Source organism: Hylobates moloch, unplaced genomic scaffold (assembly GCF_009828535.3).
Source record: "Hylobates moloch isolate HMO894 unplaced genomic scaffold, HMol_V3 SCAFFOLD_8, whole genome shotgun sequence".
Classification (NCBI taxonomy): Eukaryota; Metazoa; Chordata; class Mammalia; order Primates; family Hylobatidae; genus Hylobates; species Hylobates moloch.
The window spans coordinates 85161951-85450308 of NW_026652283.1; the positions used below are offsets into that span (position 1 = coordinate 85161951).

At 43.9% G+C, this 288358-nt stretch overlaps 1 long non-coding RNA gene and 1 pseudogene across 3 annotated transcripts; both read right to left on the reverse strand.

The window, feature by feature from the left end:
• Positions 1–42433: 42433 nt before the first annotated feature.
• Positions 42434–157012, reverse strand: LOC116473585 (uncharacterized). Of its 3 annotated transcripts, none has more exons than XR_004249345.2 (5): positions 156841–157012; positions 152718–152772; positions 52548–52626; positions 45275–45410; positions 42434–44131 (listed from the first exon to the last, which is right to left on the reverse strand). It is a non-coding gene; the product is annotated as an uncharacterized LOC116473585 (long non-coding RNA). The 3 variants fall into 3 exon arrangements; XR_004249347.1 differs by having other exon boundaries at positions 42435–42497; XR_004249346.2 differs by lacking the exon at positions 42434–44131 and having other exon boundaries at positions 44465–45410; positions 52556–52626.
• Positions 85674–85773, reverse strand: LOC116473964 (U6 spliceosomal RNA; annotated as a pseudogene).
• Positions 157013–288358: the final 131346 nt, after the last annotated feature.

Here is a 288358-nt window from a genome sequence, read left to right on the forward strand (position 1 = left end):
AGGTCTGCCTCAGTTGGCTCCAAATCCATGAATGAGAACTATTGTTCAGGGGTGGTTTGTTACACCTCAGTTGTGCAGCAATAGCTGGCTAATACAACCCTTCTCCTGAGACGACAATTCACGGACCAGCTCTGCCCTGACTCTTCAAAAGCCTTCTCTTCTGCAGCTCATGTTCTCCATAGTATTCTGCTCCTCTAAAATTCTACTGCCTCTGTACCCTTTGCTACATAATTTAGTGCTTAGAGTTAATATCTGTGTTAGTAAGAAGAAATTCAAAAACACAAAGTCTTCTGTGGACTTGTGGAAGTGTTATAGAGAAGAGATACTATAAATGTGTCAGAGATGCAGACAAGTGGAAATGGAACAGAATGGTCCTTGGTAGACAGTTGGTCCTTGGTGGTGATCTTGAATGCCACAAGCAGAAAGACCAATTTTCTGGAGGCAGAAATGGCAACAGTATGATTAGTTGTGATCAGCTTACAATTTATAATGTCCAAAGCTGGACAGTGGTGCTATAAGGTAGTCACTAAGTCGTATCTATTGCATGAATTTGGGCATTGTTCCAGGCCAAATAATCTTTTAGGCTAGATTCTCACTCTCCTTGGCATTCTTCAAGGTACTCAATATCCCTTTAAAAACTTATATCAGCCAGACTTAAGTTAAAACAACCAGATTTTGTTGCTTGCAAAGAGTAACACAAGTTCTATAGCTACCTTAATTCTGTGATAAAAACACTTGAATGTGCATTCCCAGCCAACATCTTTGATTATTGCCCTGAGATAAATTCTTAAAGCTGGCTTTTAGTTTCTGAGTAAAATGAAGAAAGTACTTTTTCCATTGATCCCACTGAATATGACTTTAAAACCTGGGCAGAGTGTGTGGCATAGCTATTTGAAGACTTTGAAAGATATACAGCAGCAGGCAGATTGGGGAAAAACACCAGAAATCAAAGTACCATCAAACTACCAGTGAATTTACCATTTTCCCCCTCCAGTATCTCCCAGTTAAACGCAATTCAGCCAGAAACTCAAAAGTGAACACCAAGGCACAGAAGGGCTCCAGGAGAATCCTTCTGGCTTGAAGAATTGGAAAGGGAACTTCTAACACACACAGAGCAGAAATCCTCCTGAATTTAGTCTTCTCTTCTCTGTATTCTCTCCAACCCCAACTCCTAGGAAATCCTATAGTATAGAGGCAGTGGTATATCTTTTATACCAACAGGGTATAACTAACCTTTGTTGCTTTTTAAAATCTGTCTTCCCACTACTTAGCCCAACTGTAAACCTAATCATGGAAGTGTGAGGCAGAGTAGGATAAGTACAGCCTCGTGTTTCTGATCTAAAACGGGGAGACCCAAGAAAATAAAATATCAACTGCAGAGAAGGAGAAGCTCAAAAAGTGATTCTGTTTATGAATACGGCTGTGATAAATAGTTGTTTATGAACTTCAGGTCTTACTCCTGAGACATGATGTGTGCATCTGATCATAGTTAGCATACTCAAAATCTGAAGAACTAAAGTATGGATAGCATATCCCCTGGGTTCCACACTGAGTGGTACACAAATATGACAGATCTGAAGAGCTTTGCCAAAGTTTGACAACTGAACTGATATTGGAAACATAGTCCTCATATTGGAAGTTTCAGCCTGAACCCAACCAGGCCCATTGCCTGTGAAAACAAAAAATATCAACATACCTATAGTATTTAAACAAGACCCAAAGTCTTATAACATAATACTTAAAATGTCCAGGATACAATCCAAAATTATTCAGCATATGAAGAATTGCAAATATTTTAATGTGCATGGGAAAGTACAATCACAGCAACAACACAGATGACAGACTTATCCGTCAGACTTCAAAACAGCTATAATTGATCAGATAAGCAATTGTGAACACTTTTGAAACAAATACTAAAAGTCTCAGCTAAGAAATAGAGAACATAAAGAAGACTTAATATAAATTTTAGAACTAAAAATTACCACAACCAAAATAAACTCAGTGGATGGACTCAATGATAGATGAAGGAAAGTCAGTGAACTTTAAGATCAATAAACAGAATGTATGTAAACTTATAAAGAAAAAAGTGATCAGAGCCTTGGGAACCTGTGAGATAATAACAAAAGGGCTGACAGATCAGAAATTAATAAAATTGAACACAAAAACAAATCAATGAAACCAATGGGTTATATTTTGAAAAGATCAATAAATTAATAAAATGCTATAAGGACTGACAAGGCAAAGAGAGAAGACATAAATTACCAGCATTAGAAATGAACAAAAGAGGAGATATCACTACAGATTCCACGAACATTAAAAAGCAAACAAGGGGATACTACAAACTACACATAAATTGGAGAATTTAGATGAAATGGACCAATTCCTCAAAATCCACAAACTATCAAACCTCTTAGTTAAAATGGGAAAGCTGAATAATCCTATATTTTTAAAATAAATTGAATTTGTTGTTAAAATCCTTCCAAAAAAGAAATCTCCAGGCCCAGATGGTTTCATGGATAAATTCCATCAAATACCAGTCCTGAACACTGTCTTGCAGAAAATAAAGGAATATTTCCCAGCCCATTTTATGAGTCCAGCACTACCCTGACATGGATTTGAACTGTGCAGGTCCATTATACACAGATTTTCTTCTGCCTCTGATACCTCTGAGACAGTAGGACCAACCTCTCCTCTTCTTCCTCAATATGAAGACTATTATCTACTTCCACTTAATACTAAGTATGCTTTTCTTATGATTTTCATAATAACATTTTATTTTCTCTATCTTTAATAATATATAATATGTATAACATATAAAGTATGTGTTAATTGACTATGTTGTTAAGATTTCTAGTCAACTGTAGGCTATTGGTAGTTAATATTTTAAGGTTGTGGAGAGTAAAAAGTTAAATGTGAATCTTGACTGCACAGGGATCAGTGCACCTAATCCCCACCACCCTCCTGGCCATTGGTCAAGGGTCAGCCTTACATACCAACATTGTTCATGTGTATAGATGAAAAAATACCCAATAAAATATTAGCAATGATAGAAAAGCAATATGTGTAAAGGTTAGCACCCTGTGACCAAATGGCATTTAGCCTAGGAATGCAAGCTGATTCAATATTCGGAAATTGATCCATGTAGCTCACCATATTAACAATCTAAAAAAACCTCATATGATCATATCAGTAGATGTAGAAAAAGCTTTTGTCAAATTCCAGCATCCATTACTGATAAACACTCTCAACAAATTAAATTGAAGGGAATCTCCTCAATCTGATACAGAGCACCTACAGAAAAATACAGCTAACATCATATTGGCAAAAGATTTAATGATTTCCCCCTAATGTTGGAAACAAAGCAAGATGTCAATTTATCCACTGCTATTCAACACTATATTGGAAGTCTTAGTACAATCAGGAAAAAAAATAAACACCCCCCCCAACAAAACAAAAACTACACAGATATAATAATAATAAGAATAATAATAATTATAATATTATTATTATTTCCTTTCATTGACAACATGATTTTCTGTTTGGAAGGTCCCAGGAAATCTCCAAAATTCCTAGAACTAATACATAAGTTAGGCAAGTTTGCAGGATACAAGGGCAACATACCAAAAAAAAATTCATATTTCTATACACTAGCAATGTACAATTGGAAAGCAACATTTTAAAAAATAATTTTCAATAGCTTCTCCCAAAAGACACATAAATCTGACAAAATATATACAGGGTCTGTGTGCTGAAAACTATAAAACATTGATGAAAGAAATCAACGATGACCTAATAAATGGAGAAATATACTGTGTTCATGGATTGGAAGGCTCAATATAGTGAAGATGTCGATTTTGCTCAAATTTATCTGTAGGTTTAATGCAATACCAATTGAAATCTCAGCTGAGTTTTTGGTAGATATAGACAAAACTGATTTTATGGAAAGTAAATGAACTGGAATAGCTAAAACAATTTGGTAAAAGAAGAATATAGTTGGAGGAATTATACTAATTTATCTCAAGACTTAACAGTAACTAAGAGAGTATGGTATTGGTAAAGGGATAGGCACATCCACTGAACATAGCTTAGGGAGTACAGAAATGAATCCACACAAATATGCTCAATCGATTTTTCATAAAGTCTCAAAGCAATTCGATGGGAAAGAATGGTCTTTTCAGCAAATGGTGTTGGCGCAATTGAACAACCATAGGCCAAAAAAATAAATCTACACTTAAAGCTCACATGTTATACAAAAGTTAATGAAAATAATTATAGACCTAAATATAAAACATTAAACTATAAAACATGTCGGAGAAAACAGGAAAAAACTTCACGACTTGAAGTTAGGTGAAGAGTTCTTAGACTTAACACCAGAAGCATAATCCACAAAAGAAAATACTGATAAATTGGACTTTACTAAAATTTAAAACTCTTGATCCAGGGCTGGATGGTGTGGTGGCTCATGCCTATAATCTCCCATCACTGGAGGAGGCCAAGGCAGGAGGACCGCTTGAGCCCAGGAGTTCAAGACCTGCAAATAACACTGTTAAGAGAATAAAAAAACAAGATATAGACTGGCAGAAAATATTTACAAATCACTTATCTGACAAAGGACTTGTATCCAAAATATATAAAGAACTCTCAAGCTCTAACAATAAGAAAACAAACAACCTAGTTAAAAAAGTGGGCAAAATACGTGAACATTTTATCAATGACGATATATATGGCAAGTAAGCACATGAGAAAAGTCCAACATCATTAATGATTAGAGAAATGCAAATTAAAAACATGATGAGATATCAATGCATACTTTTTAGAATGGCAATAATGACCAATATGATATCAAGTGCTGGAGAGGATGTGGAGCAACTGAATCTCTTGTACATTGCTGTTTGGAATGTAAATCTTGAAAATAGTTTGGCTGTTTACCAAGCAAATGGAAAGCAAAAAAAAAAAAAAAAAAAAAAAAGGATCAATGCAACAAAAAGAGCTAACTATCCTAAATATATATGCACCCAATACAGGAGCACCCAGATTCATAAAGCAAGTTCTTAGAGACCTACAAAGAGACTTAGACTCCCACACAATAATAATGGGGGACTTCAACACCCCACTGTCAGTACTAGATCAACAAGATAGAAAATCAACAAGGATGTCCAGGACTTGAACTCAGCTCTGGACCAAGCAGACCTAATAGACATCTACAGAATCTTCCACCCCAAATCAACAGAATATACATTGTTCTCAGCACCACATTGCACTTATTCTAAAATTGACCACATAGTTGGAAGTAAAACACACCTCAAAATGCAAAAGAATGGAAATCATAAAGTCTGTCAGACCACAGTGCAATCAAATTAGAACTCAGGCTTAAGAAACTCACTCAAAACCACACAACTACATGGAAACTGAACAACCTGCTCCTGAATGACTACTGGGTAAATAACGAAATGAAGGCAGAAATAAAGATGTTCTTTGAAACCAATGAGAGCAAAGACACAATGTACCAGAATCTCTGGGATACAGCTTAAAGCCGTGTGTAGAGGGAAATTTATAGCACTAAATGCCCACAAGAGAGAAAGCAGGAGAGATCTAAAATCGACAGCCTAACATCACAATTAAAAGAACTCGACAAGCAAGAGCAAACAAATTCAAAAGCTAGTAGAAGACAAGAAATAACTGAGAGCAGAACTGAAAGAGATAGAGACACAAAAGACTCTTCAAAAAATAAATCTAGGAGATGGTTTTTTGAAAAGACCAATAAAATAGATCACTAGCCAGCCTAATAAAGAAGAGAGAAGAATCAGATGCAATAAAAAAAGATAAAGGGGATATCACCACAGATCCTACAGAAATACAAACTACCATCGGATAATACTATAAACAACTCTATGCAAATAAACTAGAAAATCTAGAAGATGGGTAAATTCCTGGACACATACACCCTCCCAAGAGTAAACCAAGAAGTCGAATCCCTGAATAGACCAATACAAGTTCTGAAATTGAGGCAGCAATTAATAGCCTACCAACCAAAAAACGTCCAAGATCAGACGGATTTGCAGCTGAATTCTACTAGAGGTACAAAGTGGAGCTGGTACCATCCTTCTGAAACTATTCCAAAAATAGAAAAAGGAGGACACCTCCCTAACTCGTTTTATGAGGCTAGCATCATCCTGATACCAAAACCTGGCAGAGACACAACAAAAGAAAATTCAGGCCAATATCCCTGATGAACATCGATGCAAAAATCCTCAATAAAATACTGGAAAACCAAATCCAGCAGCACATCAAAAAGCTTATCCACCACGATTAAGTCGGCTTCATCCTTGAGATGCAAGGCTGGTTCAACATATGCAAATCAATAAAAATAATCCATCACATAAACAGAACCAGTGACAAAAACCACATGATTATCTCAATAGATGCAGAAAAGGCATTCGACAAAATTCAACAGCGCTTCATGCTAAAAGCTCTCAATAAACTAGGCATTGATGGAATGTATCTCAAAATAATAGCTATTTATGACAAACCCACAGCCAATATCATACTGAATGGGCAAAAACTGGAAGCATTCCCTTTGAAAACCAGAACAAGACAAGGATGCCCTCTCTCACCACTCCTGTTCAACATAGTATTGGAAGTTCTGGCCAGAGCAATCAGGCAAGAGAAAGAAATAAAGCTTATTCAATTAGGAAAAGAGGAAGTCAAATTGTCCCGTTTGCAGATAACACGATTGTATATTTAGAAAACCCCATCCTCTCAGCCCCAGATCTCCTTAAGCTGATAAGCAACTTCAGCAGTCTCAGGATACAAAATCAATGTGCAAAAATCACAAGCATTCCTATATGCCAATAATAGCCAAATCATGAGTGAACTCTCATTCACAATTGCTACGAAGAGAATAAAATACCTAGGAATCCAACTTACAAGGGATGTGAAGGACCTCTTCAAGGAGAACTACAAACCACTGCTCAAGGAAATAAGAGAGGACACAAACAAATGGAAAAACATTCCATGCTCATGGATAGGAAGAATCAATATTGTGAAAGTGGCCATACTACCCAAAGTAATTTATAGATTCAATGCTATCCCCATCAAGCTACCATTGACTTTCTTCACAGAATTAGAAAAAAACTATAAATTTCATATGGAACCAAGAAAGAGCCTATATAGCCAAGACAATCCTAAGCAAAAAGAACAAAGCTGGAGGTATCATGCTACCTGACTTCAAACTATACTACAAGGCTACAGTAACCAAAACAGCATGGTACCGGTCCCAAAAGAGATATATAGACCAATGGAACAGAACAGAGGCCTCAGAAATAACACCACACATCTACAACCACCTGATCTTGGACAAACTTGACAAAAACAAGCAATGGGGAAAGGATTCCCTATTTAATAAATGGTGCTGGGAAAACTGTCTAGCCATACACAGAAAGCTGAAACTGGATCCTTTCTTTACACCTTATACAAAAATTAACTCAAGATGAATTAAAGACTTAAACATAAGACCTAAAACCATAAAAACACTAGAAGAAAACCTAGGCAATACCATTCAGGACATAGGCATGGGCAAAGACTTTATGACTAAAACACCAAAAGCAATGGCAACAAAAGCCAAAATTGACAAATGGGATCTGATTAAACTAAAGGCTTCTGCACAGCAAAAGAAATTATCAGAGTGAACAGGCAACCTACAGAATGGGAGAAAATTTTTGCAGTCCATCTGACAAAGGGCTAACATCTAGAATCTACAAAGAACTTAAACAAATTTACAAGAAGAAAAAAAACCATCAAAAAGTGGGTGAAGGATATGAACAGACACTTCTCAAAAGAAGACATTTATACAGCCAAGAGACATGAAAAAAAGCTCATCACTGATCATTAGAGAAATAAAAATCAAAACCATAATGAGATACCATTTCACACCAGTTAGGCAATCATTAAAAAGTCAGGAAACAACAGATGCTGGAGAGGATGTGGAGAAATAGGAATGCTTTTACACTGTTGGTGGGAGTGTAAATTAGTTCAACCATTTTGGAAGACAGCGTGGAGATTCCTCAAGGATCTAGAACTAGAAATACCATTTGACCCAGCAATCCCATTACTGGGTATATACCCAAAGGATTATAAATCTTTCTACTATAAAGACACATGCACATGTATGTTTATTGTGGCACTGTTCACACCAGCAAAGACTTGGAACCAACCAAAATGCCCATCAATTATAGACTGGATAAAGAAAATGTGGCACATATGCACCATGGAATACTATGCAGCCATAAAAAAGGATGAATTCATGTCCTTTGCAGAGACATGGATGACGCTAGAAACCATCATTCTCAGCAAACTAACACAAGAACAGAAAACCAAACACTGTATGTTCTCACTCGTAAGTGGGAGTGGATCAGTGAGAGCACATGGACACAGGGAGGAGAACATCACACACTGGGTTCTGTTGGGGCGGGGGGGCTAGGGGAGGGGTAGCATTAGGAGAAATACCTAATGTAGATTACGGGTTGATGGGTGCAGCAAACCACCATGGCTCGTGTATACCTATGTAACAAACCTGCATGTTCTGCACATGTACCCCGGAACTTAAAGTATAAAAAAAAATCCAGACATTGTTGAATAAAAAAGATGTGGAAAAGTATATATCATATACTTAAAAACAACTTAAAACATAAAAACAACTTAAAACATAAAAACAAAACAAGTTCACAAACCATATTGCTATATTTTTGAAAATATGCACCCCAGACTGATAATAGTTATCTATGGGAACTGGAATTGGTCTTTAGCCTTATCTGTATTGTGTGACCTTTAAAAATTATTGTACGTTTCACTAGAAATAAACTTTTTAAAAAATTAAAAAAATAATAGTTTCTTATAAAGTTGAATATATACTTACTATACGAGTCAGCAATCCCACTGCTGGGTATCTATCCCAGAGAAATGAATACTTATGTTCACACATAACCTGTATGTGAATGTTTATAGTAGATCTGTTCATAATTGCCCCAAACACTCCCAAAGGTCATTCAATTAGTAAATGGATAAACCAACTGTAGTATGTCTATATTACACCATTCAGCAATAAAAAGAAAGTTTTGATAAATGCAATAACTTAGATGAACTTCATACACATTATGCTGAGTGAAAGCAGTTTGCAAAACTCCGTGATTTCACTGATATGATATTCTCAAGAAGACAAAACTATAGAGATTGAAGAACAAATCAGTGGTTGCCAGGGATTATGGGGGTGGGGAGAGGATGAGTATAAAATAGTATAAGAGTTTTTTGGTGTATTCTTATTGTGTTGGTGGTTACATGAATATATGTATTAAAATTCATTGAACTATACATCCCCCAAATTTCCTGAGCATGGACTTTGTTGGGAGGGGGTCAGAGTATATGCATATATTACGTCTTTTGAAACATATTCCCATATTGACTTTCAGAAAGATTGCAGTAATTTACATTCCCATCAGCAGCACCTAAGAGTATCTAGGCTCCAATATCCTAACTCACTGTCACTGGGATTTGTTGTTGATCACTTTTTCTCGCCAATTTTATATGTGCAATTGTTATGTACGCTTTTTAAGAAGAGTATGTGTGTGTAGCAATCAATCTTCAGCCCAGTTTGTTTTGAATTGCATGTATTCACCTTAGGTCATACTGTCAAGGGCCTTTTTCTACTTAGAAACAATGACAAAGTGCCTGTGCTTCTTTCTAAGTAGGTATGGAATAAATTTGGTAACAGTGTCATTCCATATTCAGGAATAAGGTAGATGATTTCTCCTGCTGGAGTTTTTGAGTCGTGAGTGGGGAGTAAAGGACCTTATCATGAACTCCTGTAAGATTTGTTATTCTTTCTTTCAGGACCTGCAGAGACCCCTGAAACATAACCTTGTATTTTATTATGGTTGCCCAAAGAATGCAATTTTAGACACTTGGAAACATTAGATATAGCCAATAGAAATGTCCAGGTGAAGGTGACAGGCAAGGTTGTTTCCTATGGAAAGGGCTGCAGGAATACATGCCACGAGTAATCACTTGAGACCTCCAGGCAAACATTTAAAGGGCCTCTGTTAGCAGATACTGTCAGCACTCCATCCATTTACCATTTTGGTACATGTAGGTTCCCAGTGGGCTTTCACTCCCAACAGCCAGCACCTGTGCCTCTTTGCTGGAGGGCCACTCAGACTGCTGGACCCTGCTCTGCTTGTATGCATGGATATGCAGAAGTACTCAGACATTTATGTTTTTATAGGAATATTGCTTGACTGAGGACTGGCAGGTGTTAGGGCTATAAATTCTCCAGCTCCCTTGCCTGTGATTGCAACACACTTAGGTCCTGCTGATGCCATCCCCAGAACTCCCTGAGAGATTGAGCCACAGTCACCCTCCATGGACCTTCTCTGGTACTGAATTCTTGCTTGGCTGCCTCCTCTTCTTACTTGCCTTATCTATCCCTAGGTTTTCCTGGGAACATTTTCTAAATTTCATAAATCACTTTGACATGGATGATCACCTCAGGAGCCTTTATGGGAAATACAACCTAAGACAGCCTCCTTTCTCTTTATCGATGACTCAATTAGAAAATTCATAATCCCGGCTCAGCACAGTGGCTCACTCCTGTAATCCCAGCACTTTGAGAGGCTGAGGCGGGTGGATCACGAGGTCAGGAGATCGAGACCATCCTGGCTAACATGGTGAAACCCCGTCTCTATTAAAAATACAAAAAAAAAAAAAAATTAGCTGGGCATGGTGGCAGGTGCCTGTAGTCCCAGCTACTCGGGGAGAATGGGAGAATGGTGTGAACCTGGGAGGCGGAGCTTGCAGTGAGCTGAGATCGCGCCACTGCACTCCAGCCTGGGCGACAGAGCGAGACTCCGTCTCAAAAAAAAGAAAAAAAATAATTCATAATACACTGCATTCTAAGGCAGTGGTCCCCAACCTTTTGTGGAAGACAGTTTTTTCACAGACCTGGCAGGAGCAGGGTAGGGGCTGGTTTCAGGATGATTCAAGTGCATTACATTTATTGTGCACTTTATTTCTATTATTATTACATTGTAATATATAAATAATTATACAGCTCACCATAATGTAGAATCAGTGGGAGCCCTGAGCTTGTTTTCCTGCAACTAGATGGTCCCAACTAGACCAGGTGATGATGGGAGACAATGACAGATCATCAGGCATTAGATTATCATACGGAGCATACAACCTAGATCCTTTGCATGTGCGGTTCATAATAGGTTTTGCACTTCTATGAGGATCTAATGCAGCCTCTGATCTGACAGGAGGTGGAGCTCAGGCAGTAATGGGAGTAATGGAGAGCGGTTTTCAATACAGATGAGGCTTTGGTCACTTGCCTGCCTTTCACCTCCTGCTCTGCAGCTTGGTTCCCAACAGGCCACGGACTGGTGGTCCTTGGCCTGGGAGTTGGGGACCCCTGCTCTAAATAATTGTATTAATTAGAATATTGGTTTGGCTGCCCTAACAAGGACTCAAACTAACTTGGCTGACATTGACAGAAAATTCTTTCTCTTTATAAAACAGTCTAAGCAACTCCATGATGTTGAGGACCCAGATCCTTCTTTATTGTTTTTCCTCCATTCTTCAGATGTGGCCTTCATCCACATGGACAATGATGGCTTTCCACCCTATCTGCACAGGGCAATGGGGAAAGGGAGGCATGCTTTGGAAGCTGTGCACTGCACTTCCGTTCACACCCCAGTGGCGAGAACTTAGCTGTGTGGCCACATCTAGCTGGAATGGAGGCTGGCTGGGTAGACATGTATCCAGTTTATAACTGGGGGCTTCCTGGAAGGGAGAACAGACTTTGGGGTAGCCCATAGCTTCCGCCACAGGTATGCTTGTCTGTTATCCACAGCTCTGGGGAGAGGAAAGAGGAGCACCTGACTGGGTCCTGTTCTCTACTCTGGTTCTAGCTTATTCTCTTTGGCCGTGTCCCCTTGCAGGCTCAGGTGGTAAATGATATATGTGCCAGTGGAATAGCTGATCTTTAAGTAAATAGATCCTTTCCAGAAGTGTAGAGAAGTTAACTGAAATTTATTGTTCACCTCGAAGTATAGCACCTACCTTCTATACTGAGATCTCAGAGCCTTGGGTACAATGCTCTCAGGTGGGGTAACCAGAAGCAGTAATTTTATTTAAAGGATAAGACATCAGTAAAGGAGTAGGAGAAGCAGTTCAAAGAAGGGGAAGATACTCAGAAAGGGGTGATTTCAGGCAGAGTCACAGCCTTGCTCTCATTCCACAGAGGAGCTCTGGAGCACAAATGATACTTAGACTAGAAGGAAAGGAGCTGAGCTTCCATATTCTTTTACCAATTGGGCACTGGCTAAAGGTAGCCTCCAGGGACACACTCCCAATGCCTGCAGGCAAGGCTGTGCCAGCAGCCCCTGCACAATCCTCCCAAGAGAGTTGTGGGCACAAACTTGGGGAGAGGCACACAGAACCCATAAAAGAGAACTGAGGAGATCTGGGAACAGCCTCAATAGTGTCTGCTACAGGTGAGGTTTACCAATGAGCCCGGCAGCAGTTTCTATGGGACTGTCTTTTTGGAAGAAGGGATGGCCTGCCAGCTCCATGGGGATGGTGGGGCTCAAGCTTTGCGGCAGTTCTTTGGACAGTCATTTTGACCCCAGGTCAGAATCTTCCCTCTGGGTTCCTCTTGCTCACTTGGGAAGCAGGAATAAATTGGGATGGATCCATTAAAACCAGAGCCCTGCAGATTACAGGAGTGACAGATTTCCCTGTCTACCCACGGGGACAAAGTAAATATCATGACACTGGGGCTCCCAACCAAGGCATATCCCATCAAGCGAAGCGGATGGTTGATGTAGCTTAAATGATTTTCCCATGTGGCTGTTTCTAGGTACGTCTTTTAAAATTAGTTGTGCTTAAATTAGCAGCGCCTTACTTTTAATATTCCTCTCTTGAAGCAGCTAGCACAGTTTCAATCAGGCACCTGATTAATATGCAAAAAATGATTTGTTTTGATTTCGGTCTAGTGGGTTTTTTTTTTTCCTTTGCCAGGCAACTTCTTTATCAAATTCCTCTGCTTTTAATGGATGAAAAGAAATGTATCTCCTTAAAGTCAGAGGGCACAGTTTCCTTAAAAGTGGAGATGGGAAGGCCTCTCTGGGAGCTGGTCTGAAATCTTAACAGCGTAACTTTGCCAGTGGCAAAACTTCTTTTTGTAATTTTCAGTCTATTAAGAAGTACCAGCCCCACCTTAAGGTAAAATCAGCTCCTTGACTAAGCCGCATGAAGGCTGGGCCATTGGAAGTCGCAAATGACGTATTGCGTCAAAGTGTAGAATATTTTGCTGCTTATTGTATTGCTTCGAGCAAGTTACTTAACATCTCTAAATCTATCTTATTGTCTTTAAAATGAAGGCAACACCTACCCTTGGGATCTTGTACCATGTAAGTCTGTAATCTTTCATCCAAAACCTTGATGTATTCCAGAATTCAGAATTCAACATATATATGTTATTAACACCCCCACTGGAGTCTGGGGGAGCACCCTATCATCAAGTACATTAATATTTCTGCCGTCAAACTTATGAATATTCACACTGAGTCTCATAATGACTAAAAATAGACTCCCATCAGTCAAGGGCAAGGTTTGTAACTCAGTTACAAATAAATCTTTCAATTTTTCAATTTTCAGAGCTTTTTGGGTTTGGGGATTGGGAAGCAGAGACTGAGGTCCTGTGATGAAATGGTCTCTGTGTATATCCATCCATGTCCCGCCTGGTTCTAGGAAAGACTGAAGGTGTTGCAATGATGGGTGTGAAATTGTTCACTCCTGGAATAGTTCTGTTTTCCTCCCTGCTTGTGATGTGGGGGGGCTCTTGTGCATTTTCCTTTCTTCTTTGACATTTTAAAGCCTGATTGACATCTCTGAGGGTCTAATTTCAAGTATAACTCTACTATTTTGACATAAATAAAAGGACACACTGAAAATTTTTAGAGAGGAAAAAAGTAATATGTGAACAATTGGTGGGTTCATTAAGCAATAAATCAATTTGTCTAAAAATTGGTAGGAAGTTTGAAAAAATTCTTCAGGTGACAAGTTTCAGAAGTTCAGAACTAAATACACAGTAACAGTTTATCATTATACACAATAGGCTGGAAGCCTGTGGCTAAACCCCCAAAGTCTCATGGTATCCTCCCTGCTCCCCACATCCTCAGCAATTTCTGGGGAGCCTCTGAACTGGGCTTGAGCCTGTGATGATATTTACTTTTTACTTTTGTCAAAATATATAATATGTAATATTTATGATATCTAACACAATACATTTTCTACAAGATTTTTTTGCTTCCATTTATAGTATATATTCTCCTGAAGTTTTCTTGTCAAAATTTAAGTTGAGGTAAAATTTTGACAAAGGGATAGTAAATTATTGGCCTTGATCACTTTGGGGGGCATTTTCTTCTTTCCCTAAATTTGTGTTTATCTTAGTAGAAAATAATACCAGTTTGCATTTATGAAGCAGTGACTTTTCTAGGGACTGTTATTAACACCTACATCTACAGGCTCAAGGATCCCTTATCTAAATTCCTCAGGGCTAGATGAATTTTCAGGTTTAGACAGGCAAGATGTGATAGATGGTGACTGCATGTTATGATCCTGTGGGGAGTGGGGGGATTTGTGGTACCATCCCCAAAATCACACACAGTAATTTCTTTTGGAAAATGTGTAACTGAGATAAAAAGATATAAACAATCTCATGTAAGCTTTTTCCACTAAATGATTTATGAGAAAACTTCTGGTTTTCAGAGCATTTGGGATTTTGGAATTGCAGATGAGGGATGATAGACGTATTTTCTCATTTAATCCTTACAATGACCCATGAAATAGGAACCATTATTCCCTGTGTAGTGAAGAATTAACCTTACCTTAAGAGAGGTCTGGCTTTTGCCCTAAGCTACTAGGAGGGCCCTAGAGTGTCCTGCCTGATAGAAATGTCCTTATTTGCCTGGGGGTTTAACTATTGGACAGTCTAACAATGTGATTTATAATGGGGGCTTTGGGCCATGCAGTATACTTCTTATTTCTGGAGGAACGGATGACTAAAGGTTTTAGCCCAACCTCTGAATTGGTCTGGGGACTAAAGGTCAGCCACCTGGGCAATATGTGATCAAGCCCCAATAACAACCCTGGACATCAAAAGCTCACATGACCATCTCTGCTCAACAGTACTCTATGCATATCGTCATACGTCATGGCTGAGAGGTGGTAATGCCATCCACGAATCCAGGGGAGGAGGACAACTTGAAGCTCCGCATTTGGACCCCTCCTAGACTCTGCCCTGTGCATCTCTTCCTGTGGCTAATTTTAACTTGTATCATTTTCTTGTAATTAACCATGAAAATAATAGCTTTCAGTAAGTTCTTGAGTCTTTCCAGCCAATTATCAAAACTGAGAGTGGTTTTGGGAATTCCCTGAATTGCAAGTGGTGTCAGAAGTGAGAGTAGGCCAGGCAAGGTGGCCCATTCCGGTAATCCCAGTGCTTTAAGAGGCTGAAGCAGGAATCTCACTTGAGCCCTGGAGTTTGAGACCAGACTGGACAACATAGCAAGGTTGTGTCTCTGGGAAAAATAATTAGCAGGGCATGGTGGTACACACCTGTAGTCCTATCTACTGGGGAGGCTAAGGCAGGAGTTCAAGGCTGCAGTGAGCTATGATTGTGCCACTGCACTCCAGGCTGGGTGATAGAATGAGACTCCATCTCTAAGTAGTCTTGTGTAGAGGACTGTTCTTTAAACTGTATAGCTGCCTAAACTCACTGAAACAACATTTTCCAGAAGAACAAACAGATGCAAAGAAGATAAAATAACTTACTGCAGGCCACAAGACTTATAAATGGAGAAGCCAGTTCAAACCCAGGCCATCTAGCTGCAGAGTAAACTTGTCCTTAGCCACTGTGTGATACTTGTATAATGTGAATGGCTCTCAGTAACAATTATCTTGTTAAGACTTAGGAGGAGGAGGGGGCATACTTTTGAGGTGGCTTAGCTAAACAAGTGACTGTTCTATTGCTGAATATATATTAAACTGTAAATGAGACATCTCAATGATCCTATTTCTTGATTGAATTTCTTTTTCTCCTTATATTATTGTTAGAATCATGCACATAGTATGGTCATTGTAAGAGTAAAAAACTGGGAAACAACATAAGCAAAAATATAATTTATCTCTCACAGTATATGGACAGGCCAGGTATTATGAGGCCTGATTGTAGGAAGCCATGTTTTGTGCCACATGATAACACAGCTAAACCTGATTGGATTTGAGGTAGGTAGATCCAGCCAACCCATAAGCTAGCCTGATCCTGGCATGTACATATGAATGTTACTAATTAGATCTGCCTGGGAACTCTGAATTAAGAAAATCAGATAAAAATGAGACAGATGGTAGTGGAAACTGAAGCACAAATGTCTAAATGGGCCAAATAGTTCAGGATGGGCTGTTTGAAACCCTAAGATATATGGGAGCAGAAACTATGAGAAAATAGAGGATATCAATCCATAGAAGAGAACACAGCAGAAATCAGAGGTGCCAAATAATATCCTACTTTGGATATTATTCTTTGTGTGTCTGATAATATTATTACCCTTCAGAATATTGTTTTAGTTCATATATATTTGATTAATAATAAATTTGAACTTTAAATATTTTTGAGACAGAGTTTCCGTCTGTCGCCCAGGCTAGAGTGCAGTGGTGCAATCTCAACTCACTGGAAGCTCCGCCTCCTGGGTTCACGCCATTCTCCTGCCTCAGCATCCTGAGTAGCTGGGACTACAGGTGCTCCCCACCACGCCTGGCTATTTTTTTGTATTTTTAGTAGAGACAGGGTTTCACTGTGTTAGCCAGATGGTCTCGATCTCCTGACCTCATGATCCACCCGCCTTGGCCTCCCAAAGTGCTGGGATTACAGGTGTGAGCCACTGCGCCCAGCCTGAACTTTAAAATTTTTATTGACCCTTTCTATTTCCTCTTTTTGAATTGCCTGTTTATGTCTTCTGCCCATTTTCTGTTAGTTTATCTTTTTCAGTCAAAATGACTATAGGACTACAGAAGAACTATAAATGGGACAAAACAGCCAGTGCTGTGGCTCACGCCTGTAATCCCAGCACTTTGGGAGGCTGAGGCAGGTGGATCACTTGAGCCCAGGAGTTTGAGACCAACCTGGCCAACATAGAGAAACCCTGTCTCTACTAAAAAATACAAAAATTAGCTGGACATGGTGGCACACACCTGTAATCCCAGCTACTTGGGAGGCTGAGGCAGGAGAATTGCTTGAACCAGGGAGGTAGAGGTTGCAGTGAGCCGAGATCATGCTATTGCACTCCAGCCTGGGCAACAGAGTGAGACTCCACCTTAAAAAAAAAAAGGGACAAAACAAAGTGTTGAGTGGATGAGGTATTAATGTAGGTAGGGATATTGTAGGAAAATGAAGTTAGATGATAAAGGCTAAAATAATTTAGTCATATTAGAGTTAAGGTAGAAATAGTAACACAAAACTCATGATGCTGAATATAAATGTGTTTCCAATCTTAAAGTGACCCAGCAGCAGTGTCACTTCATCTTCTGCCAGTATTTATGTGGAATAATCTGATATGCGCCTCTGATGTGGTTTCCAGCACTAGTCTCCACTAAAAGGAACCTGGCCCCTTGGAGAGCAGCTCATATCATTTTTGTTTTTTTGTTAAGGAAAAGTACATATGAGCCTGAAACATCTTTTTTTTAAAGCAAGAATACTTAAAAAAATGTCTGTGGTAGCACTGAAAGGACAAGGAGTTCAGTTTAAAGGGCCTTCCACTGGCCATGTTGTGATAATTTGAGAATCGAAATGAGAATAATAGTAAAAAGTTAACTATAACAACTTGAATCTGTTTTGCCATGAGTTCATAATGATCCTGAAAGAGTAACAAATTAATATAAAGGATATACAAATGTAGCTCTATGACAAAAGGCTGGTGAATATACTAGAATATTTAAATTTTAAGTGCATCAGATTGGTCATCGGCAATTATTGCATCTTGGAACAGCCTGTTGTGGGGGAGAAAGGGTGGCTTTCATTGATCTGGCATCTCCTTCCAAAGACTTCCCAATGGGACATTCACTCTCTCATGCTCCAGGGAAGCTGATGGGGAAGTTGGAGCTTTGCACACTCAGAGCAGCCAGTGCACAGGCACAGCAGTCAGTCTCTCCTTGTCAGTTAGCCCCAGCATGGGGGCTTCTCCCCAGTCTGTCATGATGGCAGCAAAGGCAGGGAACCATCCTTTACAAGTGTAGAAAGTGTGAACCATGGCTAGGGCTGCTCTGGCCAAGAAGCAAGGAAAGTGGCCAATGCCCTTGGTGGAAGTAGGAGGCAGAGCCTATTGGGTTAGCAATGGTGCATGAACTGGGTCCAGAACAAGTATTGAGCAAGAACTGTAAATGCTATTGAAAGTGGATTATTAAACCAGAGACATTTTGTCATGATATTGAACTATGGAGGTCTTGGTAGAAAGTTAGGTCCATTGGGGTAAAAGTAATTCTGACTCTAAAACAGAGTAACAATTTGTATGCTTACATAATAATTTGTATTTTTTAAAAATATTTTTGCATTCATAGTTTCATTTTTTCCTCATACCACTCTAAACTGGGCAGGCAGCAAAGTTGAAAAAAATACAGATATTGACACCTAAAGGATACAGATATTGAGCCATTTGCTGCCTGAGTCATGTGATGTGTTGCTTAGCCTCTCTGAGCCTCAGCTTCCTCCACTGTAAAATGAGGATACTGATGGTATATCCCTCGAATGGGGGATGGATGTGGAATATGGATGTGTGCAAATCATCTGATGTATCACAGGTGTTTAATAAGCTCATCATTTTAGAGATAATAAAAATGAGAGATGTTAGGTGGCTTCCTCCAGTCACACATAATTGGCAGGAGCCAGATTTTTATTCTAGTCTCATAGACTTATGAAAGATAAGGATAGAAAGGACCTTAAAGATCACCTGGGCCTAAGTTTTGAAACTTTTATTTTAAGCTTTAAAGAAAACCCTAAAATGGGAATCAGAAAGGTGAGTCTAAGTTAGCTGGACTTGGCATCCTCCCCCAACCTGCTGAGTAACCCCTGAAGGGGCTGTGGTACCCTAGAGAGTTCCTTGGAGCACTGTTTGAAAATCTGTAGTCTAGTTTCACCTATGCATTACAAATGAGGCTGCTGAGGCTCAGAGAGGTGACATTACTTGCCCAAGGCCATACAGCTGTTTCCTGGCAGAAGCTGGACTTAATCCTTGTTGGCAAGACCCAAGCTCAGTGCTCTCCCCTCTCCATACTACTACCTTTGTGGGGCAAAGAACCTGACCCCACATGAGACAGTGCCATCTGATGACACTAAAGGGTATGTTGTTCTCCATCCTGGGAATTGCCTGTTGGTCCTCACCTTCATTTCCATTCTTCGATTCTCTAGTGCTCTCCCTTGCAGTGTGCACTAAAGTGTGGAGCTGCTCTTCTAGTGAATCTTGTCAATTGGGTTTCTATCAGGCTTTGCCAATACAAGGAACTTGCAGGAGGCTGGAAAGGAGGAGGAGTAGAAGCCACTCTGCTCCTTGTTCTGGAGCTGTGAATGACTGAGGGTGACTGCAGATTTCAGCAGCATCTGTGTTTCCAGGAGCAGCACCCATGGAAACCACTCTTCGTGTTGTCTTGTGGCAACCTCCTCATATTTTCCCTTTGGCATTTGAAGAAATCCTTTGAAAATATCAGCTATTTTCCCAGGCTAAAGAGAACCAAGGGAATATGCCGCACCATCTAATGGTTATCCAACCATAAAAGGAGAACTCAGATATATTTTATCCCCACATCACGTATTCTTTGCTGCTTCTCATGTCAGCACCGCAGTAGCGGACAGTTCCAACCCAGGTGATGGTGTCCCACAAGCTTTGTGTCAATTGAGGTCCTCCCAGAAGAAGAGGACAAAACAGGATTAGAGTTAAAAAGGATGAGTTCATGTCCTTTGTAGGGACATGGATGAAGCTGGAAACCGTAATTCTCAGCAAACTATCGCAAGGACAAAAAACCAAGCACCGCATGTTCTCACTCATAGGTGGGAATTGAACAATGAGAATACTTGGACACAAGAAGGGGAACATCACACACCAGAGCCTGTTGTGGGGTGGGGGAAGGGGGAGAGATAGCATTAGGAGATATACCTAATGTAAATGACGAGTTAATGGGTGCAGCACATCAACACGGCACATGTATACATATGAAACAAATCTGCACATTGTGCACATGTACCCTAGAACTTAAAGTGTAATAAAAAAAATTTAAAAACAAGATTAGAGGATCAAGAAGTTTATTGGGGGAACACCTGTGAAGGGTAAAGGGGAGAAAGCAGGAGTCAGCAGGGAAAGCTTCAGACTGTGGTGCAGGTCTGATAGTCGTGAAAGAAGAGGAGAGCTTCAGACCTTCTGAGTAGTTCTAAGACAGTCTTAGCCAAGCCAAGGGTGAGTCTCTGAGTAAAGATTGATCTTTAGGGGAGTGTTGCACTGGGAAGGAATGTTTTTGTTCCAGTACCCCATTGCAGCCAGTTGTTGGCTGGGAGCAGCCAGGGAAAGTGTGGTCTTAGGGTGAGTGCTGAGGCATATCTGAGGGTGCAGCAAGAGGAGACTCCCTGCAGCAGATCCTGTTGAAGGAGCCCTGGGTGGAACACCATCATGACTGCCATGAGTGGTTCCATAGCTTCCCTGTGCTTTTCTGCTATGAAGCTTTTTCCAAAGCTGGTGAGGCCCACTGGACTTGTACACACACTCAGCCTAGAAGTGCAAGGCCATTCATGCCTCTGGGGGATGGACCTGTGGATGAGTGTGCAGCTTTCCATCTGATACAGATCCCATATGGTGCCTCAGAAGGTTCCTAGTGGGATAGAGCCCAGTTGCCCAGAGCAGTGATCCTCTCATCAATGCATCCTTTATTGTCATTTCCTCCATTTCCCACTACCTCACTCCTGCTTGGGGGGATCACTCTACCTACCCTCACACAAGCCTTCATCCCAGAATCTGATTTTGTAGGCAGATCAGGATGACATGACTGAGAAGCTGAGCATTCGGGTTCTCAGGCAGTCCTCAGAGTGAGAGAACTCTAAGATGGGGATGACACTCCATGGTATGGGGCTACGATTCCCACCAAGGTGAAACTCGGATGGTGCCAGGCTTGTTTTCCCAAGGGAGGCTGGGTTATCCAACACACTCTATTTTAAAATGCCTCATCTTTTTGAATCACAAGGTGGTTCTCATCTACTCAACAGGGTCTCTGGTCACATGGTATTCAGCCTTTTGGCCTCATTTTGCTGACAGCACATCCCAACCTTTTAAAATCCATGCTACTCCTGGATAATCATCAAACTTCTCAAGATCTGGCACCTGTCCCAAGAGTCTATTCCCTAAGGCTAACCAGCCTGGGGATCACTGTTCTGTCTTCTATGTATGGCAAATAGTGAGACTTCCTTGAACACTTCTTTCTACATTTATATTATAAAAATTATTGTACATCATAGCCACATGTGAAATTATATTACAATGCTTTCATACAAGTTGTCTTCCTCTAGGAATGAACCTTCTTGCTTTATCTCAATGATTGCTACATTAGAGAAATGTAAGACAGTGGATTTTCTCCCCTTCTTCCCTTCCACCTTCCCTTAGTTTCACTACTGATAGGAAGTGGTCTTTGACGAGATAATAAAGAGCCAGAGAATTTTATTAGCCTCAGAATTTATAGTTCCTGCTGCTGGTGCCCTGCTCACACCTTCCCAACTACCTGAACATGCATTATGTTGCCTGAAGTTTATTCTGGCAACAGAAGACATTTTTGTTGATGGCAGGAAGCTCCAGGGAATTAACAGCCCCTAGGAGTAGCCCTTAACTAATGAATATCCCAGTTCGTTGAGATGTTTATTCTACAACAGCTCCCAGAGTATCCCTATGGGGGGCATTAAGTTCCAGCGGCACCCACGGGTAACTAGCTTGAACCTTTCCACATCCCACTTTTCCACTCCTGTAACCATGTTTCCTGGCCACTTCCCACAGAAAAGTTTTTGCACCCCAATCTTTGTCTTGGGATCGGCTTCTGAGAGAACCCAAATTAAGATATAACCTGCTGGAGCTCTGCTCTGAGAACAGTTGAGTAATCCCATGGGAAAGTGTTTGGAATACACAGAACAAGAACTTCCTCCAGCAACATCATGCTGCCTCTTCAAACAGAGCCAGGACCTTGGGAGAGAGGAAGAGAAAAAACTGTGGGGCTTAGGAAATCAAGAGATGGAGGAAGGAAGCTGATAGGAAATATACTGATATGGTACTTGTGAACGCCACCTGATGAGAACTGATGGAGATATGATAGAAAAGTAAAGTGATGTAATATGCCATGTGCTCAAATTTCTAACTAAGAATGATCGCTTCTTGGAAGCGAGTGAACCTAATCCTTCTTTGGGAGGAGGCAGGTTTAATGAGGGCTATCCTCCACGTCTCTGTTTGGGGCTATGGCTCCCTCTGTATGTATGATAGCATTGGTTGATGAGGATGGGAACATATTGGATCTTTCTCTTTAAAGATTCCAGGGCTGTTTGACTCTAGGCCCTTCCCTTCCTATCGGTTTAGTCTGTAATACTAACCTAAAACATGTGTCCAGACCAGGAGGCTCCTATCCCCTAAAATCACTCCCTTGATTCATTGTGAAGGAGAAAACTTTTGCTTGGTGCCCATTGGGAGCTGACAAATCAGCTTCTCTAGGTGGTGCTCCTGGGCTGGATCATGCTGAAAGGTGATCAGTTTTTGAAAAATTTATTTCATTAGCAATTTCGATGCCGATATTTATTTTTCTGAATCTTCATCCAAATGGAGATGAGTGTGTGCCAAAGAAGAAGCCTGGGGAGTGTAGAAGTGGAAGATTTTTGAGCAGAATTAAGCAAGAATATTGGATGGAGGTGGAACTGTTCTCCTTCTGATGACAGGAAACCCCCAAGGGCTCCTTTCTGCAGAATGCATACCTGCCATGTCCATGCCAAACACTTCCAGGGGCAGCCTGTTTCTTCTGTTACTATTTTATATAATGAAGTTTCTCTTTAGGGGGTGTACATTATAGCTAGCTCATAGTTCCGGAATGTCTATAAATAATCATGGATTTTAAAATCATATTCATGCAGGAACCTGCCAAAGGAAACAAAGGTTCCCTCAAGACGTGGAACATGTGCCAGTCTCTGTACTCCTTGGGGAAAACCTCCCACTCATCCCAGTACAAGTCGCACTTACCACACCCCCCACAGCAGAGGGCCATATTCTGGCCTTGTTAATACTGTACAGTGATAATGTGTGGTGTCTCCATACTATATTGATATCAAATGAATCAATACACTTGGTTGTGCACGCTGCTGTGAATACAGCAACGTGCACAACCATTGCTTGCAGTATCACACCATCGTTATGGCAACATTTTCCTGTTGATGACCATCTAACTCAAACTGATGGGAGTCCTTTAACTTGGTTACCAACAGGATATGGAATGAACACATGCAAGATTCCAACAATGCCAGATAATATAGCACACAGGCTTGGATTATATCATGCAATGCCACATATTCTTATTGGCCTTTACAGAGATTCACAAAACAACTCCTATGTAAGGGCTGCTGAAAATAGATTTAATGCATTCAAAGCTGCTGTGGGAATCAGCGACATGCACGTCAATTACCCGCAGCTTGACGTTTCTGCCTATGTTGCAAAAATGGCGGGATACAGCTGTTGTCATAAAACCTTGATAGGAATACTGTGAAAAATTTGGAGGACCTGGACAACAACTAATGGTTGAAGTTCACTTCATAGCCTGTGAGTCACAGATGACAACAATTGTGGCAGTAAATAACTTTCTTAAAGATATTGACTCTATGCTCATTTTGATTCTGTGGGTAACTGATGAAATCCCCAAATTCAGAGATGCTTGGAGATCCCTTGAGAAGCCATGGATCCTGAATGGTTTCCTTTTGTGAAGGCAACTCATCATCTGGATGCTGTGAAAATCATTGCAATAGCCTTTCCTTGCCTTGCCTCCACAGCATTGTACCATGCCTCAGAAACAAGCTCCACTGTGAGAAACTACTGCTAAGAGAAAGCCATTCCAGGAGGAATACCTGAAACTAAGCTCAAAGATGCATAATGCAGAAAGCTCAGATGGGCTGGTCAATCAGCATTTACAAATGAGCAATGGGAAATGCTGTAATCATGTGGAGTGACTCATGAAATCGTCCACGCAACTCTTGGAGACAAAAAAAAAAAAAGAGAAGAAGCGAGTTACCATCATCTGCAACAGGCGACGTTCTGTAGGAATCCAGAGGATAAAAAAGATTGTATTCATGCAATAGAATAGAAATGAACAAACTGGTTCATTTGTAGGCTTGTAATCCTTGAGGTACATGATTCTTTGTGAAGCATTCGATTTTCAAGCTGTTTGCTTTTGACAGGCAAAAAGCAGCACTCTCTGATCTGCTTGAATATCTCTGGGAGCTTAGTGGAACCACAGCAGAGCTGGGCATAGGAGTGTTCTAGGGACACCTCTTTGTGAGAAATACTGATTTAAAGGAACAAAGTGAAAATCCAGAGATAACTTTCATTGCAATAACCAGCATCCCAGCTTGGAAAAAAAAATCTCAAAGCCTACCCCTGACCAAAAACATCAGCCTCCTGGAGTGAGTCTGAGGACTGCATTTTAAAAATCTCCTTTCCCCATGACTCTCATCTATACGAAAGTTTGAGGATCTCTGCTCTAGATAGGACAGGAAGCCATGAGTGGAGAAGGCAAACCTCTCTTTAACTTTCTGATTCAAATATTCTGTTGCATGTGTCTGATTTCTTTTTTTCTTTTCTAAAAACACACAAAGCAGCCCTGTGGAATTAGAGGATGAAAAACCCAACAGCTTAAACACAATCAAGGCATTTCTTATGAGAGGTCAGGGAATGTGACTCGTATTCAACATGTTGGCAGGCTTATGACCCTAATTCTATTTTTTTCTAAAATATGAGTACTTATGGAGTCCAATTCAAAAAGCATGTATGAGCTTCAGCTTGAAGCAGGACATTCAAAAGAAATTTTAAGGCTTGTAGAAGTGTAAAGGGGAAGGAACAACCTGCTTCCAGCTATCCCTGACCTAGGTACACGCTCACTCCACTCCTCAATTAGAGCTCCCTACCACAATGGAAGTCATTCACACCTGAGTACAGATTTGTACCCAGTATACTTTTATTTTCAATAGTTAAGCTAAGTTAGATTTAGGGAGTGCAGAGTCTCTCCTGCATAGGGGAGGGTCTCTCTTTGGACAGCAGGAAGGTAGTTTGAGTCTGAAGGGTGAGTGGAAAGGGATGTTGACTGCATAATTTTGCCTAAGGTCTTATGTGCTCCATGTGACTTCTGTTTTAGGTTATAGGGAAATTTTATTAGAAAAACTGACCTAGAAGATAGAATATTTCTCAGTGATCCATGTGAGGATAAAGAATTTGTTGGAGGAGTATCTACAGCCAAATTTAAGCCCAAATTAGAGGCCTTCTAGGTCAGGGAATTTAGAATAACTAATGAGCTCATAAATGTGTAAAGTAAACCCACAGCTAAACTCTACTCTATCCCTAAGTATTCTATATAGCAAGAGATAGCCAACTTTATTAAACTGTTCACTGTGTGGCGAGCTGGACATGCATCCTCGTTCAGTTCTCCCCAAGCCATATGAGGTGGTATCTTAAGTTGGCTTCTCTCCAAAGAAGACCCCGGGCTGAAGACTCAGGTAGTTTACTGGGGATGTGCTCCCAGGAAGCCTGTTAATGGTGTGGGGAGGTGATCGAGGAGTGGGAGGGAAGGTGATACAGGTGCATTAGTGTGCGGGGTATTCAGTGGTCACCCAGGGTGTCCACCCACTACTTCCCAGCCCTGATTGGCTGAGAGCTGCTTTTGGAACATTAGTTCTGTGGCACTTTTGCTTCCTACCCCCACCACCTGCAGTTGAGCTCACTTCTGTGGCCAGAGGACAGCCTCAGGCAGGAAGCTGTGGTCTTTCTGAAACTGTCCCCTAGCAACCTGCTGTGGGTGAGGCCCGACAGTGTCTGCTACAGGTGAGCATTACTTCCACTTGAAAGATGAGAAAATAGAGACTTCTAGAGGTTAAAGAATTTCCAATGTCAAACAGATCATCTTGCCCAGATCTGTCAGACCAAGACCCTACTTGATGTTTTTTTTCTGTTAGAACATTCTCTAAGAGGAAGTGTTAATGGGGTCCAGGGCCCATTGAAACTGCCTCCATCTTCAAAGCAATGCCAGTGGCCACCAGAGTAAGGAAGAGCAGACTGCAGCTTTGACAGGGCCCTGCTGTAGCCCTGGAACTTCCTCTTGCCTCTGTGACACTGCTGGTGGCAGCAACCATAGGCAGGAGCTGTCCCACAAGAGCCCCTATCTGCCCCACAGAGCCTGGTGCTCATGAGGGTCCTCACTCTGGGGGACCCCACACTTGTGGCCCAGGAAAAATGTTTCAATGACTCAAAATACAGCAGCACCTTCTCAATTGTCCTTCTGGGCCCATTCCGCCCTCTTCTAGGTCTGGCCACAGAATGATAGATATTGATAATCTGGAAGAGTCCTTATGGCTGCCAAATCAGGCTTGGGGGCGGGGGGTGGCGGAGAGATGATAACGATGGCAGGCACAGATCTGAGACTAATATACAAGCAGCCAGCCCTGAACTCTCTTCAGCCCTGTCATCACCCACAAAGCCAGGGCCGGCACTGCCCTGCTTCCACAAACATCTCTATCTGCTCTTTTGCCACCATCTTCTTGGGTAAGGCAGTCCCAGGTGATCACTTTCATAGCATGATGTCTAAAAGCACATATTCAGGAGCCAGATCCAGGTTCAAGTCCCAGCTCCACAGCATACCAGCTGCTTGGGTAGGTTATCTACCCTCTGTGATAGGGAAACTAGAGTTTCTCACTGTGTATGAACGCAGACCTTTACAGAATCACTGTCAATATTAAATGAGTCAGGTACTTGCATACAGCAAGTGTCCAATAGATACTTGTCTTGGTTATATTGTAATTATTGTTACCGAACCATCGGGGGAAGGGAGAAGCTCAGTGTGATTTGTCCACTTGGTGCTTCTCAAGGATGATCTATACCCACCCCTCCCCAAGAATCACATCAACAATTACTAATCAGTGGTTGCTCTATGTGTCAGGTACTTTACAATCATCATCTAATCCTTATGATAAACCTGTGAAATAGGTACTGTTGTGCCTGGGGCATAGATGAAAACTCTGGCTCAGAAATGGGAAGTAACTTGCCTGGCATGGCATAGGCAAGGCATGCTGAGCTGCCCTGGCAGCCAGGCTGGTAGGCCCCAACCTGAGCTGAACCATCATAGCCTCTGTCCAAAGCTCTGTAGGCCTCACAGGGACACTCAGGGGTCCTCAGTGTCTCTGAGGGCCTCAGATGTTAACATTGTCTGCCCCGGGCTTTTGCTAATGAGGAAGTAAAGAAACTGCTATCGGCACACAAAAACTGAAATCCTGATGGCCCAGGTCAGGGAGGGCATGCAGGGGGTGGGGAATGCTATAGAATGAGCTTTCCTTCTGGTCCTTAAAAGCTAATTCCTTTTTGATTTTTCCTTTTCTCCTTTGGGGGTACCTTCCAGGTGGCATGGTCCAGACCAGGCCTTCCCATTGCAGGATGGTGGGGATGCAAACTCCCTGCCTCCTTAGCTGCTGTGGAAAGCTGGCTGCAGCTGGAAGCCTGTCCTCCTGCACACTTCACCACCCTGTGCCTAGGGCTGGAGGTTGTTCTTAGCACCCATCTTGACCTGTGGCTGAGGTCACTCTGGAGGAAACTTCTGACCTCCAGAGAAGAGCTGCAGCCCACAAGACCTGGGCAGATCGCAGCACTCTCCATAGGCCTCTGAACATTTTCATCAATTGAAAAGTGAAACAAACCACAGGAAGACTTGGGCAGGTGTTTGGAGGAGGAGCTCAGACAGGTGGGCTGTGGTGGCATTTTCTTTTCCAGGCGCTGCCTGCTTGCTATTTGATTCCCAGGGCTGCACTGCACTCACACAGTGCTTCTCTCATTCCCTTCCCAAGGGTATTTTCTGTGTGACTTAGAATAAGTATTGGGTCATGTGGATGTTACTATGGCAACCGGTGTTTTAAATAAAAATAGTGTTACACCCCCGGTAGCCTGTCAGTGTGAAATGTGCCTATAGGCAGTGAAAGGCTGTTGGCATCTGCATCCCTTCCATTCCTAGCAGCATCCTCCTAGCACCCCCCAGGCCTAGAGGGCAGAACCTGCCGCTCTGACACAAGGTCTGGGCTCCTGAGTAGCTTAGGGGAGAAGGTGGGTGGCTTGCACAAGTGGGTGTCCCTCAGCTGGCCAGGGGCCCCTGCCTGGTGCTTCCTTCCCTGATTTCTGCCAGCAGCAGAGGGAAGCTGCTGTGCTCTGTCTTTCTAGATAGAAACTTTAACTGATTAAAGATGGGCTTTGTCTCGGAGACTACTTCTAGGGGAACACAGACTGAGACAAGGATTTACGTGCAAGTAATTTGGGAGGGGATCCAAGGAAGCAGCAGTAGAGAGGAGAAGTGAGACAGGAAAGGAAGGCGGCCAGTACAGGTGCACTTTCAAAAGTGACTGCTGTGGGCAAGTGGAGCTTAGTCCCACCGAGGAACTTGGAAGACCATATAGCACATGGTATTTCCCCAAGGACAAGGGGGTTGGTACATTTATTTAGTCCCCATCTGTCACTGGATAAGGGCTTCTCCCTAGGGGTGATTTACTCTCTGCAGTTCCAGTATGACCTTTGAGCAGTCAAAACAAAAATAAAGCCCCACAAAAGTTCTGAGGCAGAGAGTGGGCAGGCAGCAGCCTGTAAGGTTTAAAGGTGAATACCTGCCCAGAGGATATGGGCAGGGTGCCACATCTCCTGCTGTGGACCTCTTGGATGTCAATGAATTTCCCCAGCTATCAGAAGTGTTTTTGTGCTGGGATGAGGAGCTTAACTTGGAAAGTTAAGGGAACATGAAATGGCCTTTAAAGATTTCAATAAATCCTGAGACCTTTGAGGGCCTGATGATGAAACTGGTACTCTCAAGGCTGATTGTCCTCCATCATGGTGCTGGTGGCAAGTGTGGGAAGGGTTGGGTCAGGGAGGGCTTATTTTCTTTCGTAGGAAAGAAAAGCAGCTTATTATATCCCAAATAAGTATTTTTGAGAGTGTTTGAATATATCCTTCTTGACTCCTTCCGATACTTGCGAGGATGAAAAATTTAAGATTAGGCACAATGATACTGAACCCAAGAAACTCAAATTGAACTCTTAGGGTAGGAATAGATGGTTAGGTGGAAATGAATTGGAGATACATTTGAGCTCTTGGCAGGAATTGGAGAAGGGTGGACACTTTTTCTTCTCCCATTAGATTCTGTTGGATGCTGTGGGTAGGGTTAGCCGCCTGGCAGGTCCATCCACCTTCTGATGGCAGGTGCCCTGATCTTGCTTTGGATACAAGGTCAGTGGGTCTGTCCATCAGTGGAAGAATAGTTGCTTCTCAGAGTACCCCACCACCTCCTGGTTCAATTAGACACCTTCTCCTTGGAATCTGAGCCCTGAGTGGGATGTTACAAGGACAAAAATTTGACTGGAGCTTATTGCTGTCAACAGTGGTGGTCTGAAAAAAAAGGGATTACTAATTCTCAGAGATTGTGAGCCATCTGGTTCTTACCCTGGTTCTTTAGCTTTTCCTTAAGTTTTCCAAGTATCCCATAGTATTCCAATGAATTCTTATGCCTTTTCTTATCCAATTAACTGGGATCTCTCTTGGTTGCCTGGAAGAGCCCTGAATGATCCTGATTCCTTTGAAGGATCCCACCAGGATTAAATATCTAGAGATTGTCAAATGAAACCCGATGAAAACCTGTCTCTGTTGCTGCTATTTTGTGCAGTAGGTATAGAAGCAAGGGAGGAAGGGAAAGATGTGTTAGCATCCTCTTTCAGTGAACCCAGCTGAGAGAGAAGCAGGAGTGAGAGAGGTTTGCATGGGGGCAGGAGGAGTGGGATGCCTGTGAGAGAAAAAGGAGAGGAGGCAGGATTCAGCAGGAGAACCTCAGCCTGCAGTATGACCCGATGGTCTCAGCCAGTTCAACACAGAGCTCCTGCATACAGGTTTCCCCTTAGAGAAGCCCTATGTTGGATAGAATTGGCCAGGCCCTAGTACTCTGCTGTCCTCTGTCTTTAGCTGGGGGCTGCCCGGAAAGAGTACGGCCTCTGCTCAAAAGCTGAGGCATACTTCGAAGGCTCTGCAGCAGGAGGCTGCCAGCTCACTGTGCTCTTTGTGGCTGAACAGCAAGTCCTTCCTGGTAGGGAGATCTGAGCTGCACAGCTCCATGGCTGCCTTCCACTGAGCACACAGTTTTATCTTGACACTATATTATCTTGTTCTCAGGCCTCTCACTTATCGTGTGAAGTTGGTGTTATTTCCACTCCCCCAGTTGATGAAATGCAGACTTAGCTAGTTATCCCCTAAGATTTTCCTGCTAGTGAGTATGAGTGCTGGGATTGGGACCCAGCTATGTCTAACCTGAAGGCTCCTGCTTTGACGTCCTGTGGCAGAGACCATTGCTTCAACTGCCATCATCCCCATAATAAGGACTTGGGCTCTGCAGCTTCAGGGGCTGCTCATTGCCCCCTGAGCAAATGTTCTATTTGGGTGGTGTGTGTGTATATGCACCTGGGTCTGTCTTGGCTTAAAAACAGAGCTTTCTTTTTAGTACTGAATAATATTCCATCGTTTGGATTACCATGGCTTATTTATCTGTTCACCTACTGAAGGATACCTTGGTTGCTTCCAAGTTTTAGCCATTAAGAATAAAGCTGCTATAATATAAACACCAATCTGCAGGTTTTTGTGTGGACATACGTTTTCAACTCCCTTGAGTAAAAAACCAAGAAGTGTTATTGCTGGGTCATATGGAAAGAATGTGTTTAGTTTTATAGGAAACTGCCAAAACATCTTCCAAAGTGACTGTCTCATTTTGCATTCTTACCAGCAGTGAATGAGAGTTCCTGTTGCTCCAAACCTCACCACGGTTTCGTGTTGTCAGTGTTCTGGACTTGGATTATTCTAATAGGGGTGTAGCAGTACTTCCCTGTTGTTTTAATGTGCATTTCCCTCATGACATATGATGTGGGGCATCTTTCCCTATGCTTATTTGCTGCCTGTATATATTCTTTGGTGAAGTATCTGTTCAGGTCTTTGGCTCATTTTTAAATTGGGTTGTTTATCATTGTTGAGTTTCAGGAGTTCTTCATGTATTTCCCAGAACAGTCCTTTATCAGATATGTCTTTTGCAATATTTCCTCCCAGTCTGTGGCTTGTCATTTCATTCTCTTCACAGTGTCTTTCCCAGAGGAGAAAATTTTAATTTTAGTAAAGTCTAGCTTACCAATTCCTTATTTATTTATTTATTGAGACAAAGTCTCACTCTGTTACCCAGGCTGGAGGGCAGTAGCATGATCTCAGCTTACTGCAACCTTTGCCTCCCGGGTTCAAGCAATTCTCCTGTCTCAGCCTCCCCAGTAGCTGGGAATACAGGTGCACACCACCATGCCCAGCTAGTTTTTGTATTTTTAGTAGAGATGGGGTTTCACCATATTGGTCAGGCTGGTCTCAAACTCCTGACCTCAGGTGATCCACCTGCCTCGGCCTCCCAGAATGCTGGGATTATAGGCATTAAGCCACCATGCCTGGCCCAGCTTACCAATTCTTTCTTTCCAGGATCATGACTCTGGTGTCATATCTAAAAAGTCATTGCAAAACCTAAGGTCATTTAGAGCTCTCAACCCACAGAAAACATGGAAGGACCTTAAATGCATATTACTAAGTTAAATAAGCCAATCTGAAAAGGCTGCATACTGTATAATTCCAACTATGTGGCATTCTGGAAAAGGCAAAATTAAGTAAAAAGGTGAATGGTTGCCAGGGGTTAGGAGAAAGGGAGAGATGAATAGGTAGAGCACAGACAATATTTAGGGCAGTGAAACAGTTCTGTATGATACTATAGTGGAAGACACATGTCATTATATGTTTGTCAAAACCTGCAGAATATACAACATCAAAAGTAAAAAGATCAGTGGTTGCCAGGGGTTATAGGGGTAAGGGAGAGATGAATAGGTGGAGCACAGAGAATAGTTAGAGCAGTGAAACTATTCTGTATGATACTATAGTGGAAGACACATGTCATTAAGTTTGTCAAAACCTATAGAATATACAACATCAAGAGTGAACCCTAATGTGAACTATGGACTTTTATGTGATAATGATGTGCTAAGGTGGGCTCATCAATTATAACCAATGTACCACTCCGGTGGGGGACGCTGATAACAGGGGAGGCTATGCAGGTATGGGGGAGGGACTTCATAGGAAATCTGTACCTTCCACTCAGTTTTGCTCTAAAAACATGATCTATTAAAACAACAACTCCTCCTCCCCCCACAGCTTTTTCACATGCTTTAGTTTGGGTTCCCCTCAAAGGCAAATGCTGTGGCAAGTAGTTTACCTGAGAGGACATTCCAGGAAGCAGTCCTGGAATGAGTTTGCAGGGGAGGGACGTGTAAGAGAGGAGAGGAATATGAGCCAATAAAGGGCATCAATGAACCAGTCCACATGGGCAACTGGGGTTCCATCCTGCTGGAGACCATCTGAGGAGCTGTGCAGAATGTTGGGACAATTCTGACTTCCATTCCTCACTGGTGGAATAAGGCCTCATGGGCACTTAGCACCTATGGCCTGTATGTAGGCTGAGCGGCTCCCAGGGCACCAGCAAGAGCTTCAAGTATATATAGCTCGGGAGGGGTGGCGTGGATGCAGTCAGCATGCAGGGAAATGTCCATCACAGCCCTGGGTGGGGCACCCATAGCATCTGCCACATGCATATTCAAGGATTATGGAAAGAATCTGACTCCAGTTTTAGGGTATCTGACAGTTGTGGCTTGGGATTCAGTAGAAGTAGCAGTGATTGCTACACCTGTTGGGGCACCGTGTGAGTGTTCTACGGTTGCCATAATACCACAGACTTGTTGGCTAAAACAACAGGAAGGTATTTCTCACAGTTCTGGAGTCTAGAAGCCCAAGATTAACGTAGCTTGGACTGTTGGGTTTCTCCTGAGGCCTCTCTTTTTGGGTTGTAGAAGGCCACCTCCTCGCTGAGTCCTCACATGATCTTTCCTCTGGTAACTCACCTTTTTGGAGTCTCCTCCTCTTAGGAGAATACCAGTCTTATTAGATTAGGGTCCCACCCTTATGACCTAATTTAACCTCTATTATCTCCTTAAAGGTCCCATCTCCAAATATAGTCACATTGGAGGTTAGAGCTTCAACACATAAGTTTTAGGAGGACACAATTCAGTCCCTAACAGACATGATGGCTGACAACAGGACTTGGTTCTGGGCCCTATTTCCTCTTTTTACTGATCCCAGAAACAGTTAAGTGAGAAGCTTAGGGTCACACAACTTGGGTTGAAATACGATGCTGAGTCATAAGCAAATCTGTCCACCCAGGGACTGCCAGACCAGGGACTGCACACACCCACGGTCTACAAGGCATCATGCCCCCGAAGTCTTCTGACCTTGTCCGTCTCTCCTTGAGAACCCCGGAGGGGCCTGGCCTTCCATCTTGCCACCTGGGTTCCAGGGCTGGCCATGCCGTATGTCCTGTGCAAGTGCTTCCCTTTGTTCTCTCATCTGGGAAACAAGAGGGCTGGGCTAGGTTACCATTCCTGTTCCCCAGTCTTTTTTTTAAGTGTTGGTGAAAATTTTAGGGGGTGGAAATGGGCAGTCTCATTTCTTGGGATCGTACATTGGAACAGTTCATCTAGAAAGGCGATTTGGTGGGAAGTTTCAAAAGCTCTAAAGATGTACACATCCACAAATACTCCAAGACATTCCTAGAAGGGGAAAATCTGGGTCAAAGATTGAGCTACAAGGAGAATGACTAGTTTTGGTTTCTCACGTTTTACTTTTATAAACATGCCCAACACCAAGAGACTGAATAAACAAATTATGTACCTTATTCAATGAAACACAAATACATAAAATATAATTCTGCAGAGAACATTTAATGATTTTGAAAGATTTTTCACAATGCCAAGTGCAAAGGCTAATTTCAGAGCAAACCATATTGTGGTTCCACCCACGTTAAAAAAATACAAAGATTTAGAAAGCTAATAAACCAAGAATAACAGTCATCACTTCTGAGTAATGGGCTTGAAGATTTAAAATCTTTATTTTTCAAAGTAACAATGTATATGCATTGCTTCTGCAATAAGAAAATCCACAAAAATACTATTATGTTAAAAAATAATTTACCTAGTTTTGGCAGATGCTGCTGGGCAGGAAACTCTACAGCAATTACTGACCTGTTCTTCCCTTGCTGCTTGTGTCTCCACTCTCTATAGCTGAATGCTCACCTTTCCAGCTTCCCTGACTGCTGGGGTGGCCAAGTGATAGGAATTCTGCCTAGTAAGATGTAAGTGGAAGTCTGCTGGGTGGACATGGAAGTTTCTGGGAAAGCTAATGCCTCCTGATAAAAGAAGGGGATACTTCTGGCCCTCTACCTCTCCTTTCTTCCTGCTGGAATGTGGAAGTGATGACTTGACAGCAGTAGTCCTCTTGTGACCACAAGGTAATAAGGGTGGTGCAGTAGAAGGGTAAAGTCTAAGCTTTTGATGACACCTTAAGCCAATGCATCAACCCTGGACTCCCTCCAGGCTTCTTGTCATGGGTGAGAATTCTGACATAACTGTTCTGGCTAGCTCAGGTTTGAAGGCTTTTGTCTGCAAGTAAGACTTAAGGTCTCTCTTCTAGGTCCTAGATCATCCCTATCATTCCACAATGCCTCCATAGAGAGACAGTGCCTTAAAGGCACTCTTTCCCCAAGCTGATGCTGTCTTCTTTTTGGCATTAGTATCTGAATTTATTTGTGGCTCCTGGAGGAGAGGAGCACTGTCTCTTGTAGCATAGGAATGTGTTAAGCAGCCCTTGTGCCCAACAGAGCAGGGCCTTGTATGAGACAGCCAGTCAGCTGTCTCTCAAAACACTATGTGCTGGGCATTGTGCCATGTGCTGGGAAAGGCAAAAGAGCAAAACGGACTCATACCTCGTCCTTCTGAAGCTTATCACTTGGTAGAAAACAAGAATATTGAAAACTCAGTTAATCCTTTGCATAGTCATTAGTGTGCAGTGTTTTAAACAACACGGTGCCATGCAAGTGTGTCCTGGAGGGGCCTGGCCTGGGGCTCAGGGAAGGCAGCCTAGAAGCTCTTTGCTGTCTCTAGGCTCAGCAAGATGTATCCCAAATTCCCAGGCTTGTCTGTGACAGCCTCTGCATCACAATGCCAAATGGAAGGAATTTTTCCTATTGTCAGAGCCCTTGCCTGTGGGCTTTATCGTCCATATATGCAAAATGAGGGAAGTGGACTCCACAAACTTCCAGCTTCCCAGAGCTCAAATCCCATGTGAAAGCAGCTGGGAGAGGCCACCACAGGAATGGTGCAAACACAGGCTGGCAAGGCAAAGTGGGGGCTGTTTGCTTCCCAGCCTTGGCAGAGATGGGTCCCACATTTGTTCAGAGGAAGAGGCCTCTGCAGGGAACAGAGTATGCAAAGGCCTTAGGAGTAGGCCTGTGTGAGCAGCAGCAGGAAGGCCAGTGGGGCTGGGGCAGAGTGGGGCACAGAGACGGATCCCGTGTGGCAGTGAGCAGTGGAGGTCAAAGCCCTAGGATCCAGCTTGTGTTTCAAAAGGATTTCAGGTCAGCCCTTGCCCATTCTGTTTGCTCTCTGAGTAAAAAAATCGAGGTCAATGGTAGGGAGATCTGGTAATCCATGCAGCAAACTGCATTGGTGGATGTGGTCTCAGACCTTGCATGTACCAAGGTAAACCGAGCAACGAAGCATTTATTTTTATTTTGTTTTGAAGTATTCTTAAATGTGTATGACTTTTATAATCATAAAAAATTCAAATTGTAAAAAAATGGCAAGTGGTTATCCCTAGGGATAAAATTATCAGGGACTTCCACACTCTATGCTGTATGTCAGCAGTCTTTTTAAATTTTTGATCCTTGAACAGTGCTATTTTCTATTGTTCTCTGCCTCTAAACATTAATGGGTATTCCTCTAGGTGATGTACAAGAAGAAACAGGCAAAGACAGAAGAGTATTAACTCAGTTTCATGGTCACAAAGTCAATTACGCACACACACATATACACCCTGCTTCTTGCAGTCGAGTCAGGCACGAGGGAACAACCTTGGAGGGAACAGCTCTTTTTTCTTCCTCCACTTCCAGTGCTCTCTTCCCTCAGTCTCCAGTGCTTCAAGCTTGAAGGCAAGTAGAACACTTTGAAGGCAATCACACCTACGTTGCCTGTTGGCGGGTGGTTGGGAGAACTGCCTGGGAAGGAGGGAGGAGGATGAAGTCCCTTTGGGCAGGGTTAGCAGCACACATCTTTGGAGTCTGACAACCTACTCACCAGCTGTGAGACCGTGAGCAAGTTTCTTGACCTTTCTGAGCCTGTGCCTCACCTGAAAAATGGGAATGATGACACTGCTTCCATTCCCAGGGCTGCTCTGTGCCGCAACGAGACAACACAGGCCGAGTGCCTGGCACACAGTAAGTGCCAGTGGGTTAATGGGGTCACTGTCTTTGTTTCAGAGCACAAAGACCTCTGGCTCTGGAAACAGAGGACCAGGCTGCGTGGTCCAGGACAGGTTGCTTTGCTTCCGCTTCTCCAACTGTGAGATGGAGCTGCAGTGGGACAAGGCGGGGGGGCAGACATTTCTGCAGCAGGCTGCAGGTGTCCCTCGCAGCAACTTTCTTCACCTCAGTGGGCTCCACCTTGATGTCACTCATCTGAGACCGTGAGTGATGGACTGCTGGCAGGCGTCTAGCCTTGGGCTCTGCGGCACCCAAACCTGCTGTGTCAGGAAGTGAGGATTCCCGGAGCTGAGGCTGCTCCCAAGTTTCATCTTCCGTTGGGCCCCAGCCTCAGGTCTCGTTTTTGGCTCCTGTGCCACCCCCTGGAACTAGGGAGCAGTGGTCCAAGTCTCTGGAACTGAACCAGGATGTCAGGCAGCTGGAGAATGTTAGGGATGAGGTTTTACTGCTTATTTTGCTCTACTTTTCTATCAGAATTCTTTTCTGCTATGCCTCTTAAAATAGCTATTTCAAACTCTCTCATTGGTCTGTGAGGTTTCTTCTGAGTTTTAAGAAGACAAAGGGAATGGTGAAATGAATCTTTTCGCCTCCCCCCACCCTTAAAAAATCCATAAAAAATTAACATGAAGGTGAAATTTTTTGACCTCAACTCTGTCCTTGAGACCCGTAAACTTTTCCTGAAATGGCAGCAGAGTGATGTGCAGTTTTCCTGGGGAGGGCACCCAAAGCTTTCCTGATAGTCTCACTGCAGTTGGTGTGATGGAGTACATAGGAACACTTCCCTTGTAGCGATGACAAACACTCAAATGACTGTATTTTCTTAATGAGAGAAGCCACTTGCCTGAAGCCAGTACCTACTAGGAGACAGATGCTTGGGGTTGAAAAGGTCTTTGGCTATGGCTTTCACAAGGAATACATAAAAAACCGCCTATGAAGTCTAAGGTAAATGGCGGTAATTACCAGCAAAACAAGGAAATCTACCCCTGCCACTAGCAAAAAAAGAAGTCCGCCTTGAGAAAAAAGTACGACAAATTTGTCAAGTTGAAATGATATGACCGCCCAGTGTGTTTGGTCTTTATGGCATTATCTTTTAGGGTCAAGGTTTCTCCAAGTTGACTGCCAATCAAATGGCTTTTCATTGCTCAGACAGAAACAGGTGCTCTAGGCTGGGCACAGCTGACTTTTGTGATCCCCACTTGTTCATTAGGGAGGTAGAAAATCAAAAGCAAGGGCAAGTGTGGGTCTGGGAGTATTGCCGAGCTCAAATCTCTGCTCCAGCAAGTAATGTCTCTCATCCCTGAGGTACAGGCTGATTCCTAAATCTCTCTGGCTCTAGTTCCTCTCCTTAAAATGGGCTTGCTGTGGGCTCAGATTAAAGAAATGGAAAGCCTTTAAAAGGTAACTGTGCCATGTACTGTGTTAAGAATTTAGTAAATAAAAATCTAAGACTTTATATTAGTAGGAAAAAAACTTTTACCTTCCAACTTCCCTGTTGTGAAGGAGAAAAGGAAGTTCTGGGCATGTGTACGCAGGTGAAAATGGGAGATTCAGGTTATCACTGCCCAGCATTCCTAGGGATTTACTTTTACAATTCACAGAAGTTTTAAGAGAATCATTATTCAACATACAGTAGTAAACACCCTAAACTTTCCACATTCTACAAATGGTAGGCACAGATGCTTCACTATTGTGGCCTTCTAACCTTTGATACTTGAGGGGTTTTCTCCCCCATCTTTTAATCTATTTTGGTAGTTCTCAAACTTGAGTGCACTGGTCTCACCCCAGAGCTTCTAACTCAGCAGGGGTGGGTGGGGCTGGAGGATGTGCGTGTCTAAAGCGTTCCCAGGAGATGCTGGTGCCGCTGCTGCTCCAGGGAGCACACTTTGAGAACCATTGCTCCATTTGATATTAAACACATTCGGGGAACTCCTTTTCCAAACCCAGCTTTTCCCAGAAGAGCTGACTGGGGTCAGCAGATGGTAACCAGCTTAAGACAAGGTGGTGAGTATAAAAGTGTGTGTCTGGCAAGCTCCCTACATCACCAGGGCTTTTGGTTGTCTACAACAGGCTTCCAGAGAGAGTCTTATAATTTGGAATGTGGCTAGCTGCAAAGGTAGGATCCCAAGGAAGTTAAAATACAGTGATTCTAAACTCAGAGGTTCAAATGATCCCAAAATCAAGGTTTTAGAAAAGGGGGAATGGACACTGTTTTTTTTTTCTGGCCAGGTGGCATTAAGTCAGCCTGAGTGGAAGATCTGGAATGTTCAGGAGGGGAGAGGCTGTTCTCAATGAGGTGAATGCACTTTGGAAAAGAAGCCACAATGTGGATGGAGGCCTGTGGCCCAGCGGGGGGGGGGGGGGGGGGGGGGGGGTGGGAGGGCGGTGTGAGTGGCGGGGGGGGGAGGGCGGTGGGGGGGGGGCGGGGAGGGAGCGGGGGGGGGGGGGGGATGGGGGGGGGGCTCTGGCATGGATCTAAGCATGCAGGGGAGGCAGCCTAAGGTTGTGCTCCCCTAGGCTAGCCTTGAGGAAAGAGTTCTGGGGAGGGGTGGGGTGAGGTGGGTGGGGAGCACAATTTGCCTTTGCAGTCTTAACCTCTGAAGGTCACTGTACAAACTTCAAATGAATTCAGCAGCTCAATACCAAAATTAAGTAGAGCATCCTCTGGATCTTAAATGGTTCTCTCATTCTCTCTCTGGACTTGACCCCATTTTATATTTTATTAGGTTTTTAATCAGGTTCCATTATGAAGTGCTTTAAACAAGGTTAGAATCTACAAATGCACAAAGGGAGAGAACACTGCCTGGTCTACCTGGTTTAAGCAACCAGAGTGGAAGCCTCTGAGAATAGATAAGGCTTTGCTCAGTCCCTGGGAGCGGCCCTGGACTTCCGTCATCAGCTTTGCCCCCTTCACGCTGGCTCCTCAGCAGCAGGGATCAGTGGCTCAGCACATGGACTCTGGGGCCAGAGTGCTTGAGTTTAAACAGCAGTGACACCAATCACCAACAATATGGATGGTGTGGTCTTGGTACTCACCTGAAAGGGTGGTTACATGACCTGCCTGCTTATGAGGAAATGGAGGCACCGAGTACATGGCTAAATGTACATGGAGGGCTCAGGGCAGTGCCTGGCACAGTTTCTACTCTGTAATTGCCTGCTGCTATTAATGATGATGCCACTGAAAGGAAACAAAGACCCAGGGCTTCAACAAATAGCAAGAGTGTCTGACCTTGAAGGACACTGGGCTTGGGCTGTGCTCATCAATTCATTGAACAGATTTATTCAGCGTCTACTCAGTGCCAGACACTGAACTAGGCTGGAGGGTACAGCAGTGAATGAAGCTGAATATCCCTGCCCTCAAGGAGCTTATGGCCAGTGGGAAAGACACAGATTCAGCAAAGATTCCCACTAATGAATGAGTAATGACAAAATGAGATGAATGCCCTGAAGGGATGGAATTCAGCGTGCTGAGTGCACAGGAGAGCTGTTACCTGACCTGGCCTTCTGGGTAGTGGGAGTTAGCTCTGTCTGAAACTTGGAGGATGGTCAGGCATCAATGATGGGAGTTTGGAGGCAGCTGGGAGCCTTCTAGATAGGGTGGAGCTGAACGAAGGCCCTGGGGCAGGGGCCAGAGGGATCTTATAAAAAGGGAGAAGGATGGGGAGGGGAGTGGATGTCATTGACAGGTCCCACTGAAGTTAGCGTGAGGACAACCCTTTAAGCAGTTATAAGGCCAGGAATGAGAGGCATTTGCATGATTTAGGAGTGCATTTTTGAAAAGATCATTCTGGTTATAACATGTAGAAGACATAAGGGTGAAATGGAAGCTGGAGAGGTTGTGGGGAGACCCAAAAGGGGTGGAAGTGGTTTTGAAGCATCCCCTGGAGTGCCTGTAACATAGTTCCTGCCCAGCTTGCTGTCCCCACTGGAGATTTTTTTTTTTTTTTTTTGAAACAGAGTCTTGCTGTTACCCAAGGTGGAGTACAGTGGCACAATCTCCGCTCACTGCAGCCTCAAACTCCTGGGCTCAAAAGGTCCTCCCACCTCAGCTGTCTGAGTAGCTGATGAGACTACAGGTGTGTGCCACCACACCCCCGTCTAATTTTTAAAAACATTCCTTATAGAGATTAGGTCTGGCTATGTTCCCTGAGTTGGCCACTGGAGATTCTGATGGAGCAGGTGCATGGTGGTCCCTGGGATCTTGCTTTTCCAACATGCTGAAGCTGCCGCCCATGGACCACACCACGAGTGGCTCTAGCTTGGACTTTGTTGGTGGTAGGGGAGTTGGTAACTGGATGAATTCTTGGGAGACGGCAAGAAGCCCTTTCTGAAAACTGGGACTATTTTACTTTGAAGATATTTGTCCCTAAACATAATTTAGTACAAATTTCAGAGATGCCCTTAACGATATAGGGATGGAACTTTACAGAAGTAGACTCACTCTCCAGAATTGTAAGGTGATACAGATGCAGGTGGCTCTGGTTAACTCAGGCTCTATGAAACCTGGGTGCTATGCAAGGTTTACATGGTGCTTGTTTTTATCCATCTCTCTGGTTTTCAGAGCAGCAAGAACCCTATACAAACAGACTATAGACTGGGCCTGAGTTAATCAGAGTGGCTCTGGATCTTTGTCCTGTAGAAAGCTAGAGAGAGGAACATCCTCCTTTTTATTAGCGTTTTGGAAAGGACACTAGCCAACCCAGCCACTCTATCTTGAAAACTCTTGCTTGGGCTCTGAAAAATGGTGATGTCACATATAAGATTTAAGTTAGGCACAAAATACCACTCCAACTCTAGAGACCTACATTAGTTTTCCAGCTCTGCTGGGTCCACGGCTGTAAGGACCGGGAAAGGAAGCCCATCTGTCAGCACAGGTGATGGGGAAGTATTACCTTTGATGGAGTGTCTGGCAGATCAGTGCCCTAGGAACAATCCCGTGCTTGGTTCTCCTCCAGCCCTCAGGTCACTGGGACACGCGCTGATGGACAGCTGTAGAACTCCCCCCGGCCAAGAAAGACGTTTGCTTTCCAGGGACCCTGGGACCATCTAGGAAGTAGATGCATTACCTGTATATGTGGCTACAAAGCGCCTTCCTCTCTCCAGGAGGCTACCGTCCTATTACTAGGTCCTCCCTTCCCTCTACCTTGCCCTATTCAAAGCTACCATCACCAAGTATCAAAACAAAAGTCCCAGCTCCGCAACCACTGTGTGCTTTGGCACCTCAATGTTCAGTTGAGTGGCGCTTAACCCTCCTGATGGCCCATAACTTCATTTTCACAGTGGGAAACCTGGTAGCACCATTTTCTCTGTAGGAAGCTAATGTTACCAGGAGTGTCTTTTTCTTTAAAAGTGGAGCATTTGTGTTGGGGGATAAACAGCAGCCTCAGGAGGCCAGTGTCTGTAGGGGAGCTGCAGCAGCCAGCCCAGAACTGGAAAGCCGCGTGCCTGGGTTTTGGAGCCGAGGGTCCTCTGCGGCGAGTGTAGCTGCCTCGCCAGAGGGCGCCCTTGCAGGTTCTGGAGCCGGAATGCTGCCTGTAGTGTGGTGTGGCCCTGGTGTTGTGAAGTAGCCGTTCTCTGATTGGCAACGGCCTGATTCACAACACCAGCTGCCCCACCACACCATGCCGGGGAGGTCTCTCGGGCAGGCCGATGGGCGTAGAGATGCCTTTGTGCTGCTGCCGCTGGAGAAGGAGGTGGAGAGAGAACAGAGAACAGCCAGAAGTGAGAATCGGGAAGCAAGCATATGCCAATATTTCACTGCCCTCCCTAGCCCCACCTGAGAGACTTTTTTCGTTGTGCCTTTTGTGAACTTCCTCATCCCATAGGGGTCATGGGTGGGTATCCATGGATCCAAGGAGTCCTGGGTCCTGAACACAAACTTACCTGTGCGTTGGTATTTCTCTGGGAAGCGGATCTGCCTTCAATAAATGCTTAAAGGGAAACACAGCCCTCCACAGCTTAAGTATGTCCAATGTGGGCCTTCATAGTATTTGATGATCACCACACCTCCCAGAACAAAGTTTTTTCCCCACCAATGCTTTTCTGGGAGAAATGCAAGGAATCCCATTATTGTGTTGCGAAACACAGAAACCAGACATGGTTCTTACTGCATATTCTGAGTAATTTCTTTCCCTCGGCTTCCCTCACCTCTCAATTTGTATGCTGTCCAGGGTCCCCAAACCTCCAAGGCCATGCTTGGAGTAGCTTCCATGTCTACTGAGGATGATCAGGGTCAAAATGGAACCCTTCAAGGATGCACAGCAATCTCCCTGACTCAGTCCTCTACAGAGCGGGGAACGCATTCCAGATAAAAAATAAGGGTGACCACCGAGGATTTGAGGCAGTCAAACAAACAAACCAACCAAAGCCGAGACTGGCTGAAAAGAAATCAGGTAGCCAACATGGACACACTTAACCATCACGGCGCCTGCCTTTCCGTCAGCCAGTGACCCACCAGCTGATGGCGCTGGCTTCAGCGCCAGCGCTTCCTCCCCTGGCTTCAGCTGGTCCAGGATCCTGAGTGTTTGTACTAGGGAAACCCAGTAGTAAGATCACTTGGGAACTCTCCTTTTGGTGGCTGCCTGGATTTTATCACCATTATGAAATTATATAGCATAAACTTGACGTGAAAATAGCATTTGAAGTTTAAACCCTATTTCCAGGTGTCAATAAACACTTTAAATGAACAGCTCTTTGGCCCAAAATGGCTCCCGCATGCTGTGTGGTTCTTAGTTACCCAATCAAGAAAAATCACATTTCCCACTTTCTGCCATCTATCTTGGAACCCACTTTATTTTAAGGACATAAACTTGGCAACTTCCTAGTACTGGATATGGCGTAGAAGTTCTGCCAAAGTTCTTGCCAGAGTTGGGGGAAGCAGAAACTTTGAGTAATTTATCAATCATAGCTTATCACCAAGCCACGTAAATCACCGTGGTCTTGGAGTTCAGAAATGTCTGGATTTTTCCTATCTGCAATCAAAGATTCTCTGCTGGGACATTAGGCTATAATCTCTACACTGGGGCCTCTGGCCCACGGAATCCCAGGCTGAGAATCTAGGTTGGGAACACTAGATAAATGTGTGTATTTGATGAGCATTGGTGTTGACTAAGTTAACATGGCTGGCTTTCCAAGCATCAGGTAGAGACCTGGAATTTTTTCTTTCCCATGGGGCTGAAATTTCTGTGGACTGTCTTGAGGACCAATAACCACTCACTTTGAGAATCAGCAAGTTCCAGAAAGTGGGATTAACTCCTTGTAAAAAGTTGCTGACCAAGAGGGTACATGGGAAGGTCACGCTGGCACCAGGTGAAACCTGTACAAACTCCAAGAAATTAGACAACACAAACCCACATCCTGGCACTAACCCATCTCTGTGTCTGAGGGGCAAAAGGTGACTCAGGAATAGGTGAGAAGCTGAGGCCATGAACAGACTCATCTGCAGCCAACTCCACTTTGTGGTTCTGTCGAGAATCCACCAGTACCCAAGCGGATACAGAGAGATCAATAAATCATCAATAAATGGCCATCATGTTTTAACTTCAAATGCTTGCAAGGACTTGGCACCTTAAAGGGCAGGGCCAGGCCTGGCACAGGCCCTACCCCCTCTTCCCCTAACCCTCCCTATTCTCCTCCTTACTCTCTGTGCTTTCTTAACTTCTCAAATGAACCATGCTCCCTCCCACCCCAGGGCCCTCACACAAGCTGCTTCCTCTGCCTGGAATGCCTTTTTCCCAGTTCTGCATGTTGAATACCAACTCCTTCAAGCTTCAACTCCAGTCACTTCCTGGACCTCCAACCCCAGACCAGACCTGACTCCTCTGTAACATGCTCTACAGGTATCTGGTCCTCTTCCTTGCACTTCTCATGGTATGTGACTGAAGTCTCCTCCAACTTCACCACTGGGTTCCCAGCGTTGGCCATGTAGGAGATGCTTGATGAATACTGGTTGGATGAATGAATGATTTCAACCAAGACTCAACGGCCAAGATATTCTTTTCTAAGTGCTCAGATGAATCCCTCAGGAGAATAAATATGGCACCAAGTATTTTAGAAACATACATGGTGCTATTCTGTAATGAATAATTTTACTTCAATAGACTGTCAGACCTCTTAACTCATCTTCCTGACTCTAGGCTAACTTCACGCTGATCTGACTCACCCTCTCCTAAACTCCCCATTGCCTCAGGATAGAGTGAGTCCCAGATCCTGCAGCCTCTTTTCCAGCATGACCCTCCCCGGTGGTGCAGTGGTGCCCCAGCATACCACGTGTGCATGCTTCTGTGGATCTGAACCTGACTGGAAGGCCCACACCCCTTTCTATCCAGAAAATTCCTCGTTCTGCAGTCCCAGTTCTGGAGCTAGCCATCAAGGAGGCCTTCCTTGCCCCTTGCTCAGCTTGCACTCTTGGCCTGGCCTCTGACTCTTGTACCTTTTGTGTCCTTCCATTACTACTTACATCTTCAGTCTGTCTTAGTTGATGGTGACCCTGAGGACGGAAGCCATCGTGGAGTCACCTGGCAGGTCAGCACTCACACAGCACCTGGAACACAGGGGCCTTCAGCCTGGATGTGCTTCCATTCCATGAGGAGTTCCTGCAAAGCAGGGGGTGTAAGGACACCATGATAGTAAAAATCTGTTCTTTGTGTCCCCTATGAATCATCAGAATGTCCAGAAAGTTCCAATATTTTGCCATTTATTAAGTGCATTTCTGCATCTCCATGGCCACCCAAACTCCCAGTCCAGACCCCTGCCAGAGTGGGGGTCTTCAGGCTGCATGTGGGCCGGCTGAGTGCCAAGGAGTTAACATTCCCAAGGAGCATCAACCAGTGACGGACAGGAGTTAGTGGATATACACCCGGCTCTCTGGCCCCCCGGGTGGGATAACCCTGAAATGTGTCCTACACCAGCTCACAGAGGTCCACATGTGCCAGCAGCAGTAACCTGATGGATAACCTTTACTGGCTCCCTTCCTCAGTCTCTTACAACACTTCCTGGACCACCTCCCAACACTCAGAAGTGCTGAGTGTGAAGTGTATTCAAGTCCACTCATGGTTTTGAATGGGTGGATGTTATGCTGTTGCCAGGATGGGCCCAGGGCGAGAGGAGAGAGGCACCCTCCGTGCTGATCCTGCTCTCATCTGAGCTAGACCATGGGTGCTTCCTGAGACTCTGTATCTTGGGCATCTTGCCTGCTCACTCCAGACCCACCCTGACTTTCAGGAAATCAGAATATAAAACTCAGACAAAACAACCTATCCCAAACAGGTGTTTTCCAGAGTGTGCTGTATCTATATTTCTTCACTGCTTTTTCATAGACAATCACCCTCTAAATGGAGGACATTTTGGCTTCCAAATTCTGAGGTATTAGGATCATTCTACATGGTTTAGTAAAGCACACATGTTGTTGTAGGCCTTTAAGACAGCATGTCTACTTTAAGATGATGGCAAAAAAACCAAAAGGCAACCTGTAAAGCATGTTTGTTTTAGCCTATCTTGGCAGAAGCCTTCTAGGTGAAAAATAAAACCCCTGGTTCAAAGAGGCTGCCCGGCCTGCCGAGCTCAGCCTGGAGTTTATTAGCACAGTTAATATCGCATGCAAATAGATTTCCCTGCTTCAGTCATGCCAGTCCATTAATTCAGCCCCTTGTCTGCTACATCTTTATCCTTGGCAGGTTAATCCTGCCAAATGCCTTTGCTGTAGCACCTGTCACGCTGTGCCTATGTCCAACAATGCAATTTTGCTAATCCTGTTGTATCAGCTTTGTGGCCCTGTCTGGTCAATCCAATGGTGGAAAAAGTGCATATAAGGTTTTGCCAAGATCTTTCTCCTACTCTGGCACCTACCCCTCCTTTTAAGAAAAAGATTTCAATTAAATGGTTTGAAAGTCAACCACAGTGTTGGACGCCAGCCAGCGGCCATGTCTTTCAGACAAGGATGTCACGGCACTCAGCATGCCTCCAAACTGTTTCTGGCAGCCCCACCCAGCGTCCCCTGAATGTGCTAAGTGAAAAGGGTTAAAACAGGAAGATCAGCTAAACATCTCTTTTCCATGGCTGGAAAATCCTGTCCTGTCCTGACACCCAATAGGTTTAACGTTCCACCCTCACAGTTACCACAAAGGACGTGAAGGGCTTGAGGATGGTTGAATGGAAAGCATACCTGTCACTTGTCTTTGGTGCTGTCCTCTTTAAGGCTTAGTGGAATCGTTAACATGAATTGTTAGTTAGATGAGGCACATCCCTTCCTGCAGGTGAATACCTGACACACGGAGGAGCCGAATCTCCAGGCCCCACAGTGTGTTGCTCTTCTAGTTCGTGTCCCCGTGTGGGTAACAGCATGGGTGGGCCTTATAGGCACATTTGCTCAGGTTCAAATCCCAGCTGGACCACTTCTACCTCTGTGACACTAAGCATGTTGCTTTACCTCTCTGGCCTCATTTTGCTCATCTGTAAAATAGGCATAACCATAGCACCGGCCACACAGGATTGCTGTTAAGGATTCTGCGTTAATACATGTCAGTCACTCAGAACAGTGCTGGCACACATATAGCAGGTAGTGGGTAAATGTAAGCTGATATTAGCATAGACTGGGAAATTTGTCAAAACTCACTGCCATTTGCATAGTACACAGGCAGAGCGCCTGGTAAAATTCCACATGGGCATATCTTTTAGGGTCTTCAGATATGAACTGTACTCTCTTGCCTGCGAATTACAGAAATCTGGCTGCAAGGACCCCTATCTAGTCTCCATGCCTCCCGCTGGTCTCTATGTTACCCTGGTAGCCTTTGGTGGATGTGAGGAAGCATTCTGGGGGTATAAGCACTGGGACTGTGATTAGGTTCCCCAGGGCCTGAGTCCTAGGCCTGCTGCTGTGTGACTTTGGGCAAGTAACTTGACCTGTGAGACTCTTAAAATCCCCACATTAGCAATGGCGAGACTTGGTTTTACACAGCAGGGTTATTGTGAGGATTAAATAAAGTACATGTGAGGTGCATGGCATGCCGCTGGGAACACCGTAAGTGCCCCATAAATAATGGCCATTATGGTTATGGAGCCCCTGCAAAGCACCTGGGCTTCCCTCTCCAATTCTCCATCCATCTGCTTCCTCATCTCCCCACAGCCTTCATGTAGATGTTGTGAGAGTTATGTGGGACTGGGGAGGGAAAGCTGCCAGCATGGGGCCTGGTTTCCAACACAGACTCTAGAGATGAGGCGGTGCTCACTGCTGTTAAACCACAGTTCACTCTGGCTGATTTCTTGCTCCAAATAGCCTTCAGCTCCATACAGTCCTTTTTGTCTTAGTCTAATCTAATTCTTGCTAAGACTTATGAGTGGTTTTTAGATGATGGTGTGCATGTATAGATTTGAAAGTCCCATGTTTGGACAGAGCTGAATATGCATCCTGATGTGAGTGCCTAGACATCATTATGGTAACTGTGAGGGGAGGACATTAAACCTATTTGGTGTCAGAAGTGTCAGGACAGGATTTTTGCCCTCTGTGTGAAAAGTATTTTGCTACACAAAAGAGCAGTATGCTTCCCTTGCCAACCCAGCCACTGAACACTGCCCTTTCCCTCCTGCTTTTCCCAGGTGCTACTGGAACGTCTAACAAATAGTCTTATCATGAGTTGAGCATGTACTATGTTCCTGTTACCAGCCTGGATGCTTCACATTCATTATCTTCTTTTTTTTTGAGACAGAGTCTTGCTCTGTCGCCCAGGCTGGAGTGCAGTGGCGCGATCTCGGTTCATTGAAAGCTCCGCCTCCCAGGTTCATGCCATTCTCTTGCCTCAGCCTCCAGAGTAGCTGGGACTACAGGCGCCCACCACCACATCCAGCTAATGTTTTGTATTTTTAGTAGAGACGGGGTTTCACCATGTTAGCCAGGATGGTCTTGATCTCCTGACCTCGTGATCCACCCACCTCGGCCTCCCAAAGTGCTGGGATTACAGGTGTGGGCCACGGTACCGGGCCCATTATCTTCTTTAATTGAAATAGTACTGTTTTACCAATTTCCCACTTAAGGAAATGGAAGCTTGGAAATGACAATTAGCTTACCCAAAGTCATAGCTAGAAAGTGGCCATAGAGACCAGGGGCTTTCCAGGCTATAGGGCTACACAACACATCTTTGGTGTGATGCCATTTCAGCTGCTGGGCATCAGAGTCGGGGGTGGACCTCCTGAATTACCAACTCTCTTTGTCATTTATTTTTTCCAAGGTATAGCTATGCCACATGAAATATTTTCCTCCTCCTCTGATTGTTTTGATGAATCTAGTACTTAGTTTTTAATTTTTCTCCTGAGGGGAGGATATAGCAAAAAACAAGACTTCTTTTCTGTAAAAATTAGGAAATTCCAGCATCTTAGCACATTTCATCGGGTGTGCTAAGAGTACTCTCTTGCCTGCCAATTGCAGAATTAGCTGCAAGGACCCCTATCTAGTCTCCACACCTCCCACTGGTCTATACATCCCAATTCTAACCCTATATATCCCAGTTCTGCTGCACTGATCTTAATCTACTTTTCATTCACCAATCTCTTGAATACAATCATTTTGCTAATTAAAACATGATGGAATCAAGCTATTTGCAAAATTAGGAGTTCTGACCCTCTGGCCTCTGTGGCCCAGGTGAGGTCCTCTGAGACACATGCATGTGTTGCCTTGGCGAGAATTCATGCTGAGAAGACAGTCCATTCATCTTAGGTCGTGCTTAACTAGCAGAATGTAAACATCTCTGAACTTTGCTTACTGGATAAAAGGCAGCATTAGCTTCTCATTAGCTTCCCATTGCATTTCCTCCTGCAGGATCAATCACACATCCAGCCCAGACACGTGGCCCCTGCTTGTAATTAATCTTGGAAAGGCGTAGCTCTTCTGTGGATGGATTGCTGTGTTTGAGCGAGGCTTTCAGAGGGGAGGGGTAGGAGAAATAAAGGCTGGAAGCAGAATAATAAGCACCAGTGTTTGAGAAGTCTGCTCTGTGCCCTGTGCTGCAAGCAGCTTTTTTTAGTGGTTGATTCACTGTCAGAAAATTTGCTTTTGCCTGAACGCGACTTAGCATCAGGGAGGGAATTTATGATTTCTTCTTTTCCACAGTGTGAATTTCATGCCTCAGTTAGTTGCATTTTTTTTTTTTTTTTGGCCAAATTGAAGTTGTCTAAATCCTATTTTTTGGGTGGTTCTAGAGTTATGCTCCATACTCTCAACCTGTCTGAGGGATGGAAGTGCTTGGGTTCCTCTATTCACAAGGATTTAACTGTGACACTTTCATACAACTGAAAGAGACCTTCTTTTGACCTTGTTCTCAGAACTCTGCTTTCTAATTCTTATTTGAATTTTAAATGCTTTAAGGTGGTTGGATTTTTTTCTTTTTTTAAAAATTGTGGTCATCTCAGTTACCAGGCTGGTAGAGGACAGTTGGGAAGGCAGTAATAACAAGGAAGTGAAGATCCCATGAGTATTGATCATCAGAGATGGCTAGGACTTGAGGCACTAAGGATTGTCACCTCCTTGCCTTTACTGAATAGTATTTGTTGCTTATTTTGGAAACCAAGCAAATTGCTGAAAAACCTTTATGGAAACTCAATTTACACAAAACCCACCTAAGGAGTGACGTCCTCAAAAGCTCTAGGAGGACTATGTGAAAAGGTAAGTTTCCTTGCTGCCCTGAATATCATGTGTGAGACACACTTCATTTTAAGGGTCATGCCCATTGTGTAAAAGGAGGTGCATCTGCATTTATCTCCAAAAAGGGATTTCTTCTGACAAAGCATTTCCCTCCCCTGCAAGCCTCGAAAGACATATAGACAACACAAGGATTAAGCTATATTGACAATGGGAGGATTATTTCCTTACCTGGTATATGACAAATGCCTACTAATAAGTGAACGAGACAATCCTGTCTCCATTTTCTCTCAAACGCCCTGACCTTGTGGTCAGTACTCATGGGGTTACTGACGTCGCTTATCCTGCTGCCTGCCCAGGACCCTGGGGGCAAACCATCCTAGCAAACCTGAGACTGCCCGCCCCGACAGAGGGGGCCCTGGAGGGGGCCTTTGGGCTCTGCCCACAGGAGCAGGTAAGCTGTTCTCACTTCCTCCTGCATGCCCACCTCTTTTGCCTCAGCTCTCGCATTTCTGTTGCCAGAACTCAAAATGCTTTCTTGTCAGACAAAATGTATATTTGGAAAGTATATTTGTTTGAAAACTTGACTGGCATTGAGACCTCAAAGGCCTGGCTGGGCATTTCTGGTTAGCAGCAGAGACCTAATTTTTCTTTTTAAAAGTCCTGCTTCCTCCCCACAATTCCTGGCCTTGGAGCCCTGTGAAATTTCGTAGGCTGCTTCCCCTTCCGCCATGATTGTAAGTTTCCTGAGGCCTTCCCAGCCACGCTTCCTATACAGACTGTGGGACCGTGAGCCATTTAAACCTCTTTTCTTTATAAATTACCCAGTCTCATGTAGTTCTTTATAGCAGAGCAAGAACAGGACTAAAACAATATGTTTGTATTCTCTTCTTTCCAGTAGTTCTCCCAAGAAACTCTCTCTTAAAAAAATGCATCAGCTAATAGAGTTTTGGAGGAAGAAAACTCTTTAATGAAACATGGTTTCGTAGAGTAGCAGTAAGGGGAAGTTCTGCTTCTGAACAAAATGAGTTACCTCAACACCACCACAAAATACTCAGGGAAAGGTAACCAAGAACAGGCTTCTGAGAATGAATGAGTCACCCTCTCTTACACTCCTCTGCAGCCTGAGCTGGGAGACACTGGCACACACATGCTGACACCGGCAATGACTCACTTCAGTCTCACCTCCAGACCTGTCAGATCTCCTGGCCATTATTTAGAGAAATCACTAGCAAAATTGAAGGACAACTTACAAATCCAAATCACCCTATAGTTCTTAACCAACTTCTGGGGGCTGCGAGCAGTCGCCTCATGGGGGGGTCCTCTCCCCAGACTCTAGGCTGAGGCACAGAGGTTGACATGACTCTTCCAGAATGTCATTATTGGAGCAGCTCAAGGATCCACCTCTGTTCGCCCCTGAGGGAGACACAGGTGAGCTGGAGCTGGTGAATTCTGGAACTCTGGCTCTTTGTACCACACCTCAAAAAAGCCTCCAGTCCTGGGGGTAGGGGCAGCTTTCCTGCAAATGGATGTGCTCACATGCCTGGGGAAGGGGCTTATTCAGATGCACAAACAGGAAGAACAGGAAAGTGGAAGAGACCAAGGCAGGGGACAGAATTCAAGGGGTCCATGCAGCTTTCTTGGTAACACTTTTAAAAAAATTATTTGTGCAATTATTTACTGACATAACTGAATGAGGAATGCGTAGATAAATGTCCCTGAGACTTGGCTCAAAGTAAAACACTTCCATAACCGTAAGTATTAAATTTTAATGTTGACACTGAAAGACCATATTCTGAGACAGTGTCTGAAGCACAGACAAGAGCAAGGACCCCTTCCCCATGGGAAGTGAATCCCAGGGAGAGGGTGGAGAGGGGCAGGGACATGAGTCATGTCTCTATGCCCCAGAGCTGACCACTCCCCTGACTTTGCTGTGTTCTACAGCCTTGTAACGCTGTCCAGTGCTCACTCTGGGCTTGTTTTCTTATTGCTCAGATGGAAATAACAATACCCTTGAGCCTCAAAAGCAGACCATCACGTGCCTGGCCCAATGCCATGGCTGCAGCAACTCAGAACCCAATTATATGGCACAGAAAAAACCTACCTACTGACCTGTTGGTGCTGCTGAGCCTCTCCATCCTTGTTCTGGACACAAACTGAGAAGTCCAACCTCATCCTTCATTCTGCAAGAAATTTTCAGGAATCAGTCACTCTCTTGTCACCTTAACTTCAAGGCAAGCCTTTTCAGACTCAGCAAAAGCAAACTTGGGACTCAGTTGAACTTCATAGTGACCATGAAAGATGGTCCACTATATAATGGACCTGCCATCTTAACCCTGGGCTAAAAAACTGTGGGTGGGGGTGGGTGGTCGAGGGGAGGGGGGGGAGGGTGTGGTGGGTGAAGAGTTCTGCCTGCCTGGGCACTCACTGCTGGATTTTCCCTGCACTTGCACATTCTTTAACAAAGTGACAAGGCACAGCTAACATTATCATGCACCCTCAAGTGCCTCTTAGTTCACTTCACGTGATGCTTCTAGTGACATGATTTTATGAATCTTTGAAGCATAGGTGGTGAGAGGATGAAGAGTTTTCTGTTTTAGGGCTGGGTGCTCTCAGACTGTGTGTGTTTGTGACACCATCCTTCCCTCCCGCCTGCTCCCTCCCATTCTATATCACTAGACAGAAAAAAAAAAGGATGGGATACTCTTTAGACAAGCACCAAGTCCACAACTTAGCTGATGTGCTTCCTTTGTTCCCTACTCCTGAGGGCTAAGGCAATAGCTACAGACCTGGGGGCAGGAGAAGGGGGACTTTTAAGTGAAGCTGAAGAGACAGGGGTGAAATGAGAAAATCTTTAGCAAAGCCCATCTTCTCAGCTGACGATATGGCTGCACTTCAGTTCTCCTTGTCCTTGAGAGGCAATAAAATGGGATGTGACAAGATGGGGAATAGGTCACGGTTTTGTCCCCATCTTGCAGATGGGGGAAACTGAGGCAGTGGAGCTTAAAGCAGCCAATTAACCTTTATGAAACTACAGGTTGGTAGGGACCATACATATTTAGCAAACATCTTTAGCTTTCCTTTGAAACTAATGCTTTTTATTTTCTTGACTCCTATGAAGGGTCCAGACTAGCAAAGTAAAGATGAGCAAGTCAGCTCCTCCACAACATTGATTCAAACTAAGTTGGCAGGGGCGTTAAGATGAGCACACTGCACTCCAGGAGGTCTGAAAGGGGCTCTTGCAGGGACACTCTGGGTACGTGGGATAGAAGGAGAAAGCTCAGCAACACACACCTAATGATTAGATGACAGTTTCTCCATCTGTAAAATGGGATGACATTCTCCTTGGCTGGTAGAGGGAATAACAGATAATCCTTGGGCTCAATCAACAGTCACAGTAATTGGCAGCTCACCAAGAGGTGCCTCTAATACCACAGAAATAAGCCCAGATACCAAAGTGGGGAGTTCCCATCGCCAGCTCTGTCCTGAAGGAGTGGCACACGCTTGGCACATTCATTCTAAATTACGCCCCTGGCCTCAGGGTCCATTATGCCAAATGATAATGTATTTGTGGCACCCACTATGTCCTTGGAAGAGGTTTTCTCCAGGATGTGGAAGAAAAATTTTAAAGGATCAAAATAGAGGTATCAATTAATAGCCAAGATAGGGTATACAGTGTTTAGGTAGTTGTAGTAAAAGCAAAGAAAAATAATGGAGAGAGGAAACCTCACACAACTCACGTTGGTAGAAGAGCTGGATGGCAATATTGAAAAACAATTTTGATGCCCATTAGGTAACTGTGCCCACTCTGTCCCTGGCAGTTAAGTGCCTATCTCTGGTCTCTGACACAAAGTGATCTTACCACCTCCACTGAAATCAGAGAGCCCATCTCAATGGCAGCACCCCCACCAATGTGTCCAGCCTATGGAGCTCAACCACCGCAGTGATCTCCCAGGCCAATGGGGATGTGAAAAGTCACTGACAGGCTGCTCAAGGCCTTACTGAAGGGAGTATCCTCTGAGCCTGCTCCAGGGACAGAGTGTGAATGTGGGTGTGCAGGGCTCACATGATAAATTGATTCCCGCATCCCAGCCTTCTAAGCCTTTGATTCCTTCCTGTTACATGATGCCAAGGAAGTTTTGGAAACCGCATGGAATGTAGAACCATTGAGTCTCACTTTCAGCTAACCAACCAAACTATCTCTTGGAGCCACTTCCAGCTGCTCAGCTGACATATAAAATTCAGGATCTCTCAACTCTATCTTTGGTCCAACATCCTTAAATCCATTCCTATGCACATTCTTCAGGTTTTCACCAATGTAAATTAGCAAAATCTTGTAATCCTTTTGTAGGGATGCCCCTGCTGCCCTGGGAAGCAGAAAATCCCCTGCCTTCCGCTTGGTGGAGGGTCTAGGCTGAGGCAGGGCTCCTGGGCTGCAACCCTCCTGCTCCTCTAGTGACCACTGGTGTTTCTGCCTGCGGAAACGGTTCTTCAGGAAGCAAAACTGGCTGACAGAGACACTCTGCTCTATTTTGGTGTTTTGCCAGAGATTTTACTTTGATTTAGAAACTGAAGAATCCCTCTGATCCTGAGAAGGTCCCAGAGGAAAGAACCTGAGGAGACGCCCTGCAGCTTTCTGGCCTGACAAAGCTGCTTTTCTGAATTAGTCTTTCCAGGAGGGGGCTGAAGACTCAATATTCACCTCCCTGGCACCTTAAACTCCCACCTATATACTCCCTCCAAATGCAAGAAGACTTGAATTGTTATCAAAGACAGACTATGAAAAAGCAGCAGTAACTGAGTTCAGGTTGGCTGAGGAAGGCTAGAGATAGCTGGCTTAGCTGGAATCTTCTGCAACCCCTCTGTTGCAGTAGCCATCTTTCACCAAGCCTGACCATGCCTGATGCTCCACAAACCCCCTCCCCAAGCCTTGCAGCAACCCTGAAAGGTGGGCGTCATTGCCCCCACTTAATGGGTGAGGAAATGGAGACTCGGCCTCACTCATGTGCTTCCCCTGCCTCCACCATTCTCCCAGTGATAGTGATGACAAGCCCGGGTGGCTGGTGCTCATTCCCCAGATGCCGAGACAACAGTGTGCCTCTGGATCGTGATGGCGGGGAGTGGTTGTGGGCTTCTGGGTCAGTCACGAGCATTTGGCTTGTGCTTGAGCCACAGTCCTCCTGTCCCCAGCCATCTTCAGGGAGTGTGGCCCTTCCTTTCCTCACAGGCAGGCAGGTTGCCTACTCTTCACTGCTTTTCCAAATGCCCCCGATGAAGACGGGAGACCGATTCATGCCATTCCATTTCATTCATGTTTTAGAAGCACTTCTTTAAAACTTTAGTTTTGAAAAGCCTAGAACTGGCAGCAAAATGGACATTCCTGATTATCCAGGAAGGTGAAAACTCACACGGCCTCTGAAACGTACATGAGAAAATGTATGATTCCTTTAATGCAAAGTGATCCTCTGCCAAGTGGACTCAGTTCTCGGAAATCATGTTTTTTGCTTTGAGACGAATCACTGACCGGAATGTGCAAGGTTAAAACATTTAAAACAGGATTCAGCATCAGTGTACAAGTATAACCAGAAGGTTGTTTTATCAATCTTTTTTTTCTTTCTTTTTTTTTTTTTAGCAAGTAAGCTCAATTCCTGAGTTACTGTTGGAAGCTTTCCAAAAGATAAGGCTTCAGTGAGAGAGCTGGACTTTGGGTCAGACAGACCCATCAGCCTGCCTTGCTCTGGCCTCCCTAGCCATGCAGGGTCTTGAGCAAGCCAGTGAGCTCAGTTTCCTTTGGGTGAGCTAGGGACAGCAACCCCTTCAGAGGGTTTTTCTGCAGATGAGGTGGGGGAGAGGGAATGAGCATGGGGTACATAGGAGAACAGAGGAGCCCAACACACCTTAGTTTTATTCCCCTTGCTCTTGTGACTTCCATTTCTGGCAAATAATTTTTCCATACCTCCCAGGAATTTCTTTGATTCAACATCTAAAAAGGCTGGGTTTGATACTACAAAATTTGGTAAGCAGTGATTCCAAAAAGCAAACCAACAAGAAACACGTAAGCACCAAAGCTGAGTCAATGGGCTGGTCACTGCGATTGTGAAGGGAATACCAATGTAACTCACTAGACTTTGAATACAGAGAGATGTTGTTCACAATGATTACCAGACAGAAGTGTTCCCTGTTACCTACACAACCGTAAAATTAGTCAGCAATTTCCAGTTAAAGCTCCTATTCCAGGCAGTAAGAGAATAAGCGAAAACCAAATCCTCCCAATCAAGCTTAAGAACAGGATAAGAGAAATAAGTACACTGCACATGCCAGTTGTGAGGAAGGTGAGGATTTAAATCCCTGGGTGATAGAATTCTGCTGGCGCTTCAGTTTTTATCCTACTCTTCAAAATTACCCCACACTGGGAGTTCAGAATGCAAAATTGCAAAGGCAGTGATGTGCGGGGAAATGAGATAACAAGGCTCAGCCTGTGGGTTTTGCAGTCTCGGGTTTGTGTCAGGATGGAACTGACTGGAAAGTGTGACTATTGAGAGACTTGCTGCAAACTTCCCAGTTGAACCAAAGACTTAGACCCCAGCAATGCAGCCGGCCCCTTCCACTGGAGTAGAAGCTGCCTGGCAAAATCTAAACGCAAAGAAATCCTTCTCCTAGTGGACCCAGCTCTTAGAAGTCATGTTTTCTGCTTTGAGCCTAATTAACAACAAAGAGTCGTCTTCTCTGGGCATCCTGATTTTGTTTTTGGTTCACTTTCAATTTCCATCAGTATGAATCAAATTAGTAAGAAGGGGATTATGGACCAATCTTCCCAATCCCTCCCCTCCACACACAGATAGCCCCCTAACCCCCCATTTCTTAGACCTTGCTGCGAGGATGAAATCTACAAGAGCGTAAGTGCCATTAACTGACATTCATCAAAACACTCTCCATTGTTCACAGACATGAGCGGCCGAGAGGTGGAAATTACTTGGCATTTCATTTTAATCTGTATTGAAGACTTGCCTGACAAAACATATTAAGTGTAAGAATTGCCAGCTTGGGAATGAAGCTATGTTTATGGCTTGCCCCGTCTTTCTCTTTCCTAAAGGAAATGACACTTCCCCTCTCTTTTCCAACCTTCTGCAGCTTACCACCCTACCCCCACCATCCCTGAAACCTTAACATTTAATTTTCCTTCCTGAGTGAAGCTTTTGTTAGAGGTGTCTATAAAATTATAATAAACATCTTGTGCCCTGCACTGGCATCTGAGATTAAAAAAACAAAACCCAACAAACTCTGCCTTTAATATGGTGTTAGCAGCAGCATTCCCCTGGGGGAGGTGCGTCCTGGCCATCTAACTGCAGGCCACGCGAGCTGTGTGCTTCTCTGGAGAGACTGACACCAAACGCTTCTGACAAAGAATGGATGCCATGCTAATGGATGCGCATAATTACCAAGGGACAATGATTCTCCCTGCTGCATTTTGACAGTCATGGAGTGCAATCGTGTATATATCATGCTTTCCACAACAGTTCATTTTCTTTGGAATCTCAAGTTTTTACTTTTATCTTTTAGGTTACTTTCACATTGTGCTAAAAAAAAAAAAAAAAAAAAAAAAAGGCTCTTGCAGATGGAAGATTGTTTATTTTCTCCTCCTCGTTTGGGTCTGTCTCTCTCTGGATTAGGAGGCTGCTCTTGGGGTAAGGCACCATGTGAGTGGTCCACACTTTCTAGGCCATAGCTGGCCGCATTTAGGATTCAGAAGAAGGAAAGATGGTGGCGGACCCATGGGGTAGAGGTGGGAGGGCTATTAAGTTCACCAGGGAATCACAGGGACACTCAGGTTTTGCCAGTTTTATGCTTTCTTTGCTTAGGAACCTTACGATGTTGCAGACTGGTGCTGCTCAGGTGTGGGAAGGGTAGAGAAATCTCGGTCCGTGTGTTGTGTTGTACTGTGATAAAATCTGTGCACTGGGCCATTCAAGGGACCTCCTTTTTGAACTTTCTCTCTCCAGAGGTTAAAGGGCTACAAATCCCTGAAGGCAGGATGTTTGACCTTCTGGCCTTGCTTTGTTGACCTTGGTGAGGGTTATGTGGGCCACAGTCTCTCCAGGGAGGCCTCTGTTGTCCCTCATGGGCCACCTCAACTGAAAATGCAAAAAAGGTGTTCATTTCAGCTCTACCATTGGGCATCTGTCATTTTCAGGAGTTTTGGAATCCGGAGATAGCAGAGGAAAGGAGAGCAGTGCCCTGTGTCCCCTTCAAAGCAAGGTGGGGGCATCAAAGCCCTCCAACCAGTGCTCCCCTGGCCCGGGGCTGCCCACATAGCCCATGGATTGCAGGACAGGGTGAAGGTCAAAGAGAATCTGAGCTTTGTGCTATGGCAGGACTAAGGAAGCCCTTTTCAGACTATGGAGAAGCACCACATATAAGTGAGGTTGGCCTGGCTGGATGCAGTGGTTCTGTCCTACCAAAGGCATGAGAACTGCCTTGCTCTCTCACTCCCCAAATGAGTACCTTAGGTTAAGTTTTGGTGAGAGCACGTGTCTTTTATTGGACAATGTGTATGCTCTCTTATGTACTATACAATGTAAAATTGCTCACAGCTAAATTCATAATACAACTATCTCTGGCATCAGCCTGAGGAAAAGAATTCATTTCAATGGCTTAGAGGATTGTTACCAATTAACCCCTGAACAGATACAGCTGTTCCTTCCTCTCATGCCCAACCCAAGCTAGCTAGATGCATTCCAAAATTTAAACCTTAGCCCAAAGATGTGACCTTTTGAAAAGATGTGGGAAAAATAATGCCTACATTGTTTAAAGTCATAATTTCAGTCTGTTACCTTTTCGTTTTGAAAGATAAATAATATACGAGAGACTTGCATATGGCCCGATTTTAGGGGCAGATGTAATTGAAATGGTAATTACTAAGAGTTACAGAAATCACTGAGTTAACTACACAGTACAGTATAGTCACATCACGTCTAGAAAGTATAAGCAAGATGGTATCTAATCTAAATTTGTTGTACCATAGTTCTGATTTTTTTCCACATAAAAATTAGGTTAAACAAATCATGCTCTATTAGCTTCGCCTTGAATGAACTAAGTCTTTTTCTTTAGGAAGTAAGTTCTCAGATTATCGAATGGGATCATTCAGTTCCTTGACCCCCAGGTTATGCCTGTGAGAGGTACACACCCTGTCTTGACTCCAAGTAATTTAGCATTTCCTAAGGAGCTCGTAGGGTCTTGCTGGCATCTCCCCCCATACTTACCCTGGATCCAGCCCAAGGGAAAAGAGGGAACAGACGAGCAGCTTGTGCAGAGGAGTACCAGAGCAAAACCCATAGTTAGAGAGGGCATCCTCTCTGAGAGGACAGACTGGGAGGCAGGGTCAGTGCCCTAACCATTTCCTGCTGTCTTTCATGTTAACCCATTTGATTGTCATCATTAATGCTTATCTCCATCGGAAACTATGAACTTCCTGTATTTACATCCCAGTCTACCACATGATTCCCACTGGAATGTAAACTCCATGAGGGTGGGGAGCTCATCTGACCTGTTCACCTCTACCTCTAATGCCAAGAACAGTGCCTGGCACATAGTAGATGCTCAATAAATGCTTTTTGAATAAATAAAAGACTGAGAAGCAACATCTTTGTTCCAAAGAGCTGCCCACTCTTCCCTTGGTCTTTGCACAAAGCAGAGGAGAGGGGAAGCAGTTGAGAAGGTATTATGGAAGCTGAAGAGAGCCGGTAAGAACTTAAGCTCAGAACGATGACTCAGGTTCAAGCCATAAAAAAATAAGAGTTGCAAATCAGAAGGATGCACAAAGCATTATGGTGAGAAGTCCAAAGAACTTGACATCACAGCCCTGGGGCGATTACTATAATGTTTCCGGCCTGCACTTTTGAGATTGGCAAAAACTGCAGAAAGATGAGAATGGAGGAAGAGAAGGAAAGAGCTGCAGAAAGGAATGAAGTTGGACACCAAAGAGGTTGCACACAGAGGCCAAAAAGAACTGTTTGACACTGTCCAGAATTTATAATGTGCACATGCCTGTGGATGTGGGTGATAATAGGCCATGCCAGTGAAAAATCTGTGGCCCTGGGACACTTAGACATGGAACTCTTACGTCCTGAGAACAAGAAACAGGTCTTTGAATATTTCCTCTTCCAAATCCAACCACATGTAAACATAAGCTCTTACATACACACACAGTTCCCACAAAAACCTTCCCTAACCTAATCCATCATTGAAAACGTGGATGTGGGGGCAAAACCTGACTTTAAGATGGGTAGGTTATATACATTTAGCCCACTGGCCTGAATGTGAACTTCCCTTTTTAGCCTATTTTACTAACTTATTTCCATTGCCAGTGATGTTTACTCATAATTCTCACCCTTCAAATTATCAACTGTCTTTAAACAGTTCAAGTTGGTATCAGTTTAAAAACTTTTCACAATAGCAAAGACTTGGAACCAACCCAAATGTCCATCAATGGTAGACTGGATTAAGAAAATGTGGCACATATACACCATGGAATACTATGCAGCCATAAAAAAGGATGAGTTCATGTCCTTTGCAGTGACATGGATGAAGCTGGAAACCATCATTCTCAGCAAACTATCACAAGGACAGAAAACCAACCACCACATATTCTCACTCATAGGTGGGAACTGAACAATGAGATCACTTGGACACAGGGCGGGAAACATCACACACCGGGGCCTGTCGAGGTTGGGGGGCTGGGGGAGGGATAGCATTAGGAGAAATATCTAATGTAAATGGTGAGTTGATGGGGGCAGCAAACCAACATAGCACATGTATACGTATGTATCAAACCTGCACATTGTGCACATGTACCCTAGAACTTAAAGTATTTATGTGTGTGTGTATATATATGTGTGTATATATATATATATATACATATATATATACTTAACTTGCTAATAGTAAAAGAAGAACATTTAGATAGCCCAAATATTTTTGCTAATGTTTGTGGCCTCTTCTTTTATGAGCTTTTATATTTCTAAGAGAGAGTGGAAAAAATAGGTTTCATGCTCAAATGATTGCCTTCCTATTTTGGAATGAGTCCCTGCATACTTTGTTAGGAAGTGCCTACTGTGTGCCAAGTGGTGACACACCAGAGAGCCGGGGCCACCGCCCTCGGCACATGGGCCTGGGCTGGCAAGGTTGCCAGCCACCCCCAGCCAAGAGCCACACCTGACCCAGCTACGCTTTGGACTGATAGGCTCTGATGTTTGCTAACCACCTTCTACCTGATGGTCCTCTTAAGGACTTAGATTATTCAAAAGAAGATTGCGATTAATGACTGAAAATGTGTCTTCTATCTAAGCATGAAGAAATACCACAAAAACCCAAAATAAGAGCCATTCTTGGTTTTCTTCAAAAATGTCAATGTTATGAAAGACAGGAAAGGCTGGAGGGACTGTTTCACATTATGAAGATCAAAGAAACATAACCAAATGCAATGCACGCTACTGGACTGAATCCTGGATCAAGGGAAAAAGAAATGTCTGTAAAGGACATTATTGGGACTAGTGGCAAAATGTGAATATGGATAGTGATACTGTATCAATACAATACTAATACAATTTTACCGATACAATATTATATCAATGTTAAATTTCCTGAATTGTATAATTGTGCTTGGTTATGTTCTCAGGAAATACATAATGAAATATTTAAAGACAAACTAATTCCCAAATGGTTTAGGGGAGAATGTGTATATATGTACACGCACACATTTGTGTGTGTGTGTAAGAGAGACAGAGAGAAAGGGAGACAGGGAGAGAAGTTATAAAGTAATCAATCTGGGTCCAGAGTATATGAAATTCATTGTACTAGTCTTATAAGTCTTCTTTAAGTTTTACATTCTTTTTATTTGGAGGGGAATAATTTTTTCATTTTCTTTTTTACTTACTATTTTGAAATATGTCATCTGTAAATACATTTTTTCATTTTTTAATGGAGACAGAAAAAAGTAATATTTGAAGTAACTGACATCACATTTAATGTCAATATCATGGTATTTCTTTGAACTGTAATATATGGCCCCCCAGTAATTACTTCACGTACACAAAACATTAAATTGTTTCTTAATTTTTTTGTGTCTTGTTGAAAAGCTGCTTGATAGTTTTATTTTCATGAAAATGGGTAAAAGAGATGGTTTATACTTTTCTTCTAACAGTACAATGTGGCTGACATCACATAATGCCCTTTGGCTTTTTAATTAAGTCAGAAAAATAAATTGCTACTAGTCAGAGCTCCTTCCATTTGGTGATTTTGAGGGATAGTGTGGCCAGAGGTCCCTGGGAAGCCAGATGATTTCTCACGTATGTTCAGTTATCAAGCAGTATTCACTTTTTCCAAGAAATGTCAACACAAATGTTGCCTTGACACCAAAATACTCTTTCTTCCATTCAAATCGCAGATGATCAAAAGGATATAGCAAGAATATTTTGTTTGGCACGTGGCCTAAAATTTCTAAATTTATGTATTCTATTTTTGCTTCTTTCTCAGATTGGATTAGTTACTAGGCAACTGAAGTATTTAATTTCATTTGCTAATAGTAGTTACATTTTAATACAGGCAGACAGTGTATATGACCAATGCTGCCAATACAGGCTCAGCCCCAACACTCAGCCTCTGTAGGGACAGTAGTGCCCACTACTTCATTCTAATCTTAGACAAACACTACTACATTCCTATATTTTATTTGACTAACATTTAAAGGAAAAGAGATGTCTCTTTTAGAATTATTTATAGAAAAAATATTTTAGTGATTTGTTTTTTCACTCAAAAAGCTATGTTTGTAACATCCTAAACCCCCTTCTAGACTTTTGGTTCAAGATAGCAGACCAAGCATAAATGTTTTCTTCCCTTCACCAAGAAAGAAAATAAATCCTTAATAGCACTGAAAGGTGGGCCCTATTAGCATCCCAGGTACATTGATGAACTTCTAGAAGACAGAAAGCAGGTGGGGCAGGTTGATGGGAAAGTTACAGTAGTGAACTGCTACCCTGCACGGGCCTAGTGGTAGGCTCAGCAGAGGTAAGAGAGTCTTCACAATGGTAGGCTGAAAAAACTCCTCCAAATGTGGAGGAAGGGCAGACTAAGTTAAAAGATAGTCTACACACAGGAACCAATCCTTCCTGCCCCTTCCCCAGCTGTGTGGAAGGCTGGAGGCAGTGTGTGTGACCAAGCTTGACCCAGCTTGACCCACGAGTGTAGCCCTTAAGGCTGGGAATTGGTCTAGAATGTGTAGGGACTGTCCTCCGGGATACTGAGTCTAGAACATCAGTCAGAGGGCACAAGGTACCTCAGTAGACAGCGTCAAGGATAAGGTGAGGAAAAGAGAAACACAACTCTGTTCAGAAGTGAGCTCTGGGAAACTGCTCCACAGGATGAAGCTTCCCTATGACACCCCATGGAGGTCCCAGCAGCGGGCTGCTCACTTCCCAGGCCCCCCAAAGGGAAACCTGCTACTGACATGTGGCTCTTAGTCATCCCTTCCCTCCAGACGTGAGATCTGCAGTGGAAACCAAGGCTCATGACTGCTGAGGAAACACATGACCATCAGTTCACACATTTGTGTATTTAAAATATGAATGGACAGGCAAGAATCATCAGATATTTGGGGAAATCATTTGCCCAATAGAGACAGTTGAGGATAAATAGAACTAGACTCCAATGCAGATAACAGAACTTATACACTACACACGCAGACTCTTTCTCTCTCTCCAAAGATACAGTGCACTGGTAAAACAACAACAGGTTATTGTGAAAAAAGGACAATCAGGAGGTGAGAAATCCTTGGAAGTTAAAAACATGTAAAAATGTGCTAAAGATTTTGTCTTGGTGGGGGAGGGTAGATTACAAGTTTTGATTAAAATTATAGTTTCCCATCAATGATAAGGATTAAATACTCTGCTTTAAATAACTAAAGAGTCAGCTGGGTGCAGTGGTTCAAGCTTGTAATCCCAGCACTTTGGGAGGCTGAGGCAGGAGGATCACTTTGAGCCCAGGAGTTCAAGACCAGTCTGGGCAACACAGTGAGATCCTGTCTCTTAAAAAAAAAAAAAAAAAAGTATGGTGGTGTGCACCTGTAGTCCTAGCTACTTGGGAGGTTGAGGCTGCAGTGAGCCATAATCGCACCACTGCACTCCAGCCTGGGTAACACAGCAAGACCCTGTCTCAATAAATAAATAAAATAAAAAATTAAAAAAATAAGAAGAATAGTATGTAGAACTTCCAAAGCACAGAAGGATGAAAAAGAAAACATTATGAATATAGCAATAAAGAAAAAGGAGGCAGGTAGAGAAACAAGAAGCATATTAAGTAGAAAATGAAAATGAATGACAGGGATAAGTCCAAATATACCAATATCTATAATAAATACCGTTTAGAGTCTCCTGCTAACAGACTTTCAGATGGGAAATGTACAGAACCAAGCTGTTTGTTATTTTCAAAAGACTTAAAATGACATAGAGTGACTGGAGATAAACCAACTAAATGTTGTCAAAAAGAAAGCAAGAAACACAGTATTAATGTCAGACAAAAATAGAATTCAAGGCCAAAAGCAAGAGAATATTTTATATGGATTAAAGATGCAATCTAGAAGATAATAGTAGCCACAAACCTTTCTCCACTGAACAACACAGCATGGAACTGTGTAACAAGTGTTAGAAATGCAAGCAGAAACTGTTAACCCGTAATCATGGTGAGGAACTTTAGCACATCTTTCTCAGACATTGACAGACCAAGCAGATGAAAAAACAGGTAAGGGTATAGATGATTTGAATACACAATCATTGAGCTAGATAATTTTCATATGTAAGCTCGGTTTTCAACAAACATAAAATACATGTTTAAATTTCTATAGAACACTTAAAAAACCTGACTCAGTATTCAGCCAGAAATAAAATCTTAATAAACCCCTCAAAAGAGAAATACTACAGATCTCTTGGAGCTCTAACCCAAGAGTAATTTATAAAAGAAAATCAAAGCTGAAATTAGAGACCATATAGCGATGAGTAATAATCAGAGCACTCAGCTCAAAATTTACAGGACGCATCAAAGACAGAGTCAAAGTTTAAAATGCAAAATAAGAAAGATTGAAAATGTGCTAAACAATAATAAGGTTCTTTAAAAAGAAAAGAAGAAAGGAATTCAATAAAGAAAAAGTAGGATGATGAAATGGAAAACAAACAAGTCGGTTTGATCATTAAAACCCAAAAGATGTTAAGATCAATAAAAGACCAGTATGAAAAAGAGTAAACAAAACAAACTTAGGAGTAATACAGGGGGTATAACTACAGACATGAATTTGATTTCAAATTATTAGACAGTACATATGCAAATACCAGTACATTTAAAATAATTTTGGAAGAATAAATGTGGAAATAAAAATTTTCTAGACATATATGAACTACTAAAATGATTAAAAAAGAGGCAGAAAACCTGAAAAGATCAGAAACTATAGGAAAAAAAGTTGAAAAGATAGTCAAAGATCCCACTCCTCCACCAGCCAGGTCCCAGGCCCAGATGGTTTTACTACTCACTACATTTTTTTTTTTTTACTTTTAACAACCTTTAAAGTGTAAAGTACATATTAATTCCTGTGCTAGACTGCATAGAACATAGAAAATATATAGAACGTCTCAATTTATTCTACAAAGCTAGCATAACCTAGATACCAAAAGTGGATAGTATGGCACTAAAATAGCAAAGTACAGACCAGAGTTCAACAACTCAAAATGCCTGCAAAAGCCAGGCAAGGCATTTAATAGGAAGAAATTTAATATTTAAAAGGAAATTCGATATTAATTTAATAGAGTGACCATAGGAAGAACAAATGACCCCTCTGAAAGAGGCTATTGGTTTGGTGTGCAGGAGGGGTTCTAAGCACAATCTTATTAATGCATACATAAGCAAAAATCCTAATATAATTTCCTAACTCAAAATCAGTAGTGTCTTTAAAGAGTAACACAACACGATCTAGAAGAATTGATCCTAGGAATGCAAGGATGACTCAACATTAGAAGAATCCATTACTATGATTCAACTAATCAATAGAAAAACCACACAATCATCTTGATAAATTCAGTACCAACATTTGATGACTCAAAACATCAGTTCCTACAGAAACCTATAAAGCAATTCTATTTAACACCGAAATGCAAGAAGTAAGAGAGGGATAAATGGCCATCATTGTTATCACTTCCACATTACACCAGTGGTCTTGGGAAAGGCAGTGACCAGAAAATGAAGTGAGGTACAAATATTGGAAAGAAAGAGAAAACATAGTACTTTTCAAAGTTTGTGATTATTATCCTCCAAAATCCAAGTTCATCCACTTGAAAGTGGTTAGAATTATTAAATTGTTTAGTAAGATGCCTAGATATAGCTGTATCTATATCTGTATCTTCACATCATGGAGATACAGATATGAAAAGAGGAGAGATGGAATAAGTCTAGCGGGGGACCCTGGGCCCCAAAGAATGACAGTGATGACTTTACTGGCTTTTCTTTTTGCCTCATCTGTTCCAGACCTGGAGGTGAAGAAGCCATCGACCTGTAAATGCAACAGGGCACAGACAAAAAGGTTGAATAAAAGTGCCCCCAAACTAAAAATTATCTCAATAGCCAAAGAACTAGGAAAGGGGCATCAGAAATGCTTATATTAGAAAAGAAGAAGAGTCCCAAATAATAATAATCTAAACTCCTACCTCAAGAACCTAGAAAAAGAGCAAAATAAACCCAAAGCAAGCAAAGAAAGGAAATAGTAACAAGCAGAAACCAGTGAAATTGAAAATAGAAAAGTACAGAAAATGAATGAAACAGAAATCTGGTTCTTAGAAAAGAATCAAGAAAATTGAAAAATTTCTAGAGTGATAAAGCAAAAATGAAAGAAAACAGAAATTATCAATATCAAGAAAGCACAGGAGATTTTATGGACTGTATAGACATCAAAAGGATAGTAATTACTATGAACAACTCTACACACATAAATTTGATAACTTAGATAAAATGAACCAATTCTTCAAAAAACACCAAACTCTCCCAACATGAAATAGATAATTGGAATAGCCCTTTAACTATTAGGGAAATTGAATTTGTAATTTATTTTTTATTTTATTTTATTTTTTGAGATGGAGTCTCACTCTGTCACCCAGGCTGGAGTGCAGTGGCACAATCTCCACTTGCTGCAAGCTCTGCCTGCCGGGTTCACGCCATTCTCCCGCCTCAGCCTCCCGAGTAGCTGGGACTACAGGTGCCCGCCACCACGCCTGGCTAATTTTTTTTTTTTTTTTGTATTTTTAGTAGAGATGGGGTTTCACTGTGTTAGCCAGGATGGTCTCGATCTCCTGACCTCGTGATCCGCCCGCCTCGGCCTCCCAAAGTGCTGGGATTACAGGCGTGAGCCACTGCGCCTGGCCTGAATTTGTAATTTAAAATCTCCTGAAATGGAAATCTCCTGGTCCAGATGTTTTCCTAGGAGAATTCCGCCAAAGAAGAATGAACCCCAGTTCAACACATTGCCTTCCAGTAAATAGAAGAGGAAGAAACAGTTCTCAACTTATGAAGACAATATTACTCTCATATCAAAACCAGACAGGGATAGTACACAAAAGAAAACTATAGACCAAAATATGCCTCATAAAAATAGATACAAAACTCCTTAACAAAACATTAGCAAATAAAATTCAGCAGTATTAGAAAGTGAATTACACACCATGGCCAAATGGGGTTTATTCCAGGGAAGCAAGCTGGTTCAATATTCAAAACTCTATCAATAAAACAGGCTAAAGAATAAAATCACATGATCATATCAATTTATGCAGAAAAAGTATTTGACAAAATTCAGTACCTGTTCATGATAAAAACTCTAAGAAAAATATAAATATAGAACTTCTTCAACTTGATAAAAAGCACCTACCAAATGTTCTACAATTAATATACTTCATGGTGTAAAACTGAATGCTTACCCCATAAAATGAGACAAGGCAAGGATGTCTGCTTTCACCTTTCTTATTCAACATAGTACTGGAAGTTCTAGCCAGTGTAATAAAGCAAGAGAAAGAAATAAAAGGCATGAAGAACAAAAGGGAAGAAATAAAGCTGTCCGTATATCTAGAGAACATGAAATTATGCAGAAAGTCTCAAGGAATCTAAAAGCAAAATAAAGAAAACCCAGAAAACTCCTAGAATTCATAAGGAAGTTCAGAGAGGTTACAGAATACAAGATAAACATTGTAAACGTGTAAAAAATCAATTGTATTTCTATATGCTAGCAATGAATACGTAAATGCCAAATTAAAAAATACCATTTATAATCACTAAAAATAAAATACTTATATGTTGTGAAGTAAGATGTATGTATGTATGTATGTATGTATGTATGTATGCATGTCTCTGCCCTCCCAGTTCCTGGCACAGACCTCCTAAAAACCCTTGTAATTTCCTGAGCAATAGGGGTGCTAGGAGGATCTTTTGTTCTAATATTTGGTCTCTGTCCTAGTTCTTAAGACAGAGATCCTAATATCCTTATAGATGGGGTACTAGGGGAATCTTCTGTTCTAAAATTTGTTCTTTGACCCAGGTTCCTAACACAGAGCTTCTAAATCTCTTGGAAGTTCCTGATAACAGATGCATCTTTTATTCTAATAAGGTGACTCTTGGTGGGCTCCTAGATGGGGACTGGTCACCAGAACCATAAACACAACCAAGCCTTAATTATAAGCTTGGAGGTTTTTTTGTTTTGTTTTGTTTTTTGTTTTGTTTTGTTTTGTTTTGTTTAAGACGGAGTCTTGCTTTGTCGCCCAGGGTGGAGTGCAGTGGCACGATCTCGGCTCACTGCAACTTCTGACTCCCAGGTTCAAGCGATCCTCCTGCCTCAGCTCCCCCTAGTAGCTGGAATTACAGGCACGTGCCACCATGCCCGTCTAATTTAAGCTTGGAGCTTTTAGTCACCCCCACCAGTCTCCATAGAGCAGAGAGGTGCTGGAGAGTTAAGAATTCATCATGCCTATGTGATGAAGCATCCATAAAAATCTCTCAACTATGGCATTCAGAGGCGTTCCAGGTTGGCAAACACATCTGTATGCCAGGAGGGTAGGGCACCCCAACTCCATGTAATAGAAGTTCCTGTGCTCAGGACCCTTCCAGACCTCACCCTATGTACCCCTTCACCTGGTTGTCCATCTGTATCCTTTATTAATAAGCCAGTAAGTGTAAGTCAAGTGTTTCCCTGAGTTCTGTGAGCCACTCTAGCAAATTAATAGAGCCAATAAGAGGGTGTGGGAGCCCAGATTTAGAGCTGGTCAATCAGAAGTATAGATGACAACCTACTACCTGTGATTGGCATCTGAAGGTGGGGGAATCTTGCGGGACTGAGCCCTTCAACTGCGGGTTCTGATGTTATCTCCAGGTAGATAGTGTCACAATTGAATTGAATTATAGGACGCCCAGGTGGTGTCCTCTGAAGAACTGCATGCAGTGTGGGGAACTACCTCTACACAGCTGCTGTCAGGAGTATTATGTGGAATGGTGTGGGAGTAGAGGGAAAAAATTGTTTTATTCGTCTTACACATGTAAATCTAACAAAACTTGCACAGAACTTGAATGCTGAAAACCACAAAATGCTAATGAAAGAAATACAAAATCTAAATAAATGGAGAGGCATATTGTGTTCATGGATTTGAAAACTCAACATAGTAAAGATGTCAATTCTGCCCAAAATGATACAGGTTTAATGCAATTCTTTTTTTTTTTTTTTTTTTTTTTTGAGATGGAGTTTCACTCTTGTTGTTCAGGCTGGAGTGCAACGGTGCGATCTTGGCTCACCACAACCTCCGCTTCCCAGGTTCAAATGATTCTCCTGCCTCAGCCTCCTGAGTAGCTGGGATTACAGGCATGCGCCACCACACCGGGCTAATTTTGCATTTTCAGTAGAGACGGGGTTTCTCCATGTTGCTCAGGCTGGTCTCAAACTCCCAACCTCAGGTGATCTACCCACTTCGGCCTCCCAGAGTGCTGGGATTACAGGTGTGAGCCACCGTGCCCGGCCTTAATGCAATTCTTAACAAAATCCCTGTATTCTGTAGATACAGACAAGATTATTTTAAAATGTATATGTAAAAGCAAAAGAACTAGATAGCTCAATTTTGAAAAAGAATCAAGTGAGATGAATCAATCTACCTGATTTCAAGACTTATGATATAGCTATAGTACTCAGGACTGTGTGGTATTGGTTGAGGGAAAGACACAAATTATTTCCGAATTGATTTTTGACAAAGGTGCAAAAGAAATTCATTAGAGGAAGGGTAGCATTTTGACAAATGGCACTGGAGCAACTGAACATTCATAGACCCAAAATGAACCTCAACGTAAATCTCACCTCATATAAAAATTAACTCAAAATGGGTGATGAACTTAAATATAAAACTATAAAACTTAGAAAAAAAGCATGAGAAAATCTTCAGAATGTGGGGGTAGGCCAAGAATCCTTAGGTATGACATGACACTATAAAAGAAAAAAATTGATAATTCGACTTTAACAAAATCAAAACCTTTTGCTCTGTGAAAGACTATTAAGAGGTTGAATAGACAATATATAGACTGGGAGAAAATATTTGGAAATCACATATTCTACAAAGGATTATTACCTAGAATATACAAATAACTCAATATTAAAATAACAAATAATTCAATTAGAAAATGGGCAAAAGACATGAACAGACATTCCACTGCAAAGGATATACAGGTAGCAAATAAGCACATGAAAAAATATTCAACAGAAATGTCCATTAGGGAAGTGCAAATTGAGACCACAATGAGATATCACTACACACTTCTTAGTATAGATAACAAAAAAACAGTGACAGCACAAAATGCTGGAGAGCACAGGGAGAAACCACCTCTCTCATATATTGCCTGTGGGAGTGTAAAATGGTACAGCCACTCTGGAAAACAGTTTGGCAATTTCTTCAGAAACTAAACATACACTTGCTACGTGATCCAGCAATTGTACTCTGGGCATTTGTTCCTGAAAAAGTATGATTTATGTTCACATGAAAACTTGTATATAATCGTTCATAGCAGCTTTACTTGAAATAGTCCTTAACCGGAAACAACCAAAATATCCCTCAATAGGAAAATGATTAAACAATCTGTGATACATCCATACTATGGAACACTACTTCACAAAGACAGAACAAAGTATCGATATACACAACAACCTGAATGGCTCTCAAGGGCGTTATGGTGAGTATGAACATGTTGTTGAACATGTTATTCACTCATTTATACCTCCATCATTCCAAAAGAAGGCCTTCTACCTTGATGAGTTTTTAAAAGTATGATACATGTTTATCCTTAAAAAGGTAAATATAAGGGACTACCCCATGTCTTCATTCTACTATCCTGAACAGTGGTAAGTCTTGTGGCATAAACACACAACAGTGAGTGAGTTACAACAGTGACCAGGCCTTGGCGCACCACTGTGCTTCCCAGCTGTAGCACTTCTCTGCTTTCCAAGGTGTCTCTGACAAAAAACATTGAATGTTAACCTCAGGGTGGAGAAAATATGTTACATATAAAACATACCACAATTAAACAATTTCAGTGAACTTTAAAATAACTTGAAAAATTCAAACAGAGTATATTAAGTAAATACCTACCTATTTGAGAATCCCTCGCGCTTCCCAACTCCCCTGGCCTTTCTGCTATGATGTATGGTGCAAGGCATTTTTAAAGCATTGTCATGAATGTTGGGGTGTTTCAACCAATTAATTACCCTCTACAAGTCATAATGTAAATTGCCATTAGGGAAACAGCACTGAAAAGTTATTGGTTATATTATTAATTTCCCTTTTAACCTCTGTTCTTCTGCTAAATCATGTCTTTATGGTGCCTATTTTAGGGCAGACTTGTACCCATCCATGTACAAAAAGGCCACAGCAGACAGTGCAACCTTAATTAACATTTTAAGATTTACATCTATCACATAGTGTGTTACGCTTTTTAAGGTGCCTTCACCTATATCTCTTTGGAACCACATAATAGCCCTGTGAGGCAGGCAGAATAGAAACAGTCTTAATAAATGAAATAGTATTATACCTAACATTTCACGTTTAGATAGTGGATGAGTCAGAAGCTGAAGCAGAGATTTCTGCCTCCCATTATACCATACTTATGTGTTCTAGAAAGCATACTGCTGGGGACACAAACACATTATTTATTACAGTCTTATAAAAAAAAAAAAAGGAGTGGCTGATTGCCATGACAGCTGTTTCATTTTGTTCTTCCTGCTTCACATAGTACTTCAACTTTATACCTGCTGTCCTTAAATGTAATTTTTTTTAAAAATCAGTAGAATTTTTTAAAAGACCTACTGTAATCACTGGTGGAAGAATTCTAGAATAAAGGAATTTTCTGGCCCCAAAGTCAATGGCATCCTTAATTTTAAAAGAATCACAATAATCTTTTACAGCCAAAACACATCCTTGCTTTTAGAAAAAAAATCTGGTTAAATACAACAAAACAACTACAAGGGAATCGTGAAGTCTTCGTTACCATTGCTTAAAAGACAGTAGATTTACTAAGTCAGACAAAGAGTATAAGCTCATATACTGCTTAAAGCTTTAAACTGCCTTCTTGGTGAGAAACATGACTATTAAAGCTTGTGCCTGACTGACTGTAGGGGGAAAATGAAGCTGCAAAGTAAATGTGTCAAAAACAAAGTAAAAAGCAATCGGAAAAGTATGGAAAACAGTGACCTGTAGAGCCTGCTAAATACAAGGGGACTAGGATGCAGGCAGGTATCATTCTGAATCGATCTCTTCCCAATACTGCCTTGGGAGGTCTGTTGAGATCAGTGGTTCTCGAACGTGGCTGCACAATGGATTCATGTGGGCTGTTCGACCAAGTATTGATGCCTGCATCCCTTGCCCCAGAGATTTGATTTATTTAGTCTAGGGTGAGTCTGGAAGAGGGTTTCTAAAAGGCCCTCCCTCCCCCAGGTAATTCTAATGTGCAGCACGGTGTGAGCCCCCTTAGCCCTAGGCACTATAGGTTGGGAGGCATTCTCCACACACCCGCTCCACCCTGTGCCTGGCCCTGTAATTATTGCAAACCTGGGGATGAAAGAGCGTTGAGAATGTGGGAGCCAGAGGGCCTGCCTTCCCAGGAGGGGTGGGTGCCCACCTTTACAGGTGAAACCTGTTGTGAAGCATCTCAGGAAGCCCTGCGCACTCACAGCTCCCCAGATCCGGGGGGCTCCTGTACCTCTGTGTTAGAAAGTGATCCTGAAGCAAAGTAGAAAACCGGCAGTGTCCTCTGTGTCTCCCAAGGAGCCAGTAGCAAGGCAGAAATGTGCTAAAGATGGGATCCTAATAATTTCTTTTAAATTTTTAGAAGCCCCTTTTATTTTTCAAGAAAAAAAAAACAAAAGTTGGCAAGAGTTAACAATTCATCACTACCCAATCTGGATTTAGGAATCAGCCTTGCAGTTCATTGGTCAAGAATTACATTTTCCCACATTGATCTCATAACTAACATCATGGCTTAGAAATTTTTGAGTTAGGATTAAGGCAAGAAACTGTCCCTTTTTTTTTTTTTTTTGAGACGGAGTCTCACTGTGTCGCCCAGGCTGGAGTGCAGTGGCGCGATCTCAGCTCACTGCAAGCTCCGCCTCCTGGGTTCATGCCATTCTCCTGCCTCAGCCTCCCGAGTAGCTGGGACTACAGGCGCCTAACACTATGCCCGGCTAATTTTTTTTTGTGTGTGTGTATTTTTAGCAGAGATGGAGTTTCAACGTGTTAGCCAGGATGATCTCGATCTCCTGACCTCGTGATCTGCCCATCTCGGCCTCCCAAAGTGCTGGGATTGCAGGCAAGAGCCACCGCGCCCGGCCGAAACTGTCCCTTTCTTCCACTACCACTACGAGTGAATTCTGATACTTTGGGTCAAAGAAGCAAAAAACTGCATACCTCACAGATTACATGAGGTCCTGTTGGCTGAACAGAGCAGGAAAGAAGGCAAAGACACGTGGAGGACAGCAGTAACCCATTGCGGCTGTCCGCAAGAAGCTGTTGGAAAAAGCTGTCTCTGGAGAGGAATAAACTTCAAACTTTTTGGGCCTAGCCCAAGGGGAGAGGAAAATGGAGGCCAGAAACTGACCCAAACAAGAGCTCTTACAGAATTATCTATGATCAGCATCATCTGACTTCATCATCTAGCAGGGAGAAAAAAGGCTTGGATTAGGACCTTCACATAAAAAGGCTAAAATCACCAAGGCTTTCATCTTTCTCATGACTTCTTCCCTCCCCTCTTCTCTGGCAGTTATTAAGAAACACGCCTGTTAATCCCAGCACTTTGGGAGGCTGAAGCAGGAGGATTGCTTGAGATGAGGAGTTTGAGACCAGTCTGGGCCACATACAGAGACCCCATCTCTACAAAAAAAAAGTATTAGCTGACCATAGTGGTGTACACCTGTAGTCCTAACTACTCAGGAAGCTGAAGTGGGAGAATCACCTCAGCCCAGGAGTTTGAGGCTGCAGTGAGCTATGATGGCACCACTGCACTCCAGGCTGGGCAACAGAGCAAGACCCTGTCTCTGAAGGAAAAAAGAAACAGACAATTAGAGAAACAGCAGCAGCCCATGATCCTGGCTGTTCCCATTCCAGCTGGTGAGTTGGGAGATGCCCACATGTTCCAATCGGCCTTAGACCCACCATCCCTCTCCAACTTGCTTTGCATCTGGAAGGTGACTTGTGTACTTCACCACCTTTGATTCTTCCTCTCTCCATTACGTATTGCTGTAGTAGTTCTTCCCCAATGCATTATTCATTGAGCATTAATCCCCTTAAAATTAGTCTTTGCAGGGAAACTTTGCTTTTTAAAAATCAGTATGCATTTAATAAAGGCAGTTGGTCCCAGGTTTGCTGATGGGCAAGTGGCTTTATAAACGCAAAACCAAGGCTTCCCTGTCTCTCTCCGCTTGCACTGTCGGCCTTCTTCTCTGCCACTTGGTGAAATCCATTTTCTGCCTGCCTTGGCTAATAGACTCTCTTCAAAAAATGGAAGTTAATCCTTGAGCAACACAATGTTAAACCGCCCAAGGAAGAATTAAATATTTCAGAAGAGAAGGTGGTAAAAAATGGCAACTGCTATTTTAGAATCTTTGAAAATTTAAGTAGAAGAGCAAAAAATAGAAAGTGGCTTGTACTTGGTACAACGGATCTAAGTTCACTTTTATAATGTGCAGGATTCTTAATAATGTGCAGGAAGATAATGAAAGCAGCAGCATGCTTGCACACAAAGCATTGGTCCTGCCAGCCCCCAGTACAAAGGGGGGACCTGGCTGCTCTAGTTAGAGAGACCATGTGCTCGAGTTTCCGAGGGCCCAGAGACTGAATCCCTGTTGAAAATGTGATTTGAAGAATGAAAATTGACCTATTTTCCTTTTCCTCACAGTAACGTAACGAAAAGCAAAACTTTTCCTCTTGGGAGGAGCATGCTCTGGAGTCTGATGCCTTGGGTTGGGGTCCTGGCTGCCACAGTTACCAGCCCTGTGGCTTTGAACCCTGTCTCAGCTTTGGCCCCTCTGTCTCAGCTGACTTGCGTGAAAAGCAGAAACATGATGGAAGAGCCTGCTTGGTCGGGTGGGCATGAGGGTTAATTGGGAGGCCGTGTGTCTTGGTGAGTGGCGAACAATCAATACATGCTAGATTACGATGACACAATAGTGACACAGACTTAACCTGGATACATCTTTTATCGCAGAAGTACAAAGAGAAAGCACTCTTTCTTCTGTGGACTGAGGAAAACCGGTAATTGTCAAAATGCTGCAATCATTTTTCTATCCTGTGCTTTTACAATCCAATTTATTGCTCTGCTCCTCACAGCTGCTTTCCAGAGCCCACAGACCATGGTTAAAACATATTACCTGGAATCAGAATAGCAGGTTTGAGAATTATGTATTTATGGCTTGCCTTAAAGAGGCACAAGTGATGTGCCTTCAACTGTTTCAATTTGCTATGCCTTGTCTCCCTTTGCCTCAGGGTGCCCAGAAAAGACAGGAGCTCCCTGGCGTGACACTCCCTGGTGGGGCTCTGCACACATGCATGCATGTGGCTGGCCGGTGAGCTGCTGGCTGGCCAGAGGCAGAAGGTTCTCAGCACTCACTTGCCCCTGTGGTGTGGCTGTTCCACCCTGGAGGCCCATGCCACCAAGTAGGGGCCTGTGTAGAAGGTTCTGGAGGCATCTCCATCTTCTATACCATGTAGGTGTAGGTTCAGAGGCTGATCTGGCCTGAAGACACCTGAATTCATTCATGGTGAAGGGGCAGCTCCCAGTGCTTTTCAAGCCTTGTGGTTTTGCAGATTAGTCTTGGTTCTCCATGAGAAGGGTTAATTACAATGAGGCAGAAATCTTGGGTAAAGAACGTGGCCACTTGAGAGGGCCTGCCGGAGCTTCACCCCTCACTTTACCACTTTTTAGCTGTGTGGCCTTGAGCGAGTCCTGTAGCCTCTCCAGGCCCCAGTTTCTTCACCTATGACATGGAGATGATAAAGTCTATACCCCTGAGGGATGGGGGTTAGAATTAAATGAGAATGTCTCCAAAGCTCTGGGTGGAGGAAGACTCTAGATGTAGGCTAAAAGTAGAGGATCTAGACCTGGTTCTTCCCAAGCACACATGGCAACACCGCTTCAGGCCCTCAGACGCCGACACTCACTCTTCAAAATCCTAAGGAGGGGGCTTCCCTGCCTCCACCTGCCGTGCCTCACTTCCTCAAAGATTTGCCTGACTCCTACTGCCTCATTCCAATCTCATCTCAAATGCCACCCTCCAAGAGGCCTCTCCAGTTCCCTGCTGGCCAGCAATCAGCAATCTCTCTTTCCTTCCTCAGCCTTCCATGGCACGTTATAAAGCCACCATGCTGTGCTTTAGGGACATATGTTGTCACTGCCAGTGTCCTTAAGGCCCTAGACACAGGGCTTGTGCTTTATATATCAATCTGGCCTTTCCACTTCACCCTGTCTGTGGCTTGCTCTTAGAAGGTGCACAACAGACTTTGGTTGAACTGTAAATTTGCTCGACCCAATGAAATACCCCAGCTTTCAGAGACACCCCAGGCAGGGTCTGGCAGTTTTATGTATGAGGTGCCTAACTCAATCAGACAGAAATGAATGCACCAGATCCAGACCCTCCTGAGACAAGCGACTGCTGCCGAGGCTCCCGGGAACAGTGCTGCGGCTGGGCACCAGCTGAGCGCCTAAACAGATTCCTCAGGGTCCCTGAAAGGTGCACAGGGACCTGAGGCAGGAATGGGACTTTTCGGTAAAAAGGTGTGCCTTAACAAAAGCCCTGGATACAGATGTTTGTGAAACACTCAGAGGAAGGTACTAAATAACTAGTTCCACATTGGGACCATGTTAAACTAAGGTGTTTTAATTAAGGAGCGGTTCAAATCTGGGTCACCTGAACTTCCAAACCCCCATAGGACTGAGGCTTTCAACGAGTATATCTGGCTAGGGTGCAAACAGCTCAAGCAGGCTCTAGCGCTGGAGAGCAGAGTTAGCAGTTTGGGTTCTGGAGCTGGGCAGGCCTAATGCCACTAGACCCAACTGACTACCCTGAGTCAGATGTATGGATCCATGCATATCCCAGTCTTTTTCTCTGTGAAATGGGGAAGGGACTGTACCCCCATCTCACAGAGGCATCTGACATGGCAATGAGCTACGGCACATAGAGGGCTTGGTATAGCCTCCAGCACACAGTAACTGTTCACTGGTGCTTGCTCTTATTAGGACACTGCAGCATGCTTCCCCCCGGGCTCTCTAAAGTGAAGGGGTGATTCCACTTGGAGTAAATTAAGTCTCCACAATCTAGCATGAGCCAGAGATTACAGGTGAACTTGTTTTTCTTGGTGGGTTTGAGAGGGTATGAAGAATACAATCAGGAAAGAGAGAAGAAAATGATGGCTGAACCCAGGTATTTCTAGACCACGTGGGCTAACAAATGCTTCAATCTGCTTTTTAAAAAAGAAGTTTAAGAACAGGCAGTGGAAGGGGGTGGGGGTGAGCTGGGGCTGGAGGGAGGCAGTTAGGTTTATCCACTTCATAGACCTTAGTGTGCAATATAAACTACCTCATGACAATAACTACACCTCTAGCTCTCAACTTGTCACCCCAAGATTAGAACTAAATAATAATAATAATTATAATAGGTAGTCAGTGAAAGGCAGGTCCCAGTTTCTGACCCTTGGGTGTTGAGAAACCAGATGCTTGCTGGTTGTCCTCCCATCGCCTTTTACTTAGGGAGGGCCCAGAGTGAGGAGGGTCTGAGAAATCCCTATCCTCAAACGTGCTGTAATCTTCAAATCCAGTAAAACCGTAACAGGCCTCTTCAGTTAATGAGTGCAATGGACGCTAGGGACCTGCCTTTTAAAAAATTTACTGGCAACAGACAGAAGGACGGGGACACCAGCCTTGCACTTAGCGGTGTTAAGGAGGCATTTACAGGAGTTCATGAAATGTCTGCCTCCGTCTATGAACTCAAATCACTCCAAGAAGTTGAAGGAAACCACTTCTAGTGTGTGAGGGGCAGGGACAGAGGGGTGGTGGTAAGAAACCATGTAGTGTGAACTAGAGCACTATTTCAAGAGGAAGGAAATCAGCAAAGAACAAGGCCAAGCTATTTATGATGCCACTGCTCTTTTCAGGTAATTTACAATGTGCATGAAAGGTTTTGCCTCCAGCAGCACCTGCTTTTAAGTGGCACCCAGTGTGTACCAGCAGAGAACATCTCCTGGAGAAGCAGGGCTTTATTTATTCAGAAGGGCAGCAGAGGGCGATGCGGCAGGATAGAAGCAAGCTCGTTGCTACGCGGTGTGTTTTTTTCGTGTAGATGTTTACCATCTGGTTCTTATACCTGCAACCATCTAGGCTGTTTGTTTTATCCTAATCATTAGAAAAAGTCTCCTAGGACCTCACTACTCACAGTGGCTCCAGAGGCCCACAGCTCTTCACTGGAGAGCTGGTTAGAAATGCAGATCTTGGGCTCCCCAGACCTGCTGAATTGGCACAGACACTGAACAAGATCCCCACGAGTGCACACGAAAGCTTGAGGGGCCCTGCTCCAGGGCAAACCTTGCTAACATGCAGATTCTGAAGAATGGATTCCTACCAGGCCACTTGTTTAAGGAAATTATTCTCATGCACCAGTTGGGGCAGACTTTCAGAGAAAATAAACTAAGGGGAGGGAGAGTTTGCAAATTCTCATTCCTGTTGATTTCAAAAAAGCAAATCATAGGACAGAAAGGCTCATCAGTTCCTGGGAGCTCACTGTGTACTCTTCATCATTATAACTTAGTCTTCATGGGTATCTCAAGTATATTTCTCCTATTCTCTTCAATTATGAGTTTTCTTTTTCTTTTTTTTTTTTTTCTGCTGGAAGGAGGACTGACCAGTGACATATCCTGTGACTCAAACCCACCCCTTTCCCATCTCAGCTGCTCTCCAGCCACCCCCCACTCCCCTCCCCCCACCTCCCATCACAGGCACCACAGCTGTGCTCCTAGCCTCCAACCATCACCTGCTGGGCTGCCCAGGACTCACCGCTTTCTGCTTCCACCATCTCCATTAACCTGCCGCTGTGTCTGGGCCACATCATCCCTGTCTCCCTCACCCTGCAGCTTGGTTGTGGTGTCTTCTGCTTGCCCCTCCCCAATCCGCTCTCCTCCCTTTGTCACCGGGCCCTGAGCTCCAGGAGGCTGACACGCGGTAGGGAGGGACTTCATCAATGGCCCTCTTAACTGCTGGCAAGAGGGGAGCGGGGTCAGGACACTGGGACCCTAGGCTCACTCTGCAGGGCCCCTCTCTACACAGACCTCTCTCAGGTTCTGGTTATAGCTCCCTCCTCTGGTCCCTGCAGGCTGGCTGCCATGCTTACACCCCTGTACATGATCCCTTTATTAAACTCTCCTCAAATTACCCAGGTGAGTGTGCCATCTGTCTCCTCCTGGGCCCCTGACCACGGACACACAACTCTGCTACCCTACACACCTCACACTCTTGAAGGCCCCAATGGGCTTCTAAAAGATACATCCAATGGCCATTTCTTTCCCCTTCATCCTCTTCCTGTTGGATCTGATGGACAGTTCCCCTTGCATGCCTCCCAACACATCATGTCAGAATGCCTGAAATAAGTCGCTCCCCTGACCACCTTCCAGGGCCATCACCCCTTACCCCCTCCTTCACCCTGACACCAATTTCTGCCTGCCATCAGCTCACCCCCCACTCCTTGTCAGACAGCCGCAGAATTGTGCAGCTGGGGTCAAGTCCTTAGACCCCCTGGTCCAACCCAATGCAGGCACTGAAACCTGATGAGCAGCCTGCAGCTCACCTGGCTGGTTTACAATGTGGGGCACATCTGCCCCTCCATGCCCTCCCCGTCCACACCCCATCTCTAGATTCTCTCACGATATTCTCTTATCAGCCTCCTTGATGGCTTCTCCACTGCAGTCTCTCATTCTAGTCATGCTACCTACTGTGGCCAATAAATCGTCTTAAAAACACTATTTGAACATATCATCCACCAGCTCAAAACTGCTTGGCTTCCCAGTTTGCACAAGCCCCTGGCCCTGGCATGCAGTGGAGATGTCCCTTTCCAGCCGTAGGGCAGCCTGCAGCCTCCTCACACCTGTAGGAATGAATCTTCCTCTGCAGCTCCAGTGAGTCACTGGAGCCCACCCAAGCCTCTCTGATCTGTTCCAATCTTAGGCATCCTTCTGGAGTCCAAATCTGGCTTGGAAAACCCTAGGGGGCTCTCCCTGAGGCTTCCTACAGTCCTGTATTTTCTGTCCCATTTATCATTAAACAATTAATCATGCCCTACTTTTGGCTGCCTTGAACAGCTACAAAAGACACCCATTTAACCAGCCCTTGTCTGACCCCCCCAGCTGGACTGAAGGTCTCTGGAGACACAATTCCTTATTTCATGTATCTCTTTATCTCTCAGCATCTAGCAGAATGAGATACAAACAGAAAGCATACAGAGTATGACCTCTGTTTTCCAACAGGGACATAAATGAATAAAAGATGGCAAAGCCCCTCCTGGAGTCTCTCAATGCCCTGTGCACCAGAGAAGGTGCAGTGAGAGGCAACCCCACCTCTGTTGGCCTCCAAACCACCCAAAATGAGGTTTCCAATTTCTGGTTTCAGTTTTCTATATAAATCTGGCCTCATGACAGCTGATTAAATACATTGCAAATTCTACTTAAATGTAGATTATGATTTATAGATGTTTTTCTCCAAAGATGCTGAAGTGTTTCTATATCCTGACCCTCCTGGGAGATGTTCATGTGAGACCAGCGACATCACTTCTGTGCTCAGGTGCAAGCCACCCTGTGAACATCTTACCTGGAAGGTTGTAGTCACTTCCCAACTGGCTGCCTCTCCTTACCCTCCCCCAGTCTAATCCACTCTCCCCATTGCAGCACAAGGGATTTTTTAAAAAGAAAAGTTGATCATGACATTCTCTACCACTCCAACCTTTCATCCCTCCCATGAGGATGGTTCACCCTTCCCCAGCTCTCCCTCAGTCCCCCTCTACCTGGCAGCCTCAGTAACCTGTCCTTCAGGTTTCTGCCTAAATGTCACTTATCTGTCCACATGCCCATCTGCCTGTAGTACATTAACGAAGGGGCGGAGGTTTTGATCTAATCCCTCTGCCTCTGGTGCAGAGCATCATTCCTATGCAGAGTGGGTCCTCAAGGCACCAGCTTCACTTTCCTCATGACAAAAACTAGCGATGGAATTCAGAGCCAGGTGAGTCATTCAAAGGGGCCTATTCTCTGACACACCAGGAAGTGTCATTCTTGACTCAAATTAATCTGAGCTATAATACCCAGAAACACGTGCTCTGTCCCTGCTGTGGAGTCCTCAGCTGGCGAGGAGGTGACGAAGCCAGGTGAGGAGTCCTAGCACCTACAGGGACAGCAGACACCTCTACACAGGCTCTTCATGGCCTCTCCAGGGAACCACTGGGTAGCTCTGGAGAAGTTACTCAGATGATGGGCCTTCGTTTCCCTTTTTCTCTTTACTTTTATTGTGGTAAGTGTTTTTTATATATATATATACATACACACACATACGTACATACACACACATACACATACACACATATATACACACATATACATATTACATAAGAATTACTACTGTAACAATTTCTGCATGTACAGTTCGTGGCACTGAGTGCATTCACATTGTTGTGTAGCCACCACCATCCAACTCCATAACATTTTCATCTTCCCAAACTGTACCCCGTAAACAATAGCTTCCCACTCCCCTCCCCACAGCTGTTAGTAACCACTGTTCTACTTTCTGCCTCTGGATTTGACTACTCTAGGTGCCTCATATGAGTGGAATTATATATTTGTTCTTTAGCGACTGGCCTATTTCATTTAACATAAGGTCTTCAAGGTTCATCTATGTAGCATGTGTCAGAATTTCCTTCCTCATGAATAATATTCCATTGTACAAATAGGCCGCATTTTGTTGATCCATTCATCTGTCTGTGGACACTTGGGCTGCTTCCCACTTTTGGTTTTCCCTCTTGTACAATGGATTAAATCTTAATCTGCTTTAAAGACAAAAGCAAACACCCCTTCCCCCAGCCAACTGTAGCAGGGGCTGCCCAGCCCATGTCCTCTTGGCACCTGCTGGATCCACCAAGGGCTTTGTGCACACTTGGACTCTTGGCCTGAGGCTGCCTTGGCCTCAGGGGGGCAGGCTGGAAGTGCCTATACATTAACAGTCCAGGAGTAGCCTAGACCCAGTGACCACGGGAACTGGTGCGTGAATGCCCCACCCAGCTCCCTCACCCCTCGGGGGCTGCAGTGACCTACTCTCCAGTGAATTCTGCTGTCCTGGCCTCCTTCCTTCCCTGTCTCACTTCCCCGCTCCCCTAACCAGTGCTGCCTAGGCTTACCTCCCAGACACGCAACTTATACTGCTGGGGGAATCCAAACTAAGACACTAATCAGCCATCCAAATATCTTATCCCTCTCTTCGCACCCTCCTCTCCACCCAAGGTACTGAGAGCAGCACCAAGCTCATGAACGCACTGAGGCGGAGATGGATGGGACACACGATATGGACTCTCTGGTTTGAGAATCTCGTTGTTCACCCAAAGTGGCAACAATTCCCTGCCCCACCCAACGGCAAGCTGCAGGGCAGCCATCTCAGCAGGGGGATCTTGACCCAAATCAGTCGAGAAGTTCTCCTGCAAATGAGCGAGGAGGACCCTTTCTCAGGGCTCCCACCTCGTGATGGCAGCTGTGGGTTCCTGCTGAGACAAACCAAGTTGCCCTTCTGGCTCATGGCTGGCTTCACTTCCCAAATGTACCAAGTGGTGTCTCCATGTGCTGGATGAAGCCACAACCATTCCAAGGCTGTCACCTCTGGCAGAGACCTGACGGGCGGTCAGATCCAAAAGGAATCCCACTCCTGCAGGGACGCTCACCCTACCCTCCTTCTGAGGACTCTGTTGTCCCCTTTGTGCCAGTGCAAGGGCACATCACTGTCTTACCTGTGTTTAGGCAGCCAAGGGGAGAAGCAAACCAAGGGGAGGTATTGGTCCAGGCCAAACACCGAGTTGGCCAGGCCCAGCTGGTACCTGTGACCACAGGGACAAGATCTGCTCATAGGATGAGTGCAGAGGCCCGAGTTTAACTCTGTGTCATCAGAGCCCAGCCTTCTCCCGCCTGCCTTGCTTTCTCCCTTCTGCAAGGCCCATTCTGTCACACTAACCCTTTCCTGAAAACTGCAGAAGATGCAATGACGTAGCCACAGCTCTAGTAATAACATAACAGCAAGAGAGAGACAGTGGGACTTTTAAAAGAACAGGTGTCCTTAACATCCATCTGCATCCACTATTTTTTTTTTTTTTTTTGAGACGGAGTCTCACTCTGTTGCCCAGGCTGGAGTGCAGTGGCGCGATCTCGGCTCACTGCAAGCTCCGCCTCCTGGGTTCACGCCATTCTCCTGCCTCAGCCTCTCCGAATAGCTGGGACTACAGGCGCCCGCCACCACGCCCGGCTAATTTTTTGTATTTTTAGTAGAAGTAGATTTCATGTAGCTAAAAGGTCACGGATCATGTTATCCCCCATCTTGATTCTGGTGTTTGGAGGATGACTGCTTTTCACTGGTTCAGCTGAGAATCTTAGCTGGGACCTGCCGTGGTTATAGGGCTTGTGGACAGTTTTGTTTTAAGAAACAATCATTGATTACAAAATGGAGCTTACTAAATTCCACAGAGCCAACCTGTGCCTCTACTTCTCCATCAGCTCATGATTTGTTCCAACCTGCCCACCAAGGCCAAAGCCTGATGTATTACGCTGGAGTCTATAGCAAAACAAAAACAAACAAACAAAAAATGATGATGGGGAGGGACCTGCCTTCTGGGAGCCTCCAGTCTATTAACAGGCAGACTAGCAAGAACCCAACAACCACAGCACTAACAGTGTGTCAGCTGCTGTCCAAATGCCTCACATCTACTAACTTCCTTAATACTATCAGCAGCCCTTGAGGAAGGTACTGTTACTCACATCACAGAATGAGGAAACAACTCACCTCACTGGCTTCAATCACTCAAAGACACTTGGCTATCCAGTGCAAGCCAGGCTCTTACATTCTTAACCCCTATGCTATACAAACTGCCCAGAAGCCCAACTTGGGGGGCGATCTGTGCATTTCACATGGTCACTGAACTCTGAGTCCATTCTCTCCCTTTCTGAGCCTCAGGACAGAGCTATCTGTCACAGGGAAGCCACAAGGAAAAGCGAACGTCTGCTCACCTTTTTGAACATGCCATGCTCTGCTGATCCCTGTTCAGAGCAGTTTTGCATGAATAATGGCTAAAGTCAAGGTTTTGATGGAGAGAAACAAACCCTGGACATCTTACGAAATGTTAATCTGGGTGTCAGAGGGCTCTGAGTTTTGACAGAGGTTTTCCCTGCCACAGAGGGCAAGCCCCTGCCATCTTGCTTCCATGAGTCACTGAAATAGCCTTAGCCCCATCTCCTTTTATAAGTTATACATGTTAAAGTGCAAGGTTGCAATAGAACATAGCACATGTGTAGAGAAATATCCATTCACATATGCATGCACACACATGCCTTCTATTTGGATTGTTTTTTTATTTTTATTTTTTAATATGGAATGCTTCACGAATTTGTGTTTCATCCTTGTGACGGGGCCATGCTAGTCTTTTCTGTATCATTTATTTGGATTGTTTTAACACAAAGAACCTGCACATTCTTCATCTTATGGAAGAAAAGACATGGACATTCCAGCCAGGCACTGTGCTGGGTACTTGGACGGACACAGATGGCTAGTCAGGGCTGACTCGGACTTGAGGTTCTCAGAGTCTAATAATGAGAAAGACAGACCACTGGAGAATTCACATTGACTTTAAGACACTATGAGAGGAGTGCTCATTACATTAAAAAAAGGAGCTGCTGCTGGCCCTGCCAGGAGTGGAATGAGGGTAACTGGGAGTCAGGGAAGGCTCCCCAGAAGAGAAGACTGCTACTTGGGTCTTGAACACTAAGTAGAAATAATTTCCAGTTTGAAAACAAAAACATATGCCGGAAAAACAGGCTGATGGGGAAGGGGCATTTCACAGCCAGAATGGATGAGACAGGGGCTCAGAGCATGAGCTTTGGAGCCAGGACGCCTAGATTTGGACCCTCACCCCTACTTACTGGGCCTGGGACCTTGAGCAATTACTTCACCTGTCTCCTTACCTGCAGAAAAATGACTGCAGACTATCTCATTTAATTCTCCTTACAAAGAGCTTGGCCCACCCAGGACCTGTTCAATAAACTGCTTACTGCAATGGTTCACAGACAGAGTAGACATTTTGCTTGTTTTCGGTCATGACTATATCGGTTTGCCCCTAATCCAATGTCTCAGAGTTCTGCAGGGCCCTTGGTTCCCAGACTAAGCCCTGAGATGTGAGTGAAGAATAACTCTCTTGTTTTATGCATCAACTGTCCATGTTCCCTGAGAATAATATATGAGAATAAATAGTTGCTGATGTGCTATCACAAGAGGCAGGAAAAAAACCAGAAGGCTCTGGGAGAGCACAGGAAAAGTATATCTTCCATTAGCTTTAGGAGCCTGTTATTTAAGTGGTGATATCCTTTGAAGGAGGTGCAGTGGGGTGGGGAGGGGTGGGGAGGTTGGCTTGGGGAAAAGGAAGTTTCCACTAAACCATGGTTCATTGTAGTGAACAACAGAAAACTGATAAGAGAAGCCTTGGTTTCATGAAACAATTCACAAATAAATTGCCAATCAACACAGCTCCAACTTCATGGGAAACTCCTCTTCAAAACAGTGAAGGGAAAGAACAAGGGAAATTTATAATCTTTTTGGCCTGGGTGTATATCAGCCTATGTTTTTGACAAGCAGTAATGGAAAATAGGTTTCCTGCATGCTTCTATAATATTTTCCTTGCTGTTGGTTTTGCTTCTCTAACTTGCTTTCTGCTCCTCCCTACTCTTGGAACGTTCAATCTATTTTGTGATCCTGACGTGTCTAGTGACCCAGACTTACATGAGGCTTGCTCGGAATTTTAACTACCGTTTTCTTCCTGACTTTTCAGGGCTTTTAAGTTGCCCTGGATTTCCTGGCCCCTCATCCTTGGCATGAAAGAACATGAGGCCTCTTTACCTAGAAGGCGGCACAATGAATCAGCAGCAGTGCTGATGATGGAAGGCCCAGGGACCAGATGGCTTTTAAGACAGGCTTTCACAAAAGGAACCTGAGGAGAATGACAGGAAAGGTACAGGAGAGTAACGAAGGTTTCAAAGGCACAGAATTTGAGGCTCCTGGAAGGTACCTTATAGAATAGTGCTTCTCAAAATTTAATGTGCACATGAATCACCTGCAGATTCTGATTCAGCAAGTCTAGGGTGTAGCCTCAAATTCTGTGGTTCTAACAAGCCCCATTGATTACATTTTGAGTGGCAAGATTCTAGATGACCTAATTCAATCATCTCATTTTCCAGATGAAGACACCGAGGTCCAGAGTGGGAAAATGACTTGAGGAAGGAAGGTCAGAGTAAGAAGTGAGTTGAGTCTAAAAGCTGGGTCTGTAATTGCTGGTCACAGTGCCCTTTCAAAAGAATTATTTAAATAGCCACACAGACGACAGAGGTGAGGGACTCACCCTCCCCTCACAGTCTGCCTTAGGTAGGACGTCACTTGGAGAGATTGCTCAGTTTTGAACCCTAGTGGGTGATCTGAAGAACCTAAACCCTAAAGCAGGTAATGTAAAGTTCAGAGTGACTGATCTGTCTATGCTGAACTTATTTATTCAACTGGGCCTCTTGAAAGAATCAAAGAGGACTCTTAGGGCCAGAGGATGCAAGCTGTCTCCCATTACCTGTGGTCACACAACAACAAGGCTGCAGATTCTGCGGGAATATGAACCTCCTGCTTTAATAAGAAGACATTCGGGCTGGGAGTGGTGGCTCATGCCTGTAATCCCAGCACTTTGGGAGACTGAGGTGGGTGGATCACTTGAGGTCAGGAGTTTGACACCAGCCTGGCCAACATGGTAAATCCCTGTCTCTACGAAAAATACAAAAATTAGACAGGCATGGAGATGAGTGCCTGTAATCCCAGCCACTCGAGAGGCTGAGGCAGGAAAATTGTTTGAACCTGGGAGGCAGAGGTTGCAGTGAGCTGAGATCAAGCCACTGCACTCCAGCCTGGGTGACAGAATGGGATCCCATCTCAAAAAAAAAAAAAAAAAAAAAAAGACATTTGTATAATACTGGTAATGCCACCATGTCTTACTGATTTGGGTAACAGATAGTAAGAGGCTTAGCTTGTGGAGTAGTCTGTCACTCCAAGTGGAGATGGGTCGGCAGGCAAAGTGATAGTAGCTCCCAACTGAGCTCACGCTCCAGCCCCATCCTGCTGTTGTCCAGGCCCAGGCATCTGAATTTGTATTCAACTTCCCAGCTGATTTTAATGTCCACCTAGTTTTAGGAACCCACAGATTAGATGACCCCTCAAAAAACTGCCATTTGGCCTGGGATGGTACAGTCTTGGAGATGACGCTGCTCTCTTGGTGAGGGGGGTAAGGAAGCATCATGGTGAAGCCAGTGGCCCCTTCCCAGTTAATGATGCGCTCACAAGGGCAGCTAGGGACCCCTGCCCTCTGTCTCTGAGAAGGACCAACGCCACTCAAGGAAGGCCCAACAACGAGCTACCATGGTTATGAGAAAGGCAATCTGCATAGTTCAGATTTTATTAGAAATGAAGAAAGGGAGCAAAACTGAGGTTGTGATCTCAGTGTGAGGGAGGCATTTTTGGAAAAAGCATAGAAGAGCTTTTGAGAATTGAATGAGAAACATTTGATGTGGGACAGATTTTCTCTGAAAATGTGAGCAACCTGGTGGGTGAATTCTGTGCCCTGTGAAAAATACTGATAAGGACAGTGTACAGAGGAAGGGGCCCCAGGCTCTCCAGCTGCCTGCAAGGAGGGGAAGGTTCCACCAAACAAGCCTCTGGAGGTTGAGGGGCTGTGCTGGGGGAACTGCTGGCCCTAATTCTTACCCTTATCTCTGTCCTCTGTCACGTGCCTTTGCACTTCCTCCTGCTAAAGAGGGGAGAGGACCCTACTTCTGTGCTCCATCGTTAGGTTGGCCACGGAACTTGCTTTGGCCAACAGAATTCGGCAGACGGATGGTGTACCAGTCTGGGGCCTAGGTCTTAAGGGACCTCAAGTGCTTTCACTTGCCTTCATGCTCTTCTGCCGCTGTTACGAGCAGAGCTTGTCTTGCCACCCTGCCGTCCATGGGGAATGAGAGCCATGAGAAGCAGAACCACTCAGCTGACCCACAGACTTTTGGGGAGGGACAGGGCCCAGCCTGAAGCACAGGGGCCCAGCCGAGCCAACCCTGGGCCAGCTGAGCCTCAGCTGCCCTGCAGCCCTGGGATAACACTTGAGTGCTGTGGAAGCCACTGAGTTCCAGGGGGTCCCTAACACAGTCGTGGCTGATGGCACAGGTGCCGAGAAGAAGTGGCAACTAGCACGAACCTCACTCAGCAGCCAATTTGGCGCTCTGCTCAGGGCAGCTCCTTACTCCAGAAGACAGAAAACAGCTGATAATCCAGAGGACAGGACAACTTTAGTAAGGAGTTCATGATCCTTCTCTGACTTTCAGCCCTTTGCTCACATTCTTACACAAAATGAAAAGAGAAACTGGACTTCTAATCATGGTGGCTGGCTGGAAAAAGTGAAACTTTTGCTAATAATAAACACAGAATCGTTAATGCTTTACCATGTCACATGCCCTTCACCCAGGTCTCCTGGTGCTTCCTGAACACTTACTCATTCATCATCAGGAGGCCTGAGGCTTCTGCTCACTCAGCAGCAGAGACAGGCAGCTCACGCTTGGCCTGAGGGACCTTTTCGTAGGCTCCGGAGTTAATGGTTTTCTCAGAGGGAAGGAGGACAAGGAATTATCCACGGTCTTGTTGAAGAAGTAAGGCACTGACTATAAATAATTTCCTATCCAGCCAACTGCCTGCCACATCAGAGCGTGGTATGGGTCTTAATCTTCTGCTGCTTTCTGACTGTGTTATCTTAGGGAAATTTTCAAATTTTCTGAGCCTCAGTTTTCTCAACATAAATCCTTAAGAGTTGCTGTTGGCATTACAGATAATAAATATGTAAGAAAAAGCTGACCCTGTGCTTACACATGTAGGTACTCAAGGGGAGCTATTTTGTTCATCAGAGCAGAGAGTAAGCAGGGTTGCCATGTGCAACCGTGTAGGTTGTTAACTGCACAAAGACTCCTGGCCAAGGAGGCAAATGGGGCTGAAATCCATCCTGAGCCCCACAGGCCTAGTCTTGCCTTCTGTGTGGCCCACTAGTGTCCAGAAAGAAGGGTTCCTGTTTCTAATTTGCACAAAGGGTACATAGCCCTGAGAGAAAGTCCAGGGTATTGAAGGTTAAAGATAAGTTTGTGCTGAAACTTCTCTGAAAGAAAGTGAAAAATGATCACTTTACTAAGTGACTTGCAAATAATTACACAGCTTAACAAAAAGTTGCCAGTTAATTTTCCATTTGTCCTAAAGATTCCAACTCAGTAGGTCTGAGGAGAGGCCTCAGAATCTGTGCTTGTAGTCAGCATTCTCAGTGTTGTTTATATAGATCTAGGTTCGAGAACCACTGTGATGTTTCGGGTTCCCTCGACCCAGGCCTGGGCTCTCAGGACGTAAGAGCAAGTCAATCAAATGAACAAACAGGAAATCATCTGCAGCAGTTCAAGTGTAAGTTCCAGGGTTAAAAATCCAGAAATACCCCCTGTGTCTTGTTAAAAAGAACTTTAGTCGACCAGGGCCTCCCAGTGGCTGGGCTGGGGAAAGGCCTTAGCATTAAAGGGCTGCATGGCAAAAGGGGTGCATGGCAGCTTGGGAGGTGGCCGGGGCCCTGACAAGGAGCCTCTGATACACACTAATGATAGGAAAGAGCCTGGCCACCGAAGGCAATTACAGAGGATGAAGCATCACACAAGCCAGCAAGGCGGGGGAGTGCAGGGGGATCTTATTATCCCTCTGTCTTGCTTAATAGGAGTTAATAGTTGGAAGGGAATAAAAGAATGGTGTGTGAAGTTTAGTGCCAATACAGTCTAATATGCATGCTATGTTTTTATTTCAAAGAGGATAAAGGCCCAAAATTTATACTGAAAACAAATGTTAAAAATTAATTATAAAGAAGACACCAGAGGGCCTCAAGCCTGTTCCCTGGGTGACTGATTAAATGCCTGCCTCATTTAGACTGGTATAAACCCAATCTCTTGGAGGAAGGCCAAAACTATTTGCCAACGTCCACAGAGACTCTCCAAGAAAATGATCCTGGTGCCAGGAAAGAGAAAAACATACTCACCACCGCTGCCCGGAGCCAGCCACCGCCACAGGGTGGAATCCAGTCATGGGCAGGAATGCAGAATGCTGTTGCAAGGTCAACGTGGGTCAAGAGCATCCCTCATCACCTGAAATTGATTATCAATGAACCAAACAAATAAGGCCATTCAGGCCTGGGAGAAAAGCGGTCCAAAGAGTTCCTTCTCTCTGCAGGCTCTGAGTCAGGGAGGTGGGGTTTTTTTTTTTTTAAATCCCTGGATTTTGTTTGGTTTGAGACTATCTTCCAATTCTCAGAATGTGCAAGCTCTAATTGAAAATTTTAGAACAGGAATTAAGCCAATGACTCTATTATCTTTTGAATTTTAAAATTACAGTTTAATGGCAAGATAACATTTCCTTGTTAAAATAAAACTAAAAGATTTCAAAAAATGCTGACATCCCCCTTCAATACTACTCACTCCCAAACCCTAGTTCTTTCTTTTCGTCCCAAAGGTAACTGATGTTAGCAGTCTGGTGTGGGTCCTTTCAGACCTATAGAAAACGTGCAAACACATAGAACTGTTTTGTAGAGTATTTTTTCGCTGATGATATCATACTGGGCATATTTTTTGCAACTCACATTTTTCATTAAACCATAGGTCTCAGAAGTCGATTCATGTTGGTACATATGCTAATTGCAGCACAGTATTCCAAAGTATGTATACAATTACTCCACATTCAACAGAAAAAAGTCCATGTTTCTTAGACTGGTATTTAGGGATGTTCATAATAAGGTCCTGACCTACATTTTCTACTTTATTTATGCCAGCTCCACACCCCACCCCCACTTCAAAGTAAACTATACACAAACCAAAAGGAACCATTTGCAGTTTCCCACAGGGATGGGCAGGCATCTCCATGCAGGGCTATCTGTATCCTCAGTTCCTCCTCATCCTGCAAGGTCAGCTCCCAGCTGGCAGTCATTACACCTTCCTTGGGACTTCCAGTTTACTTTATATGCCCTCATATAGGGTCCTTACCACTGCGGCTGGGCATTCAAGTAATTGAAGGGTTCTTCTTACTTTTCCTTTTTAGTCACGAACTCCTTGAGGGGAGGAGTGTGTACCAGAGATACAACAGGGACTTGGCAAATTGTTGTTGAATTTTTTTTTAAAAAGAAGCCAAATCTTACACTGATTCTCTATATTGCTATGGGGAGGAGGAAGAGCAAAAGCTCAACTAGAAGTTGGACTATGGATACAAGATTGTCCTTCCTTCCATCTGAAGGGCAGCAGAAGTGCCACCCCAAAATATGCTTCTTTGGCACACGGATGATTTTGAGCTAAAGGCCATTGAGAACCAGCCGACGCAGGCAAAGCTCCAAAACCAGGGCACGAGGTTTTCTTCTGTAAAGTAAATTTACACTCACAAGCAAAGTTTGCAATTGTAAAAGATGTCTTCCTCTTCCTGGTAAGAGAGAGAAGTTACTTTATATGCTCATGTATAGGGTCCTTACCACTGCTGCTGGGCGTTCAAGTAATTAAAGGCTTATTCTTACCTTTCCTCTTTAGTCTGGTGTTTCCAGCCCAGAATCCATAAGCCCCTTTTCCTTTAGCCTAAGATGTGTTATAAACCCAAGTTCTGACCATCCCTGTGGTTACTTATCACTAGGTGCACCCATGTGTACACCAACAATACGTATGTTAATAAATGTCTCGTTTTTATCTTGTGAAACTGTCATTTGCCAGTTTAATTTACAGGGCTCCAGCTGCAGAAACTAAGATGAGGAAACTAAGATTGCCTCCCCTACACTTATCCATCCTCCATCCATCTTTCTACGAATCCCTCTACTCCTCCTTCTCTCATTCCTCTTTGTTGGCAGCCATGACAATGCATCCCCCCACCCCCCAGCCCCAGATCTGACTGCAGGGAACTTATTGACTGACCTGCATCATGAGGTTGGGGAGAGACAGTGCCTGCGGTGCAGGTACTTTGCACCCCTGGGTCACTGCAAATGTGGGACCGTAGTGACAGTAATGGTGAATGCTCATTGGAGCTCATCTCTGAGCCATGAACCAAGAGTGTGCCATTTCCAGGAATTCCCTCAGTGGTGGACAGCCTTCCCCTTTCCATGGTGCTTTCATTTCATTCTACTATGACCAAGGAATGGATAATTTCTATTTGGGTGTTAAAGGATGCAACTGCATGGAGAGACCAGTGGCTTGCCCGAGGGGACACAGTGGTGCCCACACGAACCCTTGGGAATTCACACCACTATGAGCTCCTGCAGCCTGAGGGAGTGGAGGCTGAACAATATTTGCAGCCCTAGAGTTGCTAGAACAAAACAGGTTTCATGATCCCTCTCAACTCCATCTGGCTGTCTCTTGGTCTTGGAAGGTACCATATGCCCAGTACAATTTAAAAAATAGTTGGATTAAAAAAAACAGACTATGCCACTTGGGAAAGATGGGCTGCTACCCTCCTTTGAATTCTCTTAGATTCTGCAATTCCACCCCTCCTCAGCCTACCCACTTTCAATTTTATACAACTAAGAGCTCGTGCTGCAGCTCCCTCTCCCCCTCCTCCAGTGTTGGCTTGAACAGCACTGCCTAACCTGGAAGGCTGGTGATGCCTCTCCCTTAGTGCTCCTGCAGCCCCCAGGTACCCTATCCCATACCACAGCTGTCCTGTACCCACCTACTCCCTGCCTGTCTCCCTAGAGGAAAGCCAGTGCCTGGGGAGCCAGAGGCAGGGGGCACTACCATCACAAAGGGGACTCAAGATAATGTGCAGAGCGAGTGCTTGGCAGTTGGGCTTTAGGCATTCCAACAGGTCAGCTAAAAAAGCAGATTCAGCCGAATATTCATTCAGCCAGCACTCTCTGGGCTGTCACCCCCAATTCCATGAGTTGGATCCCACTCAGCTTCCCACATCTTGCAAAACCGCCCCTCTTTCTCAGCACCTGTGACTGCCCACATGGATCTGCCAACCTTTCCAGGCCTCTGCAGGTGGAACTTATCTGGTATCCTCATTTCTCAGTTTCCCCCATATTCATTTTTGGAAAATAGGCCTTTAAAAACATTCCTGCGATATTATCAACATCCTATCAGCTGTTTTTCTGGTTTGTTGCTTCTTTTTTTCCACCAGTTTCCACACGTCTCCCTGCTTCTGTTCCCACTTTGTCCCCACTGCTACCCATCTCCTCATATCCCCCATCTCTGCACCTTCTAATTCTCTTACCACCTCCCATGCGCATATTCCCTGTCTCAGATCTCCTGTGTCCAGGGCAGCGCTGCCTGTCGGGAGGGCTCTCCCTTGCCGTGGACCTGGCAATGATGACTTGGCCCCAGATGTAGCTGAGCCTCTCAGCAGTTCTTAACACACAATCAATTTTCAGGGATGCAGTCAGCATATTTTGGCAGAGAAGCACCTGAGAGCCAGCTCGGGAGTTACTGGGCAGGAACCAGCAGTTTGAAGGGATTAAAACAAACAAACAAGACCTACCCAAAGTGTTTTGCTGATAGAACTGGCAGATAGAGAGGGCAGGTGTGGATATGGAGAGAAAAATAAACTTTCATCAATTTTGTTTTTCACACCACAATGAATGAACAATGGGTGCTGGCAATTAGAGCAGTAACAGTAATAACAAAGAATGAAAGTTACACCAGTAAATGTAATTTCTAAACGTCAGATGGACATCAGATATATTCCTGTTTTAATGCCTAGAAGGTACATTAAAATCTAGGAAAGAATCTAAAAGTAAGCAGTAATTTGTGATGCTTTTCAAAGAAAAGAGTTAAGAAAGTATTTTTTAAATGAAAGTATTAAAATTCACAATAGGGTTAATTGACTATTCTAATTTTTACTTCAAGTATATAAACACACACACAAATATTACCCTGATCTTGATGTGGATAAGAAGATAAATTACTTTCAACTTTGTTTTGCCTTTCGGATTGCTGCAGAAGCTCCTTAATAATATAGAAAGTTTATGGGGTGGCACCTGCCACCACACTAACCCCCGGGGAAGTCCTGCCCCCATCTTTTATTCTTCTTTGAGGAGACAAAGACATCACATATTCCCCAGAGGAGTAGAAGGTGACAGCCATAGATTACCCTTGTCCTTCCATCATTATTCCAAAATGATTGAGTTTTACATGTGGCTTTCTCTGTCAGCTGAGTAAGAACTCCGGGTCGTCCCACTGAGAGGTAAGACTACTCAAAAGCATTGTCAAAATGTGTCCTGGAAGCCTGTGCTAGCACATGAGCTACCAGCCCCTGCCTCAACCCAGGGGTGAGTGGGATCCAACAGGAAGCAACCTGTCAGCTTAACACGCCAAGCCAAACTGGCTATCCTTTTAAAAGCTGCCAGCATGATTTTTTCCTCATTATTTATTTTTTGTTGATAAGTAAAAACTGTACATATTGATGATGCACAACATAGTGTTTTGGGATACGTATACATTGTGAATTCATCTCACAGTGACCCTCCTCCCCTAAGGGCTGGCATTTCTACTAGTGTGTTTCTTTGGGGAAGGGTCCTCCTTTGCTAAAACAGCGTGCTATGAAACTGTAGGCAAAGGGTTACTATTACTGCTTGTGACTGCCGGAGAAGTCAGAATTGTAAGTTGAGCACACCTTCTCTGGTGTGTACTCAAGCCTTTCAACCACACAAGTTTTCAGGGATGAAACGCAAGCCGGCTGTACACACAAAGGGGCATCGACGTTATCCCTGTTGTCCCATTAATCATATTTAACGCCTAAGTCTAATAATGTTATCTTTGCTCCCAGTTCCAAGAGTGTATAATTTAACCAGAGCAATTTTCCCCAAAGTGTGAATCAGGCTCATACACTATCTCTCTCAACTTCCTTTGTGCTTCTAAATTAGAAAACCAAAATGTCACTTTTCTCAGATATAAAATCCTCTCAAAGTCAATGTAAAAGAATAAAGCAATTAACTTCCTGGATAAACCGCAGTATGGTGGTAAGAACACCATACCTGAAAAAGTAGTTAAAAAATAAAACCCTTTCTACAAACGACACCCCTTGTTTAAGACCCAAATAATGAATGCAGTTCCCGAGGCTCCTGTCAAATGAACAACCAGGTAGAGGAGGCTGCTTCCCCCTCTGTTGCCAGCTGGCTGCAGGATGTGCTGTTTTTATGCTGCTGGGCACACTGATTGGCTGTTTGATGAGGCAGATCTGTGGCTAGTTTCTTTGCTTTTCTTTCTTTTCCTCCCTTTTTGATTCTTTCTTTCAAGTTTTCTAATAATCAAGTTCCATTTCTGCATGTCCGGTGGGGCTATTATGGTCTAACAGGTAACATGAACTCTATTTGCTGACTGCATACATTTCGTTCTCTTATTGAGTCCAGTAATCAGGAAGAAACAGACCTATATTGAAGTGAAAAAGAGAGAGGCAAGGTTCCAACTCGTTACTCAAATCTTAACATTTTTTTCCAGGTTTGATTGAAAATAGGATTTAAAATTTGCCATCTCCTGCTTCTGCATAAATAAAATGCAAACACATTTTTATTTGTACATTTCTTTGCAATAGTCAGCACTGTGACTCAAAAGGGTAAAGGGAGCTGCTTACCATGTTTGATTAAATTTCAGAACCACAGCCTGACGCACGCAGGACCCAGCCTAGAGCCCTGGAATTCTCACAACCATGGAGGCTCAACAGTCTGACCCATGACTAAATGTCCTAAAACCCATCCAAAGGCAGTTAGTGGTTCTTCAGAGGAGCCTGACCTCAGAATACAAAATAGCACGGGGAACACAGCTGCCAGGTACACCAGGTATGCCTCTTAACACATGTAGGGTACACCCCAAAGCACTTCCAGATCAAGGCCTTGGCTGGGCCCATCGCCTCAACAGCTTTTGCTTCAGTAAGAATGGGGCACACGTAACTGAAGGTCTGTGAAGTTTCTGTCCTCTCAATGGCCCCAGGTGTGTCTGTACAGCTCTGAGCCATGGGTACCCACTAGACTTGAGGGAAAGACAAGCCTGTGGTTCAGAACTTCCCTTGAATTAAGCCCCTGGAAGAACTGGCGATGGGCTCTTATGAGGAGTGGATACACACAGACAACAGTAGCCCTCCCAGGCACCTTGGGTCAGCAGGTTCCAAGACTCCCCAGCTGCGCCAACCCCCATCAAGTCACTCATACTCATTAATCTCCAAATACATCTCCCACCAAATCTCTAGGCATTTGCCTCCCCCTCAAATGATGGCATCTCCTTCTCCTTCCAATCTCACTGGTGAACCCACATTTCTTAAATCTGCTCTGAGAACTACAGAAAGACCTCAAAAAGCAGCAGGCTCTGCAAAAATTCTCAACTTCTGCCACAACGATACCCAGCTCCACAAAGGACTGGGCATGTCCTCTTCCCTCCTTTTGGGTGTAAAGAGGCACCCAATACTGAAAGTCAAGGAGGGTGCAGCTGGGTGAGGTGATCGCCTGGCGCTAGGGACTGGAGGAGCTGTGTGTAGATGAGAATAGGTGCTGCCTGCCACTGGTGCTTTGAGCCCACTCTTCCCCGTGAGCCTCTGTTGCAAATGTTCTCAGCTGTTTTGCAAGCACTTTTCTCATCTCTCCAGCCGGGGGTGGGGAGGGGGGGAGTGTTGGGGGAGAAGGGGACACCGCCCTGCTGCTTTCTTGTGCTGTGATGAATGCTGCAGGGTGACAAACAGTGACTCTCAGCTCAGTCTCATCGTCTCCTCGTGTAGGGCAAAAGCAGCCCACGGCTGGTTCCCACAGCCCCAGCTGGCAAGCAAAACCCTCAGGCACCAGGTGAGCCCAGCAGGGAGTGCCGTGGGCCAGAGAGCTCTGCAGGTGGTGGGAGGTGTGTAGGTGTAGGGGCCCGAGGAAGGGAGGGGATCACACCCACCCGTGAGCCCTGGCTTGGCACAAGGCGGAGCAAACGAGGAACCGACACTCAAGCTTTGCAACCCGCTGCTCTCAAACTCTCAAAGGCTCTGGCAGGCTCACTCTCTCTGTGACTCATCCTGCTTCACTCTTAGGACTTTTTAATGCCTTTTATCTGCCACAAATGTTCTTGTCAGGGAGCTGGTAGGTGTTAGATGTTCAAGCAGACTCAGGGGTGTAAGCACACACACGGAGTCTTTTGAAAAGCACATTTGCCTCACTTAAAAACAACAAAAACAACACACCTGCCTGCCTTAAAATACTTCCCTGGGAACGAATAGCTTCCTCTGACTTCTGAGCTCCCATTTCACTCCCTTTAAATGAATGAGGACCTCCTCCCCAGAAGGACAGCCATGCCTTAGAACTGGACCCACAATGCCCCTGGAGAGGGCATGCTGGCAGTGGGACAGAAGCAAGGAGGAGTGTACAGAAATTAGGATGGAACAACAGACACGTTGGGCTGAGCTGGGACACTGGGGATGCTGGCCAGCCTTCATGAAGCCCCTGGCACTGGGGCTGTGCCTGACCCAGGGCCCTTCCGGGGACACCACAACAGAACTCTTCAGAAATGGCAAAGCAAAATGTGATGAAAAAGCAACGCGATTTCCTACCTCTCCTTTAATAATTGACCATGTAAGGTCGCTTCCCAAATTTTCAAGTCTGGGGCCGGGGGAGAGGGGAGGGAATAGGAGAGGGATGGGGAGGGCCTTCAGGTATCCAGGATGGCCAGTGCTGGCTCACGATGGGCCGGTGTGTGGCATATCTGAGGACTGTCAGCACCCGATGGGGTGGACACTGGAAGCTGTGGAGTGGCCGGCCTGATCCCCTTTGGAGGGGGCTGTCATAAAATGCCTTCTGTGGGGGAAGTGACTGGCCCTAGTGTGGAAGGTTGACTCTGGGGGTGGAGAGAGGAGGGTGAGGGCGATGGGGGTGAAAAGGACTGGTCAGCACTGAGAGACTTTTAAAGGTAGAATTCACAAGACTTGGGCTCCCGAAAGCAAGGCAGCAAAAGGAGTGTCCACCAGGGACAGGTTGAGGGTCGGTGGCTGGGACTCATGGCGTGATGGGTTGTGGGGGCCGGGTGGGGTTAAGGCAGAAAATATACAGGAAACAGAAGGACCTTGGTGCAAGCCATGTCTCCATTTGGGCCTCCTAGGCGGCAGGCAGGTGGCTTCTCCCCTGTGCCCTGCACACCCCAACGCTGAGATGAGGGTCAAGTGACAGACAAGAGGCCAAAGTCTGGCAGTTAAAACAACATGGCATCACCAGGTGCTGTGGGGCTTAAGAATACAGACCAAAAGAGAGCTCAAAATAAGGACGCCTGTGGGGCCACACAGGAAATAGGAGCACAGGAGGCCATTTTAAAAGCAAAGGAAACTGAGAACCCAACTCAGAAGCCTGGCCTCTCCCAGCCACAGATGGGAGGCCCGCGCCGGCAGCCTGGGGAAACTGGTCCTCTTGCCTCCAGGGGAAGGGTGCTGTGCTGCTCTGACCTGGAAAGATCTGGGAGGATTAAGGAAGCAGGGCCTGTCTTCAGGGAGTGTCAGGACTTTATAGACCTTATTTTTAGATTAATGTGATGAAGCTATTAATATTCCCGGCTTCCCAGCAAGAAAGAGGCTATCAGGCATGCTCACCGCCTATTCTCTCCTCAGCCACACACCTTCCCCCTCGCTACCTGCAAGTTGGTCCTGATGCCTCCATTTTCAAGCCATAGCTCCATGAAGGGTCTGGCAGGGACCCTGAGGCTCACAATAAGGGCTGGGAGTGGAAGCCCAGGGTCCTGAGCCCTAGAAACCCCCATTCCCTGCTATTTGTCCACAGAGTCTCCACAGAGCACTCTGAGGCGTGCAACCATCTCACAGGAACCCCACCGCCACGACCGTAGGGGGTCTATGCAAAATAAAGCCACCAAACTTTTACCTCACACTGCAGACTGCACGTACAAAGGAGGGAAATGCAAGATATATTCCAAAAAGGCTATTCCCAGCCCTGGCTGGACTCTTGGCTGAATCAATCCGCTTGGCTTCTTTTCCAGAGACCAAAGAGAGGAAAATTGATAAAAGACCACAATTTACTTCATAAAGTAACTTTCTAATGAAGAAAATCAATTTACTTCATTGGTTTTCTAACATAAACACATGCTTTTCAATGGAATGTTTAGCTCATCTCATTAATTCTTAAACAACCAGAGGGTATTCTATCTTAGGTTACTGCAATTGGGTAAATACTACTTGTTTAAAAAAATGAGATGATTAGCCAAAAGAATGTAGAGAGTCTATCCCCAGGTTATAGTTCACAGAATACTGTCTCAAAACAACCCAATTTCAGAAAAACCACCCATATGTCAAAAATGACAATAAAGTATCATTCAAAGAAAGAAATGATGCACTCTGTGGTTCTATTTGCAGCCTTTGTCAAAGGCCTATATATTTACTTAATTTTCTTGACCTGTCAGAAACTTTTCCTGCCTTCTTTCTTTACCAAAAATATTACCTTTTGTGCCATTTGAGGGAAAAGGACTATATGCTTTCAAAACTTTACAAAACAAAGAAAAGCAAACAACACTTTAAAAGTACCCATCAGGTACTGAACAAATATCTACAGCACTGAGAAACTCAATCTCATGCTTATTTTAGATTGTCTTGTATTATAATTAGTGGTTTCTTGTGTTGTAATCAATTATATTTCATATTCTATCTCTTGATTTAGATGGTAAGGTGTTTGAAGCAGCAAGTATTTTCTTTTCAGCATTCTCCAACACAGTCACCTGGCATTTTTTGTACAGGCAACATGCAATAACTATTTTTTTGAGACAGGGTCTCACACTGTTGCCCAGGCTGAAGGGCAGTGGCATCACCATGGCTCACTGCAACCCTGACCTCCTGAGCTCAAGTGCTCCTCCTGCCTTAGCCTTCCGAGTACCTGAGAATACAGGTGTGCACCACCATGCCTGGCTATTTTTTTTTTATTATTTTTTGTAGAGATGGGGTCTCACTCTGTTGCCCAGGCTGGTCTTGACCTCCTGGGCTCAAGTGAGCCTTCTGCCAGGGCCTCCCAAAGTACTGGGTTTATAGACATGAGCCACAGTGCCCAAACCTGCAATAACTTTTTGAGTCAATGAATAAATGATTAAATGAATGGCCAGGTTAATTAACTGCAGCTTTAGCAGAGCCAGCTATGCTTTCCTTTTTTTTTTTTTTTTTTAAATGAAAATATTTTGGGGTAGCTGGGAACTGATGGGAGAATTTGAAAAATACTGGTTAGGAAAGATGGCAAATGCATATTACTTGATTAAATCCTCCTCCTTTTCGTGCCCTTGGCAGACATTAATAATCAGCTATAAGACTCTTGCTGAGCGTTGATTAGGCCTCAAATTTCATCTCAGATGCCAAGCTCAATCAATCCGCAGTAGCTGCCCTAAGTGCTATGTAGAGAAGGATCCATTTGCCTTCTCTGTCTTAGATCCAGATTTTTAAAAGCAACACTTTACTGAAAAAGGAAGGCAGGGTTACTTCTCTGGATTTAATGTCACTTCTTTTATTTTTAAATCCCTTCTTCCTTCCGGGCACTGATTTTTCCTCCGCTTGATATCCTACCCCATCCTGTTTAAACAGAACTGTCTGGTAATCAAATTGCCTTTCCTTGCCAATACTCTTTGTTCCTGCCTGGTGTCCAGGCCCCTGTTCGTGTGGGATCTCACCCCCATGCTCACCATCTCCCACATCTAGGGGACGCGACAGCAGGGAGCTGGACATGACCATGGGAAACACTGGATCGTTTTCCTGGGCTCCTCAACAGCTTCAATCTACAAAATCTTGGATTTGTCCTTAAAACTCTCAGCACCCCAGCTTTGATCCTCGGCATTGAGGGTCCCCTTCACTTACTCTAGGGTTGGGGTCAGATGGCTCCAAGCTGGACCCTGGGCCACTGTCACGTCTAAATCCGCTCTCTGCTGCCTACTGTGTACCTTTCTCCCAGGGATGTGAGGCTTCGCTGGGAAAATGGGAGTGATTCTTACAGGGACACAATGTGAAGGTTCCTGTGCATGGGCATATGCAGACACTGGGGCTACCGGTCAATGAGGCGTGTGAAACCTGATAAAATGTGATGAGCTGATATGAAGAAAAGAAAGTAAGACCTTGTCCCTGCCCTCTGGAGACTTACAATCTCACAGGGCGGATGTGGCAAACCCATGTGGCAGGATGCCTGAATTAAAGTATTAACTTGGCTGCCTCATCTTGGCCAGCAGGAAGATTATTAAAGCATGAGAGGGGTTTCTTGTTCCCCTCTCCTAGGGGCGAGCTGGGAAGCAAGAAAACCATGGACTTTGGCATCCAGAGACAGATTAAGAGGTTTCTATTGGTTATGTCTTCCAGTCCAACAGGGAAAGAGCTAGCTAGGTAAGGGAGGCAGCATCTCAAAGGCTTGGACAGGCGAAGTGGAGCCTGGGAGAAGGGATCTGTAATTGGAGGAGGCTTGGGCTCTGCTCCCTGGCACTCTTGGAGAAGCTCTGGGGAGCTGGAGACTGAACTCTATAGGCTGTTGCCACAGGAGCTAGTGGGCAGGTCCTGGGGCCTGACCAGGCAGGGAAGGACAGCATGGCAGCCAGGGATGCTGTGTACATCTCTGGATTATCACCTTGAGATGGTACACAACCCTGCAGTGACCATGAGGGCCCTTCTCAGAGGTTCTGGTCTGTCCTCCAGGACTTGTACGGTCTCATCAAGATGGATGTTATCCTCTCAAGACGACATGTCAGCAGAGGCATGAAGTCACATGTGTTTTTAATTTTTTTACTTGGCCCAGTCATGATGTTTTGTGAGCCCTCTCATTGAAGGTCCTCTTTATTATATTATTTAATAAGAAACAAATGCTCATGTGTTTAATTTAGAAAAACACAATGAATTTCTTGCTGGTGAGTGTCATGGAGCAAATGTGAGCTTATTCCAAGGAGGTAAAAAAATAAGCAAACAGGGTTCTGGGGTTGTTCTGCAGGTGAGGGTAGAGGTGGTGCAAGGACCTGAATCCCTGTCAGGAGAGTTAGAACAGGTCAGCTTCTATATGAAGGTGAGTCTTGTGTCCGGACACTCAATTTTGGCTTAGATTCCCTTAGCCTTGACTTATTAACTTGTACTTTCACTCACACAAAAGCATTACACTGAACCAAAATATTCATATAAGTCCAGATCCAAATATTAAAACGCAGGGGTGGGAGAGGTGGCTACCATCGAGAGCACCTACACGTGCCATGCACTGCCAGGTGCCTTATCTTTACTATCTCTAATTGCCATGATCCCCAAGAGGAGGTATTACTGTCTCCCTTGTACAGATAAGGCACAAAGCAGAAAATGGGCTAGAAAAGTTAAAAAAACTTGCCAGTAGTCCCACAACTGGTAAAACCTGGAGTCAGGCTTCAAACCAAGCTTGGCTGGACTTCGAGCTTCTCTTTTCAGACACTTCACCAGGTCACCTCTCGGCTTCCAAATGGCTCCAAGGTTGGATGTCAGTGGAAGGATCTTTGGGGCAAATAATTTCCTTATTTTGAAAAACATCTGCCCAACTGTGGAAGAAAATCAGTGTCCTGCATTCAATCCTGACTTTGCCTCCTATTCACTGTGTAATAAGGGGCATGGCCTCTCTGAGAGCATTTCTCAACAGGCAGAAGAAAGTTCACCTCTAGTGCGGCCAGGATGAAGAAGAGCCTGGGGTCAGGCTCTAGAATCAGGTCAACACCCGTAAAGAAAAGGCTGCTGGAATTAGGAATATTTTAATCTATGTGATTTAAAAAAAACCAGCATATGACAGCAGGTGCCTTTTTATTAATTTAAGATCTTATCTGGGCCGTGAGTTGCATTTTTTCCCTTTATAGGAACGTGGCTGGGGCTATGCTGTGGACCACTACTGCTGGCTCTAGTGCAGGGATTCAGCTGTGTGCATGGACAGATGTATTTCCTCGTTGAGGAAACTGGCCACACGGTTAAGAGTGGAAACCCTGAGGACCCTGGGAAGGGTGGCAAACCAAGCCCTGCACTGGCTGAAGTTCCTTACAGAAGGCCTGGACTCTGGATACTGCATGCACGCATACGCTATTCTGTCAAATGACCCAGACTTGGGGAATACACTGGCCACCCAAGAGCTAAGTCAACCTTAGAAGGGGGAGATTGGAAAGTGACAGTCAGTGAGATTGATGGGAGAGTTCTTGTGCCAAAAGGTCCTTCATATAGCAACGTGCTGTATGCCGGTGGTGCTGTGCTAGTAAGGGAATGAAGACAAGGCCAGCCCTCGTATCAGGAGTGGGGTATTTCTTGGAGGGCATATAACTTCATACTGCCAGAGCTGGTGCAGAAAGTGAGTACTCGAAGGGCAGGCTTCTGGGCTGGGGGAAGCTAGTGTCTCAGAGGCTGGTCATTCCTCCAGTTGGGGAAGAAAGGAAGATAGGTATCCTCCACCTGTTGGGAGGGCAGCAGTGGGCAGAGGTGCTCAGTGGGTGGTGCCTGCGGAGAGGCAGGATCTGTATCTGGTGTCTCCTTCTCCATTTATCTGTTACTAGTCCCTTGTTTTTAACAGCTGCACTGCTGATCTGGGTTTAAATGTGCCAGGCTGATCTTGGCTGTGCTAGAGGAGTGCGGTCTGAGTCAAAGAACGCATAGCCTCTCTCCTCCCACCAGGCCACACAGTGGCAGCTGCACCAGTGCCAGGGAGGCTGGTGGTCTTGGCCTTGCAGGGGGATAAGCCAGGGACCAGCAGGGCCCCTCAGGCAGGTAGGGGTGAGGGCAGAGAACTGGCATGGGACCTAGGCAGGATGGGTCTGCAAAACGCCTAAATGTCTCCCAGCACGGTGGAGGGCTTCGTGGCTGGGGAACTGATTAAAGTGGGATGGAGTAGATGGTAAAAGAGGAAATGTGTTCTTAGTTTTTCGCCAGGTTGGTGGGGCTGCAAGGCAGTTGCTCTCTACACTTCTTGTCTGTCTCTAGAGCACCTGGCCATAGAGAATTGGCTCCTTGCTGGGCAGATACTGCTCTGGATGTGTGATGCAGGTCCAAGGGACAGTGGAGGAATGGTGGCTGCTTGAAGTCCATCTTAAACAGGGAGCCCCCACGGGGCCCCAGTTACCCTGAACCACAAGGCAGAAGTTTTGGCCTGAAAACATTTAATTGCAGACTAAACTCATTTGGATAAACAGAGGTCTCCAGTTTCTCCCTCTGTGGGTGTTCTGTGGTCACCAATTCCTTTGCTGTCTTGGGGTAGGGAGGGATTAGGAACCCACTGATAAATTAACCCGAAGGGTTCCCATCAGTGAAACTCACAGCTAAGTCCGGGGGAAGGGGAGGCCGTGCCATTTTCCTTGATGGGCCTCTCTCCAGCTCCTGCCCCTCCTCCTCTCCCGGCCTCTTCTTCGATCTGTGCTGAGACCTGACATGCAGCTTCTCTGACCCTTGACATGGCCTGGCATCCCCCACAAACCTGAATCTTCCCCCTCCTCCTCTTATTACCTGGAGCAAAGAAGAGCTCAACAATTGATATTAAATGTGTTATCATCGGGGTCCAGTTTGCATTTACTTGGTTTCTTTGAAATTCAGAAAAGACAGTCTTTACCCCTTTAAAAAAATCAAATTTCATTTTGGATCACGCCTCCATTTGCTTCTCTGTAAAGTGAAGGTGGGAATCAGCCAGGCAACTCCATAAGATACCATACAGTTCTAAAGCTGATTTCATATCCCACACCCTGCAGTGGCTTATTAATAAAAATGTATTAACACTGACTTAAAGCTCAAGACGAAACACATTTCCACAGCCGCAGATGCATGGAGCTTGTTGCATCAGCAGCGTTGTGCAGACAGTGAAGGGTTTGTTGGGGAATTATATCAGGCTCCCACCAGGGCCCCCTTGGCTCTGTCCTTTGTACCAGTGACAGTGCAGATGTGCTGACTGGCGAGGGGTGGAGTGAGCAGCCACATCAATACTGGAGATGTCTGAGGATGTGTTAATGACTGATTCAGAGCCGTCAATGGCACCATGGAAGGCCTTTTGTGATGGTCCCACCCCGGGGTAGGGATATAAGGACCAGCAATGAAGGACCCATTTCAATTCAACAAAAATGTATTGAGGCCTCACCAGGTGCAGGACACTGCGCTCAGCTTGGGGAGAGGCCGGCAGAGAGGGACAGAAGACAGACAGTGGTGTCAGGGCTGCAGCTCAACAGTGCTTAAGTCAGCTGAGCCCCTGGCATCGCACTGCACGGATTGAACAGCGAGGTTCTTTGCATACCATTGTTCCAGCAAGTCAAGCGACTTACTTCTAAAGGTGGGGGCTGTGCCCTTCGAGAGTCCCAAGAAACAAATGGGCCCACTTTGGCTTTCTGCTCAGGATGGCCTGTTCTGCAGCACCTCGCGCTGACTGACTGCCCCTCTGTGACGGGCGGCAGTGCGGATGTCACAGAAATGTAAAAATGCCTAGAGGGTGCCAATGTCCCCACCAAATGCTCTCTTCTCTACACTCTGGTAATCTCCACTTAGCATGGTCCACAGAGTGCACATGCAGACAGACGCCCTTCCACCATTAGCCCTTGCATTTTCACATGTGACTCTCAGTGGTTTAATGATACGTTGATTTCTGAGTGGACTAAAGTTGATATTTGAAATTGGATTAAGCATTTCAACCTATAAGAGTTAAGTCATCCTTAAAGTGTGAAGACTGAAAAATAACATTGAATGAAATTATAGATAAAATTCCTTTAAAAGCAGGAAAAATCTGACAAAAGCCAAAAGGGACTTTATATAATGATATATAAAAATATTCATTACAAGGAAATAAAATAAAAATATCTACTTATTTACTCTAGTTTTAAAGAAGTTAGTGCAAAGACACAAGTTGGCCAAAATCATCAATTTTATCCCTAAATCAAATCCTCTTATAAAAACTATTACCAGAAGATCTCTGTTTAACATCTCTAAGCCCCTATCAATACTTTGATGCCATCATGTTCTAATACAAGTGATGAACCTAGAGAGTCTCCTGGAATTTGCTGCTGTGGGGTTTAATCTGTATTAAAGTTCTTATCTTTGATGGAGAAAGGTTTGTGGGGGAAGCCCTGATCAAACCCGACAGTTCTGCCTACAGAACACCAATCAACTCAGTGCTTGGATCTGGAAGACATTTCACAGAACTGCAGAGTTTTTGCACTACTGAAATGACCTTGAAAACCCAAGCAAACAGACTCCAAGGTAGAAAAGGCATCTTCCATTTCGGAAAGAAGAAATGCTTTGGCCAGACATTGCTCAGAGGTCAGAGGTTCATTTTTGGTAATCTCAGGTAAGTCCCTCACTAATAGGACCCCTCACCAAGGTGCTGTGAAGTCCCCAGTGGCTGGCTTCAAGTGTTGGTGGGATAAGACCTTATATTGGTAGGTTGGCTCTGGGGTGACAGATTGACAGCAGGTCATCACTCCCACCTATGCCCATGGAAGACATTACTAATCAATCAGATGCAACCTCAAACCTCCTAACACTGATCTCAGGCAGCAACTCACTTCTGCACACCCTACTGTGACAACGAAAATCCCCCAGGCCAAACCCAGAAAGCAATTTCCTCATCAACAGCTTTTGGACCACAAGCCTAGGGTCACTGCTAAAGAAAGTGAATTACAAAAGCTTCGTGCTTATAGGTAGCATTCAGATGTCTGCCATTAGTCATGTTTAGAATTCCAAGAATGGACTTGTATGAAGAAGGCTGGCTCAACAAACTTGGTAAAAATACCAACAAAACCCAATACACTGGGCCCTTTGTTTATCTGGGCTGTTCATAACAGAAATGTTCCAATTCAGAAGTATTTACAAAGAACTGAAATGACCATTCACCAAAGACCTCTTGGGTTGCTCTAAAGTGATTAAAATGGAGGGACTGGCCACTAGAGATAACTGATAAAACTTGAATTATTTGCAAGCCAGAACCTTCCTGCCAAACTGCATTCCACAGATAACTAAGGAAGTCACACAGGGTATAAAACTGCTTGTGTGGTGGCTGGCTCACCTCCTCGAGCCCCGCCACAAGCCTCCCTTGGTTAATAAAGGTGGAACCCAGAGACCATTCTGAAGACTGCATAAGACCCTCCTATCCCTTTGATCCGGGGAACCTGATGCTTAACAGAGGGATGGGCATCTGAAGCTTTCCACGAACATGTCCATGCCATTAACTGAACGGTATATAAAAAATGTGGATGCTAACAATGCTTTTGGATCCCAGCTAGGTTGCAGAAATTTAACAAGGTTTCTTCAGGTCCTAAGCCCTCCCCTGTGGAGATGGAGCAGGTTCTACTGGTTACAGAGAATCAGCAGTGGACACCAGTAATCAGAAGATATCATTCACAGCCAGATTTTTTAGGCACAGTGCTGTATCACACAGTAACTTGAAACTAATGAGTTAATAAAGTGTTAAAATTTTAAGAATAAGATTGGCTTCTAAAAATATCATTGCCAAGTCTATCCATATAATCACATCCCTTGCATTCCGATGAGCCTGCTGGAGTGGGAAAGGGGGTGAATTTCGGTGACTGCCAGGGAACTGCTCATGGTGGGCAGCCTACTTCATCTATGCCATGGCCCTTAATGGTTCCCATTAATCGTGTCCTATTAATACTGGTGGCAGTTACTAAGTACCTTCATGCTTTATTTTCATATCCAAGATGTTTGTTCTTAGTTTTGTTGGAATCAAAGGATACCCATGGAAGTTTATTTCATGTGTCAATATTACCTAGTGCCTATGTCTGGGGTGGGGGTAGAGGGACAAGAATTTTCTCTGAAGCAGTCAGAATTCTTTTGATGGAGAATTTGGAATTGGAAGAAGTAGGTCACTGCTCTGCACAGCTAGTTACAGCTCAGCCTGGGGATCCTAAGGTCCTGCCTGGCTGGGAGAACTTCCAGGTTCAGGTCAAGTCTATGCATCTTTCAAAGTCTTCTCTTCTCAATATGGTTTTCTCAGGTGTTTTTAGTACAGAAAGGAGAAGGCACTCCTGGTCTACCTGAATCGTGGTGCATGTGGAGGCTGTAGTTCTGCCTGCAAAGCAGTTGGGTTTTTGGATTTACAAAGCAAGTGCAAGCAACAAGGGCAAACTTTCCAGGGGCTGAGTCTCAGAACTAAGAGGTCGAACCACCAAAAATGACCTTCACAATCATGAATCTATTGTCTTATTCTCACCCTTTGACAAGGAAAAATATACAGTAAAAAATACTGGATTATAAAACATTGTTCAATATAATCATAATTTAGTAAACCAAAAATGTATGCAAATACTTATAGGAAGAATATTGAAACAGCAAAATATTAATGGTGGTCCCCTTGACTTTCTCCCTCTGCCATTTTTGGATATAGAATGATAACACTAGCTGTGTTGTGCCCCCTTTAGAAGTTCTTCATTCTATTATGCACATACAGAGGCTAACAATATATGGAAAATGTTACATCTCACACCCTTAGACTTCTGCAGGAAATAACCCAAGGGCTACCAAGTTCACACCAACATACCATACAATGCTGCAAGGAAGATTATCATACTTGACTATAAAATTGATACTTAGTTTGAAGCCTCTTAACATTTTCATCCATTCCACCAAAAATTAATCTTCTCTGTTCTATATTAATGGTGACTGGCTAACAAAGGAGTCTCTAAAATTGATTATAAAATTGATACTTAGTTTGAAACCTCTTAATATTTTCATCCATTCCACCAAAAATTAATCTTTTCTGTTCTATATTAATGGCGACTGGCTAACAAAGGAGGCTCTAAACTTGTTTGACCACATGACCTCAATGGTAAAAAGAGACTAATCATAACACAGACTTATGCATATTTATTCATAAAGTGGGTGCATGTATACTTACATGTTAAGTCCATTATCAAATGTATGAGAATAGAACTGTTCTAGTCGAATGGTCTGTATTTTTCCTTTACCACACTGGGTTATCTTGTGTGTGCCTGACTTATGGAGATCTAGAGTTTAAACACCAGAGAGAAAAAAGTGGCCAGCATAATATGGCTGATGTTAATTTGCTACCTGGGAGGCTTCCTGGGCAGCGGTCCAGAAATCTCCACCATTCACCCCCTCGCATGCATAAGGGCTCCACCAGCCAGCACCTTGGAAACCCCCAACCAGATGTGTAGAGTGGACTCAACCACCTGCACCTGGCAGGTCACCAGCAGGAACTCATTCTTTCCTGGGCTGAAAGTCCCTTCCCACAGAGAGGCTCAGGGTGGCTGTGACTGGGGACTTCACAGTTGGCTGAGGGCCAAGGAACCTCTGCGAATGAAGCACTTCCCTATTTTTTCATATGGTTTGTCTAGAAGATGACTAAATAGAAAAGCTTTGGTGATTCTTTTTCTGCTCAGCACTCTATAAATAGTGGTCAGAGTAATAATAATCATAGGTTTTTGAATATTTTCATAAAAATCTGATGTCAATTAGGACATTCAGGAAAGCTAAAAACACCTTGGTATAATGCCACATCCAGATTTGCCTTTAAAATTGTGAATAAAAAATGCTGAGAATCTGCATGGTTTTCTAGTTCCTCCAAACAAGTTCTGAGTGACAGGGGATAGCTCATTAAGTTCAATTCTGGGGAGATTAGAAGTTTAAAAAATAATCAACCCTAAACTAATGTGACTCCAAAACCAAGTCTCATAAAATGTCTGTTAACCTTCAATTCCATCTTTGCCAAGTAGAGGCTCTAAGACTGTCTGGGGTTCCCAGCACCTCATCTAACATCCAGTGCTAGCAGAAAGCAAGGACACAGTCCCTCTGCTGAAGAATGAATGAACAAATGAATGATCACTTGATAGCCTGAAGTTCATCACTGAGGTACAGACATAAGCCTGTATGTTCTAGTGATTTGTTTTAGAGGCTTTATTTATTTTTTTTACTACATGCTGGAAAGACAGATGAAAGTAATGATGTCTTCTAACTTCAAACAGCTCACAGACCAGTGAGAAAAAAAGAAGGTGAGCAGAGAACATCAACCTAGGGTGCTCTCATGAGGGTCTGAACACGTTGCAGGAGGTTGTGGAGGAATGCTTAATATGGGTGCAGAAAGGTTTCGGTGGGGGCCTGGCCCTTGGGGCGGGGTAGTGATGGGTGAGGGAACTGGTCAGCCTGTGCAGCTGGGGCTGGAGGGACATTCCCAGCACAGCAATCAGCTTGTGGGGTGCACAGAAGCACAGTGTGACTGGGAAGGGTGACAAGTCCAAAGTGCTTAGGCCCAAAGGAAGAGGTTGCCTGCCTGGGAAGCACCACACAAGCTAAGGCATTTTCATTCTATCCTGCAGGCAGTGAGGAAACTAGAGTTGGTTTTAAGTAGGACACAGAGTCTCCTTCCTTATTTTTTTTTTTTGAGATGGAGTCTTACTTTGTCGCCCAGGCTGCAGTGCAGTGGCATGATCTCAGCTCACTGCAAGCTCCGCCTCCTGGGTTCACGCCATTCTCCTGCCTCAGCCTCCAGAGCAGCTGGGACTACAGGTACCCACCACCACGCCCAGCTAATTTTTTGTATTTTTAGTAGAGACGGGGTTTCAGTAGAGACAGGGCTTCACCGTGTTAGCCAGGAGGGTCTCAATTTCCTGATCTCGTGATCCGCCCGCCTTGGCCTCCCAAAGTGTTGGGATTACAGGCGTGAGCCACCACGCCTGGCCTCCTTCCTTACTTTTTTAAAGCATGACTGGATTTGAAAAGAAAAAAAAAGATTACCAATGTGAAAACAGAAAATACCCAAAAATAATGTATCTGCTAAGATGGGTTAAAATATAATCTTTGTTCTTCTATATGAAGATATCAAATTCTAAATCATTAATAATGGAGCAGAATCATCTTCTGATTGATCAGAATCAATCCAGTGCTGAGCACAGCTATCTGGACATGGTGCATACTCTGTGGACATCTGTTATACTGAACAATATGAGTTGAAGCTTTGGAGAGAACCAAGTTAAAGGGGTCTCACTTTTTATGGGTATCATAACTGAACACTGCCTTGAGAAACTAACTACAGATGTCTAGAAATGTGTGCTGGATAACGTTTCAATGGAAACCACTGTATACAAATAATGACTTTGATTTCTCAAGAAGAATATATGAAAACATAAAGCAACAAGTCCTATTATGTTAAAACGAGGAAAATAAGAGCACCGTGCATACTCATGAAATACCACAAAAATGACTTCTCTGGTTTCCCCTGTCCTTATAGCCATTAAGGAAAAGGCAGCATATTCTTCAGTTTCTGGCCCAGAAACCCACGCCTATTGGTTGGAATGACCTGCCATCTACCATTCTGAGTGGCATGCTTCGGTGACACTAAGAAGGGAGGTTTGCATGTTGGCTACAGGGTGGTGAGGTTTATGGGTTGGAAATTACTGGAATTCTCTGCATGTTCTAGTCTGTAGGAAGGTAACAGGCAGGAACTTTGAAGAAGGTTTTCTCCATGCTGCAGAAAGGGCTCAACTCCATGAAGTCCCTATACCAAAAGCAGGGCTGTGTCTAGCGGCTGTGGGAGGCAAGAAGGCAGGAGTTACCCTTGGTAGGACTGGCCCATCATTTAATGTGCCCTGGACACATAGCGATGTGGGGAGAAGAGGGCAGCTGGTGCTGTGCTCTCTACTGCCCGCTTCTAGGTACTCAGGAGCACTGTAGTTAGCTTCCTAACCCAGCGAAATCCCCTCATCGTATCCACGCCCAAACACTCACCCTGCACGTGCCAGCCAGCTGACTTTCATAACCTGCGTTTTGCCTGTCCAGATGTCAATGAAGATGATGCCAAGTGGATTTTCACAATCCTCAAACACTGACAGGCTTCTTCCAAAATTCGCAAGTAAACATTGGAGGTAACTTAATGAAAGTTTGTTGCCTTGCTGCTTTGACATCAAACACTGGCCCTAAAGTCAGGCTTTGCTTTTACATGGCTACTTTGAAAATATAAATAAAGTTCTCTTCTATCTCCAGAACCAGAATCTCCCACCTGTACCCTACATATGGAACAACTTGGAGCAAGGAGAGGAGGCTGAAATGGACAAAAGCTTTTTTTCCTAAGAAATCCAAAATGGAACAAAAACCCAGTTGAGCACTACAGATTGAGTCAAGGACTCCAATTTGCCCAGAATGGTGGGCTCTAGTCACAGAGATCACCTTATTCAGTGAAGGATCACTACAAGGTAGGAGGGGAAGACTTGGACTTCTAGAGAGTCAAGGGCAGACAGAGTTCTTCAATCCTGTCCAAAGCAGTAGCACGAAGTACCACAGCTGGAAAGCCCCTTACAAATAACAGTACAGCCCTTTCATTTTACATATAGGCAGGTTGCCTTCCTTCTTTGGGCCTCGGTTCCCTAATGTGACAAGTGACCAAGGCAGAGTACGGAGGATAAGAATCTTGGGTATCTTGGTTGTTGAATAATTCTTATTACCAACACACCAAGATGCTTCCAGATATGGATAATCACTTTTCACCTCCCAGCTCAGAGAATGCCTTTAAAACATATTCAAATCCTATGCAGTCTAAAAGCTTGACAAAAATTCTTATTTTGGCAAGATTCATGAATTGATAGTCCACAGAAGAGCACATTCAAATAGCCAACAAACACAAGGAAGGATGCCCAACCTTAGGGGTTGTCAGGGAAACACAAGTCACAGCAACGATACGCTATCGCTGTCACTCTTTTTAATTTTTACCAATCTGATAGGTGAGAAATCCCACTGCTGGTGGGTCAGGCTGGGTATGGCTCAACATCACTGGTGGAAATGTAAATTCATTCAATTATTTAAGAAAGCAATCTGATGACACAGGTTTCCACTTAAAGCACACAGTCCCTTACACTTGGATCTCACCTCTGACAGTCTTTCCTTTGGTGGACACTGTTGGGTTGGTTTCCTACTCAGCATCCATTTCCCCTCTCCTCTAACAGAAAGCTAGCTTTCTTATGTATCCATCCCTACCCTCTACACAACTCACCCGATCTTCACCTACAGCTTCTCCCAAGGACCTATCACATCTAAGAGTGATCCTATCCCCTTGTGCATGATTGGCTTGGGAATACAGGCCTCAGCCATCACTGCTGGCATTCTCCTGGCCCTGCAGTTAGGTTTAGGATTGGACATATAACCTACCCTGGACCAGTGGGACTACAGCAGAAGTTTTCTAGGGGCTTCTGGGAAAGATAGTCCCTCATTCTTCCAGGAGACACCAGAAGTCCCCTTCCTCCTTTGGCTGTTATTGCATTCGGTGGCCAGGCCAGCAGTGACTGCACCGACCTTGCCTTTTGTCTGAGAATGAAGCACAAAAGGAGAACAAGAACTTACATGAAACCACATCTGCATGCACTCTGTCACTGAATACCTTTTGTTTTCTTTGTGACTTATGAATATTTTAAACATAGAGAAAGGTACACAGAATAAAGTAAAAAATACCCAAGTACCCACAACTCAGCTTCCACAAATGTTCACGTTTTGCCACATGCTCCAGTTTTCTGTGCTAAATCAAACTTTACAGACACATTTGAAACTCCCTTTGTAGGTTTTAACTGACTTCATTCCTCTCCCTCCCTCTCCAAAAGCAGTTGCTATTGTCAAGTTGGAAGGTAACCTTCCCTTCCTTTTTAATATTTATATTACATATGTATTAGGCTGAATGACAGGAATCGGCCAATATCCACCTTTTTACCTACATATTTTACCTACACATATGTATTGCATATAGTTAAACCCCACATACATACAAAAGTTTCTTTTATAAATGGCATCATTGCAGTCACCACTACAATTTTGGGGTTTACCCATATTGATCCCTATCATTTTAACAGACACTCCAAATTGCATTGATTAGAGGTGCCATGAAGTATGTCTTCATCTCCTAAGGATGGATATTCAGGTTGTTTTCCATTTTTTTTTTCCTGTCACAGGTGCTGTGATGGACATCTTGGTGCATCTTCTTGTGCAAATAGAGGAGTTTCTCCAGAGTAGAAAGCCAAAATGGAGTTGCTGGGTAGTGGGTAGTCTTCAGATTTGCTAGACGCTGCAGCTCTATCTGAATTTAAAAGCCTGCCATCCAGGTATGAGGTTCTACTTCAGTGCTTCCTCTCAGTTTTGTCAGATGTCAACATGTTAACTAATCTGTCGGCTGTGAAATGGTTGCTTTTGGAGGCTTTAATGTGTATTTTCCTGATTACTAATTGAGCATCTTTTCATGTTTATGGATTATTCAGTTTTCCTTTTCTATAAAGAGCTTTTGTCTACACTTTTGCATCTCTCTACTGGTTTGTTAGTGATTTTCTTTTCTTTTTTTTTTTTTTTTTTGAGATGGAGTTTCACTCCTATTGCCCAGGCTGGAGTGCAATGGCGCCATCTCAGCTCACTGCAACCTCCACTTCCCAGGTTCAAGAAATTCTCCTGTCTTAGCCTCCCGAGTAGCTGGGATTACAGGCACCTGCCACCATGCCCAGCTAATTTTTTGTATTTTTTAATATAGACGGGGTTTCACCATGTTGGCCAGGCTGGTCTTGAACTCCTGACCTCAGGTGATCCGCCCGCCTCAGCCTCCCAAAGTGCTGGGATTACAGGCGTGAGCCACTGCACCTGGACTGTTTGTTAGTGATTTTCTTACTGAATCCTGGGAGGTCTTTGGGTAGCCTGAATTAGTTTTTTGTTACATGTTGCAACTATCTTCTCCCAGTGAAGGTCTTGTATTTCCACCTCTTAAAAATGGTTTCTACTGTCATTCATAAGTTTCAACTTTTATGTTATGAAAATTATTAATTTTTTTTCCTTTTATCTTTGTGCTTTTTGTGTGTGTCTTGTGTAAGAAATCTTTCCCTCCCTGAGGTCATAAAAATATTTGCCTGTTTTTCTTGTAAACATTTTAAAACTTTGTCTTTCACATTTAGGTCTTAGATCCATCTGGAATTTATTTTTGTTGTGGAATATGAGAAAGCTATCTACTTTTATATTCCCCTATATAAAAAATCAGTCATCCTACCACAGTAAACTGACTTGGCTCCCTTCTCTCACTGATTGACAATGCCACCTCTGAAATATAACTTCGATGTGCCCCTAGGCCAGAGGGCAGACTAGAGAAACCAAATATCACATGCTGATCTCTGAAAAATACCATATTAAAAAATATCTTTATGAAAAAAAAACCTATTTCATTGGGCAAGACTATCTTCTTTATTCTTTGTCTTGGTTTTTCTTGGCCCTTTAATCTTCTACAAGAACCTTAGGATTAGCTTGTTAAATCCTGTGAAAAACTTTTTTGATGTGTTTGTTGAAATTGTACTGAATTAACATATTAATCTGGGGAAGCTTGCCATTTTTACAGTATTCATTTATATTGCCATTTATTTAGTCATTCTCTCTTGGCTTTCAAAAAATTTTAAAGTTATCTCTATACACATCTTATATTTGTTATTAGATTTATTTTTGAGTTTCTTAGTTTTTAGAATAAAATCTTTTAATTTCATTTTCTACTAAGAAGTTGCAAGTACTTAGTGCTGTCAAACTGGTATCCATTAAACTTTTTAAATTAACAGAATAGTTCTAATCATTTAGATTATATTGGGTTTTCTAAGTAGACTACCGTATGGTTTGAAAAACATGAAATTTCTTCCCTTTCTAATCTTTATGCCCCTTATTTCTTTTCCCTGTGGTGTCATAGTGGCTGGGACTCCCAGTACACAATGCTAAAAAGAAGTAGTGAAGTTGGGCACCTTTGCCGTATTTCTGCGTGTTTCACCATTCAGGATGTACACTGTATGTTTTTGGTAGATGCCCTTTATTAGGCCCTCTCATCACACTGGAAATAACTTTTTTAAAAATTGCGAATAGGTGTCAAATTTCTATCAAAAGCTTTTCATACATTTATTGAGATGACTAAACACCTTCTTCTTCTTTAATCTGTGACAGCATTCAATTCTACCAGTAGCCCAGCTATGAAATCAGAATTTCCCAGATGACTGACTCACACCAGAAGGGCAAGAGAAGATGAGCCGGCATGAGCTCTAAGGTGCTGAGGTAGGCAAGTTCCACTGACCCCATGGTGCCCCATATCCTTTATTCTAGCAGCCAGTTCAACAACTAAGGAATGCTGACTTTCTGTCCACTTCTCAGAGACGCTACAAACCAGAAGGGGAAAAAAACACAGGCTGGTTTCTTACTACCTCCAAGTTCCAGGCTAGAAAGAGAAAACAGACGTCTTTAGTGCAGGTTTTGCTCCTGGCATCTTCTCTTCTCTTTGCCTTTACAGCAAAGGAATAGAAGAGATGGAAGAAAAACATTATTTTTTTCATCTGCAGCAGAGGAAAGTCACTTATGCTAAGAAAAGGACTTCAGGCCAGGCACAGTGGCTCACGCCTATAATCCCAACACTTTGGGAGGCCAAGGCAGGCGGATTGCTTGAAGTCAAGAGTTCGAGACCAGCCTGGGCAACATGGTGAAACTCCATCTCTACCAAAAACATAAAAATTAGCAGGGCACGGCGACACGTGCCTATAGACTCAGCTACTCACGAGGCTGAGCTGGGAGGATAAAATGTGCCAGGGGAGGTAGAGGCTGCAGTGAGCTATGTTTGCGCCATGTCACTCCTGCCTGGGTGACAGAATGAGACCCAGTCTCAGAAAAAAAAGAAAGAAAGAAAGAAAAGAAAAGGACTTCAGAAGTAAGCCCATCCAGGGGAAAGAAGGAAGGGGTGGCCACTGACAGTGATAACATGATGCTGCAAAGAAGTGTCTCCATGGATGACCTGAGGACATCCACCAGCGATCAGTGACCTTGTCTTTCTAAGGGTTATTTGTAAGGAAAATTATTGACTCAATAAGCATTTGCTAGCACTTGCTCTAGGCCAGAATCTTGGCTAAGCACTGGGGATTCAGCAGTTCCTGCCTTGCAGGAGCATTGTCTAGTGAGAGACTGCAACTCTTGAACCAAGGCTTTAAGTCCTATAACAGAAAAAATGCAAAATATTATGGAAAAACATGAAAAATGGGAGGAAGCTTAACCATAAGTAAAATAATACAAATTTCACAGGGCATCACGGTTTAAGTCTTCTATCAGAAACACTGGCAGAGAAGTCTAATAGTGTGAAAGGCATCAGAGAGAGAAACAAGGAAAAAATGGAATGTAGAAGAATTAAGGGTCAGAAACAGTCGAGAAGAAAATAAAAGCCAATAGTTACCATTTACTGGGCTGGGCACCACTGTACATGCTCTGTAGCCACTAACATATTTAATTCTCTCCATTTCCCCAAGGTGGTGTTATCATCATTCCCATCAGCCCCACCGAGAAGACAGGAAATAGCTGAGAGGCACAGGCGGTTTGGTGACCAGCCTCCTAACACCTGGCTCTACTTCCCAGAGAGGACGAAAGGACCCAAAGAAAACACAGCCTCCTGGGCACACACGGGCACTAGGCTGGAATGAGGGGGCTGGTTTAGAAGGAGGGCAACTTGCTCATACTTAAACCAGGCCTCAAACCCTGCTGCTCTGTCTGAATTACTGGGTGCAGACGGCCCTATCGCCATGCAACGGTGGCCCCAAACTTGCACAACCCATGCAGTGAACCAGAGCCCAGGGGTTAATTGGCCTCACACACCTTGCATGCCAGTTCATGGATTACCTAATCTAGCCTGCTCCTTGAGGGGCTGGTGAGTCTTCACCCCATCCTACCCCAAATGCCTTGCCCTAGAAGTCCTCCTAACCACATACACTGAGGAGTTCTGGGTAAGACAATTTTTTCCATCTTGTTAAATTTCCCATCAGTGGGAATGCACTTGGGATGCCATTCAACCTGACTGCCTTTAATCAGGTTGTGTCCTCAAGAGGAGTGGTGACATCTGACAGGCCCGGGCCCTTTACCCTAAACATGTGTCCACTGACCCGATGAGATGCTGGGAGGCAGACATCCTGGGGTTCCAGTCTCAGGCTTGCTCTTAATGGCCTGTCTCCCCAGGCAGGCAACTGGACTCAGTGTCATTTTTGTAAATTAGGCAAGCTGGAAAAATGGACCAGAAGTTTCTCCCATGCCTCCAGTCTAAATTGTGCACCTTAACTGAGGTTGTCTCTCCCTGTGCTTTGGCAACAGAGCCCAAAACAACTTGCTAAGTGGCTGTCATCAGCTTCTGTGCTCAGAAGTGTTCCTCTCTGGTAACAGAACTGGGGAAAGCCTGAGTCTGTGGGAGGGGTGTGAGTGGGTAGGTGAGGGCTTGTAACTCGATGACAGCCAACGGTGCATTCCAGCCCTAAGCAAAATGCATGACCAAAACCAGAAAGCAGCAATGCCAATTCTCTGCCGATTTTAAACATAAGCTACAAACAGGAGAAGGTATGTGGTCAGTTACTGATCCCCAAGTGTAGTCGTAAAGGGAAAAACAAACAAAATGAAATCCAATGGTTTCCTGTCCTATCAAAGGATATTGGCAGCTTTTATTTTTAATTATCTAAGAGAAAATATGAAGAATTAAAGTTCTGGGTGCAGGCAAAACTCGAATCTAATTCTGACTTCACCCTGACTTGCTATATGACCTTGGGCAGCCTATTCAGGTGACTGAGAGTCTTAAAATTCTCAACTGGAAAGGTGGGACAGCTATATCTTCATCAGAGGGTGCCCACAAGCATAAAATGAGATCATACATAAAAAGTCCCCGGCAACTGCTTGTATTTGAATACCCATAAACGAATGCAAAATTAACGTATAGGGAAATGTAAAAGGAGCCTTTGATGTGGCATATCACATAGGTGTGTCCATATGTAAGTACGTACACTAACGGTCTGTGTGTTTTATTGCTCGCACAATAGACCTCAAATAAAAAAGTTACAGGAGCAGATGCGCATAGCTAGAGACAGGCATGAAGATTTACTAACAATGAACAACCGCTATTCATTCTCGCGATAAACAGAAACAACTTAAACATTCAGCAGTAGGTGAACAATTAAATAAATTCAGGTAGCTCCACGTGGTAGAATATTATTTATCTATTAACATTTGTGTTCAGAGGATGCTTAATATGAGAACACGCTCAAAATAAAAGGAAAAGTGGGAAGAAAACAGGATATAAATCTGTATGTAGGGTTGACCTCGAATTTATGGCTCATATCTGTACAGACCAAGACTAGGGGAATTAGGTGAAGGGATAATCAGTCATATCCCTAAGGGGTATGACTATGGTTGGTGCTTCTCTTTCCTTCACAGTTTTCTGTATTTTCCAAATTGTCTAAAATGAACATATATTCCTTTTAGAATTAGAGAAAAACACATAGTAAAAAATGAATGTGTGCCACATAGCTCTGGTAAAAAGTGGTGATGTTATAGAAATGCGGCATTCACTAAGGCACTTCACTCTCCAAAGGGCATAGTGGTTGCTGTAGAACAGAAAAACATCACAACAGAGCCTTTGACTCCAACCCCAAGACACAAAAGCTGGATACTGGATTTGAAGAATATCAAAACTGCTGACTAAAAGCCTAAAAGGAATGGCCTCTGCAGTCTGAATGGAAAATGAAAGACAACAGAGAAAGAGAGAAAAGCCTTCAGAATCATTTTAGAATTTTACAAGAGAAGTTTCTCCATGAAAGAAAAAAAAAAAAACCTTGTTCCTAAACTATTATTACTATTGTTAGTATTATTATTATTATTTGAGGCAGGGTCTCGCTCTGTCACTCATGTTGGAGTGCAGTGGCGTGATCATAGCTTGACCTCCTGGGCTCAAGCAATCCTCCCACCTCAACTTCCTGAGTAGCTGGAACTACAGGTGTGCACCACTACGCCCGGCTAGTTTTTTTGTATTTTTTGTAGAGATGGGGTTTCTCCATGTTGCTCAGGCATGTCTCAAACTCCTGGGCTCAGCCTGCCTTAGCCTCCCAAAGTGCTGGGATTACAGGTGTGAGCCACCATGCCAGCCTCTAAACAATTTTTTTTAATGTAACATACAGTTAGAGAATCATTCAGGATCACCTTACTGTTGTCTTATTGTCATTAATATTATTTTGTAAAACAGTAAATTGTCTGAAATGTTGGCAACAGCCTAAGATTTCCGAATTTAAATAATGAGAAATTGAAGTTTACCTTCAAATAAAAAGAATATTAAATCCCTGTAGCTATAAGTACATTTACTGAGTGGGATTTTATAGTCATACCTTCCCTCTTTTAAAAAAGATCTGAAATAGAATGTCATCTTTGATTTTTGGTTTTTCTATCATAATGTCTAATGTTCCTTAAAGGGATAATATTAAAGAAGGCCAAAAAGCGAATTCCCTCTTATCCCTGCAACCTCACCATGAGACACTGGGGGAGGAGGGACTATTTAATTATTGAGGCAGAGTGGCTGAAAGCCAGTACCCTAAAAGCTTCCTATACCCACCAAACAAGGTGCACCCTACAGCCCACAGCCACATTGTGTCTGTCCATTGTGCTGGCCTCACCCTTGCTCAGACATCAGGCCAGGCTGAGATCCGACCCCACCCAGGAGCCGCCATGGGCTTGGGGAGCCTACTTCATACACCCCTAGAAAAAGGGCAGCGATCTCAAGAAAAGTGTGGGAAAGCAAGGACAAGCAGACATGGGGGACACCTCGCAATTCCAGGGACAGGACAGGAAAGGCGCACTGATGAAAAGGTCCAGTTACGTGAGCTGATTTCCCACAGACAGTAACTGTGCAGGTCTTCATTCGAGGCCAGCCTGGCCAACATGGTGAAACCTGGCCTTTACTAAAAACACAAAAATTAGCCGGGCATAATGGTGGGCGTCTATAATCCCAGCTACTCGAGAGGTTGAGGTGGGAGAATCGCTTGAACCCAGGAGGCAGAGGCTACAATGAGCTGAGATCGTGCCACTGCACTCCAGCCTGGGCGACAGAGTGAGACTCTATCTCAAAAACAAAACAAAACAAAACAAAAATTAGCCGGGCATGGTGGTACATACCTGTAATCCCAGCTACTTGGGAAGCTGAGGCACGAGAATGGCTTGAACCTGGGAGGCAGAGGTTGCGGTGAGCTGAGATTGCACCGCTGCACTCCAGCCTGGGTGACAGAGCAAGACTGTCCCAAAAAAAAAAAAGGTGGGCTTCAAAGCTTTTGATCTTTTCACAATTTACAATCTGGGCTGTGGTGGTTACATTTATATTCAAAAGGAGCTTTTCAGGAGAGAAGTATCCCTGGCCTCTGTCTTTCATGAAAACTGCAAATGCTGTCATTATTCGTCTCATGAATTACCAGAAATGCTTCTTTTCTTCCTTTCTTCCTTTCCCATCCATCCATCCATCCACCTACCCACCCATCCACCCATCCACCTAGTCTTTATTTAGTGTACCACTCACCGTGCTGGGTGCTAAAGACACAAAGCTGGATTTGCCAAGATTCCTATCCTTAAGGAGATCAGATTTGAGTGAGGAAGACAGGCATGAATAACAGAAATTACCTGTACCATGAGACCTACAACATCCTATGATAAAGAATTACAGGGCTTGGTGATATTGGAGAGGAAGAAGTCACAATACTGATGGGGATCTGGGAATCTTGGCCAGAGGTGTGGACTGGGGATAGCCAGCAGATTTCGTGACTTGGCAGCCTGCCTCCCACCCCTGGCAAAATCCAGCTTAAGACCCTCTTTAGAAGAGGTGAGTACTCTGGAGTGGCCGAATGGTCACATGAATGGAGGGAGTCTCTGCAGCAAAGGCAGGCTGAGTGGGGGTGCCCACCTGGACTGGGCTAGGAATGCCAGCTGCAGAACTGGATAACCATGCCAGGAACATGGGGGTGCACCAGTTCTTTCTCACTGCCCACTGGAGACTCAGCTTTCAGATCTGAGATGCATGCTCAATGGCAATGCCCTGTATGTAGGGTGCAGCTGATGTGGGCTGAGTAGCAGGTTTTGAAGCTGTGCAGCATGCCTTTTCCTTTCCCCTAGAAACGGCAAGCCCTTGCTGGAGCAACTGAGAGCCATTAATGCAGTACGTTTGGCCATTTTAAATCCATGCTCCCTTACTATAAAAGTAACCCAAAAAGTCACACGCCCTCCCCCGAGAGATTCTGAAATGCACCCCCACCACAAACACACATACAAACATACACACACACACACACACACACGTGTGGGTGCACTAGGGGAGTTGGGGTAGTGTCCTTTGGTTTATGCTGCACAAGCCTACCAGCTTGCCTGTGTTCTTTTCCCATTTCCAAATATAAAATGACAATATTAAAAACTCTACATTAAACTACACAGCCCCTGTCCCTGGGTCACCTACAGCTCTCAAGGACCAGGTTTCCACCTTCACCCCATCTTTGAGAACTGTGTTAGAAGAATGCAAGGTAGAGATCATCACATCTGTGGCTGCAGGCAGGGAGACCCCGTGGGAAGCTGAGACCTGGAATGGGATGACAAAGGCTGAACAGGCAAGGCCTGTGGGAAAGGCGAGAGTGATTGTCTGAATTACCAGGTGTAAATGGCCCCATCACCATGTAGTTCTGAACCCAAACTTGCACAGTCTATGCATGGAACCAGAGAAGTGATAGAAGCAGAATAGACGGGCCTCAGGCAGTGGGGGAGAGGGAAAACTCAAGGATGATGCCAAGATCTGTGACTTGGACAGCCTGATGGCTGGCTGTGCTGTTAACGGAGATGGGGACACAGGAGTGGACCTAGAGAAAAGATAATGAGTTCAACAGTAGAATGGCTAAAGCTTCAGGGAGATGGTGGCAGTGGGAATACGTGGATGAACTTCCCTGGCTCCTTATTTTGGGTTGACTGACAAGTTACAAAATAAGGCACAAAGCTGAATCCTATTTAGAGTGCCTGATTCCTTGATTTCTTCCTTCCTCCCTCCTCCCTGTATTGATCATGCACATATTTTTGTGTGCCAGACACAGCTAGGGTTTTGGGGATACAAGAGAGAACAGACAATCTCTTGGCCACAGGGAACTTTGTCTTTCTTACTGGACTGCTTTAAACAACAACACAAAGAAGGTTCCCTTGAAGAAGCACCTTTTGCACTGAGATCTAAGAATGAGAACAGAGTTAGGGAGCTAGAAGGCCTTTCCTTGCATTTTGTTGTGGGAAGAGGAAGATTGAAAACGGGATCCTACTGGGAACAAAATATTTTTCAGCATCTTGAGACCCATGGTCAGGGCCTGGGCCTCAGTCTGGGGTGGAGAGTAGAGACTCCTTTAGAAGGAGGCTGAGAATTAAACCTACTAATTCAGCACGTCCTAGTCTGTCTCACTTCACGGTTCCCAGGGCCTTTTCCCACACATTCTTTCAGTTCCTGCCAACAACTCTGTGAAATAGATGTTATTACCCTCTTTTTAGGGATGTGGAAACCGAAGCTAAGAAACCAAATCAGGCTGCTCGTCAGTCACCAGAGTCGTTAAAATACAGAACACCAAGCCCACCTTCAGACCTACTGAATGATAACCTCGGGTTTGTGAAGGGGTGGCCTGGGGATCTGAACGTATAATAATCAGCCCTGGTTGGACACAGTGGCTCATGCCGTAATCCCAGCATTTTGGGAGGCTGAAGCAGGAGTGTCACTTGAGCCCAGGAGTTCAAGACCAGCCTGGGGCAAAGCCCTGCCTCATAGTCTCAGCTACTTGGGAGGCTGAAGTGGGAGGATCACCTGAGCTTGGGGAGGTCGAGGCTGCAGTGAGCCATGATTGCACCACTGCATTGCAACCTGGGCAAGAGAGTGGGACCCTGTCTCAAAATTTTTAAAAATTCATTCCCAGGTGGTCTCCAATGTACCTCACCTCCATTTAGGAACTCCTGGATCTCTGGGTGATCACAGCACTGGGAGCTCCATATGACGCTCTCCTCCACTGTCTCTCCATTTATCCATCATCTCCCAGTGAAGTGTTTCTTGATTGACCATAATCTCCTCATCTGGTAACTCTTCCTGGTCCAGATTTAAACCACAACCCTGGGAATCAAGCCAACAGAGGTACCCATGGAGTCTGCATAGGGTAACCTAAGCCAGCCTACTTTGTGTCTTCCCATCGTAATGCAAATTTGTAAAGCATTTCATTCACATTATACTGATATCAGTATGAATTTTTAAATGATGACCAAGAGGAATTGATAGATTTTAGAATGGTACTGTACATGGACAAAGAATCAAATGGAAGAGGGGTGAAAAAGTCAACCATTTCATATGCAAAGTGACTCTCAACAGTGCACAAGGCCAATTCACTTCCTTCTTTTGAAAGTGAACAGGGAATAATGAAGAAAGCATTTGAATAAATTATGTATGGCAGTCCCAGTTCTGTATATTTACACAGATAGGTTATGTTATTGGTAATTTTGCACTTCTAATCTGAGGACCAATTAACGGTTTTACTTTTCCATATTCTTGTTCTCCTTTTCACTTTTAAGGTTTTAGAAACAAGAAAATATGATTAAAAGAAAAAACAAACAAAGCAAAAGATCTAAAAACCTTGACCTAGTTCTCCTGTGGGCTTGAAAACACAGTGACATTTCCTCAAGTAAGACGAAGATGGAGTTACAAATAAACTGGAACTATGAAGCCTAGAAAAGGAACTATAAAGGCGGATCTACAAAAGATCTTTAGACTACATGCAGATTTTTACTCAAAAGATGTTGCTGGCTTTGTCCTCTAGCTGTCAGCAGAAACACATACAGCCCTGTACAATGATGGACATGCCGCCGCAGAAGGAGAAAGATAAAAGCCTTGCTTTGGGGACACCTGACTTGACATGCTGATGAGTAAGAGAACAACAAAATCATAAGCAAGATTTAAAGATGATATTAAAGAAAACACCCTGAGAAGGTAGTCAACAGAGTCCTCTACAATAATGGGTAATGGGCTATTTGAATCAATAGGATTTAAAGAGACTCAAATGGAAAAACAATGTTATTTTAAAGTGCTCTTTTCTGGGCATGATAATAGAAGACATAGAAGAAGAAAAATGGTTGTTCTGGTCACTTTTGCTCAATAACGACCCTGCTACCTTCCATTAGAGTTGAGCACAAAGTTGGAAAATTAGTTTCTCAAAGCATGACTTGGTTTTACATTAGAAATCCAAAGTAATAAGAGATACCAAAACAATCTATCCATTGCCTATTCAAAGGTTCTACCTTTTCCATAGGAAGGGACTGGCAAGAAAAGATATTTTATTTTCAATATCAATTTTGCCTGATTATTCCTTGGTTTTATAAACAGCAGCAACAGGATATCATTTAAAGCTACCCTGAAATGCACCTTCTCTAATGCATCAGCGCCCTGTGTCTGGACAGTGAATATCTGTCAAGTGAAGAGTCCCATGCATTGAAGGAGATTGGTAGTCCTCATAAATGAACGCTGAAAGGAAGTGTGATGTGTGCCAATCTATCATAACCACTGGCCTCCAGGTGGCTCACCTGCTACTCAGGGGGCCAAGTGGCAGAAGAAGCCACTTCAGTTCTGCTCGAAGCTAATGCACATCCTCCAGTTCCCATGTCCCTGGGTGGGCAACACCCTCAATATAAAAAACAATCAAAAACTACAATACTACATGTAGTATAGTATACTATGTAGTATGTATGTAGTATGTACATGTAGTACACTACATCACCTCTAATCAGAAAGTGTGCAGAAAGCACATCTACCTGCATGTGCGTGGACTGGGAAGGAAACGTTTAAGTGCATTTGTCACCAGTTTGTGCTGATTTCACCCCTTCACAGATGGGGGAGATGAGCCTGACTCTGGCTGGGAAGCCTACCCACAGTGGGTAACAGGGTCCCTACAGAGGAATCAGATGGCCTGGAGAGTACCAGTCAGGCCCCAGCTTCCCTCTGCCTTTGGCCTGATAGCCTGGCATCTGCTCTGGAAGTGCCTCTGGAGACTCTGCCTCCAATAGTGTGGGATGATGCGCAGACCTCAACCAGCCTCCTCACAGGGGCCAGTCCCATGGGGGCTGCCCAAGCAGGCACCAGGACCTCACAGACAGACTGCACCTATGCTACCCCCTGCAAGACCACCTGTCCCGCAGACATGACATAGGCCGTGAGAAGACAGGGGCTCATGCCTAGGGTTCCAGATGCCTAGAACAAAAGGCAGAACCCATGGCAGGTCTAGACAGAGTAGCAGGGAGTTTAGGGAGGGGAGGAAAGGAAAAATAATGGTGTCTCCTTGCCATCTAGCACTTCCATCTTCTCTGGCTTAGAGGCAGGGAGAAACCAGATAGTGTTTTCAAAGGTACAATAGAGAAGACGGGCCCCTCCCCTGGATGCAGCCCACCTCAAGTCCTGTCTTCACCCCATAACTACCACAAAAAGAGCAATCTCGGCCACCGTCTACTGAGTGCTTGCCAGCAGCTGAGTGTCTTCAGCACTTCACAAACCTTGTCATGTTCAATCCCTAGAATGCAGTGAGGTGGGTACTGTGAGGAGAGAAGAGGAAATGGGGCTGAAGGAATGGTGAAGGGGCTTCTCCCAGCTCCCAAGGCTGGACAGGGCAGTGCAGATACCCCATCACCAAAGCCCTCACTACTGTGCTGAACTATAGAACTGGAATCCTTAGGGTGAAAGAGGGACCACACAGCTGGTCAGAATGCTGGGGTCGGCTTCGTGTAGGCTCCTGCTTGTCCTGTCACAAGTTAACTCTTGTAGTCAATGGGGAAAAATGAATTATTATGCTAGATCATGGTCTCCCAATGTTTTGGATATGCATGCCACTTTGAGACACTTAAGGATTCAGGCAAAGAAAAACAGCAGAGACAGAGGGATCAGAAGGAGGGACTGAGGCTGTGGGTAACAAAAGCCAGGAGAGTGTGGTCATATAAGGAGGTTAAGAGAGTCAGTGGTCATGGCTCGCCTGCACTTAGCTTGCCTGCACTTAGCTCTGCCCTGACTGCTGTGGGACCTTGAGCCAGTTACTCAATGTCACTGTGCCTCGGTTTCCTCGTCTATTCAACGGGAACGATACCTCATGGGGTTGCCATGAGGATTAAATGTTTTGACTTAAAACTGTAAGTTCTTATTAACTTTTAGCTGTTACCAGATAGACTGGATAGTATAGCAATTTATTGAATAAGATATTTTAAGAAAAAGATCATGAAACCTATTGTACCTTCTTTGCCTCTGCAATGGTGCTCATCCCATTTGTTAGTCTGGGTTCCCCCAAGAGCACTGCCTACAACAGTGGCTGGCAGGCAGTCAGTTTAGCAGGACTGGGGACAGGAGAATGGGATGGGGGAGGAGGTCACGGAAGTACAGAAGGCATCACTGGGTTGGCTGCCACTCTGGGTGACTGGACTGGATCTTACAAGGACAATCCGGGGAACCTAAACAAATGGGTTTCAGAACTATCAGTAGAGGATGAATGGGGAAAGTAGATCTCTGCCAGCCCTCACTGGAGAGGGTCCTACTCCAGGGTGATGGCTAGCACAGGGCAGGAAGTGAGAGGAAGGAATTCCTCCTGGGAGGGCACCCCTGGTTGTGCCTGAGGGAAGCTGCCAGAAGCTGCCGGAAGCTGCTTATAACTAGGTTCTGCAATGGCTACAAGCTGAGAGGCTGCAGTGGTGCACAAAGGTGTCCAATATGTTCACTCAACAAATGCTTACTAAGCACCTGCTGTGCTCCAGGTCGGCGGGGACACAGCAGAGAACAAGACAGGCAACATGCTGGCTCCTTCCTCCACTGTCACAAAGGGAACAACCATTAAGAAGTAAGCCAATAAAAAAGGGAATTTCAACTGGGCACAGTGGCTCGCATCCGTAATCCCAGCTACTGGGGAAGGTGAGGAGGGAGGATTGCTTGGGGCCAGGAGTTCAAGACAGGCCAGCCTGAGCAACACGGCGAGACCTCGTCTTTATAAAAATAAAAACAGAGTGTCTTAGTTAGGAATAAGGTACTTGGAAGAAAATAAAATGGGCTAATGGGGTTATGTGGAAGGCTTCCTTTAGATATAAGGACCAGGAACAACCTCTCTGAGCAGATCAAGTTTGAATTGAGGCTTAAATTGTGAGAATGAGCCAGCTGTGGAGTGCAAGGGGCAAATGCAAAGATCTTGAGGCACAAAACAGCTGGTGAGTTCTAGGAATAACTGGGAAAACAGCCTGGGAGGAACAGTGTCCTGAAGGAGAGCAGGGAGATGGAGAAGGGCAGGCAGGGGCCAGCTCCTGGAGGACCTCCGAGGAAGCCAAGGTAAAGAGCCTGGATTTTATTCTGAATGCCCTGAGAAGCCAGTGGGAATTTTTAGGCAGGGGAATTACATGATCTGGTTGCTCTGCAAAGAAGTAGAGCAAGATAAGAAATAGGGAGATGAATAACTCTCATTTTTATAGGTCAGAAATGGCCGAATTCACTGGCAATTTCATACAGCTCAACCTGATTCCAGTTCTACTGGACTGTCATTGTGACCAAGAGCAACATCCTAAGAATGTTGGGCCTGCAACCATGATGGTATCTTCCAGGAAGGAGTCAGGGAGCATGTCTGCTGAACTAGGAAGAGAAATCCAACCCTCCAGGTAGCTGGTGGTGGAGGCATAACAGGAGGGGTCTCACATGGCCCTTTAACTCCCACAGCCCAGAGGAAATGATTTCTCAGTTACTGCTTCCCTTCCACCACTTTCCTGGCTGCTGGGTTACTCATGCTGTGCCAACACACAGCGAACTCCCCTTCTACGTCCCTGGCAACACCAGGTTACATGCTCAGACGCGATACAGTGGAGGAAGGACCTCAACAACACTGCTTGCCTCCTTTGCTCTTGTTTCTCCTACTACCTCTAGCTTGCTTGGAAGAAGGGAAATTCTTCAGGACAGGAGAAGGGGATCTGCAAAAGAGGTGACTACAGTGTGTAACTAGTGTATCTGTTCCATATAACTAGCTTCCCCATCAGGTCCCTGTCTTAAGGATTTTGGAGTTAAGTAAAAGGCAGACTGGTCAATTTCCAAGCCTAATTTAGCACTCAGACCAGATTGGCACACATTCTTATTTTCCTACCCATCCACATTTTACTTAGGTGCATATGACAGTTCTGCAATGGTGTGAAGGTTATGCTATAATATATGCATGAGAATATATCACAAAAGTTTATCTTTGGGCTGTGTAACCACATCTAGCATCCAGTGTTTGCCATGCATATTTAGATATTCCACGATGCTACTATTACCACTTAATTTCAAAAAGCATAAGCTGTCTAATAATTAAATAATACCTTGATGCTATTGTACACTTTGATTTTCATGTTGTAATCCTTGAAGCACAGAGGAAAAGCATTTGTTTTACTCCTCGGTCGCCTGGAGACTGTCAGGGAGAAATCCTGTGTAGGGGAGAGACAATGAAACCTCATTGCAAGTCAAGTCCCTCATGAGTCATTATTGATTATCAACCAGTAGGGCACTGTATTTGGGATAAAATTTGAAGAAAGGGTAAGAGGATTTTTCCTTGAATCTGTTAGAAACTAGTTACTGAGGGCCTTTGGGGCTTCCTGGAGCAGTTCTTAATTTATTCTTTCCAAGATATGTCGGGTTTGTTAACATTGGTCAATCATCTAGAGTAGCAAAATAGGCCACTGACCTGAAATAAAGTGCTTAAAATATGTAAATTACATAAAGAAGAAACCACTAAGGTATTTTACGGTCTCTCTGGAACAGAGTTTTGCGAAACACTACCAAAATCAGGCCCTTTTCAAGTACATAGAAGACATAGTTCTTTTGGGGAGAGAATCATCCTGATCCCCAAATAATAATGGTAAAGTGAGACCACAGACAGTTTTGACTAAAAGGTGGCTAGATGTCAAATACTGGCTACAAATGGAGGTCCACTCTACCAGCGTGGGCAGGTCTTTTCATTCCATCTAATTTCTCAGGGAAATTCAAGACATCCTAGTGGGGTAACAAGAATGCTCCAGGCCCACAGACAGCCACTAGAAGAATTCCATCTTACTTTTGGCCACATTTAAAAATACAATGCATAGATTTGTGTATCAGTAAATACCTACACATATAATTTCTAACACTCCACAGTAATTTCATTCCCAACCTCACCCTCGATAAACAAGGGATGATCACCAGCATCTACAAAGTAGAAGGGACTTTCCCCTGCTTCTTGATTCAACCACAACAGACCATGAAACAATACCATTGCTTGGGTATAGGCTTTTCTATTAAACAGCTCCCTTTTAATTATTCATCAAAATGAGGAAAGTATTTTTGTTAGAGAATCCTTGAACCAATAGTTTGACCTCAAAGTCAAACCTCAAATAGGAGGTTTGTCTCAAATGTTTCTGATACTGAGAGATAGTCCACTTTGCTATTTTTCCTCAGAACAGAAGCCTAAACAAACAAACAAAAATGCTTTTTAATGGTCAAGAGTTTCTGGTAGACAAAAGGTCACTTTCTAGGTTAAAAAAGTCTCAGCTAGTGATCTGAAGGGTAATGGTTTGTAGTGGCGTTTTCAAAATTCCATTATAGTCTTTTACATGAATTTAAAATGGACTTCACGAACACATGCTCTCCTGGGTTACTATTTAACGAATGTGTTTGCATGTATGTATTTTGTAGGACCACGAAAGAATTCAGACCATCAGTAAAAGACTGTAATATATACACACCATAATCATCCCCAGGGATTTAGTGCCAACTCTTACCTACAGTAAACAAAAGGCCATGTAGACACAGTGCCACTAAAGGTGGGGCAGGGGAGTGCGTACTGTCTGCTCACTCAAAAATTCACATTTCAAGGCACAATATCTCTTTGCTCAGGATGCAGTCAGCCCAGCATCACTTTAATTCTTTCATTCCTTATATTCTCTGTGGTAAGTTTCTACTATCCTCCAGACCTCAGAAAGATCTATGTACTGCTTACTAGGCTAAATGTATTATTGCTGTGTTAAGTCGTTACACATTCCTTCCACGTGTGATACATCAGTGCTGTGGTTCGAAGACAAAGGTAAAGTGCCTTCTATAAAACAGGCACAAAGACACCAAACACACTCCGTATCTACATGCTAGATTTTTTTCCTTAAGCTTAACAATTACATTCCAACTCATATCTACTATCATTACTCTTAAAAATCTATTCCCACACCATCTGCAATAATGTCAACTCTATGATTACTTTTCAGCAGACGATAAAGGCATTTCAAATTTTTTTTATAGTAAATATACAAAATAAAAACAACTAAATGTTCTGTCTTCTTGTTTTTACTTCATCACTCCAACATGAATATGACACCACCAGGAAAAGCGTATTTAAGAACTGAAGGAAAAGAAAAGCTTTTTGGCCCTTTTTCATGCCGGTTACTTACAAGTTATCGATCTGGGGTGGTTTCTCTCTTGCGCTCTTTCTCATAGAGGCAGACGCTTCATTATTCTCATCCTAATGGCTGTCATTTCTATCCATAGATTAAATCATATGTGTATATATGCATATTATATTCATCTATTTAATATATAATATAAATTCACAGTATATGAAAAATTAAGTGGATTTGTTAAAAGTGATAGAAGTATATCAAGTAGAATATGCAAGTTTACAGAAAACAGGAACCCAGAACAAATGTTACTGTACTTTAGTTATCCATTCTTACATGGCTCCTTCCTCTAAAAATATAATAAATGCATACATTTTCTAGAGTTAAAAATCAGAGTAGTATTTCACACAGTAAAATTTCTATTGTTGCTAGATCAGTTATTTCCATAAAGGAAATTTAGAATAATTTCATCAACAACAATATAAATATCTTTTGTTAGAAGCACATTTTACATCGATTAGAACCGGTTGGGTTGAGCAAGCTTTTAAAGTACTGACACTAAAAATAGGTTTATCGAGATCTGTAAAGATATTTTTGCTAAGTGTTCACTGGCCCAAAAATATCTTTTAAAAACAATTTAGATAATTTAGCTGAGGGGTTCATATGCACATATCGACCCATAGGCTGTGATTTCCTGTATGACAAAATAACCTACCAAATTAGTAACACAATCCAGGTCAAGTTTACAGGCATAATAGAGTTCCTGAAAAATAACAGAGTCTGTGGAGATGATTTTTTTTTTTTTTTTAATGATGGGGTTGGGTATGGATGGATAGAGGGATATGGAAGAAGAAAACCAAAGTTGAAGAATAAAATAACGACATAGAAAATACAGTTGAAGGGATGTCTCCCTGTTCACTGTGGTATTCTTTGTAATGAAAAGACAGCATTTATTTTCATGTACCTTGATGGGAGCATACCAGTGACTATCCCACAGACATAACATCAATCCCAGAATCATCCCTAAACTGAAACAACACACCTCACTGTCCAATCTTTACAATACACCTCAGTAGTATTTACCTGTCAAATGTTATTTAAAAAAAAAAAAAAAAAAAAAGCTATGTGCTTTATAAACACAAATATTTATTTCAGCGATTCCTCTGGGAAAAAAAAAAAATTCCATTCCTAATTAGCCTTCCACAAAACAACAAAGTCAATGGTCACTAGCTAGAAAATGTAGCGGGGTGCACGACAACCTTTGTCTTTCATGCCCAGCAATGAACATGCCTGCGAAGTGCAGACGGTTCCCATGAATTCAGGGTTCCCTAATTACTAAAATAAAACACACTTCCTACATAAATCGATAAATCAGCCTGCAATGGCAAGACGGCCAGCCGGTTACTACACAGAATGAATATGCATGGGCACCACCTCCTAGGAGAGCCTCTGTGCGGGACCAGATCACCAAATCCGAAAGGACAGTTGCAGGAAAGCGGCAGGCAATGCCCCGTGAGAAATGACACGTAATACACCCGCAAGAGAAAATGCCCCGCAAAGAAGTCGGGGGAGGGGGCGAGCTCAGCCCGCAGGAGCTCTGGTGAGTGTGAAAACGACCCCTTACCTTAGGGAAGGGGAGGAGCAGGCGGCCGGCAGCCGGGCTTGGTCCTCGCGCCGCCCGTGCGCATCCGGCCCGGAGCGCACAGGGGCAGCGGATGCCGGAGGCCGGCCGAGGACCACGCAGCCCGGTGATCACCCCGAGGAGCGCGACTCCGTTACTTACCCTGTCAGCGTTATTAATAGACGTTAATGGCTCCGTTAGATTGAGGAGAAACCTCTTTCTTTTTTGTCATATGAAAATTCCAAGTTAAAAGAAAAAAATCCCGAGGTGGCAGTGGGCTCCTGGTACAGCGGATGCGAGTCCGCACTCCGCCCCCAGTCACCGCTACACTCCTCACCAGCCCCCAACTTGCTGCAGCGGGGGCCAAAAATCAATCCCAAGCCGGGAGCGCTCGGGCGCGCAGGCAGACAAAGACTTCCTACCCCGGGCAGGGCCGGAGTCTAGCTTTGCTTTGAAAGCTGTAACCTGCAAGTGGCATTACGAGAAAGGGTTCCTACATGTTGTTTTTCTCCAAAGATTCCTTTTATGACACCTAAAATACCACAGTCCTGACATTGTCCCATGATAGGGGGACAGTCATGCCCCATGATTCTCCAAAAAAAAAATTCCCAATCCTCCTATGCCAGACCAGAATGTGCCTGGCAGTCTCCTGGGCCCCCCAATACCCGACACCCCATGATCTTTCTTGACGCATGCACTCTCCTGGCGGCTAGTCCCCAAACATCTTCCTCAGCCCAGCCACAGAAGAGCCTTTAAAAGCCCCTTGGGTATAGGGAGGGAAGGAGGGAGAAGGAAGGAAGGGGGGAAGGAAGGAGGGAAGGAGAGAGGGAGGGAGGGAAGGAAGAGAGGGAGGAAAGGACTCCCTTCAGTCCATTCAGAGGTCTTATGTTTAACATCAATCAACGATCACTGCTTTTAGTTTGAAGACAAACTGTTTTATGAAATGGGTAAAAAAAATTTAAAAAAAATAGAGTTTGGACATATAGTCTGAATACACTCTTAGCGAGAGAAATACAAAGTGTGACTGTGCCGTACTCCTTGGCTCAAGGGTCATTTAACCCTAGATGGGCCGAGACCATCTAGGTTTGTCCTACACTGACATCCAGCAAGTCCTGATATGTTGGTGACTGAAGCATCCCACATCACACATCTATGGAAGATTCAACTAATATTTGCTGGAAAAGTGTGTATTCATTCAACTCTATATTAAGAACTCACTGATTTTGAGTCTGTGATGAATAAATCTGTGTAGGCCAGCCTAGGTGGGGGAAGAGTTGACTTCCAGCTTTTCTGATAATCAGGGTCTTCCACACTTGTCTAGGAAGGCCCCCTAAGCTAATGGCCTTTGTTTCTTCAATATGTCTTCCAGTTCTAGGTCCAGCAATTATTTGTTAAGGGAACTTTGTAGTTAATATATAATCATGCCAAACATACCTGTTGTGAATCTTAATTATTTTAATTAATTACCTTTTTCTATTTCTTCTTATTGATTCAAAATTATATATGCTTTTCAAAAGTAATGAAACGCCATTTGTACAATGCTATCTTTCAATAAATCAGATGGGACTTCTTATCATGATTCTCAATCAGTTAGAATTAATGGCATATTATCTATTGATGTTACAACTGAAAACACAAATGAGAGAAAAATTGGGAATCTCACTAGAACCTCAGAATAGTTTGCCCAATACTTTACTCTTGCTCTTCTTTGTCCGTGGGCACCATGCAGAAGGATGGGATAAAATGTGATAAAGTTTTAGAATAATGGATATTTATAGAGAGACACATATACTTCACAACAGCCAGTATGCTTTTTCTTTTTAATTGGCTTTTAATGAGCAGCTGCAAAAGTTCAAGAACAAGCTATTAACCAACCACTTCAGGGTCTGCTTTATGAGAAATGTGATCTGCCTGTACAATCCAGAGCTCTGCAAATTCCAGTAAACTAGAGGCAATACAGTTTTAAAAATAAATCAATAGGCCAAAGTAATTGCATTGGGGCATGCATGTCTTGGTAGGTGAGGGTGGTGGGAGAGGGAGGCATATTGCAATTCACCTTATTATATGCAGATAAAGAGCTGCAGCTGTTTTCTTGGTTTTACCAAAAGAATGAAAAATGTCATTAGTTCTTTCAAGACAAATGCAAGCAACTGGCTTTGTTGCTGTTTCTCTCTCTCTCTCCCGCCCTCCCTCCGCGCTTTAGAGAAAGGCTGCCTTAAGATTGCAGCAGCGACGGAATCACAGGGTCTGGCTACATTAGCAGAATCACAGACAGCACCAGGGTGATGTCTTCGCTCTCCAGCTCTCTAATTATTTACCCAGATCAAGCCTGACTGCTGGAAAATCAGCTCTCTCCAGGAGGTAACCGAGCTGAAAGGTTCTTTTCACTGAGAAATGATGGGCTGGTGGCTGGCATGGAGCCTACAGGCCAGTGAGCCCTTGTGGGCAGTACCATGAATACCCAGGACCACACCATTTTCCTCAATCGTTTCCAGGAAAGTATCGGTCAGCTTAAGAAAATTAGGCAAGAGCAGATCTGTGGTGCAGAGAACACACAAAGATTGAGTCCCTAGAAGACACTGTCCTAAAAATTAATTTTGTGAAGTGAGGAGAGGAGGTCTGCTGAGATTGTTGGTATTTTATAGCTGGAGCGTCCATTTAAAGTCCCTATAAGCAGACAAAGCAGATTGCTTCATTGTCCCCACTTACGGGTGCTGTTTTCTCATGCGGGTCTCCTGAAAACAGAGAATGTTCAGGAAGCATTTACGTTCTTATTTGCTAGAGGTTTTATAAAAACAGAAAGCCACCAGCACTCTGGCCGCTCACAAGCTTCCCCAAAGCTTTGGGTCACTTCCCAAACTCCACAGAATAAAACATTTTTAAAAAATCAATTGAAATCAATCAATATCATTTATATTTGTCCATTTCTAAAAGCTTTGTTAGAGGCAACACTTAATTTAAATGCTTTCCACTTTCTTATTTGCTTTCCTAGAACTGCAAAACTACTGTCAGACATATGCAAATTTTTAATTTATCAGGCCCACGATGGGACGAATCACCTTCAGATTCCTTTATTTTTCACAAACGAACATGGCAGCCAGCGAGGATCTGTCGTGAATGTGTGGACGAGGCACACACGCCACCACTGCCTTCGAAAGGCGCAATGACAAGGTTCACCCAACAAATATATAATAGGTGGGGGGAAACAATATATGTATTTTCGGTTGGCATTTCAAATTATGCTGTGTTTATTCAAATGTTAAAATCAATTTGTATTCTCCACATACACAGCCACCTCTTAATAGTACATTTGAGAATTCTTTTTCCTGCTTCCCGGTCAGGACTGGGATTCAAAATCTGCCGTGGTTGATTAGCTTGCTGATTTTTAAAAACAAATTTTCCCTTTAAAAATAAATCCCTCTTTTGGGGGCAACTAACGTTCTAACTTAGACCTTGGGAAGCTGTGGAATTTTATTCCTGTGTTCAACATCCAACCAAACTGCTTCCCTTCAAGTACGACTGGAATTTGTAATATAATCATCAAATTTCTATCATGAAACATTTGCATCCATATTGAAGTGTCTACATTCAAGGGAAGGGGCTCAAATTCATTTAGAAAGTAACTAATATGGGTTTGCTAAAAGTGTATATCAAGCTTCCTATTAGGCACTATAGGAGCACAGCAAGCGTTCCACAGAACAAAGTATTGGCAGAAGAAATAACAGAATTTTGAAGAGGGTATAAATTGAACCAGGTAGGACTATGCAGTCATCCCTTATTTCTAGTATAAAAATCACTCCCCAGCTGTCTTGAGATGCCATTTTAAATATGGAAAAGTTCATCTCGGTGGGAGGAAAAAAAGAAAACACTTTACCACATCTCATGTTAATAATTTTTAATAGGAAAAATAATTTCTACTAGGTTACTTTCATTGGGAGAACACAATTTCCTCTTTAATATATTTTTTAAAATTTAAGGGGAATATAGATGAATTTCCCATTCCTAAGAGAAAACAAAAATCTCACCATTCTCATAGCCATTACATAGAATACAGACAACAGTGTTCAAATTTAGATTTTTCATCCTCTATAGAAAAATGTTTATTGTAGTGATTACAGTTTAAACAACAACAAAAACAAACCTCCTAGGATGTTGGGGACATTTTCACTGCTCATAGGATTTACAGCTGTTTAAACATTTTGAGCCTTTCGTCTCAACTGCATGTGGTTCTACTCGGACCAAAATCACTGTCTTGTTCACCTGACTGCAGGACAAGCTCCATTTTCCTTCTTGGTACTGGCTAATGGCCCCTGAGCTAGAGTTCCCCTCTTTATTTTTCACCCAACAGTACAAGATATAAAGTTCCTGGAGCATTGGTCCACAATCTTAAAACAAAGAGACTAAGACAGAATCACTCCACCCGGCAGAGGAGTCAGTCCATTCACTTTATGATGAACTTGGGCAGGGATTTTGGGATGGAGAGCAAGAGCAATCAACTATCTGGGGGGAGGCCTGGGACTGCCAACTGGAGGGCATCACTCGGGTGGAGTGGGCCACTTGGGACAGCTCATCTTCCAGCCCAGTGCCCGGTGCTTTCCTCCTGGTCCAGATGTCATTGGATGCTCATTTTCTTGGCTTGGCACTAATCGTTATCGACCGTGTGTGATCCTCATGTTATGGAGGCAGTCAAGTTCGACCACAAGTGCTTTGTGAGTCTCTCATGAGCAGTCACAAGATGATAATTATAAAAAACTAATGCTACCCTGTAGAGTTACAGGGTCAGAGTGGTTTAAGCCATTAAAGTGTCTGTGTTTGAAAGGAAAACAGAATAGACCTGAATGCAGTTTGCATTTACATAAACTTGACATTTGTGGCACTATAGTGAGGATGGTGGGTGGCAGTTCTATTTTGCAGAAGAGGCAAAGTGACAGGAAAGAGGTGACCCAGCAAGTTACTGTCCCAATCCAACATGATGTCTACCGATTTCAGAGCGTTCTCCCTCAGGAGTTTGGAGCACTGAATGACCAGCATGGGATCATCTTGTGCTTGGATGGTGACTCTGGAGAAAGAGTGGATGTGGGCGGGAGGGAGATGAAGGAGCCAGGGATGACAGCAGGGTTGGGCTTACACACTGGCTGCCTGGAGTTCCTGGTGCCTGGCAACTACAGGACAGATTTTCAGTCCCCTGAAATGTACCCACATCCTGGCCACTGTGAGGATAAGAATGTCCCACAAGGGGGCAGCTGGGGCAGGGATGGGTGGATGAGGTCCTTAAACCACATCCCCTGTTGTATATAATGACACGCACCCTCGGGCCACCATCTGATGTCTTCTTTGTGGAATTTAGATGTGGCAGAAATGCCTGTAATAGCCTGACTCGGCTGTCACTACCGGGCTGGCCTACAGAGGACTTTGCCACTGGATAAGGCCTTAGTTTTTCAGCACAAGAGAGGCTTTCTTAAAAGAAAAAAAGAGTCATGTTAGCAGGTGCCTTTCAAAAAGACACAGATATACACAATGGCAGGTGGACAAATCCCTCCCCCCACCCCTCACCCCCGCCAGGCAGAGGGAATCAAAGGCAACAGCAATGCATCAAGTACAGGCAAACACACAAAGAATGGGATCGCTCTGATAGGACTAGTCCAGCTTCCAGAACTGGGGCCAATTCCTGCCCTAATCTCATTCAGCAAGAAGCAACAGAACATGGAGAGAAAGCAGACGGAAGACAGCTCAGACCCTGCGTGGAACTCAGCGTGGTATAAATAAATTAAATAAACAATAAATCACATAATCTCCCTGAATCCTGTGATGTGGCTGGAAAGGACCTTTTCTGATTTTAGGTGGGCACCTCACCAGACCTGTCAACCCTCTCTGCTTATATAAAACAGAGGGATTACTACTGTTATTCACTGAATGAAAAACAGCCCCAGCCATTTGTTCTGAAACCAGTCTCTTGTCTCCAGCAACACTGAGCACCTAACATGTGCCAGGCACTTTTCTCAGGGTACTGTATACATCCACTCATTCAGTCCTCAAAACTAGCCTGTAAGACGGTACTGTTACTTTACAGATTCAAAAACCGATGCACAGAGAGGTCAACTTACTTGCTCAAAGGTACACAGCAGTGAGCAGGTGGCACAGCCAGGATGTGAACCCAGGCCATCTGCATCCAAGCCTGCACTCCACCACTCTCATAAAGAGGCCTGAGGGCTCAGCCCTGTGTTGAAGGTTTCAGCCACTTGTCCTGCCTCCCTTCTCCTCCTCCCCTGAAGCCTGTGCCCATCTGCCTCGGTTTCACTCCTTACTAATGTGGGTTTATGGAGGTAACTGGGATGACAGATACTGTGTATCCCTGAGCCTCAACCTGTTCCCTATTCTCTCAGCATTTCTCCAGTTAAGGTTTGTGTTGTCCTGAGACAGAATGCTTGATTAATATCTAGGTTAAAAAATTCAGGGTGGCTACTCTACCAAAGCCAATATCCAGGGTTGACAGCATACGGTTATACATTTTGCAGAGATAGAAATCTAATATTCAAACAAAAATAATTCTGAGTCTCTGAAACACTTTTAAAAATGATCTGCAGAGGCAGACATAAATCACTGTGAAGGAAACTTTTTCTTCTAATAGGGTTAAAAACCCTAAGGAAAAAAAAAGTTGAGGAAATGACTTACTGATATGTAGGGAGGCAAAGGAAAGTGGGCCCTAGGGAGCCATATTACAGAATTACGGAAGCCTGGAGGCCCAGCTGGGAGGAGGCAGCTAGAAAATGAGGCCCCTGGAGCATACCCGAGCCTGTGATTTGTTCCTTCTTTTTCTTCTTCCACGGCTCATGACTCAGAAACACCTGAAAGAGGCAGTGAGAAGGACCCAGAAGCCTGGGCTGAGGCAGCTTGGAGTCTGGGCCTCCGAGGCAACATGGCCTGGCTCTACCTCTTTCTAGATGTATGACCTTGAGCAATTGGCTTGCCCTCTCTGAGCCAGTTTCTTAATCTACAAAATGGTGGTAACAGTACCTAATGCATAGGTGGTTATGAAGATAAAATGAAAACATCCAAGTCAAGTGCTGAGCCCAGGAAATGCAACAAAGTGATAGTTAATAGCAGCAGTAATAACAAATAGCAGGGGTGGAGAGGCCAACAATCCTCTTTATGTCCTAGATCATGATGCTTAGAGACCAGCCCCATCCTAGACTGAGAACCCTTTGCAGAATGACACAGCAGCCCATCTGGGCAGTGGGAAGCCGTTCTCACCGACTTCACACATTCCAAGAAAAGCTTGGGTTCATTAATGATTTAAGGTTACAGTATTAGAAACAAGAGCCCCACATGGGAAGGACGATGGTTTTCTGTAACCCTGAATGTGGGCTTGAGTGCTCCATCAGCCAGTAGGAGGAATGGAGAGCCCACACCCGGGCATTCCCAATCCAAACAATATCCCTAGAGCCTGAGCCAGCTGCACGGTGTGATCCTCAACTGAAGGGGACCCCAGACTCTGACCATCCTCTGCATGCCTTCTGGTGCCTTGGAACACAGCAGGGACTGCAGACCAAGGAGTCTGGAAGAAGTGACCTGAGGTGGTGGAGCAGGGCAGGGTTGAGGGGTAGATGGGACCACATGAACGAAGGCTCCTGCTGCAGGTTGCACTCTCTCCAAAACCACACCAGGTCTCTCTGAAGACAATTTCTTCAGGCCAAGGTGTCTGTGTGAGAAGTTCAGAGAGTGTTTGTGGGAAGTCCTCCCAGGTTGATGCAGCATTCATGCCAACAGCCAGGGTTACAAAAACCCAGGGTCCTTCCCATGTGGGGCTGCCATTTCCAATACTGTAAAACCTTAAATCATTAATGAACCCAGGCTTCTCTTGGATTTGCGTGAGTCGGTGAGAATGGCTCCCCACCGCCCGCATGGACTGCTGTGTCATTCTGTAAAGGGATCTGAGGCTGGGCTGGGCCGGACTACCACCATGAGACAGCTTCCTCGCCTCCCCCGACCCTGCCACCCACGGACTCAACCACGGAGGCTCTGCCAGCCAGAGCAACCCTGCAGGCCCTGTCAGCTCCACCACCCACTCAGCACACTTGGACCGAACCCCAGGCTGCTGGGCCAGGCCCTGTGCGGCCTGGGGACAATGAATCCACTCAGTGTGCTTCAAATCGAATGACCAAACACCCTTCTTAAAGCAATGCTGCCTGACCATTCTCAAGTACAGTACCTCCTATAAATAAAGACATAATGGTGCTAATGTGGACGACGGGGCCATTCTTGCACATGAAAGGCCTTCTCTGTGTAGGCCTGTTGTGAATTGTCCTTTTTCAGTAGCCTAATTGTCAGCCCAGAAACTGAGAGCAAAGCGGAGAAGAGTTGTTCTTCTGGGAGGTGCCGGCCATGTTTGTGAGGAGGTGCTCACAGGGGGGCCACCAAGAGTCACCTACCTCCTGTCAGGCTTTGGGGCCCACGGGGCTGCCAAGAAACAGGGCCTGGGAAGGCGGTTTGTTCAGTCCAGGACCCGGTGTGCTCCTGGCACTGCAAGGGGCTGCGGCAGCCCCTGGGGAAGGGAGACCGGCCATGCTCTTCCTCCCAAAGCTGCCAAAGGGTCTCTTGGCCAATGAACAAGTTTGGACAAGCTATTGCTCATCCTCATGGTCACAGTCCATTGGGGCTTTGCTGTTGTTTCCCTATGGGATTAGTTCTCCCTTCTCACTGGAGGCTGACGGATGATGGGAAAGCCTGTCGGTGTGCCAGCCCTGCAGGGATGAGCCTCAGCAGTCCCCACACCTGACTTCAGGACCTGCAGCACAGGCTGCCAATGAAAGCCATGGAGGAGCCATGCCCCAGCCCAGCCAGCCTGGAGTGTGTGTGTAGGGGCACCAAGCAAAGAAAGTTCCCAGACAGAGGCAGAATGAGGATGGCAGCTGAAGGCAGCCCAGCTAGGGACTGCAGCACTGAGGATAGAGTTGAAGAGTCTGTGCAGGGCAAGGCAGGCCCAAGCACTGGCACTCTGGTCTCTGCCTGCCTTCTCTCCATTTCTACCCCACACTAAAATGCTTGACATTCTTGCAGTTCCTTGAATAAGCCCTGCCTTCGCACCCTCCCTCAGACCTCTGCACACATCCACGTAGGGGTCTCTCAGCCTCTGATGCCTTCCTCCTCCTCCGTCACCAAGATCGAGCTTTGGAAGCTGCTCCATCCTGGCCCTCAGCACTCTGGGTCAACTTCCTCAAAGGCTCCTCTGCCAACTGGCGCCCACCCTTTCTCCCCAAGGAAACAGGAGAGCAAAGGCCATGGCCTCTGTCTCCCCATACTTGTCTAGAGCAGGGGCCTGGTCCTCCCATATTCCCTGAGGGATCTCCTGGGAAGTGGGGGATGGCTTTGAGGGTGTGGTTTAGCTGTTAGAGGCCACCCTCAAAGCAGCAGCCCAAGAATGGGGCTCACAAGGTACAGCCAGGACGGCTGAAACTGGAGACACTAGACTAGCTGGATTGCGCTTCATGAGGCGTCCAGGCAGGTTGGCTGCGCTGGAGACGGCAGAGATGGGGAGACGATGGGCGATAGTTACTGGCATCCTTTCCCCCTCCAGTACAGATACTTACCAGCCGTGTCTCAAAGTTATCATTCCCCCATAGAAGAAGGAGGTGGAGGAGGAAATTGTTTTCCAAAAGTATCACCAAAGCACTGGGAGGCTGCTCTGAGAATGCAGGTGTGGGTGAGGGAGGGAAGAGGTGACAGCAGAAGGACAGAGCTCACCGGGGAGGACGATGCATGTGTGCATGTGTGTGCATGTGCACGTGTGTGGGTATTGGGCAGGGCCAGTGAGAGGAGCAGCAGAAGTAGGCTGGGGGCCCGAGAGGAAGGCTCCACCCACTCACACTCAGAAAATCCAAAGGCCTCTGGCACTGTCCAGGGCATCTGGTCAGGAGCACCCAAAAAACATGCCACAGGCGGCCTCTGCGAGAGCATGTGGTGCCCAGAGAGCCTGTGCAAAGGCCTGCACAGGGGAGGGGCCGACTGTGATTCCGGCCTGCAGGGGAATTGGAGTGGGAGCTGTCCCTGTGAGCACGCGCACATGAGCCAGGAAAGATGAGAAAAGAGGGCCAAAGACTAGGGGTGCAGAAGGTGGGGATGCCTGGGGAATGAGAGGTTTGGCCAAAGTCATTAGAGGAAGCTTGTAGGGTGACCTATAAACCAGAACTGAAGGGAGAGACAGATCAGCAAACCACAGGAGGAAGGCAGATGGGCAGCCAGACCACACGGTGAAGCCCAGGATACAGAGCACAGAGGGGCCAGCGAGCAGGCCCAGTGTGGCAGGACGACGTGGAGGCTGGGAAGGCAGGTGTGGGCAGATGGGGGAGATGTGCACTGCCCTGTCTTCGCGAAGAAGCCCTCCCACGTTTTCAGTGGCACACGTTCTGTGAGCCAACCTATGCTTCAGCAGCTGGGGAAGGATGACTGGACAAAGACACAATCTGAGGAGGCAGAAGCCAACTGAGAGCATTGTGAAACAGCCCATGTATGAGACGGTGCAGGCCTGAATGAGGCCAGCATCAGAGTGACCAGAGAAGCCAGGCATTGCAGGGGACCACGGGGGTGGAGGTGGCAGGACTCAGGACCAAACTGGACTGTGGGAGGAAGAACAGCAGAGGAAAAACTGAGATTTGTACCCCAACTAGCAGGGAGAAGCATGGCAGGGGGAATGACTCAGGTTCATCCGTGCTGACGGAAATGCCCAGTGGGAACTGCAGAGCTGGATCTGGAGGGGTCACTGCTGGACACAGGCCTCAGGGTCATTTGCCCAGGGGGCAGAGCAGAAGTGGTGAGGCTGCAAAGGAGGCAAGGAAGAAGCACAGGACCAGCTAGGGACTGAAACACAGCACCATGCCAGGAGGGCCTGATGCATAGCAGTTACACAGCAAATGCATACAAGTGAGGAGGGTGGGGCAGTGGACATCCCAGCCTAACGCTCATTGCATACCCTAAAACCCCTCTGTCGATACAGCCAGATGCAGGCTGCATCAGAAGTACCTGGGGGGGCGGGGCATGGTGGCTCATACCTGTAATCCCAACACTTTGGGAGGCCAAGGAGGGAGGATCACTTGAGCCCAGAAGTTCGAGACCAGCCTGGGCAACATAGTGGGTTCCCATTTCTACAAAATATTAAAAAATCAGCCAGGCATGTTGACACATGCCTGTAGTCCCAGCTACTTGGGAGGGTGAGGGAGGGTCGCCTGAGCCTGGGAGGTCAAGGCTGCAGTGATCTGTGATCGCACAACTATACTGCAGCCCAGGTGACAGGGCAAGACCCTGTCTCAAAAAACAAGAAACAAAAAAAATCAAACAAAAATGATACTTAGGGGACTTCAACATCCACCCGTGTTTAGGTCCTTCCCTGAGACTGAGTCAGTCTGGGGTGGTACCCTGACATCAGCATGCTGGAAAAGCCCAAAGATCATCATAACCATAAAGACAGATTTCAGAGGACTGAGAGAAATGTTAATGTTTTAATTCTACAGATGGAGGTAGGGACAGGAATTTGTTTAATAATACTTTTTTTTTTTCCTAAAGTATCTCCTGGGTGATTCTGAGGCATGACTAGTTTGGAGGATCCTGGTTCTAGGGGGAAAATGGTGGGGCGTAGGCTGTGGGCCTCTGGAGGACAGTGACCTGCCTTACCCCCCTCAGTGCCCTAGTTCAGTGTCTGTCTCTCCCCACACAGGTCTCAGGCTCCTGTGTGCGTCAAGTAGCGTGGGGTCACCCTGGGCAGGAAAAGGGAATGGTCACAGCTGCAAAGCATCCTTCACTGTCTTCTCCTCCCCACACACCCATTTTTAAGGTCCTACAATGGTGCGAGCAGAAAAAATGCTCCCCCATGAGTAAGTCCACTCACCTGGGGACTCTTGTGTTCCTCAACGGGCTCTGAAAGCTTCCTGGTCAATTTGAAGTTGGAAGACTCACTATAATTTATGAGGAAAGATTTACCTAGTTTGAGTGAGAGATCTATGTCTGTGGGTAAATGAATTGTCACAACTTCTTAACTGGTCTTGCTCAACTGAGGTTAGTAGTACTTGCTTTTTAAACACACTCAAGGTAAATTTCTTTCAAACACAGGGGTCAAAATGCAAGTCAGATGGCAAAGTTTTACTGTGTGCGACACCAAGGTACGTGGTGACAAAGAGAAGATAAAACAGTAGTGGGTAATTCTCTGGAAGGGCGAATCCAGACTTTTGTCTCTAAACCCCTTCTCCCAAAGCCAGAACTCTACAAGCACTTTGGATGTGCCCTCAAAGCCGGACAAACTAGTCAAGACCTGGAGAGGCTCTGGGACAACTGAGACTGTCCAACTGGGGACTGAGTCTGAGAGCAGCAACAATTGTGCTTGCACAATTGCACTGTGTCCAGACTAGGAGGATTCAATTCTATTTTAAAATGTGGCTGGGCATGGTGGCTCATGCCTGTAATCCCAGCGCTTTGGGAGGCCGAGGCGGGTGGATCACGAGGTCAAGAGATCGAGACCATCCTGGCCAACACGGTAAAAACCCGTCTCTACTAAAAATACAAAAATTAGCCAGGTGTGGTGGGGTGCACCTATAGTCCCAGCTACTCAGGAGGCTGAGGCAAGAGAATCGCTTGAACCCAGGAGGCGGAGGTTGCAGCGAGCTGAGATCGTGCCATTGCACTCCAGCCTGGGTGACAGGGCAAGACTCCTTCTCAAAAAAAAAAAAAAAAAAAATGTAAATGCAAAAATCCAACAAGAACCACCATGATTTGCAGGGCAGCTGTGCAGTGCCCACCAGGTTGAGAGCACACCATGGTCAGCATTGACCAGTCTCCAGTTTCTGGAGTATGTGCTGCCATGGCTTACACAGTCCACAAAGAGGACGTCACAGCAAAGTGACTCATTTTCATGATTTTCTAAGGCTACCCTATCCAACACAGTAGAGCCACTGGATATGTATGACTTTTTAAGTTTAAATTTTAATTAAAATTAAATAAGATAAAGAAATTCAGTTTCTCAGTCACACTGGCCACATTTCAAGTGCTCAGCAGCTAAAAGTGGCTAGTGGCACTCATTGGAGAGAAGAGATATAGAATGTTTTCTTCACTGCAGAAGGTGAAGAAAATTCCATTGTGCAAAAAACTCCATTGGACAATGCTGTTCAAGATACAGGCTCTATAAGGAACCTTGTCAGCCTCATGTTTAGATCTAGAAAAATTAAGAATATTTAGTAATTGTGGCCACCATTAGTGGCATCCCTGGGCTATTACCAAAAAAAAAAAAAAGAAAAGAAAAGAAGTGAAGAAGGAGGAGGAGGAAGAGGAAGAAAGAGGAGGAAGAGGAAGAAGAAAAAGACAAAAAAAAAACCAGACAGAAAGACAGACAGAAAGAAAGAAGAAAAGAAAGAAAAAGAAAGAAAAAAGAAAGAAAGAAAGAAAAAAGAAAGGAGCTGCTTGAATATAACAGATTTTCCTGCATTTACTAATATCTCCAAAGAAAAAGAAACAGCAGCCCAACATCCCAGCTCTATAAATACTGGGCTAAGGAACATCTCCCTAAGGGGTTTAATGAAGGCTAGAGCCTTCATGATGTAGCTAGAGCTTCTGCTGAGCTTAAACTTCATGCTCCCAAAAATTATTTCCAGGGGTTATATTAGAGTGAGAGAGTCTGACAATGTGGCTCTGTAGTAGGTTTCATATTTTTAAGGCTTATTTTGAATTCTGCAATCTTTTGTTTTTAATAAGAGAGAAATGATTTTGAAGAACTTGTGAAAAAGCACAAGTGTCTGCAGTGGTATAACAAGAGCACATCAACAAAATAGTAATTATGAAGAGAGTGTAGCTACCTTAATGGAAAATAACACTGGCTATTCAAATCCTCAGGGACAGAATTCATAGAATGGGCACTCCCTCTGCTTGGATGAAACAAAATCAGGTCCGTCAGATACTGGGTTTGCATGTCCAGTTGTCACATGTCAGTGTGACCAAAGCACAATCTGAAGGGGGCCAGGACCACAGCAAGGTGGAGAAAGAAATTGAACTGGAAAGTAGGATCAACTGTTTCCACTGGATTTTCTGATTTTTAAAAATTAGAATTTCACTCCTTCAAATGTACTCACATGCACACCCCAAAACCAAAACCAACAAAAAACTACCACCCATTACTTTTCCACCAAATTCCTACACAATCATGGCGGATCTGCCTATCATTAAGAAAATAACTTTTGCCACAGCACGTATGTCAAACAAAAACTAAGCAGGGGAAATAGTCAAGCCTGTCTTCTTTAACGTCATAGGGCATGAGATCACATCTAAGTATTGGTTTTCTAGTGAAACAAGAATGGTTTAGGCTCATTTGAAATGGCATATACATTTAAGTACAATTAAATATAACATTACAATATACTTGGAATAAGTATGTTATACTTATATAAGTATATGTGTAATATGCATATTAATATAATCAATAAACATAATCTAATAAGTTACCTGGCTGGCCATGACCCCTAAGTTATTCTCCTCTTTTAGAGGATATACATTCTTAAAAGGCACATGGAGGTGCACTGAAGGTTTTTTCTGAGTTATAATATTTCCCTTAGTGAAACTAACTTAATATAACAGGGCGTAAGCAAATCATCTTGTTGATTTTGTCTTAGCAAGCAATTAAACCTGAATATAAACTTTATATTAAATATAAATCTAAACTATTAAAAGTAATATATACCAAATTACTACTTTGCAAATAACTGAATTAGTTCATTGCAATTTTTCTTTACCCAGATGTTTTTCATTAAAGTGAAAAACAACACGATTTTTTAAAAGCCTATTATCCTTAATCCATGGCATCGCCTAGTTCTTATTTAAATCACTGTTGGAAGAAAAAGTAGTTCCACTGCTGTGCTTGTATTAAATGAACATAACTTTAAATACGCCGCATCTAATGGAAGAGAGCTCTGACTCTTTGGTTTCTGAAAATGACAGCAGTTGCAAAAAACCCAAAAATACAGGAGTTTCAGTCATTTCCTAGTCTTGCTTTGGCATATATAAAAATCAAACCCTAGGAATTATTTAATGTAATGTCCATTTCTGTGAAATAGCTATAAAATTCAACTCTATTTTCCAAATTTATGCTTAGTATTTTTTAAGTGATTTAAAAGTCTTACCAAGAACCTGGCAAGTATATGGATGTTGTTTTCAATTCTACTGATAAGATATATATAAAAGATATGTACTTTAACTTGTTCTATTTGTCTTTAAATATTCTCACTGTAAGGGCTGGATATAGTGGCTCATGCCTGTAATCCCAGCCAAGGTGAGTGGATCGCCTTAGGCCAGGAGTTCAAGGCCAGAAGTTCGAGCCCAGCCTGATCAACATGGCAAAACCCCATCTCTACTAAAAATATAAAAATTAGCTGGTCTGGTGGCACATGCCTGTAGTCCCAGCTACTCAGGAGGCTGAGGCACGAGAATTGCTTGAACCCAGGAGGCAGAGGTTGCAGTGAGCCAAGATCACACCGCTGAACTCCAGCCGGGGCGACAGAACGAGACTCTGTCTCCAGGAAAAAAAAAAAAAAAATTCTCACTGTAAGATGTTAAGGACTGGTGAGAAGGCAATCTATTAAAACTGAGTATTTATATTACCAAGCTGGATATGGTATTTCCAAAAGATGTTAATATCTTTTCAACAGAAAATAGTTCATGTAACTTCTTAGTTCGTATTATTTTTTCTCCTTTCAGTTAATCAAAATAAATTAGTAAAACTATTCAAAATTTAAGACAACAGCAAGGCCTATAAATGCAGTTTTCAGATTCAAATTTCTCTGGAAATTTTTTTCTTTCCAATTTTCTTTTCCCTGGGATTTAATCTTTCCCATTTATTGGTGACATCCAGTAAGTCCCAGTTTTAACATTTGCAGACATACATTTCCCTGTAGGTTAAAATTAATGAAGCATATTCAAACAGCTAATTCCTGAGTTTAAAGTTCTTATATCACCTAGCTTCTGCTTAAATCTCAAAAGCATAATTTCCCAAGCTTAAGCTATCAAATTTGATTGCCTCTTCGTGCAAAAAGCCATATTCTACAAATAGTTTCTAATTGGTACAGAACTATTGGTACATATATAAGGAAATATATGGATATAAGATTTTACTTCTAGAAGATATTACTAAAATACGTAGCACTCGTGTAATTACATATTGTTAAACCTCTGCAACTGGTTAGTTCTCAGATAATCCCATTTCTCAGCATATTTACATTCTCTCTTACTGCTAATCAAAAACCTTAAAAAGCAAATTGGAAGCATTTTAGTAAAATAGATGAAAACGGCAAAAAATCTTGCTATGGAAAAACAGTATGTATGATCAGGGCTTGATGTCATGTCTTTTATATCTTAATAATGTCACTTGTCCTATTTTGCATACTCTCTGTGGTAAGCAGATTCCTCTGGCTATCATATTTGACCTGAGGCTAAAAAAGTGAAAACTCTAACATAAAACACTTTTTAAAATCTTGAGATATTGCGCAAGGACTGAAGGAGACGTTTGTCCAGGGTACGATTATTATTAATTTTTTTGACTATAAAAAAAAGAAAATTAGAACCCTGTTAGCAAAGAGCCAGTTGATTTCATTCATTTACAGGAGATGAATTCCCGATGAAAGGTGAGTTGCACCCCACCTAGCAGACTGGAAAAACATGATGTACCCCACACTGTACTGGCATGAAGCAGGGTTATAGCTAATATGATAGATACCCCCATGTTTCCAAACAATCAGCCACAACGAAGTCAGCTATCAAGTCAGCTGTATAAAGTAACCCAAAATATCACTTTCCCAGACATATCTACCATCATAATGACTGCTCTATCAGGAAAATTGATTTTAAAGAATTACATATAAAACTTTAAAAGAGAAATTCCTTATCATTCAATGGGAAACTTAAAAAAAGAAAAAAAGATTTGGCTTTCCTAACGCATGGCTACTCCTCTGCTCAGTTGTTCTTAAAAATAATTTATGTAAAGCAGACTTTTCTCTAAATATACTGTGCTCTCCCATATACACACTGAAAATGATATTTGCATACAGTGAGTGTATGCACTGATACACACATGGTAAAAATTTAAAAAATATGGACTGCATAAATCAGTAGCTGATTTTAAATACACACCAACTTAAACAGATTTGTTTGCAATTTCTGAATTTCTCAGGTAGAAAAGATCTTTCTTGCTGGCTGCAGTTCTAGAAGATGCTTATACTGTATAAAGTGTACAAAAATGGTTCCCAAATAAACAAAAAATGTTTCCAGGATCTTGGTATTCTAACCTTGCCTTTGCTATTAAACACCTACCAGATGAATATGATGGAGACGAGCAAAATCAGTCTGTCATGCTACAGTAAACATGGTATTTTGTGTGCTGCCCAAGACTTTTTTTTCTCATGAATATAAGTCACCTGCCATTTATTATGAATTTTTCCCCGATTGACACCCCATTATGTATATTCAGTCAAGCTCAAATGAGATTTCAAGTGATCAATATACTATTTGCGCTGAAAGTCTATCAGCAGCTCTAGCAATAAACTCTGCAGAGAAGCAAAAATGGAAGTGATATTTAGTGAACTGAATTACATGAAAATCTATGTTTTGGGAAAGGGAGCACAGACAGGAAGGCAGAAAAACAAGGGATAAGAGAAGGTAGGAGATATTTTTCCTAATAAAAATCAGCTTTCTATAGCCTGATCACTGATGAAATCTATTGAATGCCTAAGAAGTTCTCAAAAATATCTTAAATCACATGTTGAGATTTCTAAAGAGGTAGGGAGGGGTCCAAATCAGCACTAGGTTCCTTTCAGAGACTGAGAGTTCACTCTTTAAACAGCCATACTTGGAAGTACTTGATATCCTTGAAATGGAAAAGGTGGATCCAGCCCTGGGAAATCTGTAAAATCCCTCACCATTAAAACTCTGTGTGAAACAGCAATGGCTTCCCATACACTTTAACACTTTCCATTTTATAATTTATGTGTACCAGATCCTAACAGCATAAACGTCATCAGCTGGGTTACAGCATTTTGATTAGTGTACATTCGGTAAGAAAGGTAGCTTGACAGTAGCCACAGGATTTCATCTGGCCACCTCCCACCCCAAAAACAAAACAAAATAAAACAAAACAAAAACCTCTGTTTCTGGGCCTGGATGTTTCTACATATCAGAAGCCATCTCCTTGAACCAAGAGAAGATTAGAACAGGCAGGGCCACACAGAAACGTATGACACCTGGGGAAGTGTCAATTCAGCATTACCCAAGCACCAAAGGTTCGTATTCTATTACCATGAAAATAACATGGGGGCAGTAGGGGTGCGCAGGAATCAATGGCTGTGATTGCAGTCATATAAAGTTACACTGCTGGGTAGTGAATAAACGTTCATCTAGGTTAGGCTACCCCCACCCCCTACTCAAGGGTATAGCACTTCCTTCTAGATTCTTATTTATGAAGCTAGAGTCCTTAGGCAGAAGGAATGAAAAATAGGAGGAACTGCTCTGCACAGATGTTCAGAATTACTAATATTTAATTATTTAGTTTACTGAACTTACATTTTGAACCACTCTCAGGCAGAAGAGTCACTATCCATTGTGATCAAAAGAACACCTGTAAGACCAAAATGTTTAGATCATTAGCAGTTGGGATAGTTTCCAAATTCCATGAGAAGCAAAGAGGATGCATAGTAATTTGAACAAGGGAGAGATGCATCTTGAGCTACATCTGAACGAAAACTATTTCTCATGATATTTTTAGTTCTAAAATCCAGAGCTGAAATACTTTTAAATTAGCAACCTAAACGATGACACACTGAAAAAAAAAATGTACTTTATCTACTTATAAGAACTATTCATTCACTGTCTTTTCTTGATGGTCCTACCTACTAAGATACCTAAGCACAACAGATTCAGAGCCCACTTCTACCAAGAAAGAAACAAATAAAAACCCTCCCCACTACCCAAGTTAAGTCTCCTCAAAATGAAGAGTTTAACAGTTTTAAATAGCAATTCCAGTTTGTGTAGGATGCATGTGTATGTGGCACAATGCGCACACCAAAGCACATTTCTTGAATTTTGCAGAGATGCATGTACAAGTGTTTAATGTCACATAATTTTAAAGAAGCAGCAATTTCCAAATGGTTTTTCTAAAGGATACTCTCTATTGCCTCAATCCAACACTCACACATCCAAAAATATCATTAATTTTTAAATACTTAACGCCAAAGATATTACTAACTCTACAATTCCCTGTAATAAGCGGATGAGCAAACAATTTTCTTCAAATTCCTCGCAACTCATAACCTGACATCCTCAAATGGAAAAAGAGAGATTCTTGGAGGCCAACTCTACAAGAAATCAGACATCAGTTGCCCCTTTCCATGCTACAAGGCTCTGCAGTGTCCCAAAAAGGCTTAGTGTACATTTGTGGTAAAACATGAGACTTGTTGCCATTTGTGGGCTAAAGCAGCCCAGGTGTTTATTCAGCCAGCACATTTACTTCGCTGGGAGGTGGGTGTTCTGGAATGCTCGTCACACAATGATGTATGCATATTTACTGTGGAACTCAAGGAGGTACTGTTCTGGAACCTTCTCATACTGCAATTAACTGTGCAAGTGGGTAGAGCTAATTTCCACAGAATAATCACTGCATATCTTAGGAAAAGACCCTCTTTGAAAGCAGGCTGCTAGGGTGCCGGCATCTGAGCAAAGCACCAGAGACGTCCGACCAATTTGATTCTTGAAGCCGCTGCTGAAATCTATTTTGATTTTAGAATGACCCGCAATCACAGACAATTTACCTGATTGTGTGCTCCTGGTGACTCTTAAAGCCTTCTAGGTGCTAGGATTTGTAGGTGTAGTTTGTGGATTTAAAAGAGGGGAAAGATAATATAAGAAAAAAAAAAAAACTGGAAAAAAGCAGAAGGTGGTTTCAGCAGCTTAAGATTATGAGTTCAGAACAGAACCTGCGATTTTCACCTAGAGTATCACATTAGACTGGAAGAACTGTTGAGATACTGCTAACTGGTGACGACATTCAGGTCTGAAAATGCATTAATTCACTCTAGCCATCAAGGGAAAACGTATCATTTTCTCTTCCGTAAATGATATATTTACCTTAAAAAATGGAAGGTAACCAAGTAGGGATCCTTTTGAAAATTTTGTCTTAAAAAAAGGAAAGAAAAAAAGTCTTTGTATCTCTTTTCTTCTTGGTCAGACCCGCTATCTGCAGTAGACGAAGCGGATAAGCATAACTATAATAATGAACTGTAAATTTATAATGCCTCTTGCTTCAGAGCAGCTCAAAACATTTTCTTTCCCATAGATTTGAAACAAGATTTGAAATCTCCTTGTCTTGTTGTAGAAATGGCCTTCCTCTAATCTGATGTGAAATGACTGGGTTCTGTTTGAAGGACCAAGCACTAAAAGGTAAGCTCATTCATCTGTTTCTTGCTCCAATTATGCATCTCTGTTACAAACTGAGATGTCAGGTGCTGGTCTACCGGACAAGCTGATTTATTCCATGCACTGCCTAAAAAGGAGCCCTCCTCTTTCTAAAAAACTTAGTTTTATTAAAAAAATTTATTAAGAATATCAAAGCAAAAATAACTCTTTTTGGCTTCACTGTATGCTTTAATATGTGTCCTTCCAATCAATCATGCCTTTTAGCCCTAGGATCTTAAAATTTGGAAGCTCTCGATCTGTATCCCTTTTCTATCAAAATCAACCTCTCAAAGTTAAATGGACATTTTAACAAGCTGACAGGTGAAAAGAAATAACACTGTGCTTTTCAAGACCTGCCTATGGATTAAAGCCTACCCTCCAAAATTGTTAGTAATGATTTAAATAAAGGTAATGCACAAGCCTAGAAGCTGCCTCTCCCTGCACCACTGCAATTGTCGAATTCCTTTCCTGGTCTTTCATGCAGATGCTCAGAAACAGGGTGGGGCTCCCTGGTCTTGCATGCAATGTTAAGGGAGTCTGTGCTGTAAAGAAAACTCAATTAATCGTTCATATTCCAGTTTTTCAGTATCCTTCAAAAATACCTTTGAAATAATCATGTTGCTAAAAGTCCCACTGTTTCTCATGTTAAGATTCAGATTAAAACCTTTGTGTCAAACCAAATGTGCTTTGCACAAGCATGGATGACAGGTATTGAAATAAAGGTGACAAGTCAAGGAATCAGGGAGAAACCTCCTGGAAGAAGAGATGTGAGAAAGAGAGACTAGCTTCTCTATTATGGATGTCTCCGATGATGCTTTTTCAAAAATCTTTTTTTTTTTTTTTTTTTTTAACAAGTACAGTTCTTTAGAGTCTACAAGTAAAATCCAATCTTGCTAAGCCATGCTTGTTCCCTTATGAGTCAGCAGGCCATGAGCATTTCAGACAGTGCAGCCAAGAGTAAATGGGCAAAGGCTGTCGCTGGACACACCCATTTTACTAATCCTGACTCTGATTTTTTTAAAAATTCATCTTTATGTTACATGGTGTCTGACCTCAGAACTTGCATCAAAAACTGCACCTCCACCAAGGACTCAGGTTCCAATGTGGAAGGACTACCCTCCAGCCCCTTCACTGAGTGCAATCAGATTAGGGCTTATGTCTTCCTCAATGGGCAACTCCTGTTTCATTTTCTCTCCAGTCTGCATGTTATCAGCTTGACATTCCCTTCAGTGGCATATGACAAATCAAATTGATCAAATTGGCCATCACTGCATTCATCAGAGGGGGATTTTTTTATTTCCCAGGACTGATACCCCCACTCCCTTTACAATCATGAACACACTAAAAATAAATAAATAAATAAAATAAAAATAAAAATTCCATGTCTTGGGTTTTTTTCTGGGGTTTTGTTTTGAGGGTAGTGAAAGTGGTAAGAAGTAATGAATGGATACAACTAATCATAAAGAAAGAAAAGCAACCGATAGTCATAAAGCCAAGGGCACAGTCTTAAAATATGATTTTAAATACCTAGTGCCTACATCTTAAATTTAAGGCATTGGTCCAAAAATGCAGATATTATTAGCTTTGGAAAACTTTACCAAAACATTAAGTAAATTATTTTCCTAATCTTTTTGCATGATTCAGCACTTTTAATACTAATTTCTGTCAAGAAGTTATAAGGTAAAAGGAATCTTTTCTGGGTGCCTTAAAACCTCACACACTCTGTACTGAACCATCTACACTCCTGCTACTACAGGGTCATATCAGAAATACTGGGGGTCACTGGTTTGCTGCCATAACATCTGGTGACCCCCTCAGAGCCGCTCGATTTCACTCTCCGGAATCTAAGTGGCTCTTGGGGACAGAATGACCCATCGCAGAGGCTTCTCCCCATCTCGAGCTGACCCTTACCCAGGAGCCAAACACATATCCATGCACACTCGACTGCACCTGTCTCACCCCATCAGCAGCAGCTACAAGCTCCCACCTGATGTGTCTTTTCAACCTTTGTCAAGTATCTCAAGGCAAGAATGTACTGAAGCCCTTCCCCCAAATCGAAGCTTTAGTCCGAGCCCCCAACCCGCGGGAGCATCAAGAGGAGGCCAAGGAGACAGACACCTCGGACTCTCTCTGCAAACTTGACCTGCGCATCGCACGGATTCGCGTTCGCATCCGAGGACCCCACACGTCCCCCGCACTGTCCCCACAGCATCCCACGCCCGCGGTGCACGCTCACCTGCCGGTAGACGAGCCACACGCCTCGGCGGTCCAGACTTCGTGGCGACCTCCGTGGGCAAGCCTACGCGCTAGGTGCCCGGCGCGCCCTCAGGAGTGGCTGGGACCGCGGGCTGGCGCCGGGCAGGGCGGTGGGACGCCTGGAGCCGGCGGGAGGAGCACGCCCAGGCGGGTCCGCGCCGAGCCCGAGCGAGCGGGCGAGCCGGGCGGGAGGGGCCATTTGTAACCGAGCAGACGCTACCACCGCCCCTTACTCGCGGGGGGCGGGGGCGGGCGGTCAGGTGACGGCGGCCCACCCTCCGCCGCCGAGCCGGGTGGTTCCTGCCCGGGAGGAGCCCCCTGGCGCGCTCTGATTGGAACTCCCGCCGCAGTGGCGGGGGAGGGGGGACACGTGACCGCCCGGCCAGGCGGCCCGGCGCGCCCCATTCGCGATGGGCACCCCATCTTCCTCCTGGAAAAGCCGGGGGACACAGAGAAGGCGGAGGAGCACGCGGGGTGCAGGAGAGCCTTCCAGCCCCTTTAGCCGCAGTGCTGGTGATTCCGGCCGCTGAACCCGGAGAGGAAAGGCTCCCACGCGGCCAGCCGGCCTTGACTGTCCTCCCGCCCTGCCCTTGGCCGCAGTACCCTCCCCTCCGCTGCAGTAACCGCCCCCTACACCTCCAGGCAAGGGCACGCTCAGTGTAGACCACCGCCACTTCATAGATGCCAGTGCCACTTAAGAGTGGTGTTGGTTTTTTTTTTTTCCTTTCCTCCTCTCTGCACACCAGCACATTGTACCCGAGAGAAACTCACGGCGGTGCACTGCAGACACCGCCCAGCTCCAGGGCCCGAAGACCCTCCGACCAGGCCCCGGGATGCCTGAGGGCTCCCAGGTCATTACGTGGAGGAACTCAGGCCTGCTCCCTGCGCAGAAGGAGGAGGCGTCGCGAGAGCTGCAGCCCCCGATCCTTCCCAGGAAGCCGGCCCGGTGGAATGGGAGAGGGCAGTTATCGTGGTGCGAATCCAATTCGCAGCCTCTGGGAGCACGTTGCTAATAAAGGTCAAATTAAAACAACCAAGTGGTGCCGGCAGGGACGCGCCGCATGGTCAGGAGAAGCCCGGCTATTAATCATCCATAACGAGCATTGCTTTTCTGGTGTGGGAGAATGGGGCTGTGCGAGAGCCCCCCGGAGTTGCGCTCTGCTCTGAACCCTAAGCTCCCCCAGAGCAAGTGGATTCCGCAGCCTATTACCCCACCTCCCCACGGCCCCCTCTCGGGGCGGCACCACCCTAGATGGAAGGAATTCGGAGAAAATGCGGTGTCACGTCCGCCGCTATGCCCGCACACGCGTCTGCGCCAACTCCAGCAACACGTGGGGACCGTGAATCTGGGCGTCTGCTCTCCACTTAGGTGGTTATGTGGGTATACTTATATGATTACTGATTAAAACCAAATTGGACGGAGAAGTCTGTTTCTACGCTGGATTCCTTCAAACTTCTGTCCAAGGGAGTTTTGCGCTCGATTTGGGCGGGGACGCAGTTTCCAGCCAAGACCGCCGCAGCGCTCAGCAGAGCCGGGGGACCGGTGGTGGTGGTGGCGGGATGGGGAGGAACAGAGGCCCTTGATTCTTTGGTACTCCACTTTCTTTCCTTATTTAGACCAGCCGGGCAACACGTCCCTCGCCCAAGATGGCCTTTCCAACTGGAACGTGACTCAGACAATGTGGAAGCCGGGGGTCCTTGACCATCGTACCTGGGCTTCGCTGGGCATAGGACAAGGGTTGAACAGGTTTACCTGGAAAGGGAGTTTATTCGTAAAGCTTCGGGCATAAACGCTAGATAGAGAAACTTTGAGGAAGCTCAAAGTTTACCTATTGTAAATTGGTGGGGGGTGGGGGAGCATCTTATGTAAAAAGGAACGGCCCTATTAAATTAGTAAGTATCTTATTTTCGTAGTGGACGTCTTGCTGTCCTTGGTCCTCCCCTCCCCCACCTCATTTCTCCAAACCACCAAGGTTGGAGAAATCTCATAAACAAAGTATAAGTCCGTGGGGGGGGATACTTGGTGTTTTTAAAAAACAAACAACAACAACAACAAACGACCTTTGTAATAAGAAAGGTGGGTACGTTTTCATTTCTAGGTCTTAACGTTACGGCCACGTTAAAATTGAAGTTGATTGAGACAAGAGAATCCCAGAGCACAGCACGCAGACAGACAATTTCACAATTAAAAAATAAGTACTTCCTTCTCCCCGCTTTTGTCCCCTCCCCCTTTCCCCGCCATTACCTACTCCCGCTAGGACTAGGGGCTGGGAGAGGAGGAGGGTGTAGTCCCTCTGAGTGCACAAGGGAGGCGGCGGGGCCACTTGTTGCTGCATTGCCAGAAGAGCTAATTCCGAGCGGATCTGGCAGGGAGTTAAAACCTTCTCCTGGATGCGACGCCCCAGAGACCAAGGCAGACGGCGAGAACAGATTCAGCGCCTCGAGATGTGCTTTCCAACTTGAACTCTGGACCATCTTTGCTTGAAATGCTTTGTCTTGCACGTCTGGGAATTACTCTGTGCGATTAAACGCGTGACACACACACGCACACGCGGGGTCGCCCCGCAGGGGGGAGGGTGCGTGGCACAGAAGCCTCGGACTTTCAGGGGCTCTACCCTTGGGGAGCGGTGCGAGGGGGACCGCCTCGCTGTGGCTGCTGACGTGAGACAGGTAACTCGGAAAGGTCCTCCTCCGGCTGCCTTGGGAATGGGGAGCTGTGGGCGAAGGTGCCGGGGCGGTCCCGGAGCGCACACGGCGCAGTCCGCAGTGAAGGGCAGAGGTGTGGGGGGCAGAGAGACTAGACAAGGGCAGGCGGGTTTTCCCGATTCCGAGTTCATCCGTCTACGGGGTCACGTTCTGTTGAGAAAATGCGCGACACCCGGTAGGGAGAGAGTGACACTAACCAAGTGTCCCCGGAGGGCCGAGCCGTTTGCCCTCGTGAGGGGGTCGCGAGGCCCGGCAGCACTCGGCTCCCGCGGAAGCTGTGCTAGCGCAGCTGTCTCGCCGGCGCCTGGCCCCACCAGCCTTTGCCTTCAGCGTCCTCCGGTGGCATCGTCCGAGATTTGCGGAGCAGAAGCCGAGGACACAAGCAACTCGCTGTGGGCTTGGAGTGACCACGCCTTAGGGCTGTGAAAAGCTGCCCCGTGGTGACTTGGGTACGAGGAGGTTAATAAAGTGCAGAATTAGTCTTGATTTTTACCTAAAATGAAGATGGTAGTATTGAGCGCTTAAATGACTCCGCTAGGACCCCGGAGGTTGTGGGAGCGGGGTGGGAGAGGGTAAATGCTAGGTTTAGGACAACACAGGATATGTCCAGTTTAAGGAAGCTCCCCTTCTCGGGCCACGTTCTCTGCAGCTCTACCCAACTGGAATCGCCGCTGCGCCCGTGGTCATCTCCGGCATTATGACACCCGGCGTTGCCCTCTAAACTCCAGGTCCCCGCGGCCACATCCTTCCGCGCCTGCTGGAACCAGCAAGAGTCTCTGCCTGCCCTTTCTCCTTTACATGGACCCTTTTCCTTTCACCCCTAGACCGCAGAGCGACTGGCAGACACCTCTCCGCCCCTCCGCGCCCCGCGCCGACGGTGGGAACAGCAGCGACAGCGCGACCGCAGCCTTCTAGTGCCTTCGCCCCCTCCCCCGCGGCCACACCTCACCCACCTCACCCGGCAAACCCAGCACTCCGCCGCCTTCCCTCCCCTGCGCGCTCCCGGCGCCAACCCAGCCAGGAGCGGGTGGAAGCCTGGGTCCCTGTGCAGGTGTCCTTGTGCGGGAGTAGGGGAGCGCACAGGTCAGCGATCCGCGACCCTACCGCTGCCCTCAGCTCGGGGTCCACCCACGTGGAAGCGGCCGGCCCCCGCGGATGCCCAACACCAGTCTCCCGGGCTGGCTGCCGTTCCCTCGAAGCCCCAGGGCGCTCCCACGGGTCAATGACCACCTCAGTCTTTCCCCCAAGCCAGGGTTTGCCCAGTTGGGAAACCTCTTCGTCCCCTGCCCACATCCCCTGGCATCTCCGGACAAAGCCACTCGGCTTCCCGCCCCGGCATCAGGAAAGATGCGCGTGGAGAGCGCCTCCAGGCGCTGGGCCACGGTCCCGGTCCCTGGCCGTGCCTGCTGTGTGCGGAGCTGGGGCGGCGGGTACCGCCTGCGCGGGGCAGGCACCCCACTCGCCGTTCCTCCAGCGCCGGCACTCGACCGCCGCGGCGCTGCAGGAAAGAGGCCCCGCCGCGCCGGTTCCTCCACACCCACGTGCCCCTCGTGTGCGCGCCCCCGGCCTGCAGATGCTACAAGGCTGGCGCCGCCTGGATTTCCAGGCGGCCCCACCCTCGGCGGCCGCTACGCCTCGCTCCCTGCATTCAGTCTCCTTGGCGTCTCCGCTGCAGCATCCAAGACCAGGCGCCGCCTCTGCTAGCCGTGCTGCCCAGCACGCCTGAGGGCCGCTGCTGGCAGGCCTCACCTCCCGCCCGGGTCCCCCACTCACCTTTCCTTCTGGACGGTGGGGTTCAAGCTCTGCACCGGGGCTGTTAAGCCACCGCCCACGACCTCCTGTAGGGTGCAGCGGGAGGGCGTTCCCGAGGCGCCAGCACCCTCTTTAAGCCCATCCCTGGCTTTCTGCACAGCACTTTCATCAGCCGGCCACCCTCCCTGACACCAAGGGAGGCATAGCTCTCGCTGTTGCTCCCGCTTTCTCTCGCTTGTTCTCACACCAACGCCCACCTATACACACACCTGAACACCGAGAGGCCAGGACCGGTATCTCTCTCTTGAACTCTCAATTCCAGCACTGCAGAGCACATCACGTCGCTGACAGCAAAGTGAGGAGGTGGCACCTGTGAACTAGGTGGTTTCTTAAAATTTAAGAAATAGCCTTCTGCCCCTTGGCCTTTGCGTTCTTAAGAGGATTGTACTTTATTTTTTTAAATATATAGCCCAGTAGTATTCACACATTAAAAAATATATATTTAAGTGTTTTGAGATAATCATAGATTCACGTGCAGTTGTAAAAAAATAATAATAATACACAGAGATCCTGTGCACCCACCGTTTACCCAGTTTCCCCCAGTGGTAAAAATTCCCAAAACTATGGTGCAATATCACAACCAGGATACTAGCATTGATATAACCCCACCCATCTTACTGAGATTTCCCGTTTTACTTGTACTCATTTCTCTCTCCTCCAACCTCTGTGTGTGTGTAATTAATTCTATACAATTTTATCACACGTGTAAATTCAACTACCACCACAGTCAAGATGCGGAACCGAACTTATCACAGGATCCCTCTTTTTACCTTCTATAACCACACCTACCTGGAGGGTCAGTGGCAGTCCCTGACTACTACTAATCTACTTTCAATTTTTTCCAATTTTGTCGTTTCAAGAATGTTGTATAGATGAAATTATACAATAATGTAGTATTTTTAGATTGTCTTTATTGACTCAGCATAATTCCCCTGAAATGTATCCAATTATTATGTATTATCGATAGATGATTCTTTTTTATCAGTGGGTAGTATTCATGGGATGGAGGTACCACAACAGTAGATTATTTAACCGTTCTCTCATTGAAGGACTTATTGCAGGGTTGTTTCCAGATTTTGGCCGTTGCAAATAAAGCTGCTATGAACATTCATGTACAGGTTTTTGTGGGAACATAAGTTTTCTCTGGGATAAAACGCCCAAGAGGGCAATTGCTGGGTTATATGGTAAGCACATGTTTAGTTTTGTAAGAACTGCCATACTCTTTTCCAGATTGCCTGTGCCATTTTGCAATCTCAGCAGCAATGTAGGTGTGATCAGTTTTTTTCTTCATACTTGGCAGCATTTGGTGGTGTCACTATTTTTTTATTTTAGTCATTCAGATAGGTAAGTAATATCTCATTGTGGTTTTAAATTGCATTTTCCTAGTGGCTAAGGTAATGATAGCATATTTTTATGTGCTGATTTGCCATCTGTATACCCTTTTGTTTTTCTTTATTTCTTTTCTCGTGGAATGTCTGTTCCCATGTTTTGCCCATATTCTAATTAGAGGTTTGTTTTTATTTTTTACTGTGGCATTTTGAAGAGTTCTTTATATATTCTAGGAAAAGTCCTTTATGAGATATATGGTTTGCAAATATTTTGTTCCAGTCTCTAGCTTGTCTTTTCATTCTCTTCGCATGGGCTTTTGCAGAGGAAAACTTTCCAATTTTGAGGAGACCCAATTTACCAATCTTTCATTTTATGTATCTTGCTTTTGGTGTCAAGTGTAAGAACTTTCGCCCAGCCCTAAATCTGGAAGATTTTCTTTAATTTTAAAAGTAAGTTTAGTTTTACATTTTACATTGTATCTGTGATCCATTTTCAGTTAATTTGTCTCTGAGATGTGAAGTTTAGGTTGAGGTACAGTTTTTGCCTGTGGATACCCAATTGTTATAGCATTATTGGTTGGAAAGGTTATTTTTCATCCATTGAATTGCTTTTGCAGATTTATTTTTTAAAATATCAGCAGGCATATTTGTGTGGGTCTATTTTCGTGTTGATCTGGTATACTTCAACCATGCTGAATTTGCTTATCGCTTCTAGGAATTTTCTAGGTAAACAATCATGTTATCTGCAAATCGTGGCAGTTTTATTTCTTCCTTTCCAATCTGTATGTCTTTCATTTTTTTTTTCTTGTCTTATTTCAAAGTGGCTAGAACTTTCAATACCATGTTGGATGAGTAGTGAGAGCAGATATATTTGCTTTATTCCTGGTCTTAGGGGAAAAGCAATCAGTCTTTCACCGTTAAATATATTAGCTGCAGGGTTTTAATAGATTTTTAAAAAATCTAATTGAGGTAATTTCATCTGTTCCTAACTTGCTTTGAGTTTTTATAATAAATGTGTGTAAGATTTTGTCAAATGCTTTTTCTGCATCAAATGACATGATCCTATGATATGGTGAATTGATATCACTGATTGATTTTCAAATGTTGAGCCAGCCTTGCCCAACTGGAATAAATCCCACTTGGTTATGATATAGAATTCTTCTTATACATACTTGGACTCAATTTTGTTAAGGATTTTTGCATTTAAGTTCATAAGAGATAATTGACATGAACTTTACTAGTTTCTTTTTTACTATGTTTGGTTTCAGTATCAGGGCCTTATAAAATGAATTGGGAAGTGTTCCCTCCTCTTATATGTTATGGAAGAGATTGTGTAAAATTGCTATCAATTATTTAAATGTTTGGTAGAATCCTTTAATAAAATCATTTGACCTTGGGCATTTTTTAATGAGGTTATAAGTTACAAATTTAATTTCTGTAATAGTTACTGGACTGTTCAGATTATCTATTACATCTTGGTTGAGTTTTGGCAATTTATGGTTTTCAAGAAATTGGTTCAATTTTGTAAGTTTTTGTATTTCTTCTAATGGGTTGAACATGAAGCTGTTTGTAGATTTCCCTTATAATGACTGCAGGACCTTTGGTGATACACCAGTTTCATTCCTGATACTGGTGATTTGTGCCTTATTTTCATCAGGTTTTTTGTTGTTGTTGTTTTTGTTTTTTGTTTTTTGAGACAGGGTCTCCCTCTGTTGCCCAGGCTGGAATGCAGTGGCATAATCTTAGCACATTGCAGCCTTGACTTCCTGGGCTCACTTCAGCTCCCAAGTAGCTGGGACTACAGGAATGCACCACCATGCCTTGCTAATTTTCAGAGAGACAGGGTCTCCCTGTTTTGCCCAGACTGGTCTTCAACTCCTGGTCCCAAGTGATCCTCCTGCCTCTGCCTCCCAAAGTGCTGAGATTATAGGCACGAGCCAACACACCTGACCTTACTTTTGTCAGTCTTGCTAGGGATTTATCCATTTTATTGATTTTGTTGAAGAACCAGCTTTTGGTTTCATTGATTTTTCTCTATTATAGTCTTATTTTCAATTTAATTGATTTTTGCTCTCTTTATTTTTTTCTTCCTCTTGTTGCTTTGCGTTTATTTTGCAGTACACTTCTAGCTTCTTGAAATAAGAATTTACATTACTGGTTTGAGACTTTTCTTGTTTTCTAATGTAAGCATCTAATGCTATAAATTTCCCTCTTGACACTGCTTTAACTGTGTCTCACAAATTTTGACATGTGTTTTAACTTTCATTCAGTTTTATTATATTTAAAATTTTTTCTGAGGCTTTCTCTTGGACCCTTGATTTATTTAGAAGTGTGTTGTTTACATTCCAAATGTTTGGAGATTTTTCTGTTATCTTTCTTCTGTTGATTTCTAGTTTTATTCTATTATGGCGAGAGAATACACTCTGTATGATTCAGTTAAGTTTGCTGAGTTTTTTTTAATGACCCAAGATATGGTCTGTTCCATGGGCTCTTGAGAAATATGTATATTCTGCTGTTGTTGGGTGGAGTGTCCCACCTATGTCAATTAGCTCCTGTTGGTTAATGATTTTGTTGAGTTTGTCTATGTCCTTAACAATTTTCTGTGTAGTAGTTCTATTAGTTGCTAAGAGGGGAGTATTGAAATTTCCAACTATAATTGTAGATTTGTCTATTTCTTCTTTCAGTTCTACAGGTTTTCCTTTGTATATTTGGAGGCTCTGTGGTTTGGTGCTTAAACATTTCAGATTGTTACATCTTTTTAGTAGGTTCATCTTTTTACCATTTATAATGCCCATTCTTGTCTCTAATAAATTTTTTTGCTCTGAAGTCTTTTATCTAGCATTAGCTTTAAAAAGTACTTTAAAAAGCACTTCTGCTTTTTAAAATTAATATTTGAATGGTATGTCTTTTCCCATCCCTTCAATTTCAGTCTACCTATAATGTAGAACTTGGACATTCATGAATATTTTAAGGTTTTTTTGCTGGTAATTGATGAAATTCTAAAATTCATTTTGTTCAATAAAAAGTTTATGGTTCCATGATGTTGGATTTGGCAATGATTTCTTGACTATAATACTGAAAGTATAAGTAACAAAAGAATTGGACTGTATTGAAATTAAAAACTGTTTTGCATCATGGGACGCTATTAAGAGAATAAAAAGACAATCCAAAGAATAGGAGAATACGTTTGTCAATCATATATGAGATAAGGAATTAATAGCCAGACTATAAAAATAGCTCTTAAAATTCAACAATAACAACAGCAACAAAACAATATAATTTAAAACAGGCAGACACCCCAAAGCCTGGTCCAGGCAGAAAGATGCCACCCACAGTGGATTTCTGCAGAGCAAAAGGGCTAGTTCTGCTCAACCTGCTAGTACAAACAGCAGCTCTGCTCAGCCTCACCCCAAGGTACTTCCCAGGCAGGGAGACACCTGCCACTATCCATATCTTTGGAGCATAGCCTCTGGACCCATCTATCTGGAGCTGTGACTTTACCTAATCTTTGAGCTCAGCCTATACCCTTGTCTAAATACGGAACTCCAACAGTGGCACCACCCAGCCAGGAAATACACCCTGTGACTGTGCCCAATCAGAAGTGATCACAGAGCTCAGCAAGCAACTCGGCCTGCTTACAGGGCCAAGGCAGTGGCCTTGCTGGGCAGCAGAGCCCAGCCACCAGCTCCACTCCACCTCAGAGCAAACGTAGTAGCCCAGCCAACTAGAGAACTTGGCAGCAAATTCTGCCTGCCTGGGTTGTTATCAGCTAGCCCTTCCAGAATTCCAGGCTAGACTAAGTAACAAAAGTCTGTCCTTGCCAGGGAACACCTATAAAGGCCAAAAGAGCTGGCTGTTTCCTCAAATGCACATATACCAGTGCAAGGACACAGAATTACAAAGAATCAGAGAATCATGCCACTGTCAAAAGAAATTAATAAAGTTCCAATAATGGATCCTGAACTAATGAAGATCTATGAAATGACTGACAAAGAATTCAGAATAATCATTTTTAAGGAAGTTCAGCAAACTGTAAGAATATATAGATAGGAAATTACATGCAATTTTGACAGCAATATGTGAACAAATTGAGAACTTTGACAAAGAAATAGAAACATTAAACAAATAGAAATCCTAGGGATGAAGAATACAGTGACTGAACCAAAGGAATAAGTAGAAAGTTTCGGCAGCAGACTCAGTCAAGCAGGAGAAAGAACTGGTGAGCTTGGAGAGAGAACATTTGAAATTATACATCAAAGGAGAAAAAGGAAAAAAATGAAAGGGAATAAAGAAAGCCTATGGAAATTCTGAGACACCATCCAGAGAAATAACATTTACATAATAGGAATAAAGAATGAAATGAGAGAGGAAAAGGGCCAGAAAGCATATTTAAAGAAATAATGCCTGAAAACTTACCAAATCTGGGGAAACATGACAGCCTCCAGGTACCAGAAGTGCAGAGGTCACCAATCAAATTCAGCTAAAGAAAAATTCATCAAGACACATAATAATCAAACTGTCAAAAATCAAAGACAAAGAAAAAATTCTAAGAGAAGCAAAAGATTATTAAAAACTTATTACATACAAGTGAGTAACAATACAATGGGCTTCTCAGCAGAAATCTTGCAGGGTAGGAGAAAGTGGGATGATACATACAAAGTGTTGCAGGGAAAACAGAACAACCTATCAACCAATCATACTGTGCCTAGCAAATCTGTCCTTCAAAAACCAGGGAGAAATAAAAACTTCCCCAGACAAACAAAGGCTATGAGAGTTTATCATCACCAGACCTGTCTTATAGGAACTGCTGAAGGGAGTTTTTTAATCTGATAGGAAAGGCTGCTAATTAATAATATAAAGCTTATGAAACCGCAAAACTCAATGACATAAGTAGTACACAGTCATATTCAGAATACTCGAATATTCAGCTATATTCAGAATACTCTAATATTGCAATGATGGTGTATAGAGCAATTTTATTTTCAGTATGAAGGTTTTGTCTCAAAAGACAAAACCATTAAAAACAACTATAGCTAAAATAAATTTTTAAGGGACACAGATTATAAAATGATGTAAATTTTGACATCAGAAACATAAAATGAGGAACATAAAACCAAACACTGTGTGTTCTCAATTATAAGTGGGAGCTAAATGATGAGAACACATGGACACAAAGAGGGAAACAACAGACGCTAGGGCTTACTAGTGGAAGAGGGTGGAAGGTGAGAGGAGGGAGAGGAGCAGAAAAAATAATTATTGGATACTGGTTTAGTAACTGGGTGATGAAATAATCTGTATATCAAACCCCCATGATACAAGTTTACCTATATAACAAACCTATGCATGAACCCCTGAACCTAAAATAAAAGTAAAAAACAAACAAGCACAAAATGGGTGGGTGAATAAAAGCGTAGAGTTCTTGAAATCAACATTAAATTGCTATCAGCTTGAAAAATTGCCTGTTAAAGATGTTTTCTTGAAAGCTCCATGGAAACCAAAGTAAAAATCTGTAGTACATGCACAAAACATAAAAAGGATTCAAAGCATACCACCACAGAAGCAATCAAACCACTGCAAGAAAGGAAGAATGAAAGTATCTACAAAGCAACCAGAAAAAAAATTGCAAAGTGGTAGTGGTACATCCTTACCTATGAATAATTACTTTGAATGCAAAAGGATTAAAGTCTCCCAACAAAAGACTGAATTCATGACTTAATGAATAAACAAATAAGAGTCAACTATATGCTGCCTACAAGAGACTCCCTGCACTTTTAAGACACCCACAGACTGAAAGTGAAGGGATGGAAAATGATATTCCACACAAATGCAAACGAAAAGACAGCAGGAGTAGCTATACTTTTATCATTCAAAATAGATGTTAAGTCAAAAACTTCAAAAAGAGGCAAAAATGGCATTATATAATGCTAAAAGGGTCAATTCACCAAGACGATATAACAATTGTGTGTATATGCATCCAACATCCGAAGACATACAGCAAATCTTAAAGGATCTGAAGGGAGAGATAGATTGTAATGCAATAATAATAGAGAACTTTAATACCCCACTTTCAATAATGAGCAGATAATCCAGACAGAAAATTATAAGAAAACACTGGAGTTGAACTACATTTAAAACCCAATGTATCTAGCAGACATATATAGAACATTCAATCCAAAAGCAACAGAATACACATTCTTCACAAGCAGGCATGGAACATTCTTCAGGATAGACCCTATATTAGCCCACAAAGCAAGTCAGAGACAATTTGAAAGTATTGAAATCATATCAGGTATCTTTTCTAATCACATTGGTATTAAACTAGAAATCAGTAATAGGAGAGATCTTGGAAAATTCACAAATATGTGAATTTTCACATAAACACATGCTCCTCAGCAACCAATAGGTGATAGAAGAAATCAAAGGGGAAATCAAAAAAATCTTGAGACAAACAAAAATGAAAACACAATATACCTAAACTTAAGGGTTGCAGCAAATCAATCCCAAGAGGGAAATTCATAGCAATACACAACAATATCAGAAAAGAGGAAAGATCTAAAATAACCTAATATTACACCTTAAAAAACTATAGAAAAAATAAAAAACTATGCCCAAAGTTAACAGAAGGAAGTAAATAATAAAGATCAGAGCAGCAATAAATAAAAGGTCTAGAAAAACAACAGAAAAAAATCAACAAAACTGAGAACTGATTTTTTGAAAAGATTTAAAAAGTCAACAAACCCTTTATTACACCAACTTAAAAAAAGAGAGAGAAGACTCAAAATCAGAAAGGAAAGAGGAGACATTATAACTGATACCAAGACTGAATTATGAAGAAATTTAAAATCTGAACAGACCAATAAAAGTAGGGAGATTTAATCATTAATAAAACATCCTCCATCAAAGAAAGGCCCTGGACCTGATGGCTTTACAGATGAATTCTAACAAATATTTAAAGAAGAACTAATGCCAATCCTTCTCAAACTCTTCCCAAAAGATTGAAGGAGAGGGAGCACTTCCAAACTCTCCAAACTCGTTTTATGAGGTCAGCATGATTCTAATTACAAATCAGGACAAAGGCATTGCAAGAAAAGAAAATTATAGGCCACTATCCCTGATGAACATAGATACGAACATCATTAAAAAAATACTAGCGGCCGGGCACAATGGCTCATGCCTATAATCCCAGCACTTTGGGAGGCTGAAGTGGGAGGATCACGAGGTCAGGAGATGGAGACCATCCTGGCCAACATGGTAAAACCCCATCTCTACTAAAAATACAAAATATAGCTGGGGGTGGTGGCATGTGCCTGTAATCCCAGCTACTCAGGAGGCTGAGGCAGGAGAATCGCTTGAACCAGGGAGTCGGAGGTTGCAGTGAGCTGAGATCATGCCACTGCACTCCAGCCTGGAGACAGAGTGAGACTCCGTCTCAAAAACAACAACAACTACAACAAAAAATCCAAAACAAAACAAACAAACAAACTGAATTCAACAGCTCAATGGAAGGATCATTCACCATGATCAAGTGGAAGATTTCCCTGGGATGCAAGGATGATTTGACATATGGAAATCAATAAATGCAATACATCACATTAACAGAATGAAGGACAATAATCATGTGATCATCTTATTAGATATAGAAAAACAACTTAAAAAGTTTCAACATCCTTTTATGATAAAAACTCAACAGATTATAAAAGGAATGTGCCTTAACACAATAAAGTCCATATATGACAAGCCTACAGCTAACATTATACTCAATGATAAAAAGTTGAGCTTTTCCTTTAAGATCAGGAACAACACAAGCATTCCCACTGGCTTAGTCTGTTTTGTATCGCTATAACAAAATACCTGAGGCTGGGTAATTTATAAAGAAAACAGGTTTATTTAGCTCATGGTTCTGCAGGCTGGAAAGTACAAGAAGCATGGTGCCAGCATCTGCTCAGCTTCTGATGAGGGCCATATGCTGCTTCCATTCATGACAGAAAGTGGAAGGCAAGCAGACATGTGCAAAGATATCACATGGCGAGGAAGAAAGCAAGAGAGAAAAATCAAGGATACCAGACTCTTTTTTAACAACTTGCTGTAATGGAAAACTAGCCAATTCCCAAGAGAGTGAGAATTCATTTACCCCTACAGGAGGGCATTAATCAATTCATGAGGGATTCATTCTCATGACTCAAACACCTCCCACTAGGCCCTACCTCCTAACACTGCAATATTGGGGATCAGAATTCAACATGAGTTTTGGCAGGGACAAACCATATCCAAACTGTAGCACCCACTCTCAGCACTTCTATTCAAAATAGTACTGGAAGTCCTAGGCAGAGCAATTAGGCAAGAGAAAGAAAAGGTATTCAATATGCAGAAATTGAGACTGGACTCCTTTCTTACATCTTATATGAAAAATAACTCAAGATGGATCAAAGACTTAAATGTAAAACCCAAAACTATAAAAACCCTAGAAGAAAATCTAGGCAGTACCATTCAGGACATAGGCACAGGCAAAGATTTCATGACAAAATTGCCAAAAGCAATTGCAGCAAAAGCAAAAGTTGACAAATGGGATCTCATTAAACTAAAGAGCTTCTGCACAGCAAAAGAAACTATCATCAGAGCAGACAGGCAACCTATAGAGTGGGGGAAAATTTTTGCAATCTATCCATCTGACAAAGGTCTAATATCCAGAATCTACAAGGAACTTAAACAAATTTATAAGAAAAAAACAACTCCATCAAAAAGTGGGCAAAGGACATGAACAGACACTTCTCAAAAGAAGACATTCATGCAGCCAACAAACATATGAAAAAAATCTCAACATCACTGATCATTAGAAAAATGCAAATGAAAACCACAATGAGATACCATCTAGTGCCAGGCAGAACAGTAATTATTAAAAAGTCAAGAAACAACAGATGCTGGCAAGGTTGCAGAGAAAAAGGAACACTTTTACACTGTTGGTGAGAATGTAAATTAGTTTAACCATTGTGGAAGATGGTGTGGCAATTTCTCAAAGATCTAGAACCAGAAGTACCCTTTGACGCAGCGATCTCATTACTGGGTATATACCCAAAGGAATATAAATCATTCTATTACAAAGATACATGCATGTGTATGTTCATTGCAGTACTATTCACAATAGCAAAGACATGGAATTACCCCAAATGTCCATCAGTGATAGACTGGTTAAAGAAAATGTGGTACAGATACCACCATGGAATACTATGCAGCCATAAAAAGGAATGAGATCATGTCCTTTGCAGGGACATGGATGGAACTGGAAGTCATTATCCTCAGCAAACTAACACAGGAACAGAAAACCAAACACAGCATGTTCTCACTTGTAAGTGGGAGTTGAACAATGAAAACACATTGACACAGGGAGGGGAACAACACACACTGGGGCCTGTCAGAGGGTGAAGTGGGAAGTGTGAGAGCATCAGGAAAAATAGCTAATGCTTGCTGGGCTTAATACCTAGGTGATGGGTTGATAGGTTCAACAAACCACTATGGAACATATTTACAATTGTAACAAACCTGGACATCCTGCACATGTATCCTGGAACTTAAAATAAAAATTAAAATTAAAAAAAAGGAAAAAAAAAGAAATAAAAGGTATCCAAATAGGAAAGGATGAAGTCAAACTGTCTCTGTTTACTGACAACATTATCTTATATATAGAAACCTCCAAAGACTCAACTAAACAACTGTTAGAACTAATAAATTAATAAAGTCACAGGATACAAAATCAATACACAAAATCAGTAGTGCTTCTACATATTAACAATGAATTATCTGAAAAAGAAATTAAGAAACTAATTCATTTATAATAGCTGCAAAAAATACTTAGGGAGAATTCTAACCAAGAAGGTGAAAGATCTGTACACTGAAAACTATTAAACTCTGATGAAATAAATGGAATAAGACACAGATAAATGGAAATAAATTCCATGTTCATGGATTGGGAGAATTAATATTGTTAAAATGTCCATACTACCCAAAGCAATCTACAGATTCAAGGCCATCTATATCAAAATTCCAATGTCATTTTTTCACAAGAATAGGAAAAAAATCCTAAAATTAATATAGAACCATACGAAAAAATCCCCGAATAGCCAAAACAATCTTGAACAAAAAGAATGAAACTGGAGGCATCGTACTGCCTGTTTTCAAACTGTATTACAAAGCTATAGTAATTAAAATAAAAAGATACTGGCATAAAAGTAGACACACTGACCAATGGAATAAAATAGAAAGTCAGAAATGAACTCATGCATGTATGGTAGAGCTACCATATGATCACAGAACCCCACTGCTGAGTATATACCCAAAACAAAGGAAATCAGTATATCTAAGAGATATCTACACTCCTATGTTTGTTGCAGCACTGTTTACAATAGCTAAGGTTTGGAAGCAACCTAAGTGTCCATCAACAGATGAATGCATAAAGAAAATGTGGTACATATACATAATAGAGTACTATTCAGCCATAAAAAGAATGAGATCCAGTCATTTGCAACAGCATGGATGAAACTAGAGATCATTATATTAAGTGAAATAAACCAGGCAGAGAAAGACAAACATCACATGTTCTTACTTGTTTGTGGGATCTAAAAATCAAAACAGTTGAACTCATGGACATAGAGAGTAGAAGGATGGTTACCAGAGGCTGGGAATGGTAGTAGGGGTGCTGGAGGGGAGGTGGGTATGGTTAATGGGTACAAACAAATAGAAAGCATCAATAAGACTACTATTTGACAGCACAACAGAGTGACTATAGTCAATATGGTCAACTGGTTTTCAACAAAGGTGCCAAGAATACACAATGGGACAAGGACGTCTCTTCAATAATGGTGTTGAGGAAACTGTATATCCACATGCAAAAGAATAAAGCAGGACTCCTATCTCATACTATAGACACAAGTTAACTCAAAATTGTTTAAAAACTTAAGATCTGAAACTATAAAATTACTTCAAGAGTACATAGTGGGAAAGCTACACAACATTAGTCTGGGCAATGATTTTTTAGGTTTGATGTAGAACAGGCAACACAAGCAAAAATAAACAACTAGGATTACATCAAACCAAAAAGCTTCTGCATAGCAACAGAAACAACAGTATGAGGAAACACCTATGGATTGGGAGAAAATATTTGCAAGCCATATGTCTATTAAGAGGTTAATATTCAAAATAAATCAGGAACTCAATTCAATAGCAAGAAAATAAATAACTTGATTTTAAAAATAGGCAAAGGATCTGAATAGACATTTCTCAAAAGAAGATATACAAATGGCCATCATATATATGAAAAAATGTTTAATATCACCAGTCATTAGGATAATGCAAATTAAAACCACAATGAGATCTCATCGCAAAACTGTCAGAACAGTTATTATAAAAAAAAACTGAAGATAAGTGTTGAGAAGGTGGAGAAAAGGTACACTTGTACACTGTTGGTGGGAATGTAAATTAGTACAGCTGTTATGAAAAACTGTATGGAGTTTTCTTGAAAATCTAAAAATAGAATTACCATATGATCCAGCAGTCATACTTCTGGGTATGTATCCAAAGGATTTGAAAATTAGTATGTCAAAGAGATAGCTGCACTCTCATATTCATTTCAGCCACAATATTCACAATAGCTAAGATATGCAATAAATCTAAGTATCTATCAATGGATGAACGGATAAAGAAAATGTGATGTATATTCACAATGGAATAATATTCACCCTTTAAAGAAAAGAAAATTCTGTCATTTATGACAACACGGATGAACCTGAAAGGCATTATGCTAAGTGAAATAAGCCAGGCACAGAAGGACAAAACCACATTTTCTCACTTATATGTGGAATCCAAATTAATCAGACTCATAGAAGCAGAGAGTAGAATGGAGGTTACCAGAGGGTGAAGGGTGAGGGGAATTGGGAGATGTTGGTCAAAGGGTTACAAAGTTTCAGTTGACAGGGGGAATAAGTTTTTTGAGATTCATTGCATAACATGGTGACTATAGTTAATAATGATGTATATTTCAAAGTTGCTAACAGTAAATTTCAAATGTTCACACCACAAAAAAATTAAGTATTTGAGGTGATAGACATGTTAATTTGCTTGATTTAATCATTCCACACTGTGTACCTATATCATAACAACATTTCATACTCCACAAATATATACGATTAAAAATTGGCAAAGGACTTGGATAGACATTTTACTAAAGAAGTTATACACATGGCCAATAAACAAACAAAAAGGTGCTCAACAGCACTAGTCATTAGGGAAATACAAATCAAAATCACAATGAGATACCACTTCACACCCATTCAAATGGCTATTATCAAAAACAACTATAACAACCAAAGACAGAAAAATAATAAGTGGTGGCAAGGATGTAGAGAAACTGGAACCCTTGTGCATCGCTGGTGGAAATGTAAAATGGTGCAGCTGCCGTGGAAAACAATACTCTGTGGTGGTTCCTCAAAAAAATTAAACAGAGAACTACCAGATGATGCAGCAATTCCACGTCTAGGCATATGCTCAAAATAATTGAAAGCGAAGACTCAAACAATTAGATACTTGTATTTCTGTATTCATAGCAGGATTATTCACAACTCAAATGTCCATCAACAGAAGAATGGATAAGCAAAATGTAGTATGTATATAAATTGAACATTATTCAGTTTTTAAAAAGCAATGAAATTCTAACATATGCTACAACATGGATGAACCTTAAAAACAGTATGCTAAGTGAATTAAGCCAGACACAAAATGACAAATATTGTATGATTCCACTTACGTAAAATACCTAGAATAGACAAATGCCCACTAACTGGAGAGAGGAGGGTATGCAGGTTATTTTTTAATGTGTACAGAGTTTCAGTTTGGAATGATAAAAAATAGTTCCAGAAATGGTTAGTGGTGATAGCTGTACAACACTGTGAATGTCGTGATGCCACTGAACTGTAAACTTAACAATGGTTAAAATGGTAAAAAGAAAAAAAAAGTTATGTATACTTTATCACAATAAAAGTTATGCAAAAAAAAAGCTTATGGTTTGATTTTTTAGCAGTATTTATCCTGTATGACTAAAGTGTTTGTTTCCATGCAGCTTATGATGGCTCACTGTCAAGAGTTCCTTCCTCACCCCTACCCGATCCCAATTTTATTTTTGTTTACTTTGGGCAACTTGAATCTATTTCACTCAAGTTTTCTGCTGCATCAATTACAAGGTATATTTTTTTGCCACCATATGATGATAGGAACAAAAATAGCCAAGGAATATCAACGCTTTGCTCAGGAAGGGTCATCTCTTCATCTGCCCACTTGTGGTCACTGAAGATTGCCCTCAGTGAATAGCAGCAATTCCACCTTTACGCATATATTCAAAAGAATTGAAAGCAAGGACTCAAACAATCACATACTTGTACATGGGTGCTCATAGCAGCATTTTTCACAACTCAAATGTCCATCAACAGAAAAGTGCATAAACAAAATGTAGTATGTACATAAATTGAATATTATTCAGTCTTAAAAAGCAATGAAATTCTGATATATGCTTTGACCTGCTGCTCTCTGTTACTGAGACCATCATACAATATGGGCAGCATTAAGACCCAGGAGCCCTGGGATCTGCCCTTAGCAAGATTGTGTGGGCCTTGCCAGTCTCATTGACTTGCATTCTGAAACACAAATATGTGGGCCAAATGAAAACTGACTTCTTTTTTTTTTTTCTTCAAATTTCTTTGGCTGTTTGGATAGTTTTAGCTTTCACTAATATTGCTGTACTATTGCAAAGATAAAGTACAATTATTAAAATCATTTTTAAAATCTCTATGCCTACCCCATCAAAAGGACAGAAACTGTATTCTTTGACCTACTGCTTTCTGATACTGAGACCGTGATGCAATATGGGCAGCATGAGAACACAGGAGCCCTGGGATTCGCCCCTAGCCAGGTTGCATGGGCATGGACTTGTTGGGCCACTTCTGGAGGTCTGCTGTCCGTAATCAGAGCAGGTGGACTAGAGAACTCCAAAGGATCTTTCACATTCAAAGTGGGACGATAAAAGGTTCTGGAATGTTGCCTTGTGACAAATATTCACCCTCTTCTCTTACTACAGAGAATATTCCGTATTTTGTAATAAAAGTTTTCTTCATATGACATTTGAAAATCTTACCCGTGTAAGTATCACTCATATAAAATGGCTTAATTTCTTTTTTCCAAGATTGGTCTCTGTCCACAGGGTTGGCTACATCATGTATGGGGTCCAGGGCAAAACCAAAAGGCAGAGCCCTTTGTTTAAAATTTATTAAGAATTTTAAAGCAGAGAAAGCAGAGCATCAAACCAAGCACAAAGCCCCTCTGAGCACAACAAAACAGGTTGCATGCTGTCATGAAGCCAGCGCTGTCTGGTCATATGTGAAAAGTCACCCCCATACCACTCCCGGGAAAGACATTTAAGTTAACTGACCAGCCTGGGCACATTGAGAAGTTGTGTGTGTGGGTTGCATTTTTATGCACAAATAACATCAACAGGAGGCCAACCTTCCGACCTGCCATTGCAGTTAGTCCCTCACTAGTAGTTTGTGCTAATGAGTACTTCCTGATGAGCTGGGAGGCAGCACAAGTGAAAAGTCTACAAAACTGGCTGGAAAAAAGACTCAGCTTCTTTGGTTAACAATTATTTATTGAGCACCAAAGAAATGTCAGGCCCTTGGCTATGTGTTCCACAGTGGTCACTTAGATAAATCTGTCACCCTGGGCAGCTCCTCGGCCTTTGAGACCTTGATTTCCTGGGTTGTCAAGTGAGCACAAAAGGATTACTCACCTGAAAACCTTTAGGAAGGAAGATGGCTCCAGAAGTTCAAGTTAAATTATCTGTCATAGCTATTGTTTTGCAAAACTGTAATGACGACAATATGTGTCCCCCAAAATGACATTATCAAAAATAGAGAATGAATATAGATTATAAAGTCTTGGGGTAGCTTCTGATTTTCCTCTATTTTGCTTTCTTTCATCTGAACAACTCAGTGGGAGATTCCCTGTCCAGAAACCATAAGCAGGTCCTCTAATATCTTGTATGAATTTATAGGATTTCATCCTTGAGCTTCAAAGACATAAAAACCTATAAAGAGGAAATTTTAGGCATACCTGTTTTACAGGTTTTATACAATGATGTATTCCTTTTTTTAAAAAAAGCCAAATGAATTGTTGGAAATGGAATCATATTTGAAATGTACTAGAGAACTTGCATATTAAAAAGAAAATTGCATTGAATCCTTTTGCACAACAAAGAATAACTTTTATAAAGCAAAAAATTACCCCTAATTTGCTCGATGTGAAAACTTGGCCTTAAGCACGTAGAGTTATGTGGCTGTAAAAATGAGAGCCCATTTAGACTGAAAAATGTCTCCTCCTTTTCCTTTTCAGTCCCGAAGATGTGCAGGTGGAAGTAGCGGTAGAAAGGGTGGGAGGATGTCAGCATTCTTTGCATATGTTCAAAATCCATTTCCTACTCAAATGAAAAGTGTTTTCTGAGAGCCTTTGAAGGGATCAACACTGATGTGAGAATGGGAGCACTTTTCAGGAAACACACTGTGAAGAGTAACATCAATTAAACTCACAGAATTTTAGTCAGCAGGGTGAGGTGGTGTGGTTTGGAAGATTCTAAACATAGATTGCCAAACTCTCAAGTAAGTGTGTGATTGAAATGATGACATTTTTGGAGATGCAGTTTACCAGCCTCAGGTGCTCTGTGAAAAAAGTCCTGAAAGCTGTTTTCTTACATGAAGAAAATAAAATCAAAGAAAAAGAAATAGGATCCAAAAAGCAGTGGTGACTGAAATTCCCTAGTAAAATTTATTGCTGGGTATAAATAACAACTGGTTGAAAAAAAAAGCCAGGGAGAGAAAGACACTAATAATTATCTGGGGCGGCTGGGCACGGTGACTCACACCTGTAATCCCAACACTTTGGGAGGCCGAAGCGGGTGGATTTTCTGATGTCAGGAGTTGGAGACCAGCCTGGCCAACATGATGAAATCCCATCTCTACTAAAAATGCCGGGCGTCGTGGTGGGTGCTTGTAATCCCAGCTACTTGGGAGGCTGAGGCAGGAGAATAACTTGAACCCACAAGGCAGAGATTGCAGTGAGCTGGGATCGCGCCACTGCTCCCCAGCCTGGGTGACACAGCAAGACTCCATCTCAAAAAAAAAAAATAAAATAAAAAAATTAGCTAGTGCTAGTCTCCTGGGTGGTATCAATAGAGGAGGTAAACCAGAGGATGAGAATGAGGGTCAGAAAGTGAAACCATGGCAACATTATTGTCTTCTTAGAGTGAGGATATAGACAGTGAATCTTTCTAACAATTAGTAGACAAATACAAATTTAATTGTGTATTATGATTTAAGAACACTCACTAAAAAAACAGGGTTTTTTCTTCCATATTATTACAGGAGAAAAGATGGAACAAAGAAAATGCAATCAAGTCAATAAAAGAATAGGAAAACAGAAAGAATAAAAATGTATGGTAAAGAGAAAACAAGATGAACTCCAAACATATCAGTAATCAAAACAATTGTGAATGGCTTAAATTCACCTGAAAGTCACTCATTTCAAAATTAATTGGCTTAAAAAATCAAAACTAGATACGTATTGTTTATAATAGATATACCTAACACAAAATGACTTGGGAAAGGTGACAATAAAGAGTTAGAATAAGATTAGCAATCCAAAGCTTGCAGAAAAATGTGGGGCAGGCCACACACTGTAGCTCATGACTGTAATCCCACCACCTTAGGAGGCTGAGGCAGGCAGATCACTTGAACCCAGGATTCCAGACCAGCTTGGCCAACATGGTGAAACCCGTTCTCTACTAAAAATACGAAAATTAGCTGGGTGAGGTGATGCACACCTGTAATCCCAGCTACTTGGGAGTCTGAGACAAGAATCGTTTGAACCAGGGAGGTGGAGGTTGTAGTGAGCTGAGTTCACACCACTGTACTTCAGTCTGGGTGACAAAGTGAGACTCTGTCTAAAAAAAAGGCGGGGGGGTGTGGGGGGAGCAGAAAAAGAGTGAAATTCTAAATAAAAACAAACAAAAAACAAACCTGCCCTTGAAGGAATAGGGACAAAAGCTGTATTTCCCTCCTGGTCAAAGGAATGCTGATGTGTGGTTATTAGGAGTTCAAGTGACCTTTGGCAGAGAAACTTTGGAAGCAGCAGGAGAGGGAGCCAGAATGAGGACATGAGGAGACAGAATAGGGACAGCAAATATTATTTCCACCCCCTGGTATAATACACCATATAATTCTCTCCCCTTGAGTGTGTGTAGGACTTATAAACATGATGGAATAAAACTCCCGCAATCCTATAGGTTCCACTGTATAGCAAAGATGTAATTAAGGTCCCTAATCAGTTGACTCTGAGTTTATAAAAAAGGCGATTCTCTTGGGTGAGCTTGAACTAATCATATCTAGGTCTAGAGGTCAGAGGCAGAGGTCCCCTTGACTCAAGCTGAAGCAGACGCTTTCCTTCTGACCTCAAAGATAGAAGCCACTATGAGTTCTGCTGCTGCAAGGAACTGAGTTCTGCCTGACGAGCTGAATGATACTGGAAGAGGACACCAAGCTCCAGAGGGACTGCAGCCCTGGCCTGCACCTTGATTGTACACCTTGAGCAAAGGAACCAGTAGAACAATGCTTGGACTCCTAACCCACAGAAATTGTGAGATGATGTTACATTTGTGTGGTTTTAAACCACTAAGTTTGTGATAATTTGTTACACAGCAGAGAAAACTACTACAGGCATACGTTGGAGATATTGTGGGTTTGTTCCAGACCACCGCAATAAAGCAAATATTGCAATAAAGTGGGTCACACCAATTTTTTGGTTTCCCAGTGCATATGAAAGTTATGCTTACATTATATGTAGATTATTAAGTGTGCAATAGTATTATGTCTAAAAAACAATGTGCATACGTTAATTTAAAAACACTATTGCTAAAAAAAAAAATGCTAACAGCCATCTGAGCCTTCAGTGAGTCATCATCTTTTTGCTGGTGGAAAGTCTTGCCTCAGCGTTGATGGCTGCTGACTGATCATGGTGGTTGCTGAAGGGTGAGGTGGCTGTGGCAATTTCTTAAAATAAGACAACAATGAAGTTTGCCACATCAATTCACTCTTCCCCTCACAAAAGATTTCTCTGTAGCATGTGATACTGTAGAATTTCTTTCAAACTTGGAGTCAGTCCCCTCAAACCCTCTTGCTGCTTTATCAACTAATTTTATGTAATATTCTAAATCCTTTGTTGTCATTTCAACAATATTCACAGCATCTTCAGCAGGAGTAGATTCCATCTCAAGAAACTACTTTCTGTTAAGATCATATTTATGGGTATTGGAAGTTATTTTTTCAGTTATTTTGCTTACACTGTCTTCTTTCAAATTTATTCAAGTTAATAAGAGCGTCCAGCAAATTTGCCACATAGAATAACAGCAAAAATATCAGTAGTATTCCTTTACACCAGCAATAGTAAAGAGTGAAATTTTGAAAAATCTCACTTAAAATAACAATATAAGCAATAAAATTATTTGAAATAAATCCAAAAAAAGTTGTATAAAATCTATATGTAGTTTATAAAACTTCACTGAAATATTTAAAAGATGTGAATTAATAAAGTGACATACTATGTTATTGGATAGGAAGATCTAGTGTAATAGAGATATTTATTTTCAATGAATTAGTCTATAAGCTTCATATAAATTCAAACAAAACCCCAACAGGATTTGCCTTGGAAATTGACAAGCTGATTTGAAAATTAATCTGGAATGGAAAATAAGTAAGAAGAGTCAGGACATATCTTTGAAGAAGAAAAAAAATGAAGCATCCCAAATGCCAAAACATACTGTAAAGCTTTTGTAATTAAAATTGTGGTATTAGCCCAGGAATAAACAAAGTAATCAAATCAGAAAAGGGAGTTCAGATACAAATTCGTATGAATTAGAATTTTGTATAAGAAAAAGATGATACGTTTAATTCAGTGACAAAGGTATGGACTACTTAGTAAACATGGTTAAGATAATTTGCTATCCATTTGGAGAGAAATAAAGTTTTGTTCATAAATAAAATATTCTAGGTAATTAAGGAGCAATTGTTAGACAAGTAAGGAGCTATGAATTAGAATGTTTATAGCTTTAAGAGTTAATTAGGCAAGAGTAAGCAAGACACAAAATACAAAATATTTTTAAAAAATCTACCTTAAAAAACTACAGCATGATAAAGGGAGGTGAGAAAGAAAACTAAATCACATGCTATTGACCTGAAACAACTTGCAACATATATAACAAATAATTGACATTGAGAATATCTAATTAACACTCCAGCCCCCCTCAACGCAGCCCAACTAAAAATGAAAAATAATGTGAATAGTCTACAGAAAAGACATGGCCAGTAAACATGTCAGTAATCTCAACAGAAATTAGAAAAATGAAAATTAAAACTTTGAGATATCAGTCTTAAACCGTTCAATCATTTTTAAGTGTTACATGTTGACAAATATCATCAATTGAAGAGGGTAAGGTAGAATTGTGTACTCTTGTACATGTTGTTGGTAGTGAATACTAGTAGCTTTTTCTTCCTGAAATCTATTAAGTAGTATGTTTTAAAATTTAAAAGAGCAGAAATCACTGAAGTAGAAATTGACAAAGAATGGCATAAATTAACTAGGCCAAAAGTTTATTATTTACAAAGATCAACCAGCTAGAGAGATCTATAACTATAAAAGAGAAAGAGAGAAACACAAATTACCAATATCAGGAATGAAAGAAAGGCTATTGCTACAGATCCTATAGACATTGAAAGTACAACAAAAGAATATTATAATATAAATGATTTTATGCCAACATATTTGATAAATTAAATAAAACAGATAAATTCCTTCAAATTATTTGACAAATACAAGTTACCAAAATAAACACAAAATGAAACAGAAAATCTGAATAGTCCTATAACTATGGAGAAATTAAATTTATCATAAAAAAACTCTGACACATAAAATTCTGTGCTCAGCTGGTTTTATTGGTAAATTCTATTAAACGTGTAAGAAATAATACGAATTTTATACAAACTCTTTCACAAAATAAGGAAGGAGGTGATACTGTCCAACTTATTTTATGAGGCTAATACAACACTAATACCAAAATCTGACATAGACACTACAAAAAAATTATAGATCAATATCCCTTGTAAATATAGATTCAAATATCCTAAATAAAATATTAGCAAATTAGGTCCAACATTGTATTAAAATAATAATATATCATGACCACGTATTCTTTATCTGAGGAATGCAAGGTTGGTTTAACATTAAAAAAATCAATCAATATAATTTACCACATTAAGGAAATAAATGGGAAAGCCCATATAATCATCTGAGTAGATACAGATAAAGCATTTGAAAATAGTTAACGTCTATTTTTTTTTTTGAGACAGAGTCTCGCTCTGTCACCCAGGCTGGAGTGCAGTGGCGCGATCTTGGCTCACTGCAAGCTCTGCCTCCTGGGTTCATGCCATTCTCCTGCCTCAGCCTCCAGAGCAACTGGGACTACAGGCGCCTGCCACCACGCCTGGCTAATTTTTTGTATTTTTAGTAGAGACAGGGTTTCACCGTGTTAGCCAGGATGGTCTCAATCTCCTGATCTTGTGATCCACCTGCCTTGGCCTCCTAAAGTGCTGGGATTACAGGCATGAGCCACCGTGCCCAGCCAACATCTATTAATAATAACAACTCACAGCAACCTAGGAATATAAAGATATTTCTCAATCTGGTAAGATGAATCTGTCAACAACTAACAGCTAACATCCTGCTTAAAGATAACATTGTGAACCTTTTCCTTCTAAGATTGGGAATAAGGCAAGGATGCCCACCTTCATCACTTCCATTCAGTCTTGTACTGGTGATGCTAGCCATTGCCATGAAGCAAAAAAAGAAATAAAAGTGTAAATATTGCAAAGAAAGAAGTAAAAGTGTTTATATTTACACATAACATGATTTTTAGGCAGAAAATTTATGGAATCTATAAAGTAACTATTGAACTAAGAAGTGAATTTAGTAAGGCTACAGCATACAAAGTTAATATACCAAAATGAATTATGTTTTTGTGCACCAGCAGCAAACAACTTGAAATGATATTTTAAATCATATATTTTAAACTCTTCCCCTGAGAGTTTCCTCAGAACCCACAGTGAGAGGGGAGGGCTCCTGGGGGAGAGAAGTTCCTTAGGTTTTCTTCGGAATGAAGTTCCTCCTTCCCCCATCTCTGAGTGGAGGAAGCCCACCAATCTGCCCTTTGCAGAGTGCAGGGTGGAAGGTAAGAGGTTGGCGTGGAGTTGGTGGAGGCTGCTGCTGGGTCTGCAGCCTGCTGGGGCTAAGGGTTGGGGGACGGCTCTGTCACTCCAGGCATATTTTTCCCCATCTCTGTGTCTGGGGCTGCAGAATAGGGTGCCAGAAGGATCCTGTGTCACCCACACTGTGTGTGTCTCACTCCGGGGGATCTTCCCCTAGACCTCCCCTTCACTTACATAAAGCTCCCTTGAAGCAAGAAAGAAGGTCCCAGGGCTGCAAAACTGGAAGCACAGCCTCTGGGATGGGGAGGGAAAGATGGTGCTATATCCAGTTCCTGCTCTCTGCTCATGGGTGGCTGTGACACCCTGGCCTCACTTGATTTCTTGCCACCCCCTAGGAATCCCCATCCCATCTTCATCCTGAGCCCAACCAGGCCCCACCATTGGCCTCTTGTCCCTTTGCACACTTGTACCCACAGGTGAGGGGCAGGACTTGAAGGTGTTGGCCTGTTCAACAATCAGTCATCATGGGTGTTTTTGTCAACTGCTTGTTAAATGATTTGAGGATATTTGCCCCAAATCAGAGGCGGAGGAAAAGACTGTGGGTGAGGACACTCTGCCTAGCCCATCCCTTTCCCTTTCTGGCCCCAGCCTAGGTGGAGTCAAGTGGAATATCTTATACTGGGTGATTTAGGGACTGGGTGAGGCAGAGAATCTCTTGGGAGTCTTGGGTGGCACTGGTGCATTCTGTTTCCTCTTGATCTCAAAGCACAATGTGGATTTGGGGACCAAAGGTCAGGGACACATCCCCTTAGAGGACCTGAGTTTGGGAGAGTGGTGAGTTGCGGGGAGGAGTAGCAAGAAGCAGCCTGTTGTCACTCAGCTTAATTCTCCTTCCCAGACAAGGGCAGCCAGTCATGGAATCTTGCTGCAGGCCCTCCCTCTACTCTTCCTGTCCTAAAAATAGGGGCCGTTTTCTTACACAGTCCCAGAGAGAGGAGGGAAGGTACACTGGTGCTAAGGGACCCAGGGGCTGCTGGGCATCCATTCCTTACTAGAACCATCCACCACTAGAAGAGCACAGAGCCCTGAGGGCTGGGTTGTGCTGTGCTGCGCTGAGCCCCTGGTCTACCCTACAGTTCACAGAGGTCTTTCAGCCCATATGATCCCAGGAAAGATGCATCAAAGCTAGAATGTGAATATAACTTTTGTGGACCAATAATAAGAATAATAAGAAGCCTAGTGGTGAGCAAAGTACATTCTCCCAGCACTGCCTCCTGTTTTCTCCTGCTCATGTCCCTCCAGGGAAAACTACTTTATTGCTTAATTTCTGCCTTTCCCCCTCACACATGCACTTTTGGGCCTTTTTTTTATAGCTGGAAAAAACAAAATGCCACCCCACAAACCTGTATTTAAAAAGAAACAGAAATGACCACGTGAAATTTGCCTGTCTAAAATTTCATCCGTGTGTGTGTGAAGCCGCCCATTCATCTTTTTATATGGGGTTGTTGTCTCATTTTGGTCTGTTTTGGTCCCCCCCACCCGTGGGCTTGTGCTTGGGATCAAGTTACAAAAAAGAATGAGTTAGATCTATTTGTACTGAGACAGAAAGATCTCCTCAAGGTATATTTTAAAGTAGAAAATGAAATTATAGAATAAAATGTAAAACATATTATTCTTTATGTAAAAATGTAAAAAGCCAACAGTTAGCAAGATATGTGTATAAATATACATGTATATAAGGCTTGGGAAAAGATCTAGAACAAAAAGCGCTTCTGTAAAGCACAAGATAGTAAACATTTAAGGCCCTGCAGGCCACATCACCTCTGTTGCAACTACTTAACTCTGACATTATAGTGTAAAAGCACCCACAGGCAACAAATAAATGAATGAACATGGATGTGTTCCAATAAAACTTGATTTTCAAAATCAGGCGATGGGCCAGATTCTGCCTGTGATCCGTAACTTGCCAACCCCCTGATCTAGAAGTGTCATTGATTGCAGCGATGGCCCCAATTCTTCACTCCTTCCTGTATTCATACTCTGCTATGTACCTTTCTTTTGCCCTCTTCTTCGGACTCTGGGCTTAGCTAAGCAATTTGCTTTGAATCAATAGGATGAGAGATTCGATTTGGTGAGGCTGATGCAAGTAGAGGCTTGAAAGACACTGATGCAATGGGGTTTGCTTGCTGTTGTGCCTTTGCTGTTACTCTGAGAACATGCCAGCCCAGCCTGCTGGAGGGGGAGAGAGATAGAGGAGAGTCCAGTCTCCCCAGCTGTCCCAGCTGAGTCTACCCTAGATTGTCACCCTAGATTAGTCAGGTGACCCTCAGATTTGTGGGCAAACCCAGTCAAAATGAGTACAGACCACACTAGACATGTAAGCAATCAATACCCCTTGCTGTGTGCCAGTGAAGCTTTGTTCTGTGGCATTAGCTAACTCATAGAGAAATAGAACACACTCAGCTGATAATCTAGCTTACCTCTGAGGAGGGGAGCAGAACGGGAGTAGCTTTTGTAATTTAAAAATATAATAATATATTTTAACAGAGAAATTATGTAGTGATGTTCTAGGATTCAGAAAATGTAGGTTCCAGTCAAGGTCAGGCAGAGGCACAGATGCAAGCCAAGAATCAATGTCTATTTGCCATTTCTTTTCTTCTATCTAATATTTTTCTATCCTTTTTTACTATCCTCTGCCTACAAATATGTCCAAACTCTTACATTCTTAAAAACAAAAACAAAAACAAAAACCTTTCTTGCCCTTGTAACCTTGTTTGGCTTTAATCTAGTTCTCTTCTTTCTTTTTTAAAACTTAATTTTATAAATAACAAGGGAATTAATGCATGTACATGCCAATAAAAATTCAAACAGTACAGGAAGCCTAAAATAAAAAATAAAAGCTTTCTTTCCTGCCCACCACCTCTCCACTAGAGCTGCTCCCTGGAGCCAATAGCTTTAAAATGATTCTGCTTCTATTTTTTTTCTGGCGGTTTTCTACATTTTTCTAAATAACATGCTTATACCTCTATTTCTTGACTTATATATTTTGGCTCCTCTACATGAACGATGCCCTCACCCTGTCTTTACACAAATCATATCTTTTTAAATTTTTAGTTCTATCTTTATACTTTATAGCTTTCAACCATATTCTAAACTATCTATTCCTTTCCCTATAGTGGTGTTTACATTTTTATCAAAGCCATATGCCCACCTGATTAAAAGCAATAGCCCAGTCCTTCAATCATTGAGTTCCCACTTTAATCCTCTTTTCAGAGGCAACCACTTCTAAACGCCAGGTGTGCAGGTTAAGCACCTGGGGACCGATTGAGATGCAAATCCTGAGTAGTAGGTCTGCAGACTGTGCTAAGAATCTGCATTTCTGACAAGCTCCCAGGTGACACTGATGCCGCCCTCTCAGATCTGCCGAATCACAGATCGCACTTTGAGTAGGGAGAGTAGGAATGTGTTCGGGGTGGCAAAGGGTTGCTAGTCATATAGGCTCGTGTTTTGAGGCAGAATTTCAACAGGGAGATAAAGCCCAGGCCCTGACACAAGGGCTCTGCACGACAGGGAGGCTGAGCTGGGCAGCCTCTGTTCTTCCCAAGCCTGCATCTTCATCTTGATCCATAGTCCCAAAGTCTTCATTCTCCTCAACTCCACACAAAAGACCATATAAAATACTTCATGAAGGCTGGGCTCCATGGCTCACGCCTGTAATCCCAGCACTTTGGAAGGCCATGGCAGGCAGATCACTTGAGGTCAGGAGTTAGAGACCAGCCTGGTCAACAAGGCGAAACCCTGTCTCTGCTAAAAATACAAAAATTAGCGAGGCACGGTGGTGGGCACCTGTAATCTCAGCTACTCAGGAGGCTGAGGCAGGAGAATCGCTTGAACCCAGGAGGCGGAGGTTGCAGTGAGCCGAGATCATACTACTGCACTCCAGCCTGGACAAAAGAGTGAGACTCTGTCTCAAAACAAAAATAAAAACAAAAAAACTTCCTGGTGGTCTAGTTTGACATACTAGAGTTCCCGAGATGCAGAAGTTCCAAGCTGACCCTTTGTAACCTAAAGAAAACATAGAAGTGCTATTTAGAGGCCTGCACTGTTGTTCTCCTGTATCCACTCAATCTTTTTTCTCTCCATCGATTTAGTTCCCAGCTTCTACCTTGAGGTCATGATACATAATTCTAGCATATCAGAAACGCAAGGCCGGGCGCGGTGGCTCACGCTTGTAATCCCAGCACTTTGGGAGGCCGAGGCGAGCAGATCACGAGGTCAGGAGATCGAGGCCACAGTGAAACCCCGTCTCTACTAAAAATACAAAAAATTAGCTGGGCGTGGTGGCGGGCGCCTGTAGTCCCAGCTACTCAGAGAGGCTGAGGCAGGAGAATGGCGTGAACCTGGGAGGTGGAGCTTGCAGTGAGCCGAGATCGCACCACTGCACTCCAGCCTGGGTGACAGAGCGAGACTCTGTCTCAAAAAAAAAAAGAAAAGAAAAAGAAATGCAAATATCTGGCACTCTCCCTTATGGTTTTTATCTGTATTCTGGAAAAATAAGGACTCTGCATAAGCATAATGGAAGTAATACATTTGTCTTACTGGGTTCCCTCAGAAGCCAACCCTGAGATAAGGAATTGAGTACAAATAGTTTATTTGGGAGATGATCCCAGGAAACACCAGGAGTGGAGTAGTGAAGTGAGACAGGGAAGAAGAGGCAGTCAGTAAAGAATGTGGAATAAAGCAGGTTACTTCTGTGAGTACCTGGAACTTAATCCCATTGAGCAATGCTAAGAATAAGTGTGAAATACACACCTTAGATCTGTCCTGCCCGAGGGCGAGGGAGCCAGGGTATTCATGCAACAGCTCTTTGGATATGAGTTGCTCCTAGGTGGAGTGATTACCCTGGCACTCAGGGTCTGCTGCACAGGCATCAAAGTGGCAGCAAGAGCTAGACCCCCCAGAAAACCGTGTCTATGGGAACTAGAAGTCCTACCCCCACCTCTAACCATTTCAAATAGTTCCAGGGATTGAGGGTGTCAGTGTTGGCCAGACCAGCATCCAAAGCCTGAGAGATTGGAAAGCAACCCCAAATGGGGTGTGGGGACCCCTGGCCTGGCACCCCTGACATTTTATTTACACTGTGAAACAATCAGGTTTGTTCCTCCCTCCATGGAATCTGCCCTGCACCCTGCTTCTTAGATTTACCTCCCCAGGAATGTGTGTCAAGGAGATAGATCTGTGGAGAAAAGCCACCCGGAGGGGCCATTTTCAAAGAGACTATTTTAAGGCTGCCCTTCCAGCCTGCCACATCCTGACATTTGGTATATTTAGCATCATCCATAGACAGGGCTAATGGATTTTTAGTTGCAAATCATTATGATTCAAACCACTGCAGTCTTTATTTTTTTAATTGCAACTAAGTCGTGCACATAAACACACACACGCACAACACATACATTAATAGCTACCTTACATTTATACATGAAAAATGCTTCCAATAAAAGCAATTTCTCTAGTTAAACTTACAAGCCTTTGCTACTGAACTCTTTATACTGGGGGAGGGGCTGGTGCTGCAGGTTAGCATGTATTGCCTTCACACTGTGTGTGAAATGCACATGTATTTGGTCAAAGAAAAGAATGCACAAAAGGTGTTTTAAATTGACAGCCCAAGACAGGAGTAATTTAACATGCCATTCTTTGCCTCCTGCTCGTGTAGTTACAGAGCACTGCTGATTTGCCTTGCTGAATACAAATTTATATTGTCCCTTTCATTAATATGGTTTCTTTTCATCCTGTGAATTAATCTCCTTTTGCCAGCACAATAAAGACTGTAGAGTAACAAGTTCCAATGTCAGGAATCAAAACTGCAGTAGGTTCAGGCTTTCTGATGGCAGTCTCATTCCGATGCAGCCCCAAGAGCTGTATTAATTAACTGCAGATAAAATAGGGATCACATAATCAAAAGACACATCCTCAGCTCACCTCTGCCCTGTGGTCACTTTGCCAAGACTTGACTTCCCACTTCCTCTGATGATTGATTTAGTGAGTTTTTCCGTCTTGGCCTCTCCATTCTGAGACTAATTCAAGCATCAAATGCTCTACTCTTTTTAAAGTCATCTGCCTGGTGTCATAGTTTGGGCCTGAACTTGAAAGCTCCACCCTAGACTGAACCCACATTTTCCAAGGCAGACATTTCTTCTCACGCATTTATGTGTCCCTACAGCATCTTGCACAATGCTGGAAATAGTGGATACTCAGAAAATACAGGTTGGAGTGCATAGATAGTATATGTCAGCATACTACAAAGTATAGTAGCCACACGAAGGCCCAGTTCCCCTGGGATATGAGACCTGAATGGGAACAGGCACTATCCTTCTGATGAGATGGATCCATTATAACAAACATCTTCAACAGCACTAGAATAGTGGTTCTCAAAGTGTGGTGCTTGGACCAGCAGCGGCATTACTGGAAACCAGTAGAAATGCAAATTCTAGTGCCTCATCTCGCCCTGCTGAATTATTATAGAAATTCTGGGGGTGGGGTCCAGCCATCTGGGTTTTAACATGCCTGTTAGTGAATCTAGTCCACGATGAAGTTTGAGAACCTCTGTACTAGACATTAAGAGCTCAGGCTCTACAGCCAAACTACCTGGGCTACAATCATAGCTGTGCAATCTTGAGGTGCTTCAGTGCCTCTGTGCCCGCATCTTAAAAATGGGGAGGTCGTAGTTTGGGTTCCCCCTATAACAAACCTGGAGACAAAGATTTGGGCAAAAATATTTTATTTGGGAGTTGATCTCAAGAAGAGAGAGTAGGGAGAGTAAAACAGAGAAACAGCTCAAAATAGATCCTGATTGTCAACAGTGGTAAATTCCACTGGGGACTCTGTGAGAGAGGATGGGGATAATTACCCCAGGATTTATTACTATGACTGGCCCATGAGTAGGATGAATCTCAGCTATATTCTACACACTCCTTGCCTTTCTTGGTTTAGGGTCACTCTGACTTGTCTTGTGCTTGGGCCTGGCCTGGGACCGGAAGTCCTCAGGCGTTGGTCTACATGTTGGAGGACTGTCTGCAGGTGGCCTTCTGATGGGCTGCAGGGACATGGTTGGGCTCTGATGGAGCCTGCCATAAGAATAATCTGAGTATTTACCTCCTAGTGATGATGTGAAGATTAAACGTGGTAATGCATGCAAAAGGGCTTGTAACAATGCCTGGCACATCAGTAGAAATAGCTCAGCTCATCTTTTTTATCATCCTTTTGTCCTCCTTTTCTCTTTCACTCTACATCCAACATGCCAGCAAATTCTATTGGTTCTACCTTTGTGATGTTTAATCCATCTACTCCTCCATGACATAGTATGATGATGGCAACAGTGATAATTATTACTCTTTTAGAACTGAAGGAAGTGAGACCCAGAGACGCTAAGTAACTTGTCTGAGGTCACCCCATTGGTAAGTAACAAGGATTCCAGTCAGCATCTACCCAACTCCAGAGCCTATGCTCTCAGTGACTGTGCAGTTCTGCTGCTCACAGATCAATTTCCTGTGTGTGTGCTCCCCAAAGCACATTTAGAGACAGATTTGGAGAGACTACGTGTGCAAACTGTACCACATCCCTGTTAGGCAGACGTATGACATGAAATTGATGGGGATGGGGGTGGTCAAGGGCCTGGGGAACCCTTTCTCTCTGGCAGAACCCTGAGCCCACATAGAAGGGGAACCCAACCAAGACAAAGACACTTTCCCCTAAATAACTGTGTCTCCAGCTGCTGAACCTTTCAGACCTACATTAAACAGAACTGGGTATACCTAACAACATCCCTGTGGTCATCCACTGGTCTTAGCACTGTCTAAAGAGCTGTGTCGGTCCAGACCAAGGCAGGTGGATCACCTGAGGTCAGGAGTTCGAGACCAGCCTGACCAACATGGAGAAACCCCATCTCTACTAAAAATACAAAATTAGCTGGGCGTGATGGCACATGACTATAATCCCAGCTACTCAGGAAGCTGAGGCAGGAGAATCACTTGAACCCAGGAAACGGAGGTTGCGGTGAGCCGAGATCACGCCATTGCACTCCAGCCTGGGCAAAAAGAGTGAAACTCTGTCTCAACAACAACAACAACAACAACCAAAAAAAAAAAAAAGAGCTCTGTCACCCCCCCGCCCGCCATGATCTTTTCTGTCCTGAAATAAGCCTGCCATGAAGATCAGTCTCTCAGATTTTCCATGGCTGCTCTGGACATTGTCTGGACCCATGGGGCTGAAGCAAGTCTTGCTGATCTGATTGTATAAAGCAGTGTGCCAATCAAGTCAGGCAGTGTCTTCTTCTCTTGCAGCATCAATCTAAAATCCTAATCACTGAACCCCCATCTTCAAAACAAAAAAAAGTAAGTAAATATTGATATTGTTTACAAGCAGGCTGCAAGTAAACCTAGACTGAGGAACTCCCTGAGGGCATCACTTGGATCTTGCTCATTATTATGTTTGCAGTTCTCAAGGCAGTGCCTGGTATTAGTAGGTGCTCACTAAATGATTTTTTGAATGAATGGCATGGAGGAAAATGACGGTGGCAATCATGAAAGAGATGATATTCCAGAAAGAGATGACCCCAAACCTTTGAGATTCCCTAAATTTGCATATCCCACTGTGGCAAAGTTCCCATGGGATGTAATAGAGTAAAACTTACAAATGTTAAGTGTCTCCTTCAAACCATTAAATAGTGGTGAGAAGGCCTTGGAGAGATGAGGAGCCACATGGCCTGCTAGTCTCACATACTAGTTTTTAGCTCCTGCTTAACATACAATACAACAATTCACTTTTGCAGGGCAGCAAAAAGGCCAATGTGTACATGTTGTTTTAAGTTGCATTCTCTCAGAGGCTGATTCTGAGAAAAGAATTCAAGTGCAAGTGGCTAATTTGGGAGGAGACCCTAGGAAGCTACTCTAGTGGTTGGAGAAGTTATTCAGGAAAGAGAAGGAACTCAAAGAACCCAACTCCTCTCTGGGTTGGCTGGAGTGCGGTGGTGCTATCGTAGCGCACTGCATCCTTGAACTCCTGAACTCAAGTGCCCTCCCACCTCAGCTTCCCAAGAAGCTGGGACTACCAGGGGGCACCACCACACCCAGCCTATTTTTTAATATTTTATTTTTTGTAGAGATAGGGTCCCCCTACGTTGCCCAGGCTGGTGTCAAACTCTGGGCTCAAGCGATCCTCCCATCTCAGCCTCCCAAAGTGCTGGGATTACAAGTATGAGGCACTGTACCTGGCTGCAGGAGGCTTTTATCAGCAGTTCACCACTGAGCGCTACTGGGGCTCAGTCTGACTGGGACCTATGGGAATCTGTGCAGAACAAACCTCAGAGCTTTCCCACCCGAGCTGACAAGGAAGCTGGACATGTATCCACCACCTCCCCATCTGTGTTTAGTGGAAGGCTGCTTCCAGGGCCATTAACTCTCCAACACTTCTAGCTTTCTGTGCACATGCATGGAGCATGCTGCCATGACCAAAAGGATGTAACCAGCCAGCGTTGTGACTCTTCAGTGAGTAGGGACCTGTCATGTCCATGTGAGCCCCATGTTGCATGGATGGGCACTGGTCACATCTGCTGCATGCATCAGGGACATTCGGGGCTACATGCAAAGAGGGAAAGCTGCAGATGTCACCAAGATTCTGGTATAGTTGTGTTTGGTTCTGTGACAATCAGCACAAAGGAAGAAAAGCAGCCCATGTGTCCCCCAAGCCTTTAATGGGGCCACTATAACCCGCAGAGCCCCCTTCCCTTTCCTTCCATCCTCAAAAGGCAGAAGAGGGAAAGGCATCTTTTTTTCTTGTTACATCTTCAGGTGACAGTTGTGGCAATGAGAAGACTGCAGCTCTCCCTCAATCAAGTACCTTAAGAAACTGGAAGCTTTTAATTACAGAGGGAAAAACGGAAAAGGTACCTTTTGTGGCAACCAAGAGATTATAGAGATTGGGTGTCTCTTCAGGAAAGGACTTGCCAGTCAGCTGGAAGGAGCATGGTGGGCAATGACTCCCAGCTATGAATGCCTTAAGTCTCTGCCTCAGTTAAAGCCATGGGCTTTCCAGGCCACTCCCAGCTGTTGACTGGGCATGGTGAGGGTAGCAGGGCCAGACCATTTTGCCCAACACAGATTTCTTCAATGGACAATCCACTGTGGAACTCCTCTCTGCATTGGCCAAAACTCTGGCACCCTTGCACGACAAGCTGAGGCTCTCCCTGCTCAATCCTGCTGCTTCTGTCTTGTATTGATATCAAAGGTGCTACCTCCCAATAGACCTCCCATACTCTTTTTAACTCTGCCTACACACACACACACACACACACACACACACACACACACACACACACACACACAGACAGTTCATATATACATGGAGAGAGTGAATGAAAGGGACCAAATGTTCTAAATGTTAAAAATTAGCGATTCTGAATGAAGAGCATATGGGTGTTCATTGTCCTAGTATTGCAACTTTTCTCTATATTTGAAATTTTTTAAAATAAAATTTGTGGGAGAGAAACAGAAAAGAAACTGGGACTTCTCTGAGAATCCCCGTCTCTGGCCTAGGGCAGGTGATGAGTTCTGTGCCTTCTTGCCTCCCTGCAATGGACCTGACCAGATGCCTCTTTCACCCATTTCTTTTCCTGGGGAGTGGTGAATACCAGACAAGTGGATTATTTGGCTTCTAAGGAGGACCAACTGTGTGCTTTACACTAGAGCAACACACCAGCTTGTATGCAGCTTAGGGACACAAGGGGCACCGTCCAATACTGACACATTCCGATGCCAAGCCACAGAGCGCAGTATGGGCTCTCGTGTTTGTCATGGGGAGCTGCATGAATGGGCTGAATGAAGGCCAACATAGACACAGAGCCTTCCCAGTGGGCAGAAAATCCTCTGCAGTACGTGCAGAACACAGGAATTGACCAGAAAAGAGACCAGCCCAGAGAAGAACCTAAAAAAAAAATTGAACAAAAATGGCATATTGAATGTCTTTTTAGGAGCTTAAGCAGTATAGAAATAAATACTGAGAGCAACGAGAAGGTCAGTTCATGCAGTTGTCTTTAGGGTGAGCAGATGCCCTGGTGTAGCCGGTATAGTCCCTGTTGCCTGATCATGTCCAATCTCAGAAGTGTCTCGATTTAGACGTTAAATTGTGTGGTCACCTCGCTACTCTCCCTTTGATGCTTCCTGTTATTAATTGGTCAAACATTTGCTGTGAACTTCCTGGGACAAGGCTCTGAGCTTATTCATGACAGGGTCAGCGGCATGGTTTCTCTGGCTCAGAGAGAAGACTTTCATTCCCGATGCATGGCAGAGCAGAAAGAGCAGGGGGTTTGCAGCCAGGCCGAACAGTGTCTGGATTCCTCTTCTGCCACCAGCTCTCTGGCCAAGTAAGAAAGCCCCCCATGACTCAGTTTCTCACCTATAAAATGAGGACATGTTACAGTTTTTCAGGATGCTCTGAGGATGAACTGTAGGGAATGAAAAGTGCCTGGCACATGATATGTTTTCAATAAATGGTATTATTATTAATAGGGAATCTCATCAAGGGTTCTGTAGCTCAGAGCCCTTCCCACTGTAGAGTAGGCCACCTGCATGTGGCCTGTGCATGCATATGTCCTTCTCCTTCATAGCTCCTTTCTCCCCTGCCCCCGTGCTACAAGGAACTAGAGATTACAAGCTCCTGCTGTCCACCTGGCCTCTTGCCAACATTCTTCCACTTGTGGTCATAGCTAAACCTCACAACTATCTTTTGAAATTGATATTGTGATTTTATAGGTGAAGAAATTTAGGTCCAGAGAGATGTAGATATTTGCTATGCACTAAAATTCCTCTTAGGGCACTGTGTGGTTTAAGGAAGTACAGCCAGGATTGACTACATAATTGGCAGGGCCCAATGTAAAGAAAATAAGGAGTCCCTTATTCAAAAGTTGTTATGAATTCCCAGATGCTGACAGCAGAGCATTAACCAAGTGCAGGGGTCTTCCAAGCAAGAGGTCCTGAGCAACTGGACCAGGCCCGTAAGTTGACCCTGAGTGTAGTCCTTGGAAAAGTAGCCATGGTGAGCAGATGAGGCCCCCAGGGTGGATGCAAGCAGCAGATGGCTTCTGTGCTGCTATGTGCCACCTGGGAATGGATTAGCTTTGCTCCTGACAGCAGAGGAATAAGGAGGACATCTGGAAGGCAGAGGAAGGTGTGTTCTATGCTCTGTGACCACCCTCCTGTCTTCAGTGGAGTTTACTAAAACACACAGCGATGAGTGGGGTGGAGCAAAACAGAGGCAGCCCTGAGGGGTACTGAGAAAGTGGGCTTCAGGAATTCATAGAGACCTCAGGGGAAGACTGTGGGCTTTCAAAAGGATTGGGCAGCTGGGCCAAGTTTGCTCAGCTCTCCGCCTGTTGGGTGAGGTTCTGAGGCTCAGGGAACGTGTCTACAGGGCAGAGGGAGGGGCTCTCTGGGGCTGGCCTGGATCCTCCACTCGTGCTTTAACCAAAGCAGCCTGGTGTTAATCTGCTTGATATTGGGGTTCTCCTCAGAATCCTTTGGCAAAAGGTTTACACAGCTGGGGCTCCCTAAGCAGCTGTCTGTGGTGGGTGGGTGTGGGTGGAGGCCTGTCCCCTGAGCCCACCCCACGAGGTAGAGCAGTTGCCTGAGCGAGTCAGCTTGCAGTATCCTTAGCTCAGCCAAAGCAGGCTTCTGCATCATGCTGGGCTGCTGGAGAAACAGCCTCCCATTGCAGGTCTCTTGCTTCCCTCAGTTTCTTTGAATCCAGCAGTATTGTTGGAGAATTCTAATGGCAGACAATGTGAATGCATTCCCCAGCTCTCCCTGGAGTGATGTGGACAATAACTACGAAGGTCTGCAAAGTTCATAAAGAGCAGAAATTTCTCTAGGAAGCTTTCTTTCACCTATGGAAATTGTCAAAAGGCTTTGGGTCAGATCTGGCTCACAACTGGTACATTATTTGGCCCATACGACACTCAAAAAGTATTTGGACACAGTGTTTAAAAATCAGAGATTTCATGTAAAATTTTGGATTTTGGGTTTTTCTGGGAAAAAAGTGCCAGCTTTTGGCAACCCCAGCTTGTTTCTACCTGTAGCTAAACTTACCTGCATGGCACAGCAGGCGCTTCCTTTACCTAGCACCGTTCTGCATTCACCATGCCGTGCACCCCTCACCCATGTCATTCACTTTATCATGGACTTTGTGAACTTTTTAACTGGATTTTGTGAACACGTGCACCTGCACTGGTGATGCTCACAGTAATGTCATAAACACACTTGCCATCCCCAAATGTCTTCCATCGAGTTACTGGACTTCAGATGCCATTTAGCACATCCTTCATCCCTGAGCATAAGTCTCTGGCCAGGGCTTTAGAATTAACTGAGTTTGCTTAATTATAGAGTTAAATATTTTATCTGCTTTGGCAAGGTGAGATTTTTTGTGGCATAAATGGATGCTGTGTGTGCAGGTCCTTAAGTCTGGATTCAGAAATCAACTTGCTCCTTACAAACTTTACACTGGGTCCAAGGGCTTACATTTTCAGCAACTTTCTCAAAGACTATCTGAGAAGGGCTATCTTTGGACCCTATTATCTCTCTCTAGTGCTCTCTCTCTCTCTGCAAAATGAATTCAGCAAAAGACCTGTGTGGCGGATTATGTTATTAGCAGAGCCCTCGCAGGAGAAGAGTCCCTGGATGCTAAGCATGTCGATAATTACGTCCTTGGTTCGAGGCCAGAACCCCCTCTCCCAGCCCGGCTGCTTGCCAGAGACCACAGGCTTCTGCAGCCCCACACGGGGAGAGCTTGGAGCCCCAGCCTCCCACTCTGGAGAAGTGAGCTATTTCTGTGTGTGTACGTGGGAAGGGTGGGAAGACGGAAAGAAAAGTGAGAAAATGTATGTAAGCAAATATTTCAAAGAAAAGAGGGGGAAGCTCATCTTTAAATGGCATTAGAAAATAATCAATGTGATCCTGCCAGACCCCAAAATGAACAGCAGGCCCCATGTCCCTTTGTAGCCCAGGGAGACACTCATTGCCAGTTGCAGCCTCCGGGCAGCCTGGGTGTTCTCAGGAAAATGAAGCCAGTTTCAGTTCCCATCTCACCTGCCTGGAAATGATCAGTGGGGCCCTGAAACTACTGTCAACCCAAGTCGCAGAAGATAACTGTGCTCTGTTCCGCCGCAGTCTTCTAGAATGATGCCTGGAATTTAACTTGTCTAGGGCAATGCCAAAATGTACTTCAGCGTGATTTTCTTACAGGAACAAAGGATGATGATAAGAGAGGCAGGAAAGGGAATCATAAGCCGAGGAGTTAATTTTGTTCTTTAATATGCAGGAAAAGCAACCAGGCAAGTTTCCAGCTAAACAAGAGTAATTTCTTCTCATCAACTCTTTTCCTCTCTATATGTTCCACCAGTTCTAAAACTAGCCCCTCCCCGCTCTCCCTCCTTCACCTTTAAGGGGCGCATTGAAAAGGTAAATGATGAGATTTTTGAGTGAATGCAGAATGAATAGAACTGAGATGAGAACATGGTGACAGAACTGATTCAGCTGCTGATCAGGGACAAATGTCCACAAGTGACTCAAACCAAATGAAATTGCACCAAAAACATCACTTTCAGATTTGAGAGTATTTTGACATTCAGGCTTTTCTTTGTTTCAGTAGTTTCAGAAAGTGTATACATTTGCTTCTGGTTTAGGCTTTTGATTCATATTCCAGTTGAAAGAATATGGATTTGGTTCCACTTGAATTTGGCAAACTAACATTTTTTTTCTGGGTTTGGCTCTCAGTTGAGTTGAGACCCAGGCACACAAAAGCATTAGCTCAGAAACATACACGGTTCAACATGGCAAAGCTCACCGGAACCAGATAGTTTAGTTATTGATTAAAATAATTAAAATATCAGAATCTAATGGATGGCAAATATCTAGAGGAGCTTATATTTACTCACAGGAAATTGAGATAAGCCAGTTAAGGAGCCCCTCTTTCACAACAAGCTGGGGATTGGTCATGTTAAAGAATCACCCAAGAAGTCTTAATTCACATTGCTTTTAAACATGTTTATGGATGTCAGCTATTAACGTGGATGAAGACAGCCTGAACTTTGGTATTTCCTTCAGTAGTGGACACTGTTGGTACCCTACTCAGATTCCTTTACAGCTCATAGCTGCTGCTCCCCAGCCCTGGCCTCAGCCCAGGGAACAGGAGCCACCTCCCTGCCCCAGGTTACAAGTCACCGTAACATCCACAAAACTGACCAGTGACTGGCACAGAATTACAGAAGTCAACTCCTTTGCCTCAGGGTGGGACAACTCTGGGGTACAATTCACGCTTCAGAGCTCCCTTGGGAACAGGCTGAGACTGGTCTCCAGCTAAGACCACACCCTTGTTGAGCTCCTTCCCCTGCTCCTTCATTCTTCTCTGAGGGCATCCCCAACTGAGAATCCCCATCTCAGGCTCTGCTTTCTTCCAAGTGCTGTTTAGGTGAGAACAACTCTCTTCTGAAGGAAGTCATATGTGGTTCAGATGTGCTCTGCTGAAGTCCTGTCCAGTATGTTAATATTATGTTCCAGTGACCTGAAAAGTGTTTGTGACTTAGCAAACTGGTGGTGTTCTCTGGGATTGGTGCCTTTGAACCCACAATAGGCAAATTTTCCCTGTCTAGGGGCCCCCAGATGAGTAGAGGTTTCCAGTTACTAAAAAGAACAATATCAAGTCAAAGTGACTTTCTGAGCTAAAAGAATCCATTCCAAGTAACACTTCAGTCCCCATTCTCTTGTATCCTAAAATGCAAAAGAAAAACAAAACAATAGAAAATGCCTCAACCCAGCAATTCTATTATCAGCTCTCAGACAGCTCTTTCTCCACTCTTCCCCTGCCACCCCAAATTGTTCTTTCTCTCCCTCTTATATATCTTCCACACAGCTGGAAAGACCACTGAATCTAAGAGGAAAATCAGCAAAACCATACAGCTTTGTTGCAACAAAATGGCACTTCCTTCCTGGACACCCATGTTTGAGCTCTTTTGCATCTGTATGATGGTGCTTGAGAACGTGATTCTGTGTTGTACACGTCATTCTGTTGACTTGATGTCTATACTAACTATGACATGGGCAGAGTATGGAACTTCAGATCGCAAGTAAGTAAATAAGTGCTGACCATCTGCAATGAAAGCAATATGTCTGGGTTGGAAAGAACTTGGGAAAATCTTTTCACTCTACAGTATTACCGATGGGCCACTCTTCTGGTACACTTACATCTGCAGCAGATGCTGTTGATTCCCTGCCTGAGGGCTTCCATGCCACAGGAAGTGTCTTGGCTGCAAGCAGGAGAAACCTGAAGTGAATGATAGCAGGGCAGTTACACCAACCAATGAGAGATGGGAAGAGGTACAGAAATGTCCCAGCTCCTTATTCTGCTCAGAGACCTCTCTGAGACCATTCAATATGGTCCATCCTCAGGGAGTCCCCAGTGGGCCTGAGCTCCTCTGTTTTCTCCCATGACAACCCATTTATTAATATACTCTTTATTCACTTTTCTCCCTTCATTCTCTTACTTTCCCCACTCATTTCTGCTTCCTGAAATCACCTCTTAGAGAAACTACCTGCACCCAAGTCCTTATGTTGGGTCTGCTTTTGGGTCATCTGAATAAGATCCCTCCATCCATCCCTCCATCCTGCCATGACCCCCTGCTAGGTTCCAGCTACTGGACACAGAGAGGGGTAGGGAAATCAAGGGAATCCCGAGCTGAAAATATATCCTTTCTCTTTCCAGAGATCTCTCAGTCTACTTGAAAAAGATGATTACCATTGGATGGGGCAGTGCTAGAACAGCTAGAGACACAAATTGTCATAAGAACAGAGAGGAGAGAAGAACAAACTCAGCCTGGACATACAGAAAGTCTTCAGAGGGAGGGAAGCATGTGTCTGCTGGGCTTGAAGGATGAGTGGCACAACAGCATGATGCATAACTGGAAGAGGGAGGGTCCAAAGCTGGCACAAAAGGTGAAAACTTACATATGACAGAAAGTACACTTTTGATACTGGAATCCCATTCAGCTTAGTATCACTGACAGTGCCTAAAATTTTCTCTTTTTCTCTCTCTTTCAGCAAGACATTTTTTGTCAATTAAATTCTTACATGTCATGAGTCCATGGATACTTACCAAACAAAGAAAAGGCAAGGATTTCCAGGTGGAAAGAGAAGATGAAAATGCGTGGAGGCGTGAAGACATGTGTGGTGATTAGTTAGGGTTCTGGGGTGTAGGTGAGTGGAGCTGAGAACGCAGGTGAAGGCCAGGTTGTGAGATACACTAAGTGTCATGCTAGCAAGCTTGGACCTGTGGGGTTATAGAAGGCATCAAAGGCTGTTGAGCACAGGAGTGAAGGCTCTAGAGTGATCTTCCAAAACACTTATAGTGGATTTCTTATAAACACCATATAGTTGTGTCTTGTTTTTTTAATCCACTTTGTCAGTCTGACCTTCAATTGCTGACATAGCTGGATTAATAACTATTGCATTTGTAACTGTTTTCTATGTGTTGTTCTTGTTCTTTGGTGCTTTAAAAAAATCTACCCCTCTTTTTCTGCCTTCTCTGATGTTAACTGAGCATTTTATGTGATTCTATTTTATCTCTTCTCTTAGCATATCAATTATACTTATTTTTTTAAGTTCTTATTGTTTGCCCCAGAGTTTACAATATGTACTTACAACTAATCAAAGTCCACATTCAGATAACACTATACCGCTTCACAGGTAGTGCAGGTGCCTTACCACAGAGTTTTCACAAGTCCTCACTCCCCTCCCTTGTAACATTGCTGCCATTAATTTCACTTAGAGTGACCTTTCAAAACATAAATCTGAACCAAAGTGAGTGATGAACTGCAGTGAGACAAAAATAATCTGAGAATGCTTCAAAATCTTGGAGGCAAGACCTGCTATGTAGTAGATTGTTTGCAAATATGGCTAAAAATAATTCTACCCTGTACTGTGCCCCTTTGCAATGTGACTTTACCACTTCTCGTCAACAAAGAAGTGGCATTTATTTCTCCACCCCTGGAATATGGGCTTGACCACATGACACTGACCAATGAGTCATCAGCAAGTGTTCCACAAGCAGGACTTGCAAAGTGCTTGTGCATTGGAGCTTGGCCTCTTGTTACTGGTACATAAAATCTGAATGTCATCCCTGTGTAGGGCCACGCTTAGTTCTGCTACAAAGAAACCAAGAAACCTTTACTTCTGCATATTCTGCATTGTGATCTGGGAAGCCCATACCTGTTGCTTTTGCAGGAAAGTCATGTCTTCCGGCCACTGGCCCCTCTGGGACTGCACTCAGCTGCCAGAGAGTCAGCCCCCATCCATCACAGGCTCATTAGCTACTGTGTCCGTTTTCTGGACACTGCCGGCAGACAGCCCTCTGTTCACTGGGCTTTTAATAGCATTAGGAAAACCCTGGCTCCAGTCACTCCTCTGGTCCTTCATATGCATGAGCATTCACCAACCTGCCCATTTTATTAAGAAACAGCCAAGATGCAGTACACTATCCACCCTCCCACCACCACACACACTTTAAATAGAAAATAGGCAGGAGCCAGAAGATTTATGACCCATGATTTGGAATGCAGGAGAGAGCACAAAGGAGCACGGAGATGTCCTTCGAGTTCAGACCAGTGGAAGTCGGTCCCATCGTGGTGCAAGGCCGCTCACCAGGTACGGCCTCCATCACTCACACCCGGTCAGATGCACCACCCGCTGTCCCCAGCTCTGTCTCTCTGCTCATTCCTGTAAGCTACTGGTGGCAGCAGCACTTAATCACCACACTGCCATGTATAAAAATTTAAGGAGTCTGCTGTCTCCAAGAAATGAATCCCAGATCATTTTAGAATCATTCCTCCCCCATTTTTGTTCTTTCTTTCTTCTCGTTCATCAGCCCTAATTACACCGACAAGTCTTCCTTTGGGTGTTCTGAGAAATCTTTATGCAGGGTTAAAGTATTGCTCAGTGTGCCCCTGAAAAAGGACAGCTGGAACCACCCAGTGTAGAAGCCCTCCCTGCCCATTTGATGAGTGTGGACAGCTGCTTGCTTGAAGGGTCTTGGGCCCTTCAAAGCCACTTTGCAATCCTGGACCTGGTTTCCCACTGTTTTGCCCAACGTACTTTTGGAGCAGCAAGCAGGCTTTCCTGGAAGAGGCAAAGAATGAGAGGACTCCAGCTCCCATCTCACCCCCCTGCCTCAGCCCAGGTATGCCACATCTTCAGAACCTCTGCATTCCAAGGAATGAAGGGCCTTGCCTTGTTTCACCTGTACAGCTCGGTCTTGTGACAGGCAAGACCGTTCTGAACCATCTCTCAGAGTATCTAACACTGCTGGAGAGGAGTGGTGGTGAGGCGGTAGGCAGGGAATCAGGTAACCAGGTCTTCATTGGCAAGAGTCAAAATGAAGATTGTGTTGGGGCCTGGACACTATAATAGCTGATGGCCACATAAAGCCAACCAGGAGACAGCATGGCATGGGGTGCAGATGGGCTGGTTCGATTAGCTACATGGCTTTGGCCAAGTCACTTGGCCTTGCTGACGCTCAGTTTTTACATCTGTAAAATAAGGATTGTTATCAGGCTTAAAGGGAATATTAACTGGAAAGCTGTTCTTATGTACACACTGAGCCACAAAGAACAGAAACAGTTGATACTGCTGTTATTATTGTGCTTATAATAAAACTATTACTACTATTATTAATCCTGGAGACACCAATTCTGAATGGGGACAGTGTGTGAGCCTGTGCTCACAGGCAGCAACCTAGAACCAGGGCTACAGGGGCTCAGGGGCAGTGGCTTGGGAGGGGGCAGGGCCAGATCTCAAGGCCATACTCTACTAGGCTTTCCATCTGGCCCAGCCTGAATGTTACCCCGCTTCTGCTCCTTTCCCAGGCAGGAATCCCATCCCTGGATTCCTGGCAACCTCTCAGTCATTTGCCTCAGTTTACTTGCACACGTATTTGACAGGAAATGGATGGCAGGGTTTTACTGTGGAAGGCTGTGGGGTCCCCTCCTATGCCACAGGGTCAACAGATGACCTTTAGGTTATAGATGACTTTGACAGCTCCCTAAAGGGTTTCTCACTCCCCTGGCCTTTTGTCAGAGGGCATAGTCTTTTGTGTTTATGGGTGGAGCTTTTGCCCTCTGAATGTAGCAGCTCCTACCACTGTGCACAGCATTCTCATAAAGAAAGAAACCAATAAACCAAATCAAACAACCATTCCCAGAATTGCTGGGGCAGGAGGAGGCGCAGGCTCCATTCATTAACAAAACCAGTCCTGGCTATTATCTTTAATACGTGGACTGAATCTTTATTGCGTTTTAATCTGCGCCATTCATTCTTTGTGGGCCAATGATTTGATTCAGAAACCAGAGCAACAATTTCAGGACTGTAATTTGTTGACAAGGTACTGGTTCTTAAAAATTCCCCCGTATTCTTGTTCCAGAACTATGGAAAGAACATCTGGTCTAAAAGTCTAGGGATCTAAGTTCCAACTCTAATTTAGCCACTATGTGGATGATTATAGGGAAGGCATCCAAAGGTATCTTTGTTTGGGTTTTTTCTCAAGGCAGACCCTGAAATAAGCACCTGTGTTCAGGGAGTTTATTGGGAGGGGTAAGGGAGTAGGGTGAGTGGGACAGGGAAGGAGAAAATACAAGAATGGATGTGGTAACTGGAGAACTGGGGCTCAGTTCTGCTGGGGCCTGTCTGAGAAACCATGCTGAACACACTTAGAATTGTCCCAGTGCAGGCTGGGATGGCTGGAACATACACCCATGGGCTCTCAGCATACCCTTTTGAGGGTTGCTCCAGGCATATCAATGCCTCCAAACTTCAGTTGTCCCTGCTTGTGGCACAGCAAGCTCTCATGGCGCTGGAGAAAGTTTCAGGTAGAGAAGATGGCAGCCGTCATGCAGGAACTGTCCCCCACAGCTGCAGATGAACTCAGGTGGCTGAGGGGATATAGGGTGGGGCATAGTGTCTGCTGAAAGGGTTAGTCCATTGTGTGGGGTGGGGGACACTGGAGAGGGCTGAATTGTATTGTATTGCTTAGAACATGCAGTATGTAGGATACAATCTATGTTCCCAATATAAACTTGATGGCCTTTGGCTCAGCATCCTTACCTGTAAGGTGATTAGCAAGGTTGCTGCTGCAGAGGTGGCTGATAGAACCTGACATCCATTTTCCCCTTCTCTCTCAGTAACAGAATTTCTAGCTGGGCACACGGTCACACAGGAAACAGACTATACTTCCCAACCACTTCTGAAGATGGGTGTGGCCATGCATTCAGATCGGGCTAATGGGGTGTAACTGGAATTACAGCATGGGGACTTCTGGAAATCGTCCTATAAAACAGTGGGTGCTGCGCTTCACCCCTCCTTCCTCTTGATCCCTTCCTTGGTCTTATGGCTGGGATGGGGTGTGAGAGTCACCAGCTTGGACCGCGAGGGGAAGACCACACCTGGTGGCACTGCAGGGAGCCAGAAGGAGCCTGGGTCCCTGAAGATTTTGTTCCTTAGCCCCCAACTAGAAGCTCCAGCCTTTTACTAGAGAGAGAGAGGAATAATCTTTTATCTTGTCTAAGCCACGAGGCTTTGAGTCTTTTGTTACTAACAGACTAACTTAATCCTAAAGGATATAGTCCTTCGCAGTTCTAATATTTTCCCCTGAATTCAATGTTTCTTTTCTTTTCTTTTCTTTTGAGATGGAGTCTCGCTATGTCGCCCAGGCTGGAGTACAGTGGCGCGATCTCGGCTCACTGCAAGCTCCGCCTCCTGGGTTCACGCCATTCTCCTGCCTCAGCCTCCCGAGTAGCTGGGACTACAGGCGCCCGCTACCATGCCTGGCTAATTTTTTGTATATTTAGTGGAGATGGGGTTTCACCATGTTGTCCAGGATGGTCTCGATCTCCTGACCTCGTGTTCCACCCGCCTCGGCCTCCCAAAGTGCTGGGATTACAGGCATGAGCCACTGCAGCCGGCTGTTTGTTTTCTTTTGAAATAACTGGAGGAAAGGACTAGAAATCCTTGCTGGCCTCCCCTGCCCCTCTTTGGTGGGGGGCGGGGGGTGGTGGCTGGGGAATGGCAGCTGCAGCCCCTTCCCATGCACAGATGAGCTTCCATGCAGTCCCGGCCAGCCTGCCTTCTAAAATATTTGAACTCCTTGGGCTTCACCTGGGGCTGCAGCTCCACTGTCACGAAAGCCACCAGCCCCCAAGCACCTTTGCTATTCGGAGGAATCATTATTTTTGTGCCCCATGTGCTGCTGAGACAATCTTGTCCCAGTGCTCTAGGTGGGTGGAGCTGATGCTGCAGTTCCCCAGGCCCATCTTGGTGTCCCACGCTGCCCGGGGACAGTCCCTACACGCTGACAGCTGCCTCCTCCAGTGCCTGCATCCTCTTTCTCTTTACAGGAGGCTTTGTCTTGCACCACAGGAGTTTGCTCAGCCTGAGTGTTTGCACCTCCAGGGACAGCTGTCAACCAGGGGCTCTGCAGATAGACATCCGGCCCTCTGTCCCTGTGGGACAGTTCTGAGGTGCATTCTGCACAGTTCCTAAGAGGATCCCTCGAAGGGTGGAGCCCTAGTTGCCCACCATGGAGATCCACTCACTAACACACTCCCTTCCCGGGATTCCCTTCCGCAAAAAACACACGTGCACCCAAGTTCTCATTTCAGAGGCTGCTTTTGGGGTAATTGGACTTCCATGAACTCTGCAGACTAGAGAGGTCCAAAGTCCTCCCCAGAATCTCCACTAATTCCTAGGGACCTTTAGGTTTCTCTGTTCTTGGCTCATCTATCCAGACATACTGTTTTTATTTGTACTTGAATCAGCCTGGTCTGAGAACACAGCCCTTTCACAGGTGTCCAAAGAGAGCCACTCCTACCAACATCTCAAGTTTTGCAGACCCCTGGGTTCTGGGAATCACATGTCCTTGCGGTCCCTCTGGCCTCCCCTCCCCTCTCTTCTCTTCCCATTGTCTCTGTTTCTACACCCCATCCCTCTGGATTGCTCCAGAAGCTCTCAATTCTCCTTCACCCTACAGAGCTGCTGCCTTTAGAGCCAAGGAGCCACACCAAGCCTATAGGTTGTTGGCAGAACTGAGGGCCCTCCATTGAACAGGACCCACTTTCTTCAGAAGGATGTAGGTTTTTATCTGTACTTCACCCATCAGGAGAGCAGGGCTTACAGGCATGATATTGGGCTGCCCAAGGTCACGGGGCTAGTAAGTGGGTATGGCAGATTCTGTCAGGGCCCATGGGTATTCCCTCAACATTCACCTTTCCACATTGAAAAATGCTAAGGGAAATCCCCCGAACTTTCTGCCTTAGGGTTCCCCTGCCTTTCCAAGGGACATAGGACAAGTTGAAGTGCCAGAGAGTGAATGTCCTCAACCGAAGATGGAAGGGTGTTGGAGGACACATATCCCAGTTCTTGCCTCTGGCTGGGAGTGGGAACATCTCTGAGCCTCACTTCCTGGAGTGGTAACTGCTTCATAATTCACTCTAACTTAAGCCTCCCCTCACTTTCCACTCCTGACTGATGTTTCTTGGGGTCATCTCCCAAGTTGGCATCCAACTCCTTGTCTCAGTCTGTGTCTGGGGTAATCTCAAAATAAGGCAGTAGTGGAGCTGGAATTTGAACCCATGTTTGGCCAACCCCCAAACAATGCCCTTTCCAATATACCACATGTGCCCTGCAGCATCTCTTGGGCATTTCTTCCCGTTGTCTTGTTGCCAGTGCCTCCTGGTACTTGCGATGCTCTTCTGTTCCCGACTAGACAGTGCCCCTTCCCCGGGGTTCTATCTAGCTTCCAGTCACCCTCCCTTTCCCAACATTCTGGCCTGGCTTGGAGACCACACGCTGAGCTAGGAGCTCTGTCCTGAGATGGTGGGAACCCTCCTCACACTGAGGCTGTGGGGGTGTAATTATTCATGGCTGTGGTTTCTCTGTGGCCTGGTGTTTCCCAAGCTCTTTGCAACTGTTTAGATGCAACCTGCCCAACATTTCTCTGATGCGGCTATAGGAAATTGCCTCTTTGTTTTCTTGGCCCTCCACTCAATGCCTTCGAAATGGGCCACCCTTGGAAGGCTCATCTGTCTGCAGTTATACAACCTGCCCACCTCTCCCACAATAAAAATGATTCAAAACTAGAGCATTCCTGAGGAGGGGTGTCGATCATTTTTTTGGCAGGCCCTATAAGGGTGACCAGCACAGCCAAAGGGTATACAAATAAGGGACACCTGACACCATGTGTGGTGGCTGGAGCTTATTCCAGATTCATATACTGTTTGGCTGTGTGGGATCCCTCCCGGGGCTGTCTGTGTCACAGGACACTTCCTAGACACTTTCTGTCCCTAATCAGAAAGGGGTTAGTTCCTGGGGTCTGTGTCTAGGGGATCTTGGAGGTGAAGGTGTGAGAAGGTATCAGTGGTGTTGCGGGAGAGACCTAAAGGGCTGGACACAGGACGACCTTGTAAAGCACAGCCTTTGTGTGAAGGTTGCCTAGCAAACCCAAGTGAAGCTTTACCAGGAAGTTCATTAAGCTCCTCCCACTTGTCAACTGGTCTCACAGAGGAGGGTCCCTCTCAGAGATCAGAGATCATGTGGGCCTTGCCCAGACTCCTGGAGGACGCAGCCTTAATATTGCCCCTTCCACAGTGAGGAGTAATGTGGAAACTTGGAGTTGAGCCTGTAAGTGAGGCCAAGGGCTACTTGCAGTTTGAATAATGAGATGCTTCCTAACTCAATACAAAAAACCACCAGGTGACTTAGTTCACTGGGAGCAGAGTGCACTAACTGGGGCCTTTAGCTGGGACATGATTACTGAATATGTAAGTATATTAAAAATACAACATAGTTTGGCTGGAACATCTGTGTGTTTGGCTACGAGTGACTGTCTAACAAGAGACTACATTAGAAAGAGGGTTCTGGATCCCCATGAATTCATACTTGCTGAGAATATAATGAGTTCCTTAGTTTTTCTAAAGTTTTCTGAAACATCAAATTCTAAATTCACCTCTAGGGCTGTTTCTTTAATGATTGATGGATGTTCTGCATACAAAGGAGATGCAGTAGCTACCTGGCCCTGGTCTCTTCTCCTGTCCAAATAGATCATCCTCTTAGATTCCTGTTGGGTGTATTACAATTGTGTTAATAATCTAGACTATTAAAAAAATATCAGTCAGCATGGCTGGTGGGAATGTAAAATGGTACAGCTGCGTTTTGTGGAAATCAGAAAGGAGTAAAAGTGTAAATATTAAATTGTAAATTATAAATAAAGCCACATAAAGGCTGCACTTTACAAGGTCATCCTGTGTCCAGCCCTTTGGGTCTCTTTCTCACCACCCCGATACCTTCTCACACCTTCACCTCCAAGACCTCTCAGACACAGACTCCAGGAACCAACTCCTTCATGATTACACCATCAATTTTGTGGTTCCTCAAAAAGTGGAAAACACTTTTGTGGTTTCTCAAAAAGTTAAGCATAGAATTATCATATGACCCAACAATTCCACTCCCAGGTATATATACCCCAAATAATTGAAAGCAGGGACTTGATCAGATATCTGTACACTAATTTTCATAGCAGCATTATTGATAATATTCAAAAGGTAGAAACAAATCAAATGTCCACAGATGAATGATTAACAAAACGTGATACATAGAGGTGGCTGGCAAGGTGGCCGAATAGGAACAGCTCCGGTCCACAGCTCCCAGAGAGATCAACCTGGAAGGAGGGAAATTTCTCCATTTCCAACTGAGGTACCCGCCTCATCTCACTGAGACTGGTTAGACAGTGGGTGCAGCCCATGGAGGGTGAGCAGAAGCAGGGTGGGGTGTCACCTCACCTGGGAAGCACTAGAGGTTAGGGAATTCCCTCCGCTAGCCAGTGGAAGCCATGAGGGACTGTGCCATGAGGAACAGTGCACTCTGGCCCAGATGCTACGCTTTTCCCATGGTCTTGGCAACCTGCAGACCAGGAGATTCCCTCAGGTGCCTACACCACCAGGGGCCTGGGTTTCAAGCACAAAACTGGGCAGCCGTTTGGGCAGATACTGAGCTAGCTGCAGTTTTTTTTTCATACCCCAGTGGCACCTGGAATGCCAGCGAGATAGAACCATTCACTCCCCTGGAAAAGTGGCTGAAGCCAGGGATCCAAGTGGTCTAGTTCAGCAGACCCACCTCCACACAGCCCAGCAAGCTAAGATCCACTGGCTTGAAATTCTCACTGACAGCACAGCAGTCTGAAGTTGACCTGGGATGCTTGAGCTTGGCAGGAGGAGGGGTGCCTGTCATTACTGTGGCTTGTGTAGGCAGTTTTCCTCTCACAGCGTAAACAAAGCCACCGGGATGTTCAGCTCCACAAAGCCGCTGTAGCCAGACTGCCTGTCTAGATTGCTCCTTTTTGGGCAGGGCATCTCTGAAAGAAGGGCAGCAGCCCCAGTCAGGAGCTTATAGATAAAACTCCCATCTCCCTGGGACAGAGCACCTGGGGGAAGGGGCAGCTGTGGGTGCAGCCTCAGCAGATTTAAACATTCCCACCTGGCAGCTCTGAAGGGAGCAGTGGATCTCCCAGCACAACGCTCGAGCTCTGCTAAGGGACAAACTGCCTCCTCAAGTGGGTCCCTGACCCCCGTGCCTCCTGACTGAGAGACATCTCCCAGCAGGGGTTGATAGACACCTCATGCAGGAGAGCTCCAGCTGGCATCTGGTGGGTGCCCCTCTTGGATGAAGCATTCAGAGGAAGGAATAGGCAGCAATTTTTGCTGTTCCGCAGCCTACCCTGGTGATACCCAGGCAAACAGGGTCTGGAGTGGACCTCCAGCAAACTCCAGCAGACTTGCAGCAGAGAGTCTTGATTGTTAGAAGGAAAACTAACAAACTGAAAGGAACAGCATCAACATCAACAAAAAGGCTGTCCACACAAAAATCCCATCCAAAGGACACCAACGTCAAAGACGAAAGGTAGGTGAATCCACGAAGATGAGGAAAAACCAGTGCAAAAAGGCTGAAAATTCCACGAACCAGAACGCCTCTTCTCCTCCAAAGGATCACAACTTCTCACCAGCAAGGGAACAAAACTGGACACAGAATGAGTTTGATGAATTGACAGAAGTAGGCTTCAGAAGGTGCGTTAATAACAAACTCCTCTGAGCTAAAGGGGCATGTTCTAACCCAATGCAAGGAAGCTAAAAACCTTGAAAAAAGGTTAGAGGAATTGCTAACTAGAATGATCAGTTTAGAGAAGAACATAAATGACCTGATGGAGCTGAAAAAGACAGCACGAGAACTTTGTGAAGCATACACAAGTATCAATAGCCAAATTGATCAAGCAGAAGAAAGAATATCAGAGATTGAAGATCAACTTAATGAAATAAAGCATGAAGACAAGATTAGAGAAAAAAGAATGAAAAGAAATGAACAAAGCCTCCAAGAAATATAGGACTATGTGAAAAGACCAACCTATGTTTGACTGGTGTACCTGAAAGTGACAGGGAAATGGAACCAAGTTGGAAAACACTCTTCAGGATATTATCCAGGAGAAATTCCCCAACCTAGCAAGACAGGCTAACATTCAAATTCAGGAAATGCAGAGAACACCACAAAGATACTCCTTGAGAAGAGCAGCCCCAAGAAACATAATTGTCAGATTCACCAAGGTTGAAATGAAGGAAAAATGTTAAGGGCAGCCAGAGAAAAAGGTTGAGTTATCCACAAAGGGAAGCCCATCAGACTAACAGTTGATCTCTCGGCAGAAACCCTATAAGCCAGAAGAGAGTGGGGGCCAATATTCAACATTCTTAAAGAAAAGAATTTTCAGCCCAGAATTTCATATCCAGCCAAACTAAGCGTCATAAGCAAAGGAGAAATAAAATCCTTTATAGACAAGCAAATGCTGAGAGATTTTTGTCACAACTAGGTCTGCCTTACAGGAGCTCCTGAAGGAAGCACTAAACATGGAAAGGAACAACCAGTACCAGCCACTGCAAAAACATACCAAATCGTAAAGACCATCGACATTATGAAGAAACTGCATCAACTAACAGGCACAATAACCAGCTAGCATCATAATGACAGGATCAAGTTCACACATAATAATATTAACCTTAAATGTAAACGGGCTAAATGCCCCAATTGAAAGACACAGATTGGCAAATTGGATAAAGCATCAAGACCCATCGGTGTGCTGTATTCAGGATACCCATCTCATGTGCAAAGACACACATAGACTCAAAATAAAGGGATGGAGGAATATTTGCCAAGCAAATGGGAAGAAAAAATAAAAAAGCAGGGATTGCAATCTTAGTTTCTGATAAAACAGACTTTAAATCAACAAAAATCAAAAAAGACAAAGAAGGGCATTACATAATGGTAAAAGGATCAATGCAACAAGAAGAGCTAACCATCCTAAATATATATGCACCCAATACAGGAGCACCCAGATTCACAAAGCAAGTTCTTAGAGACCTACAAAGAGACTTAGACTACCACACAATAATAGTGGGAGACTTTAACACCCCACTGTCAATATTAGATCAACAAGACAGAAAATTAACAAGGATATCCAGGACTTGAACTCAGCTCTGGACCAAGCAGACCTAATAGACATCTACAGAACTCTCCACCCTAGATCAACGGAATATACATTGTTCTCAGCACCACATTGCTCTTATTCTAAAATTGCCCATGTAATTGGAAGTAAAACACTCCTCAGCAAATGGAAAAGAATGGAAATAATAAAAAATAGTCTCTCAGACCACAGTGCAATCAAATTAGAACTCAGGATTAAGAAACTCACTCAAAACCGCACAACTACATGGAAACTGAACAACCTGCTCCTGAATGACTACTGGGTAAATAATGAAATTAAGGCAGAAATAAATAAGTTCTTTGAAACCAATGAGAATAAAGACACAACATACCAGAATCTCTGGGACACAGCTAAAGCAGTGTTTAGAGGGAAATTTATAATACTAAATGCCCACAGGAGAAAGTGGGAAAGATCTGAAATTGACACCCTAACATCACAATTAAAAGAGCTAGAGAAGCAAGAGCAAGCAAATTCAAAAGCTAGCAGAAGACAAGAAATAACTAAGATCAGAGCAGAACTGAAGGAGATAGAGACATGAAAAGCCCTTTAAAAAATCAAGGAATCCAGGAGCTGGTTTTTTGAAAAGATTAACAAAATAGGTAGACCTCTAGCCAGACTAATAAAGAAGAAAAGAGAGAAGAATCAAATAGACACAACAAAAATGGTAAAAGGGATATCACCACTGATCCCAAAAAAGTACGAACTACCATCAAATAATACTATAAACACCTTTATGCAAATAAACTAGAAAATCTAGAATAAATGGATAAATTCCTGAACATATACACCCCTCTGCCCCGCCCACCAAGACTAAACCAGGAAGAAGAAGAATCCCTGAATAGAACAGTAACAAGTTCTGAAATTGAGGCAGTAATTTATACCCTAACAACCAAAAAAAGCCCAGGGCCAGACTAATTCACAGCCGAATTCTACCAGAGGTACAAAAAGGAGCTGGTACCTTTCCTTCTGAAACTATTCAAAACAATAGAAAAAGAGGGACTCCTCCCTAACTCATTTTATGAGGCCAGCATCATCCTGATACCAAAACCTGGCAGAGACACAAGAAAAAAATAAAATTTCAGGCCAATATCCCTGATGAACATCGATGCAAAAATCCTCAAGAAAATACTGGCAAACCAAATCCAGCAGCACATCAAAAAGCTTATCCACCACGATTAAGTCGGCTTCATCCCTGGGATGCAGGGCTGGTTCAACATATGCAAATCAATAAACGTAATCCATCACATAAACAGAACCAATGACAAAAACTGCATGATTATCTCAATAGATGCAGAAAAGGCCTTCGACAAAATTCAACACCCCTTAATGCTAAAAACTCTCAATAAACTAGGTATTGATGGAACATATCTCAAAATAATAAGAGCTATTTATGACAAACCCAAAGCTAGTATCATACTGAATGGCCAAAAGCTGGAAGCATTCCCTTTGAAAACTGGCACAAGACAAGGATACCCTCTCTCACCACTCCTATTCAACATAGTATTGGAAGTTCTAGCCAGGGCAATCAGGCAAGAGAAAGAAATACAGCATATTCAAATAGGAAGAGAGAAAGTCAGATTGTCTCTGTTTGCAGATGACATGATTGTATATGTAGAAAATCCCATCATCTCAGCCCCAAATCTCCTTAAGCTGATAAGCAACTTCAGCAAAGTCTCAGGATATAAAATCAATGTGCAAAATTCACAAGCATTCCTATACACCAGTAATAGACATACAGAGAGCCAAATCATGAGTGAACTCCCATTCACAATTGCTACAAACAGAATAAAATACCTAGGAATACAACTTACAAGGGATGTGAAGGACCTCCTCAAGGAGAACTACAAACCACTGCCCAAGGAAATGAGAGAGGACACAAACAAATGGAAAAACATTCCATGCTCATGGATAGGAAGAATCAATACTGTGAAAATGGCCATACTGCTCAAAGTAATTTATAGATTCAATGCCATCCCCATCAAGCTACCACTGACTTTCTTCACAGAATTAGAAAAAACTGGCCAGGCGCGGTGGCTCACGCTTGTAATCCCAGCACTTTGGGAGGCCAAGGCGGGTGGATCACAAGGTCAGGAGATCGAGACCATGGCGAAACCCCGTTTCTACTAAAAAGACAAAAAAATTAGCCGGGCATGGTGGCGGGTGCCTGTAGTCCCAGCTACTCGGAGAGGCTGAGGCAGGAGAATGGCGTGAACCTGGGAGGCGGAGCTTGCAGTGAGCCGAGACTGCGCCACTGCACTCCAGCCTGGGCGACACAGCGAGACTCCGTCTCAAAAAAAAAAAAAAAAAAAAAGAAAAAACTATAAATTTCATATGGAACCAAAAAAGAGCCCATATAGCCAAGACAATCCTAAGCAAAAAGAACAAAGCTGGAGGCATCACACTACCTGACTTCAAACTATACTACAAGGCTACAGTAACCAAAATAGCATGATACTGGTACCAAAACAGATATATAGACCAATGGAACAGAACAGAGGCCTCAGAAATAATGCCACACATCTACAACCATCTGATCTTTGACAAACCTGACAAAAACAAGAAATGGGGAAAGGATTCCCTATTTAATAAATGGTGTTGGGAAAACTGGCTAGCCATGTGCAGAAAACTGAAACTGGACCCTTTCCTTACACCTTATACAAAAATTAACTCAAGATGGATTAAAGACTTAAATGTAAGACCTAAAACCATAACAACCCTAGAGTAAAACTTAGGCAGTACTATTCAGGACATAGGCTTGGCAAAGACTTCATGACTAAAACACCAAAAGCAATTGCAACAAATGCCAAAATTGACAAATGGGATCTAATTAAACTAAAGAGCTTCTGCACAGCAAAAGAAACTATCATCAGAGTGAACAGGCAACCTACAGAATGGGAGTAAATTTTTTGCAATCTATCCATCTGACCAAGGACTAATATCCAGAATCTACAAAGAACTTAAACAAATTTACAAGAAAAAAACAAACAACCGCATCAAAAAGTGGGCAAAGGATATGAACAGACGCTTCTCAAAAGAAGACATTTATGCAGGCAATAAACATATGAAAAAAAGCTCATAATCACTGGTCATTAGAGAAATGCAAATCAAAACCACAACGAGATACCATCTCACGCCAGTTAGAATGGCAATTATTAAAAAGTCAGGAAACAACAGATGCTGGAGAGGATATGGAGAAATAGGAATGCTTTTACACTGTTGGTGGGGGTGTAAATTAGTTCAACCATTGTGGAAGACAGTGTGGCAATTCCTCAAGGACTAGAACTAGAAATACCATTTGACCCAGCAATTCCATTACTGGGTATATACCCAAAAGATTATAAATCATTCTACTATAAAGACTCATGCACACATATATTTATTGCAGCACTATTCTCAATAGCAAAGACTTGGAACCAACTTAAATGTCCATCAATGGTAGACTGGATAAAGAAAATGTGGCACATATACACCATGGAATACTATGTAGCTATAAAAAGGATGAGTTCATGTCCTTTGCAGGGACATAGATGAACCTGGAAACCATCATTCTTAGCAAACTAACACAGGAACAGAAAACCAAACACCGCATGTTCTCACTCATAAGTGGGAGCTGAACAGTGAGAACACATGGACACAGGGAGGGGAAAGTCATACACTGGGGCCTGTTGCAAGGTGGGGGGCTAGGAGAGGGACAGCACTAGGAGAAATATCTAATGTAGATGACTGGTTGATGGGTGCAGCAAACCACCATGGCATGTGTATACCTATGTAACAAACCTGCACGTTCTACACATGTACCCCAGAATTTAAAGTATAATAATAATAATAAAGTGATACCTATATACAATGGAATATTATTCAACCTTAAAAAGGAATAAAGTTCTGATCTAAAACATGGACGAATCTTGAAAGTATTTTGCTAAGTGAAATAAGCCAGACACAAAAAGACAAATATGGTATGATTCCACTCTTATGAAGTACTTAGAATAGTCAAATTCACAGAGAGACAAAGTAGTATGGTGGTTACCATGGGTCAGGAGGAGGTAATAGGGAGTTATTGTTTAATGGGTATAGAGTTCCAGTTTGGAACGATGAAAAAGTTCTGGAGAGATGGATGGTGGTGATGGCTGCACAGCAATGTGAGGCAGTAATTTATACCCTAACAAATCAAGTTGTACACTTGAAAATGTTTAAAATGGAAGTTTTGTTTTATGAATATTTCCCACAACAAAAAACATTTTTTAAAAAGTGATTCTGTGAGAATGTTTGTGATGTATCCTTTCATTTCATTTACAAAAATCCTTTTCTTTAATCATGCTAGTTTCTCTGCATACATTGCTACAAAACATTAATAGTCCTCTGCTTCATGTCCAGGAGGGCCACTCTGCTAAGCCCAAGGTTTAGTGACCAGGTGGCTTATGAATTTTGAACTGACAGTCAACTTTTCTTGGGTGCACATTTTGGGGAGGTGGGGGTGCTGTTGGTTCCTAATGCCTAGTCCTTTATTCTGTCCATGATCTGCCTTCTTGGAAGAAAAAAAGATTGGAAGATGCTGACAATGACTGCAAAGATTGCCTAGTAATTTCAGGTAGCAAATGGCTCATTAAAAAATTGAAAAAGAAAAAGAAAACCAACTTTGATGAGCAAGTTATAGATGGGTCAGAAGCATGAGAAATAAATACATCTGAAATCTAAGTCGGTGTTTTTTTTTTTGTTTTTTTTTTTTTGAGGCGGAGTCCTGCTCTGTCACCCAGGCTGGAGTGCAGCGGCACAATCTCGGCTCACTGCAGCCTCCCCCTTCCGGGTTCAAGCCATTCTTGGGCCGCAGCCTCCTGAGTAGCTGGGATTACAGGCATGTGCTACCATGCCTGGGTAATTTTTGTATTTTTAGTAGAGATGGGGTTTCACCATGTTGGCCAGGCTGGTCTCAAACTCCTGACCTCAAGTGATCCACCAGCCTCGGCTTCCCAAAGTGCTGGAATTACAGACATGAGCCACTATGCCTGGCCTAAAATCTAGGTATTGAAAATGAAGGAGAAATAGTGCTTAGCAAAGTTATTTGTGGTTTTTCAAACTCAGATCAAGAACAATAGAAAAATTGTTCCAGATGTTCAGTGGAACTTGGAATGGAGCCAGATCCACCCAGCTCAGCACAGTCTGAGAAAGGGAGAGGGAAAGGAAAAGAAAGGAGAGAGAAACAGGAATGCAAGGCGTGGGGGGTTGCTTCTGGTGTGTACATTTAACTGTGAAACTAAATACACGTGTTGGTAGACACCAAGTTCACTGTGCCTGGTAAACGATGAATGCCAGGGCAACCCAAGTTTCTGAATTTAAAATTACAGGATAGAGGTTTAAATTAGCTCCAGTGTTGAATACTGGGGGGATCTTTGCTACCATGGGAATTCAGGGTTAGAAAGATTCCCGTAGGATGTATTGGATTCTTCCTCTTTAATTACACTTGAGTTGTTTTTTTAAAAACGCTTTTCTTTATATTTTGGCATTGTTTTCTGAATTGAAAATCTTGTCATGTTAATTTATTTATAAGCTAACAGAGGCCGAAAATGCAGTGTTTTTTTTTTTGTTATTGTTGTTGTTGTTTTGTTTTGTTTTTTTTAACTGATGAGCACAGTAATTAGCTTGCTGCTGAGTGCTGGAGTTCACATTGAGAATGCTGTGGGTGAGTTTCTGGTGGTGTCAGTAGTTGCCATGAGATGGGGCTAAATCAGCCCCCCACTGTCCTATAGAACAAGTCCAGAAATAAACCACTCAGATAAGTTTAAGTTGTAAGACACAGAATACTACCCCCAAGGAGTACAGAAAACCCCATCAACTCTCTAACACTAAGATTGACCATAAATGCCAAATCAACTGGGTAGTTTATTGGGACTACAGGCGCCCGCCACCACGCCTGGCTAATTTTTTGTATTTTTTAGTAGAGACGGGGTTTCACCGTGATAGCCAGGATGGTTTCGATCTCCTGACCTCGTGATCTGCCCGCCTCGGCCTCCCAAAGTGCTGGGATTACAGGGGTGAGCCACTGTGCCCGGCCCCATAATGCAATTTCTTAAGTGTTGTAAGAGAAACTTGTCCATAGTGATGTAGGAACCCAGGAGAACTAGTGAATGGTTTTCCGTTTGGGTGCATGTGTATATGAGTGCATGTATGTGCATGAATGTATATGTGAGTGTGTGTGTGTGTGTGTGTGAGAGAGAGAGAGAGAGAGAGATCAGAGAAGGCTCCACAGAGAGACACTTGTCCTCTGTGTTGAAGAATGAGTAGAATTTCAAAAAACAAAGGCAGGGGCGATTCCAAATAGAGGGAACTGCATGAATACAATACATTGTGATTCAAGCAAAAAAGAAAAAGGTCTCGTGAAGGAAACAAGATTGACTAGAAAAAGAAAACCCAGCCTGTCCTCTTCTTCTTTTACTTTCCCCATTTATTCCATTCTTTTCCTATTTTTTCCTTCCCTTCCTAAACAGTTCAGTCCTAAACCATTAGCTGAGGCAGAGCAAGGTAGACATTCATTCCAGGGGAGGCCATGACAGTCCAAAGAGAAGCATCAAACCCCAGGCAGGTTGGGAGACCTGGGTTGGGATGATGCCCACAGAGAGGGGCAGCCAGGCTTGGGGAGTCAGTGCTTGGGCAAAGTGAGAAAGGCATTCCCCCAGAAGGGCAGCCTGGTGTGAGATGTCAGAGCCCATCTAAAGTGAGGACAGTGTGCATTCGACGGCAGAACAAGAAACGTGAAGAAGACAACAGTTGATTTAAACAAACAAATAAACTCAGGATTTTACATATTGATCGAGTTCATTTGTTCATTCAACAAAAATGTATGGAGCAGGTACCAAGTTCCAGGTCCTGGGATAGAGGATGCAGAGGTGAGTAAGGTGTCACAATTTCCATCTCCATGGGATGTAGGGTCTGCTGAGGAGACGCTCTGCCCAGAAATGAGGAAGAAAGAAACTAATGTCCTTTGGAAAAATTTAGATGTCATAACAGATATGGGCCCCAAATAAAAACAATGAAAATGACACCCAAATTTCTATTGCAAGTGTGAGTTGAGTGGAGCAGCCCATTACCCCAAAGCGATCACAAACAGGTCAAGTTTAGAAACACTTGTCTACATTTACCAACATTTAGTCAATTTCTTTGCTCCTCAATTGTTCTTCTATTCCACTATTTCAGATTCATTTTTTTTTTTTCCTGCTGAAAGTATATGCTTTCATTGTCCTGTCAGCATGCATCTGTGGTTTTTCTGGCACTTGAGTAATAGTTTAGCTGGGATAGAATTGTAGTTGGAGAGTTATTTTCCGTCAGCATTTGGAAAGTATTTCTGTGTCTTTGGGCATCTGTAGTTGCTCCTAAGAAGCCTACTTCCAAAAGAATAGCCATCATGTTGATATAATCTTCCTTTTATCTCCGGTAGCTTTTAAGATACTCTATTTGTATTTAATGTACTCTGTTTCATCACATTGTAACAAGATGTGCATTTGTTTTCATTTAATCTATTTGAGATTTAAAATTCTCCTTCAATCTAAGAACTCATGTTCTCTAATTTCTTTTTCTTTTTTTTTGAGACGAAGTCTCGCTCTGTCGCCCAGGCTGGAGTGCAGTGGCGCGATCTCGGCTCACTGCAAGCTCCGCTTCCCAGGTTCACGCCATTCTCCTGCCTCAGCCTCCCGAGTAGCTGGGACTACAGGTGCACGCTGCCATACCCTGATTTTTTTGTATTTTTGGTAGAGACAGGGTTTCACCGTGTTAGCCAGGATGGTCTCGATCTCCTGACCTTGTGATCTGCCCGCCTCGGCCTCCCAAAGTGCTGAGATTACAGGGGTGAGCCACGGCACCTGGCCCTCTAATTTCTTACCTCTTTGAATATAATTCTTCCCTAGTCTCTCTTGCATTCTCCTTCTGGAAAATATATTGGTTCTTCTCACTCTTTTGTTCATCTCTCTTAATTTTCTTTCATATTTTTCGTCTCTTTATCTCTCTGTGCAATTTCTGGGTGATTATGTCAGCTTTATCTTTCTATCTATTAATTATTTCTTCCCCTAGATCAACTTGTCCATTGAGTTTTTGAAATATATTTTCATTGAGATATAATTTGCATATCATAAAATTCACCAAAATGTTGGTTAATTGTAGAACATTTTCATCACCCCCAAAAAGAAACCCTGTACCCATTAGCAGTCACTCCCCATTTGCTCCTCCTCCATCCTGTGGCTACCATTAGTCTACTTTCCATTTCTGTAAATTTCCCTTTTCTTGACATTTCATATAAAGGAAATAATACGATATGTGGCCTTTTGTATCTGACCTCTTTCACTTAGCGTAATGTTTTCAGGATTCATCCATGTTGTACCATGTGTTAATACTTTGTTCCTTTTTATGGCCAAATAATATTCCACTGTATGAACAGACCACATTTTGTTTATTAACTTGTCAGTTGATGGACATTTGGGTTGTTTATACTTTTTGGCTATTATGAATAATGACGCCATGAACATTTGTGTACACGTCTTTGTGTGAACATATATTTTCAGTTCTCTTGGGTATATATCCAGGAGTGGAATTGATGGGTCAACTCTTTATTAAACTTTGCGAGGAATTGTCAAACTGTTTTCCACAGAGGTTGCACCATTTTACATGCCCTCCAGCAGTATATGGGGGTTCCAATTTCTCTACATCATTGCCAACACTTGACATTGTCCATCTTTTTTGTTATAGCCATCCTGTAAGACATGAAGTGGTATCTCATTGTGGTTTTGATTTGCATTTCCTTGATAACTGAAAGATGTTGAGCATATTTTCATGTGCTTTTAAAATTGGCTATGTGTATATCTTCTTTGGAGAAACATCTGTTCAAATCTTTTGCCCACTTTTAAAGTGGATTATTTGTCGTTTGATTGTTGAGTTATAATAGTTCCTTGTAAATTCTGGATACACGTCTCCTATTTGATATATAATTTTCCAAAACATCCTCTCATTCTGGAGTTGTCTTCTCAGGTTCTTGATGGTGTTCTTTGAAGCACAAAAGCTTTTAATTTTGATAGAGTCAAATTAGTCTATTTTTTCTCGAGTTAATTTGTGTTTTGGTGTTATATCTAATAAATCTTTGCCTAATCCAAGGTCAAGAAGATTTACACTCATGTTTTCTGCTTAGAGTTTATAATTTTAGCTCTTAGATTCATTTGGGATTAACTTTTGTCTATGACATAAGAGCCCAAACATGATTTACATGTGGACGTCAAGTTGTCCCAGCACCATTTGTTGAAAGACAATTCTTTTCCCCTTTGAATTATCTTGACATCTTTGTCTAAAATCAATCGACCAAAATGTAAGGGTTTATTTCTCAACTCTTAATTCTATTTCACTGAGCTGTGTCTGTCCTTCTGCCAATACTACACTGTCTTGATTACTGTAGCTTTGTAGAAAGTTTTGAAATGAAGAACTAGGAGTCTTCCAACTGGCAACACGAGTGGGCTCTTCACTCTCTCCTTACTGGAGAAGCCAAGCAAAGGCACCGAGATCCCTCCTGGCAGAGCCCTCCCCTAAAGGCTTCCTTCCTGGAATATAATAAAAACAACAGTCACTGAACTAGGCCAGCCCACTTAAGTTTGTCTCATTTAATCCTAACAACCCTGTGAGGTAGGTATTATTTTTATTATTTCTGTTTTACAGATAAGGAAATGGAATATGCCCAATATGTTCCAGTTGCTCTTCCAGACTCACACTCCAGCCTTGCCCACATACTCTGCTATTGGGGGCTGGACAGTGTATCATTGCCCCCATGAGTTCTAGACCCTCTGGCTTCTAGTTGGGTTGGGCAGAAGAGACTTTGCTGGAGATGAGAGAGCGGGAGGTGTGTGAGGTCAGGGTTTTTATTCCCTGGCCATCTCTCAGTGAGGGTGCCCCTGGCTGGCTTAGACCCTTCCAGAAGGTCACGACTTCTCTCAAAGCAGGTTGCTCTAAATGACTCTTTCTTTTTGGGTTCTGGTGACCTCACCTGCCCTGGGCCGTTCCATGCAGAGAGGTGGCCTCAGCTCCTGGGAACCGTGGCTTCCGTTTCAAGTGGGCTGATGGGTCTTAGAGCTCTAAAATTATTGCTACCACTTTATCTTATTTGTACTGCATATTTCAGTTTACCTACTACATCAAAACAGCATGCACACTCCACCTTAGGGCCTTTCAAAAATTAACTCTTTTGCTGTATTTAGAAAAAAGACTCAGAACTACTGAAAAGTTGCAAGAATATTTCACTGGACTCCGGTATGTCTTTCAGAAGTGAACCCCTTCTGGGTGTCATGGGTTCAGCAGGCTCAGGAGGATGCACTCTTGAGGAGGACCTAAGGGAAGATCTACCTGATGTGCCAATTTCTAGAAGCACTTACTCTGAGGTCCTTTGCCAATCCATTTAATATTAATGGTAGTAGTAGGTGGAGCAACCCTTAGGAATGAAGTTTGGGCAAACATAATGGAACTTGCAGATGCAAAGTGCAAGCCCATGGAGCTTTACGTTAGAATCTGCCTTGAAAGGCCAATTGGACTCTGCCAAATTTGGAAAACCATTTAGAGTCTTTCAAAGCAAACCGAGAAAGAGGCAAAGTCATAAGTTAAATGTCAAGAACCTGGAAATGTAGCTTCTAGCAGATGAGCCCATTAGCAATACTACTGAGACTTGCAGGTTTTAGGAAGTTTGTGAGTGATTTTGAAATTATCTGGGCAAGATCCAAGCATCTGTTTGGAGATATGCTTTGTGGAGAAGGGGAGGCAACACCAGTGCAGAGCTTGAAAAGTATTGCTACCACTTTATCCTATTTGTACTGCATATTTCAGTACGCCTACTACATCAAAACAGCACGTACATTCTACCTATGGCCTTTTAAAATAAATTAACTCTTTTGCTGTATTTAGACAAAAAAGCTTAGACCTACTGAAAAGTTGCAAGAATATTTCACTGGACTCCAACATATCTTTCACATGGAGCCACCTATTGCTTACATTTTGCTGTGTGTGTGTGTGTGTGTGTGTGTGGCGGGGGGTGCGTGCATGTGTGCACGCATGCATGCATGCTCTTTCTGTCTGTCTTTCAGTAACATAAGGTTGAGCCATATAAAATATGAACATTATTATTCTTATTTTTATGTTTCATATTGATATATTTTTACTATGCATACTTATTAATTTGTTTATATTTATCATTATTATTCATACTTATTCCTATTTTTATTTTTGCTGAACATTTGAGAGTAAATTGTAGAGACCAAGATCTCAAGTCTCTAATACTTTATGTGTATCTCCCAGGAAAAAGGATATTCTCTTAACCACAATTCAAGGATAAAATTTAGGAAATTTAACGTTTCTCCAACTCTCTTATTTCACATATAGCCCATATTGAGATTTTGCTAATTGCCTCAATATCATCCTTTACAGCAACATTTATTTTCCCCAGTCCAGGATCCAACTCGGCATCACACCCGGCACTCTGATGTCAAGCTTAGAGCCTCTCTCTCAGTACATGGGTTATGTGGTACTTAGAGTGGACTCAGGTCTTAGCTTAATGGTTCTGGTTGGCAGGGGAGCAGTTAGCTCCTGCCAGAGAAAAAGGCTTCTGATGTGCCTGAGATGAGACATACTCTATGATGGAGAACTTAAAAAACTCCAAGAGTTTTGGCTGACTCTGGAGAAGCCTTAGAGAGGCCAACCCAGAAACACTGGGAAGGAAGATTCTTGCTCTGGGTCCCCATCAGCAGCCCTACAATTTGCATTTTCCTACCCCTGGGTGGTGTGAGTTCTCGGTGGAGTTTCAGGGGCTTTCCCAGGGTTACATATTCTGCTCTGGGGAATCCTTGTCCTCAGTCTGAATTCCTCTGCCTTTGAAATCAGCAAGATGTATGGCCCAGCCCTGCTCTACCAAGACAACCAATCAATGGTGGGTTTAGTCCCTAGCTCTGAAATGGGACAATAAAGTTTATATTGGTAGTTTGTCAGGATTCAAGGTAATGCTCATAAAATCTTGGAACAGACAGGATCTCAGCAAAATGGAAAAATATTATTTTTCTTAAATAAAAGTATTTGTTTCTTTTTTCTTAAAATAAAATTTTCTTTTTTCTTAAAAACTGAAGTGGAAGTGTCAAATCATCTGACCTTGAGTGTGTGTATATACATACATACTCATGTAAAGATAAATACATATATTTTTTGTATACATGATATGTGTACATCTACCTATCAATTGATTGAATGATCTATTGCTTACTTATAGGTATGATCGCCTGACCCTTTCTGTGTATTATAGAGACATAGGAAGGTATTGGGGGAGGATATTGATTTTCCTACTGAAAGGACAGATGCCATTTGCACTATCCTTTCCTTTGTTTACCTTTCTTTGGATACAGATATGAGGCCTGGAGCTGTGGCAGCCATATTGTGCCCATGAGGGGAACCATTTTCCAACCAAGGGAGAAAGGCCAATCTGCTAAGAATAGCAGAACAGAAGGACAGAACCTGGGCCCTTGTTAAGTAATTGAACTGTGACCTTGTTAAGTAACTGAACTGATTATTACAATCACTTCTCTCAGATCTTGTTATACTGGAAAAAAATTAATTGTATTTGTGGCATCCTAATAAACATATTTTGTCTTTGCCCTGCTTCCTGGAGCATAGCTCCTGAAACCACTGGACTCTCTGCAGTGATAAGTCTTTAGTATGCTAATGAGAGAACTGGTGGCTGGGGGCTGTTAGATAACTTCAGGATGAAGCTGGTCACCAGAAAGACCAAGACATCATTAGAGGGTTGGGACTTTCTGCTCCTTCCATCCCCCAACTGCCACATCCAGGGAGGGCTGGAGATTGAATTAATCACTAATGGTCAATGATTTAATCAATCATGCCTATGTAATGAAACTTCCATTAAAAAAACCCAAACAGTAGGGTTTGGGAAGCTTCCAGGTTGGTGAACACATTGGGGTGCTAGGAGGGTGGCACTCCCAGAGAGAGCATGGAAGCTCTGTGTTCCTCCCACACCTTGCCCATGCATCGCTTCCATTTGGCTGTTCTTGGGTTGTAGCCTTCATAATAAACCAGTAATGGTAAACAAGGTGTTTGCCTGAATTTTGTGAGTCATTCTAACAAATTATCAAACCTGAGGGGGTGGTTCGCTAATCCTCAGCTTGTAGCCACGTTGGAGAGAGTGTGGATACCCTGAGGACCCAATACTTGTGAATGGTATCTGAAATGAGGGTAGCCTTGTGGGACTGAGCACTTAAACCTGCAGAGTCAGATGCTAACTCCGGGTAGAGTCAGAGTTGAATTGTAGGAACACCCAGCTGATGCCCAGAGAGCTGGAGAATTGTTTGGTATAGGGAAAAACCCACACATTTGGTGTCAGAAGTGCTGTGAGTAAAAACAGCTCAGTATCTAATAAATCCCCTGTAAATTGGGTTTTCTATTACATAGTCTGAAAGCATTCGGAACAGATAGAGGCATAACTTTGGGAGTTATTTCCAAGGGAAACGAAGTCTGAAATCACTGAAGTTTGTTAGTTCCATTTATATCTGGAGGTGGAGAAAAGATAACTAGTTTAGTTTAAGAGATGTTAAAATTGTCATCACTTTTTTGAGTACTTGCCATGTGCTTTAACACATGCTATCTTATTTAATCCTCAGTCCAACCCAATGAGCTCAGGTAAGGAATGGAGACTATGCCTGAGGAGAGGGTCACTGGACTGGAAGGGTTGAGCTCTGCTCTCTGTAGCACATTGCCCAAGGAAAGTGCATGAGGGAAGAGAGAAGGGGCCAAGGCCAGCAGAAGTTGGGTATTGGCCTGAGGGTTTGTCTTTCATGTAACAGAGGAGTAGACAGGGAGTTAGGACATCAGGAAGCCAGCGGGAACTGTGAGGTGGTCATGAGGTCTTTGGTGACCTTAGAGCGAAGGCCCCGGGGTGGATGCGGAGGGTTGGGTTGACTGGGCATGCTGAGGGAGGGCTTCTTTACCCACCCTGGGGCTCTTCTCTGTAAACAGCCGCTGGAATAGTTGCTCTTCAGATGTGCTTTGAGTTTCACATTTGCTGAGTCCTTGCCCCCCCTTGGACACAGGAATGAAGTCCTCTGCTTCTAGATGGCTGATGATGAGGAAAGAGAGAATGAAAGGGGAAGGGAGGAAGGGAGAGAGGCCCACAGGAGGGGGAGGGGCCGGCTGTCTGTGGGGTGTGGGGATAAGAGAAAGACTGGCCTTGGCTGCTTTGTACAGTCGAGGGGCAGTGATGGAAGTGTGCCCACAGGGCTCTGGATGAGGCAGGAAGGTGCACGCCTGCTGAGATATTCTCATTTCCACAGCCAGTCAGAAACCCGGGAGGCTGGTGCTTCCTACTCCTCTCTGGGGAGTCTCCTGTGCTGATTTATGGCAGCTCATGGCGGTCTGCTCTCCTGTTCTTATTCGGGTTTCCTCTTGTTGGTTCAGCTGGAGTGTCCAGCCCCACTCCTTAACTCCCTCTCAGCCTCCAGCATGGAGCCTGGCACGCGGTGAGCTGTCAGCCTGTTTACTGACTTCATTTGTGGAGAGTAGATTTTGGTTGAGGTCTCTGCCTGTCTTTTAATTTCTTGTTTAAGCCAGCATTACCTGGCCCTTGTTAAGACATGTGACAGCTGCACAGGAAGCAAATGCCAACTGTTGGCATGCTCTCCCCACCCTCCTCCACAAACCTCCCTCCACAGATTGCCCAAATGGCACCAACACTTACTCTGGACACCTCCCTCGCCCTCCCCGCTCACGTCGGAGCCACTGCCAAAACCTATTAACACTTACGTCCTAAATATCACTTCTCTGCAACTCCACCCAGGCTTCTGCCCAGCCCTGGCTTTGCTCACGTGGGCCACTCTAACAGTTGCTTCTCATTGATGCTTTCTCTCTACAATCTTTCCTGCATTCAGAAGCCCAAGTAGTTTTCTAAACAAAAAATTGGATCCTCTTTCTCCTTTGCTTAAAACAATTCCATGACCTGTCATTACCTTCCAGAAAAAGACCAAACTCGCGGCTGTGGCCTCAAGGACCCTTCTGTCCCTGGGTCACTGGTTCAGCCTCAGCTCACTCTTTCCTGAGCTGTGCCAGCTACCATGTCTGCTGTGAGTTCCTCAAACACGCCACATGCACTCTTTTCTTTCTCTCTCTCTCTTTTTTTTTCTTTTTTTTTTAAGATAGGATCTCCTTCTGTCGCCCAGGCTGGAGTGCACTGGCACAATCACAGCTCACTGCAGCCTCAACTTCTCAAACTCAGACAATCCTCCCACTTTAGCCTCCCAGGTAGCTGGGACTACAAGCCTGTGCCACCACTCCCAGCTAGTTTTTTGTGTTTTTTGTAGAGACAGGGTTTCGCCATGTTGCCCAGGCTGATACGTGCACTCTTTTCTTGAGGTCTTAGTTCCTGTCTAGAACATTCTCCTCTGCCTCCCACTCTCTCATCACCTCTATGAGCTCCTACTTGCATTTCACAATTTAGTTCAAAGGTCATTTTCTCAGGGAAGCCTTCCCAGTTCCCACAAAGCTCAGTCGAGCCCTGCTATTACACTTTCCTGTGGAAGCCCAGACCTTTTCCTTTGCAGCACTTTTCATGGCTATAATTCTATATTTGTGCGTCTATTTGATTAGTGTTCATCTCCCCATCTTAGCCGAAAACTATATGAGGACAGGGATTGGGTCTGTTTTTGTTTCTAACTGAATCCCTTGTAGTAGTAAGGCAAATAGTAGGTGCCCAATAAACACCTTTTGAAAAGTGAAGGCATGACTGAGTAGATGGATGGGTGGTTAATAGCCTAGATTCTTTTTTTCTGCTGGGGGAAATGCTGCACCATTTTACATTTCCACCAGTGATATATGAGGGTTCCAATTTTTCTACATACTTGTTAACACTTGTTATTCAAATATATGTGTGTGTGTGTGTGTGTGTATGTATATACATATACTTATTTCCATCCTAATGGGTGTGAAGTAGTATCCCATTGTGGCTTTGATTTGCATTTCCCTGGTGACTAATGATAATAGTGCATCTTCTTATGTGTTTATAGACCATTTGTATATCTTCTCTGAATAAATACCTATTCAGATCCTTTGCCAACTTCTTAATTGGGTTGTCTTTGTACTGTTGAGCTGTAAGAGCTTTTATGTATTCTGGATACTAGACTTTTATTGGATATGTTTTGCAAATAGTTTAAATAAATCTTTATCTTTGCTCCCTCCTGAAACTCTCCTAAAATGACAGCAAAATAATAAAATTAGATTCATTCTAACATCAAGGACAAGAAGCAAAAAGACACAGATGAGAGATTTCTAAAAATCTTTGGAAATAGCATTTGGGGGTGTGGTCTCTGATTTTGCACATAGGGACAGTCTCAGCTCAAGTGTCCAGAAAGAATGAGACAGCTCACCCTAAAGAATTCTGGAAAAGTCTAGGGCCTTAAAACACCAAAACTGCAGAAGTTGTAGGGAAAACAAAGGGTAAAACATTAGCTTCATTTATATAGACAGTGGATGAACCCTAGGTCCCACCCACCAACCACAGGAAATGAGAGATTTCTTTCCCCTTCAGACATTTCTGATTCAGAGGTGTGGAGTGCACAGCAGGCAGGTGACAAGAAAGTCTGCACCCTGAGCAGCGCCCTCTGTTGTTTCCTTATTTTGTTCCTAAGTATGGGGATCTGGGCACCTCTACTCCAGGCAGAAAGCTAGGAAATGGGACGGTTCCTCTGAAGAACCTGCATAACCTCAGAAGAAAGTCTTCTGATCCTGGCACTGGGCTGGAGACTAGGCTTGCATGCAGTCCGATCACCCCTGCTGAGGCTGACTAGTTCCCAAGCTCTCCGCATACTCAGAGTGGAGAGAGATACCCCTAGACCCAGCCCCCCACCGCACAAATGTTCATATGCATTAAGTTAATCGCCTCAGAGAGAAAAGAAGATGTATTTCAGCCAAAAAACACGAGGACAGTATGCCACCGAAAAGGAGCAACAGAAAATAGAAAAACAGCCTTGAAAATTAAAAATGTAACTAAAATTTTCAAAACTTACATAGCAGAATTAGAAGATAAAGTATAAGAACTCTCCTACAAAATAGAACAAAAAGTAAAAAATAGGGATTAAAAGGCAGAGGAGATAAGAAAATGAGATAATCAATCCAGAATTCCATAAAGGGAAATGAGAGACAAGAGCAGGAAAGGAACTATTAAAGAAATATTACATAAAAAATTTCCCGACTTTAGGCACAATAATCATCCAATTCAGGAAATGGGAAAAAGATCCACATCAAGGCACATCACGGATTTTAAAAAAGATTCTAAAAGCCTCCAGGGAGGGACAAAAAATGGTTCCACATGAAGGATTGGGATGCATAATGCCATTAAACTTCTCAAGAGCACAATGGGAGCCTATGACAATGGAACAATGCATTTTAAAGAATGAGGAGAAATAATTTTGAATCAAGGAACTACTATTTCTAACCTATCAATCAAATTTGAAAGCAAATATTTTTAGATGGGTACAAGCTGAAAAAATTTGCTTCTCAAGCAAGTGATTATTGGGAAGCTACTGGAGGATGTGCTTAAGCAAAAGAGGAGAGAAAACAGGGGAAAAAAAGAAGAGACTATTTCTCCAAGCCAGAGAAATAGTCCAAAAGAATTATAGTGGGAAATCAGGAATGTAGTCCATACCCAGTCCAGAATAAACGAGAAGGATGGAGAGCTATAGAAGAGAGGTTGCTAGGAAGTCAACAGTATTGACAGAGCATCTGACATGCTTAGCCATTTAGAAAATGTTGTTCATAGGCTTTACAGATCCACTGAAATATATAGAGAAAAAAAAAGTACATAAAAGACGAAGTAAATGGAAAAGACCAAGGCAATGATTAACACCGGGAAAAATAAAAATTTATACAAGCAATGAAAAGATGAAAGTACCTCCCTGCCTCAGCAGTGATTGATATTTACATAGTCATAAATAATATAACCACTGGCTACTTATTTAATTTCTGAAATAGCGTATTAGAAGAACAGGTAAAATGGCAAGGTGGTGGCGGGGCGGAGGGGGACAGTGATCAGTAAGAAGGCTAAATTCTCATATAACCTAATAGAAAGTCAATAGATCATTTCTAACACTTATAAACCAAGAAATTGAGCATAAGCATGTTAGTTAGAAATAACAGGGTGAGTACTCAGGATAAACACTGAACTAAGTGGTTGTCTCTGGGGAGTGGACGTGGGGGTTGGGAATGCGGAGGGAAAAAAACGATGATTTTTACTGCCAGACTTGAAGCATTATTTTACTTAAAAAACAATTTGAAAATCAATTACAAAACCATAAGGAGGCTCCTTCTGAAATGTGTGCTGTGAGACCAAGAATTGAAAGTTTCCATTCCATTTACCTGTGAGGAAAGTGACAGTGACATTCATATTCCCACAGGATGTTAATAACTCAGGGCTCAGTAAGTTCCCACATTGTCCTCTCTCCCAATACACACACTCTGCATTTATGAAAACCTTTGTGCTTTAGAGAAAAAAGGAGAAAACAAATGTGTGGAACTCCAAAATCACAGCCCAAAGCACATATTTATTTGTATCACAGACAAATCCTCAGATTTGGTTGGAGAAACTTAAAATCATTAGTGTCTACATTAGTGTCAAATGTGTTATCCGCAGTGTTTTCCAGTGGAGTAGCACATGTTTCAGAAATAAGTGGGAGACCAAAAGGAGGGAGCCAGAAAGCCAGGAAGTGTGACTCAGACATTTGCTTTTAACTTTAATTAGTCAGCCCTGCCAATTTACTTCTCGGAAGGGGAAGCTCATCTCCTACCCTCTTTCTTCTAGAGCAATTTCAAGTTAGTCTCACCCAAGAAGTGAGCCACTTCGTTGCCGTTGTATGTCTGATGAGACCTGCCCACTTGGTACTGTTCATCAACATTCGAGCTGCACATCAGTCAGCAAAAATATATCGATCGCTGTCTTTCTTTATCCTCACACCCTTTCATAGGACTCCCTAATGCTAGTGGATTTTTCAAAGCTAATCCAAGTCCCAGAAGGTTGCTAAAAGAAATGATGGTGTGTATATTGGCTCAGAAACAAAATTGCAAAGTGCTTTCCAGTTGGTAGACTTGCAGAGAAGATGCACAGAAGCGCAGACTGAATTTGATTCAATAAACATTTATTGGGTGCTGACTATATGCTATTCTGCTGGGTTATAGAAATGACTGGGACCTGAAACTGGCCCTCAGTTATCCCAATATTGGATCATAACTCTTTTCCCAGTCTCTTCTTTTCTGCCCCACATAATGGGGGAGCCCCACACTGTCTTCTGGGCAGGAGGAAAAATGAAGGGAATGGGCCGGTCTCTCCAGCTTGGGGTTTCTTCTGTTAATCTGAGAGAAAGGAGGATAGAGTCCAGCAGAAGCCAGTGGAGTGTGTGTGTGTGTGTGTGTGTGTGTGTGTGTGTGTGTGTGTGAGAGAGAGAGAGAGAGAGAGAGAGAGAAATGGGTATTTATCCCTTTTAAATACTGCTTTGCTAGTTTTCTGTATCACAGATACAAAATGGACTTTGATGGTATTTTAAACAATGCCTTTAGAAAGAATTCCACTCTGAGACCCCAAATTATACAGACACAGAGGATTTGTTTAGCTAACTTTCCTTGTTAGGGAGACCAGGCTTTCAGAGTATTCCACGTAGCTGTTCCCCTGAACTAGTCAAACCCTCTCAGCTTCTATGTTTTTCTCTGTAAGCACTTCCTCTCCCCCTCCTCCAGGATATGCCATTCTCCCAAGCCCAATACAAAGAAAGTTCCAGTGGCAGCTGCTAGCTATCGCTAAGGCATATTTCTATTGGTTATCAATGGTGTTTCTTCTGTCCAGTCCTTTTTCTGGGTTTCAGGTATGGGGAGGGGGAATCCTCACTATGGATGGCCACAACCTGGACACAGCCACTCAGACCCTTTATGGCCCCCAGGCCCTTATGCACCCAGCAGTTGCCATGGCATTACTTTGCTCCCATCCCAAAGGCAACGAGCATTTGAAACATGGAGGAGGTTAAAGATTCTCCAACTGGGGTTTCCAATTTCTTGGAAGGGTATTGGAGGTAAAGTATCAATTTCCAGAATGTTAAAATATAAATACCTTGAATTTGGTCATCCAAGCTATTAATGGTGTATCACTCATGGTCCAATCAGGAAAATAGAAAACCATCTAGGTATATTAAGCAGAGAGAATTTAGTACAGAAAATTGAATACAAAGGCCCTGGAAGGGCTGGAAGAGCAATAAGGAGAAGGAGTGCTATCCAAAGATCAGTATGGGCTCTGCCCATGAGCCCACACCTGCTGCTGTGCTGGGAAGATGCTGACGCAGAAGATTATTCTTAGACCAAGCCTGAAACTGTGGAAAAGGGCTGCCTTGACTCCACTGCTGAATCTGGAATCCTACTGCCACCATAGCACCACCAGCTACTGTCACAATATGGGAGCCAGAAGCAGATGGCTTCTCTTCTCCTCCCATTGATCTTCAGCCAATGTCTCCATTGGCCGAGCCTAACAGAGAGCCTGCCAGCAGGGATTCTGGGAATATAGTTTACGGTCTTCCAGCCCTGAACTTACAGAACAGCATACAGAAGGGTGCGGGTGAAAGACAACAGAAATAACCTGCACAGGGAAACACCCATCCTAAATTTTGATCTGTTGCTTAGCACAGATCCTCTGATGTTCAGGAAGCTTGATGCTAAGGCATTGGGATCTGCACTGGAAAAGTTCCTCTCATTGCTGCAACTAACCGTGGTATGACAGCATCATCCTACAGGGCAGCTGGAATCTTAGGCCCTAAGGCCTGGAGGGACTCAGCTTTTCTGCTAGAAGACACATACAAGTTTTCTGTGGGCCTTAGTCAATTGGGCTGTTATAATAGAATACTAAAGCTGAGTGGTTTATAAACAACAGGAATTTATTTCTCACAGTTCTGGAGGCTGGAATCTGAGATCAGGATGCCAGCATAGCCGGTTCTGGTGAAGGCTTTTTTCTGGGTTGCAGACTGCGACTTCTTGTATCTTCACATGGTGGAAAGAAGTGTGAGAGCTCTTCTGGGTCTTTTTCATAAGGGCACTAATCCCATTCAGGAGGGCTCCACCCTTATGACTAATTACCTCCCAAAGACCCTGTCTCCTAATACCATCAACTTTGGGGTTAGGATTTCAACACAGGAAGTTTGGGGAGACACAAATATTCAGCCCATAACAGTACATGTTTATGAAAGGTGGCTCTGAAGCCAATTTTGTACAGCTCCATTAAAAAAAGACAAAATGAAAACATATTCTTTCTCTTAAAAATTTCTTTAGAAAACTATAAAAATATGATCTTATATAAAACATTGGCTCTTTGTATGACAGAAAGAGAATGTTTGGCAAGACAAGACACTATAGGCTTTGTTACCCCAAATCAGTGCCCAGCCTATGAGGGACTGTTTCAAAAATACCTCTCTTTTCTGAGAGTCAGATGAATTATAGAAACACAGAAACACCATCCAAAATGGTTTTTTTTTTTTTTTACTTAAAAGTACATATTAGAGTTGTTTTGTCATTTTAAGTTATTTATGTTTACCACTGGGAAATGTTGAAAAGCATAAAGGAAAAAATTATTATAAACATTTTGGTGTATATATCCCTCTCGTCTTTTCTGACATATACAGAAAAAAATCTATAGTTTTACTTTTACAGTTTAAAAATTAAAGTGAATTATGTATAAATTATTTTTAAAATCTTTTCCTACTTGACAACATGCCATTAAACCAACTTTCATGACATAATTTTTGAATAGCTCCTTGTATCAAAAGAGTCGTACTGGGCTGAGCACAGTGGCTTATGCTTGTAATGTCAGCACTTTGGGAGGCTGAGGCGTGAGGATCAGTTGAGGTCAGGAGTTCGAGAGCAGCCTGGCCAACATGGCAAAACCCTATCTCTACTAAAAATACAAAAATTAGCCAGGCATGCTGGTGCATGCCTGTAGTCCCAGCTAGCAGGAGGCTGAGGCTTGAGAATCACTTAAATTTGAGCGGTTGCACTGAGCCAAGATTGCACCACTGCACTCCAGCCTGGGCAACAGAGCAAGACTCTGTCTGGAAAAAAAAAAAAAAGAGATAGAGAGAGTAATGTAACCAGCTTTATAGGTTGAATATTTAAAGTACTTCCTGGTTTTTTACTAATGCTATGATGAACATGAACAATTATTTTTGCAGGACTTTTATTGTTTCAGGTAGTCCAGAGAGAATTGTTGAGTCAAAGGACATGAATGACTTTAAGACTTTTGATGCACAGTGTCCAATATCATCCAGATGCACTGAACCAATTTCTACTCCTACAAGGCAGTGCACCAAAGTGGTTGCTTCTCCAAATCTCACTGATTCTAGGTCCTGTAATTTAAGAAAAAACAAAATAAACAAACAATAACAACAGGATACTCGCAAAGGCCATGTAAAAGCATGGTTTCACTTGTCCAAACAGAATATTGAAAAGTTAAATGCCATATTTTACTGATTCTAAGATACACCCTTTCTTCTTCATATTTTAACATCTCTGATAACAGTGGGGTTGAGTGCATGTTTTTGTTTACACTCATTGTCCATGTGTTCCAGTTTGAATGAAAAATAGCACATTTCTTTCTCAAGTGTTCTAGTTTGGATGAAAAATTACATGATTGCACTAGAAATCCACTAATCACAGTGTGGCTGGTTCTGAGTTTGGACAGAACTGGGCACTATAAGAGTCCTTTGGAGAGGATCCCAACCCCCTTCTAGAGAGCCAGAGATAGCTAAGTGAAGACTGAAGGATGAGAAGGGATTCATCTGGTGGAAACTGTGGTAGGAAGAAAGGTCAGGTTTAGCAGAGGGCCTCACCTAGGCAAGGGCTTGAAGGTAGCTGGGACACTCATGGACAAGAGCTATGGAATGGGAGTAGCTACATCAGAGGAGTGCAGTAGTTTTGGCCATGGATCTACCTTTATGAGGTGATAACCTCTGTAGAGCTGTGTTTGGAATGTGGGACTCTGCTGACCAGAACTGGGCTAGCCATATATACAGTACAAGACGAACGGGAGACTTTGCAATGAACTGGTGAGCCTAGATGGCCAAGAAGGAGAGTAAAGCTGGATCAGAAGACAGAACCAAATTAGAAATTCAGGGCTGGCTGGGCGTGATGGCTCAGGCCTGTAATTACAGCACTTTGGGAGGCCAAGGCAGGAGGATCACTTGAGGCCAGGAATTTGAGATCAGCTTGGGAAATATAGTGAGACTCTGAATCTACTACTTAAAAAAAAAAAAATTGCTGGGTGTGGTGTTGCACGCCTGAAGTTCCAGCTACTTGGGATGCTAAGGCTAGAGGATCACTTGAACCCATGAGTTTGGGGTTGCAGTGAGCCGTGATTGCAGCATTGTACTCCAGCCTGGGCGATGGAGTGAGACCCTTTCTCAAAAAGAAAAAAAAAAGAAGAAAATTCAGGGCTGAGGTTTGTGCTGGAGCTGATTTAGTCACTGTGCAGCTCATGTGGCTGCGAAAGCAAACAGATATTTGTGGCATCCTAGAGCTGCTGAAGGAGGAACCAAATAGCTCTCTAGCCTATTCTGCCAGGGCACCTCCTACCTCTTTAAAGGTCATAAACCTAAGTCCAGCAGCCCCTGGAAGTAATTTTCAATTCTTGTGTCAATCTTATTTAAGAAAAATAATGGAGATATTTATTGACTCCAGAGGCTTTCTTCTTCTTTGTTTTTTCTAGGGTATCTGTATTAGTCCGTTCTCACACTGCTAGAAAGAACTACCTGAGACTGGGTAATTTGTGGAAGAAAAGTGGTTTAATTGACGCACAGTTCTGCAGGCTGTACAGGAGGCATGGCTGGGAACGCCTCAGGAAACTTGCAGTCATGGCTGAGGGGAAGCAAGCACATCTTCACATGGTGGCAAGAGACAGAGAGAGTGAAGGGGGAAGTGCTACACACTTTTAAACAACCAGATATGTGAGAACTCACTCACTATCATGAGAATAGCAAGCAGGAAATCTACCCCCATGAGCCAATCACCTCCCACCAGGTCCCTCCCCGAACACTGGGAATTACAATTTGGCATGAGATTTGGGTGGGAACACAGAGTCAAAAAGTATCAGTATCTTTCATGGAGCAGGGCCATGTCTCCAAGAAGTGCCTGTCTCTCTTCAACTCATCAAAAGTCTGGTGCTGCTTCTGGGGCCACCACTGACTAATAGCTGGAGTAAGTCACTTGAAATTTTTTCCATTGGTAAAACAGCTGAAAGCAGAAATATATCCACTTCACTGGCAAGTAACTGTAAGAGGTTTCTCAGGGCCATACAAGGTCTGTCTTTCCTCTCATTCGCTTTTAGGCTGTGTCTATATCATGGTGAAGGAGAAACACCAAGGTTTTTTTTTTTTTTTTTCCTCCTATTCCTGCATCACCCCATACTACACTGTGTATGGACAGAGCTCCTGAATGGGAAGTCTGGCTCTGCCACTGACCAGCTGCATGCCTGGAAGAAGTCTTGAAACTCTTTCAAATCTGTTTCCTCATCAGTAAAAAAGGAATAATAGTACCATGGTAGACACTGCTCCCCCTCTACATCCATTCTCCCTTCATTCTTATCCACAAGACCCCGACCTTGTTTGGAAAGGCAGTGGTTCCAGTTAAGATGCTCCACTCCCCAGGCTCCTTTGTTGCCAGCGGTGATCGCATGATCAGCCCCTGCCAATGGGATATGACCAGAAGCTTGCTGGTGTGGCTTCTTATAAATAGAGACAGACCCAACTGGTGCAGGCATTTTACTCTCTGCCCTTCTCTTTCTTCTCGCCTGGAACACAAATGCTGTTTTGGGGGAGGGCATTCATCTTTCAACAAGGAGGTTGGGAGCCACCTGCTCAGGGATGGTGGTGCACAGTCTTGGGTTCCTGATGATTCCTAAGCAGCTGTACCAGCCCTGGGCTGCTACATGTCTAGAATTTTTCATCACGTGAGGAAAAGAAAACCTTTATTTTGGTTAAATCACTCTACTTGGGTTTCTTTCAGTGGAGGGTGCAACTGAAACAAAGCGGCTATGAGGACGAAATGAGACAAGGATAGAAATTGCCCATTTCACGGTCAAGGTGACTACCCGCAGGGAGATGCTCTAGTTTGCAACCTCTGAGAGGTTGGCGGATAAATGGCACAGATTTTACTGGAACCCAAAGGGCAAATCATTTCTAGCTCAGAGTGAAATCTGCATCCAGAAATCCTGCGCTCCTGCGCTCTGGCCCTATCAGCCTCTGCCTTCCTCTCTTTGCTTTCTACTGGTGGCTTTGGCCCTGTGTGAAATAACGTGAAGGTTCTGCAAAAAGAATAAGGCTCACTCAAATGGAGAATTTGAAAAGAGTGTTAATCAGGTTGGAGTTGGTTTGGGGGTCACATAAAGCTAAGTTAAAGAGTGGGCCACCAGGGCAACTGCTTAGATGTCCAGTGAGGAAGGAACACTTAAACATATCTCAGAAAACATGCTGCCCCTTAACCCAGGTTTCCAAACACGACATCTGGTGTGACTGGTAAAATGTAAATTGGGCTTACTTTGGGGTGGCAGTTGGGGAGTTGGGGAGGAAGATTGTTCTCAAGCCGAAATAAAGTACCCTCCCTCCCTCAACTCTATTGAGGTTTGTTACAATTGACAAAAAGTAGTTGGCCCCGTTCCTGCCAAGGAAGGCAGAACCTTGAGAAGAAATACACTGCCAAGACTGGCTGCACTCTGTTGTGCATTTTTGTCATTTACTTGTGAGAGGTGGAATGTTAGCAGCAGGACCACTGACTACAAGTCTAGCCAGCTGCTCTGGGTGAATTTAGCAGCTGTTGTTACTGAGATTTTGAAACAGAAAAATGTATAGTGGCAGGAATGGTTTATTATCTAAATATTTAAACCATGCCCAATGCTGCCCAGTTTTTCTGGTCCAGAAAATTGCATATAACCAATGTGAATAGTTACTTTAATTTTAAACATAGAAAAATATGGTGTTTATTAATAGAAAATTAGTTTATCAGAGCCTCTACAAACTGAATGTTGAATAGATATTTTTTTAAAGTGTTATTTGAAGGAGTGCCAAAATAGTAGCTTAAGTGCCTCGTGAGAACTTAGTGGGGAGAATTAATGATAACAGCTGACGGGGAACCAGGCTTTGGAGCTCTGCACTATCATATACACTTTACATAGGTTAACTAATTTAAACCTCAAAACAATTTATGAGCTATAATTATTTTTCATATTTTACAGATGAGTTACACAGCTAATAATAAAACTTGTTTCTTCATATTTAAATATAATCCTTAATGGGAAGTCCACAGGAGGAAACCTAAAAATGCCTGTGGCCCAGTTAACAAATGTTTTCACTGTCTCTATTTTATTTTTATTTATTTTTGTCCCTTTAACCTAGAGTATATTTCTTCTGCTTTAATACAGCTCACAAGCATCATCGGGGAGAGAAAATAACCCTTTGGTCAGGGAGAAAATGAGGTAGAAAGCAGGAGCAACTTTTCTTGGCTCTTAGGAGATTAATCGTCATGGACGTTTAATTTAGGATTAATAATTGTTTTAACCAAGCCATTTAAAAATGTGCCAAACCAGCAAGGAAGAGGGAAAATGAATTCGTGATCTGAAATTTGGGGAATAAAGCTTTTTCTCATTAGCAAATGCTTTCTTTTTGTAGTGTGAATAAATCTAATGAAGGTCAATTATACGTTTTATTAAATTTTACAAAACCAGCATTATGGATCCCCCTCTGCTCCACAGTCCCCTGCTTCGCCTCCTGAATTTGTATTCAAATTGCTTAGGATTTGGATTTCTTCTTTTGGAATATGGGTGCAATTTATTCCACATCTTTGTTTGCCACTAACCTTTTATTTTGGAGATCTCTTGGATATGATTATCTGAAAAATTGTGACACAAACCAAATCCCAATGGTAGGTAATATGGTTTTGAGGAACAAGGCCCCGGAGACGTCTGTGAGTAGGGAGCAAGATGAAAGCAAGGTGGCAAGAGGAAGAGTGGGGGAGGTTGAGTATTCCCAGCAGCCTCCACTTCCCTTTATCCTTTCAGCTAACAGATTCTGAGCATGGCCTGTATGCTGAAGGCAAGTGACCCAGGCCTTGCCCTTCAGAAATTCACAATCATTTAAAGGGAGGCTCAGTTCCTTCCATGAAGGAGGGTTAGGTAGTGATTGTGTGGCTTGACTAATCCATGCACAGCCTCTCCCGGGTAGGTAAATTGGAGAATCCATTAAAGGTCATCAGCAGTGATGTGACAACCACATAGTTTTGCCTTTGTCTTCTGGATGATCTGGATAATTCCCAATGTTGCTTTCCTCTAGTAAGGGGTACCTGACTTTGTAAAACCCAAGGCCTACTTTACCAGAAGCTTCCACTACCACAAACTTGGCTGTGGGAAATTCTGAGTCTAACTTTTGCCACGTTAGGTCCTCAGAGTCTGTGAACATTTCTTCCCTTGAATACTGTTAGCTTAATTTCCATTTAGAAGAGAAGAAAGGATTGAAAATCCCACTCTGCTTGGCTCCATGCCAAACGACCATGACTGAAGATGCCACTAGATATTTTGTACAATTATTCACCTTTGTTGCCTTATTAAGCGACTCTCTCTTTCCCCACGTGTAATCTGGAGCATCTCTGGATTCACAGACCCCCAGACTTTACATTTACCATGGAGGGGCCACTGGCTCACATTCAAGAGACTAAGTACCTTGAATGCAGTTCAGTTATTGGGAAGGTCCTTCAATATCATCTTGGTCCAGTCCATTTTTCCACTACCTTTGCTGGGATTATTTTGATTATTATAATGTTTCCTTGTCTTTTGTTCTTAGGCAAATAAAAGAAAATTCCTGTGTCCCCTATTAGATTTTTCTTTTCTCTCTCTTTTTCTTTTCTTTTTTTTTTTTTTTTTTTTTTTGAGATGGAGTCTTGCTCTGTCACCCAGGCTGGAGTGCAGTGGTGCCATCTCAGCTCACTACAGCCTCTGCCTTCCGGGTTCAAGCAATTCTCCCACCTCAGCCTCCCAAGTAGCTGGGCCTACAGGCGTGCACCACCACGCCCAGCTAATGTTTTGGTATTTTTAGTAGAGACAGGGTTTCACCATGTTGGCCAGGCAGATCTTGAACTCCAGACCTCTAGTGATCCTTCCTCCTTGGCCTCCCAATGTGCTGGGATTACAGGTGTGAGCCACCATACCCGGCCCCCCATTGGAATTTCTAATCTGCTGTCTTTTCTGGCCTTTCACGTATTAGGAGAGCTCCTTTAAATGAATTGCTAAATAGGCTGAAACAAGGTAATTTGGGTAATTATAAAACCCCCAACAACAAAAAAACACCAAGCATCGTACACATGTAAAAGCCTAGGTGACTCCGTACACATTCACAGATGATGCCCTTGGGCCTTCCTCCATGGCTAATTCTCAGCTCAGCATAATTTTCCTCCTGGAGCCACTCTGCATCCCCTGGCAGGATTCCCTTCACAATAAGGGGAGAAGCATTTTTGCTTCCTCTGATTATGGGCCTCGGCTCCTCTCAGTGAGTGACTTGGGAAAAAAAAGAACTGGAAGCAGGCCCTCCTTGGTGACTAGGCCTTTTCCTGGCTGCACTGGGAAAGTGGGAGTGGAATGCTGATGCTTTCTGGACTCTTCCTGATGTCACTACACGGGTCAGACCAGCAGGACTGAAGGCGGCTGTCAGGCTCACAAAAGGCACAGGCTTTTGTTCGCTGGCGTATGTCTGTTCTCATCATGACTGTTCTGGAAATCATAATTTTCCTTTTCCTTCCCATTAACCTCATTTCACCTGGGCACATTGAGGTGCTAAAAAATAATGACAGTGTATAATTATTACTATTCAGCTTCAATAGGGTTAGATCTAGATTTGTTTAGTGGTTTTGGAATCGGCTCTGATTCAAGCTGTATCATTTGCCTCTTGGCCACTGCCTTACACCCTCCCAGCCCTGAGTGCAGACACAGGCATGGTGGACAGTCCTGGGTGAGCCTTGAGTCCTCACGCCACTTGGTGCTCCTGGCCTCTCTCTGCCAGCCACATGTTCTCTGCTTCCTTCTCCAGGGCTTCCCCTACCTTGAGGGTAGGTATGTGGCCTCCACACCTGTGGCTGGTGTGGTTCTCTGGGAAGCAGAGTAGCATGCAGGGTGCTTATTAGGAAGTGCTTTGGGTGTCAACCCTGAGGAAGGGCAGTTATGGAGGCAGGTGTGGGAAGAGGAAGAAATTGAGCTGTGATGCAGTCCCATAAAGGCCTGAGCTGACCCCTTAGGAGCTCTGGAGCTGGGAAGGCCCTGCAGTTGCCCAACTTAGAGCGACAGGCCAGGCTTCTATATTGCCAGTATTGAGCAGCATGTGGGCTTCCCCCTGGAAGGAAGCGTGGCCTTGGATGAGGCAGTGTTCATCACTAGAGGCATCTCCGGGAGGACTGGCATCTCGGGGCATTCTCAGGCAGCACTCCTGGAAGGGCAGCTGTGGAAATAAGCCTTCATCTCTGCGGGGGAGTCTGGGGTTATCTACGGCACCCACCATACATGCTCAGCCTGCAGGTGTAGGAGAGTTTCAATTCATGGGGGGTAGGAGCTGGTGGATGAATGCTTCTGGCTATGGGAGTAGCTTCTGGCCTTGGGAGCATCCTCTATGCTCCCAAGAGGTCTATCCCAAGCTGCTGTTAGTGATGACCTCAATATGGCAATTTTCCAGTGGCTTTCCCTCCCTCCCTGTCTCACTCTTCCTCACTATGGCTCCCAGGGAAACCCATCTGCACCCAAGTCCCCCTCTCAGGGTCTGCTTTTGGAGTGGGGAGGACCCAGGTGAAGACACATGTGCAGACTGATGCTTAATAAAGACTTTGTAATAATAATGTTTATACTTACAAATGAAAATGCCAAGCTGGGACTGATCATCAGAGATGATTACCAACTGCTCTATTTCTTGAATCAAAGTTTCCAAAAGCCTAAAGAGGGAATGGTAGAGGAAAGAGGGTACGAATGAGATTGTGAACAAGAATTAAGAACTTGGAAACCAGGGGAGGAGGGAGAAGAAGCAGCAGCTGGAAATGAAGATTCAAAATTGATCTGGATTCAAATCTCATTCTATTTCTTAAGATTCTGGAGGGGCAACTCATCCTTCAGAGCCTCAATGGCACCAAACCTATAAAATGGAACCAAAGCTAGAAACCCCATGATAGAGTTGCTTGAGTGAGAGCAATCCTGGCTCCTGGCACAGTTGCTGTCACACAGGAACCGTTTCATAAGTGGGAGTGTAATGGGTTTACTATTTCTGGGGCTATTAGCTGATGTATTTTCACTTCCTCCTTTATCATGTCCTTTGGAGCCTTCCACTGCTAAGGCTGAAGTGAACCAAGAGGTTTATTACCCCAAGGAAGGAGAAAAATATGTCATTGATCAACTTGAGAATCAAAGCCAGCTTGTTCATATTAAGACAATTGTCTGAAAACCTGGGCATTAGGAAGAAAAAATACCTTTTAACTCCTTTTAGGCCACTCAAGAGTATGACTTGGGAGATAAGTCCCCTAAGGTTGTATTAGGCACAGAGTATGACACAGAGGAGTGGGAAGCTGCCTGTGGATTACAGGAAGCAGGAGGCAGAGTGGGGAGCAGATGGGGAAGTACAGAGCTCTTATTCTCTTTTCTCTAGGCAAAAGCCTTGGTGGGAAGATGGTGTGTTATACAGGCAGAATGAGAGGAGGGGCTTGTGTTTCCCTCTGGGGGCTGTGCTGGCCCTGGGCCCATTGCCCTCAGACCCATCCCTCCCCTGCCCTGCCCAGCTCTGGATCTGGGCATCTGCTGCCAGCTCTATTTCCCAGTCTCCCCTGTCAGCTATGTTCTGCTCATGGGAGGCCCTGGGGGGAAGGCTGGCTGCCAGAGGAAGGGACAGGCCGGGGTTTTCCCCTTGCCTCTCTGCTTCAGCTGGGCCTTCAGCAGCCAATGCATCTCCTCCGTGGCTTCAGGTCCTATTGGTCAGGTCTGCTGTGGTTTCAGCATTCCCAGGTGACACCAGTCGCCAGGCTCTGCTAACCTCATTTTCTCCTTTTGTCACTCTAGCCTGAGGGTGGTGGCAGCCACTGCTAATCCTGGGTGTCTTACCCCACCCTGCTTGGCCTCTTGGCTCTTCCGTCATCTGTGTCACCACTGACTAGTACTAGAACCCCTCTGTTTTAGATCACCAAGGAGTTTCTGTTTTCTGGTTGAATATTGACTCCAGCAGGAATCTAGGAGAATGTTTCTTACCCAGCACCCATGTGGGACATACCACTGAGGAAGGCAGTAGTGCCATGTGGTCTTTTCAGAGAACTCCTAGCTTCTCAGAGCCCTTGTGGTATTACATGCCCTAGAGGGCTGAGGTTTGGCTAGAAGGGATCACTGCCATGGGAGCTAGAAGTCTGGACACTGGGGCTGGGAACTGAGCCCCAGGGCTGCAGCCCTGGCAAAGCAGCAGGAGAACCACCAGGCCCTTGGCATAAACCAAGAGAGTGTAGATCCCAAGCCTCAGCAGCCACAGCCTTGGCTGATACCAGCAGGACAGGCAGTGGCCAGGTGGACAGGGGATGCCAGGTCTACAGAGGCAGGTCCCCCTCTCCCTCCTCCTCTGCCACCTGCACACAGTAAACTCCTCGTGCATCCAGCAGCCCTCTTGGAGCGGAGAAGGGAGGAGCAGTGGAAACTCAAAGGAGGCTGCTTAGATTCAGAGGGACTGAAATATCACCTATTGACACAGTTAGGTTTCTTTGCTACCTACAGGATAAAGGGCCCAAGAGAAAGGATGGCTCAACATATGACTAAGAAGCTACATTTTACTTGCCATAACTATTATTATATTATCACAAACTTATTAATAATAGAGTGAGCACACAGAAAGCACTTGCTTGCCAGCTATACCCATCCCTTCATACCGTTTGCAGGGCTTTGGATATGGCCTGTCTCTCCTGATCTTCCTCCCATTGTGCTTTCTGTAGTTTGGCACTTTCAAGCAATGGGACTTTGGGCAAGCCATGTAACTTCTGTGAGCCTCAGTTTTCTTGTCTGCAAAGTGAGGGTAGTCAAGAGCATTTTCGTAATCTGAGTATTTTTAGAGTCCTCAGAGAATTAGGGTGACCATGGTGAGCAGATGTAAACATAATGAAATAGTCACCTCTGAATGATCATGTACAAAATTGGGTCCCATTGAAATGCCCTTGTCTGTGCCTCTTGTAAAGAGAAACCACGATATCTGCAAAGAGGCAGGATTTCATAAAGATAATAATTGTGAAGTTGGAGAATTGCAAAAATTACATGCAAAGTTAAAAAAAACTAAAATTCTTCAGCTGAGCCTTCAGCAGCCCATGCATCTCCTCTGTGGCTTCAGGTCCTATTGGTCAGGCTTGCTGTGGTTTCAGCATTCCCAGGTGACAGCGGTCTCCAGGCTCTGTTAACCTCACCTTCTCCTTTTGTCACTAAGCTGAGGGTGGTGGCATTAACTGGAGTTAAACCAGTTAAAAGTCGAAAAAAAGGGGATAGGAAGTTATGGGGACAAAAGTAACCTTTGATTCATTCTTGATTCTAAGAACTGGCCATCATTGTTCATTCATTCACTTAACAAATATTTATTGCATAATTTTTGGCTCTGAGCACTAGAAATACAGCAGACCAGAGTTACACTGAAAATATAATTTTTAAAAATATGAGATAAAACCCACCTTCATAGTTTTTAGTTTCACTTTTCAAGCTTAAGAATACTCCATTCTTTTTTTTTTTTTTTTACTACTTGAAATGACATTTTGGTCCTCATTTTAAGTGGATTTACTTTAAGAGGTCTTTTCCAGGCACAAGTCACCCTTTTTTATTCTTCCTCACTCTCAAAGTATTTTAGAGAATCAAATGACATTCACATTTCATATTTTCTACCCAACACGACAATGGAAAGTAGCTGCCCTTGGGAACCTGCTCCTGTAGTTTGGTGTGGCTTCTTGAGAAAAGGGGTCCTCCCTTTTTTAAACGATTATTTCAGGTGCAGAAAGAGCTTAGGTTATATATCATATTAGCATCACTGCTCTGTAGGAGTCATCACTCTAGTTCACTTTATTTATTTTCCTTTTTATTCCTGATCCCTTTTATTCTCTTCCCACAGACACCCACTTCAATGGGTTCGATAAAAGTCCTTAAATGTATGTTACCTTGTGGACTATGTAGTGCCATTTTGTGTTTTAACTTGTGCATATGGCATTGGGTAAGGGACCTTGCTCAGTTTCTTTCTTTTTTCACTCAACATCCTGTTTAAGATGTGTCCACATCACTGTGCAGCCAGTGTGGCCCTGACTGCTGCAGAGCATGCTGTGGGTCCATCCACACTGATTCACTGCCCCAGGGATGGGCCCCTGGATGGCCTCTAATGCTCTACCACCCAAACGACACACAGGTGAACACCTTTATACATGCCCCTTACAGACCTGAGTGAGCAGGTCTTTAGGATATTTATCTAGGAGGCGGGGGGTCATTGGTCCCAGGGCATATACCAGATAGGTTTCCTGAATGACTGTCCCACATTCCCCCCCACCAGTAGTGTGCAAACCTACCTCTCCACAACCTTATCAACCCTTATTACTCATTATCTTTCGATTTTTCCTCTCTTCTTATGGGTGAGCTATGCTATGTCCATCGTTTTTATTGTATTTATCTGGTTATTAGTGAGTTTGAGAATCTCATTTGTGAATTGACTATGCATATCTTTTGCCTAGTTTCTATTTGGGATTTCTGTCTTTTTCTTGTTAATTTGCAAGAGTTCTTTGTAAAGTATAAAAACGGCTTCTTTATCTTTTTAAATAATTCCAACTATTTTTCCCCAGGCTGATACATGTTTATCATATCTGCCTGTTGAACAGAAAACCTTTCACTTAATGTAGTTGAATACACTAAACTTTTTGATTTTATCTTTTTCTGCCCATCTCCTGGTTGCAAAGATATTCTCATATATTTTCTTCTATTGTATTCCCTTTCACAACTAGGACTTTAATCAACCCTGAGTTTCCCTGCAGAGGGTGTAAGGCAGGGCTCCAGTTTTACTTTCTTACACATAGTGATCCAATTTCCCACCACCATCAACTAAGCAATCCATCCTTTCCCCATGGCTTTGGTGGTACCACCTTCATCATTATACCTCATCATTATACCAATTTACCATGTAGAGAAGAGCCTGGTTCTCTGCCCTCTATTCCGTCCCTTTGTTATTGTTGTTGTTTTTGTTTTTTCTGACATCTCATTTTTTTGACATCTCATATCTTTTAAACATATTTCAAGTTTTATATTTTGCTTCATAATATGTTTGCTATAATATATAAATCATAGTTTTTAAGTCAAATATTTAAACTCCAAGGCCATTTAACCTAGAAATAAAGAGTATGGTATTTACATCACAGGGAGCAGAGTTGACATCCTGCCTTTACCACTCAACATCCATGGGACCTTTTGGAGCAGTTTCCTATGGCTTCTGTAACAAATTATGACAAATTTCGTAGCCTTAAAAACACAAATTTAACATCTTACAGTTCCGGAAGTCATCATCTAAAGTGGTTTGACAGGGCTGTGTTCCTTCTGGAGGCTCTAGGGTAGAACCCATTTCCTTTCCTTCTCCAGTTTCAGAAAAGCTGCCCATATTCCCTGACTTGAGGCACTGTATCACTCTTATCATTGTCACATCTTCTAGGCCTCTCCTGCCTCCTTCTTTCTCTTAAAAAGACCCTTGTGATAACATTGGTTCCACTAGATAATCCAGATAATCTTCCCATCTCAAGATTCTTAACTTAATCACATTTGCCATGCCCCTTTTGCTTTGCAGGGTAACATTCACAGGTTCTGGGGATTAGGACATGGACATCATTGGGGAGCCATTATTTTGCCTACCACACCTTGGATAGGTAACTTAACCTCTCTAAACATCAGTTTCCTTATCTACAGAATGGGGATGAAAAGGTAATTAGAGTTTCTTTGTTTGGCACAGTGTTGGGAACATAGTGAGTGCTTAATAAGTGGTAGATATTTTTATCTTCATCATGGTCATGGTCCAGGATGATGCACCATGTACTACAATTGGAGAAATTCAGAGTGGATGAGACATTTTATAAGTGAAATGCTAAATTACTGAAAATAGTCATAACAAATAATTTGATTAGTATTTCAATTCTAAGCCAGGTGTCCTATTAAAGCCCAGGGCTCATCCGGTTGTCATTTTCTAATTGTTATTCCGGTGAGTAAAGTCAAAGTGATTTACTCTGTATTTGAAACATATGACCTTTGATGTTCTCTGAATTCCCTGAATTTGTAGGAAACCAAGATTTCACCACTGGCTGTCTTTTGCTTGAGAGTTGGCATTGCATGGTTTCAATAAAGAAAATCACAGAGGACTGAAAGAATCTTCTGTTCATAAATCCAGTTTTTTGTGTGAGAGATCTCAGGGGACTTCATTTGGCAAAAGGAAGTTCTCTGAATCAAGGCATATTACAATTTGTGTCTAATCAGATTAAGTAGATCAAGGAAGAGGGAGATCATCTTTTCCCTTGCAAGGCTGTATATTTCCAGAGCAAGAGCCATCAATGGGAGAAGGTTTGATGTCAACAGCAGCATAGGAACACAGTGATGGCATGAGAAAATGGCCAAGTTCAGATATGTCACAAAACCAGCACCAAGCACATCACGATCACAGAAAAAAATCATCCTGGTGCAAATCTCAGCATTTTAGAATCCAGAGAATTTACTTTCTGACCCTAGAGTTACATTGCCCATTACATTTCATTATGATATTTACTAGCTGTGGCCTTGGGCAATGTTTTAATCTCCCCGTGCCTCAGTTTCTCTTATTTTCAAAATGATGATAATATTACCCACATCACTGGTGCCTGTGCAGATTAAATGAGTTAGTCTATTAATGGATTAACCCTACCTGTAACTCAGCCACAGTTAGTTGTTACAACCGTTGTTATCATCCATCTCTAAAATGATTGTATACTTTCTGAGGCTTGTAGGAGTTGGGTGATTCATGCATCATTCTGCTGATAATTAGGGGCAGAGAATCTAGGCTCCCTGTCTAAAACTGCTTCCATTGAGGAAAGATTCAGTTATCTGGAAAATGCTATGAGATTTCATGGGAAACATCAAGGGCAATACCTCCCTATTGTAGTATGATTACAAAATTGCTCAGGTTGCAAGTCCTCCAAAAGGGAAGCTTCCTTGATCTCTGCAGTCAAATTTACTTCTATTTACATGAATTCAGAGCACCATTACGAAGCACGTCTAGCAGACATGAAAGATTAACAGTGTATTGGTTAGTGTAGGCTCACTGCTGTAACAAACAAGCCCCAGCATTTTTGTGGCTTAATACAGTTGAAGGGCATTTCTCTGCTAAGTAAAGCCCAGACTAGGTATTCCTACTGGGCGGGCAGCTTCCCTCCAAATGGCGACTGGGGATCCATGCTCCTGCTCCTTCCATCTTGGACTCTGAAAGTGGCACAAACACTTCTACTCACATTCTGTTGGTGGTAGTTGTCACATGGACATGGTGAACTGCAAGGGAACCTGGGGGAATGTGGTCCTGTGGTATTCCCAGGGAAAAGAGGATAGTTTTGATGACCAGCTAGTTAGTTTCTGCTACAGAAAGTCACATAATTAGAGGAATGTAAACTCAGACCAGATTTCATTTGCCAGCATACCCTTAGGAGAGACCCTTCCATCATCGTCCCTTAGATTCAATGAACTGCTGAGCCAGGAAAAAACAAGGTTTGCCATCTGCCCCAAGATCACAAGTGAACTAACAACCACCAAGGATTTAGAGAAGATGGTATGTTTGTGTTTTGGCATCAGGAAGAATGAGGGGGTGAAGGGAAGGCCAGAGAGCAGAGGATATTAAGGTAGCAAAGGTGGGAAGGTGTTATAGACTGAATGCTTGTGTCTTCCTCAAATTCATATGTTGAAATCCTAACACCCAATATGATGGTATTAGGAGGTGGGGCCTTTGTTAGGTGATTAGATCTTGAGGATGAGGCCTTCATAAATGAGATTAGTGCCCTTATAAAAGAAACTTCAGAGAACTCCCTCACCCCTGTTGCCATATGAGGTTACAGCTAGAAGATGGCCACCTGGGGACCAGGAAGCAGGCCCTCACCAGACACCAAGTCTGCTGGCACCTTGATCTTGGACTTCCCAGCTTCCAGAGCTGTGAGAAATAAATTTCTGGGCCAGGCGCAGTGGCTCACGCCTGTAATCCCAGCACTTTGGGAGGCCGAGGCAGGTGGATCACCAGGTCAGGAGATTGAGACCATCCTGGCTATACAGTGAAACCCTGTCTCTACTAAAAACACAAAAAATTAGCCAGGCATTGTGGCGGGCGCCTGTAATCCCAGCTACCCGGGAGGCTGAGGCAGGAGAATGGCGTGAACCTGGGAGGCAGAGCTTGCAGCGAGCCGAGATCGCGCCACTGCACTCCAGCCTGGGCAACAGAGTGAGACTCCGTCTCAAAAAAAAAAAAAAAAAAAGAAAGAAATTTCTGTGGTTTAAAAGCTGTCTGATCTATGGCATTTTGTTAAAGCAGTCTGAGCTGAAATAATACAGAAGGATAAGAGGTAGAATTGCTCTGAAATTTTAAAACATAATTTTTATTACGAAAAATTTTAAGCATAAAGTAGAAAAAAATAGTTTAATGTAAACATTTAAATTTAAAAGGTAAAAATCACATTTCATTATGGAAAATCATTAAAAGAAATAAAAGAAAAATATTTGTAATTCAACCACCTTATTAAAGCCAGTTATTGCTTTGGTGTATTTCCATCTAGTCTTTTTTTTTTTTTTTTTTTTGAGGGGAGGGGCATAAGTTTTTATATAGAGTTGTAAAGAAGAGAAATGGTTATAATCAGAGACTTGGTGGTATGTCCTTATGGGAAGGGGGAGAGGAGAGGGGATGGATTCTTCCACATGGTTTTACACAGAATCCCTTGCTCTGTGTTCCTCACTTTGGGGGCTAACACACATTTCTGATTCTGTAGCAGGTAAGGAAGCAGGAGGTGGGAGAGGAGTGTGGAGAAACATAATTTAGATCAGTTATACATTTAGTTTGTTAGCAGCTTTGGCGAAAATGTTCCTGGGAAGAGCAAGTGGAAATGCCTTATCAAAATGAAGTTTAAAAGGTATCTCTAGGCCGGGCATGGTGGCTCAGCCCTGTAATCCCAGCACTTTGGGAGGCCGAGGCAGGTGGATCACCTGAGGTCAGGAGTTCAAGACCAGCCTGGCCAACACGGTGAAACCCTGTTTCTACTAAAAACACAAAAATTAGCAGGGCGTGGTGGCGCTCGCCTGCAATCCCAGCTACTCAGGAGGCTGAGGCAGGAGAATCATTTGAACCCGGGAGACAGAGGTTGCAGTGAGCCAAGATTGTGCCACTGCACTCTAGCCTGGGCAACAAGGAGCAAAACTCTGTCTCAAAAAAAAAAAAAAAAAAAGGTGTCTCTAACACATTCACGCTTGGTATTGAACCCCTGTGCTAATTAAGACTCTAGCGGCAATAGGGAAGGCCAACAAATCAGTGGTTTCCAGAGATTGGGAGTTTATTTCTCACCTTCTGTGCCCTTCAAGTGGGGAAGATGCTAGTCTCCTAGAGGTCAACCAGGACTGCACCTCAGCTGCCCGCAGTGGTCACCTGCTCAGCAGTGCACTCTGATGCCTGCTTCCCTCTCCTACCTCATTTCCTGTAGTGCCCATGAGAATGTGCTTAGCAGTCCTGCCTCCAATTAGAGGGAGTATTGGTAACCAAGGGCCTGGCAATTGCTGCACTAGGAAGCCCAAGGACATGCTTCCCAAGGGCTGCTCCCAGTCAGTGACTGAGCACAGCAGGGACACTCGAATGCAGGCCGTTCCTAGGAGATGTGGGGCTCCTCTAACACTGGCTTTGGCTCCAGGGTTCCATGATGGCTTTGCTGACCCTTCCATAGACAGCCTGGTAGTCTAAGACATTCTTTCCCCACCTCTTTCACTCAGGGTCAGACTTGGCTGGAGGTATGACAGCTCTCTCAGCCTCACGTGGCTCCCTCCCCATTCTCCCTCACATTGACAGTTACCCTAATACAATCCTTTCATGTGTAATCCCATCTTGGCAACTACTTCTCAGAAGACTCACACTAACACATTTCCCCCACTCTCCTACTAATACTTCCTGGAATCACCTCCCAGACAAACAACTTGTACTCAAGTTTTTGTGTTAGTATGTCTTTCTGGGGAAGCCAGCCTAAAATAAAGGACATTCCAGGGACGCTGCACACATCCCTTGCACGAATTACCTTGCAGCAGAATAGGGTTAGGTGGCCACACTGAACAAGGGAGGCTGGGGCATGTAGTCTCCTTCTATGATGGACCATGCAGGGCAGAATGGCTATCAGTGGGGCTGGTGGCAGCTGTGGCTATTCCTCCTCCCTCTAGCCTTCAAGGTCAACTTTCTGGTGCAGAATGTGTGAAGTCCTTTGTTAAATCTGTGCTGATGTAAACTGATGGAAACTAACCCAAATCTAGCTTCATATTATACTGATGTGCTCCAAGGAAAAGTGAAAAGTGAGGGAAGTTATGGTCTAAACCTAGCCCATCTCTTGAGCCATGTTCCCATTTTTTCCTTTTTAGACTCCCTCCAGAACACCAGCTGCCCAGAGCCCCTATTCCAGTGCCTCACCTGAGGTATTGATTCATCAGCCTGACTTTCTTCCTCTTGCCTTAAATTGTACCTGTTCCATTACCCAAGATTCTGTACATCACTAATGTGATGAGTTAATTTAACATAAAGACAGTAACGTTGGCTAAGGCTTGACTGTGGCAGCAGCCAGATGAGCACATTTGGCCTCTAACCAGAACCTGGAATGCCTTACCCAGAAGATGGAATGGTAGTTTACCTGTTGACTGTCATTGAGTCCTGGATAATCACATGCAAATGTTATCCATCTTAGGCTTTTTTTTTTTTTACATTGCAGATAGCAGAGATCAAGGATCAGGCATGAATAAGCTACCCCACTAGGAAGGGTCTTGAAACCTAGTAGGTGAGACTCCATAAGTTCTGTGAACTCAGTTTTCCTCTGGGTCATGTTCCTTAGGATATTTTTTTTCTGTCGTGTTCAGGAAAGAAGCCTAGACTCCTTTGATTCAACACTAAACTGTTCACAGTAGTTATCCCTAGAGTGAAATTGCAGCTGGGGAGACTGTGAAAGGGCTATTGCTTTTAATACTGTGAAAGGGCTACTACCTTTTAATATTTCTATAGGGCTTGAATTTTTCGTATCAAGCATGTACTCTTTTGGTAACTTTAGAAAATGATGTAATTTAGCTGCTATGACAAACCATTTGCCTTGCCCTGTGGCATGGACAAGAAACCTGTCCTATGCATTCCTGAGAAGATCTCTTCATCTTTGGTAAACAATGAAAAAATCCGGTCCTTAATGTCTCTTCTTTTTTCAGAATGCATTTGGATCCTTTCTGCTGTTAGCTTTCTTAAACGTGATATGAATTGTCCTGCATCCCTGGTTTCTCTCTGTCCCATGAGTCAGCTGTTCAAATTTATTTTAAAACATTAATTTTTAAGTAAAATTAGAATAGAGACCACACTTATTTATCCACAGTGCCTGGGTCCAGTGCCTGGTATAAAATCGACACTTGAAAATGTTTTGAAAAATGGCTGAGAACTCATATTAGTCAAGGGACTGCTAATGACCACGGAGTTGTCTCCATATGGCAGCCACTGCAGGTCTTCGGGGGTGGGAGGTGATCCCTGAGTTCTTTAAAAGGCTTTTCCTGGGATGTCGACCCAGATACCAAACACAGTTGGGAAGGTTAAGTGGTAGTCTGGCCAATGGTGTAAAATTAGGTGTAATATATGAGAATACAACTGTTTGTGCCCTACTTACCTAGTCATTGGGCAAGGCAGGTTAGGTCTGAAGGGGAAATTACTGGTCAGAATCTCAGTATTTTACTGCAAGCTTGAGAAACTGAAAACAAAGCAAAACAAAACATAATCAGTTTTTCTTTGTTGTGCTTGTTTTGACAATAATTTGTTTTGACAAATTGACACTCGTAAAGATGGCTTTTCTGATTTTTTGTAAGGCCACTGCACTATCTGCCATTTAACATTTTAAAGTAACTTCCAAGTTTCACACCTCTTGAGCACCTAGCCACTTTTTGCTAGCATTGCTTCATGTTGTGAGAGAAGACACCACCTAATGTCCTGACGTGCAGTGGTGACAGTAGACACATTTAAGTCCAACCTTAGCTCTTCCAGTTCTGGTCCTGTGACCTTAAGTCTCTGAGCCTCAATTTTCTAATCTGTCAAATGGTATTAATGATGATAGCTGCCTCTAGAGTTGTTTTAGAGATTACATGAGGTAATCTTTTTATTTATTTATTTATTTTTTAAGCACAGGGCCTGGTGCATAGTAAAGACTCAACAAATGATAACCATTGTTATCATCATCAACATTAAAATCTTATCAAAGAGGGCCAGAAGGACTTGGGATTCAGGATTCAGGAAATCTACCACTTTCAGGCCAAGTAATAATCATATTAATAAAACCAGTAGAGTTCTGCTGTGTCATTCTACTGGGACCTCATGTTCTGTTCTTTGCAGTATTGGGAAGTGGGCAAGGAGGTGGGGCGTGGAGCATGGAGGTGAGGAGGAGGGCTGGGAAGGCAGAGGGAAAATGAGGGCTGCTGATGGTTGGTGGTTCAGAGGCAGCAAAGCCAGCAGTGAGGAAATGGGAATTACCAGGCACTGAGGAGCTCTCTGCTGACATAATTAATGAGGCTGTTGTGCCAAAAACGAGGCATGTTGTTAATATACAGACCTGTTGGGAGCACAAGGGAAATGCAAATAAAAGTTTTGCCAAGAGGAGTTGGGTCAAATCAGCTCCAGAGGGAGACCACCTTATCTATAATACTCTAGTATACGGGAGGCCAGGAGACAGTATGAAGAAAAAGAGAGGAATTGATTTCAAACAGGATCGGTAGCTACTAAATAGTAGACTTTTAATATTCGTGTTTGCTGATTTTCCTTTTGCGTCTATTTCTTTCAAAGTCTGTTCAATTGGTGAAATCACTTGATAATAAAGACTACTTAGGTTGGTGCAAAAGTAATTTAATTTTAAAAAAAAAAAGGCAAAAACCGCAATTACTTTTGCACCAACCAAATAAAATTTCAATGGAGTTTTAGCATTCAGGACTCTAATATACATTCCATAAGATACACAAGAAAAAAACCTTACAGATTATTTTTATTTTTACTTTAAAGAGCTCTGGGTTGCTGAAGCAGTCTTGAACCTATATAAAATTGTGATTTTTGTGCGTTTCCATCATAAAAACCAAAAATGATCATTGGTTTCTTATGTGTGTTCTCAAGGGCGAATTCAATTTTTTTTCCCAAAGAGCCTTCTTGAATCATCCGGGTGAGACCTGGACCAAGGTGAAGGCGCCTGCGGGTGGCTTTGCTGTCCAGGGGTAGGCAGGAAATAGAGTCCCGGGCTACCACTGCTGTCCCCTGTGGGTGTGGCTGGGCACTGGCTGGGAAGAAAGCCAGCATCATTTGATGAGTTGCTCTGGAAGGTCGCTGAGCACGGGCCCTGGCACCCATCTTCCCAAACACAAGCCCGGCCCTCGACCCAGCGGAGCGTCTCGTACAGGGGACAAGGATGGCGACGCTGGTCCCACGGGGCCAGGCCGGTGTCCCCGGGGGGTGAGTGGTGGGGGGCAATACAAGGAGGTTACTTTGGTCTGTTGCTCCCGCTTTGCTAACCCATCCCTCTATCTTATCCCCTTCTTCCCTGGCTTTGCCCAAGCCGGGTAACGAGAAAGCGCTGGGAACCAAGTAGCTGTTGGAGGTGGCCGACTGCGAAAAGGCCTGCTTTATTTCGTCGCAGTTCATTTATTTTCCTTTTCATTCTGCCGGCTGCCAGGTGTTTGGCAAGTTAGAGCACGAAACACTTTAAGATGGGCCTGAGGGGCCCGAGCAGAGCAGCAGAGTTGTGCAGGCGCGCGTGTGCACGCGCGCGTGCACGTAGGCCTGTGCGCGCGCACATTGTTTCTGTCTCCAGCGGTTGGGAGCGCGCTGGCGTTGCCTGTAGGCTTGGGCGCCCGGGGCGGAGCGGGCAGCGAGGTCGGCAGGAGATGCTGGGCTACTCTGCAGAGCGCGCACCCGGCGTGCTCCCCCTGTTAAGGCTCCGCTCTTCGCTGTGCTCGGATCCACACAGGTAGCCCTCAACCGCCGCCTGGGGAAGTCGGTGCTCTTATTAGCTTCAATTTCCGGACGAGGAAGTGAGGCACAGAGAGGTTAAGGCGCCCAGCTATTAGGAGCCTTTGAACTCAGACAGTCTGGCTCCAGAATCTGCATCTTAACCCCATTACGCGTTATTTTTTAAACGCAGGCCCGCCCCCTCCCCCCGACTCCGGTTTGAAACGCATTGAATAATGAATCCTTTTCGCCTCTCTCCTTCTAAAATAACAATTCAGTTCATCGAAAACCCAGAGGTAGCCCACCGTGTGACTCAGCGGCACGGAAAACATCAGAGTCATTGACTTTGGCGTGGCAAAGTGGGATCTCACACATGGTACTTTATCAAATAAAGGGCACCGGCATGTTAAACTGATTCGTAGCATCTTTTAAATGTGACAAAACGTAAACTTTGATAACACTTCTGATTTTTTTTCCCTGACTTTAAGTGATGCATTATATTAGGAAAATACAGGAAAAAACAAAGAAGAAACTACAAGTTCCCCATAATCTCAGCTTTCCACCCCGTAATACTGTACGTTGTTGAAAATCTAGTGATTTTTTTTTCTAAGCATATGCTATCATAAAATTGATTAAAAGAAATTTAAAACAGTATCATAATGTACATGGTGTTTTATAATTTTTATATTTAATAATGCATCACGAACATTTCCCCATATCAAATATTCTACTACAAATGTTTTTAATGACTACACCATATTTCATTATACAAATTTGCCATGACTTACCTTGTCACTAGCCTTATTTTTTGACATTTAGGTTGCTCCCCAACTTTTGCTATTATAGATGATGGACACCAGAATGCAGCAATTTTTTATACACACTATTTCCTTGGGACAAATGGGATTGCCCGGTCAAAGATCATCACACTTTTAAAGGGGTCAAACTATTATCGAGAAAGGTGGGCTCAGTCCACTCACCTCCAAGTAGAATAAGTGTGCCCGTTTTCTTTTTCAATTCTGGGTGTTATTGCTCCAGGCAATCTTTCTTAATAAACAAAATACAGCCTTCAAGGAAAAAGAATACCTCAGTTATTTCATTAGACTATGCCAAGTTTCAAGAGAAAGACTTTATATGATTGCAGATACTTGAAACATTTGGGAAATTCAGTTTATTCAGATCTCCCAGGACTGCACAAGACTCAGCAAAGGACGTGGTAAAATAAGGGCACTTTGGAAAAAGGAACTAGGAAAGAATTCTCAAGCCATTTTTTTTTTTTTTTTTCAAGGCAGAGAGATAGATGCTGTCTCTAAAATAAAAAAGGAGGTATTAATTGCCTCTTTGGCTGGGTCTTTGACTCCCTGGCAACTTTCCCATTGTCAGGTCTGAAAACGTTGATGGTGCTGCTTGCCGCAGAGCTACTGCAGAAATATTCAAGGCAGCAAACCTGGACAATTAGGATTTCTGTTAATTTTTTTCCCCTTTCATTCTACCAGCTTCCCCTCCCCCTATGTCAGCAAGTTGGAATGACATATATTTAAAGTCAGCCTGTCACGCATGAGCAGCGCAGCTGTGTGAATGACTGATTTTCTTGACATTCTGAACAGCTTTGTATGTGCATGTGGAGACCTGCAGACCCCAAATCTGCCACCGTCTGCCCCACAAGACAACATTGGTTTGGTACTTGAGGCAACAGTGGGGGTCTAGGCAAGTGGCATTTTATGACCAGGAAATGAATGGACATATAATCCGCAGATGTTTTAGGAATAGGCATGTTTGTCACAATGACCTCTAGGTGAATTTCTGCAGTGACAAAGACGAGACTTTTCGGGTGTGGTTTAAATTCCTTTCCTTGCACGGCGTGCTCTAAAATCACTTTTGCCTAAGGGACTGGAGACCATGATGTCCTTAGTGAATCTGGAAGGTGCACTTGGACCCGACTGGCCTTTTTTCTCCCCACTCAGCGTTGCAGCAAGAGTAACAGATGTCTATTTAGGGAAGGCATGCTCTCTTTTTCTATGCAAACCATGTTGCTAAAAATTCTCTTTTAGATGAATTATTAAACCCAATTTATGAAATAAGGACAATACAGATTTCCTCTGGAACTGTTCTTTCTCTCTGATATGTGATACCCGTGTCTGCTGGTGGAGAAAAGCAAAGAGAGTATGAGAAGTCAGGCGCGGATGGAAGAAAAGTGAGATAAATAAATAAAGGTTATTTTATAGCCTTAGAAATTCCCTGATGTTTGGACCCTTTGGGGTGCATCTAGAATTCTTTAGCCATCATATAGAAATTCACAAAAACATAATTATTTTTGTAAACCTGGATTTCTTCTCATGGTCTAATGAAGTAGGAATATTTAAATTATCACAGTTCCTTTAAGAAACAGTACTGCTTTTGTTTGAGAACAGGCATTGATCTGTGTTTGGAACATCAAGGTGGTGCTTCTAAGCGAGAGAGTAGGTTATTCTTTTTTTATTCAAGGGGAGGGATTTTGTGTTGCTCTTGAAGGGGACTCAGCAGGAAAAAGTGGCTGGAAGAGCTGAGTGGACATAAAGCCACAGAGAGGTGCAGTGGCCCCTGGATGTCCTGAGGTCGGGGATGCCTGGGGTGCTCAGCTGGTTGTTTAGGTTATAAACTTAATGTGAGGTGGAAACCAGCATCACCTCCCTTATGAAATCTTCAGTAACATCTACTTTTTAAAAGCATAAAAGCCTTTGCTAATGAATATTCTCCTTACATTTTTTAGAAGAACTCTGTTATAGAATTTATATCCCTTCTTGCAATACATGAATTTTTATAGTAATTATGAAAAAAAAAAGTTAACCGTTAACTTGAAAATCACACCTCAATGCCAACCTTAGATGCTGCCTCCTAGGAAATAACTTCCTGCAGTTTTATCTGCAGTGTGGTCCTGGACCTGCAGCATCACCTGGGAGCCGGATAGACCTAGTGACTTAGTCTGTTCAGGCTGCTATAACAAAATACCTTACACTAGGTAATTTATAAACAACAGAAACTTATTGCTGACACTCCTGGAGGCCGGGAAGTGCAAGATCAAGGTGCTGGCAAATTCAGTGTCTGGTTTAGTGAGGGCCCATTCCTCATGGACGGTACCTTCTTGCTTTGTCCTCACGTGGTGGAAGAGGCAAAGGGCTCCCTCAAGCCTCTTTTATAAGGGCACTAATCCCATTCATGAGGGCCCTATCCTCTTGACCAAATCACCTCCCCAAGGCCCCACCTCTCAAGACCATCACACTGGAGACTAAGTTCCAATATGTGACTTTTGGGAGGACACCAACATTCAGACCATAGTACCTAGTGAATCAGAATCTGCATTGCAACAAGATTCTCAGGTAATTCAGGTGCGTGTTACAGTTTGCAAACTGCTGGTCTACAGCCCCGGTTCTAAACTTGGCTGCACATTGGAATCACTTGGGAAACTTTACAAAATATAGATTCCAAAGTCCCGTTCCTAAGGATTCTAATTTAATTGATTTGGGGAGGCAGGGCTCCCAAACACCTGGATTGTGAAAGGCTCCCCAGGTGATTCTAATATGTGGTACGTTTGAAAACCCCTGATTTCAGAACGCTTTCTTCTTCAGGTCATGTCTAAGCTCAGACACCTTGTGAGGTGCCTGGCCTGGCCACAAAGTCTGTGCTGCTTGGGAATCACAGCTCACCTACAATAGCAGTGCTCCGCATTCTCAAAAACGTCTGTGTAACAAATTTTCACCATGAGAGGATTTAAGCCAACAGAGGATTTAAGCCAATAGCAGACAATCAGAGGAGCTTCCAGGATCACTCTTCTCTAGCACCTTGACCCCCATCTTCTGGTTTTGTACCCCCTATGAGACTGCTTAACATGGTGGTCAGGGAAAGGGTGGTCAAGCTCCCTGGGTTCAAAGCACAGCAGTGTGCCCTAACATAGATTACCTACCACTTTCAAACTCCATTTCCTCCGCTCTACTTGGGGTTAATAATAGTACCTACATCCTAGGGTTGTGACAACAGGTCCAACAGAATGCAGGGAACCTACTTACCAGGACTTGTATTCAAGTAATAAGAAGGTATGCACCATGAGGACTAAGAGAAGGAATAAAACCTAATTAACACTCATCTTTCTTCGCTGTTGGAAGCCTGCAGATGGGAATGGCAACAAGAAACAAGTTCATTCATGCTGCAGACACTTAGAAACACTCAAGAATTCAAGGACCAGGAACCTCTGAAAGTTGGGGTAATTGGAGGAGCTGAAGGAAGAAGGTTTGATACATCTGTGTGAAGAGTCGTTAAATCCCTGCCCGACACAACCTGAGCTCAAGGCCTTCCTTGCCCCCGCAGAAGCCTGAAGTTTTACCCTCCGAAGAAACTGATCCAGGCTGGCTTCCAACCCAGAGTTGCCAGGCACAGCTGGGGTGGAGGTGAGGCCCTGGACAGAAACAAGGTTAAACGAAATTTTGCAACTTTACCCCCACCTCAGTCCTATTTCCCCAGTAGGCTCCCAGAATGCATTACATTCCCCAGGCCAGAAACCAGAGGAAAGAGCAGAAATACTGAATTTTGGCAGAATCTTCCAAAGGAACAGCAGCAGGTCTCCTGCCTGATCATCCTCAGCAAAGACCCTATTGGCAAGATCATTCTACTTAATGAGCTTCCAGCCAACCTTGGATGCCACCTTCGTAATATAAATGAAAAGGCAATGATTACAAGGAAAATCTTCACCATGGAAAGCAAATATCAAGACAAGAGGAGAAAAGGAAATTAGAGTAAACAGAGATCATGTTGCCCCACCCTTGAAGGGAGCGAAGGCCCTGCATCCATAAGACAAGACTATTTAGGGGACAGTAGAGATGTTGAAAATGAAAGGAACATAAAAACAGAAATAAAATGCAATAAAAAGGATGGGGCTAAAGTGGGTAAAGTCTCAAAAAGTGTGATAAAAAACATTAGATTCATATTAGAGGCCCAATACTCCAGAGAAACTAAAGAAAATGGAGGAGAGAAAATTATCAAAGAGAACAATATTCTTAAATATTTCAGAACAAAAGGATATGATTTACCAGCCTGAACAGGCCCAAAAAGTGCTCAGCATAATGAATGTTTTCTTCTTTTCCTGTATCTTTATTTTTTATTTTATTTTTATTTTTGTGGGTACAAGGTAGGTGTATATATTAATGGGTCACATGAGATATTTTGATACAGGCATGCAATGCATAATAATCACATCATGGAGAATGGGGGATCCATCACCTCAAGCATTTTTCCTTTGTGTTACAAATAATCCACTCATACTCTTAGTTATTTTAAAATGTACAATTAAATTATGTTTGACTATAGTCATCTTGTTGTGCTGTCAAATACTAGGTCTTATTCATTCTTTCCAACTATTTTTTATACCCCTTAACCATCCCCACTCTCCCTCCCATACCTTTCCCAGTCTCTGGTAACCATCCTTCTACTCTCTATCTCCATGAGTTCAATTATTTTAATTTTTAGCTCCCACAGATAAGTAAGAACATGAGACGTTTGTCTTTCTGTGCCTGGTTTATTGCACTTAACATAATGACCTCCAGTTTCATCCATGTTGTTGTAAATGACAGGATCTCATTCTTTTTTTTTTTTATGGCTGAATAGCACTCCACTGTGTATATGTACCACATTTTCTTTATCCATTCATCTGTTGATGGACACTTGGTTTGCTTCCAAATATTAACTATTGTGAATAGTACTGCAATAAACATGAGACAGATAGCTCTTTGATATATGATCTCCTTTCTTTTGGGTATATACCTAGGAGTGAGATTGCTGGATCATATGGTAACTCTATTTTTAGTTTTTTGAGGAACCTCCAAACTCTTCTCCGTAGTGGTTGTACTAATTTACATTCTTGCTAGCAGTGTATGAGGGCTTCCTTTTCTCCACATCCTCGCTAGCATTTGTTATTGCCTAACTTTTGGATAAAAGCTATTTTAGCTGGTATGAGATAATATCTCATTGTAGTTTTGATTTGCATTTCTCCAATAATCAATGATATTGAACACCTTTTCATATACCTGTTTGCCATTTGCATGTCTTCTTTTGAGAAATTTCAGAGTGGCATTAATCATCTTAGCGTCAGAATATAGAAAATAAAGGAACAAGACTTTCAAATGCTGAGGAAAACATTTCCAGCCTAGAACTCTATATCCAGCTAAGCAACCAAGGGTGATCTCTGGAAGCTAGTACAGATACCCCAAAATAAAGGAATTAACAAAGAAAGAGGATGCCATAGGATCCAGAAAAGGGATTCAACACAGAAAAGAGGCAAAGGGAATTCAGGGTTTGGTAAGTGAAGCCCCTGGATGACCACTGGGTAACGAGGATGACAGGTCACCAGCTCAGATTGGAACAGGAGGAAGGACAGCTACTGGAAGGACATCTCCAAGGTACAGATGGGATGGATATATTTCAGTATACCCAGGGGAATTTTACATCTCTTCTGTAGAGTTTGTAGGGAGAATTAGTGATGGCTACATAAATTATGCAAGTGGAAGCAAAGTCAATAATTAATTCCAGGGAAAACAAAAAGTCACATGCAAAAGAAAATGCAACACTTTTCTGGAGCAGCTTGACTAATGTTTACTTAATGAGAATAACATGTTCATTGAATAATGATGTAACAAAACCTGTGACGTGATTACATGGGGAGGATGTAGAAGGGAAAGTAGATGAGGTAAAGGTGTCCTTTCTAAAACCCTCAGCAACCATTGCAGGAAGGCAGGATATTATGTCTAAAATGGAGAAGTCAAGATTCAATAGTACGTCTTTTACCAGAAAAGTGGAGGTAAATATGAAAAGTATTTGCTGAGTTGGGACTTGGGGTGGGGGAGGTATGGGGAGGGGAACACTACGTTTCTTTACTAGCCTTATAGTAGTATTTGACTTTTTAAAACGTGTATGTATTAAATTTGATAGAAATAGAATTAAATTTTAAAACAAGGCTGAGCACCATGTCTGGCCCAGGTAAGTGCCAGCCGTTGTGGGGAAGCTGTTCTTCCCATTCCTATATCTTGCCCTCTTGGTTTTTCTCAGCAAACCTTGACAGGCAAGTTACAAAAGTTGGCCATCGTGATTCCTTGTAACTTCGTCTTTCACTTCTACACTCGGGAGAGGCCCCATAATAGCATCTTTGGTGGTGGTTGTTTTTTTTGTTTTTGTTCCTTTGCTGTGTTTTGTCTTTAAAGAGAAGGTGCTTGAATGCTGGACTTTGCTGGAGAAACTCACAGTGCATGAGAAACTTTGATTCAGAATGTTTTTGGTGCTGCTTCGGTTACTGAAATAACTGACTGGTGTTTAAAATAAGAAATCTGTACTTTTCACCTCATATATAACTAGAGATTTTTCTTATAAGGATTTTATTTATGTGAAAAATTGGACTGTCTTTTGGAGTACTGGAATGGATTAAATGTTCCCAACTGAAATAAATGGCAGAGGCCTTTTTTGCAAAACACCCCTTTGCCTTCTGCCCTTTCTGTGAGAGGTAAATTGAGAATGCTATGTCAGGGAAGAGCTGTGCCTGGGTAGAGTGGATTTTTTTGTGGAAATCAGTGAAAGCGTTGATAGTTTACATCTGGGCTGCTAAGGGGGTAAAGGGGGCAGCACCCTGGATTCCCAGGGCAGAGGGGACTAGGAGGAGGCTAAGGGCTGGGAATTTGCAGAAATCTGCGGAGGGCATGGAACTTGAACTTCACTGTAGCCTTACAGGTCTGTAGTCCTCTTAGCTGGATCTGGTAGGGCCAGAGAGGCCTAGCTCATCTCAGGGTTGTAGGAGTTGCCCAGGTTTTCCTGGCTTATCACACCCACATAGCTGTCTTCACCCTATCAGGGATTAGCAGGTTCTGGTATTTGGTATTTGTACAGAAGACAGGCTTGCCTCAAACTAAAAAAAAAAAAAAAAAAAGGTTCTGGATGACCAAAGTGTGTTTCTTTTCTTAAAGTCATTTTCCCTCCCCCATTCCTAGAATGAAGCCAAAGTTGCTCCCCACCCGATGGGGCACCCCTCTGCACAGCTCAGTGCAGCTCATCGTCTGCTGTGACTTAAATAGCAAGAAGAATTTTTAAAAATAAGTTTTGTCATCAGTCTTGCTTGATCCTAAGCAACACTGCTCCAGCAGATGTGGCAAAATCCTCTCACAGGCCAGCTTGCTTTGTTCCAGAGGCAATTTGTGCAGAAAGCAGCAAGTTCCCTGGTGCTAAAGGGCACAGAAATGGACCTGCCACCCTGCCCCTGTGACCGGGGAGCAGGCAGGGGCTGTGTGTGGGTATGAATGTGTGTGGGGTGTGAGGATGTGGGTGTGAGTGGGAGTGTGCATGCGTGTGGGGCGGGTGGGGCTGGGGCAGGAGGAAGGAGAACGCAGCTCAACCTAGTTAAGAAGTTGAACCCAGCTTTCCGGGTATATTCTTTTTTAACAAAGAGTGGTATGTTCTGTCTTAGCTATTCAGCCTCTTGGTCTGAAAATCTCAGCAAGAATCCACCAAGTTTATTTTTAAAATGCTTGTAATTTGAAGATGGACTTCAGAAAGACTTGATGTTTGCATGGGGCGGGGCTTTGGGCCATTGTAGATCTTTCTTGACCTTTCTGAAGTGGGGAGAAGAGGGTGCTGGTGAAGTAGGAGGCACTCATCTTTTATTATCAACAGGAGAATATGTTGTGTTTTATGTGAAAAGTATAGGTAGTTTAAGAAGAAACGCGTTTCTCCGTGGTGTGGGTTTGCCATATGTCTGGATTGCCGCCATGTGACAACTTGGGTCCTTATTTTAAGGACAGTACTCAGACAAAAAGCGTGTGTCCCTGAGCTGAGAGCTTCACATACAGTGACTCAGTCCTTTCCTGGGGTGTCACCGGCCATGGGGGTACCAGTGATGATTTTAGGTGGAATGTGGTGAACACTTTTACTTTAAAAGGTATTTGTTTATTTTAATGTGTATTAGGAAAGATTAAAACCAGAATAAGTCCATAATTACATGCAGAGATGAAATTCCTGTCAAACAAATAGTTTAGAGTCTTAAAATGAGAGTTTGTTTAAGAAAGTTACCAGTTAAATACTAATCCAGGAGCGCATCACCCCAGGTTAGGTAGGAGAAATAATTCTCCCTGAAGGTCCCCGTGGCGATACTTATGAAGGGATCATTTGCAGATCTCTGGGACAGGGCAAATGGGGGCCCTAAGGAATGCTGAGGTCCCCAGAGAGTGACCTCAGAGTGATGCTGGGCCACCTTAGGCCTGAAGAGTCAAAGGAGGGCATCAGAGTCCACTGACAGCCAAAGCCACAAAAGGGGCACAGCCATGGACACAGTCAGGGCACCAGAGCGAGGGGGGAGCAGGGAGAGATTCTCCCATCTCCCTCCTCCCACTGCCTCAGCCCTGCCAGCACCTGCCATGGGCCAAACCCAACCGGAGACCAGTGGGCTAGGAGCCCAGTGAAGTCCACAGTGTCCACCTCCCCAAGAATACAGATCTGGGCAGAGACTGGATCCAGGTTGGGGCAGGGTGGGAGTGCAGAGTAGCCAGCAGGAAGTGGGCTGTGGGCATGGCAGGAATGGTGGAGATGGTGAGTGAAGCTGGGTCTGGCTTCTTACGATGGTCCAATGAGGTTGGTATGGATTAGCTCACTTTTCAGATGATAAGCTGAGCCTTAGAAAGGTTGAGAACTTGCTCAAGCTTAGATTACTGGTGACAGAGCTGGTTTTCAAATCAGGTCTATCTGATCAGAGAGCTTGAGCTCTTAACCATTACACACACACATACATCCAGCTCATACAAAAACCAGCAAACTGATACTGGAGCTATGTTCACGATGAATACAAATAGTAAATCGAATCTTAAAAGTGTACTTGAAGTGCTGATGTTTTATTTCCATTATCTCTGTGGTCGGGGGTGCACAGGTGGGCCTCTTGTGTGGACAGGTTCTGCCCTAGACCGCTGGACTGCATCCTGGTTCACCCGAGGCCTTGTGATTCCAGCCACAGAAAACAAACCCTATTTGTCCAAGTGCCAGAGTCTGGTTGGCTCTCTTCAGGGTTCACACTCAAGGACAGGGCTCCTGGCCAAATTAAAGTGGGGCCTGGGAGAGTCCAACTGCACTTAAAAAATAATAATAATTGCATGTACTTTCTTTAATGAGCTCTCATTCCCACTTGGCAGCAGGAACACTAAATTCAGTCCACTCCAGCAAAGCCCAGTCTAATCCAATAAAAATGTTAGTCTAATCCAGGAATTCGATCACTGTCCAGTTCAAAGGTCTCTCTCCACAAGGTGCTTCCCCTCCTCCACCTAAGGGGAATATCCCAGGGACTTGCTGCCAGCCCACAGCCCATCAAGCAGGGGCAGGGAGAGCCAGCACCCGGCGGGGGTGAGGCTGCACAGCCTCATGGCTGCTGTTCTCACCCTATTCACTCGTGTCCACCTGCCGTCTCTGCACGTTTGATGATGTGGTCTGCCTCGCCGGAGGCCCCACCCGAATGCTGAGGGGCCTACAGAGGCACAGTGGCTGCTACGGCTGCTACGCAAGCAGGCTCCACCTCCCAGCCCCTGCCTGCAGGTCACTTTACTCCTCTGGAAGTCCTGTGAAGTGAAAGAGTAGCCCACTGCACTTTTGCAGTTGGCTTTTAAAATCACTATGGTTGAGACTGGGGGTGGCGGGGGAGGTTGGAAATCCCTGCTTGGTTTCACATAGCCCAGGCTCCCTTGTATAGAGAGCACGAGGCGCCATGTAAGGGGAAGGTACGATCCTAGGGCAGCAAGAGTGAGAGTGAAGGAAGGAACACAGGGAAAGGGTGAGGGGAATGCAAGGTGCTGTCTTGCTGAGCCGGCCCTGCTTCAGGAAGAGGCTCAGCTGGTCATTCTGCCATGGGAGATGTCTCTGAACAGATTTACAGAAATGCCATGCCTCGAAACAGCCCATCATGGAGGAATGGAGTGGGGATTTATCCCTGGTTCTCTCCTACCTCTTGTTCCCCACTGGTCAGGGGTGAGGGAGTCAACTCTCCTGTGTTTCTGGGCTGCATCGCCTGTCTTCTGGGAAGCCAGACCCCGTGTCCGGTGGCATGGCTCATCATCTGAGTCTGGGAGCTGGGAAAGCAGCCAGAACTTTCCAAAGGGGCTGTGCTTCCCAGAGCCCATCACGGCAGAGGCTGGGCATGGGGGAGACTGTGGAAAGAGACTGAGGTTGCACATGAAGGGTCAGATGCTGTGGGGATGTTTTGTTGTTTTTTTAAATTTTCTAGAAGAAATTGGGCTGAACCGACATCTAAAATACTTCAGTAAAAAATACAGTGGGTGACCGTGTGTCTTCAGAATACCCAGGACCAAGACTGGTGGAGGCCTGAGCAACACAGAGACCTGGGACTTCCTTCCTTCGTGTGAATTGGAGCTGCAGCATATCGTGGTGATTAGACTCGGGGCTGTAAGGCAGAGCTGCAGCTTCCTTAGCTGCACTATTTCCTGGTAGTTAAGAAGGTTACTCCACGCCCCAAGCCTTGAAGCCCTGATACACAGATGGGAATGACAGCTATATCTAACTCACCAAGTTGTTGTGAAAAGTAAATGGGATGAGCCAGTGTTTCTCATGTTTTGGGTATTTGCATACCACCTTCACACTTTCCTCCTTACCTGTGTACCATCTGTCTTATTATTTAGTTGATATTTTTCCTTAAATTGGCCCTATTTTAAACCTTAGCCTCATTCTAAGCGATAATATCTATGAATTCTCCGGGTAAACATGAAGATTGCATATATATATATATATATATATATTTTTTTTTTATTTCAGGGATTTTTATTTTGTTGTTTTTGAGAGGGAGTCTCACTCTGTTGCCCAGGCTGGAGTGCAATGGTGTGATCTCGGCTCACTGCAACCTCTGCCTCCTAGATTCAAGTGATTCTCCTGCCTCAGCCTCCCAAGTAGCTGGGATTACAGGCACCTGCCACCATGCCTGACTAATTTTTGTATTTTGAGTAGAAACGGGGTTTCACCATGTTAGCCAGCCAGGCTGGTCTCGAACTCCTGACCTCAGGTGATCCACTCGCCTCGGCCTCCCAAAGTGGCATATATTTTTTCTAATACACAGTAGAATAAGATGTTAGTCTTAGACTGTTAGTCTTAAACTGAGAAAATGACCATCTCACTCATGAAAAGTGATGCAGTGCTACACTTTGGTGAACACTGAGCTGATCTTTACATTCAGGCAGAATCTGGTGTTCGGTAAATATTTGCTATGCTGGCACCTTCAATGCTGGCCGATGCTGTGTCACTTACTTCCTGAGTGTGGGCTGCTCGTTTATCTCCAGCTCTTCTGTCTTGCTTAGGAGCATCTCGCCAGTGGACGATGGCCATCTCCCACCGACTCTGCAGTTGCTCACGGACCTGGCTCTTCCATGCCCATGCAAAGGCCTTCTTCTTGAAGCTCTTGTCATCCATCTCTACCTCCTTCTTCCCTCCCAGTGGCCACCTTTCATAGCCTCCTGGTCATTTCCTTTCTTCCCTGAAGGCTTTGGCACCTGCCTCTTGGCTTTGCTCTCCACTCTAGGCTTATCTATAAACCTTGATGACCTCAATGACATCCAACATCTTGTCTCAAAGGTCCTTGACCTCTTCACCTCCAATAACTATCTTCCCCACGACCTCTTCAGCAAACCACTGGCACGGCCACATCCTGTGGAGCATGCCACCTGCTAGAACTACACAATCTCAGAAATCTTTCCATCTCAGACTTCACCCTCTTTCCCTCCAACTCCTTGTGCCCTTATTCCCATGTTTGGTTCTTTAACCTCATTAGAACTCAAATTCCTTGATGCTCGCTTTTCTCACAGGTCTGCACCGATCTTCCCTGCCCAGTCTAGGCCCCATGAGGCATTGCTTAGCAACTTGGAAGTTCCTGGCCGTTTTCAGATTCCACCACACCCACCTGCAAAGCCCCAATCTTGGAGCAATTAACCTACCTGCAGGCCAGTCCTATTCCTGGGACTGCAGTGGGGCGTGCGTGGGCTGAGCACTGTTGAAGAAAATCTACTCATCTTTTTCTCAGAAGTTTGTTTTGTTCTTATTTCCCTATTTGTGGTACTGTTTCTGTTAGATAAGTGTTCTGAAAATGATAAAGTGCTAAAAAAAAAAAAGTAAAGTATTTGTATCTTTATCATAAAGACCTGACCTCTCCCATGGAGGGATTTGCAGTCAATTGATTAATTGTGAGAGCAATGCCCCTGTCCTCATTTGGACTTTACACTTTGTTTGGAAGGCCCTTCCCCTTCTAACTCCACTTTCAAGACTGTCCCAAATCAGTTCTTACAGGAGACCTTGTCTGTGACCCAGACTTGGTTAGGTGGTTCCTCTCTAGCTGTGCTTTCAGAGCACTTATCACAGGACTTTGCAATGAGCTACTTATGTATCTGTCTCCCCTATTTGACTGTAATGTGGGTTTTTGAAAGCAAGGACTTTGTTGTACTCTTCTTGGTTCCTCCACCTCTCACTCCAGAGCAGATTCACAATAGTTGCTTGTTAAACAAAACTAAAATGACCTAAAGCCAGAAGGAGAACTTCAGCATCTTTTGGAGAAGAAAAAAAACATTTCTTGCATTAAAATTATGCTGAGCTGCAATAGACAATTAATATTTTGTCTATTTAGCCCTCCAACCATGTGGAATGGAAGTTAATCACAGGATCACTTCCTTTTGGCCACTGTTGATTGGCTTCAGTTGGGCCAATCAGAGTGTTCCCTGGGATCTTTTGAACTGGAGTTAAAGTACAAGACATAGTTCCTCCTTGTTGGTGAAGCTGTGAAATGTGAGGCAGGGGGGCTGCTGAGAGCCATGTTCACCTCCATTTAGAAGAAGCCAGTGTGCAGTGAGAGTGATGTACACAGGACCAGAAGTGGATTCCTGCTTCCCGCTGTTCCAGGTGCCTAGGCTGCCAGTCTGTGAGAGATACAGACAGTCCTCTCATCAAATTGCTCTTGGTCCTAAGGTAGATAGAGTTGAGTTACTGTAGTTTACAGTTAAAAGGAGCCTGACCGATTCAGGTGCTCATCCTTTGCTGTTGATTTTTACTTCTCTTAGGACAACTAAACCAACTTAAAATAAAAAATGGTCAAGAGATATGGACTGATGGTTGACCTGATAATTTAATGACCCTCATTTTTTCCCAATTATTTTGTTAGGGTATAATTTACCCAGAGTAAAATTCTCCCTTTTTAGTGTATGGTTCTGTAAGTCTTGAGAAAAGCATAGTCTTGGAACCATTATCACAGTCAACATAAAGAACAATTCTTTCACCCCACAATTTCTCTGTTCTCCTTTGGTGTTTAATCTTTGCCCCACTCCCAGCTTCTGGCAACCAGTGATCTGTTTTCTGTCCTTATAGTTCTGCCTTTGCACAAATGTCATGTATGTGGACTCCTACAGTATGTAGGAATTAACACAACACATGTACGATTCATCTGTGTCATTGAGTGTATCAGTAGTTCAGTCTGTCATCTTGCTGTTTTGTATTCCGTTGTACAATGGACCACAGTTTCTTAATCTATTCCTCAGTTGTAAGACATGCAGATTGTTTCCAGAGGGTTTTTCTCAGTGTCTGCTTCAATCTTAGCTTCAGGTATTATTGCACCTGCACCTCTGAGAGGCTGTCTCTCCCAGCAATGCTCCTGCCCCTGTCCTAGCAATAGATGGTGTCCCTTGTTACCTGACACTTGTTGACCCAGTCACAGTATATGGGTCGGAGAAGGAGCGTTCTTTGTTCTGATTCAACCTGTCAGGCAGGCAACATGCCGGTGTCTCAGGAATGAGGCCTTCTAAATGACTCTGCACTGCCCCCAGCTGTAGGAGACCTTTACTAGTTTGGGCCCAGGATGTATTTCTGCCTCTTTCTCAGGGGTGGAGATTTTTTTCTGTTCTTTTCCTCCAGCTGCAATGGGTGCTCTAAAGGCAGTGGAGTCTGCTGCCCTTCTCTTAGCAGCTTATCATCATTCCACAGGGAGGAAGGACCTCTTACTGTTCCTGCAGTGGCTGCTCCTGTTCCCCTGCCCAAGGGCTGCACCATGAGAGAGGCTTTCTCAGGACTCTTGCTGTGCTCCAAATCTTTCTTATGAGTGCTTGGTGAGATCAGGGAAGAAAAGCCTGCTAGTATGTGCAAATTCCCTTGTGTCTCAGTCTCTTTGGGTTGCTATAACAAAATACCATAAACTGCGTGACTTATAAACAACAGAAATTTATTTCTCATAGTTCTGAAGGCTGGGAAGTCCAAGATCAAAGTGCTGGCAGATTCATTGTCTGGTGAAGGCTGGCTTTCCTCAGAGACGGCTGCCTTCTCACTGTGTTCTTATGTGGCAGAAGAGGAAGCCAGCTCTCTCTGGGGTTTCTTTAATAAAGGCACTAGTCACATTTATGGAGGCTCTGCCCTCATGACCTAAGCACTTCCCCAAAGCCCCACCTCCAAATACCATCACCTTAGGGGTTAGAGTTTCTTTTTTTTTTTTTGAGATGGAGTCTCGCTCTGTCACCCAGGCTGGAGTGCAGTGGCGTGATCTCTGCTCACCGCAAGCTCTGCCTTCCGGGTCATGCCATTCTCCTGCCTCAGCCTCCCCAGTTGCTGGGACTACAGGTGCCCACCACCACACCCGGCTAATTTTTTTTTTGTATTTTTAGTAGAGACGGGGTTTCACCGTGTTAGCCAGGATGGTCTCAATCTCATGACCTCGTGATCCGCCCTCCTTGGCCTCCCAAAGTGCTGGGATTACAGGTGTGAGCCACCGCGCCCGGCCGGGGTTAGAATTTCAACACAGCACCTGTGTCTGTGGCACCCAGGGGTGCCGTATTTTCACACTAACCCCACTTAGCCTTTAGCAAGTCATTAAAAATTTTAGGTGAACTCTTCTCACTGACTAGTGTGGCATCTGGTGACATCTGTTCTAGGTAAGCAAGTGCTGATGTCCCCTCTTTCCTTACAGGTACTTGTCTTTCTTTAGATTTTGAGTTGTTTACCCTGTGGCCTCAGCTGTCCTACAGGTTCAAGAAAAGTTGTGAATTTGCATAATGGTCAGTTTTTTCTCATCGTAAGGGTGGAAGTGATGTTTCCCCAGCCTTCTACATCCTAAACAGAAGCCAGAGCCCATCCTCACTTTTAAACAGAAGGTGGGAGGACAGAGCCCCAGTGGTGAAGGGAGAGTCATTGGCTTAAAGTTGGGGGAGGGGACTCCCAAGGGCCAGGTCCAGCCCTGGCTATATTCCAGTTGAGCCACAGGTGTTTGAACAAAAACTTGAGTTGTCTTCAAACATTTTAAAATCTGAAATTTTCTCATTTAAAAAATCTGGATTTTTGCTTTCTCTTGGAAAAACTTCCTGCTCTGATCATCACCAGGATACTTTTTTGGTGTGGGGCACATTCTCCTTTCCCTGTCATCCCCACCCCCCCATGGAACGCTCACCTGCTTCACCCATTTTCCTAACCTGCCTGGTTCCTGTGGGCAGGGATGGGGCTGAACCAGTGTGTTCTGGTAAAGTTCTACCAGTGGTGGAGATGTCAAAATAGTCCCATGCCTGTGAGTAAACAGCCAGCTCCCTGAGCTCTGGGGGAACCCATCCATCAGCTAGACTGGCACCGTCCCTAGGACCTTCATTCCCAAAGGGGTAAAGTTAGCAAACCCAGCGGCTGTGGTGCAGAGCTGTGACCGGCACCCGTACTGACTGCCGTCCTGGCCCATGCTGGCATAGGATGCCTACTGACAGGATGACACTCAAAACACTGGAGTTTGCAACTCTCGACTTAAAGTACCACACACAAGTTCCTTGCTCTCAGAAGGTGGAAGCAGGTAGAGTGATGCTGTTTAAGGTGACATTTTCAACCAAAAAGGCTTTGAGGGGCCTAGTAGTGGAAATCAGTGTAAGCAGCGAAAATGTGCTTTGGATATTGGTTCTAGGAGAGTAAAGAAGAGACCAAAACCAAATAGAAAGTGAGAAATTAAAGAGTACGTCGAAGAGAAGCTTAAGCTACAGGAAAATCAAGAAACAGGGCTGATACATGTCGGAGATAAACGAAAAATGGCTATGCCTCAGGGTAGCCCATTATCAGGGATTTTTTGGCCTCTTTCTACTTTAAAACGATACATAATTACAATAAAGTAATTAACTGTTTTGTAATTAAATACCAAAATAATTAAATTTGAAATTAAACATGATAACATCAAGTTGTTCCGACAGGATTAAGTTGTGTCTTAATCTGATAAATCACTTTCATTATTGTTCGGATTAAGTTTTAGAGGAAAGAAACTGCAAAAGGAATAGTTCCTGCATTCCACAGAGAAGGACTAACAGGGCTTTGATTCCTCTCACACAGAGCTCTCTCAAAGGTCAAGTGCTGGAGGCTGATTTTTAAGGCACAAGTTGGAAGAACAAGAGAAGGTATTCTTGAAAGGACTGTTTTTCTGATATTCGTACCTCAACTATTTTGTACTTGGATTTTGAAAAGTAACCAAAGTTTCCTCACAAGTTTCTGTGAGTTTCTGATCGAATAAATAAATAAATCAGAAGCCAAAAAAAGTAGCCAAATTAATAGTTTCCCATCAAACAACAAACATTTAGTGTCTGTTTTGTGCTAAGTACAATGCTAGAAAACGCAGGCACATGGGAAGACATGTAAAATACAGTCTCTTCTTTCCAAATGCAGGGCTTTCTTCTCTTGCTGTAAAGAAAAATGATGTATGCATATAGAAAATAAGATGGCAATCCGAAATTCAATAATAATAGAAGGTGCCTATTTGGTAAGACCACAGTACCCAGATATTTTGTTAAACTATATTCGTTATTCGATATGTTCTGTGAAGGTATTTTTTTTTAGATGAGATTAACATTTAAATCAGTAGAGTTTGAATGAAGCAGGTTACCCTCCATAATGTGAGTGGGCCTCATCCAATCAGTTGAAGACCTTAATAGAAAAAGACTGGCCTCCCATCAGAAGGGGAATTCTGCCAGCAGACCACCTTTGGACTTGAACTGCAACTCTTCCCTGGGTCTCCAGCCTGCTGGCCTACCCTGCAGATTTTGGACTTGCCAATCCTCCACTATCACACGAGCCAATTCCTTAAAATAAATCTCCCTCTATATATATATATATATATACACATCCTGTTGGTTCTGTTTCTCTGGAGAACCCTGACTAATTCAGCACCAAAGTAAGAGATGCCTCAGGGAAGCTCACTCTGTCTTTGGCAGACTCTATTGTTATAGCAGCAAAGTGCTGCAGGATGGATGAGCCCACGGTGCCCTGATAAAACTGCATTTATAGAAACAGACAGCCCGCCCGTGGGCCACAGTTGGCCAATATGTTTTTTTAAAGCTATTGCACGAAAATGTTATTTATCTTGACTACTGAGTTTCTTGGTGTCCACTTCCATTTTTCACTCCAGGTGATGCCTCTCTTGCCCCAGCACAGTCCCCACCTGGCTCCTCAAGCAACATGATCTGAATGGTGTCCATGGGGATAGAGTTCAACTAGCAGGACCAGAAAGCAGCATGCACATGCTGGAAAGATGGCCCTACCATTCTGTACAACCTTGAATAGCTCTTAAACTTCATTGGGTCTTGTTTCTTCTTCTAAAACTAAGTGTTGTAAAAAACAAAATATGAATATGGCAAGTCTTCACACAGGTGGTATCCTGGGTGGAGTGATCTCCATGAAAAGGCCCAGTGAATCCCTGAGATGCTGGGTCACTGCGCAGTTTCCCAAGGTTCTAGCCATGCTCCCTGCTCCAGCCAGCCCAAGGAGAAAGCCTGGGTGGCCTAAGATGAAGTGCCATCCCTGGTAGGGTGGGCTGAGGGGCCCTGGGAGTGCCTACCTCTTGGGCTGGATGAGAGTGGATACCTGCCTTCAAGCATGTGTCTCAGCCCACAAGTTATAGGAGAAAGAAGGAGAGGAGAAAGCAGAGGTAGAAAACAAAAGAATCACTCACCCTACAGACTGCCTGCCAAGTTCCTCTCCTGCCTGGAAAGCCCAAGGAGAACACAGAGATCCCATTAGGTTGGAGCACAGGGCAGGCCTGCTTAGGGCAGGATGCTGATCAGGCTCTCTGAGTTCCCAGGCTCCCAATTTAGGGTTTGTTTACTACCCTGCCGGCCTCACTTTGTGTTGGCCACTGCAGCCTTCGAATAAAAGGCACGATGGAGTTGCCAGCCGGAAGTCATTGTGGCCTTTTCTCAGGATCTCAGAGGGCACCCTTTGTCCAGCAAGGTGGCTGCATAGTGGATGATACTTGAAGGGTGTGGCAAGATTTACAGGGACTATGGGAGACTGGCACTGACTCATTTGTTTAGAAAGGACTTGCTAGGCTGGGCAGGCCAAGGTGGGAGGATCGCTTGAGCCCAGAGGTTCAAGACCAGTCTGGGCAATGTGGTGAACTCCATCTCTACTAAAACTACAAAAAATTAGCAGGTGTGGTGGCATGCGCCTATAGTCCCAGCTACTCAGGACACTGAGGTGGGAGGATGGCTTGAGCCTGGGAGGTTGAACCATGATTGCACCACTGCTCTCCAGCCTGGATGAGACAGAAGGAGACCCTGTCTCAAACAAAAACAAAAACAAAAAAAGCAGGACCTGCTAGCTGCGCTCATTGGCCACCCAACATTGGACTCAGTGATATTGCTCACACCCTGTGTGCCCTGGGACAAGTTCCCTGACTACTTCATGACTCAGCTTCCTCATCTGTAAAGGGGTAATCATAATAATAATAACCCCACATGTTTAGCAAATTATTTAGTAGAATGAATGGAGTGCTTAGCACAGAGTAGTTGCTAAACAAATTAGCTGCTGTGTCTATTATTGGTCTTGGGCTGGGCAATGACTTAGGCCAGCCAATCAAAATCCGTCTTTAGGATTTTGTAAACTAGCAGTGGGACAAAAGGCCAGTCCCTCCTAGGTGATGAAGCTGTAAGTTGCAAATGGGGGAGCCATTCCCTGCCATGTACAGGAAGCTGGTTCTGGGAGGACAAAGTCAGAGAAGCACAGATGGAAGATAGAGGTGAGCTCCTAGTGGCTTTCAAATCCCTGATTCCAGTTGTTCCACGTGGCCCAGCTGCACCTCAGTTGTTCCTGCAGTGTATGATCCATCAAACAAATTCCCCTTTGGGCTGTGGCTCGTTTGAGGGGTATATTAGCATGCTAGGTCTGCCATGACAAAGTACCACAGACTGGGGGGCTTAAACAACAGAAATTTACTGTCTCACAGTTCTGGAGGCTGGAAATCCAAGCTCAAGGTGTCAGCAGGGTTGTGTCCTGTGAGGCCTCTCTCTTTGTCTTGGAGACAGCCGCCTTTTCCTTCTTTCTTTGCATAATCTTCCCTTTGTCTAAATCTATGTCCTAGTCTCTTCTTATAAGGACACCAGTCACACTGGATTAGGGCCCACCCAGATGACCTCATTTTAATTTAATTACCTCTTTACTGACCCCCATCTCCAGATACAGTCACATTCTGAGGCACTGGGAGTTAGGATTTCAACATATGAATTGGAGGGGAGGTGGGAAGGGACAATTCAGCCTGTACTGAAGCATCGGAGTTTTTTCTGTCACCTGTAACCAAGAGAGTCTTGACTGATAATGCATGCATACTCATAGAAAATAAAATCTGGGAGAATGTTTATCAAAATCTTGAAAGATACTATTTCTACACGGTAGATTAAGACTGCCATTTGTATTTGCTTACCCACGTTTTCAATTTTTCTTCTGCAATAAACATGCATTCTCATTGTATAAAAATGTTTTAAAATATTTCAAAGAATTCCAGAGCCTTGCAGGTGATGGGATGGGGTAAAACCTAAGGGTGACATCTGAAAGCAGCCAGGCAGTGGGAGAGGGCATAGGTGCTGATTGCTGTGGACGAGGTCTGAGGGCACCCATGGTGTGCTATGGGGTGTGGGCAGAGACTGCCTGAGACAGCTCAGAGATCAGGAAATAAGACATCCCTCTGCCAGTTAAACCATAAAGCATGCAAAAATGGATCCACACAGAGAAATGCCAAGTCACCTTAAAGAGGCAGGAGGGCTGCAGCCAAGACTTGCTGTGATTGGAGGAATTCAAGAGCTAGAGGCAGTGTGTGTTGGGGGCGGGGAACGCAGGGGGAACAAGAGAAGAAGGAACCAGAGGCTTGTGGGGTTGGGAGCAACAATAAGCGTCTGGAAGGGATGCTCTTGTGAAAACCAAGCTGCCGTTTGATCCAGACGTCTTGGAAAAATACAAAGTCCCTCTTAGCCTCTTAGGCTTGGCTGCATTTTTGTTAAAAAAAAAAAAAAAAAAATGGGGGAGCCTTCTGTTTTTCTTTCCTCTTGTTTATTTATGGTTGAGAAAAATGAGGTTCCTGTGCCTAGACCAGAGGAAAAGGGGGTCAAGACCATGAAGAGCTGTGCTGGCCACCTGATGGGGCCACAGGCACTGAGACCTGTCTTTGGGCAGCCAGCACTGGGGGAGGTTTGGGGAGGGTGTGCTCGAGAGAGGGCCGTCATGCAAGAGGGGTCCAGCAGCATTGAGGGAGGGGAGGCCTGGGGAGAAGAAGGATGAGTAGATGTTCCCCAGGGGTGGGGAGAGCCCGGCAGCCTTCCAGTACAGTCATCTCCAGGACTGCAGAGAAAGCTGCTTCCTGTTCTGGGCTCTGTCATACCCCCCTTCATTACTCCCCAGCCTCAATCAGATTCCATGACACACAACAGCATCCTGTTAGCAGTGCTTAGGGGAATGAAGACAGAGGGTGGTGGCTACATGAGAGGGAAGGACAAAAAGAGGGGGCAGCAACCCAGGTGGGGAGAAACGGGGGCGGGCTTCAGGGAGTTTGAAACAAACTCCCTTTTCTCAAAAAGAAAGGGAAAGAGGAGCGACGAAATACAGGGAGGCTAGCCAAGGGGAAGACACAGGCAATAATAATTGTCATGTACTCTTTTCTGAGCAACAGCTCCCTCATATAGAGCAGGAATCCTGTGGCTCTTTAAGGAGGAGGCATAAGACACTGATTCTGAATCGACCCTACAAGGGCTGGGATGACAGGCATTCCAGGCAGATCTTAGATGATGAGGCTTAGAGAGGCCCAAGTTTACGCAGCTCAAACATGAAAGAGACAGGGTTGGACTGTGGCTCCACCTGACTTCCAAGGGCAGCATGTCTCTTATTGTACCAGAAGGCTGCCCGTGATGCTGTTGCTTCCAGCTCTGGCAGGGCAACGTGGAGTCCTGACCCACAAACAGTCCTGTCCTCTTATCACCACTGAAGCTCCACGACTCAGCCATTATGAAATCCAACCAAGCTTCTGGTGGTGAGTGCCTCGTTACCCTGTGATCCCCGTTTATAACAGAGGTTTTCTTCCCTGGAGAACATGGGCTGAGGATCCTTGGATATGAGAACCAGAAGTGCTGGCTAGTTCTGTCTCTCCCTGGAAACGTGGGCATCTGTTGGTAGTTTGCTTCCTGCAAGTCAGTCCCGGCACCTATCACCTTTGGGTGTTGTACCAGTTGCTGCTTTGCTCTGCCCAAGCTCCTTGGATCCCATTCACCATTTTCGTGCCCATAGACACCTCTTGTGCTTTCTCCTTAACAGCCAGCAACTGAGGACATCTCTCAGGCTGCTGATGGCCTGTGTGCATGGAGAGCTGGAAATGCCTGGGATGTGCCTCTTCCTGGGACCACCTGTGACCAATGACTGATCAATCCCCAGCTTCTCCCACCCCCAGACACTCTGAGGTGTCACCTGCCCTATCTCCAGAGCTCACCTGGGGGAAACAGCCAAAGTTACCCTCCAGGTGGGATGTCACACTTCTGCTTCTTGGTCCTACTTTCCCACTTGCCTACCAGTTTTTCCAGGGAACAATTGCTAATAAATCTTTTTCAAATGAATTGCTTCAGATGAATCCTCATCTCAGGGTTAGCTTTGGGGAATTCAAACTAAGACAGTTATATTAACAAGTCTAATTGCTGAGCCTCCAAAGCTGAGGACCAGCAGACTGGTTCCACGGGCTGAATTTGGCCAGCAGTTGTATTTTGTTCAGCATGCCTCCCTCATCCCTCCTGATCTCTTCTCAAAGCAAACACTCTGTTTGCCATGTGGAAATAAAATTCTTGACCTTGGCTAATGGAGTGCTTATCAACTGTGTTGATCATTCACAAAGAAAAGCAATGCATGTGGCCATCACATAGCAAGTGCTTCAAGAGCTACTAGTATCTCCTGCAAACTTTGCAATTACCTGTGAGAAAGAAGCTAACATCATCTGATTTTAACTGATGAGGATTCCGATCCATAAGGGCTTGTTTACCCAGTCACATATCTGGGGGCCAGCAGAGATGGGGTTTGAACTGAGGCAATCTGACTCCAAAAGACATGTTCTAACCACTGTGTCACATAGAGACCCGGGAAACCCACGCCTGCCCTCCTGGCCCCCAGTCAAGTCTATCTCATAACTGGTGGGATTTTCACCTGGTTTTTGGGACTTCAGTCTGGTTTTTGCTTGTCTCTTTCCCTATTATTTACTTTCTCTCTTTCAACAGCTTAGGGCTTGATTTGGGTAGGCACAAGAATAAAAAATGATTGAGGACGATGTATTTTTGGAGGAATTTGTATCTTTCTGTAAAAGAAAAGACTAAGCATCTACATATATTTAAATTCTCAAATTGCAAAGTGGCAGATCCTGGGACCCAGAAATTCCACAGTATTTCTAAGGCTGCTTCCAGAAACTGGACCTTTATGTGCATGGGGCTGTGGGTGAACCACAGCAAGTTGTCGGGAGAGGAAATCTGCCCCCCTCCCCACCTTGTGCCACTCCTCCTCCAACAAGCTGTCAACTCTGCAGTGGAGAACAGTGCCAGCCTGCAGGCTTTCTGTTCCCAGAGCTCAGGGGATGACTCAGTTACTGAGGTATTTCCTTTTTTCATAAGCCTACCATGCAGAGATTTTCAAATTATTTCCCTGAAATGTTTCTCCCCTCACCTTTGCTGCATGCCTTGTCTCCAGAAGGCACAATTTTCAATAGATTCTTCCTAACAACGTACCAGCCAGCATCTATTAGGCTGTTCCTAGATGCCAGACACCCAGCTCAGCATTTCATATCTGTCAGCCCAGCGCTCCCTCACAGCCACACTGGAGGGTCTGCATACTAGGCTTCCCATTTTCTGGATGAGGAAAACGAGGCCCAGAGAGTTTGCCCGAGGCCATTTTGTCTAGAAGTAGCAGAGCTGGAGCTCAAACCCTTGCCAGTTTGCTCAAACCCTTTAACGACTCTGCTATACTGCCACATTACTATTAAAATATTCTTTGTATCCATGGTAGATTGTATTACTTGTCTGAAATCGTTGCTACCCTCCTATCCCTTGATATGACTTTCCCGTGGGCAGATCCTCTGCCCTTAACTTTGGCTTTGGCCATATGGCTTGCTTTGGCTAATGGAAAGAGGATGGAAGTTAGAGTGTGTCATTCTGAGCTGAGGCCCTAGGCAGCATAGCACGTTCCTGCCAGTCCTCTTGGCATTTCCACTCTCTGCCACAAGAAAAGCACATTCCTGAAGCCAGCTTGAGCCCCAGCAGAAAGCTGGGACAGCTCACTCTACCTGTGGGACAGTCTTGGTCACAACCTGATGCCCTGAGTGAGCCCCTCTCATCCAAACTTGGCTGAGTCCAGCCAAGACCAGCCAAACCACAGCCAACCAGCACATGATGGGTACAAAATCAGTGGTTGCTGTAAGCTACTGAGCTATCAGTGCTGTTTGTTATGGGTCATTTTTGCAGCAAACCTCTCATCAATATATGTGTCAGCATTTTAGTCTAGCCAGTGCCACATGGACCAGCTCTCAGCATCATGGTGGTGGAGTGCAGGATCACAATCTCAGGGAATGAATGGGTCTGTGAGATCATCTGACCCGGCTCCCCTTCCTAGCCTTCATCCCTCCCTGCCTCCTAAGGCAACCATCTTCTTCTCAGAACACTCTGAAAGGAAGTCTTCCCTAGGTTGAACTTAGAAAGTCTGTGTTCAGCCAACAATTCATGATTCCCGCCTCTTCTTTATAAGATTGGCACCTGAGTCCCTCACAACCTTTGTCACTCTCTTACAAGCACACTTCTGCTTGTCAATGTCCCTCCTAAGCTATGGGCAGGGCCACTTGCTGGTTTGCTCTCATATCCCTGCCGTATCCTTTTTCCAATTCTTCTCTGCATCATAGAGGGGTGAGCCCTGCGAATGAGTATCCTAGAGCTCTTGCTCACTGGCTTGCAGATAGGTGTGGCTATTGAAAGGCTCTGGGGAGAGATTGGGAGAGGAGAGAGAGGGAGAAGCCAGGGTACTTCTCCCCACTACCCCTGCTCCATGTGGTGTTTCTGGCAATGGCTGAATGTTCTCCATGGGTCCAGCTCCTTCCATCAACAGGCCTCCCACTGTGTCCTCCCCTTCCAAGTCCTATCTGGTGGTCCCTAGAACCCAAGTTTGGGAGTATCCCCTTCTCCTTTGACCCTTCCAGCCCGAGGGGTTGTGGTGGCTTCCAGTTGTAGCTAAACTCTCGGTTGCCTCACCTTCTCCTGTTTCCTTTGCAGCTAACTCTTCTGACCCTTTGCCCTTCCCATATTAAATCCCCTCATCTCAAATACTTGGCCTGGACCATTCTGTTTTCCTCAATGGACATTGACTAATACAGCCTCCTGTATTTTCAGGGACTCATCTCACATGATATACAACATGCCCACCCTTTATGCAAACAGAACTTACATGTGAAAATAGGACATGAGTTGAATTGCAGTTGACTAGCTAACAAAATGTTAAATTTTGTAGCTGTTTAATTATCAATATATTAATTTCAAATAAAGTTTTATTTTAGCATTGTTTTGCCAACATGTTTTTCCCTAGCCCTTGGGACAATTTGTAGCCCTTATAAAGCTCGTGGGCTCTGTGGAGAAAATCACTCTGATGGTGGTGACTGAAGTAAACAAAGAGCAGTTGCAAGAGACTGTCTACTCCAGAGAGTTGCTCTCTCAGTGAAAAGCCAAGAGGAAAAGGAACCCAAATCTTCACTGTTGGGTGCCATTTTGCCCAGAAATTCTCTACTTTCCCATCCAATAAGACAGTGTTTTTATCCTTTAAGAGGCCCAGAGCTCAGAAAGACTTTGTGTCTATGAGATGGATTTTCTTCATGATCTGAGAGGCAAGAGGATTGTAAATGTGTCAATGGAATTCAGATTTCCCAAGTTGCCCAACCACTATAATACAGTTAAAAGCAAAACTCCCCTGGAAGGCTGCCGAGACTCTAATGCAGGATGCTGCACAGCCTTGAGAAGACAAACAGCAGCTCTGACAGCCCGTCCTTTGCAAATGGATTTGGCTCTGTGAGCTGGGCCCCACAGCACAGTGAGACTTAGCCCTGCTACTGAGCTGTGTGGCTCACCCTGGTAGGAAGATGGCCACACCTGGGAAAAGAAAATGCTGCTGAGGCCTGAGGCCAGCACCCAGACACTGAGCCCTGAGTCTTCTCATCAGGCCGATGGGAAGAGTTCATCTCGTCAGCCAGATGAGGAGCTGGGCCATGGCAAACACATGGGGCTGTAGCCAACTCAGTGGGCACAGCAGGGCTTGGTATGAAACACCCACCAGTCTGACCAGTCACCCCCCCACCCTCCCTTCTCCGCAGCTGGTGGCACTAGGGAATTTGATTCTGTGACACCCTCACTGCCCCTGCCCGCCCGCCCATTGTGGACAGCAGTGGGAATGGAGATGAAAGCCTCTTGGTTGGAGAGAGACCCATTGGGAATAATGGTGAAGACAGAACTAAGCTAATACAGCACATCACATAAAGAATAAGGAATGGAGAGGGCCGGGCTCAAAGGGGACATGAGTCCAGTCTTAAGCCATTCGAAGGACACTGAGCAAGAAGGCTTTATTGAGCACCTATCCAGTGTCTCCCCCTTTCACCCTTTCACCGGCATGCCCCTGGGCTGCTGACCTCACTGTATTTTCCAGAACACTCCTGAGCTGAGAAAAGTTGGACCAGTGAATGTGCTGTTGTATAATATGCCCTTGTTTATGTGATGGAGAGCTGTCGTCCAGGGGTTAAGGCCAGAAAAGTGGCAGATCATGGGAGCCAGGCAATAAGAGGTGCTTGAGATGGAATGGAATGGAGCAAATTATATTTACCTGAATTTTTAGGAAGCAAAGATGCCAAATAGCATGTTTTTGAAATGAATCTTCTGATACATTGCCTGTGGGGAGGAAAGCTATGTTCCCCAGGGACATGCTCTACTACCTAGTGGCTGACTCAGGTGGTCACTCAGTAAGAATTTGCTGAAGAAATGCTTGGGAAACACCAGAGGTTCTCTAAACTGCCTCCCAGGGTGTAGGTCCCCATAAGTGAGGGCTTTGGTTTAGCTGAGTAAGAGGTGAACGCCAGTGCTGTTAATGATCTTCTTCTTCATTCCCACCACAGAGCTCAGCCTCACCCTTAAATCCACCTTGAACAAATATTTGCAGAATATCCTATGCATGGGGACCTCACTCTTCGCCATTCCAGATCACTTAGGTCAGGTATGGTCAGAAGTCAGAGTTCAGGGATGGGAAGACTAAGCTCTGCCTCTAGCCAGCTGTGTGACTTTGGGTCTTGACCTCTGTGGGCTTCAATTTCCTTATCTGCAAAATCATGGTCTAAGACTCAGACTTGAAGCCTTGCCCTGGGCTTTTCTTGAAACCAGGCAGGCAGCACTTGCTGAAGACAATGCGTTTGGGATCCCAAGAGGCTAAGAGGTGAGAGTGAATGGAAATGATAATAACTAATGCATGACCAGCATCTGCATGAGCATGGAACACTTGTTAACCTGCTGCATTCTTACAATGGCACCCATTGTCCTCAGCTCCACTAAGGTGTGGGGCTAATGTCATATTTTCACAGACACGAGGGAAAATTGCAGGCACTAACCTAAGACCAGAGAGAGTAAGCAGGTGTGTGGACGAGGCACTGCCTGGTCTTTCGTAGCACCAGCCCACAATGCTGGTTCTCCCTAGAAGGCATGTGCATGTACCTGGATACCTGGCCACAGGACCCCTGGGCCAGCTGCTTCCTTCTTAGGAGTTGACACCCCCTCAGATCCTCACTCTGCCGGGAAAGGCCTTGAGACAGAGAAGAGCCTGTGCTCAGGGAGCCGGCCTAAGTCCTGTTTACCACTTAGTTGCAGCCAAATGGAGTAAGTGCAGTATTGATTAATTGCAATTTTTTTGGAATACATATTCACTCTGATGTTTTATCATTAATGCATTAAGAAGCTGAACAAGCAATAAGACCAAATGGACTTCAAAACAGCAGAATTTCCATCCAGTGCGGTCTGATTTACAGCCATTACCTCCTGGCACAAGACAGCCCCCATTACAGCCCACACCTTGGCTGAAACTTGAGAGGTCTTTGTTCTTAACCTTACTTATTTATTTCCTCTGACAGCAGGTATACTTCGGCTTTGTGCCACAGGGCGAGCCCTTCTTGGCGATGGGGTACATGTGCTGGAAGGCTGGACAGAGGGAGAGGAGTCAGCTTCCTGCTGCATGCAGTTGGGGGGACTGCAGACCCTGACCTGGTTATGGGGGAACATGGTGACCTCACCTCCCATCCTCCCCAGCAGCAAGCTTCAGAGGGAGGGGTGGACTCAAGGGCCGAGTGACTCCAGCTCACTCTATCAACTCACTCTGTGCATCTGTCAGCTGCTGCAGTGCCCTGTGCATCATGGCTGGGTTGGGCACTGGGTCTGTCATTAGCTGATGGCAAGAAAAACTGGCTGTATTTTTTCCTGTTTGGGGGCCTCGGTTTCCTCATTCGCCAAATAAGGAAACTGGACTGACAATTTCTGAGAGCCTTAAAGATGCAGCAGCTCATGACTCTTCCCTCTCTCCCTCCTTCTCTCCCTTCTCTCTTCCCTCTCTTTCCTCTTCCTCCTCCTCCTCCCCCACTTTTTCTTTGCAAAACAATTTTGTTCTTGCAGAGTCTTGTCAAAAGCTCTCTAGGTGCACTGACTGGGGCAAAAATTACCTAAAATAATAACAGCAGCAGCAAAAAAATAAAAGAAGAAGAAGAAGAAAGAAAAACACCACAACTACTTAAAAAGCACTTTTGCAAAGCTCAGATGTCAACAACGAAAACTTTGGGAAGGTATAATTAAAGGAGTTGGTGTTTTCAAAATTTAACCTAAGATATTCACAGAGCAAGGAGGACTCGGAGTCAGGTGGAGTCTGGGTCAGTGGTGTGGCCCATAGAACTGGCCATCCCAGAATGGAGCATTCTCTCCATTTCAGGGTTGCTTGTGGGGACTTGCTGTGTTGCTCACTCCCTGGTGATAGGCCCTGTATGGGTTCCAAGGATGGCACCTAGAGAGTGATGAAGGACAGCCATGGCTTCAAGAAGCTTCAGGAAAGCTGGACAAGTGGACTGTGACTGGCCAGTGTACTGTGGAGGTGGCAGAGGTGAGCCCAGGATGCTGAGGGACCTCCCCAGAGCCACAGGCTGGGATGGGCTGGGTGGTGAAGGTTCGGTGGAACTGAAGTTAAATGTCAAGTGGGAGTTAGTTAAGCAGGGATTGGGGCATTCCAAGGGGAAGCAAAAGACTAGAGGTCGGAGAGACCACCTCTGGGTCCAGAGAATAGAAAGTGAGGGCAGGGATGTCAAGAGATCATGCTGGACAGATAGGTAGGAGCTGGCATCCATGGGTGCTAATTTTATGTAGTCATAGTTGCAGGTTTTGTAGAAAGAGAATGATCTAAGGTGCCCAGGGGGCATTGAGGGGGAGAGACAAGAAACCAGGCCCCTATTTCATGCCATGCCTTCTCTGGGCCAAGTCTCCTCACCTGTAATGTAGTGCATGTGGATTCCTTGAGGATTCATGTAAAGGGCTTGGGCCACGACAAGAACTCAACAAAGGGTCACTCTGTCCTTTAGACTCAGTCTGTAAATGAAGAAAGCACCGTGTCCAAGGGCACAATCAACATTGGAGTCCCAGCCCTTCCAACTCCAAAATCCCAGCTCTTTCCTCTAGGCTGCATCATCTCCCTGATCAGCCTGATGCTCTGGCAGAATCTGGTGAGAGAGGCTGATATGGGGACTGAGGCAGTGGACGTGGCAGGAAGCAGAGTGGGAAGATCTTGCTGATTCTTTTGCAGGTGGAGTATGCTGACTTCAGGCCCAAGCATCTGCAATTACAAGGTAACCTTGAGCCAGAGGCCACACGGCAGAGGTGCAGGGTAATGCCCTCTGAGGCCCCCATGTGCCCTTCCAGCCATTATGGAATGGAGCAGCATGAGGCCAGGCAGTCCTCCATCCTACGAGGGCAGGCAGGGGCCCCAAGTCACCCAGAAATGCCTCTGATGGGCATGTTCTTCCAGCCTCCATCAGACCTCACTGCTCTCAGGAGGTCAGACACCTCCTCTGACTTCTCTCCCTGTGGGGCCGCGCTCACCACTTCCAACTGCCCCAATCTGGGAATAGCGTCTCTCTGTTCATCTGCAATGCTGACAGGCCTCAGGAGCTGAGCCCCCTGCTGACTGGCAGATCAGGCCAGCTTTGTTGTCTCCTGAGGGATCCAGAGCAAGAGGTCCACAGGAGGAGCCTGGATGTGAAGGCAGATGGTGAAGGCTTCCCAAGTTTAGCCCAGATCCCCTTCGTTTGCAGGCCCCTGCACCCTAGCTGCAGTGAGTGTGGCTGCTGCCACAGCTGCGTGGATACAGGAACCATCTAACCCAGGAGTCTTGCTGACCCCAGTCCCTGCAGCCACAGGCCCCAACCCCGACCCCCACCACACACACTTCTTTTATTTTTATTTTTTAGATAGGGTCTCACTCTTTCACCCAAGCTGGAGTGCAGTGGCTCGATCATGGCTTACTGCAGCCTCGACCTCTGGGGCTCAATCAATCCTCTCGCCTCAGCCTCCCGAGTAGATGGGACTACAGACATGCACCACCATGCTCAGCTAGATTTTTAATTTTATTTTTGTAGAGACAGGGTCTCACCATGTTGCCAATGCTGATCTTGAACTCCTGGACTCAAGTGATCTTCCCTCCTCCTCAGCCTCCCAAAGTACTGGGATTATAGATGTGAGCTACCATGCCCAGCCTGCAGCCCTTTGTCTTAAGCCCAGATTAATGCCTGCTCCAGAGCTCCTGCAGTGGGAATGGGACTGCAGATAGACCCTGCCCAAGAGAACATCTTAGTTCTGTTCCTTCCCCCACCCCAGCCTCCTCCCTCGCTGCCTTCTCCAGTGAGCACTCCCTCAACCAGGCACCTGCACAAGAATCCCTGTCTCAGGCTCACTTCTGGGGAACCTGACCTGAGAGACCCTGCAATGGCCACATTGCTTCTCCTCTCTACCCCGACCCCCACCAGACTGTCTGGCGCCAACATTTCAGAAGCTCTGAATGGCCCGCCTTTGTCTACTCTACTGTGCTGCTTCATCCCAGCCGGGCTTTGCAAATGCAGTTCCCTCTGCCTGAAATGTCCTCACCAACTTCTCATCCCGGTGAAAAACCCATCTTGAATATAACCCCTTTGTGGCACTTCCGTTGAGACACCCAACCATTTTGCATCTGCACTGGGCACTGAGCACATGGATCAGGCACCATGACTCTTGTTTGGGAGGTAGGGTAGGGCACTACTCCCTGTGACTGAACTACGAGCCCTCAGGACCCTTCACCCCTGCCAACATGCCCAGCACCCACCAGGTGCTCCATTGTGCTGGCTGGCTGCTGTGAATAAGTTGCCGGCCTCCAGCTCTGCCTATCAGTTTTTCCCCACCCCTCTGTAGGCCTGCAGTCCTCCTCTTTGGCACCTGGACCTGTCTCCTTCGAGCCCACCAGGTCATATCTCCTGCCTGCTGCATCCTTGGGAGAGTCTTGGAAGAAAACAGAGGCTCATGGGGGTGGTGGAACTGGCCCCAAGCCACACAGCCAGCAGGACAGAGAAGCAGAACTCTTGACCCCAGGACACCTTTATCCAAGATTGCCTAGGCTGATCTTGAACTCCTGGACTCAAATGATCCTCCCTTCTCCTCGGCCTGCCAAAGTGCTGGGATTACAGGTGTGAGCTACCATGCCCAGCCTGCAGCCCTTTGTATTAAGCCCAGATTAAGCCCTGGATCACTGCAGGTGAGGAAAAAGTGGTGGCTCTACCGGAGCTCAGGAGAGGCCCAGGGTAATCGTGGATCTTGTGGAGAGAAGTGGACCCTCTCCCTCCTTGTGCACCTGTTACCAGCAGCCCAGGCCCTCACAGATGTTGCCTGCTTCCTCTTCAGAGGAGAGAGGCACCTCATATTGTACCAGTCAGGCTGGACAGGGAGCAGAAT